Source organism: Pan paniscus, chromosome 16 (assembly GCF_029289425.2).
Source record: "Pan paniscus chromosome 16, NHGRI_mPanPan1-v2.0_pri, whole genome shotgun sequence".
NCBI classification, from domain to species: domain Eukaryota; kingdom Metazoa; phylum Chordata; class Mammalia; order Primates; family Hominidae; genus Pan; species Pan paniscus.
The window spans coordinates 70,022,953-70,311,310 of record NC_073265.2 but is presented as its reverse complement, the minus strand read 5'-3'; the positions used below and the strand labels follow the sequence as shown (position 1 = coordinate 70,311,310).

Below are 288,358 nucleotides of genomic sequence, written 5' to 3'. Positions count from 1 at the left end.
AGCTGGGATTATAGGCACTTGCCACCACACCCAGCTAATTTTTGTATTTTTAGTAGAGACGGGGTTTCACCATGTTGGCCAGTCTTGTCTTGAACTCCTGACCTCAAGTGATCCGCCTGCCTTGGCCTCCCAAAATGCTGGGATTACAGGCGTGAGCCATTGTGCCCGGCCTCTTCCATGCTTTCCTCTTCTTCTTGTAGTTGGGAGGGAAGGGGCTATGTGACCAGCTCCGATATGAAAATCTGAGTAGAAGGAATGTGAGTCATCATCAGTTACAGGCACTGAAAAGCACAGTTGTTCTTCCCTGTTAATATGATCACCATGTTCCAGATGGTGCTGCTACAAGATAGCAGAGCCTTTTTGGCCTGGATCCCTGAATGACTATATGGAACAGGGCCCTCAACTGTTTTATTTTGTGCAAGAAGTGTAAGCAAAAAGTAAACCTTTGTTGTGGTAGTCACTGGGACTTAAGGTTAACTTGTTACTGTAGCAGAACCTAGCCTAACTTGACTAATATAATCACAATGACACTTCTTGTAGAAAACCCTTAAGTAGCTCTCCCATTGCATGCTAGGTACAAACTCTTTACCATGGCCTACAACATCTGCCATTGTCTGGCCTCTGCCTGCCTCTTTAATTCCTCTTTGCTGTTTTCTATCTCAAGCATTATGTTCCCACAGAATAAGAATAGGTTTGCATCTTGCTTCCAGGCCTGTGCTCCTGCTGTCCCCTTCACCAGGGCTTCCCCTTCCACTGCCTCCCTCTTGCAGCCAATTCTTATTTACTTTTTAAAGATTAAATTTAGACAATCACCTCCATGGGTAAGTCTTCCTTGATTTCCTCTCCAACTCAGACTGGGTAAGGTGCCTAACATCAGGATTTCCATATTACCCTCTTCACATATCCATCAATGGGCTTGCCATGCTGAATTATAGTCACCTGCTGTATTAGTCCATTCTCACACTGCTATAAAGAACTGCCTGAGACTGGATAATTTATATACAAAAGAGGTTTAATTGACTCACAGTTCTGCCTGGCTGGGGAGGCCTCAGGAAACTTACAATCACGGTGGAAGGTAAAGGGGAAGCAGGCACCTTCTTCACAAGGCAGCAGGAGAGAGAGAGAGCGAAGGAGGAAGTGCCACTTTTAAAACCATCAGATCTCGTGAGAACTCTCTCACTATCACAAGAACAGCATGGGGGAAACCACCCCCCATGAGCCAATCACCTCCCACCAGGTCCCTCCCTTCACACATGGGGATTACAATTCAATATGAGATTTGGGTGGGGACACAGAGCCAAACAATATCACCTGCACATATCTGTTTCCCTCCTCAGATAAAGTCCAGAGTAGGAACTCCATGTTATTCAACTCTCTAGTCCCCTTGCCTAGCACAATGAACCATAGCAAACATTCAATAAATGCTTGTAGGCTGAGCAGTTAAGCAAATGGACAGTATCTGATGATGGCAGATTCATAAAAATGTGTGACGGTTGGACTTTCTTGTAACCCTGACCAGGTTGGACCACATCGAGGCTGGATTATCTTTGGAAAGCGACTATGTTAGCAGTCAGCCTATATGTTGGTCAAGTACCTAAAACAAAACAAGATGCAGAATACTATGTACAATATGACCCCACCTATGTTTAAAAATGTGTTTAGCTGTATATAAAATTATAGAAGGAAATACAAGAACCCAGGGCCGTTTTTTAGCCTATTCATGTTTTCATTCATTCTAAGATGTACATCCTTTCCAATTTTAAGATCTCTGATCAGTGGCTTGTTACCCAGGCTGGAGTGCAATGGCACGATCTCAGCTCACTACAACCTCCACCTCCCGAGTTCAAGCAATTATCCTGCCTCAGCCTCCTGAATAGCTGGGATTACAGATGCGCACCACCATGCCGGGGTAATTTCTGTATTTTTAGTAGAGATGGGGTTTCACCATGTTGGCCAGGCTGGTCTCGAACTCCTGACCTCATGATCTGCCCACTTCAGCCTCCCAAAGTGCTGGGATTATGGGTGTGAGCCACCGCACCTGGCACCAGGGCAGTTTTTTAACTCTAGGAAGTGAGAGTGGTGAGTGGGCAAAAGTCTTTTTATTGTTTGTTTTACACCATTCTGTATTTTTAATTTTGAGATGTTTACCATGAGCATGTATTACTTTTATAACTTATAAAGGTAGTTCAATCTTTTTCTTAATGCTCTGTAATGGCATGGTCTTTCTCTTGGGATTTTCACACCGGCAAACTTGACTCCTGTGCATATGGAGCATGACAGGCCTGGGGCTGCCTCCCACCTGGGAGCGGCCCCACCCCAGGAAAAGCATGGCAATGGGTGGCTTAGCTGCTCCAAACTTTAGAGATAAATGAGACACTCGCTTCACCTTAATGAGACTGTCCTCCTCGTCCTCCATGCCTCTTCTCTTCATGGGTTGGCAAGGACCAAGGTTAGGGTGTGGGCCTTAGGGCAATGGGCTGAGAAGGCCACTCAGCCTTTATTTAGTTTTGGCTTAGGCCAGAGGTGCTGGGAGAGTTCTGTAGTTCAAGTGGGCTCCTGGGCAGCTCACCTGGGCCAGGGGGTCCACAGAAGGACTTGAGTCCAAAGCCCTCATTGAAAATAAATAAAACATGCCTGGCCCTGTTCTCTTTGCACAAATCTCCCTAAAGACATTTGGGCACAATAACTGGCATAGCTAATAGCAGCGTCAGCTAGGGACTGTGCAGTCCAAGTAACCATGCCAGAAGACTCCCATTGACCCTTCCAGATATCCCCTTTCCCCCATTCCCACCCCTGATGTCATGCCTAGGAGGCTGGTTTGTGTGCACTGCATCAATCAGCTCCCTGCTTCTCTGGCTTCCTGTTGGCTTTGGCCAATGGGAAGGCCCAGCAAGAGGGAGAGAGGAAAGTGAGGTCAGGGCATTTGTTCTCCGGGTTTCTCCCTGTGAGTTTTCCTGCAAGTGACTGTGTCCCTTGACCAAAAGTCATTGCTCTCCTCAAAGAATTTCCTTTATAAGACTGTCTCCTTCCAGGTTTCCCCACTGCTCCCTTCCCTTGTCCCTTTGAGCCATACAAGCCCCACATGATGGTACTACTTCCCTAATCTCCACACCTTTGCAATTTCTCTCTTTATTAAATCCTTCTCAAATTATCCAAATTTGGCTATGCCATTTGTTCAGGACCCTTCTTGATAAAGCATTTGTCTCTAAAAATATGCAGAAGCCAATTGTGGTAGTTCACGCTTGCAATCCCAGCACTTTGGGATGGGAGGATTGTTTGAGCCCAGGAGTTCAAGACCAGCCTGGGCAATATAGAGAGACTCCATCTCTACAAAAAAAAAAAAAAAAAAAAAAAAAATTACCCAGCGTAGTGGTGCACCTGTAGTCCCAGCTACTTGGGAGGCTGAGGCAGGAAGATTGCTTGAGCACAACAGTTCAAGGCTATAGTGCCTTTTGATTGCCCCTCTGAAGAACCACTGAACTCTAGCCTGGGTAACATACAGAGACCCCATCTTCCCCATCCCCAAACAAAGAAAAGAAAAGAAAACAGAAAATGGTGAAGCTCACTCCCTGAACTGAAAACTGGAAATGTATGTAATGGGGAAAACTGCAATTACTTTTGCACCAACCGAATACATGCTTAGATTCAAGCATCCAGACATGTTTCTCCTTCCTAAGGCACTGGTGAGGCACTGTAACCAGTGTGGTGAGAGAAACAATTCTGGTCTAGTCCACATGGTTACCTGTATGTCCTGCACTATTCCTATACCACAAGATCTGGGACCTCCCCTTCTTGCTTTAGAGAACTTACTTACTACTCTTAGTCTTGGCTTTCAGTGCCTCTTTCAGTCAATTTATTTATTTATTTTTTTTTTTATTTTTTATTTTTAGATGTAGTCTCCTCTGTCATCCAGGCTGGAGTGCAACGGTACGATCTCCGCTCACTGCAAACTCCGCCTCCTGAGTTCAAGCAATTCTCCTGCCTCAGCCTCCTAAGTAGCTGGGATTACAGGCATCCGCCATCATGCCCAACTAATTTTTTTATTTTTAGAGACGGAGTTTCACCATGTTGGCCACACTGGTCTTGAACTCCTGACGTCAGGTGATCTGCCTGCCTAGGCCTCCCAAGGTGCTGGGATTACAGGCGTGAGCCACCATACCCGGCCAATTGATTTCTACAGGTTCTGCATCCTTGTTCTCTAAACTGAATGATTCCAATGCCAGTTTTACCACAGATAAATGCGTGCTTGATCTTTCTGCTTGGTCTCTCCAGCTCAGCCCCCATGGGTGAGGCGTGACCACTGCTGTAGAAACTGGAGGCCTACTTTGCTTTGACTGCGGCTGACAGGCTCACCTTCCACCATGACGGTAAGCTGGCTGGTCACTGCCTCCCTCATTAACTCTCTCTACTTCATACGATTAAATATCTTTGCCTGGGGCTGCTCAAAATAAGCCTGTTCCTTCCCTTCCTGCCTAACATGATGTGGGAAGAAAAAGGTTGGTCTAAATTCTCCCTAAAACCCAGGAGTTCCTGCCGGCTTTTTCTTGTAGAAATACAAGGAGTTCTGCTACCCACATAAGAAGCTTCTAAGACAATACTAAAAGAGAGGAATTCAAAATGTTCATCTTTGGAGGAGGGAAAGCAATGTTCCTAAAAATGAAGAAACCTGAATTCTAACCTGGCTCTGACACTCCTGCTCTGCAGCTTCTGAGAAGTCATTTGCCTCTGGAGGCTTCAGTGTTCCCTTTTGTAACATGGGGGCAATTGAATAAGAGTGTCCCTTAACTTTTCCAGACTTAACATTAAAAGATCGAATGTGATCACTAAGAAGGACTAGATTATTTTAAGAATCTTAGTGTATAGTGTCATCTGTCCCGGGTGCTCTAACCCCTGTCCCAAGACAGTGGAATGACCATATGATCCATGGAAAAACAATTTTATGGTCATTTTTCTGTACAGACAAAAATCAGTTACAGAGGAGCTACTGAAAATCAGCCCCACAGACTTTTCATGGCCCCAACCTCTGTTAATTACTGGTAGCCAAATTGACTCTTGATTTTCAGAAAAAGCTATGACTTTCATTACCCAGGAGTTTTGTACTCTCAAAGCTGCCTGTGAAATATACTCAGAACAGGGCACAAATTAGTCGCAGTGACTGTGCTCTGGATAAATGTTGAGAAGCCATCCCAAGAGTGTCTGCTACACAGGATGCTGGATCTGGTATGTGAAAGGGAGAAGATAGACTCATCTTCCCAGTGCAGAAGGCTTTGCACCACTGCAGGCCTGGAAAGCCAGGGCTCTGTAGGACAAGGATAGGCAAATTTGCCTTCTTTCACAGGAAATGGGTGAAGCCCAGCTTGAAATTATTACTCAGACATTTTGTGCTGTGAAGGAAATGTCTTCTGATAGCACAAAGCTATTGGTTTCCTGTTGTGAACTGAGAGTTTCTGCCTTGCCCAAGAACGGACAGGAAGGGAAAGGGTGGTTGTCCCTTGGAAGTCCTTGTTGAATGAAAACGCCTGCTCAAGGTTTTCCAGGACACTCCAAACGGCCAGAGGAGAGGTTAGAGGTTGGGGAGAGGTCACATTGGTAAGGGAGGTAGTGCGTGTGGAATAAGAGTGTGGAGAGGTTGGCTGTGTGACACTTCAGCTCCACAAACATTAGTTGAGCAATACTACATGCTGTGGCATGTGCCCTGTGTCAGGTGTGTCAGCTGGCTTAGGCAGCCCTTGCCCTCCAAATAACAGTCCAGTAGTGGAAACTGGTACAAAAACAATTTTTGAGCAATATGATAAGGGCTGACATGGAGCTATGCCTAGAGTACTATGGCAACATAGCACCGTACTTTGGAACAATCTTTACAACCTTTTGGCTCAGCTTCCCCTTGTTTATAATGAGGGATAAGAAGTAGAACTTAAGATTTCCAAAATAGTGGTAATAACTGCTGAGCATTAACTATGTTCTCAGTGCGTTCTATGCATTTTCTCCTCTACTCCTCACAATAACCCTGTGGTGTCGGTCCTATAAGGTTTAGAAAGGATGGTAACTTGCTGAAGGTCACAATTCATAAGATGCAACACTGGATCCTGGCAACCCTCTCTTTATCCCTCCTCTCTATTCCAGAGACTCCTTTCTCCAATATATTTGGAGATGATAGGGTTTGCTATGAGCCCCAAGTCTGATCCTGAGTCGCTCTCTTGGCAAGTGTGCCCTCCTGCTTCTGTCAGTGCTGCTGTTGACAATTCCATAATATTCCATCTTCACTGCTGCGCCAGCCCCAGCAAGTTCACGGTTATCTGTGTCCATGCAGGGTTGCTTCTGCCACACTGGCCTCTGGGAGGGTGACCTGGGAAAGCCCCAATCTTCACTATCCTATTGGCCTCCACAACACCACCTCATAAGGCTGTATGTGTGAGGCTCATTTTACTGAAGAGCTTGGGTAGCTAAAGGGAATTGCAATGTAGTAGAATAAATTTACAGTGGTTTGCAAAATAGGAACAGTCTCACCATCCAAAAGAATATAATCTCTCCCAAGTAGTTAAAGACCATTAGTGAGGGTGATGGTTTGTGGGCACACCCCAGTTCCCAGGATTGCTCCCCCTCTCTGAATCGACCCTCCTCTTTCCTCCTCCATGTGTCCAGTCAGCATTTGCTACTCAAGAGGGTTATGGCCGGGCACAGTGGCTCACGCCTGTAATCCAGCACTTTGGGAGGCCGAGGCGGGTGGATCACCTGAGGTCAGGAGTTCAAGACCAACCTGCCCAACATGGAGAAACCCTGTCTCTACTAAAAACACAAAAAATTAGCTGGGCGTGGTGACAGGCACCTGTAATCTCAGCTACTCAGGGGGCTGAGGCAGGAGAATCACTTGAACACGGGAGGCAGAGGTTGTGGTGAGCTGAGATCGCACCAGTGCACTCCAGCCTGGGCAACAAAAGCAAAACTCCTTTAAAAAAAAAAAAAGGTTATTGGTTGCCCTGTGATCTAGCCTCCCCTCTTCTCCCACCAGTAAGACAGTAACCTACAGAGAAGGGCAGAGAATGGACCTGAGGCTTTAGGTCCTAACTGCTACTGTTATTCTACCTAATAGCACACAAATCTTTGCCTCTTTGTGTTTGTATACCTGTGCACAGCTTCAGATTGTGAATGAAAAACAACCTTCTCTAGTACATCAAAAAAATAAAAATTAAAACCCTTCATATTTTTCTTAATGTTTGGTATACTGCATGCATGTGTTCATTCAAATATTTATAATTTCAGCCATGTGCAGTGGCTCATACCTGTAATCCTCCACTTTGGGAGGCCGAGGCAGGTGGATCACCTGAGGTCATGAGTTCGATACCAGCCTGGCCAACATGATGAAACCCTGTCTCTACTAAAAATACAAAAATTAGCTGGGCGTGGTGGAGCACACCTGTAGTCCCAGCTACTCAGGAGGCTGAGGCACGAGAATCGCTTGAACCTGGGACATGGAGGTTGTGGTGAGCTGAGATCCTGCCACTGCACTCCAGCCTGGGCAATAGAGCAAGACTCTGTCTCAAAAAAATAAAAAATAAAAAATAAAATAAAATTTAAAAACAAAGCAAATATTTATGAATTTCAAATAGTATTTACCAAAGGCCAAATACTATACTAGACACAAAGGAATTCAGAACAGAAATTAGTATTAATAGAATATTCCTGTCTTCTAGGAGGTAGCTCTCAGTCCATCAGAGACACTGTTTGTAGTAGACACTGTAGGTTGACTCACTCTACACATAATTCCAATTCTCCTCTCCCTTGCCCTTCTCTGTTACAGAGATTGCGGAGTGAAATATTTGTTTATCTACTCTCCCTTCTAGCTAAAAATGGCTATGAAATACAGTTCAGGTCAAGGAAATATAAACAGAAGTCTGCTGAGGGGTGTTCTGGAAAAGCTTTTGCTATAACACGAAAAGAGGGACAGCTACACACACAGCTTTTTTGCTTCCTGTCTGGAATGTAGACATGATACAGCAGCCATCTAGTGATGAAGGGGTGACAAGCCAGAGACCATGGATGGAGGAGTAATATGTAAAGTCCCTGTGTTCCTGATGACATTGGTGAGTGCATTTCCTACCTAAGAACCGCTTACGTCTGCATATCTTATTATGAGAAAAATAACCTCCACTTGTTTAAGCCACCATTTGTACTCAGGACTCTATTGCTTGAATACATTTCTAATGTATGCCTACATGAATAAAAATAGCTATGCAAGAAGTGGTATATTAACAGGCAAGAAAAATAAATTATGGGAGCATAAAAAAGAATAAGGTCATGTCTTCTGCAGGAACATGGAGGAAGCTGGAGGCCACTATCCTTAGCAAACTAATGCAGAAACAGAAAACCAAATATCACATGTTCTCACTTAAAAGTGGGAGCTAAATGATGAGAACACATGGACACATAGAGGGGAACAGCACACACTGGGGCCTACTGGAGGGTGGAGGGTGGGAGGAGGGAGAGGATCAGGAAAATAACTAATGGGTGACAAAATAATCTGTATAACAAACTCCCATGACACTAGTTTACCTATATAACAAATCTGTACATGTACCCCTGAACTTAAAAATTAAAATGAAAAAAAAAAAGAAATTATGGGAGCAAACAAGAGAAATCCTCCCAGAAAAAGGCAGCATTTGAGCAAATTCTTGACAGAGCAAAAGGAATTTTTCAGATGCACAAAGGCAAGAAGGTACTCTAGGCAGGAGGAAAAGTATGTGTGAATGAATAAGCCCAGTAAAGGTGCAGCAAGGCAGCTCCCAGCAATTGGAGTGCAGATTATAAGTGAGAAAGATGTAGGGTCAGAGAGAGAAATACAAGGGCAAAATCCAAAATCAGTTTAGACTTTATCTTTTAGCAATAGAGGATTACTTGAAAGGCTTAAAGCTGGAAGATAAATAGGGGTTTATAGTTTGGAAAGTTAACTCTGCCGGGAGGGTACGTGACAGATGAGAGGGAATAGAGGAAAGAATGGAGGATGCTGGGAGATTATTGGAATCTTACAGGTGAGAAACAGTGAGACCTGAACTAAGGCAATGGTTTCAGGGCTCAAAGGAAGGAAAATATTTGTAAGATAAATGTTGGAATCTAATCTAAAATTGCATAGAATTATACATACACAAACATACACAAATGAATGCATATTAAAACTGGTTAAAAAAACAGCTGGATGTCGTGGCTCATGGTGATTACAATAAAGGGATTGTAATCCAATAAAAGGATTGGGATTACAATAAAGCCTGTAATCCTAACACTTTGGGAGGCTGAGGCGGGTGGATCACTTGAGGCCAGGAGTTCGAGACCAGCCTGGCCAACATGGTGAGGCCCCATCTCTACTAAAAATACAAAAAATTTGCCAGGCTTGGTGGTGCTGTAACCTCAGCTACTCAGGAGGCTGAGGCAGGAGAATCACTTGAGCCCAGGAGGTGGAGGTTGCAGTGAGCCAAGATCTCACCACTGCACTCCATCCTGGGCAACAGAACATGGCTCTTTCTCAAAACAAAAAACAAAACAAAACAAAAATCTGTAGACTAATTAACAGTATTGTACCAATGTCAATGCCCTGGTTTTGATACTGTATAATAGGGTAGGTGCCAAGGCTCACGCCTGTAATCCCAACATTTTGGGAGGCCGAGGCAGGAGGCTCATTTGAGTCCAGGAATTGGAGATAACTTGGGCAATATGGTGAGACACCAACTCTATTTAAAAATAAATAAATAAACAAATAAATAGATATTGTATTATAGTTAAGTAAGATGTCACCATTAGGGGAAGCTAGGTGAAGTACACACAGTACTTTATGTAGTATTTTAACAACTTTCTGTGAGTCTATTATTTCAAAATAAAAAGCTTAAAATGTTTTAAAAGTTAAAATAAATTTCCATAAGAATCTAGGCCTCTAAAAGAAAACAAATTATATATAGAGGAACACAGGTCAAGCTGGTCTCTACAAAGCTAAATACCAAGAAAACAACAGTACAGTCTTCACAAAAGAGTGGCACAATTTTGAGAATGAATCAAAATTAAGATCTCAAGAATGGCAAAGACATAGTTTGAAAGTGCTAAAAGTGGGTGATGAAATCTTTAAATATCATGCTGTCTTTTGAGATTGCTTTTTAATTTACTTCTAAAACATCTTGAAAATGTAAAAATTCTTTACAGACACATGCTGTAAAAATACATACATATATACATAATTGTTGGGTTATTTTTCCTCTGCTCTTCTAACTCCTGGGCTAATGTGTCCTCCCTTGGACTGGTGGTCTTTGCATTCCCGTTTCAAGAATGATTGTTCTCTTTGGCCATAGGCCTCTAGGAGCAGGTCTGAGATCACCCTAGCCTCAGCAGCCCATGCCCTGAGCCACCAGAGCAACAGCTTCCCTTGACCCCATCTCGGGTCTCTGTAGGATCCCACACCAATTCCAAGGCTGCCAGTGGGCACCCGAGTACCCCTCTTTTCTGCTTTGTCTGACGGCTTTGCCTGCCTTAACCAGTAGTCACACTGGCCCTCTGGAATCACCATGTATATTCCATGTAGGATCTAACAGCCCTACATCGCCTTAGTAAGCTCTGACTCTCTGGTTTCTGACCTTCCATCACATTGAAATATCCAAATGGAATGAGTTGTCCCTTACCAAGCTGGGAGAGGTGATTTATCCCACCCTGTTGTTTCAGATCAGAAAGAATAAGTTGAAGACAGCATTCCCCAAACTGTGCTTTACAAAAAACTAATATACAATGAGATATTAATAGGTAGTCAGAAAAAAGTTCCACTATTAAACTAAGACAAAGTTAAAGAGGGTTATTTTTATTGCATATCATTTAAGTTTTTAACAGCCTAATATTTCTTGTAAATATTGTGCCCCAGACTAATTTGGGGAGCTTTATTAGTGGAAATCCTAGTTTCAGTAATCAGAATTCTAGACATTCATAGAACTGTATGTAGTTTGAGGAAATGCTGTTCCAGGGTGAGGTGTCCCCAAGGAAAGACAGATCCCTTCCACTCTATAGAGTTTTCCTTTCCCTGCCCTATTCCCAAGCCTTGCTAGCAAAGGAAAAATGGCTATGTTCCAGGATTAAGAGTTAAGTTCCTTCTGCACAGAAAAGGAAAAGGAAGCCACCCAGCTCCTTGAGGGCCTGGCAGTGAGACTGCAAACTCCAAGGGAAGACAGGCAGGAGAGAGGCCTAGAAAGACGCAGAAAAGAGTGCAGGCTTCCTTTTCCTTCATTCTGATACAAAACCTTCGTTTAGAGATGCCTCTGCTTGCCAAGGTTGTTGATATTTCAAAGCAAAGAACTAAGTAGGTGGGAAGTAGAGAAAACTGTGGAAAGGGGCCAGGAAGGAACACGGGGATAAATATAGGAATCTCATTGTGGATGTTCTTCTATTTCAGTGTCTTCTCTCCCTCCCACCCTCCCTCTTTTGTTCTTTCTTTCTCTCTCTCTGACAATTACCCTAATACTATTTGGTTCCATTTCCAATATTGAAGCTGTCTTTTTAAGCTCAACAAAATCTTACACATTTATTATTTGCTCTGAAACACTTCAGCAAAATAATAAATAAAACATTCATAGTGATTGGGGTTGGGTCATAGGGATTTATACTACTTTTTGTATTTCTGAAAGCTTCCATGATAAAATCTTTTTAAAACACACACACACAGCACCTCCTTTGCTTCACTATGGGGATAGGCTTACCTGGATCTCAGAGCCCTTATAAATTACAAAACAAACCAAAATTCATAAAACAAGCCAACAAACAGAAACAGAAGCCAAAGAAACAGAAACTCCAAATATGCCTGAGGACTTGGCAATGATTACAGAATTTTAAAGTTCAAAGTCCTGATTGGCCATTGATAAGCAACCCACAGCTCCTAGTACTGAATGCTGTTTGCACAGCTTGCAGATTCAGCCTGCAAAGTAACTTGACAGTGGAGAATGAGAAACTGCCTTCTTATACAGTGTTTCCAACATCTTAGAGAAGTTTTAAGCTCTTTTTTCTTTCTTTCTTTCTTTCTTTCTTTGGAGACAGGTGCCCAGGGTGGAGTGCAGCAGGTACAATCATAGCTCACTGCAACCTCAAACTCCTGGACTCAAGCCATCCTTCTGCCTCACCCTCCCAAGTAGCTGGGACTATGGGTAGATGCCACCATGTCCAGCTACTTCGTAAATTTTTTTTAGAGATGGGGCCTCACTGTGTTGCCCAGGCTATTCTCAAACTCCTGGCCTCAAGTAATCCTGCCGCCTCAACTCCCATAGTGCCGAGATTACAGGTGTGAACCACCATGCCCTGCCCGTGCTAAGCTTTAATCATTGCAGAAGTGTAAATAAATGTTGCAAACTTTACCAAAAAAAAATCTGAAGTTTTAGTTATTCAAGTTTCTTTTTGACCTTTTTAGTTTTGTGAATTTAGAACAATCCCATTTTTAATTGTTTGTTTCAGTCAATGCTTACCATCTGCAAGAGGAGTCTATCATTTTTTAAAATGTCAAATTAAAAAATACATTGCTTCAAATTCACAAATGCAATAAGTGTAAGTGGAATTTAAATAACTACATTTTTATATAACCTCTTTTGTAAGTTTGTTTCATTTATACTTCTGAAGTTATTAAAGCTGGGAATTGCACTAAGGGTTTTGGAACAATGTGTCATGCATCTTAAATATGACCAGATATTAATACAGTATTGGCTTTGAGGAATTGAGGGTGGACTTTAAAGGGCTTAGAATTTTACCAGGACATGCCTTGGGAAGCTGCAAACGTGCCATGCTCTGGGATTCTCTCAAACTTGTGTGTGCCTTTACTTGCCACCACCCCCACTCAAGAATTCGACTCTAGTGGTGTTTGGGGGCAGCGTGGGAGTTTGAGGAACTGGCAGATACTCATTTGCACCTCTTGCCCATCTTTCTCTCCTTTGAGCATCTTTCTAACTTCATTTCTGCTTGACAATATTTTCCCATTGCCCCATGAGCTCTGTCACGCATCTGTCCTCTCCTTCCTGTGAGCAAATCAGCCTATGGCTTTCCCCTAATGATGTGAAGGCTGCACAGAAGGAAAAAATCAACAGATGACAATCAACAAGAGGGAAATTGGCTATTTCAAGCTAACATATTGCACTAGTTCATTTTGCATTGCTACAAAGGAATGCCTGAGGCTGGATAATTTATAAAGAAAAGAGGTTTATTTTGGCTCAGAGTTCTGTAGACTGTACAAGAAGCATAGAGCTGGCATCTGTTTCTGGTAAGGTCTCAGGGAGCTTACAATCATGACAGAAGTCAAAGGAGGAGCAGGGGTGTCACACGGTGAGAATGGGAGCAGTAGAGACAGGAGGGAGGACCTAGACTCTTTTTAATAACCAGATCTCACGTGAACTAATAGAATGAGAACTTACTACCGGGAGGAGGGTACTAAGCCATTTATGAGAGATCCACCCCCATGACCTCCCACTAGGTCCACCTCCAACACTGGGGATCACATTTTAGCATGTGATTTGGAGGGGACAAATATCCAAACAATAACGGTTATCTTCCCTGTTTCTTCTTTCATATCAATGTCCTTCAAATTGGTGAGGACCGCCATTTCCATCCTCCTAGGCAGTGGTTCTGAAGCTCTGCTATGCATCCTGGTCAAGAGGGATGCTTCAGCCACAAGCTGACTTCCAGGCTATTCTGATTTTGTAAACATAGGGCAGCATGTAGGGTGGTCTCTGTGGCCACAGCTGAAGGGGCTTTAACTTATCCCACCCTCCAGCCAGTCTTCTCCCCTCCCCCAACAGCTCTCCACCAGTTGTGGGGGCTCTTGCAGCTTCATGGTGGAGAGTGCTGTTTTTGGAGTCAGGGAGAGCAGGATGTGGATCTTGATGGTATGATCCATGTCCTCAGCTGTAAGAATGTGGTGCCTCATTAGATGATGATGAGCGCTGACTAAAATAATCAATGTGCAATTGTTGATTGCACATTGATTGGCACTAGGTAAGTCCTCAATAAAAATAAGCAATTCTAAGTATAAATAGACTCCCAATAACTATTTTATTTCCCAGTTGTTCCTAAGTCATCAACTTAATAGACTCATTTCTAGAAGACAAATGGGAATAGCTGCTTCTAGAATTGTGCTAGAAGTTAAAATTAATTCACTGTTGGAGAGGTTCTGGATTCCCCATTTATTCCTCCCTTTATTAAAAGAGCTCAGATTTCTAATCTGACCTCTCCCTTTCCCATTGCCCTTGATTTCTGGAAGATTACTAACACTACTTCTGCTTTCATAGCTGCACTTCCTCTCAGGACCTTGGAATTTAATTCATCAGGGCCCAAGGACTTGAATCCAATGAAAAAAGTTAGACCCTCTTCCTACCCCTTCACATATTTTTATTCATTCATTCAGCAAACGTTCTTGAGCAACACCACTGTGCCAGTGCGATGTTAGATGCTGAAGAGACAAAGCTCATTGTCTAATGTCTTAAACACCACTTCCCTCTGCATGCCTTTCGTTTCATCCTTTTTAGATTAAAGATTATTTCCCTTGCTATGGAAAATGGAAGCAAAGTAGGAGGTGAGCAGTTTTGCTTCCTCTTTGTTCCCTGGTATATTTACATCATTTCCTCCAAACAATGTGTCTTTCCTTTTCTTGTTCTTCTTGATCTATGCAAAGCCATAAAACCTCCTTCTGATGAGTTCAGCATTTTCTCCAAGCCTCTGCTCTTCTCAAGCTCTAGTTTAAGCCTCTGTTCTTCCTGAGCTCTGTTTGGAGGCAGCCCTGCTTCCTCCATCTTTTATATATGGTCTAAGTCTCTACCTGGAGGAGCTTCCAAGAAGCTTCACTAATTCCCTCCATGCTTCCTCCTTCCCTCTCTCACTGTGCAATATATTAGTCAGGATAAGCTAGTTTTTGCTGCAATAACAAACACTGCTCCTAGTTAAAGCAATGACAAACAATGTTTAAGTCTTGATCACTCAACCAGTGATGACCCACAAAATAGGCTGACAAAGCAACGATGACTCAGCAAAACAGGTTGACAAAGGCTCAACATCCTATATTGCACCACTGAAACAGGTGGCCTTCTTCATCAATGCAGCAGGGCAAGAGAGTGCTCAAGGGTCTTATACCAGCAGGTAAATGCTTCAGCATAGGGGTGATACACATTACTTCCACTCACAAACCACCAGCCAGAATTCATCACATGGCCCCACCTAACTACAAGGGGGTAGGCAAGTGAGTACCAGGAAGGAAAAGAACGTGTATGAGTGAGCACACAAAGTTCATTCCACAGGCTGAGTCACAATTACATGACTGGAATTTCATTTTTCAGACCCTCCCAGTCCTGAAGCAATATAGACCCTTTGAGATCCTCTGACCCTAGCATGACACCTATTTCTTGCTGACTCTCCTTTTCTAAAATCTATGTTCCTTGTCCAATTACTCCCAGCCTTTCCCTCCTTCACTCCTTATCCTCACTGGGGAGGTTCCCTGGTGAGAAACTCTAGCCATTCCGATTTTATTCCTGAGAAACCTGGGGAAATTTTATTTAAGTGAAGCACCCCTGTTGGGGATAATTAGAAGATGAGAATATGGGGGCTAGAAAGAGAAGCCAAGCAGATGGCAAAGAAGTGAAGCCTCCTGCTGAAGGACTGGGGGGCATAAAGCCAACTGCAGCGAAGGAAAAGCCCACAGAGAGCCTTGCTGAGCTGCTCCAAGTGGGGGTCTCTGTGCCAGCTGCCTCTGCATCACCTGAGAGCTCATTAGAAATGCAAACCTTCAGCCCCACTGCAAGCCTGTGGAGTAGGACTCTGCATTTTAACCAGATCCCTGGGGGATTCACATGCACAGTACAGTTTGAGAAGTCCTGCAGTAGAGCACTTCAGAACACCCCTGTTGGGAAGGAAGACCTGGAAAAGATTTTTGGAACCCAGTGAGAACTGGCAGCAGAACCTGGCAATCCTATATCTTAAAAATAGAGAGGTTTTAAACAGGGTGCAGAGACTGTGCAGATGCTGGTTATTATGCATATCTTTAGCAGTAACACAGAATGAATTTATGACCATCTAGTTAAAATGGAGGAGGAAGAAGTTTCTAAAAAGCTTGTACCAAATAAGGAATGATAAATGAGAATTCCTTACATAATATTTACTGTTACTAATATGAAGTATGCTAAATGTTACTGATATTATCTTAATTTGATATATGATTTTTGTAAAGGTACAAATATTGGAATGCTTTCCCAAGGCTCACTTGCATCCTCAGTTTCTGACATGCTTCTTTTCCCTAAGTATTAATTCCCACTGGAGGTGTCAGGATCAAACTATCCTTCTCGCTCCTACTGATTGGCAATGCAGAGATTGTAGCATTTGGTTCTGCCACTTCCAAATTCCCAAGATTCTTATTGCCCACTTCCCCCAGCCTCCTTTCTCTAGACTGCACTGGTGACTCCTCTCTCTGCACTACTGCCCCTCTTCATTTTAAGATGTTGCAACCACCAAATTTATAGACTGTTCTTTACCTTTTCACTGGGGGTTGGTTACCTTCTGATGGCATGTAGAAAGGATCTGAGCTGTGGGTAACTTGGGAACAAATCCCAAATGAGAGAGTGAAATGCAGATTGCTTTTATTCACAGGAAGGGCACTTCTGATATGTTGGGCTTATTTCACCCTTTAGTGTGAAGAACTACTTTATATCGTCATAGATATAAATACAGACCTAAACATAGATATAGATAACTATCATTTATTCATGCATGGATATAGAATATCTGTTTCCCATCATATGGACCATAAATGGTGGTCACGTTTCTTACCATTTGGGAAAAGTCTGGTGCTCGGTGAGAATGAAGTTAACACACAAAAAGAAACAGGGAAGAAAAATGGAGAGCAAGTCCCTAAGCATTCAAGGTTCCAAGATTTGATTTTTCCTGAGGCCCTGCTATGCCTTTGTTTTTTGGCTCATTCCCTTCTAGGAGACCATGAACCAACCCACTTTTGTACAAGCTGGGTTAAGCCAGGTTTCTATTGCCTGGAACCAAGAGACTAAAGTCATTCTCCAAGGCCTCACCTCCTTCCTTAGGTACCATTACTGTGGGAGGACCCACATCCTAACTATGCTATGCTATAATATTGTGACATTTTAAACACAGTGGAAATAGAGGCATGGTTACCTGCATCCATATTATGATGCTAGCAATGGAATTCATCCATCCATAGATTAAGGAATGAAAAGCCCTGTCCCCCTCTCAGTCTGATATACCCAGGCATGTACCACACAGTGAGTGTTGAGATTAATGGGCGAAGCTGGAGAGTACGAGCAGTTATGTATGCCCACTCTCATCATCTCCAGAAAAATTCAATGCACACCAACCTGCTGAAGTCAGGCAAGAAGGCATCCCTGGGATCCCTAGAAGCCTTGTGATATGAGAGGATGCATGCATTCCATTGTTTCTGAGGCTGGGTGAGTCCAGGAAGGACAGAGGATATTTTTAGAGAATCTCCATGTGCTGGCTTTGTGTATTATCTCACCTGGTAATCTGTTGGCTTCCATATGCTGTGGCATTGAGAATGCAATCATCATTTTACAGAGGAGGAAACCAAGCCTCAGTGAGGGAAAGTGATGTGCTCAAGGTCACCAGCTACTAAATGCCAGAGCTAGGATTTGAACCCAGATCTGTTAGATGCTAGAGCTTCTTCTGTTCCCCTACAGCTGTGCTTCTGAAATTATGCCATGCACACAAATCACTTGGGGGCCTTGGGAAAATGCAGGTTCTGATTCAGTAAGTGTCTTTTTCTGTTTTGTGCTGCTATAACAGAAAATCACAGATTGGGTAATTTATAACAAACAGGAATTTATTGGCTCATGATTATGGAGGCTGAGAAGTCCTAGATCAAGGGGCTGGCATTTGGTGAGGGTCTCCTTACTTTGTCATAACATGGCAGAAAGTATTACATGGGGAAAGAGAGGTGGAGGATGAGGGGCCAAACTCATTCTTTATAATGTATTCTTTATAACTCTTGCTATAACAGCATTAATCTATTCATGAGGACAGAGCCCTCACGACCTAATTACCTCCTAAAGGTCTCACCTCTCCACATTGTTGCTTTAGGGATAAGTTTCCAACATGTGAACTTTAAGGGACACATTCATATCCTAACAGTAGATTCAGACTCCAGGGTTGAAACTGAGAGTCTACATTTCTAACAAGCTCCCAGGCGATAGCAGCACTGCTGGTCTCTGGACCCACTTTGGGTAACAAAACTTAAAGGACCACATGGCCCTGAGCATAAGTTCCCTGAAAATTAGGAGAAATCTTGGGGAAGAATTTCAACTTTTGTGGACCATAGAATTGGTAGAGGTTTGAGCTAATTCTGCAAAGTTATTGTGGGGTAGGGAGGCCTCAAGCTAACATCTGGGATACATAAGTATTTAGTTGTACAGAAGACAGAATTTTTTTTTTAAGATGCAAAGGAGTCGGAAAACTCCTTTTCTGGTCTGCAGGCAAAAGCTTCCCTGGAGAAAGAAGATCTCTCCTGCCGGACCCTGTTCCTTCCAGAGCTTGTTTTGCACTGTCTAACTCTTTGTTTTGCCACAAAGATCTATGGGGCACCCCCATTAGCCATTAGCTAGCTGTAGCAGAAACTGCCAGATCTTCTTGCACCCCTCCCCCACTACATACGTTCCAAAATGTTAAAATTGCAGCAATTACATGAATTGCTATGAGAGATGGAACTGTGAGAAATGGATTAGTACAATGGAGCACCTGTCATAAACCCAGGGGAAAGTCCAACACTTCAAACAAAAAACAAAACTAAAAAATATATATACTTTCCACATATTCCATTAAGGGGAAGAGACAAAGAAACTTGGCCTAGGGATCCTCCTAGCTGAGAGTCTAGGAAACCTAACATGACTGTTGGCAGTTCTTTGCTGGGATGGGGTGTGGTCCCCTCTCACACAGCTCCAGTACACTGCTCAAGGACTAAAGTGACTTTGAGCTATGTCTCAAAAGCAAGTAAGATGTTCCTTCAACTTTCTTTCATGATACAAAATTTGAACTCGTCTTTCACCTATCAAGAGCTGCAGCCCTAACCCCACTCACCAACTTGTTCCACACCTGCTACTTAAAATTCAATGATCAAATCCCACGTGCAGGCCAGGCGTGGTGGTTCACGCCTGTAATCCCAGCGCTTTGGGAGGCTGAGGCAGGCGGATCACTTGAGGCCAGGATTGAGACCAGCCTGGCCAATATGGTAAAACCTCATCTCTACTAAAAATACAAAAAATAGCCGGGTGTGGCGGCACACACCTATAATCCCAGCTTTTTGGGAGGCTGAAGCATAAGAATTACTTGAACCCAGGAGGCAGAGGTTGCAGTGAGCCAAGATGGGTCCACTGCACTCCAGCCTGGGCAACAGACTGAGACTCTGTCTCAAAAACAAAACAAAACAAAACAAAATCCCATGTGTGTGTTTGACAATGTCTATGCAAACTGAACATGTGCATGCCCTACGACCCAGAAAGCCTACTCCTTGGTCCACAACCAAGAGACATACGTTCATGTAGGCTAGGAGCACACGTTCACAACTGTGCTCACAGAAGCCCTGTTCCTAACAGCGCTGACCTGGGAACAACTCAAATGTCTCCCAATAACAGACGAGATAAAAGAGTTGTATTACATTTACGTAGTGAAATACTGTGCAATATTGGGAATGGATGAACTGCCAGTGTATGCAACAACATGGATGAATTTCACAACATACTGAATGAAAAACAAGGTATTTAGAAGTCAGGGTGGCAGTATCCTTGGCAGGAGGCATGAGGAAAAGGAAGGGGACACAGGGAAAGCGGGTCTGCAGTGATGGCTGTGTTGTTTCCTGATCTAGGTGCTGGTTTCACAAGTGTGTCCACTGTGCGAAGATTCATCGACATTTATACCCATGATTTGTGCACTTGTATATATGTTATGCTTGAATTAAAAGTTTACTTAGAAAAAGGAAAAGTTTACCATTCACCTCTAAATCAAAGCCTCTTTTCTGTTAGTGATTTCACAGCAGGACCTCGGAGGTGTCCAACCCCTCCTTCCCCCTGCCTCCACCACAGTCTGGCTTCGTAGGATCTTTCTTCTGTGTGGCTGGCGTTTGTCTTCTCCCATCCTGCTTAACTTCCCCAGTCAGGGCCTCAACCCCTCGGACCTGTTATGAATGAAATCATGGCCTCTCTGGGCTCCCTGCTTCCTGTCTGTCCCATCCAGCTCCTTTAAAGTGTTTGCTCTGGATCTCTGCTTTCATCATAATCCTCCTTTTAAACTTCCAGTCCACCATCATCAAGTCCGCGATAAAATGCAGCTTCTCTGCATGGCACTCAGGCCGCCCTTTTAAAAATCAGGCCACATGTCCCTTCCAACTTCGTCCAGTCTGTGCTTCCTAATGAGCCAATTCTCCAGCCAGATGGTCCCCTCCTCCCTCATTGTCAGCACACTCTTGTGGCTTCTGCCTGCAACCCCAAGCAGGAGAGAAAGCCCAAGCCCACTCCATCTTGCTCATTCTTCCCAGGACCAACTCAGATTTCTTTAGCCTTCCCGATAAGACCTTGACATTAGCCTCATCCAATTCCTCTCTCCTCTGAGTTTGGCTGTCCATACTTACTTGCCCAAATCATTCAGGGTTGGCCTTATGGGCATGTGCCCCTTGAAAGGAGCTGGAGAGGAAAAAAATGTTCTGAACTGTGTTCATTCATGCTTAGGCTGGGAATACATGATGGTCACCATTGAATACAAAACCTCCTCTGGCTCCCAGACATAGATCACTCAAACACCCAACCTGATCTTGAACTTCAAAATACAAAAAAAGTAAACTCGGCAGGGAGAAAACTGCCCACTGACTACCAAAGATGACACAGCATGAATATTTCCTCCAGCTACACAATGGAGAAGCTGAGTAATACGCAGAATTCACTAAATGACGGGGACTAAGATCACAGGGGTTTTAAGGTCAGCTGAAACTCGATTGCCGTAGTTTTCCTTCCTCTTGGGTAAAAGCTTCTCTGAGCAAACCACGTTTTTTCAGAGAATCAAGGCTAGAGTCCCTGGTGAGGCAGTTCGTTCCTGGCCTTCTGTCCTGGGCCACGTGCTTCTCAGCCCTTCCCTGTTGGGCTGCGGGAGGGTTCAAGATGGAATGAGGTAATGCTGGCAGGACAGCTGCCCAGGGAGCGAACGAAACTCTGCCCTGGTTGCAGCCTAAGCAGGACAGGAAGCAAATTAGCAGAAGCAAGCAGTAATTTGCCTGCCAACAATAGGAGTCAAAACTGCATTTCTGACCCTGCACCGTTGATCCTCCTCACAACAATAGTCATCCACAAGCCATAAAAAGGCCAATGAAACACGATTTGAGATTGCAAATGCTGGAGTCAAGAGTCCTGGGTCCAAATTCTGGCTCTGCCACCCATCCGCTGTATGACCTCAGGCAACTTGCCTAAGGTCTGTTAGACTCTGATTCTTAAATGTGCGTATTTCATAAAGGTACTGTATGAAATGAGGATGTATGTAAAGTGTGTAGTACATAGCAAGAGCCCAATAAATAGACAGTATGTTCTATGGGCTTTTGTGAACCCCTGCCATCTAGAGTTTATTAACCCTCCATGCGTAAAAACTCCCTCACATTTTTTGCTTCCTTATGTTCTTTTTTTTTTTTTTTTTTTGAGATGGAGTTTTGCTCTTGTTGCCCAGGCTGGAGTGTAATGGCGCAATCTTGGCTCACTGCAACCTCCGCCTCCGGGGGTCAGGCGATTCTCCTGCCTCAGCCTCCCAAGTACCTTAGATTACAGGTGCCTGCCACCATACCCGGCTAATTTTTTGTATTTTTTAGTAGAGACGGGGTTTCACCATGTTGGCCAGGCTGGTCTCAAACTCCTGACCTCAGGTAATCCACCTGCCTTGGCCTCCCAGAGTGCTGGGATTACAGGTGTGAGCCAACGCGCCTAGGGTTATCATGAGGATTAAATGAGTTAATGTATACAGTCAGCCCTCTGTATCTGTGGGCTCCATATCTGTGGGTTCAACGAACTGCAGACAGAAAATATTTGAAAGAAAAAATGATGTCTGGGCTGGGTGTGGTGGCTCATACCTGTAATCCCAGCACTATTGGAGGCCAAGGCAGGTGGATTGCTTGAGGTCAGGAGTTCAAGACCAGCCTGGGCAACATGGTGAAACCCCGTCTCCATTTAAAATACAAAAATTAGCTGGGCATGATGGCGCATGCCTGTAGTCCTAGCTACTCAGGAGGCTGAAGCAGGAGAATCCCTTGAACCCAGGAGGTAGAGGTTGCAGTGAGCCAAGATCCACCACTGCACTCCAGCCTGGGCAACAGAGTGAGACTCTTTAAGAAAAAAAAAAAGAAAGAAAGAAAAGAAAAGAAAAGAAAAAATGATGTCTGATGTCTGAACTGAACAAGTAGAGACTTTTTTATATTGTCATTATTCCCTAAACAACACGGTATAACAATTATTTACATAACATCTACATTGTAGTAGGTATTATAAGTAATCTAGATATGATTTAAAGTATACAGGGCTGGGTGCAGTGGCTCACGCCTATAATCCCAGCACTTCTGTAGTCCAAGGCAGGCAGAAAGCTTGAGCCCACAAGTTCAAGACCAGCCTGGGCAACATGGTGAAACCCATCTCTACAAAAAAAATAGAAGCTAATCTGTGAAGATGAAGACTATATGTATGAGTCATTCACACGCTGGTGGTAAATTATCAATCTGCAAAATTAATCTGCAATATATAAAAATTAGCCCCATGTGGTAGCCTGCACCTGTAGTCCCAGCTACTCAGGAGGATGAAGTGGGAGGATCACCTGAGTCCCTAGAGGTCGAGACTACAGTGAGCCATGATCATGCCACTACACTCCAGCTTGGGTGATGGAATAAGACTCCATCTCAAAATGATAATAATAAAGTATACAGGAGGATGTGCACAGATTATATGCAAATACAACACCATTTTACATCAGGGAGTTGAGCATCCAGGGATGTTAGTATCCAAGGGGGTCCTGGAATCAATCCCCCACAGATACAAAGGAACAATTCTAAGTGCTTGGAAATGCACCTAGAACATAGAAAGTATCATGTAGGTGTCAGTTATTATTAGGAAAGCCTGGGGCAAAGGATACGAAATTACAAGGAAGACGATGCTGAAGACAAATTCTCCCATTTCCCAACTCAGGGGCCTGGCTAGAGTCACTGTTTCTCTCTGCAAACTGGCCATTTCCATTTCCACTGTCTTTTGCTGCCAACACGGAGAAGAGCTTCTGTGCTACAGCCAAGCCACATTTTGGCGCACGAAGATGTGCGGGTTGCCTGAGGATTCTAAGCAGCAGTTCTAGTACGTTTTCCACAGGCAAAATGCACTTGAGGCTCCAAACTACCAGCTTTGATCAACTGTTATGTGAGGTAAGGCCTTATCTGGTTCATCCTAAAGCATCCTAATGAAAACAGAAAACTGTAAGGGGAAACAGATGCAAGTTTGTGGCAGAGGGAAAAATGCACTGGAGTCTTGGGAAAGATGGGGAGGGAGGGCTATTCCTTTTTAAACACAGCATCTAAGATTAAAGTGCTTGTTATTACAATTATCCTCCAAAGAAATCCCATAAAATCCCCTCATTAGACTTTGACCCCAGCCTTTAGACTCAAAAAATGAGAATTTGCTTTTTTTTTCAGTAGGGATCGTACCAGGTAAAATATAGTATAAAAATAAAATAATAAAAAAGTCAAAAAATAAAAATAAAGGGAAAAATTTTAAATAAATTTAAAAAGGAAAAAAGAGAAAGAAAGTAACTAAATTTTTTTAAAAAAGAATTCACTTTTTTTGCTTTTCTTTGCAATTCTGGCGATGAGCTGACTTTCCCTGCGGCAACACCCACAAAGCAGTTCATGTCTCCTCTTTGAGCTTCAAGGTCACCATTTTTAAAATGGGGTTAAAAACACTTACCAAATGAAATAATGTATGGAATGGGTTTGGAGGTACCTCAAGCATAGCTGGTGATTATTGTTAGCATTAATATTTACTTCCAATGCCAAAAAACTGCCCCTCATTTTAAACTCCTTCTCTTAAGAGCTTTTTCTCAGCTCCTCCTTGCCTATAAGCCCAGACCCTGCTCTTTCATTACTAATTTGGTTTGCACAAAGATGTCATCCTAGAGTCCCATGGCAGAAATGGACCCTGGGCCACCCCACTGCCTTCCAACAAGTCCCTAAAGAGCCTGTCCCAGATTGCTAGAAATAATTAGACACCTAAAAAAGGAAAGTACACAGTCATGCTGATTCATACCCTTCAACTATTTAGGGGGCACAGAATGGCCCCACTACAAATGACCTAGTCTAATGCCCTCATTTAAAGATAAGGAAACTGAGGCCTAGAGAGGGAAGCTTGTTCAAGGTCATGCAGGGAGGTAGAGTTGAGCCCCAACTAGAGCTCTTAGCCATTGACTGCCAGAGAGCACTGACTCATTGTTCCAGGAGTTTGTGTACCATAGACAGGATGGTTTTGGGAAAATCACTTGAAGAAACATTAGGTCTCTTTCTCCTTGGGATTAGGGCTATTTGTGTTTCTATCTTATTCCCCAGCTAGACTCTGAGCTACTAGAGAAGGCAAGGATCAAGCTCAATCATTTCTCCATCAATGCCTTGCACAGTATTAATACTTATTAAATATGCATTACTAAGTACAGAAACAGTTGCTGTACAATAATAGATAACTTAAAATAAGCCTATTCATGTATCCAAGTAAATGATCAGAAATATGGGGGGAATTTGTTCATAAACATGTTCATGCAAATACTACTTACAATAGTAAGCTATTGACAAAACAACCACCAAAATTTCTAACGAGGAAGAAATGACCAATTATATTGTAGTATACCCATGCAATAGAATTAAAATAGTATTTTAATAACACTTAAATTCAATTAATTTTAACAAAATGGTAAAATGCTACGCAAAAAAAAAAAGCAGGTTACAGTCGGGCGTGGTGACTCATACCTGTAATCCCAGCACTTTGGGAGGCCGAGGCGGGCAGATCACTTGAGGTCAGGAGTTCGAGACCAGCCTGCCCAACATGGCGAAACCCTGTCTCTATTAAAAATACAAAAATTAACTGGGCATGGTGGCGGGTGCCTGTAATTCCAGCTACTTGGGAGGCTGAGGCAGGAGAATCACTTGAACTCGGGAGGTGGAGGTTGCAGTGAGTTGAGATCATGCCACTGTACTCCAGCCTGGGTGACAAGAGTGAAACTCCATCTCAAAAAAAAAAAAAAAGGAGGTTACAAAAAAAAAATTCTAAGCAATTAACCATGTTAAAGAATATGTATAGAGGGCTGGGCATGGTGGCTCACGCCTGTAATCCCAGCACTTTGGGAGATCAAGGCAGGCGGATCACGAGGTCAGGAGATTGAGACCATCCTGGCTAACGTGATAAAACCCTGTCTCTACTAAAAATACAAAAATTATCCGGGAGTAGTGGCGGGCGCCTGTAGTCCCAGCTACTCAGGAGGCTGAGGCAGGAGAATGGCGTGAACCCAGGAGGCAGAACTTGTAGTGAGCCAAGATTGTGCCACTGCACTCCAGCCTGGGTGACAGAGCGAGACTCTGTCTAAAAAAAAAAAAAAAAAAGAATATGTATAGAAAGAAATTATTGGAAGGACATATGCCTGAAATTTAGAGTGGTAATCTCCCAGTAGTAGCATGTTACAGAGATTTCTTTTTTTTTAGTTTTTAAAAAAATTTTTAAAAGTTGTCTACAGTGGGTAGGCATTCTTATGACAGAAAAAGGTCACTGTAAAAGCATCAGTTGAGAAGCTATCTTTTAGGAGGGCATCTGATCAGGCCTGCTATAGTTTGGATGTCTATCCCTCCAAATCTTATGTTCACTTTTGACTCCCAATGTTGAAGGTGGCGCCTAATGGGAGATGTTTGGGTCGGGGGGTGAATTCCCCCATGAATAGATTAATGCCCTCCCTGGAAGAGGGGAACGAGTGAGTTCTCACTCCATTAGTTCCCTCAAGAGCTGGTTGTTAAAAAGAACCTGGCATCTTCCCCCGTTCTCTTATTCCCCCTCTCGTCATGTGATCTCTGCACATACTGGCTCTCCTGCATCTTCTTCCATGAGTAGAAGCAGCCTGAGGCCCTCACCAGAAGCAGATGCTGGTGCCAGGCTTCTTGTACATCCTGCAGAGCCGTAAGCCAAATAAACCCCTTTTCTTTATAAATTACCCAGCCTTAGGTATTCCTTTATAGCAACATAAAGTAGTCTAAGACAAGGCCCATAGAAGATTACACTGTATCAGGGAAGTGTCACTGAGGCAGAGAAATTTACTGATCCCAAATGCCATGTGCTTCTTTAAATTTCCAGTTACCTTGCAGCTAGGGCACATGACTGTTTCTGACCAATTAGCTGTGACGTAGAACACTTCCAAGTCACTTTTGGGTGGAATCATTGAAGAACCAGCAGGCTATCTTTTTCCTTGCTGCAGGCACAAAGATGAATTCCAGATGGCATCAACTCCATCAGCCTGGGTACTTGGGTGATTGTGTGGACCAAGTCTCTCTCCCTTCTCTCCCCCATACTACACTGGCATGAGAAATAAACTTTTGTGCTGAAGTCACTAAGGTCCAGTGGTTCTCAAACTTTGCTACTTACTATAACCACTTGGGGCCCTTTTAAGAATCCTGGTGTTCAAATATCTGGGGATAGGATCCAGGCATCAGTATTTTTTTTACCTCCTCAAGTGAATCCACTGTGCAGCCAAGGCTGATAATCAGTGACCTACTCCATTGGTTCTTAAAGTGTGGTCCCATCCAGCAGCCTCAGCATCACTTGGAACTTGTCTGAAGTGCAAATTTTCAGGCCCTGTCCCATCCCAGACCTACAGATTCAGAAACTGGGGGTGGGGCCCCACAGCTTGTGTTTAATAAGCTCTCCAGGCAATTCTGATGGACAGTCAAGTTTGAGAACCAGTGGCCTGGACTATCTAGAGTATACAGGCATATTTCCTCAAGCTGGTTAAACTGAAGATGAATTTACTAACAAAATTAAGTAGTGGTTTTGTTGTAACAAGGGATGTCCCCACTCTTAAGAAACGCTTCTTTACTTGGATTCACCTTTGGAAATATTTTCACATATGCTTTTTAAAAAATGATTGTACTAACTCAAATGAATATTGGGGGGAAAATACCCTAGGACTCAAAATATTTCATGGGGCCAGGCACAGTGGCTCACATCTGTAATCCCAGCACTTTGGGAGGTGGAGGAAGGAAGATAGCTTGAAGCCAGGAGTTTAAGACTAGCCTGATTCTGGGCAACAAAGCAAGACCCTGTCTCTGCAAAAATAAAATAAAATAAAAATTGGTCAGGCATGGTGGTACATGCCTGTAGTCCCAGCTACTTGGGAGACTGAGGTGGGAGGATTACTTAAGCCCAGGAGTTTGAGGTTACTGTGAGCTGTCATTATACCACTGCATTCAGCCTGGGGGATAGAACAAAATCATGTCTCTTAAAAACAAACACAAAAAATTCATTCATAGGTAGTCACAGTCAGTAGTTCTCAGACTTTAAGATTTCTGAACACAGTGATTTTTTTTAAATGTTGGAAGCACCAAAATAAGGTTGATAATTAATTTTGCAATGCAAGAATAGTTTTTAAAATTAAAACTAACACCATTACATTCATGAAATGAGCTTTTAACAACAAAGACTAAGAAATGATATAATCTCCAAATAAAGAAAAGTCCATGATAGTACTATTAGTAACTTGACATTTCACAGTCCTCTGTTTTCCATTTTGCTCAGATTGATGAAATCTTTGACACACATAGGTTCTGGTCCTCAGCCAGTATCTTGGAACCACTGAACTAGGTGACAATTAAGGCCAACTCCCTATTCCCCAGGACATTATGTAATACCCAAAGGCTTCCAAATTGTACCAGAAGTGGCAACCTCTAAGCACTAAGCACTGCTATAACTTTCAGCATCAAATTGTTGCAACTCACAAATTCTACTTCTCCCCACATCTCAGTTCCATACAGGCCTCAAGGCTTAATGTCTACAAAAGAATTCACACACTTCCCCAATCTTTAGTACCAAAAATAATAACTAAGCCAGAGTATGCTGTTACCAACGTTCAAAAGTAAGGCCCATTTATACAGACAGAAGTCACACCCTGTGTAAACCACCACCCTCTTCCCAGGATGACCCCATCACAATGCTAAAGGGACAGAGAACTTCCCTCCCAGGGAACAAGTTACCAAGTACAATCTCAGTAATTTTTTTGTCAGTTTCAGTTATGAGTTGGATGGATTGTCTGGGAGCCAAGTATGACATCTTCCCTCTTGGGCAAGGCTTGAAATTGGTGCTCACAGACGGGATCATGAGAATAAAGGGCATAGAGAGGCCAGTTGAGTGATTCAAAGGGTGCCGAGTCCAGATTTCTGTCCCAGTATGTTTTGCCCCAATAAGCACTACCTCAGATTTATTCCTCTGAGCCTTGCAGGATTTGAAGGTTTCAGTGATTGCTACTGAAGAACAAGTTATGTTCTATGAGCAGTAATTCCATTAATTCCTCTTTGAGCATGCAGATTAGGTCTTACGTTTATATCACTGATGCCTGCCCCAGAGCAGGTTGCCAGGAACTGCAAGCTGAATGGCTCAAGTATACCCAGGCTGGCAGTGGACCAGCATGATGGGAAGCAACGCATTGAGCTGAGAATGGGCTTCTCTTGGGGAAATTAAAGGCAGGACTATTCTGAGAAGGTTGGTGAGCCTGTCTTCAGCTGCTAAGAGCTAATCTCAGGGATTAGGATGCAGGCACCCCAGGATAAGAAATATTTGAGGATTATCTGGGGAGAGGGCAGAGAGGTCCAAAGACAGAAAGCACAGATTATTCACCTCTCACAATCGCCCTTTCATACTGAGCTGTGATTCCTCCTTGTGCTGGGAGAACAGGAGCCTAGATTGTATCTCCCAGCCCCATGGCAAGCTTTTGCATGTGCTTGAAGCTGGATCGCTAAAGTCATTATTCCTTTCACTGAGTCCTCACAGAATTCCTTTCAAAGCTGGAAATCGCAGTCTGAGAGAGGCCGGGTCATTTGGTGACCATCACACCAGGACCCCATACCACAGCCACTCAGCTTGTGGCAAGTGCAAGCCTTCCAGCTGTGCCCCAGTGACCCCACCCCCATCCAAGGTGATTATGATCCACATCACAATCCGCACCACCAGAAAGGGGACATGAGCAACGCATTTCACTTTTTATGGAAATCATCAGTGGCCATTGACCATGGTAACTCTATCTGCTTATTACTTCACTGAAACCAGAATTTCAGTGCTAGTGGTTAGAAATGCTGGGCTGGGAGCAGGTAGGATGTGGAAGGAAGAAGTTAAATAATTAAATAGATATAATACCTTTGTTTTAAACAATCCCTTTAATTTAGATAAGATAACCATAATCTTTTATTTCCAGATAGTCTTGATGATAAAATGCAAAAAAAAAAAAAATTAAGGAAATGATTCAAATGGGTAGTTGCACATTGGAAATTTTAATTTGCCCAAATGCCCAAATGCCAGTTTGCTGCTGACCTGAGGGTCCCCCTACATTCCCTGGTGGCTTTGGCATAGGATCTCTTTTTCTTCCCTAAGGCTTTAGCTTCTTTCCTCCATTCACAGGAGCCTGATCCTGGAAAGCAAAGAAGTAGGCAGAGATTGCTAGTGGGCACTGCTCACCCCAGAGCCCAGCTTAAGTACGCTGTTATAACTAAAACTTGATCATGGAAAGTCATGAGTAATTTCTGTATTATAACAATTATGGGACTCAAAGCCAGGACTCACTCCCTCAGTCAGTTCTCACGCTGATTTCAAGGGCTCCCCAGGGAATATGGTTCTAAGTTCATTTGTGGGAAAAGACTCCCTTCTTGAGATGGCATTTTGTTTCCTGACGCCTGCTGGACCTAATACCGCCCTGAGGAGAGAGGCAAGAATCATCACCAGGTTGGCATCCAGTCCTCCAGCTCAGAGCTCAAACTTAGGCGAGGCCCTGGGGTACGTAGACCAGTTAAGGGAAGAGAATTTGGGCCATCCAGGGCCTTGGAAGCCACCCAGATCCCCAGGAAGTCCACAAAAGACCAGACATGCCAAGGCCGCCCTGTTCTGCAGCACAGATGGAGAGTCCTAGTCTTTGGAGTCATCTAGGCTCAAAGGGTTACCACGTGTTCAGAAGGACGGGAGAGATATTTCACATAAAGAGACCAACAAAAGCAAAAGCAGATATAGGAATAAGAACAGCATGGGAAAAGGCCTGAGTTCTGCCCATCATGCTGGAACAGAGGCTTGGGCTGGGGGTGGTGGGAGATGAGTGCCATGGCCTGATAAGGGCCTCGTCCTATTCCCTGTGGGACCAGTCCAGTGGCATGCTGTCGGTACTCAATAAGTAGACTATGTGAAGTTGCAGTTTAGGGCCTAGATTTACTACACAAAAGACATGGCTGATGGGAGGAGGTGATGAAAGCATGCCTAATTTGGGCAGGTAATCCAGACTGCAGCTAGGGACTCATTAAGCAGCATTGTTCAGGTGAGGGTCAACAAGGGGCCTAGGCTAGGATGCTGGCTGTGCAGCTGGGGAGAAGAAACAGATGCCAAGGGTATGAGAAAGGAGAATTTGAAAGAATTTGGTAACTGACTGAAGGGAATCTAGCCAAAAGAAAAGGTTAATGAACTATTTTACTCTTGGGGCCTTTCATCTCTAAAAGCTTGATATGACTTATAAACACTACATTTGTTCAGCAGAGATGTTTATTGAGAGCCTCATATGTGTTAGGTAACTGCGTTAATCACTGGAGATAAAAAGATGATGCCACCACCTGGTGATGATCCATACTAGGAACATGCATAGGTAAACAGAGAATTACAGTAACTTGATAAATACTAACATAGGGAAAGTGCAGGGTACTACAGGGACCTGCAGGAGAGGGTGCCACCCAAGCTGAGGACTGCGGAAGCGGGTTAAGGAGAAGCAGGATGTGGGATGAGTGTTCCAAGGGACAGCTTGTGCAACAGCTTGGAGGCAAGAAGACAGCATGACACTGGAAGGACCTCTAAAAAGTATAATTATGGGTAGACTGTGAGAGACCAGACCTGCTAGAAATGCCTCAGTGAGGAGTTTGCCTTTTATCCTAAAGTCCACGGGAGAACCATGGAAGTGTTCCAAGTAGGTGAAGAGCAAAGGCAGCTGCAATTTAGAAATCCAAGTGGAAGTTACTTGACAAACCAGAGGTTTATCTTCTTCAAGCATCCCTTAGGATACCAGGATCATGAAGCAGGTGGAAAGCCATCTGTCCATGGAATCAACTCTGCCCGAGTCTTTACAAGGGGCCTGTGGGCATCCAGGGCCCTCCACAAATGGTCCAAGAGGAGCTCAGACCAAAGGCTTAAGTGAGGCTTAGGAAGAAACCCACAGGAACTGTCATTGGAAAGATTAAAAATTTAACAGAGTTGAAGAGCATTTCGCCTCAATGGGCAGAGGGACACTATCCTAAAAATCATTCATTCACTATAGCCAAGTGGCTAAGAATGCTGTCTCTGTCACAAGACCTTGATTCTTACCTTTATCCCCCTACTTACTAGTTTCTTTGACCCTAGGCAAGTGGTTTCAATTCAGCATCCTCATCTGTAAAATGAGAACGACTCTTCATACCTCAAAGGGGTTGCTTTAAGGACTGAGAAACACAATGTAAAGTTTCTAGCGTATACATCAGGAGCTCAAAAAAATGCCAGCTATTGTTTTTCTTTCATTAAACAAACAATGTAGCATCCTGGTCACCTTCTAGGGATGACAGATGAAAAAGACACAACAGATTGCCTTGAAAAACTCCCAGTCTATCAGCCAGACAGGTGCACTCTCCCGGCCAGGTGCATCTTCAGGAGCCCAGTTCAGTTCTTGCTGATCCACAACAATGGCAGGCAGCCAGGCTCAGGACTCTTCTGCAAGTGAGCTGGGCCCACTGGCCCCACCCAGGGCTGCTGATCCAAGGCCAGGCTAGCCGCTTCAGTGAAGTAGGGGAAAGCTGTTCTGCTTCCTACAGTGCAGATCCCATCCAGCAATAGCCTCACACTCTGCATCTACACCACCTCAGAATTAAAGAGCAGCCAGGCGCAGTGGTTCATGCCTGAAATCCCAGCACTTTGGGAGGCCAAGGAGGGCAGATCACAAGGTCAGGAGTTTGAGACCAGCCAGTTCGAGATCAGCCTCTGGCCAACATGGTGAAACCCCACCTCTACTAAAAATACAAAAACTAGACGGGCATGGTGGCACTCTCCTGTAATCCCAGCTACTTGGGAAGCTGAGGCAGGAGACTTGCTTGAACCTGGGAGGTGGAGGCTGCAGTGAGTCGAGATGGCACCACTGCACTCCAGCCTGGGCGACAGCAAGACTCTGTCTTGGGAAAAAAAAAAAATCAAAGAGCAGAACAGAAAATGATCCCTGAGCCTTGGAATAAAGCCTACTTTTTAAGGCACCTGCAACTTCTAACTAAAAACTGCCCTCTGGCTGCACAGAAAATACATTCGATGGAATTCCCACCTACATTATATGCGGTTGCCTGGCACTGAGAGTAGGAAAGAGGGGTTCCGATGTCAACATCCTTCTCCCTGGTCGCCAGGATAATATATCCAGATGATCAAATCTAGGGACTATGAGGCCCCAAACAGCCAAAGATCTAGATTAGAAGATCCTTAGGAACATAAATTATGGCACTTATCCTGGTCCCTTGTAATGTGTTTTATCTTGCTATCACTTCCACTGCATTCTAAGCTCTTATCCATATTCCCAACACTTATTGTTAAGTACAGCATCCTCTCTGTACAGTCAGGCTTAAGAAAGGTCTACTGAACACCGTTGAAAAATCCATGGTGAAGATCCCAGTATCTTGATATCCCCAGGAGGCTCCAACTAATGTCCTATACTCTGTATGGAGTTTGTGAGTCATTCTCCTCTCAGCCACACACATACACACACAGGGCAAAACAATGCAAAAGGAATAATTTAGATTAGGCAATTAGGAAGTTCTTCCAAAAACTCTAAGTGAACTCCCAATAGATAATGCAAAATTCACTTCTTAAGCTATTTGTAAGATGGTAGAAGCATCTAGTCTCTCAGCTCTGAAATCTGACAAGAAGCCATAGAAGTTCAGACCATACAGGATTTCATGGACATGTTTAAAACGAAAAAAAAAATCAAATAGGCTTAGTTTTTTTTCAACATTTAAAACTTTTTCCTTGTAGCATTTAAAGTGAGTAATTCTCGTATACCCAGGAAAGAATCAACACCCATGATACAGTCAAACCTAAACCATTTATCACACCTAAAGAGAAGATGCTCTGGTGCGTCATGCCAATGCCCACATACTACTCCCCAGTCACCCGAACAATGAGTACTCAATGCTACGCTTTCCTAGGCCTCTGTCTTCTCCAGTTACATAAATGTAACACAAAAGGATGATGCACTTGGAAAATGTCTTCAGCCTGACAAACGGCATCTCAAATTGATTTTATTGGGGAAAACAAAGGACTGGGTTTCTAGGGTTGTTTCTAGTTCTAGGATTGTTTCTAACAGTAGTTGTGTGACTTTGAGTAACTCCTTAAGTAAGGTAATATTTTAATACAGAGAACATGCCTAATACTGCCCCAGACACCTAGTAAATGTTTGCTAAATCAGAAACTTTTACCATTGGCCTTGCTAAATCTGACACTATTCTAGACCCAACTAATGAATGGCATAGTAAGTGTCATTACCAGCAACTTGCCCCTATGTGACAATGGGCTAATGCATTCATTTATTATTAATGTGAATCTAGAAGGTGTTTTGTGGCTGCCCAGGATGAAGCAAAATGTCCCAGTGAAGTCAAGAATTGCCAGTGTTTCTAGAAACTTCTGTGGGCAAGAAGCTTTGCTTGCCCTCCAGAGAGGGATGAGGGGAACTGGAACACTTGAGCCACCTATAAGGATGCATCTTTAGTGGGCACTGTGGTTCATGCTTGTAATCCTAGCACTTTAGGAAGCCAAGGCGGGCGGATTACGTGAGGTCAGGAGTTCGAGACCAGCTTGCCCAACATGGTGAAACCCCATCTCTACTGAAAATACAAAAATTAGTCCCAGCTACTTGGCAGGCTGAGGCATGAGAATTGCTTGAACCCAAGAGGCGGAGGTTGCAGTGAGCCGAGATCACGCCATTGCACTGCAGCCTGGCAGCCTGGGTGACAGAGCAAGACTGTCACAAAAAAAAAAAAAAGAAAAGAAAAGAAAAGAAAGGAAAAGAAAAGAAAAAGGATGTGATTTCATATCTATTCAGTTGAGCTTACCTATCCGCTTTAGTTATGTGTATAATCCAGGTAGAAAAACTCCCATTTCAATCTGGTTTATTAGAGTCATTGTTGCTGAGCCAAACGGAATATAAAGCCATCTTCATGGGGCTCTCCTTCGTCACAGCCACACTTACATAATAATCACAGCAGAACCAGTTTAAAGAAACAGTATAATAAAAATTGCTCCAGAGTAGTATGATTCCATCATGAAGACAGCTAAAATATCAGATGATCTATTTGTGTCAGTTTTACAGACAGCTTTGCATTGCATTTCAAACACAAAATGCCCACATACCTTAAAAATCAAATTCGAAGTGATAACTAAAGTAGAAGCTTGCTTATGTTTTTAGAAATATCTTTATCATGGAACCTGCATGAGAAGGAATGTTTAAGTAAAACCAAGCTGCCAAGTAAACATTTAGAAAAATCATTAACACAAAATTCTATCTGAAGGGAGATGCTAGAATGACTTGCCAGTTAATTTTAGAACAGGAAGCTGATGATCATCAAAATGAGAAAAGTTAAACTGAAAGGGCATCAGTGAACACTAAATGGACCTGTGTTTCCTACAATAATCTCCAGTTTCTGGAGGTTTATCATCAATGTAGGTCTCTTAAAAAGTTGGTAAGATAGCCAAGTTAACCAAATGATTTTTCACTTAAACAGTATCTGGAGTACCACCTAATATTTCGGAAAATTAGAACAAAATCAGAAGCTATTAAAGCTTAGGCGATGCACTATAATTTCAGCAGTTTTTCAGGTCAGTATGTTCATTAAACTTGAATGCACAGCATATTTATTTCCCTTCCTGAAACATTGGATTTAAAAAATTTCCTCTCTATGTCTACTTCAGCAAAATCTGGATACATGTTATCTTCAACATTTAAACAGACTTGCCAATCAAACTATGAATTACAAAGTTTAAAATCAGTAAATGGATTCACTTTTAAATTATGCTAACAAATCTTAATTAGCATTCAAATCTTACCTGAAGTCTAAAATGTTTGACTGACATGGTTTTAAAATTATAAGACACCCAATGTTTTAGAGAATCTGGATAGGAGGTTTGAAACCACACAGAATCCTTCCCAGAGGGAGACTGAGAAAACAGAGCTATGCTCATCATCTGGGCCGTCCTTGAGGATGTTATAGTATACTTGCTGTGTCAAATTACTGGAAGGGTAAAGGCAAGGTTATTAAGGGAAACTGACTTTAACATAGTTTTTTTAGATCATACTTTTGTTTATGAAGAAGACAGAACTAGTCTTTTTTTAAATTTTATGGGGGGACAGGGTCTTGCTCTATCCTCTAGGCTAGAGTGTTGTGCTGAGATGATGGCTCACTGCAGCCTCGACTTCCCAGGCTCAAGTGATCCTCCCACCTCGGCCTCCCAAGTAGCTGGGACTACAGGCACATGCCATCATGCCTGGCTAACATTTTGTTTTTTTTTTTTTGAAAGACAGAGTCTTGCCATGTTGCCCAGGTGGGTCTCGATCTCCTGGGCTTAAGCAATCCACCCATCTCAGCTTCCCAAAGTGCTGGGATTACAGGCCTAAGCAACCATGCCTGGCAGGTACTTGTCTTACAAAGCTCATCACAAGATCTTAAAGCTCATCACAAGGGCTTACATTTCATGTGAATTCATTTAATTTTTATAATGGGAAAGGCAAGGCACAAATGTTTAGATGACATCCACGGTAATACCTGCCCACCTCACAAGATTGCACTAAGGACCCAATTACATAATAAACATGAAAGCACTTTATAAACCAAAAAGATCTAAGTAAACATAATAAATGCCTAGGTTCCTACAGTAAAGAATGAAACTATGATTCAGTCATGGTCACTGCTTTTATCTGCTTCTCAAATATTTATGGGACAGAAATCACCTGGAGGACCTGTCAAAAAGAGGGCTCTAAAATTGGGTAGATCTGGGCCAGGGCGGGCCAATAGTCTGTGTATCTACCAAGTTCCTGGGTGATGCCAATGCCAGCTTCTGGGGCCACCCTTTTGAGGAATGAGACTCTAAAAGATCATCCTAATTCCTGGTGCATGGTTAGCCTTAGAGAGTATATTTCCTGAGTATATTGCAGACTTTGGTTATCCTTAAAGTGAGCTTTGGGATAAGTCTGTATACTACATCTCATTCTGAATATAGTACTTTACAAACTCAGTATCAAAGTGTTCTTTCTCGGGCAACCAAAGAGCTAAAGGGTTGAATTTTAATTAGCTTGTCTGCTATTCCGTTTTCCAGGACAAGCGTCAACAACATGTAAAAGCATAGAAAGCTGTTTTGCCAGTTCACTATTAAATGATTTCAGTTCATCTCAAAAGGGTGGTGGGAGGTAGGGAAGGACCCTGAACTTGTAATCACATCCCCCTCTCCAAAAGAAAAACCTGGATTCTCAAAGATTTCAAATTAACAAGAGACCAACTTGTCTTCTCTATCTGGAGAAATGGTCTCAAAATATCCAGGAGAACAAAACCACCTGAGCAAACATGTAATTTGCAGAAACGCTGATGCCTCCTGATAGAGAAGTACTCTAGACTCAGACCTGACAGAGAATAAAAAAGAAACCCACAGCCCCTGTAGGGCAGTGGTTCTCCAACATGGGCATGCATCTGAATCAACTGGGAGGGCTTGATAAAACACAAATTGCCACACCTCAAGAGTTTCTGATGGAATATGTTAAAGGTAGGGCCCAGGATGAGACTGAGGGTCCCACAGACCAAGCTGAGGTTGGTCTGAGTCTAGCACTGAGTCTAGACAGCAGCCTTCCCAAGAGGAACCACGTCTCACTCACAGCTGCACACCAGCACCAGCAGTGTCTAGTAGCACACACAGTTGGTCCCCAGTAAATATTTGCCGAATTAATGACCATTATAACTTTCATTTCCAGGAACAATTTTACTACTTGCTTATGTGTACTTGCTGCCAAGTATCTTATACACAGATTCATTTAAAAAAAAATTACACATATGTTGGGCACTATAGCCCTTAACCTTAAGGGGTCCACAGTTAAATTAAATTGACCCCAATCATAGACACTAGTATCACACTTTTTCCTTATAATACCCGGACAGTTAAATCTTAAAGCCTTCTGCCACTTAAGTCGAAGCAGACAACTCACCTATCTAAAGAACCCTAAAGTAAAACCCTGCTTAGTCAAAATGGAGCAATTAATTGCATACATACTCCTACCAAAAAAAAAAAATTAAGTAAAGACAAGAATTTGCCAGGGAGGAACACAAATACCTGTGCCCACACTGGAAACTCAGAGATGGTCTCCTTAAAGCCTCTTCCAGTTGCTGCAAACCACAAGGCAGCCCAGGGAACAGTCCCAGGTGAAAATGCTACTAAATCTTTAAGGATTTCTTCTCTAAATCCTTCCACGTTCACTCAGCAAAGCTCAGAAAGAATTTTGGCAGTCATTTTTCAAATCCTCTGCCTGATCTGCATGTTACCATAGTCACATTCATTCGGAAAAACAGGTGTTTCTGTTAAAATTAGCTGTTCCAAACTGCCAAATATTTTAAATCCCCATGCCAGCTTTAAAAAAAAAAAAAAAAAAAAAGGTAGGGCGCGGTGGCTCACGCCTGTAACCCCAGCACTTGGGAGGCCGAGGCGGGTGGATCACGAGGTCAGGAGATCAAGACCATCCTGGCTAACACGGTGAAACCCCGTCTCTACTAAAAATACACACACACAAAAAAAAATTAGCCAGGCGTGGTGGCGGGCACCTGCAGTCCCAGCTACTAGGGAGGCTGAGGCAGGAGAATGGCATGAACCCGGGAGGTGGAGCTTGCAGTGAGCCGAGATCCCGCCCTGGGCGACAGAGTGAGACTCCATCTCAAAAAAAAAAAAAGTGTGTAAAATAACCAATCAGATGAGGATGGTGGGGGTGCGGAAGAAAGCAAATACACACACATAATTTTTGTGTTTCCTAACATCACCCATAAATGCTATGCTTAAAACAGGCAAAGAAAGATGGAGTTGTGCTTTTTTCCGGTTAAGTCTTATGTTTGAAAGACTGTTTTTGTTCCATTTACTGAGTTGACTATCATAAATAATGTCTTTTGTTCAAAGAACTTAGCAATCATGATTTCCTTTTCTCATGACCATTCAAAGGAAGAAGGTTCTCAACATTCCCTGGTCAAGATGATGCGCATTAAGCCTGTGTAAGAAAACTTGCTCTCAGGAGTCAGAAGAACCCAAGGATTAATGTCTTAAATTAACCCTAGTTTAAAAATTAAAAAGCAAACAAAAAAAACAGGCCACTCTGATTTTATTCCTGGAACCAGTATCTCTGCTGACCTTATTAAACCCTATTATGAAATAGGTCTGAGACGCTGCTTTTTTTAAACATCAGGGGCTATTTAAAAAACAAGTTTAGCAACCTGGGACATTAGAGAAAAGTTAAAATGTCAAAGACCTGTGCCCAATCCCCTTGCCTAGCATTCCTCACTCCGGCTTCTTGAAATCTGCTAGAAAAAAAGTACAAGCAGAATTCACTTCAAGACACCTGCTGGAAGAAAAGCCCTGAACTTTATGTTATAAATGGGAGGTGGGGGGTGCAGGAGCACTGAAAACGCTTAAGTTTAGAACTTTAATCAACTTCAGAGAACAGAGATTATGCATGTTACATGACCAAACGTAGAGCATAAAGAAACACCAAGAGCAGCTATCATTTAGGTAAGAGGTTTCAAAATTCACTTAGTGACTAGCTAGTTAACTTCATCCAAACAGACAGGGAAAGTGATTTTCTTTTTTTTAATTGGCTTGAGTTGTCCTGAAAATCGCTTCTGCAAGGAAAGAGTCCAGGAAAAAACTGGCAATTCTTTTTTTCTTAATCTAATACCAAATTTACAGATTTCTGGCCCTTATTTTACTTAGTGTTTGTTCCTTTCAGTTTACTCTTTGTGATCTGCATAGGATAAATGAAAATGAACCATATAATCAAACTCCATCATTACTTGTGTACATTCAATAAATAAAAATTTCTATATGCATGCAGGATTGTCGCTGGCACATGAATTAGAATCCCACCTCCCTTTCATCCTGAACCCCATCCCAACATTAAAGGGCAGAGGAAAGGAATAAAGATGCTCAAGGTCATTTTCATCTTTTAAAGTCTTCAAAAACCCGAAGTTTACCAGGATTTAAGAGAGAAAAACTGCTCCCATGGTCATTTTTTAAAAAATTTAAGTACCCTACCACTTTAAGACTTTTTCAAATTTCAAATTCAGGGTGGTGAAACAGTCCTACCCTTACCCAACACAGGTTAAAGACTTTTACACGTTGCATTTCATGTCATTGTAATAAAAACAGCGATTCAAACAAGTAAAATAGTCAATATGACTTTTTTCTCTCTCTCTTAATGTATTACAGTGAAAAATGCTTTCTTTTCAGATCTGTGGGAACTGCAAAGGTTTAAGCACAACAAATCCCAAGAAAAATGTAAATGGAACAAATCTAAACCACGTACGAGTTTTTACTCATGTGGCCCTCCCAGGCTTCAGGCACTGTAAATAGATTTGTTGTGCTTTTAGTGGGAAGATATTCAGAATTTAACTAGGTTCAACAGAACTATACACTCCACCACCACTCACACAAAAAGACTCCTAAAAATATCTGCAGAAAAGACAAACTACCTTAATATTACTCCAAATTTCAATCAAAGATTCTTCCAACATACAATCAACCATGGCATTATCTTAGATCAAGGTCACAAAAATAAGCCCTTGGCCTACAATCATGTTGTGGCTCTAGAACGTTCTTAACAAGCTTTCCAGGATACTTATTTCCTCTATTAAGCAGTCTAGGACCCTCTCTCTATTTTTTCTAAAATCATGAGGATCTTGTCTGAATAGACCTGTGTACATAAAAGATGCTAACTATTCTCACTTGATGTACAGTACTTTTAGAGTTCCATCCAGAGACTCTGAGTTGGGAAGGCTGGCATACCACACAGGATTAGGATTTAATCTGAAAATGATAGGCAGAATACAAATCAGAATTCAAGCAGCCTGAGCCACTGTTCATGATGATGGAAAGGTAAGTGGAGACAAAGGGAGCTAAATCACTTTCCAGGAAAAATGAGACAAAACCGTCCCAAGCACTCTACATAACCCAATCCCATTTGTGTCACCTGCCTTTTAAAATAGAACGTTACACACAGTCCTCTCTTCAGTTCCAGGCTGCTCAAGGGAGTACTTCTTGAGCAGTACTTTTTCTTGAGGAAATAGTAGAAAGGGCTGGGAATTGGGGGCCCGCCTCACTACTATTAAAATAGCCTTCCCACAGACCCTTCCCATACATGACATGCAGCATGCAAAATTACAATTATTGAAAAATCAACAATAATTGCAAAAAGCCATCTGAGAAACATAACATTTTAATAGATGAAATAAATACTCCAGTACATGCAAGGTAAAAACTTGACGTTGGGGGAAAAAAAAATCACTCTATAGTGTAAATTAAAAAAACACACGCTCACAGTAGCTTCCCCCCATTTGCAAATCACATGGCAAATTCATACTCTTTCCACACCAAGTATACTCCTAATTCAACACGATTGCTGAAAAAAAAAAAGACATACAAAAAAAGGTAGCTACATCCATGTCTAAGGAGTGAAAACTGAGGTAACCTTTCTTTTAATTAAAAACACAAAAAACAAAAATGAAATGAACCCATGACCTCCTTCCTGCCCAATAATCAAATTTAGTTGAGAAATTCCGGAAGACGGGCTGGGGTAGGGGGCGGGAGTGATAACACAACCAGCAGATGACATATCTTCCAGTCCCTACTGCATGGGGGCTGGTGGACAGACACCTGGGCCCTCCAAGTGCGTGTGCAGGTTGTGTGCATGGCCCTGCCTTGTGGAAGATTCCTCTCGAGCATTTAACGTTGGGGAGGGTAGGGGGTTTCACCTATGATTTCTTTGGTATAAATGGAGAGGGGCAGAGAGTAAGTATCTTCCTTTAGTCTGGGGGTGGAAAAAGGGGTATGGGGGTGGGGTGCTAATTCACAGAATTGGAATTCACTGGCGGTAAAGTCCTGGGCGAAGACCTCTCCCTTAAAGCCTGAGATAGCAGGGTGCAGCCTTCAGACACGGCGCAGGCCGAGTTCCTCAGCCTCTCCCTGTGGTCCGACATCTTGGCGCCCCCGTCGGGGTGCTGCGCCAGATCCCTGAGGCACTGGGTCAGGAGCACGCAGGCCGACACCACGCTCATGGCGCCGCCCAGGATGGCGGTCTGCACCGCCTTGCCCTCGGCGCTCACAGCTGCCGCGCGACCCAGGAACTGCGGCTCGGTGGCGAAGCCTACCAGGGCGCTCACTGCCTGCACCAGGGGCCCGCTGAAGAGCGCACAGCGGCTGCGCGCCAGCTCACTGGGCGCCACCTTCACCTCGCGCACGCAGGCCAGCAGCGCCGACGCGCTGGTGCTCATGCACTTGACGCCCAGCTTGAACTGCTCCCGCGAAAAGCGGTCCCGTGACTTGTCACTGGCCAGGGCGCACGCGTCCGTCAGGAACTTGAGGTTGCGCGACAGGCCCTGCGACACCTCCAGCAGCAGCTGCGGCGTCATGTCGGCCAGCGGCGTGCCGCGCAGCACGGCGCAACCCTGCTCCACCTCGTGGCGGCATCGCGTCACGCGGTAGCGGTCCACCAGGCCCGGCTGCGCGGGCTGGGCGCCCGGCGTGGCCACAGCCGCCAGATAGGCCGCGTGGGCCGAGCACTCGGTCAGCGACACCACCAGGTCGCCCAGCTCCACCAGGCTGTCCCCCGCCTCCCCGAAGCGGCCCATGTTGAGCTGGCTCTGCACGTCGTGGGTGAGGATGGAGAGCCCCTTGGTGCGCGCGATGATGGTGTCCCGGCACTGCTCGAAGGACTCGGCGCCGGCACCAGAGGAGGCGAGGCCCTCGAAGAGCACGGGCCGCGCCTCGCTCGACAGCAGCAGCAGGTCGGCCACCAGCTGCATCTTGCCCTTGCAGTGGTCGCAGACGGATACCAGCCTCTTCCGCGGCTGCGAGCTGGCCCCGCCGATGGCGCTCGCAGGAGCCGGAGAAGCCGCCTCGCCAGTGGGCTTCCCGGCGCTGCCGCTAGCCATCGCGCCCGGGGGGCACTGGCATGCCGCTGGGGAGCCCGCTACCACCGCCGCTGCCGCGGCCACTGCCGCCGCCCCGGCGGCCGTCGCGACTCAGCTGGCCAAGGCCGCGGTGCCTTCCCCGCACCATCATGCCATCCACCGCCGCGGGCAGAGGGCACTGGGCTGCGGCGGCGGGAGCCCGGGCGGCGCGGGGTGGGCCCGAGGGCGAGAGAACGCGGAAGGCTCTTCGGGGCAAGGGGAGGGGCTGCAGCTTTCGGCCTCCTAGAGGGCTTGCAGGAACCATGAACCGGGGCAGAGCAAACTCACTGTCCGCGCTCCTCGTCGCCGGGCTGCCAGGAAAGTCCCTTCTGCTGGTTCGCCGCCGCCGCCGCCTTCTTGGGCATGGCCTGGCCCGGCCCTCGGAGCGGGGAGGGCGGGACGGGGAAGCTGGGAGTTGTCCTTCCTTCCTTCCTTTCTTTGAAATCAAAATCCTTTCCTCGGGGAGGAGCGCGGGAGGCAGCTCAGGCGGGCTGTGCTGTCAGCCGCCGCGCTCGAGGCCACCTCGGGCTCGGCGGCGCACGTGGGCTTCAGGCGCCGTGACCCCACCAGGCGGCACTTCCCCGCGACGGCGGCCGGGGCTGGCTCTCTGGGACGCGCGGCCGCCCCGGGCGCATCTCCTGCCTCCCGCTCTTGGGAAGCCGCGCCGGCGGCAGCAGAGCAGAGGGTGTGGCCGGCACTGTCGCGCCCGCGCCGAGTCAGAGTCGGGCGGGAGCCTGCACTGATTGCGCACAGCGGCCGCCCGGATCGCGCTCAAGCTCTCGCCCGCCCGGGCGTGCCGAGCACCACGGCGGCCCCTTCCCGCCTCGCCGGTTCACAGAGCGCGGCCCGGCGCCGCGGCGGCACGCCCTCCCAGACCGCGCGCCCGGCGGCCCGGCGCTGGCTGTCTACGCAAGTCCATCCCTGTCGCCTCGTCTGGGGCCCCCAGCGGCTGAGCTCTCCTGAGGCCCCGGGCCCCGCGCATCGGACGCCCCTGCACGAGTCTCCCTGCCACCGGGCCAACTCAGAAGGTCCCCGCGGCGCTGCGGCAACCGGCCCGGGCCCCGGCTCCTGCCATTTTTGTCAACCGCCAACTTCCGAGCGAGCGGGCAGAAACTGAAAGGAAGGGCGGGGGCCGAAAGGCAGAGGGGAAAACACCCGCTTCCTCTCCGCGCGCGGCTTCACCTCGGAGCGCGGCCGTGGCTGCGCCGCCGCCCGCAGGGGCTGCCGGAGGCTTTTCCTCTTCCCGTCCGCGCCTCGCCCCCGGGCTCGCCGCCGCCGCCGCCTCGGCCGTAACCTCCCTGGAGCCTATAGAAATCTTTTGTGTGGCGTCACCGCCTTTCGTTTAAATCCCGCTTCCTCCTCTCGCCCTTCCTCCCGCCCCCTCCGCCGCTCCCGGATGCTTGCGCGATGCGCTGCTCCTCCCCCGGGAAGCTGGGTGGCTGCGGGGGACGCCGCCGCCCAACGCGGACGCTGCCGGCGTGGGGCCGGTGGTCCCGGACTCCCCCGTGGTCCTGGGCCGAGAGACTGGGGGAGCGGACAGGGGAAGGCCTGCTCCGGGCCGGGGGCTCTGCGCACACCCATGGGAGACCGGGGCGCAGCCGCCCGCGGGCCTTACGTAAGCTCTTAGCCGGACCAGGGGGCTCCACGCTTCCTCCCCGCCAAGAGAGCAAGTCTAAAAGGTGACCTGGCTTCTGGGCTGAAGGGAGGAGGACACTGGATATCGGCCCCTGGTGTTTTGCTGGGGCCGGTGGGTCGTCTCGGTCTGCGCGACTTCGCCCGGTTTTCCAACGCCCCCTGCCCTTTGTTGTGTTTGATCCACTTCCACGATGGTTTCTGACCAGCAGTGCAGTGTAACGAAAAGAGGAAAAGAGCACTGGATGGGGAGTCCGAAGAGTGGTGCTAGATGCCTGCCCGTTCCTCTCTTGAAATATGCCTTATGCAGTGAGAGCGCGGGTTCTGAAGCAGATTTCCTAGGATCAGCCTTTCTCAAGCCATTTATGTGTTCCATGACCTTGTTCAAGTTCTCTTTCCAAGTATCCGTCTTCTCTTCTAGAAATTAGAGACTGTGCACAGGCTGCTTGAGTACTTGGTTCCTAAACAGTAGCTGTTAGAATTATTATGAGCCCTGATCAGCGCACTTTGCCCTCTCTTAACGTCTATTTATTCGTCTGTATAATGGAATAATAGTAGCTGCTGTTAAATGAATTAAATACGACGGCGTTTGGAGGGAAACATTACTACTCCAGTTTGACAGATAAGGAAACTGATGATCAGGTGCTTGAAGTGACTTCCGAAGATCAGGAAGACAGCATATGGCAGGGACAGGAACCCACGCCTACGCCCCAGCCTCTTTTTACCGAACCTTGTTCTTCAGGAAGTGGTTAAAACACCTGGGCTACTCCCAGCAAAACGCCAGTCACGCAGTCCTGAAACAGGTCCTCTAAGGTGCCCAGCCCAACACAGGCTGGGCGTGCTGAGCCAACAGAATGTTTGTTCCTCTGTCCCTTCCTAGAACCCCAAGTCACCTTTCTCCAGCCAGTTAAAAATGTTACTTTTAACTAGGATGACGTTTCAATTTATCGGCCATATTCAAGCATTTCTGAGAATGAACTGTGAGACATGCTATTAATAAATTAACCATGAACAGCAGGTTCAAACCTGGATGGATAGTCATCCTACTTATAACTGAAAGTATCCTTAAATATCTTTAGAATCCGGATGAGCCCACTTAGTTTGCAAACCGAGGTCAATAAAACTGACTTGAAATAGGAAGTAATTATGTAGGGTTAATTCCTTTTTTTCTTCTACAAGAGAAAAAAAAAAAACAGCTGGATAAGTCAAGGTTTTTCCATGGTGACCCAGGGATTGCACCTTAGTCCTTCTTAAGCTCCAAAAACTTATGAGAGGGGGCCGGGCGCGATGGCTCACGCCTGTAATTCCAGCACTTTGGGAGGCCAAGGCAGGCGCATCACGAGGTCAGGAGATCAAGACCATCCTGGCTAACACAGTGAAACCCTGTCTCTACTAAAAATGCAAAAAATTAGCCGGGCATGGTGGCGGGCGCCTGTAGTCCCAGCTACTCGGGAGGCTGAGGCAGGAGAATGGCATGAACCCGGGAGGCGGAGCTTGCAGTGAGCAGAGATCGCGCCACTGCACTCCAGCCTGGGCGACAGAGCGAGACTCCGTCTCAAAAAAATAAATAAATAAATAAATAAATAAATAAAACTTATGAGAGGGAAGTCAGACTGTTCTGTGCCTAGTTTATTCTTGAGGCTGCTCTAAGATCAGGAGATTTTTTTCCCAAAGCCACGTAGGGCCCCTGGGGGTCCCATTTTCCCTTTCTTCTACATATGCAGTCTGTTTTGTTGTTGATGGAAACCCACCCCGACAATGAGTTGTGTTACACACAGACTGTCCACTCTATTCAGTGAGGTTTGGTTTCATTTTTAAAACTGATAGCATTGTTTTCTTGGCCTTCCCTGCTTCATTTTTCAGATAGGGAAGCTCCTAAACTGATCCTCCCAGGCACTGCCTCCACCTTTCTTTAGGTTCACCTTTACTTTGTCCCATTGTTCAATCACTCCACAATCACTGGGCACCAGTCTTGTGCTAGGCACCAAAGTTACATAATTTGTAATATGAGGCCCCCACTCTTTAGAGTCCAGGGATAGGAGTAGATTCGCAAGAAACAGCCACAATTTCACTATTGGCACGTGAGAGCACAGAGTAAAAAACCTATAGCAGAGATAATCAGGCTTCACAGATACAATATTTGTAGGTAGGCAGGTCCATGTGGTTCTGTCTGACCAATGAAGTGTAAGGGGAAGCTATGCAGGTTACTTCCAGGCTGAGACAATGAAAAGCCAATCTGTAATTCTCCACTCTCTTGCCCTCCTATAACTACCAAGGAGACTGCATTCTAGTTGGTGGAGCCTCTGTAAGCTTAGGTGACCATGTGGAGCAGACCCTCTTGATCTGTAGTGGACATGCAATGTGAACACAAAGTAAATTATTGGTGTGTTAAGTCACAGAGATTTGAGGGTTGTCTGTTGCTGTTGCATATTTTTAGTCTAATTAGAGGATGGCTTGTTGGTGTCTGCCCTTAGAGTCACTCAAGCAATGGCTTTTTCTTTAGAAAACTCCACCTATTACCCCTTCTAACCCTCTCAAAATTAAAATAAATATAAATCAAAAGTATTTGCTGTGATCTGACCCCCAAATTCATATGTTAAAACTTAATCACCAATGTCACAGTATTACAAGGTGAGCCTTTGGGAGATGGTTAAGTCATGAGGTGGAGCCCTCTTGAATGGGGTTAGTGGCCTTATAAAAGAGGTGTGAGAGAGTTGTTCACCTCTTTTGCCCTTTCATCATGGAAGGATGCAGCAACATAGAGGACGCATCATCTATGAGGAATGGGCCCCTGCTGGGGCCTTGATCTTCTACTTCCCACCTCTAGAGCTGTGAGCAATAAATTTCTATTAGTTATAAATTACCCAGTCTAAGGTATTTTGTTATAGCAGCTCAAATGGACTAAGTATTTTTTTTTTAATGGATGTTGAGTGAGAGAAGAAAGCGGAAAATGTGTGGACTGAGGATTGGCTGAGGGAAGGTAAATGGAGTGGATGAGAGGGAGCTGGTAAATGGCCTGGCCCCTAGAGAATGCATTCTCAGTACTGGCTCAAGGCCTACACTGAAATAGGCATCTGATGAAAAGTAAGTGAACAAGTTGCAAAGAGAGAACTGAGGATTTGGGCAGGACAAGAGGAACTGACAGGTTGAGACAGGCAGGACTGGGGAAACATCTTTTACCTCGTCTCTTGCCTGTTTTAGAAGGTGCATCCACCACTTGGTATAAGAGAACATTATGGGCATTCTGTTTTGTTTTTATGTTTTAAATCGTGGTAAAATAACATAATATCATCTTACCCATTGTTAAGTACATTATCGTGCAACCATCACCATCCTCTATCTCCATAAATGTTTAATCTTGCCCAACTGAAACTCCATACCCATTAAGTAACTGCTCCCCACTCCCCCTTCCTCCAGTCCCTGGCAACCACCATTCTACTTTCTCTATGAATTTGACTACCCTAGGTACCTCATGTTAGTGGAACCATACAATATTTGTTATTTTGTGCCTGGCTTATTTCACTTAACATAATATTTTTTTTTTTTTTTTTTTTTTTTGAGACGGGGTCTGGCTCTGTCTCCCAGGCTAGAGCACAGTGGCGCAATCTCGGCTCACTGCAAGCTCCGCCTCCCGGGTTCATGCCATTCTCCTGCCTCAGCCTCCCGAGTAGCTGGGACTGCAGGCGCCCGCCACCACACGCGGCTAATTTTTTTTTGTATTTTTAGTAGAGACGGGGTTTCACTGTGTTAGCCAGGATGGTCTTGATCTCCTGACCTCGTGATGCGCCTGCCTTGGCCTCCCAAAGTGCTGGGATTACAGGCATGAGCCACGTGCCCAGCCTTAACATAATGTCTTTAAGATTCACTGATATTATAGCATACATGGGAATTTCCCTTCTTTTTTATGGGTGAACGGTATTCCATTGTAAGCACTCCGGATCTTTTCATTCTATCAAAAATTTATTTATTTATTTATTTATTTATTTATTTAGTAGCGAGAAAGTCTCAGAGACACAGTCTCACTTTGATATCCAGACTGGTCTCACACCCTTGGCCTCAAGCGGTCCTCTCACCTTAGCCTCCCAAAGTGCTGAGATTACAGGTGTGAGCCTGTCTGGCCACTCTGGGTTTTGATACCCAACTTTCACACTACCCCACACTTTACAGACCAACAACCATGCTGTGTTTGGTCTGTAGTGCCACCTGTTGGTCAGTAAGAGGCATTCTCTGCCCTAATTATTTTTCCCTTTGGAGCAATGTCCCTCTGTTTTGCTTTTTGCACACAAATGGGCCAATTACATCTCAGGCTATCTTTCTTATACATATGCATTATTTCCCTTTCACTATCTGTTGTAAAAGAGAGGAATTTATATCTCTCCTTCTTTTCCCCAGATTCCCTCATTGTCATAGGTGATGCATGACAACAGCCCCTGGTTCACCAGGGAGCAAGATCACTGTCTAACACCTCGCTCTCCTTACCTGGCATGTCCTCTTGCTCTCTGGCATATTTTGTTCCCATCCAGTAAGAACACCTGGGCGGTACCTCACACATCACTCCCATTTCCTCCCCAGCCCCACTTTCCACCCTCCCTTCCTCCCTCCATGCTTTCTCTCTGTTCACCTGCAGCTGGGTGTGTGAGGGAGCCCTGTGTGCTGGACCAGTTATACCTTGGCAGGCACACCTGAGCATGCAGGTCCTGAAGTCTAGGAGAGCTGGAATTTTCTGCAGTAGTTTACCAGAGCACCCTCCATGGAGGCAAAGTTTGCTTGCACAGATTAATAAATTCTGTACCCCATTCATTTACTGGCCAGCCATCTTTGGATGTATTTTCTATTTTCCAGCATCCTGAAGAAGAGAAAAAACAAGTGCTAGGTTTCAGGCACCCTGGTCTTTTAACACTAATCATGCCTGACCAAGTTTTGACATCTCTCATGGTGCCTAGTAGTCAGTAACTACAGAGTGATTAGATGTATTGGTGCCTCACAAGGAGGCTCCCTGATCTTTCAGACAGACCCAGGTATTTCTTCCCCCCTTGTAGCTACTATGATGCCTGCTCAGCTTCAGAGTGGCGTCAAGTACTTGTAACTGTTGGTGTAACTCTCTCCACAACCCTATCATCTCTGTAAGGGCAGGGACTTGATCTATGCATCTTTCCCCCACATTTAATGTATTGAGTGTTTATGGCATTAATAAGTTAATGAATTATTTTATCTGTTAAGTCTCTGTGCAAGAAAGGTGCCCTTTTATTGAACCAAACTCTGGCTGCTCACAACTTTTATTCAGTAACGGACAGAAAGTCATGGATATTCATGAAACAACAGCAGGGGTACAGTCTAGGTCTAGTCATGACCTAACAGCTCACAACTCTTAAGATTGAAGGGGAGGCCTGAGGCCTGTTTGCTTAGCAAGTGTGTTCACCTCATTTTTCTTACAGCTTGTTTGAGATAGTCCAGGGAGGTGATTCTTTGGAAACAGACTGAATTTTCTAAACATAACTGCATATATCTGTGCTGCAAAGTACATGTAATTTTTTCAGATGACATAGATAAAAGTCCTGCCTTCTTCAGAGATTCAGATCTCATCCCCAAATTTTCAAGGCCATTGCAGTATTGTAGATAATTTGAATTACATGTATTATTCTGATAATTTCCATTGAAATTAGACTTTTCACCCTTACATATTGGTGGAAAGAAGGGTATCAATTCACATTTTGTAAGCAGCAGTGTGTTTATGTGTGTCTCTCCTTTTAAAGCACAAGTGGGCCAGGCGCGGCAGTTCCCACCTATAATTCCAGCACTCTGGCAGGGCGAGGTGGATGGATCACTTGTGCCCAAAAGTTCTAGACCAGCCTGGGCAACATGGTGAAAACCCATCCTTTAAAAAAAAAAAAAATGCACTTTGGGAGGCCAAGGTGGGTGGATCATGAGGTTAGGGGTTCAAGACCAGCCTGGCCAACATGGTGAAACCCCTGTCTCTACTAAAAATACAAAAATTAGCTGAACATGGTGGCATGTGCCTGTAATCCCAGCTACTCAGGAGGCTGAGGCAGGACAATTGCTTGAACTGGGGCCCGGGAGGCAGAGGTTGCAGTGAGCTGAGATCGCACCACTGCACTCCAGCCTGGGCTACACAGTGCAACTCTGTCTCAAAAAAGAAAAAAAAAATGCAAAAATTAGCCAGGTGTGGTATGGGAGGCTGAGGCGGGAGGATCCCTTGAGCCTGAGAGGTGGAGGTTGCAGAGAGCCAATATCTGGCCGCTGCACTCCAGTCTGGGTGACAGAGCAAGACCCTGTCTCAAAAAAACAAACAAACAAAAACAACACACCACCACTGACGTATGTTAGATGTGAAGAAAAATAGAAAATACAGAGAAAAGGTTAAAATATTTTGGAATCTCACTGCTTAGAGACAGCCATCGTATACATATTTGCAGCTCTTTTCCTATACATAGATATATATCTGTATAATTTTAATAGCATTTAAAATATAGTATAAAATGAATATCTTTAGTAGCAACAAATATATATGATATATTTAATGATTGCATATTATCCATCATATGTGTGGAATACAGCTTGCAACTGTAAATGTAGATTTTATAGTCTACAATTTTTGAAACACTTAGAGTTGTTCTCATTTTCCCCACTCATGGAGAGTGTTATAGGATTGTTACATTGGGTAAGTGAAGAAATACACGGAAAGCACTCAGCAGAATGCCTGTCGCATAGTAAGTGCTCAATATTAACATTACTATTATTTTCATTGTCTGTTTCCTCAGAGTCAAGTTCTTGGAAGTAGACTTGCTAATCATATTATGCACTTTTTTGTGGGGAGGGGGAGTTGATACATTTCACCTAATTTTCAAGCAGAAAACTCCATCCCCCGAGAAGTGAGTGAGAAGACTTCTTTCCTTAGCCTTGTCAACAGTGTATACTGTCTGTATTTTTATCCAGGATCAACTGATAATTTAAAAATTATAACATGTTTGAATTTGCATTTTTTGATATTAGAGAGATTCTGTGTTTTGTTTTGTTTTTGCCACATGTGAACTGGCCATTTATATTTATTCTTTTGGGAATTACCTATTCATGTCCTAGACCATTTTTCATTTGGTTGTTCATCTTTTTCTTATTGATTTATAAGTTGGTTTTTTTTTTTGGAGACAGAGTGTTACTCTGTCACCCAGGCTAGAGTGCAGTGGCACAACCTCGGCTCACTGCAACCTCTGCCTCCCGGGTTCAAGCAATTCTCCTGCCTCAGCCTCCCGAGTAGCTGGGATTACAGGTGCATGCCACCACACCCAGCTAATTTTTGTATTTTTAGTAGAGACGGGGTTTCACCATCTTGGCCAGGCTGCTCTCAAACTCCTGACCTCAGGCAATCTGCCCGCCTCAGCCTCCCAAAGTGCTGGGATTATAGGCATGAGCCACCATGCCCAGCCAGGAAAACACAATTTTAATTATTATGTTTAACTCTGTGAGTATGCTCTTCTGCCCAAAAATAATGGTGGTGACCAGGAATGGACACCTGCCTCAGACTGGGCCAGTCACATTCTCTACTGAAAATCTGAAATTCCAACAAAAGGCAACGAGTTAGTTGCTACCAATATTTAGCAACTACAATGAATGATTTGTGTCTATGTAATTAAATTTTTTAAGTGAGTAAATTTAGGGGCTGGTAAAACCCAGGAAGTATGCAGTACGTCTATTCTTACATTGGATTAAAAAGCAACAAAAGTGCAAAATGGTAAATACTCATTACCTCTCTCAGCCCATCCCCAGGCCTCTCCTCCTATGTCTTCCCATGAGTCAGTCATTAGAGGGTTAATATTTGGCACAATGGTGACTGTACCCATCAGCTCATCTGCCTCAGTTCTGATTAACTGGTAATTGTGCTACTCCAGTTTTTCAACATTTTGAATATTACCCCCGCCTGCTTCCAAATAGTACTAGAAAGTCTTGCTTCACCCTCCTCTGTTGTGGAATGATGCATGCCAGGATGAGCTCAGGTTAAGACACTAATTAGATCTGAGATTCAACTTTACCATCCACAGTCACTGAATCACTTAGAGGTGGGGTTAGTATTAACCCCAGAGCACTGAAGAGACTTGTGGCTTCACTTAGGCCATGAGCACACAATCTTTCACATCTGTCCTCTCCAGTCTACACTGCACCACCTGGTACCTGGCACAGACTCTTGTCCCATCTGAGTGCTCCTGGCTCCAGATTTTTCAATGCATTTTCCATTTGGCTCCCAATTTAACCATCCTGAGTGCCTCACTGATTAACCTAGATGGTGCTGTGGCGGAAGAAGGACTCCAAGAAGACTGGACCTTGTTATCCAGTACACCTCGGCTTAGATTCTTGCCTTGCCGCTGCACTAGCTGTGCAGCCTCAGACAAATTGTGTAATTGTAAAACCAGGATTTCCTCTTATTTAAATTGGAGATATTATCATCATCATCACATCATCCCTTTGGGCCTGGATCTCCTGTAATCTGCATGAAATTTACTGCATATTGTTTATCTGCTCTGCCAGAGTAAGGATATTGTTATATTCATTTTTGCATCAGTGCCTCACCTGATTCTTGGTTAACAATAGGTCTTTGGTAAATAAAATTCCCCCCAAGTTGAATGGAATCAAGTTCCAAACACTAAAGTAAGTTTCAAATATCCAAATGTTGAAAATGCAATTGATCCAGATGTTTTCACATCAGTGGATTATATGCCGAATTGATTTCCTCCTTAGAGGAAAGTCAGTAGCCCTGAAACTTTCTACACATTCCCAACAATTTCTGTAAAACTTCCAATGATCTTATTCTCTATAACTAGATATGTGGGCCAAGAATCCCAACACGTTTGCCCCTTAACTTTGAAGCTGGCAATATGAATTACCAGGGTGACCCCTCCCAGTAGAGCACATGATCAGCCACAGCTGTGCATGTTTTTTAGTATGACTGCACCAGGATAGGGCTCCAAGCCACTGGGTGGAGCAATGTGCTCTGGGGAGAAAGCTCATGACATTTCCCCTATGATTTCACAAAAGAAAAAATCTTTTTCTTATGAGTTGTTTCTGCTCAATGTCAATAGGAAAGGTCATAGCTTAGCGTGTTTACATACAGATGCATGCATGAATATGTAGAATATCAGCCACTCCTACGGTGTGAGAGAATTTAAATTGCACTGGTCCTAAGAGTGAAGGAAAGCAGGCGTAGTTGCCTACTCAACCTCCACTTTATTCTTTTCCCTTTATAACAATCCTAATTTTATTTGAGATGACAATGTATACAGCTAGAAGACAATTTCTCAGCCTCCCTTGGAGAGCTAGGTTCCAGCCAATGAGATGTAAACAGAAATGTATGCAATGTTCAAGTAGGCTGCTTAAAAGAAGTTGACTCCACTTGAAAGGTGTGCTTGGTTTGGCCTGCCTTCTCCCTTCCTCTGGTTGAATGTCATCTTGATGACTGGAGCTCCAGGAGCCATCCTGGAATTTCTGACCTTGAGGGTGGAAGCCACAGGCTAATATGATAGAAGGATGAGGAAGAGGCTGAGTACCAGATGGCTGAGAAGCCACTATACCAGCCCTAGTTTCGAGTTTACACTGCTTCTGTGAAAGAAAAGTCAATCACAATAAAACCTTTTATCTTGTTTAAACCACCTTAAAAAGTCAGTTTTCTTTTATATGCAGCCTACTAATCCTATCCAAACAAGGCTTGAATAAGGTTTACTACAGCTCTTTTTTGTTGTAATAGCAGAAAAATTGGTAATAAATGCCCATCAATAGGAAAATAAACTATTAATTTAACAATACCAAATAAAACTGTGCAGCAGTATAAAGAATGAAGCGTTTTTTGTTGTTGTTGTTGTTGTTGTTGTTGTTTTTGAGATGGGGGTCTTGCTTTATTGCCCAGTCTGGTCTCAAACTCCTAAACTCAAATTATCGTCCTACCTCAGCCTCCCAAAGTGCTGGGATTATAAAGGCTTAAGCCACCGTGCGGCCTTTGGTTTTTTTTGTTTTTTGTTTTTTAAGGTCTTATGTAATTAAACATTTTAAAGACATCAGCTGATGAGCCGTTTAAAACAAGAAGAATCTCAAAGCATCTTTGGCCAAAATCTTTTTAAGAAACAAAAAGTAGCGTGATTCAGCCTTGAAAAGGATTAGTCGGAGCCTACAGTATTAGGTTGAAATCAAAGAAAGGCAAGCTTTTTTTTTTTTTGGATGAATAGTAATGATCTTTTTGGAAAAAAAAAACAAATATTGAAAGCTGGTTGAACTGAATCCTCTTTATTGATGAGGAAAGCAGTGGACTCGAACTATTTATGACTTTCTGAAAAAAGTTGCCCTACCTGCCACTCACTTCTTTTTAACTGGCTGTTCTCAAAGGAAATTGCAAGAGACTGAGGATAAACGTCCGACATCCAGAAATGGGCTTTTTTAGAGCTGAGGCAGCCTCCAGAACTTCCAGTTCCAATTTATTTCACAGGCGAGAAACTGAGGTCAACAGGGACGTTGGTTAGTGGTTCCTGGAGGCCCTGAAGGAACTTTTGGACCTGGCTTGTGCGTTCAAGAGAAAAAGGTCGGCCTCTGACGGAAAACGAAAAATGAGCACTCAGGGACCCACCCAGCCGGGACAGAGCGCCTCAGCCGGACCAAGAGGAGGAGCCAGTGGGGCGGGGCCAAAATGGCGGAGGGGCGGGGCTTCTAGAGGCGGGGGTTAGGAAATGGGACGGGGCGGGGCCCGGTAGGCTAGCGAGGGCCGGGAGGCGGGGCCTCGGAAAGGCGGACAGGAAGGCGTGTGCAAGGCGGGGTCCGGCCCGCGCAGGTCGGGTAAGCGCGTCTAGGGCGCTGCGCGGCGCAGCGAAAATGGCGGCTTCCAGGTGGGCGCGCAAGGCCGTGGTCCTGCTTTGTGCCTCTGACCTGCTGCTGCTGCTGCTACTGCTACCACCGCCTGGGTCCTGCGCGGCCGAAGGCTCGCCCGGGACGCCCGACGAGTCTACCCCACCTCCTCGGAAGAAGAAGAAGGATATTCGCGATTACAATGATGCAGACATGGCGCGTCTTCTGGAGCAATGGGAGGTCCGCGGCGCGCGCACACCCTCCCGGCTCTTCTCTGTGCGGGACCCTGTTCCCAATGACCCCTTACCTATTCTGTCTTGGGACCTTTCTGACCCCCTAACCTCCTCTACTCATGCCTTGAATCCTTACTGACCCACTAAAGCCACTGTTGACCCTCCATTCCTCCTCTGACCCGCGCGCCCTGCTGACCCTCGCTCCAGCCCTCTGTCATTCCAGTGCCCTGTTCCTCCTGCCACTTCTCAAGCCACTCCAATCACGGATCTGCCCCTCACTGTTCAGCCTTGCTCTCCCTTCACCCTTCAGTGCCCTGGTTGTCTTTGCGTTGATCCTTGTGGTCAGTGAGCCCTGCAAACGGGGAGAGAGACCTTTCCCACTCTATAGAGCATTTCCTTCATTTTCCTTTTGTTTTGCGGTGAGTGGGTGGGAGAGTGGGTTGCAGTGAAGATGGTCTTCCGTAATGGTTATCTCAGCTGTCTTCTAAATCAGTATAATTTTAGACTTCCTATTTTGGTATATGTCCCTGCTGGGAATTTTGTGCTTTTTGTGGGTGGATTTATTTTACTGAGGGGAGAATTATCAATGGCTAATGGCTCTGTATCGTGGAACTCACGCTTTTTGTTCAAAGGAGAGTAAGTTTTCTGGTTTGTCACTTGGACGCACCGGAGTGTGCAGTTACAGGGAGTGTGTAATACGCTTTTAAGGTAAAGATTACTGGCCAAAATCACATTGCTGCCTTTTCCCCTTCCTAAGGTGATTGTATCGTCCTGGTTGACTTGCATAGCTGTGGAACCTTGGGCAGGTTATGTCTAGTTTCTAGGCCTCAGTTTCCTTATCTGCAACATGAGGAGGTTAGGATGGGTCCTAAGATTCCTTCCAACACTGATGTTTTGTTATTTTGTGATTATCTCTGTGTGTGTTACGGGAGAAGGGAAAGACTTTCAGACAAGAGTTTAAAATACCACCTGATGCATCTGACTAGAAGAATGCAGGCTTGTGTTTTCATGTGGTCATCAACAGCTGATGGAAAGATTGGGATAGATTTGAGTGTAGAGAGAACGTCCCCATTCACCGTCTCCCTTGCAATCTCCTTGTCTCTTTTTGGACTCCAGCAAATAAAGCCTTTTGATCTGCCAGAGTGAGAACATCACCTCATGAGAAATCCTCCCCTTGACCTACTCAGACCCTGAGCTAGACGAAGAGGGTGCTGAAGAGATGAACAAAGATTGCACTGGGAACAGTAGATAACAGGATGGATGAGCGGGGAGAGACTTTGAAGGCCAAGAAAAACACATTATCTCATTTAATCCTTTTACCCCATCCATGAGGGAGGTACTTATCCCTATTTTCTAGATGATGACATTGAGGCACAAAGAGGTTAAATAACTTGCTCCACATCGCACAGCAAGCTAGTTGAGTTTCAAATTCTTTCGCGACTTTTAGAGCCAGTTCTTTGAACTGTTTTACCTGTACTGCCACACATGTTGGTGACAGAAGTGCAAATGAAGGGTAGTGAGGAAGACGTGGATTAAGCTAGAAACTGCAGGAGCAGAGTAGAAGGGAGAAATGTGAGATTTTTATACTTTTAACAGGACCTGATGGTTGATTTTGTTTTTTAAATTATTTTTTATAGAGACAGGGTCTCCTTATGTTGGCTGGGCTGGTTTTGAACTCTTGGCCTTTGCAATCCTCCCACCTTGGCTTCCCAAAGTGTTGGGATTACGGGCGTGAGCCACCATGCCTGGGCAATTGATTGATTTTGTGAATAGCAGGGCCACATAATGTAGTAAAAGGACAGGTTGGCTGGGCGCAGTGGCTCACGCCTGTAATCCCAACACTTTGGGAGGCAAAGGCGGGTGCATCACCTGAGGTCAGGAGTTCAAGACCAGCCTGGCCAACATGGTGAAACTCCATCTCTACTAAAAATAAAAAAATTAGTTGGGCATGGTGGCGGGCACCTGTAATCCCAGCTACTTGGGAGGCTGAGGCAGAAGAATCGCTTGAACCAGGGAGGTGGAGGTTGCAGTGAGCCAAGATCATGCCACTGCACTCCAGCCTGGGCGACAGGGTGAGACTCTGTCTCAAAAAAAAAAAAAAGAGAGATTTTGAACTCAGCTTTACCCCTCACTAGCTACTTCATCCTAGTTTTACGTATCTGTAAAGCCAGATAACGCCCTACTTTGCAGAGTGCCATGCGGATTAAATGAGTTAATGTTTGTAGACACTCTACAGACATGAGGACCCTTCCCCAGTAGCAGTGTTTTTTATGTGGGAGAGCGTATCCATCTCTGTGGGTGCTTTTTTTGTAGGAAGCAGTTCTTCTCCTCTTGTGACCATCTCTAAATCCATACCCTCACTCCTTCCCCAGCAGTGTGAGAAACAGTGCTTCAGTGAGAGGCTGTGCCTCAGAGGTGTGGAGAGGTGAGAATTCCTTCCATTGTGTTACAACTAATTCTGAGTCCCAATTGGTGTAGAAAAACCAAAGGTGGTTATTTCATTTTACATTATGATAGCCAGGTATAATGGGAAGAGGCAGTTGGAGGGATTTGGAGCCAGAAATGTGGTTTGCACTTCTAGCATGTGAGTAAATTAAGTAAATCATTTATCCTCTCTGAACATCATCTTCCTTGTATATTAAATGGAACCGGGTAGGATTGTTCTGAAGGTTGGAGATAATATATGTAGAGTGCCTGGGACTTAGTAGCTACTCAGTAGATGTCACTTATTATTAATATCAAGAACCATGGGAGGAAGAAGAGGATTTGCAGAAAGGGGAGCTCAGCTTTGTAGCTATTGACTTAGACAAACAGTAATGAAGGAGCTCTAAAGCCAGTTGAAAATGCAAGACTGGCCTGGAGGCAGGGCTAGGACTGGAGTCAGGGGACTGCCTGACTTGTCCCTGGCCCCCCGCTCTGCCTCAGGGTAAAGACTGGATTGTTTTCAGCATAGACACACTGATCATAACAGGTTAGGTTACCCAGACTAAGGGTAGAACTGGATAATTATGTACATCTAGGGTACTATTTTTACACTTCAATTTTAACATATAATAATTATACATATTTATGGGGTACAGAGTTGTATTTCTACACATGTATAAAATGTAATGGTCAATTCAGGGTAATTAGCATATCTGTCTCCTAAACATTAATCATTTCTTTGTGTTGGGAACATTTAAAATTCTCTCCTAGCTGTTTGAAAATATGCAATAAATTATTGTTAACTATAGTCATCCTACAATGCTATAGAGCACTAGAATTTATTCTTCCTATCTAATGTAATTTTGTATCCATTCACCATCCTCTCTCCCTATCTCCCCTCCACTTCCCAGCCTCTAGTAACCACAATTCTAATCTCCACTTATGTGAACACAACTATTTTAGGTCCGCATAAGAAGGAGAATGCGCGGTATTTGTCTTTCTGTGTCTGGCTTATTGCACTTAACATAATGTCCTCCAGGCTCATTAGGGTACTATTTTACAATTTTCTTTTCTGTAACTGAAACACACACACACATATACAATGGAAATTAAAGCTGCTTTTTTTTTTAAGTCTCTTGAAACAATTTTTACCTGTATTATATGCACTAGACTTACGACTATTTAATTATATTTGCATTAACGAAGTGCTGGACTGGGCTTAGTGGCTCATGCCTGTAACCCCAGCACTTTGGAAGACTGAGGTGGGTGAATCCTTCGAGCTCAGGAGTTCGAGACCAGTATGGGCAACATGGTGAAACCCGTCTTTACCAGAAACACAAAAATAAATTACCCAGGTGTGGTGGCATGCACTTGTGGTCCCAGCTACTCTGGAGGCTGGGATAGGAAGATCACTTGAGCCTGGCAGGCAGAAGTTGCAATGAGCCAAGATTGCACCAGCACCATTGCATTCCAAACTGGGTAATAGAGTGAGACCCCATCTAAAAAAAAAAAAAAAAAAAAAAAAAAATCTGCTTGGGACCTACTGAGTTAATTTCATGATTATTAGTGAAATCAATCTGAAAAATACAAATATTCTAGGGTGTTGAACCAACTGGAAGTCTTGAAGTGTTTTAAAGAGACTATAACCGATGTTATGGAGAATTAAGATAAAGACAGAAACAACTTGTGAATTTGGCAACTAGGAGGTCCTTTGTGACTTGAGAGTATAATTTCTATGCAGTGTTTGTGGTTGGAGGCCAGATCACAGAGGCCTAAAGAGTCAGCAGTGTCATAGCCAACAGATTCAGTACTGAGTTCTGCTTGCCTTTAAGTCATTACATCCCCAAACAAACCTTAGGAGGGAGAAGCTGTTATTACCCTCAGCTTTCCATTATAGGTAAGGAAAGTTATTTTCAGATGGGCTAAGTAACTTGCCCAAGGCCACATAGTGATGGAGCGCATCCGTCTGACAGCACAGCCCATGCTCCTGTCTGCAAGTCACCATCAGTGGCTCTTTGAAAGCAAAGTGAGGAAGAAACATGTCAGTTGAGAGGGTGGCAGAGTGGAAAAGAAGGTTAGTGTGTTATGTGTGGTCATGTTACTGGGGCCTTGGAGATCACTTTGTTCTGCTTTTCATTTTGTAAATGAGGAAACAGGCCTCGAGGAGTAAGGATTCTTAGGCAGGGTCACACAGCTAGTTATGCAAAACTGAAACCAGATTCCAGGTCTGACGTCGGTATGGATCACCTTCAAGCACTGCGTAGAATTCTTTCGTTTTTACTTTTTACTAAAATTATTTTTAATATAGTACATTATTAATGGTATCTTAAGCCTTGGCCCTTCAGATATTGTTCAGTAAGAGTGACTTAGGGGCTTTTTTTTGTTTTTTGTTTTGGTAACAGGTTTATTGAGATTCAATTCACATGCCATAGGCAATTTACCCATGTAAAGTGTACATTTTAGTTTTAGTATCTTCAGAGAGTTGTACAGCCATCACCAAACTCAATTTTAGAACGTTTTTATCATCCCCAAAAGAAACCTTCAACCACTCCTCCCCTGTGTTCTCCCAACTCCCTAGCCAGCCCCGGGCAATCGCTGATCTACTTTCTGTCTCAACAGATTTATCCATTCTGGACATTTCCTATAAATGGAATCATAGAATGTGTAGTCTTTCATATCTGGCTTCTTTCAATTAGCATAATATTTTCATGTATCAATCAGTACTTCATTTCTTTTTTCTTTTTCTTTTTGGTAGAGATAGGGTCATGATATGTTGCCCAGGCTGGTCTTTAACTCCTGTGCTCAGGTGATCTCCAGCTTCGACCTCCTAAAGTGCTGAGGTTATAGTTGTGAGCCACCATACCCAGCCAGTACTTCATTTTTTTTGGTTGCTGGCATTAGCCTTTTCTCCAAGGAACCCGGTTCTATTAAAGATTTTTTATTTGTCAGTCTATATGCTATTTATTAGGCATGGTGGCTAATGCCTGTAATCCCAGCACTTTGGGAGGCCGAGGTGGGCAGATCACGAGGTCAGGAGATCGAGACCATCCTGGGCAACATGGCAAAACCCCGTCTCTACTAAAAATACAAAAATTAGCTGGATGTGGTGGTGCGTGCCTGTAATCCCAGCTACTCGGGAGGCTGAGGCAGGAGAATCGCTTGAACCCAGGAGGCAGAGGTTGCAGTGAGCCGAGATCGTGCCACTGCACTCCAGCCTGGTGACAGAGCGAGACTCCATCTCAAAAAAAAAAAAAAAAAAAAAAGTTACTGTTTTCTATTAGTAATTTATTCATTTGTTTTGATCATTATGGGTTCAACATCTCATTTTGTTTGAGGGGTTGTAAGTCATACTATTATTTATTTTGATGTTGAGATTATTTCAACTTTGGCCCATGAGAGCTGCTTCAAGTTGGCTTCCATGGCATTTTGACATGTTCACGATTCTTTGAGCACTTTACTACTTTGTGATGCGGGATTATTCTAGGCTCATCTTCTGTCTCTCTTGCTATAAGCCTGTTCTCCAAGGAACCCACGCTCTTTTAAATATTTTTATCCATTAATCTGTTTACTCATCTGTTAATCTATGAAAAACCATGAGTTTCTCCTGATACCTTCAATTCCAGCCTAATACCACAGGGCTCATTCTTCCCCCTTTAATGTTTGTAACTTACTTCCCAGAAGTTAAGAACCTGGCTCTCATTACCCTCAATATGTTTACTCCTTTTCTCAATCCTAGAGGTCACATAAGATAGTTTCAGAATTGCTAGCCCATACCACTACAGAAAACAAACCTGCTAACTGGAATTGAATATTTTTGTACAATGCCTATTAAGTGAAATGGGTATACATGGAGTGCAGATTTTAAATATACAGTGCAAAGAGGGAGTATTTCTTTTCTTTTTTTTTTTTTTTCTTTTAAGACAGGGTCTCGTTCTGTCTCCCAGGCTGGAATGCAGTGGCATGATTATAGCTTACTGCAGCCCTGATCTCCTGGGCTCAAGTGATCCTCGTGTCTCAGCCTCCTGAGTAGCTAGGACTACAGGCACCTGCCACCACACCTGACTAATTTTTTAATTTTTTTTAAGAGATGGGATCTCACTATGTTGCCCAGGCTGATCTCAAATTCCTGGGCTCAAGCAATTCTCCCACCTCAGCCTACTGAGTAGCTGGGACTACAGGTGTGCCTCACTGTAGCTGGGACTACAGGTGTGCATTGCCATACCTGGCTACTTTAAAATTTTTTTTTAGAGACAGTCTTACTGTGTTGCCTAGGCTGATGTCGAACTCCTGGCCTCAAGTGATCCTTTTACCTCAGCCTCCCAAAGTGCTGGGATTACAAGGTAAGCCACAGTGCCTGGCCTGCAATAAATTTTGATAAATGGATATATCTGTGTAATCTACACCCCTGTCAAAATGTAGAACATTTTCATCACCCCAGAAAAGTTCTCTTGTGTCCATTCTCAGTTAATCCTACCTTGTCCCCCCTTCTACCGGCAACACTGTTCTAATTTCTGTTACCCTAGATTAGTTTTGCTCATTCTTGAATTTTAAATAAACGGAATTGCATAGTAAATCTTATTTTGTATCTGGCTTCTGTCACTTAACATTTTTGGGATTTGTTAGATGTATCAGTATTTGTTCTCTGTTGCTGTGAAGTATTTCATTGTGTGACCATACCAGAATGTGGCCATTTTTACAGCCTACCATGTTGGGTAGATTGTATGAGAGTTTAAAAGCTCTAGAAACCCATCACATGGGGGCGCTCTGTGATTGGTAACCTGGGTGTGGGTAGTATGTGCTGCCTGAAACTTAGACTATCTTGAAAGTTAAGAAGAGGAAGAAAACCCCTGGTTTTCCTTTTTATGTTGTAATTTAAGTCATATACATGCACCTGACATCATGCAGAAGTTTTTGCCTGTGCCAGTTGAAAAGCAAGATTCTGATGATAGGTTTGATGCTTTTCCCCTAATCTGATAGAAAGATGATGACATTGAAGAAGGAGATCTTCCAGAGCACAAGAGACCTTCAGCACCTGTCGACTTCTCAAAGATAGACCCAAGCAAGCCTGAAAGCATATTGAAAATGACGAAAAAAGGGAAGACTCTCATGATGTTTGTCACTGTATCAGGAAGCCCTACTGAGAAGGAGACAGAGGAAATTACGAGCCTCTGGCAGGGCAGCCTTTTCAATGCCAACTATGATGTCCAGAGGTAAAGCAGCAACAACCAGCTGAGAGACTCATAGGCTGTGCTGGGTCTTTTCTTTATTATTATTATTATTAATGATGATGATGATGATTTTTTGAGACAGAGTTTTGCTCTTGTTGCCTAGGCTGGAGTGCAGCGGCGTGATCTTGGCTCACTGCAACCTCCGCCTCCCTGGTTCAAGCGATTCTCCTGCCTCAGCCTCCCGAGTAGCTGGAACTACAGGCGCCCGCCACCATGCCTGGCTAATTTTGTATTTTTAGTAGAGACAGGGTTTCACCATGTTGGCCAGGCTGGTCTTGAATTTCTGACTTCAGGTGATGCACCCGCCTCAGCCTCCCTAAGTGCTGGGATTACAGGCGTGAGCCACCACGCCTGGCCCTGTGCTGGGGCTTTTCCTGAGGCTCTTAACAGGGTGTCCTTTCTGGCGGTATTTCCCAAGGGCCTCTGCCTTTCCTTTCTAGGTTTTCTTTTAAAATTATTTATCTATCTAGTTTTTTTTTTTTTTTTTTTTTGAGACGGAGTCTCACTGTGTTGCCCAGGCTGGAGTGCAGTGGCGCAGTCTCGGCTCACTGCAAGCTCCGCCTCCCAGGTTCACGCCATTCTCCTGCCTCAGCCTCCCGAGTAGCTGGGACTACAGGCACCTGCCACCACGCCCAGCTAATTTTTTGTATTTTTAATAGAGACGGGGTTTCACCGTGTTAGCCAGGATGGTCTCAATCTCCTGACCTCGTGATCTGCCCGCCTCAGCCTCCCAAAGTGCTGGGATTACAGGTGTGAGCCACCGCACTCGGCCTATCTAGATTTTTTTAATGTAAAGAAGAGCGTTGCCGGGTGCAGTGACTCACTTCTGTAATCCCAGCACTTTGGGAGGCTGAGGTGGGCGGATCATGAAGTCAGGAGATGGAGATCATCCTGGCCAACGTGGGGAAACCCTGTCTCTACTAAAAATACAGAAAAATTAGCCAGGCATGGTGATGAACGCCTGTAATCCCAGCTACTCCAGAGGCTGAGGCAGGAGAATCGCTTGAACCTGGGAGGCAGAGGTTGCAGTGAGCCAAGATTGCGTCACTGAACTCCAGCCTGGCGGCAGAGCAAGACTCCATCTCGGGGAAGAAAAAAAAAAAAAAAAAGGAGCATTTATTGTTGGTAAAAGCAGTTAAGTTTTTGTTTTTATTTTTTGAAGAGGCGAGGTCTCACTATGTTGCCCAGGCTGATCTTGAACTGCTGGCCTCAAGTGATCCTTGCACCTCAACCTCCCAAAGTGCTAGGATTACTGTCATTGGCCACCATGCCTGGTGTGTGTGTTTTTTTAATATCTCAGTTGATCCTAAAGTTTTATTTATCTTTGGATCTTTAGCTTTTATTTCATCTGAACAGAAGGGTGTATAGCTTAGTTTAGCCTCTTTGAGGGACAAAGTTAATAGTTTGACAGCTTCAGCTAGAAGTTTCTGCTCAGTGGAAAGTGCTTTGTGTGTAGCTATGTTCACACATAGAGCTTGGACCATGCTGTTAACCGATAACTAATTTAGTATGAAGAGGCTCAGTTTTCACACTGGAGTATGGTCCTGAGGTACAATTTTAAGAAATCTGCTTCTTTTTCCTCAAAAACAGTTCTGAAATTTGGGGTCTGCAAATATTCTGGTTTACGAAATATAAAAGCAATGACAAGAAATGGGAGGAGTACTTAGAGAGTGTCCGGCCAGCAAAATATTTTCAATTAGCTTAAATAGACACCTAGACAGAACAAATAAATGTCTTGGTGATGTCTGCTCCAGAAGGCCCACTGGTCTCTGTGGAGTGGTGGGAGCATTAGAAACTGAAGGGGGAACGCGTGGTGTAGTCCCTAAGGAACAGAAGAATCATGCCCGCTGGCCACACTAGGGCTCCACCCAGGCCTCATTCTTTCCGCTTTGTTCCTTGGGACCTTTCGAGTGTGGACGAGCTGGGCTGCTTGCTGCTAAGCTCAAGGGCTAGGATTTTTGTCCAATAACCAAGTGTCCTCTTGAGTCCTTCATAGCCTCTTATCATGACCCACTCTAAGCCATTGGTTTTCCACCTTTATCAGCAGAAGTCTTTTGTCCCATAAAAGTGTAACTGGACACTCTAGAATATAAAACAGATACAGATCAGATCGAAGCTGCCTCTTTACCTCCCCAGCAGCAGCCCCTGAGCCACCTCTGCAGTGTCCTAGGGAGGTTTTCCAAATGTTCACTTTTAACATGGGCATCCATTTATACAACAAAGGAACATCCAATGTCTGTTTCTATTTTGATCTGAGCTGGATGTTTAATAGTTCAGCAAACTAGTATTTTAATACATGAGATATCAGTAGCTGCTAGGCTTTGGAAAATCCAATTTTTCATTCCATATTCATGTAGAATTTGAAATAAACTGATAAGTGCCAGAGAATTGCTCTGACCCCTTAGCACCTTACTGGTACGTGCTGGCTGACTGATTGCATCTCTCTGCCCAAGGTTCATTGTGGGATCAGACCGTGCTATCTTCATGCTTCGCGATGGGAGCTACGCCTGGGAGATCAAGGACTTTTTGGTCGGTCAAGACAGGTGTGCTGATGTAACTCTGGAGGGCCAGGTGTACCCTGGCAAAGGAGGAGGAAGCAAAGAGAAAAATAAAACAAAGCAAGACAAGGGCAAAAAAAAGAAGGAAGGAGATCTGAAATCTCAGTCTTCCAAGGAAGAAAATCGAGCTGGGAATAAAAGAGAAGACCTGTGATGGGGCAGCAGTGACGCGCTGTGGGGGGACAGGTGGATGTGGAGAGCTCTTTGCCCAGCTCCTGGGGTGGGAGTGGTCTCAGGCAACTGCACACCGGATGACATTCTAGTGTCTTCTAGAAAGGGTCTGCCACATGACCAGTTTGTGGTCAAAGAATTACTGCTTAATAGGCTTCAAGTAAGAAGACAGATGTTTTCTAATTAATACTGGACACTGACAAATTCATGTTTACTATAAAATCTCCTTACATGGAAATGTGACTGTGTTGCTTTTTCCCATTTACACTTGGTGAGTCATCAACTCTACTGAGATTCCACTCCCCTCCAAGCACCTGCTGTGATTGGGTGGCCTGCTGTGTCCATGTTTTTTATTTTCTGTCAACTAAAAGGATAGCAAATTCTGATCAGAGAAGACTTTAAAACTCTTGACTTAATTGAGTAAACTCTTCATGCCATATACATCATTTTCATTATGTTAAAGGTAAAATATGCTTTGTGAACTCAGATGTCTGTAGCCAGGAAGCCAGGGTGTGTAAATCCAAAATCTATGCAGGAAATGCGGAGAATAGAAAATATGTCACTTGAAATCCTAAGTAGTTTTGAATTTCTTTGACTTGAATCTTACTCATCAGCAAGAGAACTCTTGGTGTCTGTCAGGTTTTATGTGGTCTGTAAAGTTAGGGGTTCTGTTTTGTTTCCTTATTTAGGAAAGAGTACTGCTGGTGTCGAGGGGTTATATGTTCCATTTAATGTGACAAGTTTTAAAGGATTTAAGTAGGGAATCAGAGTCCTTTGCAGAGTGTGACAGACGACTCAATAACCTCATTTGTTTCTAAACATTTTTCTTTGATAAAGTGCCTAAATCTGTGCTTTCGTATAGAGTAACATGATGTGCTACTGTTGATGTCTGATTTTGCCGTTCATGTTAGAGCCTACTGTGAATAAGAGAACATTTATATACAGATGTCATTTCTAAGAACTAAAATTCTTTGGGAAAAACCCTCAATCGTGATTTTAATAAATTAAAAGTAGCACATTACATGGTTAGAAAATGTCAGTGTTAAAGAATGGTACAAAGTGAAAAGTGTATCCCTCTCTTGCCGCCGGTAGCTTGTCCCAGTGGAAGCTGCTGTTAACAATTTGTCCCCCCACATCCCCCTCCCTGCCCATCCACCAAAAAAAAGTACATTTACTTATGTAAATGTACTTATGGTGATGTATGTTTGTTTTGGCCTCACAGCATCTGTTTCCCCTTAATTTGGTAGCCGCTCACATTTCCCTCGAAAGAACCACACCCTCTGCATTCTCAGTTCTCTGCTTTGGATGGGACATTTGCCCTGCAGTCCCCCCACCCTCCAGGCCATGCCCTCTCCAGGGTGAGGCCTGTGTGATCTACCGTACTAGGGTACTAGTCCCTGAAAGAGGCTTTTCTTGTTTCTCCTGCATTTTGAACCTGGAGCGGGAGCTGTTGTAGGCCCCGCCCTTGGAGAAGAGAACTGTTTGACAGTGGGGAGAGAGCGCCACACCCTGGTGGCATAAACGAGTCCCTGAATCATGCCGTGGCTGAACCAAGCCACAGAAAAAGTGGGCTTTTTCTGTTGTACTTAGGGCAGTTTGATGGGGTTACTGTCCTGCATAGCCATAATGGCCCAGTATAAAGCAGCTGTTTTGATGAGATAATTGCTTTAATTAAGCAAAAGGTAGCAAAGCTTTCACTCCGCCCTGTACCTCCTGTTTCCACTTAGGAGCCTTCCCATGTCAGAATGTGCAGATCTGTCTCATTGTTTCCTGTGCAGTGTGCCCCCACTTCACCCAGTAGTTTCTGTGTATCTGTTATGTACTAGGTACTACAAGGTACCAGGACAGTGTAGATACAGCCTCTGCTATCGTAAAACTCAATGATTCGGTGGGGGAAGACAAATGTCAGTAATGTACAAAGTAAAATGGCAGCTGTTAGAAGTATGAAAGGGGCAGGGTAGGGGGAGGTAGAATCTTCCCTGACCTGGTTAAGAAAACCAGAGGCCTTCTCTGAGGGCAAGAGGAGGAGAGGAGAAATAGAGTAAGGCAGGCAGAGGAAACAGTCTGAGCTAAGACCCTGTGGCTAGAAGTGGCAGAGGGAGAGGCAGCAGGAAGGCCAGGGGGGAGGCTGGGGCCCAGTGCAGGCCCAGGTTGGAGGAGCGTAGCATATGGAGTTTGGTAGGAGTTTGGGACGCCCTGGTGGATCTTAATTGTGATGGGGTGGGTGTGAAAGGCAGTCCAGGTTGCACTGGTTGCACAGGAGAAGTGATCAGAAGAGGACCCCAGCAGGTGTGAGCCGTGAGCTGGGAGGTGCTTCAGTAGTGCAGGCCATAGCTGAAGGTGTCCTACATCAGCAGGGTGATGGTGAGGTTTGAACCACTGTTTCACTGCATAGTCCCTGCTGATGGACACTTGAGTGTTCAGATTTTTTGCTGGTATATTCAGTGCTGCAGTGGACATTTTCATACAAAATATTTCGGTATACTTTTGTTTATATCTGAAAGGTAAATTCCTAGCAGTAGAATTATTAGAGCAAACGGAATTTAACATTTTGGTGTGTATTCCCAAATTGCCCTCCCAAGTGGTTTAGTCAGCTTACCCTTGCCAACAATAGATCTCTCCTTGCCAGCCTTGGGCATCACATTTACCAATTTAATAGATTGTAAAACCATATCTTAATTGGCTACCCTGAAGCCACCATACTGGAGAGGCTGCATACAGTGTTTCACGTAGAGAGAGGGATACCCAGGAGGCCCACCTGCTCCAACCCCAGCTGCATGAGTCTTCCCAGCCCAGGCACAGACATGTGGATAAGATTTAAACATTTCCAGCCCCAGCCTTCCAGCCATCCCAGTTGACACTGAGGGGAGCCAACATAAGCTGAGCTGAGAAACAGTCTGCCCAGTCTGCAGATTCATGAGCAAAAGAAATGTTGGGCTGGGTACAGTGGCTCACACCTGTAATCCCAGTACTTTGGGAGGCCGAGGTGGGTGGATCAGTTGAGGTCAGGAGTTTGAGACCAGCCTGGCCAACATGGTGAAGCCCTGTCTCTACTAAAAATTAGCCGAGTGTGGTGGTGCGGGCCTGTAATCCTAGCTACTCAGGTGGCTGAGGCAGGAGAATGGCTTGAACCCGGGAGGCGGAGGTTGCAGTGAGCCAAGATCAGGCCACTGCACTCCAGCCTGGATGAGGGGATGAGACTCTGTCTCAAAAAAACGAAACAAAAATTTTTTAAGAGAAATGTCATTTGTTTTTGTTTTTGAGACAGGGTCTCACTCTGTTGCCCTCACTAGAGTGCAGTAGGATCATGGCTCACTTAAGTCTCTACCTGCCGGCTCAATCGATCTTCCCACCACAGCCTCCCAAATAGCTGGGAGAAATGTCCTGTTTTTAATGAATTTGTCTTCCTTTTTGTCTTGTTTGTTTTAATATCTAGTGATCTAATAAATTTGGATGATATCTTTTGACTATCAACTATGAAACCTGTATCAGATATACACATCTTTCCTTCTTCATCCTCAGGCTTTCTGGTTTTGATGGTGATGCTGTGGCTTTTGTACTTCTGGTGGTTTCCTTTATACTGTTAAACCTCTTTTTTTTTTTAATTAAACCAACTTAGTATGCATTAACCACTGAACAAGGGAAAGGAACTCACAAACTTTTTCCTGTGTCCCTGATTATTGTTTAATAGTGTTTGTACACTGACAAGATACATAATATCCACCTTCTGCACCCACAGTGTCCGCCTTTATGCTTGGACAAGAGCATGCAGGGTAGGACATTTCTGAGCCTTGCTTTTTTCCCTGGAAGTTTTTTGTTTGTTTGTTTGTTTTTTAAGAGACAGGGTCTCTTGCTCTCTCACCCAGGCTAGAGTGCGGTGGTGTGTTCATAGCTCACTGCAGCCTCAAACTCCGAGTTCAAGCCATCCTCTTGCCTCAGCCTCCCGAGTAGCTAGGACTACAAGCATGCACCACCATGCCTGGCTAGGTTTTTTTTTTTTTTTTTTTTTTTTTTTTTTGGAGAAATGGAGGTGTCTCACCATGTTGCCTGGGCTGGTCCTCAAGCAATCCTCCTGCCTCGGCCTCCGATTCACTGGTATTAAGTTGTGAGTCACCACACCCAGCTCTACCTTTCAGCACTTCTTACACATGGCTCCACTGGAGAGGTGTGAGGCCACCCCTGTCTTTCCCCTAGAAGTGACTGCTTTTTCTCTTTTTCTTTTTTTAAATTTGATTTTATGTTTCTTTGTTTGTTTTGGGGGATTTTGTAACTGATTTAAAAAATTTTTTCCTTTATGACTGCTTTTTCTTAGACTCCTTAGGGATTCTTCATTCTTTTTTTAATTGAAAAATTTAAAAAAATTTTAAATAATTTTTTAAAATTAATAAATAGCATTCAGCTCCTTTTTACTTATGCAACTCATACTTAACATTTAGTAATTTTTCTAGGAAAAGTCTTAGTGTTGTTTTTTTTTTTTTCTGAATCTTTTCTTAATCCTTCTAGAGCATGCTGTGTAATTTCTAATTGATTGCAGATTCAGCTCCCCCCTCCCCCATTATTTTGGAAAAATTTATCTTCTGTTAACTTTAGTTTTGTATTGGTATCTTGGGTTTCTTTTTTTTTTTTAGCTCTGATATACATTTTATATTTTTAAATATTCCGTTTTTATCTCATGTTTGAGCTGTTTTTATTAAAATTCAAGTTTTTATTAACTTCTATTACTCAAAAAATCCAAATGGAGAATCTTCACCTTGGGTTGTATTTTCCCCCAGGATTGAATATTTATCTGTATTTGTGTGCTACATTCTTTTATTGCTGCTGTTTTCTAATTCCAAAATGTTTGGGTAGATGCCACATCTTTGTTTTTTCCCTCTCTTATTCATGCTTAGGCAGACACAGCTTTTCCTAGACCTCAGCCTGTACAAGTGTCACAGGTGAATTCTCGCTGGCTCCTTTCCCTCCGTATCTGAGCGTTGTCTGCTTCGCCAGGAGCTGCAGTTCCAGGGCGGAGTACTGCCTTCTCTCAGCTTTCCTATAGCTGAACCGGAAAGGAGAGGGGCTCAGACAAGGCTGTGTGTGGCTCTGCTTGACAGGTAGCCTCTGCTCTCCTGTGGCTTTCCTGAGTGTCCTAGACTAGGGTTCTTCTCCCCAGTGGGGGAGGGAGCCATAATTGCTATTACAAGGAAAAATGATTGCCAAGACTTCAGAGAGTTCCCCCGTGATAGCAGAGAGTCCCTTCCTCAGGAAGGGAAAGGCTGGGATGTTCTTTGCTTCACACTGTAGTAATCCTTTCTCTTCCGATCTCCGGAGAAGAAGAAAGGTCATGCAATATGTGGCTTTGGGCAAGGGCAGGAGGCACTTGCCCCAGGCACACAATTTGAAGGGCAGCACAAAACTCGGTAATTAAATAGTATTTTAATGCAATATTTTTAAAAACCAAAAAATGTTTTCTTTAAAAAAAAACAAAAACCATGATGAATAAAAGATGCGCATTCTAAATAAAGACAGGATCTGTCGAGGGGGTGAATAGGGTGAGGCAGTGAGGTGGGGCTGGCAGGGCCAGGGGCAGATTCACCACCTTCTCCTGCAGTCTGTGGTTGGTATTTATGTCCTCGTGCTTAGAAGTTCATATTCCCTGAATCCCAGGGTTTGTGTTCATAGTAAGAACTGAAATATTTATTTTATTTATTTTTTTGAGACAGGGCCTCTGTTGCCAAGACTGGAGTGCAGTGGCACAATCATGGCTCACTGCAACCTTGACCTCCCAGGCTCAAGCCATCCTCCCACCTCAGCCTCCCGAGAAGCTGGGACTACAGGTGCACGCCACTACACCCGGCGAATTTTTGTGGGGTTTTGTTGTTGTTGTTGTTGTTGTTTTCTCAAGAGACGAGGTTTCATCATGTTGCCCAGGCTGCTGTCAAACTCCTGGGCTCAAGTGATTCACCCACCTTGAAGTCTTTATTTTTATTAAAATAATAGCACAGCAATGTTAAAAGTTCTCTATAAAAGGAAGAAATTAATTTACCATCACACCATCCCAGCTATCCAAGCTGTTTTCATTTGGCCAAGATCCCTTTGAGTCCATTACATCTGAGCGTTATATTCACATATTTGTCATCATAGCAGAAACAGAATTTGGTTTACAATTTTTCCACTCAGCATTATATAGTAACGAAGGTTTTTGTTTTTTTTGTTTGTTTGTTTTTTGAGACAGAGTCTTGCTCTGTTGCCCAGACTGAAGTGCAGTGGTGCAGTCTTGGCTCACTGCAACTTCCACCTCCTGGGTTCAAGTGATTCTCCTGCCTCAGCCTCCCAAGTAGCTGGAATTACAGGCACCTGCCACCTCACCTGGCTAATTTTTTGTATTTTTAGTAGAGACAGGGTTTCACCATGTTGGCCAGGCTGGTCTCGAACTCCTGACCTCGTGATCCACCCACCTCGGCCTCCCAAAGTGCTGGGATTACAGGCGTGAGCCACTGCGCCCACGCCACTGCACCCAACCTGTAATGAAGTTTTTATATTGCTGCCTGGTCTCTGCGTTCAGCGTTTTAGTGGCTGTGTAATATTCCCATCCTCTTGCTGTGCCATAATTCTACTTAACAGATTCATGTAGTGAAGACAGTAGGGCTGGACCAGGCATGGCTTTGTTACTTACACGTGCCTGAGTCCAATCTCTGCCTCACGATCCATGTCCCTTTCTAGGAGCATGTACTTCTACCCACAGCTCTGGCTGCTGTGTTTACATGCACAGCCCTGCCCTGCTCTCCCACCCTCCCTGGATGGTCATGGTCTTTTGGACCAGAGCTGGGCATCTGACCCAGGTCACCATCAACCAGGTTGACAAATCAGATCCTCTCTCAGCCAGAGACTGGATGATTTGATAGCTGAGGCATTAATAGTGCAGCAGCCACAGTGAATTGCAAGAGTGTGTGTGTTAGTGAAGTTTCTACACTTGCCCTGAGTGTTCGACCTCCTGAGTTTTGATATTCAAGTTTTCCTTGAATTCTGAGAGCTCTGTATTCCTATGAGAAACTTTTCCCTAGGGCTACTTTGAAGAGGTTTCTGCAGGTCTGATCCTCTCTAACTTTTCCTGATCTCTACTTATCCATCTATGTGAGGGAGTGAGACGAAGCACATGTGTAAAGTCCCCAGCACCGGGCCTGTATCTGTGCTCTCTATTTTTTTCTATATTTGAGTTTTTTTAGTTATCCACAATTATCAATAACATTGAAATGAGCAGTTTTCCTTCCTTAAGATTAGTCCTTTGGCTCACTGCAACCTTCACCTCCCGGGCTTAATCAATCCTCCCACCTCAGCCTCCCTCCCAAGTAGCTGGGACTACAGGCGTGGTCCTACTTGTCTCAGGTCCTCCTTTTTCCTGTGTCCCTGATTACTGTTTAGTCCCAGCTACTCAGGAGGTTGAGGCGGGAGGATCTCTTGAACCTGAGAGATAGAGGCTGCAGTGAGCTGTGATTGTGTCACTGTACTCCAGCCTGGGGGACAGAGTGAGACCCTGGCTGGAAAAAAAAAAATTGTTTTAAGACTTTATTGCTCGTATTGGAATAAGGGAAGAAGTTGAACTCAACTCTGAATACAGTGAAGACTATTGGGGATTTATAGCAGAGGAGCAGAGTGAGGGGGTCAGTGGGTGGAGAATTACTAAGAGGAACTTGATTAGATATCAGGGGCAGGGGGATTCTTATTAACTGACTTAGGATTGTTGCTAACGCTGGGCTCAGCAGTCCAAGGTCAAGGCCTAGCTGAGAAGATGGCTCAGAGGAGCCCAACTAAAGTTTCTAAGGAGGGGTCTTTGTCATTTCTAGGGCTTTGCATGTGAATGCTCTTGACTGAAAATAGAAATTAACCCTTGACTGTGCAATCTGATGGCCAGCGTTTTCCTATGCTAGGCTGTCAGGTACCTCGTTGACCAGGTAGGGTGAGGCCAGGGCTTGGAGCTGAAAGCCATTTACAGCAGGCAAAGATCAAGCTCTTCCACATAGACTTGCAGTAGGAATCCTCTGGGGTAGCAGTTGACAAATATTCTCTTCTTGACCAGCCTCCAGTGAGGCTCCTTGAAGCCCTTGAAGCATTGACTTTCAGCGTCTGCTCTTGTGGGGCTTGAGTTGCCCATTTTAGCAAGAATCCTGTTAATCAATTTATTGAGAACTTCTTACCCTTGATATCTAATCACTCAATATCTGATCAAATTCTCCATCCTCCACCCCGCCCCCAGGTGATATCTGATCACCCAGGCCTACCTTCAGCATAATCCTGTTAGGTCTGTTTAACCAGAATCCGTGCTACCCCTGACATTTCCTCTTAGTCATTTTCCATCTACTGCCCCCATCCTGCTCCTTGGCTGGGGTAAAAACCTGTTTGTGCATGCTGTATTCAGAATTGAGCCCACTTCTGTACTGAGGTCTCTTTCCCCTTATTGCAGTACTTTCTGATTTAAATCTGTTCTTACTGCCGTAACTACCATCAGACACTGATTTTCTTTGACTAGGTCTGAGCGGGAAAGTTCCGAAGAATAGGAGTGGCTGAGTTAGCTACGGAGTTCATTTGGGGCCGGGAAGCAGAGAGGAAGACAACGATAATTATGATGAAGAACATGTTTTTGATGTCAGAAAGTACAACACTTCCCATTATGCACTGCATGTGAGCCTCACACCTGCCCTGCAGTGGAGGAGTAGATAGTTTACAGGTGAGTGAGCCCAGAGGGAAGGGGATTTGCCAGTGATCACGAGGCCAGCGAGTGCCTTTACCACTTCGTAAGACCCCTATTAAGTGAAGTAGAATTGTTCATTCTCTCCACCATACAACCAAAGCACAGCTTGGGAAAGTGATTTGACTAGAACCTTTTTCGGAAGCTGTCTGTAGTGGTTATCATCTCCTAAAGGAAAGTCAATTTAAAAATTAAAGGATGTGCCCACTAGGGGGCAGCAGAGACCAGCTGTGCCTCACGGCTTCCCCACCATGTGTCTCTAATTTGCCACTGATCCTTCGGTGAGAATTCTTCAGCTATTATTTTAATTAACAGACTGCTCAGTCTGTGCTTGCAAAATATCTGTGAAAATCTGCATACACCTCTCTCTCTGAATTCTCTTGGAAATCCAAGGGATTATCTTATCCATGTGTACCGTTCTAGTAATATTAATTTACTTCATCCTCATAGCAAGCAGCCCTATGCAGTAGATACTGTCATCCCCATTTTGCACACAAGGAAACTGAGGCACATAGACATTCAGTATTTTCCCCAAGGTCATGCTGCAAGGCAGTGACAAAGCCAGGATTTTTTTTTTTTTTTTTTTTTTAAGACAGAGCCTTGCTCTGTCGCCCAGACTGGAGTGCAGTGGCGCCATCTCGGCTCACTGCAACTTCCGCCTCCCGGATTCAAGTGATTCTCCTGCCTCAGCCTCCTGAGTAGCTGGGATTACAGGCACCCGCCACCACACCTGGCTAATTTTTGTGTTTTTAGTGGAGACGGGGTTTCACTATGTTGGCCAGGCTGGTCTCGAGCTCCTGACCTCAACTGATCCGCCTGCCTCGACCTCCCAAAGCGCTAGGATTACAGGCGTGAGCCACCATGCCCAGCCTCAAACCCAGGATTTAAACTCAGGCAGGCAGACTCCAAAACTGACACCAGCCACTGTAATCTGCTTGGGAGAGGGGCTGCTCCCCTTCTCTGGACCTCTTCTCAGACCCACGTGCCAAGTGTTGATACAAGCACTCCCCATGTAAGTGCTGAACACCAATAAGTTTCGGGAAGTGTGCAGGCAGTGGAGATAAAGATAGCAAGGCAGGCAAGGTCCCTGCCTTCTTGGTATTTACAGGTTGAATATTGAAAGACACACAATGTCTTTCAGCATGGAGTGTGCCTACTGTGTGCAAGCTCTGGACATCCTTACCTAACTGTGACATGCTACCCACTGTGTGCAGGTCTTTACATACTTTATTTCATTTACTCTCATTTTGTTTTCAGTTAGGGTCTCACTCTGTTGCTCACGCTGGAGTGCACTGGCACGATGGCAGCTCACTGCAGCCTCGACCTCTAGGCTCAAGTGGTCCTCCCACCTCAATCTCCTGGGTAGCTGGGACCACAGGTGTGCACCATCACACCCAGCTAATTTTTAAATATTTTTTGTAGAGACAGGGTCTCCCTATGTTGCCCTGGCTGGTCTTGAACTCCTGGGTTCAAGCAATCCTCCCACCTTGACCTCCCAAAGTGTTGGGATTACAGGTGTGAACCACTGTGCCCGACCTCATTTACCCTTCACAACCCCACAAGGTTGGTATTAGTTAACATTTACTATGTGGCCCTTTGAAGCACAGTTCTGGTGTTGGACTTCCCAGCTCTGCATTTTATTAGCTGTATCATCTTGGACAAGTTATTTAAGGACCTCACTCATCTAAGCCTGTAGGTGCTAATAAAAGTTCCCATTTCAGAGAAGTAGTATAAGGATTAAATGAGCAAGTCCCTGTGAAGCACTTAACACAGCTTTCTTTTTTATTTATTTTATTTTTAAAGTAAAGAGGTGGGGTCTCACTATTTTACCTTGGCTGGTCTTAAACTCCTGAGCTCAAGCGATCCTCCCACCTTGGCCTTCCAAAGGAGTACAGGTGTGAGCCACTGTGCCTGGCCAACAGAGCTTTCAGTACATGTTAACTATTATCATTTGTGTGTGTGTTTTGTGCTTCAGGTGACTAGACAGAAGCTTGTAGGGGTTAAGCCCCTTGCCGAGAGTCACAGCTAGGAGAAGGCAGGACAACATCCCGCCTGGGCTGTTTTCTTCTGGAGGCACTGCAGCTTTCACTGTGGCTTGACACTCTAAGGGAGGGGCTGGGATGGAATTCTACATGGGCCACAGAGATTGCTCCAGAAGGAGAATGGCCACCTTGCCCAGTGTAGGGTATGCCAGAGCAGAGCGGGTCAGCTTCCTTCCAGGCAGAAACATCTGCCGTTCCCACCACCTTGGTGCTCTGCTCTCAGATACCTGCATGGCTGAGGACCTGCTCTCAGGTGAGATGGTTTGCCCTGAAAGGGGCAGAGCTGCCAGAGTCCAGGTGGTCTGCAGGAGACTGCAGTTTGACCATGCTGCTTGCTGGTACAAGGAAATTTTTGGTAGGCAGATTTCAGGAGGTCCCACGCAAGTGTCACAAGCCAGAAACTTGAGATGTTGGACCCTTTTCCACTTGATCCAGCATCTGGGAAAACCTGAGCCTGCAGTTGGGGCCACTTGGCCAACTCTCCATAGATCTTGTTGAATCAGCTTAAACCTGGGCTTGTCAAATTCTGGATCTGAGCAGCCCAACTTGCAATTTTAAATCTTTGACCACTGTTCCCTGGCAGACCTAGGGCAATTTTTGTTTTCTCCAGAGAAGTCTGCCGAAGTTTCTGAGGTGAAGTTTCCAAGCTGATGAATTGGAAGCCCAGACTTGGCAGCTCTCAGCCAAGGAGGGCTGCAGTTGGTGGAATGTGAAGAATGCCCAGGGACATCTGGTCTGCCTTGCATCTGTTTTTCAGGCCAGCCCGCATTCTTCCTGCGGGAGAGAGCTTCAGCCATAGGCCTAGAAACACTGGGGCCCCTTTGATCCATGCCTCCTACCTCAGCTCCAAGTTGGACGACACTGAGTGCCATACTTGCTTTCCCTGGGCCTTACCTCTTCTATAAACAGGGTGACAAGTCCTGCCAGGCCTGGGATTTACATGCCAGGGTCTGGAAGAAACAAGACAATAGGGATCCTTATTCTAATGCAAAGGAGGTCCCTGACTCCCTTAGGATAGAAGCTTCCTTACAAATTCTCTGAGGTCCTTGCTCTAAATTAAAACTCCCTGAGGGCTCCTACTTCTTTTCTTTTCTTTTCTTTTTTCTTTTTCTTTTTTTGAGATGGAGTTTCACTCTTGTTGCCCAGGCTGGAGTGCAATGGTGCGATCTCGGCTCACCACAACCTCCACCTCCCGGGTTCAAGTGATTCTCCTGCCTCAGCCTCCCAAGTAGCTGGGATTACAAGCATGCACCACCATGCCCAGCTAATTTTGTATTTTTAGTAGAGGCGGGGGTTTCTTCATGTTGGTCAGGCTGGTCTCAAACTCCTGACCTCAGGTGATCTGCTCACCTAAGCCTCCCAAGTGCTAGGATTACAGGAGTGAGCCACTGCGCCCGGCCAAGGGCTTCTACTTCTAGTTTTAAAATCAATGCTTTGAGCGCATCACCTCAATGGGCCTCAGTTGGAATGGGCCAGCATTTCCCAGAGGAATTTAACCAGTGGAACTGCCCAATAAGGAGGAGTTTGCCACTTCAAGCCAGTTATTTGGGCTTTTGAGATGCAGAATCAGGAGGAAGAGAAGAGGTGCAAAGGTTGTGGAGCAGAGAGGCAGCAGGGTATGGAAGAAAAGGGCCTGAATCAAATACACACACCCACAGTGTACAGTGGCAACTATGCAAGGTGCTTGTAGCTTGCAACAGAGGGATTTTCCAAGGGAGGCCAGAGAAAAGCTTCCTGGAGCAGGTGGCCACTAAGCTGAGATTTGAGCAGGCATGAGTGGACACAGAGGCAGCCTGGAAGCTGGGGGCAGTGGCACAGCAGGAGGGGTGGAAGCTTGGTTTGTGTGTGTGTGCACGTGTGTGTGTGAACACACCTCTAATATGGGGAGCACTGGGCCCGTTGAGCTCTCAGGTCTCTCTGTCTGTAATACTCTGTGACTTTCAGAAACCAAAGGGCCTCTGCCACTGGCTCTGCAAATGAGTAGTTTGTTATTACAAACCCTTTGTAAATATTATTTTGATGAGGTATAATAGTTCATCAAATGAGGCCATAATTTATTTGGTCATTTCTGTGTAGATGAACATTTAGGTTATTTGAACCTGTCAAATCATTATAAATAATGCTACAATGAGCATCTTTATACCCATGCTCTATTTCATTAGGCTAAATCCCCAGATATGTATGTAATTGGTAGGTCCAAAAAAAAAAATGATGATGATTCTTTTAAAGTTCTTGATTGCTTATGCTAAGTATTTTCTAAAATGGTTATTTCTAATTTTCAAAAACTTTATCATGGAAATATCTTCAATGTACACACAAAAAATAGAGTGGGTCACCATTCCTTGTCACCCAGTTCTAATAATTATCAACATTTTAATAATCATTTTTAATCTTTATTTTGGGGAGGAGGCTATACCTCAATTTAGCCAATTTGTTTTTTCTTTTCTTTTTTTTTATTATTATACTTTAAGTTCTAGGGTACATGTGCACAACGTGCAGGTTTGTTACATAGGTATACACGTTCCATGTTGGTTTGCTGCACCCATCAACTCGTCATTTACATTAGGTATTTCTCCTATTGCTATCCTTCCCCCAGTCCCCTACCCCACAATAGGCCCCGCTGTGTGATGCTCCCCTCCCTGTGTCCATGTGTTCTCATTATTCAGCTCCCATTTATGAGTGAGAACATGCAGTGTTTGGCTTTCTGTCCTTGTGATATTTTGCTGAGAATGATGGTTTCCAGCTTCATCCATGTCGCTGCAAATAACATGAACTCATCCTTTTTTATGGCTGCATAGTATTCCATGGTGTATATGTGCCACATTTTCTTTATCCAGTCTATTATTGATGGACATTTGGGTTGGTTCCAAGTCTTTTCTATTGTGAATGGTGCCACAGTAAACATATGTGTGCATGTGTCTTTATAGTAACATGATTTATAATCCTTTGGGTATATACCCAGTAATGGGATTGCTGGGTCAAATGGTATTTCTAGTTCTAGATCCTTGAGGAATCGCCACACTGTCTTCTACAATAGTTGAACTAATTTACACTCCCACCAACAGTGTAAATGTGTTCCTGTTTCTCCACATCCTCTCCAGTATCTGTTGTTTCCTGATTTTTAATTGCCATTCTAACTGGTGTGAGATGGTATCTCATTGTGGTTTTGATTTGCGTTTCTCTGATGACCAGTGATCATGAACATTTTTTCATATGTCTGTTGGCTGCATAAATGTCTTCTTTTGAGAAGTGACTGTTCATATCCTCTGCCCACTTTTTGATGGTGTTGTTTGTTTTTTTCTTGTAGATTTGTTTAAGTTCTTTGTAGATTCTGGATATTAGCCCTTTGTCAGATGGATAGATTGCAAGAATTTTCTCCCATTCTGTAGGTTGCCTGTTCACTGTGATGATAGTTTCTTTTGCTGTGCAGAAGCTCTTTAGTTTAATTAGATCCCATTTGTCAATTTTGGCTTTAGTTGCCATTGCTTTTGGTGTTTTAGTCATGAAGTCTTTGCCCATGCCTATGTCCTGAATGGTATTGCCTAGGTTTTTTTCTAGGGTTTTTATGGTCTTAGGTGTTGCATTTAAGTTTTTAATCCATCTTGAGTTAATTTTTGTATAAAGTGTAAGGAAGGGGTCCAGTTTCAGCTTTCTACATATGGCTAGCCAGTTTTCCCAGCACCATTTATTAAATAGGGAATCCTTTCCCCATTGCTTGTTTGTCAAAGATCAGATGGTGTAGATGTGTGGTGTTATTTCTCAGGCCTCTGTTCTGTTTCATTGGTTTATATATCTGTTTTGGCAACAGTGCCATGCTGTTTTGATTGCTGTAGCCTTGTAGTATAGTTTGAAGTCAGCTAGCATGATGCCTCCAGCTTTGTTCTTTTTGTTTAGGATTGTCTTAGTTATGCGGGCTCTTTTTTGGTTCCATGTGAAATTTAAAGTAGTTTTTTCCAATTCTGTGAAGAAAGTCAGTGGTAGTTTGATGGGGATAGCATTGAATCTATAAATTACTTTGGGCAGTATGGCCATTTTCATGATATTGATCCATGAGCATGGAATGTTCTTCCATTTGTTTGTGTCCTCTTTTATTTCATTGAGCAGTGGTTTGTAGTTCTCCTTGAAGAGGTCCTTCACATCCCTTGTAAGTTGGATTCCTAGGTATTTTATTCTCTTTGTAGTGTGAATGGGAATTCACTCATGATTTGGCTCTCTGTTTGTCTGTTCCTGTTATATAGGAATGCGTGTGATTTTTGCACGTTGATTTTGTATACTGAGACTTTGCTGAAGTTGCCTATCAGCTTAAGGAGATTTTGGGCTGAGACAATGGGGATTTTTAGATATACAATCATGTCATCTGCAAACAGGGACAATTTGACTGCCTCTTTTCCTAATTGAATACCCTTTCTTTCTTTTTCTTGCCTGATTGCCCTGGCCAGAACTTCCAATACTATGTTGAATAGGAGTGGTGAGAGAGGGCATCCTTGTCTGGAGCCAGTTTTCAGAGGGAATGCTTCCAGTTTTTGCCCATTCAGTATGATATTGGCTGTGGGTTTGTCATAAATAGCTCTTATAATTTTGAGATCTGTTCCATCAATATAGTTTGTTGAGAGTTTTTAGCATGAAAGGCTGGCGAATTTTCTCGAAGGCCTTTTTTGCATCTATTGAGATAATCATGTGGTTTTTGTCGTTGGTTCTGTTTATGTGAGGGATTACATTTATTGATTTGCATGTGTTGAACCAGCCTCGCATCCCAGGGATGAAGCCGACTTGATCGTGGAGGATAAACTTTCTGATGTGCTGCTGGATTCGGTTTGCCAGTATTTTATTGAGGATTTTCGCATTGATCTTCATCAGGGATATTGGCCTAAAATTCTCTTTTTTTGTTGTGTCTCTGCTAGCCTTTGGTATCAGGATGATGCTGGCCTCATAAAATGAGTTAGGGAGGATTTCCTCCTTTTCTATTGATTGGAATAGTTTCAGAAGGAATGGTACCAGCTCCTCTTTGTACCTCTGGTAGAATTCGGCTGTGAATCTGTCTGGTCCTGGACTTCTTTTGGTTGGTAGGCTATTAATTATTGCCTCAATTTCAGAACCTGTTATTGGTCTATTCAGAGATTCAACTTCTTCCTGGTTTAGTCTTGGGAGGGTGTATGTATACAGGAATTTATCCATTTCTTCTAGATTTTCTAGTTTATTTGCATAGAGGTGTTTATAGTATTCTCTGATGGTAGTTTGTATTTCTGTGGAATTGGTTGTAATATCCACTTTATCGTTTTTTATTACATCTATTTGATTCTTCTCTCTTTTCTTTATTAGTCCTGTTAGTGGTCTATTTTGTTGATCTTTTCCAAAACCCAGCTCCTGGATTCACTGATTTTTTTGAAAGGTTTTTTATGTCTCTATCTCCTTAAGTTCTGCTCTGATCTTAGTTATTTCTTGTCTTCTGCTAGCTTTTGAATGTGTTTGCTCTTACTTCTCTAGTTCTTTTAATTGTGATGTTAGGGTGTCGATTTTAGATCTTTCCTGCTTTCTTTTATGGGCATTTAGTGGTATCAATTTCCCTCTACACACTGCTTTAAATGTGTCCCTCAGATTCTGGTAATTGTGTCTTTGTTCTCATTGGTTTCAAAGAACATCTTTATTTCTGCCTTCATTTCATTATTTACCCAGTAGTCATTCAGGAGCAGGTTGTTCAGTTTCCATGTAGTTGTGCGGTTTTGAGTGAGTTTCTTAATCCTGAGTTCTAATTTGATTGCACTGTGGTCTGAGAGACAGTTTGTTGTGGTTTCTGTTCTTTTACATTTGCTGAGGAGTGTTTTACTTCCAATTAGGTGGTCAATTTTAGAATAAGTATGATGCGGTGCTGAGAAAAGTGTATATTCTGTTGATTTGGGGTGGAGAGTTCTGTAGATGTCTATTAGGTGTGCTTGGTCCAGAGCTGAGTTCAAGTCCTGGATATCCTTGTTAATTTTCTGTCTCGATCTGTCTAATATTGACAGTGGGGTATTAAAATCTCCCATTATTACTGTGTGGGAGTCTAAGTCTCTTTGTAGGTGTCTAAGAACTTGCTTTATAAATCTGGGTGCTCCTGTGTTGGGTGCATATATATTTAGGATAGTTAGCTCTTCTTGTTGAATTGATTCCTTTACCATTATATAATGGCCTTCTTTGTCTCTTTTGATCTTTGTTGGTTTAAAGTCTGTTTTATCAGAGACCAGGTTTGCAACCCCTGCTGTTTTTTGCTTTCCATTTGCTTGGTAGATCTTCTTCCATCCCTTTATTTTGAGCTTATGTGCATCTCTGCACGTGAGATGGGTCTCCTGAATACAGCACACTGATGGGTCTTGACTCTTTGTCCAATTTGCCAGTCTGTATCTTTTAATTGGGGCATTTAGCCCATTTACATTTAAGGTTAATATTGTTATGTGTGAATTTGATCCTGTCATGATGATGCTAGCTGGTTATTTCACCCGTTAATTGATGCAGTTTCTTCATAGTGTTGATGGTCTTTACAATTTGGCATGTTTTTGCAGTGGCTGGTACAGGTTGTTCCTTTCCATGTTTAATGCTTCCTTCAGGAGCTCTTGTAAGGCAGGCCTGGTGGTGACAAAATCTCTCAGCATTTGATTGTCTATAATGTTTTTTCTTTCATCTTCTTTGTGATGGTATATTTAGCCAATATCTGACTGTTGACTACTTAGGTTGTTTTACAGTTTTCATCATCATATAAAATGCTGCAGTGAATATCCTTGTCACAAATTCTTGTGCATTTCTGTAGCTCTTTCTTTAGGATAAATTCTTTGACAGAATTTTGGAGCCAAAGTCTGAATACATTTTGCAGTCATTTTTACATAGTACTAAATTGCTTTACAGAAAATTTGCACCAAATTATTCTTCTATCCTCTTTGTCTAGGAGCATTCATTTCTTCTGTCTTTTATAGTTCTTTTTAATATTTTCTAGTTTACTAGGTGGATAATAGCATCTCACTGTTGTTTCAATTTGCATTTTATAATTACCAACAAGGTTTAGTTTTTGAATATATCTTTTGCCATTTTGCCATTTATATTTTTTTTTATGTAATCTGGCCCCCTTTTGCTTTTTTTCTTTTCTTTTCTTTTTCTTTTTTTTTTTTTTCTTTTTGTTCCTTACTGCTTTGTAAGAGCCTCTCATATAAAATATCAGCAGAGTCTCAGCAAAAAGCAGATGGCATGTTAAGGAGCATTTAATGGCAGGATTGTTTGCAAATTGTGTGCATAAAGTTTAGGGATCCCAACAAGGAGTAGTGCAATAGCCCTGGGCTTGCAAAAGTGGGGGCCAGTTACCACCCCTAAGCCTGGCGATGCTGAGAGAGAGGGCAATTACTGGGACCACGAAAGGGCTCCTGACCAAAGCTCTCATCTTCGTTAGAGGGATACAGTCAACTCACAGAGACACAGTAAAAAGGGAGACAGTGGCATGAATTCCCTAACCCAGGACTTTCCTTCCTCCCTTCCATCTGTTGACGGTGCCTCCAATTGGCCAAACCCAACAGGGAGCCAGAGGGCCAGGGAACAGCTGCTGGACATGTCTCGGCCTCTTGGGGCCTTAAACAGGGCAGGGAAGGGTGTAGAATTGATCTGGAGGCAAACAGAAGATGACTAGACACCCAAAGATAATAATTTCTTTTCTGGGATATGTATTTTAAACTCATTTCCTCAGTTTATTTACTGTCAATATTGTTTAGAGTTTCAATAATTTTATGTAGGCATATCAACCAATTTTGATTTTTCCTTTGATATTTTGTTTAAGAAAGCGTTCCTCATCCCCAACATTGTGTCATTATTCAACCATATATCAAGTGTTTTCCCTCTAGAATTTGAAGGAGAAATAATTATTTAAAAGATGCAAATAAGTAGAATTTCATTTTAACAGCTTAATTCTTTCTTTCCAAGGGAGTGTAAGTCCTTGTACTCCTTCTTTCCACTTTGTGTAATTGGTTGGTTGAATGTGCTGATCTTGAAAGGTACAAACTGGGAAAGAGTTTTTTTTTTTTTTTCCTCCGTGCTTTTTTTTTTTTTTTTAAACACAGGATGTTGTCTGTCACCCAGGATGGATTACAGTGGTGTAATCACAGCTCACTGCAGCCTTGACTTCCCTAAGCTCAGGTGATCCTCCCACCTCAGCCTCCTGAGTAGCTGGCACTACAGGTGGGTGCCACCACACCCAACTAATTTTTGTGTTTTTTGTAGAGATGGGGTTTTTTCCATGTTGCCCTGGCTGGCCTTGAACTCCTGGGCTCAAGTGATCTGCCCACCTTGGCCTCCCAAAGTGCTGGGATTACAGGTGTGAGCCACCACGCCTGGACTCAGTGCTGTCTTAAACCCCCTTTGTTCACTCAGCCTTCTGTCAGTGATGAGCTGGCTGGGACCAGCTGGTGAAAACCAATTGTTAAATAGACAGGAATTTTACAAGCTGGTTGCGAAACCATTGCAGCTGAAAATCAGCCATGATGGGAGAATTTACACTATGGGCATCAACAAATACTACGAACAGGGCTTCTCCCACCCACCGCCCCACTCCCCCTGCTTCCAGTTGAGTTTACCTGCACACCACTGCTCTTACCCACTTCTTTTTGAGCACTTCCAGGAGATAATGGGGACATGAGCTATGCTTCTCTCTTCCACTTTGCTTTTTCTCTCCACTTCTCCCATCTCTTCCTATTCCTGCTGGCTCCTGCAGGGGCGCAAAGGTGGGGGGATTGGAAGAAGAGGGGTTAAAAGTCTTTAATAATTTATGTTATGGTAGAAAGAGGGTTCGTAAGTGTTCTCCGTTATGGCAGGTGTCCATTTATTGGCTGTTTGGCATGTTTGGAGAATATGCCCAAGATCCCCCTTACCAACTTTGATCTGAGCAAGACATTTTCTAGCTGAATACTGGTGAAACCCCTTGGAGTTGCCCTATATCTCTTTCTGTCAGGAACCCCTTCAGCTAAGCAGGCAGCCACTTGGAACAGGGCCCTTTCAAACTAGCTCACACCAGGGCCGCACTAATTTCCACAATGTACACTTGACTCATGGGAAGCCTCACACATCCTTTCCCAGCCAAAAGGAGTGAATGCACTGACCCAGAGGCTGCCCTTCATCCTTCCAGGCACTGCAGCAGCTCCAGCCTCCATCTACCTTCGGTCATCTCTGGGCGAGAGGCACCTTCAACCTCTACCCTCTCACATGGCAGCCATGCAAGGCAGGCTTTCCGGAAAACTGTCTCCCCCAACTCCAACAGCAGCTGGATGACCTGTGAGTTTTAGGCACTCAGCAAGTGTCCAGCTGAGAAGTAAAATGTCAATCTCTTCCTCTGGTAAATCTCTGCAATCTCCCCAAGAGGGGTTCTCTTGGAGCCTCTCACCGGGCTTAGGGGATGCACCCTTTGAGAGAGGGGAAACCCAATAGCACATTGACTCTTGTAAATTTCCTTCAGGGCATCTCCCTTCAATGACTCTCCAGCCTTCTCTTCCTTAGCCTGGAGGTGGGTCACCACTTCTTACCAAGTCCTTCACGGCTACTCTAGGAGCTTTTCCTCAGAATATGGGGGTAACTGTCATCTTTTGCCTCAACAATTGCCATTCCATAAACTGACACATCAAGGACCTTGAAAAGACAATCCTGCTCCCAACCTGATCACATTGAAGACAGGCTGCAATTGCAAGGCCTCTGCAGATTGTTTATACTGCTAAAGGGTGGTGACCCCTGAGAGATAGTTCTTTGCTCAGCAGAGCACCTTGATGAGTGTTTGGATATGAAAAAAAATGCCTAAGGCCAGGCACGGTGGCTCATGCCTGTAATCCCAGCACTTTGGAAGGCCAAGGCAGGCAGATCACCTGAGCTCGGGAGTTCGAGACCAGCCTGGGCAACGTGGCAAAACCCCATCTCTACCAAAAAATAGAAAAAATTAGTTGAGTGTGGTGGCGCATGCCTGTGGTCTCAGCTACTCAGGAGGCTGAGGTGGGAGAATTGCTTGAACCTGGGAGGTGAAGGTTGCAGTGAGCCAAGATCGCACCACTGCTCTTCAGCCTGGGTGACAGAGTGAGACCCTATCTCTAAATTAATTAATTAATTGAAATAAAATAAATGCCTGGGACCAATCTTTTTATTGATGAGAGAGCAACAATTCTATACCTGATAAGGCAAGGAGAATTCTGATGTTCTAGTAGCAGCCTGACCCAGGAATTTACTTAAGGTGTGTGTAGGCGAATGGGAGGGTAGAGGAACTTCTGGGAAATGATGACTAATATTCTATTTGAAGCTGTTGCTATGCCATATTCCTAAATCTTCAGCAAAATTCCGCTATAAATAACTTGCTTGTGTTTGTGTAATTTGAGGAAATCAAGAAGAAAAGAGGCAATCTGGGATGGTGAATTTTATGTGTCCACTTGACTGGGCCAGGGGCTACCCAGAGATTTAGTCAAATATGATACTGGGAGTTTCAGTGAGAATGTTTCTAAATGAGATTGACATTGGAATTGGTAGACTGGGGAAAGCAGATGGCCCTCCCTAATATGGGGTTGGGGGGGGTGGCGCTTCATCCAACCAGTGGAAGGCCTGAATAGAACAAAAAGGCTGAGTAAGAGAGAGTTCCTTCTGCCTGACAGCCTTTGAGCTGAGACACTGCTTTTTGGGCTGAGCTGAAACATTGGCTCCTTCTGGGTTTCAGAGCCTGCCAGTCTTCAGACTGGAGCTACACCATCAGCTCTCCTGGGTCTCAGGCTTGTAGACTGCCAGTCTTAGGACTTGTTGGTCTCTGTAATTGCATGAGCCAATTTCGTGTGTGTGTGTGTGTGTGTGTGTGTGTGTGTTTTGCAGTGGATGGGGATTGCCAAGTTTCTTCCAATCATGGGGATTGCCAAGTTTCTTCCAATCATGGGAGCCTAAGCAAGTTCAGCTAAATATGAAGAGAGGAAAGGTGGTCTCTAAAAACTGACCACGCTCAAGCAGCCAGTGTTTACAGTGGTAAGCCTGTAGGCAACAAATAATTTAATTTTATTTTCTTGGCAGAACCTGAAGGTCTTTCATTTTTAGCTGGGAAACCTAGGTTGGTTACATACTGTTACTGCTGCTGTGGCTGGACTCCTCTTTACCCAGGTGTTGTGTGGTCATTTTCATGTCATCTTTCTGTCCTCTCTTTATGGAGACTGTATTTTGTTTGTTTTTTTTCTTCTGCAGTGGTAGGGAGATGTCTCATTTTTAAATGCTATTCATTATCATCATTAGTTTTTGTTTTCCTTCTTAAACCTATAATTATAACTCTGTTAATGTCTAAAACAACATGAGGCAATTTCCTCCCACAAGAGAAGATGAAGAAGCTGAGCATGGTGGTTCATATCTATAATCCCAGCACTTTGGGAGGCTGAGGTGGGAGAATTGCTTGAGCTCAGGAATTTGAGAGCAGCCTGGGCTACACAGTGAGACCCCATCTCTACAAAAAAATAAATAAATAAATAGCTGGGCATGGTAGCGTGAGCCTGTAGTCCCAGCTACTCAGGGGGTGAGGTAGGAGGATCCCTTGAGCCTGGGAGGTCGAGGCCACAGTGAGCTAGGATCATGCTTCTGCACTCCAGCCTGGGTAACAAAACAAAACCCTCTGTCTCAAACAAAAAAAAAAAAAAAAAGAGAGAGAAGATGAAGAACTTAACACAGCCACCCCTTCTGCACGCTCCGTCCTTGTATCTGTTTTGCTTGTTATTACCATATATCCCGGGTTTGTAAAACCCAACTTTCCTTTGTGAATATTAACAATTGGCTATCTCAGAATTGCTTTTGGCTTTGCACCGAATTCTGTGTTTATATTTATAAAACTTGTTGCAATATCTTTGTGATTTTAGGGTTGGCTGCTGGCTTTTTTTTCCTGTTCCCCTTACCCCAATTTTAAATTCTTGATTTTGTTTCTCTATCTGATTTAGAGAACACCTTAATGTTTTCTGGAAGAGCACCCACGTGCTACTCTTTCTAAGACTTTGTGTGTCCGAGAACTGTTTTCTTTTGCTCTCACCATGAATAACACCTAAGCCCAACTTTTCTGTAGACATGTTCCTTGTCTTCAATAATTAGTGTGTGGAGACCAGGGGAAGAAAGAAGGAATCTTGCAGTCGAGGGGAGCAGTTGGACTCCTTCTGATTCTTAGCCCAGAGCTCTCCGTCCACCACACTTCATGTCATCATAGCTGGGCAGCCTTATATAAAATCCATTCTAAACTGGCTGCCTAGGCTCTTAGGTCTTTTTTATTTTATTTTATTATTATTTTTTTAGACAGGATCTCACTCTGTCACCCAGGCTGGAGTGTAGTGGCACGATCTCGGCTCACCGCAGACTCTACCTTCCAGGCTCAAGTGATCCTCCCACCTCAGCCTGCTGAGTAGCTGGGACCACAGGCATGAGCCACCACGCCTGGGTAATTTTTGTATTTTTTGTAGAGATGAGGTTTTGCCATGTTGCCAGTCTGGTCTGGAACTCCTGGGCTTAAGTAATCCTCTTGCTTCGGCCTCCCAAAGTGTTGGGATTACAGGTGTGAGCCACTGTGCCTGGTCTCTTAGAGACTCCTAAAACCACACTTCTCAGCCGGGCGCAGTGGCTCACACCTGTAATCCTAGCACTTTGGAAGGCCGAGGCAGGTGGATCACCTGAGGCAAGGAGTTTAAGACTAGCCTGGCCAACATGGCGAAACCCCGTCTCTACTAAAAATGCAAAAAATTAGCCAGGCGTGGTGGCTCAGGCCTGTAATCCCAGCTACTCAGGAGGCTGAGGCAGGAGAATCGCTTGAACCTGGGGGGCGGAGGTTGCAGGGAGCCGAGATTGCATCACTTCACTCCAGCCTGGGCTAAAGAGACTCTGTCTCTCTCACACACACACACACACACAAACACACACTTCTCAAACTTTACTGTGCAAACAACTACCCTGGGTCCCTTCTTAAAATGCAGATTCTGATTCAGCTGATCTGGGAGAGCCTGAGATTGGGCATTTCTTTTTTTTTTTTTTTTTTGAGACGGAGTCTCTCTCCGTCGCCCAGGCTGGAGTGCAGTGGCGCAATCTCGGCTCACTGCAAGCTCCGCCTCCCAGGTTCACGCCATTCTCCTGCCTCAGCCTCCCGAATACTGGGACTACAGGCGCCTGCCACCGCGCCCGGCTATTTTTTTTTTTTTTGTATTTTTAGTAGAGACGGGGTTTCACCGTGTTAGCTAGGATGGTCTCGATCTCCTGACCTCGTGATCCGCCCGCCTCGGCCTCCCAAAGTGCTGGGATTACAGGCTTGAGCCACCGCGCCCGGCCGAGATTGGGCATTTCTAACCAGCTCCTGGTTATACTCCTGGGTGGTGCTGAATTTTTTTTTTTTTTTTTTCTAGTAGAGACAAGGTCTCGCTATGTTGCCCAGGCTGGTTTTGAATTCCTGGGCTCAAGCGATTCACCTGCCTCAGCCTCCCAAAGTGTTGGGGCTACAGGTGTGAACCACCTCCCCCAGCTGATGCTGATGATGCTGATGCCATTGGCCCATGGACCACACTGACTAGCAGGCTTTAGAGCATAGGCATCCAATCTTTTGGCTTTCCTGGGCCACATTGGAAGGAGAATTGTCTTGGGCCATAAGTAAAATACACTAACACTTAACGATAGCTGATGAGCTTTAAAAAAATGCAAAAAAATCTCATAATATTTTAAGAAAGTTTACAAATTAGCGTTGGGCTGCATTCAAAGCCATCCAGGGCTGCATGTAGCCCACTGGCGGTGGGTTAGACGAGCTTGCTTTGTAGCTTTCAAAGCTGAGTCATGCATGTTGTTGATTCTGTTTGATGCTCCTGATTGTTTTCTGTGAGGGAGGGCAGTTACTGGGACAATGAACTCTTCCCTTCCTCCATCCCCTCCCCCAACCCTCACCATTACCTCTGTCTGCTCTCCTTCTCACCCCAACCCAGCCCTGAGGACATGAGGGCACTGCCAGGTGCCTGTGGACTTGATCCTCCCAGGATTAAGCCCTTCCCACCACCCACATCCTACTCCTTTCCCTGCCATTGAGAAAACCTCTGCCGCCTACCTAGCCCCCAGGCTAAAACAGCTAGGATGGGGTCAAAGGGCTCAGGATTTTGGCTTCAGTACTGGAGGCAGGAGGGTTGCGCTAGGGTCGGCTTTTATGCCTTTGTTCAACACAGCAAGCACACATTACCCAACAGAACTCTGCCAGATATGGGAAAACCTATGGCCTATGCTCTGCAGGAGGCTACAGTCTGGGGGAAGGGGTGAATGACAGCCTGGGACAGGGGGCGCAATATCAAGGCACTGGGCCCTGGGCCCAGGAGAGGAAGGAGAAAGCTGCCAGGCATGGGTCAGAGAAGGCTTTGTGTGGAGCTACGCCCTGGAACATGAGTAGGCGTGGGCCAAGCCGAGAGGAGAGAGGGCAGGGTGGGTCAGGTCATCTACCATGTTATGAGGACTCTAAGATCCTTGAGCCAGTGGGAGGGGATGAGGATTAGGGCTCATCTGGGGATTGGGGATGAGGAAGGAATGGGTGACCAGACTGGAGATGCAGGCATATGCCACCTCAGGGATTGCCTGTGTGCCCAACTCAGCATACCCTGTGTGCCTGTGGGTATGGGAACAAAATTCTCCCAAACGCCTGCTTCCAGCTTTGTGCCGTTGCGTTTTCTTTAGGCAGATGTTGTTAGCTGTCACTGCACTGACCTCTAAGGCCACCCCAGCCTCCATGAGTGAACGCCCATGCCTTCACCCCTCCAGTCTGTGGGGAGGAACCCCACCCCCTTTCCTCCAGCAACTCCTACACATCGCCTCCAGGCCTTTCCAGCACCATTCCCTCACCAGGAATGTTCTTTGACCTTCTTCACTTAGTTCATTCCTATGCATTCTGCAAAACTTAACTCTGCCACACTTTTCTGACCTGTCCCCTCCCAGGCTGGTGAGGGAGAGCAGATCATCCTGTTTGTCTCCCTGCGGACAGGAACGGGAGGTACCCACTGGTCACCTAATGCATTGCAGTGACTACTTGTGGGATCTGGTGACTATTGCAGGGACAAATGAAGGACCCTGAAGTGCCTGCCTGTCCCTCCACCCCAACCTCTCTGTGGCTTCTTTTGCTGTGCATCTAGCTGGGTGCAGTGTCCCATTGCTCGACGGTTCCTCGTTGGCGTCTGCTTTCCAAGTCCTCCCTGGATGCCTCTTCTATTGCACCTACTGAATCAGTGGGCTGTGCTCTCTTTCACGCAGTGACACTTCTGGCTGAGAAGTCACTAGTAACCCCCCACCCTCTTTCATCACAGCCAGTGGGCCCTAAAGCTGGCCCTGTGTTTGGCCCAACCCACCTTCCACTTTGCCTCTCATGACTGAGCCTTGATTTATGCCCAGGTGTCCTCATGCCCACACCCTGATAGCTGCCCCTCTGTCAGACTGTGCCTCTTACAAAAGGCCCTTCTCTTATCCATCTCTGACTCTCAGGCCAACACCTGTCCTACTTCTACTCACTGACCTTCCCTGACCAATCCAGGCGATGATCACTCCCTGCCCTCGGAAGCCTGCCACACCACTCACTGGGCAGGTAATTTCATGTTCTCCATGGGGTCATTCTGTGTTCCTCTGTGTGCACCGTGCCTGGCACAGAGCAGGGGTGCAAAAATATTTGTTGACTGAGTGTGCAAATGTGATCTCTTTCTCCTGGCAAAGTTTCCTGAAGGTAGAGGCCGTGTACTCTCTACTGCACAGCTGACTTTATGCCCAAAGCTAGTCTGCCAGATATATTTGTGTATTGGCAGCTTAAAACGACCAATCTGGTACCAGCCCCTTTAAGTGAATTGACTATACACAGATGCACACAGACAGACAGAGAGACATACACATACACACACACACACACAGACACACACGAGACATAGTTGTTTTGTTTTTAAACCCAATGCATAAGACCCAGGAGCTCTTTGGAAATCATCAAGAGAAGAACTCTCTGTGGTGATGGAAATGTTTTATATCGACTCTATCCTATATGGTAGCCACTAGACACACATAGCCATTGAGCACTTGAAAATTGTGGCCAATGTGATTGAGGAACTGGATTTTTAATTGCATTTAATTTAAATTAATTTAAATGTATGTAGCCCCATGAAGCTAGTGGCTGCCCTCCTGGACTGGCAGTTCTGGACCACTCCCAGTTCACCTGCTCTAACCTCTGCCTCTCACTCTCTCCCCTCCAGACTCCTGAGCCCCTTCCAGTGCTGCCTGAGGTGCCCTCTACCTGTGCCTGCCTCTCGTCTGCCAGTTTGATTTGGACCTGTTTTTCCCACCTCAGCCCCCATGCTCTTGTCAAACGTGTTTGGCCTCCAGCCAAACAGGGCCTGGGAGGAAAAGAGAGTCCTGCTTCTGCCTGGCTTCCCCATCGGGGAGGGGAGTTGAAGTGACAGCCTCCTGACAGCTCAGAAATGTGGAGGACACAGCAAGTTCTGGACATGGCCGGCCATATGAATGATATCTTCTCTTTCTTTGAACCATCTCCACCTGCTCTTATGGACACCCCGCCTTGGAGCAAGGCAAGGTAGGATCTTGACATATGACTAGCTCTTGGGAATAAGGCCATGGAAGTAAGGCAGACACATGGGGTGATTTCATCAGCCTCATTATCCTTAGATAACTGGTTATCTTAGGTTATCCTTAGATAAGTTATTATCCCTAGATAAAATGAAGCCCATTTTAATAGAAAATGAAACAAACAGACAAGATGATGACATCCTTTGTATGTTTACTATAATAACAGCAAAATTTTCCAAACCAGAGCCAATTTCCTCGGCTCTAGGTACACCCCTTCCAAGCAATGCAAAGGACATCTCCAATCATGACATTTAAGACAATTCTTTATTTCTCTGACAGTGACTTGTTGAAGTGCACATATAATAAATAAATAGAAAATATATCTTTGTTCATGGTGATGCCTACAAGAAATGTTTACATACAAACACTCTATACATCTAACTCCCGAAAAAGGACCAGCTATTTCGGCAACAGAAAAAAGACAAGCATTTCAGAGGAGCGTTGCTTTCCTTAAAGACCTAACTCACTTAAGTCTTACAAACAGAAATAACAAGGAGGACAATTTTCTAAGCAATAAGAAAATTTGTGCTACCAAGAAAATGCCTAGATATTGGCTCTTGGTGAATGGTTTAGGAAAGAAACTTTTATGTACAGATCCTGTACTGTGAAACATATGTACAACTCTGAGAACTTTCAAATAGATATCTTTTTTAAATGAACTGAGCCAAAGACATTCAACATTCCTGGCCACCTGAAAGTGATCACATCCTAAGTGGTTCACAGTGTGAGACCCTTGCATTAAAAGAGTGAAAACTCAACAAAACCATGGACAAGAAGGACATGAGGTCATTTTAACTCTCCTCTCTATCACCACTAATCTCCCTGGAAGAAGTCCTTCCTGTGACTCTGGCCTTTGAAGCAGCCATGTCTTTAAAAGCAGAGCCCTATGGTCACCTCCCAGCAGCTGAAAGATGTTTGGTGGGAAAGACCTCCCTGACAGTTGGCTCCCACCTGGGGAATGGACTCTTGGACCGAGTCTCATGGGTGCAGTTGGGTGGAGGGAGCCAGGCAGGCCCTCTTTGAAGGAAAGAGTTTGTGGTTGGGGCAGGAAAGGGGATAAATGTAGTTCATCACAAGACCCAGGGAGACTCTGGTGCCTCGTGCAAGATTATAAACCACAGATAGAGTTCTCCCTCTTACAGGAGCTCTTTGGGCTCTCTATAAGGTGGGCCAGGGAGAGAGCAGGGCATTAAGCAGCAGCTGAAAGGGACTGGGGTGGACCCAGTAGCTGTTCAGACACCCCAGATCAGCCAAATTGGCTCACCAGAAACATGGCGAGCCCTACTCCCTCTGCTGGGCCTCACCTGTAGAGCTGCAGAGACAGGAGAGCCAGGTAGCACCAATGGGGAGTTGCAGCTACTGTGCACCCAGGCTGGGCTGACAGGTAGTGAACAAAGTGAAGGCCACAGGGACCGCCAACACCAAGGGGAGGGCGGGTTTGTGTGCGCTGGGAGCAGGAGGGAAGAGATCTGCTAGCTGTCATTCTACTCTAGTCATTTCCTTTCCTTCGAGGGGACTTGTCCCCATTTCCAGAAGCTACCTCAGGAGTGCCTGGGCACTCTGGGGCCGGTTGTTGAGGCAATGTGGTGTGGCAGCAAGGGCTAGGGTGGGGCTCCCCAGGCCCTCCCTTAGCTGTGTGGTTCTTTCCCATCTTGGGGGCTCACTTTCCCCATCTGTTAAAATGAAGGCTTTGGGCTAGATATTTTCTATATTTCCAGCTCTGAAATCCCAGGCCGAGGGAGTACGAGCACATCTAGGGTCTCCTGGAGGCCCCCTGTGCTCAGTTCCCTGGATGAAGAGCAAATGAGGCCCTAAGGCAGGAGCTCACTTCTGTGGACTTCACCCTCTTGGAGTCAGAGGCAGGGCTGCCTGGGGACCGAATTCCTCTGTGCTCATAAGCAGCAAAGCCCATTGCTTCCCTCTGACCACACTTCTCCATCATGAGTGGGCCAGAGAGACGTGAGCAAAGGGCGACCCCGTAGTCACCAGCTTCAGCAGGCAGCGGCAGGGAGGGCTGAATCCCTGAGCCATTCCAGAGGCTGCCTCATCTCCCCCCAGCAAAATGCCCCCAGCCTTCATTCCTGTAAGCAAGAAGCCTTCCTGAGCCTCCCCTCTGAAATGGCACTGGCCTTCATTTTACCTCTCTGTGATTTCTCCACCTGGCATTGCAGTGCACATGGACCTGACTGCCTGCCCTACTGGACTGCAGACCCCTCGAGCTAGGCATTAGTTCTCACCTCTCCATCCCGTGTGCGCTGGGGCACCCAGCATCATGGATATCAGTGGATATCCATGAACTGTTGGGTTCCAGGTACCATGTGAAATGCAGCAGATTTCTGGAATCTCAGAACTAAAAGGGCCTTTGAGAGTCATCTAGTCCAAGTCCAAACCTGCCACTCAAAGTCTCCTGAAAGGTGGACACGGCCAGAGGCAGGGCTTGCCTCTTCCCCAAGGATAGCCAGTTCTACCCCAGCTCCTAATCCTGTGAGGTTGGCTCTTGCTTACAGGAGTAAAGATTTCCTTAAGGCCAAGGCTCTTTCTCCTACATTTACCACCCTCACTTGTCTGCTGAAGACCATGGGGATCTGTGAATGACCAGCCCTCCAGACTACCTCCTAGCTGGGTCAGGGCTCCTGCCAAAGTGGATCTTTGCTGTCAGCACAACCCAGGTCTCCTGATATGGTCCCCAAACCCCCACTGAAGAGGCACAGATAGGAGAGAAGCACCCAAGAGGCTGCAGGAAAGTGAATGTTTCCAGCATTGGCCAGCACCGCCCCAGGGGCTCCAGGTAGACACTTGAGTAGGGGCAGGTGGCAGCACCAGGGTCTCTGATATCCTTCCCTTGGCCCATCAGGGCTGAAACACGGCCTTCCCAGGCAGCTGCTGGCAGGGGCTGGGGGACCCAGCCATCCCCCACTGGTCTGCTGCCAAGAGTCACCGTCATAGTCTACCACGAGGTGGCACTGGGCGGCAGCTGTCCTCACAACTTCTTCTTCTTCACCACAGGGATGGGCACAACTTGGAAGATTTTGGCTTTGTGATCCTCAGTGTCCAGTGTCACCCAGATGGGCCGGAAGCTGCCTTTGAAGCCAACGAATGCCATTTGCTCTGAAAAGCAATGATGAGTCTCCTGAGCAAAAGCCCTATGAGAGGACGGCTGCCCCACCCCGTTCCATGGCTCACCATCACCAGCCCCCCACGCCCACCAGGTACCGCCTAGCCACACTGCACTGTGGCCCCTTGGGAAGAGCTCTGTGCTCAGCTACTGATGGTGCCTGACATGTGTTTGTATGGGGCAGGCAGGGTCTCACCTGAGCCTCACTGCCACCTAGGCAGGGTGATGGCTTTGCTGTAGACAGGGGAGCCATGCACAGCAGGAAATGGGGCAAACTGTAAGGGAGGAGACCTCCTAGGAACCTGCCTACCTTCGAGCTGCCCGTAGGACAACCAGCAAGTCCCTGCCCCTCTCTGAAGCCCAGTGTTCCCATCCATCAAACGATGGCATTGATCTACAAGATCTCCTTCCCCACTCTATCACTCTGTGGCTCTAGAAGGAGTTCTGAGAGGTGAAGAAATTTGACCAAGAGTGTGGAGTAAATGGTGCACCCCAGATTAGAACTCTAAACCCCTGAAACCCACACAGCACTCTCCATCTTGCAGTTCACAGCTTGAGCATCCGAGGGGCATGGGAATCCACGTCTATACTCAGCCCATCTTGGCAGGCAACATGCATTTATCACCACCGGGAAAGTGCCATTCAACTTAGGTCACCTTACATACATCAGCTTTTGGCAACCGGGATCTTAATTTAAAAGACAGAGGCTCCAAAATGATTTCAGGACTGGGCTGGAAAGGATACTTCTCTTTTCCTTATGTCCTCCTTTAGCTGGTTTGAAGGGTTTGCATTGCTTCTGATTTTTCTCATTGCCCCATATGATGGGTTTCTGATTTTGATGTTTTCCATCCAGTGAGGATGGTGTATAACTAAGAAGCCCAGCTTTGAGTTAGGAAGATTAGGATCCAAGTCCTAACCTTAAGCAAGTGGCTTGGCTGTTAAATTCTTGGTGTCCTCATCTTAAATGGAAATAATAGTACCTGCTGCACAGGTTATTAATGAGTAAGTGAGATAATTATAACATGTTCTGCAAAGTGCAAGGCTGAACATTGAATAGCAGCCACAATGATCATTATCATTGTTGCCCGTGGAGCTTCTCTGCCGCCCACACAGCCTCTCTGAGGACTCTCCCTGCACCTAGTTTTTGTGATGATAATGGGTGTCATGCTGACATGTCCCTCCTGGATGGCTTCTTCCAGCACAGCCAGCAAGCCTGTGCTAGGCTTCACCACCGAAGCTGCCTGGCCTTGGACAAGCCATGTAGGTTCTCTGGGCTTTAGTTTTCTGGAACAGATAAGAGTTTTGCAAGCTGCAAAGGACTGTACAAATGCTAGGCATCAGCTAGAATGTTGAAGAAGATGCAGGACCCCTGGCCAGTCTGAATAGCAGGAATTGGATAGGAGGGTGAGACTAAGCCACTTTTCTTATGATACTTTTGTTGAATAAAGGGCCACTTTCCAAGCAAATGAGTCAACAAGTATAGCAATTTTCTTTCAGTGGCTGGTAGCAAGTTATAATAAATTTGCTGCAGTGCAGGGGTGGTAAACAGGTGGCATCTTGCCCATCCATTCCAGTAGACCACTAGTTGTGTGGGGGATTCTTAGGTTGTACCCACGTTTAGTACAAAGCATGTTCTCAACTCAGCAAAAGATGACAGCAACCTCCATGCCAGGCATTTGCCTTCTCTGGTTTTGGGGTCAGTTTAAACCCCAGTTCAAACCCTTACCTTTCAACTTGAGACCCCTGTCTGCCCCAAGCTTTTCCAGCACTCTGGTCCATGGGCCTCTGGAGACATATCTTCCCTTTGATGCCATAAGCACTATGGAACTGTGTGAGAAGAAACCAATTAGACCAGAGGGAGAGAGCAAACTGGAGAAAGTGGGCATGGGGAGGGATGTTGGTTTGTGCATGGTGGGACTGGAGTTAGCAGTGCCCAGAGGCATGTCCAGGGATTCGGGAAAGGGCAGTCTCTCCTGTGTTCCGAGCTGACGGGCTCTTTCCATGTGGTGACGAACATCCTGAGCTCCCTCCCACACATCTGGCCACAGTTGGTGCCCACAGCCTTCTCAAAGCCTGGACTCGGCTCACCGCGTTTACATGTCTCTCTCCAAACAGAGGAGAGGATGTAAGCAGAGCATACCATGCCAGGGCTCGGCACACAGTAGGACTTCAATATGTATCTCTTCCCTTGAATGTTCTCAACCCTGGTTAGGTAAGACCAGATAGAAATGTGGTGATGGAGGAAGGAAGGAGAAAGGGATGAGAAAGAGAGGAGGTGCGGGAAGGAGGAGGGGAGCATGTCAAATCATAAAACCATCCAGGAGCTCCTGAAGGTTCTAGATCCTTAAGGTTCTAGAGACCAGCTCCTTTGGCATCCCCTGGGATTTCATTAGAACCACAGAATTCCTCCACTGCAGACTTTCTGAATCAGAATCTGCATTTTTACAAGATCTGCAGGTGATCATGTATACATTAAAGTTTGAGAAGCCCCATGCTAGATTTCTCTTGGAGCCCATCTTTCTTGTGCTGTCTTCTTTTGGTGGACACAGGCTTAGTGTTGTCCAGAGCCAGCCTTCTCTGAGCTGCAGGAAGAGCATGGCCAGGTTTGAAGTCTTTCTGGGGAGAACACCATGTTGTTACCATGATGCTCGGGTTGTACCAAGAGCTCAGATTGACCTCTTACGTTCATGTCACCTCTCTCTCTGGTTAGGCAACACAGGGCTATTGCCTGTATTTTGCAAATGGGGAGATTGAAGCAAATAGTTACCAAGTATCTCAGAGGACCTACCAAAGGGAAATGTGCTTGAAAGACGCAGAGGTTTGGAGCAATGTGTGCGCCCAGCCTGAAGGTCCCAACTTGCAAAAGTTCGACTTGGGAATAAGGAGTGTCTATCCCCTGCCTCGGGGTGTATTCAGTCCAAAGTGCTGGGAAAATAGCCTTCACAGTGGCAGACTCAGCACACTGGGCCAGATAGGAAGTGAGCACCTCCCTTGGGAATAGAAATGGGGCAGAAGCTCAATGGGGCATCCAGTTTGTATCTCAAAGGAACTCTGTAACCACAGACCACAGTCCAGACATGGAAAAACTGTATAGGATTCTGGAACCTGTTGTTACCCCCATTTGTGTCCCACTGGGAACAGCGGGAAAGATCTTAAGATGCGAAGGGCTTGTGTGAAATAAGGATAGATGGGAAGGGAGCTGGGGCAGCCTCAGGCCCTTAAGGAAGGCTGGAGAGGGAGGCCCAAAGGGCAAGTAGGGTGAGGCCCCTTAAGGAGACAGGTCTCATTGCTAACACATCCTCCACTCTAGATTCAGGATCTGTTCTCAGGAGGATATTTCTGCATTGTTTCATTTCAGAACAAAAGCTAATGGTCCTTTGTTGGAGCTCAGCCTTCCTACTTGGGGGACTCAAATGTAGGTCCTGCCCTCCTGATGGGGATCTAAGTTAGCTCACAGGAGCGGGACAGGGAGACGGGCTTCTTGTGTCCCCACCCCTTCCCACTGATGCCTAGAAGCCTGCCTACCTATGTTGGGAACACTTCTTTGCCTGGTGTGCCATCCTCATGGCCTATAAGCCCATGCCCCAGCCAGCACAGAGTCTCCCACAGAGTGGCAGTGCAGAGGCAGCTCCCAGAAGCCATGCTAGATGTTTCTGGTGTGAGCAGCTGCCCTCTTCTCTCCCCAGGGCCCTGGGGCCAGTAGTGGCCTGCTGGATGGGGTAGGAAGCATGGGCCAGGCTAGGCAGGGCCCGCAGCCACAGTAGAACAGGATCTACCTTGCCTCATTCCCTGCTGCTTTCCAGGAGGTTAGAGAGGGGTCTAGTGGTACCAATGCCTGCCTGGGTGCCCAGTGCCAGCCCAGGGAGTGGCCCATTTCAGTAAGGGCTTCCCCCAGAGAGATGCTGCTGCTCGGGCTGGTGGGAGCCTTGCACATGGTTCCAAAAAGAGTAGCACTGCAGTCTAGTTTCTTATTCCAAGCTTCTGCATCATCTTTCATTTCAAAAGAAAATTCTCTGCCCAAAACGGCATGATCTTTAGAGGATAACTATTTTTCCCAATTTGGTCAACCTTGTCCTCTGTCTGAATCTGCATATGAAAAATAGAATGCTGAAGAAGCATCTGATGGGGGAATGAGGGAGGGAGTAAATGTGGTTAAGCAAAATCCCATTATCCAAAATCTCACCAGGTGCCCAGTTCATGTCGTGCCCCTCATGGAGTCAGCATCTGGGAAGTACATTTGCTTTCATTTAATAACTATTAATGTTTACTAAGTACCTACTATGTAGCAGGTACCACATGAAGCGCTTAGACTTTCCACCAGGTTGTGGCTCCTGAGTGAACTGTACACTCACTTAACTAGCCATGTTCTGTGCTAGAAATGCAAAGGGAAGTTAGACATGGCCCCAACATTGAGAAGGCCACACTCTTGATGGGGCAACAGATGTGTCCACCAGACCTATTGTGAGTAGTGCTTTAGCAGAGGTAGAACTTTTATTTTTTATTTTTTTGAGACGGAGTCTTGCTCTGTCACCCAGGCTGGAGTGCAGCCGCGCAATCTCGGCTCACTGCAGCGTCCGCCTCCTGGGTTCAAGCGATTCTCCTGCCTCAGCCTCCTGAGTAGCTGGGACTACAGGTGCGCACCACCACACCCAGCTAATTTTTTTGTATTTTTAGTAGAGATGGGGTTTCACCATATTGGCCAGGCTGATGTCAAACTCCTGACCTCATGATCCACCCACCTTGGCCTCCCAAAGTGCTGAGATTACAGGTGTGAGCCAATGCGCCCTGCCAAGGTAGAACTTTTGGGTTGGATCGGAAAAGACCTCACCGAGGAGGCGATGTGGGGAGACTTATAAGGTACTGGGGAATTACCAAAGTTTGCTAAGGAGAGGGGACACAGGTTTTCCCTACATTTAAGAAGTTTAAACCAGCAGCCAATATGGAAGATGGGTTGGAGTTGGGGCAACTGGAAGAGGGAGGCCCGTTAGGAGACTGTGCCAACAGTGTTGGTGATGAACAGCAAAGGCCAGGGCAGAGTGGCAGAAGAGAGGACGCTGTGGAGGGAATCAGCAGGCGAGCAGTAATGCAGGTGGAATTGATAGGGTGTGATGATAGCGTGTGGAGGAAAGAAAGAGGAGACAAACAGAATGCCCAGATTCTGGCCTAGCTATCAGGATGAATTGTGATGATTTCATCAAAACTGAAGAAGTAGGATGAGTGGCTGGTTTGGGAGGTTAAACATTTTAAAAGGCTGAGAATTCAGTTCCATACAAGATGTCCAGGTGGCGTTGTCCAAGTAGCAGTTGGACTGGAATGTCTGGTGCTTAGGAAGGAGATCCGGGCTGGAGATAGTAGCCACCAGCACTTAGATCGTATTGAAGGTGTGGGAGGGGATGAGATCATGCCGGGAGTGTAGTGAAGAGGGCCAGGGCAACCTTCCCATGTGCAGCGGGGCTGTCCCGCCTGCCTCCGCCTGACCTACATTCACAGCAGCCCAGCTCCAACACCAGAGTCCACAGGCAAGGACGCTCTTGTCCAACACCCATGATTTGTGGGCAGGCTGTGGAGACTGCCTGAGCTTTTCCAGACTGATCTGTGATGAGGGCCTTTGTGAGAGGGAGGGGGCCCTTGCCCAGGGGTCTGCTGTGCCAGCAGCCAATTCCAGAAGCAGAGGTACAGACTTACTTGTCAGGGATGGTCGCCACATAGTTGAAAAGCTGCCATGGTATGCCTTGCAGAATGGAGTTCCTGAAGCTCGTGTGGCTCACCACGCGCCCTTGGTTCCCGTCAATCACCACCACCTGGATGCCATCCTCCGAACTGGGGTACTTCTTCCCATCCACCTACAGAGCCAGAGCAATCCAGGTGTGAGGCAGGGTGCCAAGGCCCCATGGTTCTCCTGCCCAGGTGGTTCCCAAGCAGACCCTGAAGGCAGAAGTTGCCTATGCATCTATTTGAAGCGTAAACTCCATTATCCACTTAACTCCTCGTAGCCCTCAGTAGTGGGTCAAATAGTGGCCGTGCAAAAGTTATGTCCACCCGGAACCTGTGAAAGTGGGCTTATGTGGGAATAGAATCTTTGCAGACGGAATTAAGTTAAAAGATTTTTTGATGAAACCTTCTGGATTTTTAGGGTGGGCCCTAAATTCAAAGATAGGTGCCTTTGCAAAAGAAAGGCAGGAGGAGAGGTGAGACGCAGACACTCAGGAGAAAAGCCCACATAAAGACAGAGATTAATGTGTCTGCAAGCTGAGGAATGCTCAGGAGTGCTGGCAGCCACCAGGAGCGAGAAGAGGCATGGAACAGGTTCCCCGCCCCAAGCTCCCTGGAGGTAACCACCCCTGCCAACACCTTGCTCCCAGTTTGCAGTAATTTGTGCCAGCAGCCCCAGGACACAGTATCACCTCTCAATGAGCAAACCCGAATCCTCCAGGGGCCAGAGGCACTTACTTCAATGTAAGCGAAGTCGTTCCAGAGGTGGAAGAAGTGCTGCTTGGAACTCTCCATCTTCACCTCCAAGAAATGGTCCTTTGTTTTCTGGAAAACACATAGAACCCAATGCAATTGTTAGGTTTGGGTAGTCATTCCCCTCCTCTTCCCGTATCCCCAGTCACAGGAAATGGTTTATGGAGCTGAGTGAGGGACCTAATTGGGTCTGGGCCCGACTGGACGGCAAAGGGGTCTAGGCTTTGCTCTCAGCCACTCACCAGCTGAGAACCAAAGAGCTTCTTGGGCATCGGCACGTCCACGACAGCCCTCTCGGTGAACTTGGGGTAGGCTGTGGCTGTGCAGTCACTGACGCCTGCGTTCTTTGGAATCAGAGCTTTAATTTTTATCCTCTCACAGCCTTTCATGGAGCAGAAAGCAAACTTCTCTCTCTCGTTCTGAGCTTTCAGCTTCAGGAACAACAGCCTGCACACAAGGAGCATTGCTGGGCATTTGCTTGGACACTCAAACCTCCGTCTTCTCCTCCCACCCACCGAGACATTTACTCTGAGCTGGTCACAGCAGGTAGACCCAGCGGCCTTATAGAATGGAATCATGTCTACCACAGAGTTGCATGTAGTTGGAGAAATAAGGAACAAATGCATTGAAGAAAAAGCTAATGAGAATGGCAATTCTATTCTGAGCACGTTCTATGTGCCACGCCGTGCACACATCGTAAATCGACATATCTCATTTAATCCTCAAACAATCCTGTCCAGTAGGTACTATTATCATCCTGAATTCCTGGATGGGAAAATGGTGGCTCAGAGAAGTGAAGTGACTCGCCCAGGACCACACAGCTGGGAAGTGACAAAGCCAGCATTTTCCATCCCAGCATTGTGCCCGGTGAGGAAATGCTCTGTCTTCCTATCTCTAGTTTTCTCCAAACTATAATTTATTCCAAAAATTATTTTATAATTTATTTAAAATAATAATTATTATTGTAAAGGAAGCTGACCCAGTGTTACAGGGAGTCAGATTATGAGGAAAACACAGTACTAACTTGGGATTCATTATTGTTCTTTTAGTGCAGAAAAGCGCTTTCAGGCTGAGTCCTGCATCTGAAACATGGGAAGATAGGATATGGGGTATCTACCACCCATCTTGCTCTGGGGACCAACCCTTCACTGAGTCCAGTCAGACTAGGGGGCTGGGTTTGCACCACAATGCCCTCACCCCCAAACCCCTACCACACAGCTGCTCAGACCAGGGGCACACATTGGACTCACAGAGGGGCCATGGATTGGCCAACCAGTAACCAAGATTCTCGCTCTTATGGGACCCAGCAGGTCTTGTCCACCACTGGTTGGTGCTTGAACTAAAAGACCACATGGAGTTGGGGCTGACAACCCTGTTGTGCCCCATGCCTGCTAAGGAATCGCGAGAGGAAGGCAGTTTGCAGCAAGTAGCTGAAACAAGAGGCCATGCATGTGTGCGTATGTGTGTGAACATGGGGAGATGGAGAGACACAAGGGGTAGGCAGGCTACCTCCTCCCTGCTGTCTTGGTTGTTTTCAGCACCTGAGCGCATGAGGCCCAGCTGGGTTTTTATTTCTTGAAGACCCCTTGGTCTTCTCTCTGTAGCACCTCCACTTAATCTGAGCTTCCTTGAGAGGCTTTATGTTTCAAGCCATCCACATCAAGTGATCTCAGAGTAAAGTAGAAACTGACTGTTACAGAGGCCTCGTGCTCAGGGCTGAGAGCAGAGCAGCCATATCTGCATTCCATGCCCTGCGTGGTGGGGAAGCTGGGGAGGCAGGTGAGCACCCGCTTTGAGCAGCTTAGGAGGAAGGCAGTTCAGTGCTGCCCATGGTCACGTCTCCCTGGAGGCTCCCAACATGCTCCAAACCACTCCTGGGACCAAGGCACAGAAATGGGATTGGTCCTGAGGCTTCTGCACAAAACTTAACAGTATTCAGGTTTCCTTGTTGCCTTATATATCAGATTATCTAAACTGGGAGTGACCTAAAAGACCATCCAGCCCATGGTAGGTAGCAGCTGCCTTCCCTAATCCTGACCTACAACTTGGATGTGTGCAAGCTGGCTGAACTGCAAAGCCCTGGGAGGCATGAAAGGAGCACGGGCCTGGGCATCTGCCAGCCCAGTGCTCAAATCCTGGCTATGACCAAGTAATGTTGCAGAGCAGCGCTACTGATGGCTGTGCACCTTAAATAATGTACTTGTTTATAATTTAGTAAGAATCATTGTAAGAATTCACTGAGGTGGTATTAAGCAAACTTAGCTATCCAGAACACAGCTACAATCACTTAACAGTTTTTTTAACCTGGAAAAAATGAGAGATGATTCAGAGCTTATATATTTCACACTTTGAAATCCCCTCCCTTTTAGCTGACTTATTTTAATTTTACCCCTAATTATAGCAAGCTGGTTGTTAAGTATCCTAGCCCATAGTAGACTATTAGAAGGTAGCTGCTAAAGGCAGGTGCTCTGAATATAAGAAACAACAAATGTATAAGGCAGAAAGATTTTTAAAAGCCCAAGAGTTTGCAGCCTTTCTCCATAGGAAACAGACCCCCTATAACCCAACTCCTGGTCCCTAAGGCGTTGCTGAATTGAAACACAACATAATGATCAACAGGCATAGGGCTAAGCTATGCTACCAACCAAAAAATGTGCTTAAGGTGACAAGCAGACCAGCCTTAGATTTTTAAGACTTTGATCAAAGAGGTTCAACTTACTTAGTGGAAGTTTCCATTTGAAAAATTCACATCTTTTGAACATTTCACTCATGAGCCGGAAAGAAGAAAATCTGCATGGATGGTATCCCAGGGACTTTACCTTATCAACATCTGTTACTTTAATCATAATATTTCCTAGTGGTATGTGGGGCATATCTCATTCCTCCTCCTCTGGTATTCATATGGGAGGATTTTCCTAAATACTCCTGGCCCCTGGGCCCTCCCCTCATCCACTTCTTCCCATGGGAAGAGAGTGTCTCATATAATTGGTTGGTTTTGGGTATTTGGCTCAGCCCGTAGAGCAGGGGCACTCTGGTCTGTCTTCCATGCTCTGAGGTTTTCGGGCTGGGCCCTATGTGGGGAGCCTGTAATTGCCCAGTGCTCCCTGGGGCGGAGGAGGTAAAATTGGGGATGATATTGGAAAGCTCTATTCTCCAACAGCTTTATCATCAGTAAGATGGATCACTTCCTCTTCCCCTGCCAGCTTGTCTGCCCCCAGCTGGCTTAGCGCTTGTGTGGGGAAAGAGGTGTTTTTTATTGCCCTCCCATCCCAACATTTTACTTATACTTTTAATTCTAAATTTTAATTTTCCCTTAATCAAATTGAGGGAGCCATAAATAAGATAGATCATCTGTTATCAGTTTCTTTATCATTGACTTCCATATAAGAATAGAAAACTGGCCATCAACTGATCTTTTGCCCTTACTCCTCACAGTTTGCTATCGACGTTGCTGTGGAGCTGGGTTGGCATTCTTAAGACATTAGACTAAATTTCTTTTTAAGAGAGGGGATCAAAGAACTCCCAGGAACAGATACTCTGTTTTCATTATATCTCTATTGAATAGAACCTAGTGCAGGTTAGCAAAAGGGTGAGGGCTTTGAAGACAGACAGATCTAGGTTCAAATCCAGCTGGGTCAGCTTTATGCTATGATCTCAGGAAGTCTCTCCTATTTTCCCTGTGCCTTCTTTGCCCATCTCTCATCTCTCTGTCACCCAGGCTGGAATGCAATGGCAGTATCTTGGCTCACTGCAACCTCCGCCTCCCAGGTTCAAGCAATTCTCCTGCCTCAGCCTCCTGAGTAGCTGGGATTACAGGCACGCGCCACCATGCCCAGCTAATTTTTGTATTTTTAGTAGAGACGGGGTTTCACCATGTTGGCCAGGCTGGTCTCGAACTCCTGACCTTGCGATCCACCCACCTCGGCCTCCCAAAGTGCTGGGAAGCGTGAGTCACCACACCCAGCTGCCCATCTCTTAATCCTCTGCTCCAAGCAGGTTGTTGTGAGGATTTGAGATAATGTACCATGTTTTCTGGATTCTAAGATTTACTGCCTTCACTTTTTTTTTCTGAAATATGTAAATTCCCTACAATTCACATGTATATTTAATAGGGTGTTTATTTTACTTTTAAAGCTTAATAGCTTTAAAAATGTCGTTAATGTATGGGACAGTCAGCCTTAGAGTCAAAATGCCTAGAAAGGTGTCTTACATTAATTGGCATTAACTACATGGCTGTTCTTAGACTTATTGGAAAGGCCAAGGGGACAAGATGAGGTTGAGCCACTTTCCTGCAGCCAAGTGGGCGCCTGCTCACCCTGAGTCCTCGTCCCAGTAGTAGTGGCTCCTGCCAGGGTAGCTCTGCTCCACTTTGTCCATCTGCAAGGTCCTCATGAAGACGCCCGTCTTGGACGTTTGCTTCAGCAGGCGATTGTGAACATCCGAGAGGATGGAAAATGTGGTGCCTCGCGGGTAGCAGAGCCCCACTCGGATCCAGTCGTCCCTAGGATTGGAAGTAGAGTCAGGTTACAAGCAAGGGTGTCCAGGCCACAGGGCCTTTGGAGCATGCCTTGGAGAAAGAGACCAAAAAATCTCCACCAAATGACACCTCCACTTTTGTATGGGAAATTTTGAAAGCACATTTGCTGTTGTGGTGACTGAGTTGCAGTGTTCAAGGAGAGAGGGAGAGACAATGGCTGCCTATGAGCAAAGAGTCTGAATGCTTCACTGGTGTGTCTCCAGGGCCAACCCTGGGGGTGCTGCATATGGAACTTTGGGAAAAAGACATTCTTTTCGTAGTTAAAGAGCACAGGATCCAAAGGACTTAGGCTCAGGCCCTTCTGGGTCCAGCTTGACTGTAGGGCCCATTTCATCTCTTTGGTCTCATTTCCCACATCTGATAAATGTGTCTCACAGAAATACTGTGACAAGTAAATAATGTGCATAGAAAATACTAGAATCTAAATATATGAAGCCCTATCCAGATGCCCTCGGCCTCAACACTTTATCTCGCAGAGCCTCGTTTCCCTCTCTGTAGGATGGTAACAACAATACCCAGATATTTTTGTCATCTATCGAGCACTGGCTAATGCCAGGTCCTGGGTGCCCGCCATACCTTATCTCCTTGGGTCCTCATTGCACTCCTGCAAGGTAATACTATCCTCAACTCAAAGATCAAGGAGCTCAGGCTCAAGAGGTTACATGCCCTGGCCAAGGTTACCCATGCTGGAGCGGGGGCTTGGCCTGTGTCCTTTAATTCTTAACTCCTGGGTGATGTCAACCCCTCTAGGTACTCCTGCATGGATCACATGGGCTAGCCTGTGGTTTCGTTAGACGCAAGTCCAGGACTTTGCAACAAGGCATCGTTATCAGCTTTGAGCTCAGCCAGAGCAGCTGCCCCCAGATCTCACTGCTCCTGGCTGGACACCCACTCACTTGTTGAAGTTGATGAGCCAGATGGCGAGTTCGGCGGGGGCCGTCTGGTCCCAGTGGATGGTGTAGCCCTTCTGCAGGGTGACAACCGGTTGGTATTGCTGGTAATGGGTGCTCCTGGTGAGCGCCCCCTCCAGGAAGAGAGGGTGGCTGGGGAAGTCATTCTTGATGATCTTCATTCGCAGGTTACTGGTCTTGTAGGCTTGAATGTACATCTTTTAAAACCCAAAAAGGAAACACACAATGAGGCTATTACGAAGGATTATTCCAAGAGCGTCTGGCTAACATCTGACTATAGACTGCACTTTCAAAGGCACTTTCTCTTTACAGAACCCTTTTTAGAAGGCTTGAATGAAAGAAAGGCCAAATAAGGGGACATCTCTTTCTGCTGATGGACGCAGCCCAGGCCTTACTGTGTAATCCAGCTAATGCTTTCTGTTCATCTTCATAAAAGTGCTCTGTTGAGCTTCCAGTGGAAATTTGAGAAGAGTCTGCATAATAGTCAGATGGCAAATTTTGGACAAAGGACAGAGATGTGGACGGAGGAGGAAGTGAGTAAGAGAGAGAGAGAGAGAACTTTTTTAATTCTACCATAAAATGCAACTTGCCTGTAACTGGCAGTTGCTCTGCCTGCATTTGAGAGAGTGCCTGGGTGTGTTGGCCTACTTCTCCCTCCTACTCCCTCTCAGTGTCTGGCCCCTGAGGCCAGTCCTTGTGGTGCCATAACACACTGCATGAATAAATGGTGCCTCATTTCAGAGGAAAAACTGAAAGCAAGACTGTCAGCCATTGAGTTCCAGGGACCTAAGAGCCTGGATGCTTTATCCCAGCATTGGTTTAAAACACTGTGTTGGCCGGGCGCGGTGGCTCATGCCTGTAATCCCAGCACTTTGGGAGGACGAGGCGGGTGGATCACCTGAGGTTGGGAGTTCGAGACCAGCCTGACCAACATGGAGAAACCCTGTCTCTACTAAAAATACAAAATTAGCTGGGCATGGTGGCACATGCTTATAATCCCAGCTACTAGGGAGGCTGAGGCAGGAGAATCGCTTGAACCTGGGAGGCGGAGTTTGCAGTGAGCCGAGATCACGCCATTGCCCATTGCACTCCAGCCTGGGCAACAAGAGCGAAACTCCATCTCAAAACAAAAACAAAAACAAAAAAAAAACGCCATGTCCTGTTTTATGGCACATCCCAAATTCATAAGACAATATCCCCATAACTGTGGCCAAGAGAGACAATCACACCAACGTGCAATGATGTTGTGCTTTTGGAAGGAAGTGCTTATCTTCCCCTCTAGTTTTATCTCATATAAGATGGAAAGAGAACCAACCCTGCCCATCTTAGGAAGTTGCCCTGAGTATCAGAAGGTAAAGCGTACATTAAAGCATTTTGTAAGATGTAAAGTGAAGGGAAAATATTATGAATAACAGTTAACCAGTTGCCAGTTATGATAATCTGGCAAGCTCTAACGATGAGCTTTTTTTTCACAGAAGATAAGCAACATATCAGAAAGAAAGTGTGGGAAGGAAAATCAAGGCTCCATATGGGGTACCTAGACCTTGAGCTGAGGCTGTGTAATGCTGACAGTGTGGATGCCAGGCTTGAGGGTTTGGTCATCCTTCAATTATTCAGGACATGACTGTCCTCCATCAGCTCCCTTCTGACCCCACTTCCCTTCTTATCTTCCTCAGATCATCATATCAACCACTCACTCCCATTAGCATCTTGGCCCTTCCTCTGCCCACACCTACAGCAGAAGCCACCCCATGGCTCATTGCACAGCTCCGCCTCTCCCAGGGCTCTTGAGCAGGGCTGAGAAAATCCCACAGCCTGGGAGAGAGGTGCCTCTGCAAATGCACCGCCTCCAGTCTCCACTGGGGTTTCAACACTGCCAGGCACTCCTTCCACAAGCTTCTTGTCAACATTTTCCACTCTCTACAGCAACTCTTCCAAATCTTTATCGCTCTCTGGAGGTTACTTTCCTCAAGCCCAGTCCCCACATTCTCAGCACATGACATCACATTCTACTGCAGAGAGAAACACCCTCAGCTTCCTGCCCTCTGCCCCGTCTTCCTCTGGTCCTTCTTCCTGCTAAATGCTAGCCCTGCCACCTACTCTGGCACCTGACCCCCACCAGCTTCACCCTGTGCCCTCTTTGCCCCTTATGGCCCTTTTCCTTCAGCCCAACACCATCTCCCTCTCCTATCACTCCTCCACCCCCAAACCACCATTTAGCTCCTTTCTAACACCCCAATTCCTGACACCCACAGTGGTGATAATAATGCCTGCCTTGTAGGATAGTTGTGAAGACAGCTATTCATACATGTTTCCTTCATTCTCTGAGACGACCTGGCTCACTGTGAACCTGACAATTCATTTTCTCAGGCCTCTCTCCCGTTACTCATTTATTCATTAGTCATTCATCAAAATACTAGAAGTAACAATAATATAATAATAGCTAACTAATATTTTAAGTTCTGCCCTGTTCTAGGCACCATCTAGACCTGCCCTGTCCCTCATGTGGCCACTGAGCACTGGACATGTGGCCACCGTGACTCAGGATCTGAATTTTAAACTTCAATTCATTTAAATTTCAAAACAAAAGCAATGTAAATATTTTTTCCTATCCCATTACCCTGATTTGATCATTACACACTGTATACATATATCAAAATATCACACATGCTCCAAGAGAATATACTATGATATAGCAATAAAAATGCAAAAATAAATTAAAAATAAAATTAAAAATTCACATTAAACACAACGTTATTGTTTCAGTAGGACTACACTTCCCTTGGTTGGAAATTGAGTGGGCTATAAGTGTAAAATACACAGTAGACTTTGAAGACTTAGAAAAAAAACAAGAAGTGTTTTTAATGATTTTCTACACTGATTCATTTTGAATGATAGTATTTTTAATACAATTAAAGTATTATTAAAATTAAATTCTGTTTCTTTTTACTTTTTAACATGGCTACCAGAAAATTTAAGATTACATGTGTGGCTTGCATTATATTTCTATTGGATAAGGCTGATGAAACATTTTACATGTATTTTCTGAAGCCACCCTCAAAATCTCGCTAGGAAAGTTCAACTATTTTACAGGTGAAGAAACTGAGGCTCCAAGAGACCAAGTAATTTGCCCAAGGTCCAATGGTAAGTGTTGGAGCCTGACTTGAATCGAAGCAGTTGACCCAGAGGGTTCTTTTTTTCTAAGCATTTTGCTCACCAAGTGTTTTGACTTTAACTTTGTAAAAATCCTACTGGGTGAGGGGAAAAAATAAAAAGAAAGAAAGAAAAAGAAAAAAAAATTCTGTATCTCTTTCTGGCCTGAAACAGAGCCAGGCATACAGTAGACACTCACTGAATGCTTGTTGCATGAGTGAATAAGTGAGTGGCCGGCCCCCAGAAAGGTGTCCCCACCTGTGCATAGCGCCCACTGCAAATGGCCCCTCTCCAGTCGGGAACATTGATGCAGTCTGGGTGCCGGACCAGCCAGTTGTCATTCTTCGTGAGGTAGGAGCCAGGGTACTCGGACACGGAGCCGTCGACGTCATGGAACACAGATGTCTTATCCCCATCCATGTCCAGCTGGTTGAACCAGGGCCCAGGCTCTCCGAAGAACACTCTGGAAGTAATCTAAACAGAGCCCAGGAAAGTTAGGCAGGGCTAGAAGGTGAAGGGAAACTGCAGCCGTCATCAGGCCAGGGCGAGGTTTCCGATTTCCACTGACATTACAAGCCAGCCAAAACAAAGATGCTCTCGGGCACTGAGAGAAACCACGTGGCTGACCCCTCCGATGCAACCGGAGTCACAGTCAAAGGTTCACTGTGCCTCAACTCCCAGACCTAGCACATGCATTTGGCCTCTGCTCACTGGAGGGTTGGCTGCTGTGGATGAGCTTGGAGACTGCTCTGACACACAGCCTTCACCAACTGCAGAGATGGAGGAGGGGGACTGAGGACTGTGAGTGTGACTGTGTGTGAGAGGGAGGTGGGGGTGATGTGTGTATAAGAAAGGGTACACACACTTTTACACATTCACACACACATACACGGGGGCATCCGTGTGCGAGAGAAGATGCATGTGGCATGTTTCAGGAAGACAGTTTTGCAGCATGAGCCCTTGCAGATTTCCATAACTGACCTCTTTCAGGCCCTCAGTTGCCTGAGTAAAGACATTAAGTCATTTCAGTTTCACATCGTTTCCCTCAGCCTGCCAGGAACTGGGCAAACAGGCAAAAGGCAGGAGCAGGGAGGAGAAGGAGGGAAAAGTCTGGGAATCCATAACCTGAAGGAAATGCACAGGAGGACTGGCCCCGGCTGGTCTCACAGGGCAGCCCTTGCTCCTGATCTCCTAATCCTCAGCCCCTCTTCTGCCTTCTCTGTCTAGGGCAAGGAGGCCTCTGTTTATAGTCTGCTCTCGGGGAGAGATTAAACAGAACATCATCAGCTAAGACTTCCCTTGGAAACTGTGGGGCTTGTTAGATTCTTTGTGCCAACTCAGGTGGCCTGGTCACAAGACTCAGTTTGTCAAAGTCAAGTCCCTTGGAGGAACAGCCTAGGAACCTCAGTCCACACGTCGGGTTCCTCCAGGGGCTCGCCTGAGTTTTGAGCAGGGAGAGAGCAAGCGGGCATTTACCCAGACCTGACCTGTGGGGCAACCTACGCTTGTACTTTTCCAGTTTGGATGAAGAGCAAACTGGGACATGGCCCAGCCTAGTTGGAGGAGGCTTTTCAACCCCTGCGGTGGTGGCAATAGCTCAAACTCTGGGACCCAGGGGACTTGTGAATCACCATCCAAAGTCTGGGTTTGCTGGGAGTCTGCCCTGGCGCCTCACTCACCGGAACGTCCTCAAAGGCAATGCCGGTCACGTTGTTATGGGGGCAGCTCTGCCAGGCATTATTCAGGCGGAAGGCCAGGGCGCTGGTGTGCCGGCCCTCCAGGGCCACAAACTTTCGGAAAGTGCAGTTTTGGATGTTGATGGGGCCATCATATAACTGAATTCCTCTAATTGGAAAATTCCTATGGAGTTAAGGAAGTAAGATGTCAGTCTAAATGTTTTCCATTCCTATGGAGTTAAGGAAGTAAGACGTCAGTCTAAACGCCATGTTTGCCCCTTCTGAGGTGGATGGTAGCAGAGACTTCCTGGGTAAAACCATTCCTGATCCCCACCTCTAGCAACTCCCCCTGCCCCAGATCATTAATTAATTAATTATTAATTCATTAATTAATTTAAAGCATGTATAGACACACTAAGTGTCAACGAATGACTGCCGGGTGAATGGATGGATGGATGAATGGATGGATGAGTTGAATATCCATCTAGTTGCTAGTTTGGAGTTTGGAGAATGGTCCTGTATTTCAACATTTTCCCCAATTTTTCCATTATATAAAGAGTCATTGGGTAAATACTGTAAATACCACTGGAGCGTGCCAATATTATGTTTCTTGGGAAGATAGAGCTGTTAGTCATTATCGCCTTAGTTTTAGTTGCTATAACAATTAAATCAGATTAAGACCCACATGAGTTTCTCCTCTGGGAGTAAGCCTTTCACATTGGCAGTGTGCTGGGTTTGGGAAACAGAGGGGAAAAGGACACAGGATGGAAGGTGATAAACGTGATAAAAATAATTGTAAGGCAACATTTTCAGCACCCCTAGAAGAAAGGGAGGCTCCACTGAAAAGCAAGACTGTAGGCTGACAGAGAACCCCAAGAAAGCCCTGAGACCCAGAAGGAGGTGGGAAGCGGCAACAGGCTTGGACATGGAGGTAGGAGAGACTGGACAAGAACTGGTGACTTGAAGATTTTGCCTTGGCTTAGCATGGAGTAGGTTGCTCAGACACACTTCTCCCATTGCCTCAGACTCCTGAGCAGAGCACAGGAAGCAAGGGTCTGCGAGGCTGGCTGGGCTTCCTGGTGGTCCTTCTTGGGCCTGGCCCCAGTCTAGGCTTGCTCCTTCTCCAAACCCAACATGTATGCTTATGCTGGTGTCTCTGTATCTGGGTCAAGCACATTCTCTTCCACAGCAAATATAAAGAAGAAAAAATAGAAAGATGGAAAAAGAAGCAGAAAAAATATCTGCCCACAGGGAGAGACCATACTCCAGTTGTCCCTGATCTTCAACCCTGGGCTCCCTTCCATTCCAATATGGTTCCTTGAGGAAGACCCTAGGCACAGCAGTCATGGTAACATGCCTTCAGTGGGCACCAAAGACTCCTTGCATTTCTATATTTTTATGTTTATAATTGATTAACATCATGATCTAGAATCCTGATTCTCAAGGGGTGGCTCCATGCATTTTTTCATTTCACATATTTTAGGGACAGTCCATTTTTACTAGCTCTATACTTAGGTTTTGCACTTCAGACCCTGACCCAGCTCTATACAAGATGGATCAACCATGATTAGGACTGCAAGCTCTTAGGTTCCTACTTGCAGATGCAATTTGAGGAACCTGCCTCAGTCTGACAGGTTTCCATAAACAGGATCACCTTTGGAAGTCATCAGAGCATTCTGGCCCCAGGAGGCTGGTAACCCTTGGCAAAGAAACCTTGAACATGCGGATTCAGGGTCACTCATACAAATGCTGAAAGGGACTGCTCCATTACTCAGGTTAGACAAAAGGAAGGGCTTCTCACAGCTCATGCTGAAGGGGACCGTGATTTTGCCTTTGCAAAGTCTTTTCCATGTCCACTTGGGTTGGAAGTTTTAGGTCAATGTGTATTTTGTGTCCTGACTCTAGTAGTAGAAATTATATCTTCCTAGAGAAAGAGTAGAAAGCTCAGACAGACAAGAAGGGCTGATCTTATCACCAGGAGCACAGGGACCACCATGCTGCTCACAGGCTCAGAGCCTTGCTCTCTGGCTTGAATTCACACCTGAGCAGAAACACCAGCAGAAGAAAGGAGATTTCCTCACCACTGACCCAGCCTGTGGTTTTCCAAGGAATTGACTGAGTCCATTATCCCTGTTTGCTCATCAACCTTCCAAGTCACCCATTCATTCTCCACCCACCTGCTTATCGTCTGACCTTCATTTGAACTCCCCCAGCCGCAGAACCCAGGACTCCTCAGGACAGTCCTGCTATTCTGTTGTTGAGCATATCTGACATTAAAAAGATCCATCCTTCTTGCACTAAACCAACCCTAACCCACGGTGCCCGTGTAGAATGCGTCTCATCCCCTATGTGCACAGCAGCTCTGAGAACATGTAACAATATCCCCCATGTTGTCCCCAAAGTGATGATCCTGTCTTCTGGTTGAAGACCCCAACCTGCATGTGACATAGCTTCGGCTTTTGTCACCCTCCTGGTTATTCTTCTTTAAGTGTGCTTTGGCCTGACTCTATTGCTCTGCCATCCTCAGGAGTGGATGCTACACTCCAAGTGAGAGTGCTGTCAGAGAAAAGGACTCACAGTCCCTGATCCCAGACACACTAAATTCCCATTAACATAGCCCAGGAATGCATTACGCATTTTGATGGCCACGTCACCCTGTTGACTCATATTCAACACCACTTTTTGACTTCTCTCTCCCCATTCCAGATTTCATCCCTTAATTGTTAGTCTCAGTCACCTCAGTGATTCCTCTGGCTGGTAGAAGAATTCATAGTCAACAGGTAGAAACTACCCATTAACTTTTTCCCTTCCATCACAGCCACTTAGGTTAAGCCACTCAGAATAAGGAGCTACATGGTTGCAAACCTACTGGCCTATAGGGAGGGTCCTTCCGCTATGGTCCAAGCCGCCAGGGCCCCAGATCCTATTGTCCATCATTTCCGTCCCCACGTTGCCACTCTCGCCAACAAACAAGCTGTTCTTTATCTCTTGCTTGGAGCCGTCATCATACGGGAAGGTTCCACCACTGTAGAGAGAAGATGTTTAAGGTGAGATGCCCAGAGACAAGATCCCACAGAGGACCAAGTACAATGACAGTTGCTCTTACCTGGCCAGGGTCAGGCCAATGCCATTGTCAGCAAACCTGTGGGCAAGAGCAGATAGATAGTCAGAGCATGCCCTGGCTTCACATTCAGTGGAGTCGTGGAGAGAAGGACACTTCCCTGCCCTTGGAGTCAAACTGAATACCGTGCAGAGGAAGGAGTCTCTACATAAGCAGAGTCGTGCTCAGGGAGTTGTGACTCTCCTGTTCTGCACAGGAAGGGGATTTTCTGGGTCCCCTCCCACTCTGACTCTAGAGAGAAAGCAGTGACCCCTGTGGCTCTCCACATTCAACGGCATTGACAGCATGCAGACTGGGGTCCATATGCCTCCCTCTCCAGCCCCATCCTCTGTGATTCCAGGGCTTAGTGTGAGGTTGGATCAGGAGAACTTGAAGGGCCTTCCGCTCTCAGGACCAGCACCAGGGAAAGGTGGAGTATGTGAATGCACTTCTATTTTTTTTTCTTTTACCATCTTCACTGCTGTTTCAGCCATAGAGAGAGGCATCAATAGCTACTTTTCAAGTTTCCAGGAAGCCAGGCAGATGCTGACCCTGAGAAGGGCAGGAAGTCATTTTGCAATTGCTCTGGGGCCATCTCGTCAGCTCCCTTTCACCTCTGCCCTTTTTAGGGGTCAGATGAGCATGCTTCTGGGGGGCGTCTGATTGCGAGGGACAAGGGATTACACAGAATCCAGAGCTGAGCCTTGGGTCTGTGCTACCACAGACCCTAGGGCCAAATACAGTGGCCGCCTTCACTTCCTGTGTCCCAGGGTTAGATTTAACTGGTCTCTATGCCTCTGCTCCTTCCATCTGTCCTGTCCACCCTGCCAGGCTCATCTCAAAGAGCCATTCTCACCAGCCTCTCTGCTCCCTAAAACTTCCGTGGCTTTATATCCTTCATAGATCCAAGCTCAAGGGCCTGGTGAATCTACATCAGCTGCACCAGGCTGGTCCTGGTGGCAGGCATGCTCTCTAATTCCCAATGTACTTTTTCATATTTTGCTCACCCTCTTTCAGACACATGGACCTTTTTCTTTTTCCGAAGCCCATTTAGTTCAAATCAATCATTCCAGTCCCATCATTAGGGCATTGTCTTATCCATTTATTTTCCCAAACTTCCTGAGTCTTATCTCCCAGGTCCCTCCATGGCTTTTCCTCATTGCTTCTGTCCCCCAGTGCTAGGCTCCTGGTCCCCTCATTCTTCCAGTCCTTGAAGGGATCCCTGTCTTCTGTCAGCCCCGATTGCACCAACCTTGTCCACACATAGGACCACAGCCTTGGTGCCAGACAGATCCTAGGCTACCTTGGAATGAGTCTGGTGGGGGATTAAAAGACACACACACTTTGGCAGGAGGGGTCTTCGCAATTTTTCTTGCTGCCCTAAATCTGGCATTTACCATCTCTTAAGGGACCTAAACTCTGAAATGCCCAATAACCAGAACCAAGAGATTTACCGAACTTAGGATATTGCAAAGAATTTCGGCATTGACACCATCTAGTTTCTCTTCAACCCAGGGCTTCCACCCACCTTCTGCGTAGTGCCTCTCCCAAGGATGCTCTAGGGATGAGGAGCCTGGCAGCTTATCCCATAGACTGGTGTCTCATATGGTAGGAAGGTTCTTCCTTCTCCAGAGCTGAAACCTGCTTCATGCCTATCACTTCTGCCTTCTAGAGCCAATCAGAACAACCCTGCCCCCTTCCCATAAATGCCCTTCAGAAACCCAGAATCAGCTCCCTTTTCTCCCTTCCCTTCTTCTTAAAATGAATGACTTCTTTTCTCCTGTGCAAAATGAAGGCCCTGCGGCTGGGCACAGTGGCTCACGCCTGTAATCCCAGCACTTTGGGAGGCCGAGGCGGGCGAATCACAAGGTCAGGAGCTTGCGACCAGCCTGGCCAATGTGGTGAAACCCCATCTCTACTAAAAATACAAAAATTAGCCTGGCGTGGTGGTGCACGCTTGTAATCCCAGCTACTCGGGAGGCTGAGGCAGGAGAATTGCTTGAACCCAGGAAGCAGAGGTTGCAGTGTGCTGAGTTTGCACCACTGCACTCCAGCCTGGGTGACAGAGTAAGACTCCATCTCAAAAAAAAAAAAAAAAAAGAAAAGAAGACCCCCCCTCAGTCTCTCTGCCTCTGTTTTTAAGTTTTGCTTTTTTGACTTTTTAAAAAAAAATTTATTTTTTATTTTTGGCCACTGCCTGCTGCCATCCTATGTCCTTGCCTGGCTGGGGGACCCAAAAGCCTTTGCACCTCCCCTTCTCCGTCTCTCAAGCATCTTCCTGGGGCTCCAATGCTAAGTCAGTTTCTCCCCAGATCTCTGCATTTCTGAGCAGCCTTTCTCTCCCTTCCCTCTCTCTCTTGCTCTCTCTGTCAATGCTGTGTCTCTGCTTTTCTCCTCGCATTTCAATTTCTCTTGTTCCCTTTCACCTTTATTTCTCCTTTACTTGGTCACAATAAAATAGAGAAATATGTTTATTTCCTAATAGGTTTCTGATTTCCCATTTTTAACACAAAAGGCAGACAAGGAGATATTTCACAATACTCCCTGAAAACAAATCCCAGCTCCACTGCCTGTGCCTTCTGGTCCTTGTCCAGCATGTGCCAGTCACTCACATAGGGGCCTCATATGAGAGCTCAGCGTTCCCTGCCTTTTTCATTTGGGTCTTGGAGTCCAGTGAACTGTAGCTCCAAGTTCCAGTTCAAACTGTAGCTAACTGCGTGACCTTGGGAAATTCACTAAACTGAACCTCAGTTTATCGTCTCTAAAATGGAGATCATAATTTATATGTTTGAGAAACATGGTAAGAAAGAAATGCAACCAAGGCTTTCACATAGTAAGTGCCTAGAATATTCTGGCTTCTTTCTTCTTCCCTCCCTTAGCTGATGGTCCGCATGACCTTGAGAGAGCCAAGCCCAGTGACTATTTGGAAGCGAATCATAACCCACAGCACCTGGCACTGTGGGCTGAAGCCAATATGCTGCTTTTAGGTTTTGTTTCTTTTGGCCACTGCCTGCTGCCATTCTATGCCCCTGCCTGGCTGGGGGACCAGAAGGCCAAACGTCAGTATGTCTGGCTTCCCCTCTCTGCTTTGCTCTCCTGTCTCTGTAGGGGGCTAGGGGAAGACGCGCCATGCCCCCTTTGTGCCAAAGCCACACGCCGCTCCGACTCACCGGCAGCTGTCCAGCCACACATCCCCGCCGCGCAGCCAGGCCCCGTGGTCCTGGTTCTTGTAGGCAATGAAGTGTCTGATGATGGCCGGCTCCCGGGGCTTCAGCGGGTCGGCGTCCTGGTGAGGGCTGTATCTGCAGCACAACCATGGGGAGGGGCACAGGTGGCGGTGTTGGGGGCACGCCTCTGCTGACTCCCTTCTGGGCTCTGTGGGCCTCTCTCTACTCACAGTGCCCAGGAAGGCACTGACTAAACAGAAACCCATTCGCATTGCCTGGGCTCTTGAATGAACTTTCTGAGTTCATCACAGAAGCAAGAAGTCACTCCTCCACCAGCCCATGCAGGCTCCTCACATACTGAAGAACCTGCCCCAAGTGGGGCCAAAACACAGAGGACAGTTCAGACAGCCATTCCCACAAAGTCATGCAACACAGTCCTCGTAGCCCAGGAGAAGAGTCTGGAGATACCCAGCTCTTCCACTAACTGGCAGGTCACCTTGAACTAGTGCCTTTTCTGAGCACTTCTTAGCTACAAAACGGAGTGCACTATCATGTTACCAGTGTTACCCACTTTTGATGGAGACCAAGCAACTTGTCTCTTTAAAGGAGATTGGTTTTGCTAATTACCTTGAGGTTTCAAAAGGTCCTTTTAAAAGTTGCCCCTGGCCTTCAGCTGAACAGTAGGCATATTTATAGGCATGACTTGCATGTTCTTTCCCATTAAATTGATGGTAAAATTCTTCCCTTCTGTTCTCTTCATCTTTTCATCCTGGCCCAACCTACTGTGGCCCTGCTCATTTCTGCTGACTTACCAGCTATTCACTTTGCTGAGGGATCTAGAAACCTCTGGGAATTTCTATCTTCCTTTGGCTGCTGGAGCCAGAATCCTAATTCAGACTTTACCCTGCTCAGGTTTTCACCATTGTACCCCCAGCAACTAGCTCAAAGCCCAGCACAAAGCAAGGGCTCAACAGATGCTCAGGGAATGAATGAGTGATTGAAGGAGGGGGAGGCAGGAGCTGGACTGCAAGGTCACCGTGGACTGTGTCTTCCCAATGGCTGATTACCTGGCAGAGATGATCGAGAGGAATGGCCGCTTGTCCTTGGCAGAGGCCTCGGTGGTTTTGACTCCGTTGTCTATGATCATGCCAGCCTGCAGGGAAGAGATATTCAGGGACACATTAGTTTCTACTGTGGGCTACAGGCATCGTCTCACAGTCAGCCTCACTGCATACTTCTGAATGCTCCGGGAAAACCAGCTCTGTTCTCAGGCTGCATCAACAGAAGTAGAGGATCTACAGTAAGGGAGGTGAAGATGCTGCCTTATTCTGCATTGCTCAGACCAAATCTGGAATATTTGACCTCTTTGAGGAGCAGATGTGGAAACTGAGGTCTAGAGAGGTTATGTATCTTGTCCAAGGCCACATAGCAAAGTCCATGTGCAGAACCCACACTGCTTTAGATAGTTATTAGCCCAGGCCCCAAGTCAGGAACAACAGGTATATACTCTTAGGAAATTTATCTGCTGTGATTTAAAGGAAATGCTGAACCTAAGTCCCAACTTTACCTTGGGCTGGAGTCAGTGACCTTCCCACAGTCTCATTTTAGCTCCTGCCTGTCTTGAAGAGAGAATCTGGCTTTCTTGTTTGACTCTAAACATGTCCACTTTGTCAGCCATGGGATAGGGAGAAATCGAGGCAGCTGAGTGATGCTGCCCAGGGAGGCCACCATTCAGTCTTCATTCCTGTCTGGATTCTCGTGGCCTCTTGTGAATGCTCATACTCAGATTTCTCTTCTTTAGATAACTGGAGGGCACTGTGGCCGTTTCATTCTCCCTCTGGCTTATAATTCAGCAGCGGTGATGTGAGTCAGATGATGTGGGGTTGACTCGCAGCTCTACTCCCACTAACTATGACTGGGCAAGTCCCTTCACCTCTTTAGCCTCGGTCATATCATCTGCAAAATGGGCTAGTGATGCCTATGTCACAGGATGGTTATGAGGACCCAATAAGAGACCCCAGGTGAAGCCTCCTGGAACAGGCCCCTCTCACTGTGGATGTGGAGTCAAGGCTTACTGGGCATGAACACCAAGGACGGGACCTCCTCCTTGGCTTAGACAATTGAATCAATCCAGCTGGAGGTTCCTCTTCACTCCTTGCCTCCCTGCCTCAGAGAATGAGACCTGCCACCTTCTTCAAGGCCCATCCCCACCTGCACCCATGAGCCCTTGCATGCCTGCTTGTTAGAAACTATTCACCTGCATGCACTCCTCCCCTTTCCAGCCTCTTCACACCTGCTAGGTGCTATGTGGCCCACCTCCCTGCTCATGGAAGCCTTCCCAAGGGGTGCGTGTGGGGGGTTTCTCGACAAGCAGCCAACACATTCTCTCCACTGTTCCCCCTGCCACCAACAGCAATATGCCCCCTGCACCTCCCTCTGTATGGAGATGGCTCTCTGAAGGCCATGTCAGCCTCAGAAATGCCCTCTCTGTTACCCGGCACTAATTCTCCTCTGTCAAGATGAGATTGTTGTCTTCCACACCTCTGCTCACTGCCCCATGACACTACCCTCTTTTCTAGTTGCTGGGAAATGACACTGCCTGGGGACTCTTCTGTTTCTGCCAGCCCACCCTGCAACTGCTTACCCCTTGCCCCACCCTATCTCCTAGGCGTAAGCACAGGTCTATTCTGAGACTGCATCTCTTCCTTTTGGTCTTCTCTCTGGTTGGGCTTTTAAAAATCTTTTTACTTTTTGCCTCCGAATGTATTGTTCCCTTTGAGGAACGTCAGTTTTTCTTTATCAGTACCATTAGGGATTGGACCAGAAAACCAGCCTAGGCATTTGGGAGTCTGTCTGCGCACCGCCCTGGCATCCTTGAGACCACCTCTGCCCCAACAAAGAGCGTCTCTGGTCTCAGCCATGCTCCAAGCTCCAATCCCATGCCCCATGACTCTGGTCTTGACTGCTGTCCTCACTGGGAGGTCCTTGACAGACTCGAGATCCCAGTCATCTTGGTATGCCCTCTGTCCCCCAGTGCCTAGCTTGGTGCTGGACACAACGGTAGGTGCTTAGGAGATGTTGATGAGCAAATGAAGATGACTGAGGACTTTGTGTCCCACCTGCCCACTTAGCTCTGTGCAGATGCAGCAACCCATTCATTTCCCAAGAAATAAGACAAGAGGGAACAGCAGAGAGGATGCCAATGCTGCCTCCACCTTCCTTCAGAACCACGTCTTGATTTCCTTCAGCTTATGGATCAGGCCTAAATTTTCATAGTTGAGGCTACACCCAGCCCCGCCAAGTGAATTGCAAACCAAATTCAGGTGCCCAGCTCAGGGGCCACCAAGAGAAGCTCTCCCCCTGTCAGCATGAGTGAAGGCACAACTTGCTCCTTTTGGCTCTGGCCATATTCTCAGTCCATGCCCATGCAGGAACCACCACAGGAGATTTGTGTTGAAGAATGTGGCCAATGGCCTGGGAGGCCTCGCAAGGCTGCTCCATTTTCTTCGAGACCAGCATTAAGAATGCAGTTGTTCCCAGCTGTCGCCAACTGGCTGTCCCGGCTCTAATCATCTGCAGGCCTGGGAAGGGGACCGAGAGGCTGGCCAGAGAGGCGCAGCCTGGAAAGACTTACCCGGTAGTTGGAATGTGCTCGGTTGTTATAGAATTTTCCCAGTGGAATGTGCTCCGAATAACCTGGGGAGTACATTCCCACGGAGGGGCCCGTTGGTACGTGGTGAAAAATAAACCAAAATCCAGTTTCCTGTTGGGGAAGGACACAAGGGAAAAGCCACAGCGTTCAGCCCCAGAGAGCTCCTGGGCAAGGTGGCCATGCGGCCCATGCCGGAGATGGGTCTAGTAGCTACTGCCGTCACCCACAGGAGCCCTCGGTGCCCACCCCCAACACACCTCCATGTGGTCCAGTCTGGGGGGAAAACAGTGAAAAGTAGAGCGCACCGTGACAGTTAAAGCCCTTGATGGGCCCTACTCTATCAGACATGGCTCAGAACTGCTGCGTTTCAATCACTGCAGGGCTGAAACTCCTCTTCCTGACACACAATGGGGGGATTTCATGAGTGTTCTCTGCTTTCCCCTTCATTCTACAGATAAGGAAGCTAAGTTCCAGGTCAAGGTCAGGGTCCCATGGAAGGCCAGCAGCATGGACAGGTGGGTGAGAGCAGGGCTGTGTGGATGGAATGCCGTGCTGCCACCCTGGCTGCCACCTCCCAGCTACGTGTGCCCCTGGGCATGTCAGCTCTCCTAACCTTAGCTTCCTCCCCCATCAGATGGGGATAATAATAGTACCTACGTCACTGGGTTCTTACAAAAATCAAATTATGTGAGCTTACAACACTGATGTGTCAGGTACCATTCTAAGCTAAAATCATGGCATTCTAATGATTTATTATACATAAAGCGTTCAGTGTTCACTAACTATGGTCACCAGTATTATGAAGTGACAGGGCTGTCCTTTAAAACCAAGTCCAAAGAACGCCCCCTGCCCTACCACTCCCAGTCTGTCGTTTTCCTCTTCACTGCAGCTAAGCCTGTCTGCATGGATATCTGGGCTTGGGGCTCAGAGCACACATGTTTCAAGGTAAGCCTCGGCTGTCTCCCTGACTCCAGCCCCCACCCTCACTTTCTGCCAAAGAAGGGATATTTCTGCTCACCTCAGATCCTGCAGCGGCACAGTTGATGAGGTTGTTGTTGGGATTGGCCATCCAGAAGGTGGACACAGCACTGCAGGGAGGGCAGAGATACCTGAGATCAGATAAAGGGCCGCCAGGAGTCATCCTGCCACATGGCAGGTGCAGGTTGGGCACTCTGATATTGGCCTGATAGTCTCTTATCAGAGATCTGAGAAATCATTGACTTGTTGATCTGAAACCCAGTTTTCTAATGAAAGTGTGGTGCTAGTTTAAGCACTTAAAATATTCAGAAATTAAAAAGAGCATGGGTCTTGAAAATAGCAGCAGTGTGCAAGTGACGTCTGAGATTGACTCTAAAATACATGCAGGTCAGAAGAACCCAGGAAAGTAGCCCTTTCTAAGGGAGAGGCCCTGCCCTTGGAAGGCTGACTGCACAGAGAGCTCTCACCCCATCTCTCTGTCTCTCTCTCTCTAATATCTAGAAAAGGGTCTGTGTGGTGGGGGCCTCTGTGGCAGGTGAGGTGTCAGCCACTTCCTCTCATCAAAGAGCACTGTGTGGATCAGGAGAAGCCCCACAGATGAGAACAGGGATCCTCTTTGGACAAGAAAAATGCACATGAGGCAAACTGAGAAGGGAGAAGGGAGAAGACACCCTCCCTCCCGCCTGCTTTGCAGGAAGCTGGAGCCATAGGTGGTTAAGGGGTGTGAGGCCCAAGCTGCTCAGAGCCCCGAAGTGCAGAAGTCTGGTGCTGGGCTGAGCTGAGTGAACACATGCACACACATGTACACCCCTTCCCCCCAGCACACAGAGAGGGGTCCAGGCACTTACTTGCAGTCTTGCCTGGGCTTGGGGATGTACCCCGGGTAGGAGTCTTCTGTGATCATCTTGCACATCTTGCTGTCACGGTCTGAGGGGAGGAGGGTTCCAGACTTGACAAGGAGGCCAAGACAGTGGTCAAAAGTGTTGCGTTCCTCCGGCCCATCTTCCGTGAAGAAGCAGTGGCCCAAAGAGTTATAGCCCACAACGTCCTTGATCTGCAGGGGTCAAGACAGGGATGTTTCACCAAGCATCCAGTTATTCATGTGCTCATTCATGCATTCAGCAAACACTAAATAGTCTCATGTGCTCATTCATTCATTCAACAAACACTAAATAGTCTCAGCCGTACACCAGGCCCTGGGAGGAGCACTGGAGGTTTGGAGATGAATATGACACAAGTGATAGGCCTGGGGAAAGTGGGACAAAGCATGGGATGGTGACGTTTTTTTTTTTTTGAGATGGAGTCTCACTTTGTCACCCAGACTGAAGTGCAGTGGCACAATCTTGGCTCACTGCAACCTCCGCCTCCAGGGTTCAAGTGATTCTCCTGCCTCAGCCTCCCGAGTAGCTGGGACTATAGGCACGCGCCCCCACACCCAGCTAATTTTTTGCGTGTTTTTAGTAGAGACCGGGTTTCACAATGTTGGCCAGGCTGGTCTCAATCTCCTGACCTCATGATCTGCCCGCCTTGGGCTCCCAAAGTGCTGGGATTACAGGTGTGAGCCACCGCGCCATACCAGGGATGGTGACTTTTAAAAGTCCTTTCCAGCTGGAGGAGTTGGGGGTGGTGAGGCTCTATAGGGTAGGAAAGGGGGCAAGATATCATACGTGAGAAGGTGAATCCAAGAGGAGGCCATGGGCTGGGCCACGTGCACCCACTCTGATGGAGCACACAGCTGAGTGCCCTGTGTACAAGGACTTACTATGGAGGGACTCCACAGAGGAGATCCCACTGAGTAAGGGTGGACGAGGGAACTTCATCTAGGAGCAGCACCTGAGCTGGGGCAGGTGTGCTTTTTATTAAGACCAATATTGGTGCTCCTTATTGTACCCTCATTCAGAAATCCAAGCCAGCTTGTCAGCCCAAGACGCGCATCAAGCCACATTTGCAACGCCTGGGTTCAGAGCTAGAAAGGGCTGCAAACTCCAGCTCTTTGGTTTCCTTCTTGGAATCACACAGTTAGTGGGGAAAGCAGAAAGAACATTTGCATGGATATTGAGATACCAGGGATGCAGTTTCAGCAGCACATCCAAGCAGCGCGGGGATCTTAGACAAGCCTCCTATCTTCTCTTCAGTCACTTTTTTTTCCACCGCAAAAATGAAGGACTTGAACTCCATGATCTCTGAAGCCCCTTCTGGGTCTGTATCTCTAAACTCATCAATCTCAGAACTCAGGTCTTCAGAGGGCCTGTAGCCTGGGCCCCACCTCCCTGTCCAATCCCAGACTCTGTTCCCAAGCATAACTGGCAAACAGGTACCCTGCTTCTGCTCAGACACTCCAGAGAGATGCTCACTTCCTTGCAAGGTGGCCTGTTCCACAGTGGGGCAATGGTGAGAAAAACCTCACTTATCTTACACCCTTCATCCCCACCCCTGGGTGCAGACTGCCCGATGATGTCATCCACCAAGGGAGTTTCTGATTCCCGATGACATCAATTCAACCCACACCTATTCAGTACCTGCCACCATGCCAAGCACTGGAAAATCCACATACCAACCAGCAACAATCCTCCACCTACCACCCTGGCACTGTGTGAACGTTTTGAGAGGCTGTCCCGTGATTGCAGGTTGTTTAGCAGCTTCCCTGGCCTCTACCTATTAGATGCCAGGAAAACCCCTTCAGTTGTGACAACCAAAAATGTCTCCAGACATTCATTGCCAAATATTCCATTGGGTAGGAGGGAGGAAGGGTGACAGAATCATCCCTGATTGAGAGGCCCTGATGTAGACATCACAGTTCCTTCAAGTCTTTTTTTTTTTTTTTTTTTTTTTTTTTTTTCTTTTTGTGAGACAAGGTCTGGCTCTGTTGCCTAGGCTGGAGTGCAGTGGCATGATCTCGGCTCACTACAACCTCTGCCTCCTGAGCTCAAACCATTCTCCCACCTCAGCCCCCTGGGGAGCTGGGACTACAAGTTTGCACCACCACGAATGACTAATTTTTGTATTTTTGGTAGAGATGGGCTTTCACCATGTTGCCCAGGCTGGTCTCAAACTCCTGGGCTCAAGCAATCCTTCTGCCTTGGCCTCCCAAGGTGCTAGGATTACAGGCGTGAGCCACTGCACCTGGCCCAGGATCTTTCATATGACAGCCGCCTACTCCCCAACTCCCAGGCAGCCATTCTTTAAAAGGATCATCAGACCACACTCCATATCCCAGCAGTGGACTGGCCTCTTATACCTTTTAATCTTGCTGAAATCTCACACCATCCTCTATTCAATTTTAATTTTTTTTTAGAGACGAGGAAAACGAGACTCAGAGAAAGCAAGTGATTTGCCAAAGGTCACATAAGCCATATGTACAAGGTCAAGGCGGAAAGCATGGTTTTCTGTGTCCACTCACTCCATATGGGAGAACCCAATATACAAGCAAGTAGCTCTGTTCCAGGCAAGCTCTCTGTTCTTCTGAATAAACATCCTTCCCTTCATCTTTAGTAATAGGCAAGGGTGTGATCTTGAATCCTATTCACCTGTTTAATAAGTCAATCAATATCAAGGTCAGCCAATGGGACTGCTTTCCTTTCTCCTATTAAGCCCTAAAAGTTTGTTATAAATAGCCTGGACAGACAAGCATGGGAGAAAAAGGCAAGGAAATGTGCGCTTCCTGAGCTGGCCAGAACATCTGAGGTCAAGTTTAATGCCTCCAACTTTACAGAGGAGGATGCCAAGGCCCAGAGAAGGGATGTGGAGTGTCCCAGGATGCTCAGCAACCTCATTCTGCAGCTGTGATCAAACTCAGGCCTCTTGCCTCCTGCCTCCTGCCTCCTGCCTTCTGCCCATAGCTCTTTCTAAATCTTAGGGACCCATTTACTCTACTGTGTGGATCACACTTTGGGTAGTCTTTCTCTGAATAGGAGTAAACAATGAGTTAGGTATATTCTTATTCTAAAAAATGCCAGAGAAAAAAATTCCCTCCTGAGAGAAAAAGCCTCATTGAAAGGAAGAAAAATGACCACTGTTTATTGGATACCAAATGTTTTTACATGTTGTCTTATTTAAACCTCATCACAACTACGATTCTATAAGTGACGCAGACTTAGAAAGTTGCCCCAAGTCACTTCTTTTGCATGGACCGAATTGGGACTTGATTCCCCATCTGTCTGAGTCCATAACCTGTGTGTCAATCAATACTCAACAATGCCAGAAAGAAAAAGACCCTCTCACTTTGGGCTGCATTTCTTTCTTCTCATTAGGAGTGGGGTGACGATGGCACACAGAATCAAGAGGGAAGCATGATAAGGCCGAGGACAGCCCTTGGGTGGGGGTAGAAGACACAAGTTACTCAGCTACAAACTTGCTGTGTGTGACTTGCCTAAGTCTCCCTGTGTGATGGGATGACGTCTAAAGTTTCTTCCAGCTCTAAAATTCTGGGATTGCTCCTCCTTAGAACATTACCCAGTGTTAAATATTTAAACTGTGACATAGCTTGAGATGATAGATGTAGATAGATGGATAGATAGATATAGATAGATGGATAGATAGATAGCAGATACATAAATAGTAGCTGCATAAACAAACATGCATATAGATTCACGGGTGGCCATTCAGTCCCTATGTATGCCAACCAGAAGTAATATGTAAGTTCTCCCCCCATTCTCTTGCACAAATTGTATTTTTCTCTTTGTCCTTCTGGATATCTTCCTTCCTGCTGATGGTCGGCAGTCGTGAAAGCAATTCCTGAACACTGTTTTAAGTCTTCAGTTGTTGTTACATGTGGTCCAGGCATAAGATTGTGTAGGAGAAAACTCCTGGGCTCTGCCTGACAAAGAGCTAGAAAGAGCCAGTAGCGACTGCTTCAGTGGCGGGGGAGGGTGTGACCATTTTATTTGGTTTATGATCTGAACCAGGACACGTTTGAAGTGAAGGAGGTGTGATTAGTAGTTAAGCTGGGACAACACGTCTAAAATGGACCATTCTGTGCAAATCAGGACATATCTGTATGTAATGATTTCCACCATCAACCTGTATACAGCAAGTAAAAGAAACTGCTGTTTAAAACAAACAAATGCAGATAGAAGTGAACTTTACTTGTTTCTGCCTTCTAGGGTGGGTATGATATGATTTATGTTAATGAAAAACTCGACAACAAATACAGCCATGTTATAAAGAAGACTGGAATTTCCAATCTTCTGCCATTACTTTTTAAAAAATTTCTTTTTGAACTGCTGAAAAGAAGATTGCCATAGAGTAGGGTGGTGGGTTATTTGTTTTACAGTGTCTTAATGAGTTTTTGAATATGCAAATTAAAACTGGGTGGAAGAAAAAAACCCGGACAACCAAATTACTCTGCCTGACAAGGACAGGAATGAGTTTCTAAGGCAGCCCAGGAGAGGTGGGGAGGAGGATGGGAGAATGACGAGGAGGGGCAAGAACTCAACAACCAGGTTGGGGAGGGAGTAGCCTGGGGGGAAGTGTTTGGTCTATAGAGGGACCTGTTACTCCATCTCTTAGTGTTGGTTTCGGTGCTGATCTGTAATGTACCCCCTCTCCCTCCCATCTCTTACCCCAATCCACCAGTAAAAGCCCTGGGCCAATGAAACTTTTGTGGAAATCAAGGACAAGAGTCTGGGTTTCATATTTGGGCTCATATGGAAAGGAGAGATTGAAAATGCCTTTGCAACAATTATAAGAGTTAGAAAATTATGACAGTGAAAGAGATCTGACCTAACCAACTCCATCTTGCTTCTAACCTCCAAGCTATCCTTGGTCATTCCTGGGCGTAGGCCAGACTGACTTTGGGAGGAACTTAGTTTATAGTTTAACTTTGAAACAAAAACGATAACCGTCCCTTCCCGAAACAAACCCCCGTCTTACGCAGGGACTAAACTGCTTTTGTAGGACTAACAAATTAGCCAAAAGATTAGAAATTATGGTTTAGGAGTCATGCAGCTAGAGGCCACAAGATTCTGAACCTCCCCAACTGCTCCTGGGGACAACATCACTATTGTAAAACCTAAGATTAGTGCTTGAGATATTTTTCAGATCCGGCACTAAATGGACCAGCTAGTGCCTCCCACATTGATAAACTGGCTCATCTGGTCTTGTGGCCCCCACCCAGGAACTGACTCAGCACAAGAGGACAGCTTTGACTCCCTATGATTTCATATCCGACCCCACCAATCAGCACTCCCCCTTTCCGACCCCCTAACCATCGAATTATCCTTAAAAACCCTGATCCCCCAATTTTGGGGGAGACTGATCTGAGTAATAAAAAAACTCCGGTCTCCCATACAGCCAGCTCTGCATGAATTAAACTCTTTATTGCAATTCCCCTGTCTTGATAAATCAGCTCTGTCTAAGTAGCAGGAAAGGTGAACCTGTTGAGCAGTTCCAAGATGAGAGCAGCTACATGAATCAAGAATTGAGAATGTGAATTCAAGAAACTGAAAGAGGGAGGTAACCAGGAAAAGCAGAAGCTTCTCCCACAAATCCCAGAGCTTTGAGTCCAGGAGAGAGGGCCCTGGATTTCCTGCCAAAGACACAGGGGGCTCAGCCATCTTTCATAGAATGCCAGAGGGAGGATGTGTCCCTGGGGCTGGGGCACCTGGGGACTGGCTGCAGTCCATATAGATGGCACCCCCGGAGCAGTGCAGGGCACAACCTGCAGGGCCACATGTGGCAGCCTGTTGGGGACATCCTGGTTTCAAGCATCTTGTGGCTATTGGAAGCATTTATGTCAAAGATAGCACATTTTGAGCAATACACGAAGAGGAAAAGAAGGAAAGAGCATGGTATCTTCTCCCATTCTCTGCCTTAAAGAGGGAAGGGAGGAGGAAACAAGCAGAACCCATATTGAAGTCATTTTGTCCTTCCACAAAAGTACTGGACCATTCCATTACTTTCCTTCAGGAAAAACAGGAAGGTGAATCCCCCTATGTCCTGCCGCAGAGTTCAGAAACACATGTTAAGATGAAGTGGGGGCCCATTTTGCATCCCCCACCCCCACTATCCAGCCTACAGATACTGTGCCATAGAGCCTTCCTTTGAAGGCAGACTGCACCCCACATCTGCCTGCATCCTGCAGCTTTGGTGCTAACCATTGCATTTCAAGAAAGACACCACTGACAGTATCAATGTAGTGAGAAGCATTTTCCAAACTGTGTTACAGAACACCAGCTCTGTAAGATGCGAATGAGTTTAGGCATCGCTAGGATAACCAAAGCTAAGCATGTATTTTTATTGCAAGCCTTTGCTCTGCTAGCACGCATCGTGAATTTCCAAAACAGGGAAAGAAGGCATGTATGCTGTGTTTGCCAAGGTCATTTAACTACAGAGGCCAGTCTCTTTTTGTTTGTTTGGATACTTGCTACTATCTCACAGAACCAGCGATGTTTACACAGAACACAGATACAGAGGCACACAGTGATACTATTTAATAAGCAATACTATTTAATATCATTGCTGACTATATCACATACATTATCTGGTTTAATCTTCCTAAAGACCCTTTGAACTCAGTTCTGTCATCATCCTCACTTCACACAGGAAGGAACTGAGTCCCACAAAATTTCCATCAGTCCCCCAAGGCCATACTGGCAGATGAAAACACAGGTCTCTGTGACTCTATGCTCTTTTACCTCAATGTTCTACTGAAGCCCACAGTAACTGTTATATCAAGAAAGAGTTAGGAGTTGAATGAAGCAGGAGAGACAGCAGTGGGTTTGCTGAGCTTGGTGGTGACATTTTGAATGACATTGTTGAGAACCATCACCAAGGCTCAGAGAGAGCAAAAGTTGAGAAGGTCACATTTGTGTTAGGACAGGAGTAAGAAGCAGGAGTTGGAGGAATTTCAGACCACCCTTCCCAAAAGTTGGTGGTGAAGAAAGGGAAAGAGCAAAGGTGGCTGCCCAAGGGGGAATTAGGGATGAGGGAAGCTGTCCTCTGAGGATAAAGGATATCAGAGCCTGTCTACAGGCAGCAGGGAGAGAGGAGCTCATGAGCAAGGGGCTACCAGGACACTGTAGGATCAGCCCAGAGCCAGGCTTTAAGGCACTCTCAGCTCTGCACACCTACAAATCCCTCTTTCTCCCGAGCCAGTATCTGCTTGTCTGGAATCTCTTCCTCCTTCAGATCAGGGATGCTGTTTAGGAAAAAGGCTTCTGTGATGCTACTGAGTGGCCTCTGCATTCCAAATCAGGATCTCGTCTTTGTCTGTATTTGGCCTCTTTTTGTCCCATCAGCTAAAAACATCTTTCTAAACATAGTCAGCCGTGAGTAAATCCTTCAAGCCAAAATGAAGGAAGCAAATGTAAAATACCGATGGAGATCATCCAGTTCCCAAGGCAGCATCTCCGAATGTGGAAATCTCTGCCCCAGTGGCGGAGCATTTACAGGGTGAGGTGCCAATCCATAAACCCAATTCCCATGGGGGGGATGGCTCTTGGAGATCTTAGGGAAGGGCACTGGAATGTGCTCCATTACCCTGCTGTCTGTCTGGCTTAAAGAGTTAGAGGCCTGCACTTCATCTAGATTCTAAGCCAGGACAATTTGGTTTTACCTTGGGAAGGCCTCAAGGCCTGCAGACTCCAAATCCTAACCCACCAGCTTGGCCATCAAGCTGAGTGAGGTTGGACCTCTATGTGGCCACCAAGACCAGGCTGTAACTGGTACCTCAGCCACCTAGTGTCTGTACAATGGCCCTCCCAGTTTGCAGCTGGCATCCCTGAGAGCCAGGCTGGAGGGAGACCTTGGCATACAGGGCAGCAAGGGTCTTCTGGTTCTGAGAGGTTGTCCACAGCTCTGGCTACAAGAGTCCACCTCCACTGTGGGTAGAAGTGACCCATGTGGCTGCTCCAGATACAGCTCCATGGGCTACCCCTGAACTGCTGCCTTCCCTCTTGCCCCACGCATCTCTCACTCCCCCAGCCTATCTTCATGAACTCACACTCCTGGCTCAAGGCCTATGCCATCTTTCCCAGTCTCTCCCAGCCTCTCCCAGCTCTCCCAGCCTCTCCCAGCTCTCCCAGCCTTTCCCAGCAATCTCAGCCTCTCCCAGCTCTCCCAGCCTCTCCCAGCCTCTCCCAGCTCTCACAGCCTCTCCCAGCTCTCACAGCCTCTCCCAGCTCTCCCAGCCTTTCCCAGCAATCCCAGCCTCTGTCAGCTCTCCCAGCCTCTCCCAGCAATCCCAGCCTCTCCCAGCCTCCAGCCCTGCCAGGATGCTCACTCTCAACACTGCCCTGCTGGGTGTCCTAGAGTGCCCAAGGCCTATGCCCCTGCCACCAGCCATTCTTGTGCCGCTTCCCCCTTTTTGAGTCCATTGCTGCAGCTAAGACCTGGGCTCAGCACTCTGAGAAAGGTTTGCTATTCCAAAGACAGCCAAAAACATTTCACAGGCATTTTCTAACTGAACCACCCTGAGAGGAAGCCATCACATTCTCCACAGCACGTGTGAGGAAACTGAAGACCTGCCTGGTCAAGTAGCTTGCCAGTGGTCACACAGCAAGTGAGTGAGAAAGCACAGCCACACAACCACACTCCAGGGTGTGTGTGTGTGTGTGTGTGTGGTGTGTATTTTCCCTGAGATTCACAACAGCTTCCATTCAAACTGCTCCAGATCTGTAATTACAGGCTTCCAGTAATCTTAATATCTTTCTCTTTAGTAAAGTTAAATGTAGGTGAATTTAAGCTAAATTTATGAATAGAACTTCAACAAAAATGCTTAGAACAAGTAAAGCTCCAAAGACTCAGTGAAGCCTGTTATCTTTCCTAACCAATTCTACATTGTTCTCTTCACCATGTATCCTGACCTCCGTCACCACCCTGTGTGAGAAAGGTGTGACTGCATCCATTGCACTGGTTCTGCAAATCGCATGAGGGAGCAGGACAGACCTGAGACCTGCACCCAGGGCAAAGTGTGGGCCACACACTGGGCTCCATGCTTTCCATGTTCTCTGCTTGCTCAATCCTGGAAGCAACCATGTAGGGTAAGCAGTGCCATCCTCTCCATTTTACAGAAGCATAGAGCAGTAAAATGACTGGCCCAAGATCACATGGCTTGTAAGCGGCAGAACTCCAATCGCAACCCAGGAAGTCTGGCTCCAGAGCCCATGCTTATCCCTGACATTCTGAATTTATTGTAAATCTTGATGTCTTTCAGCTTCAGCCAGAAAACATTCTCCTTTCCTTTTTCCTTGAGACAGAAAAAAATCCTACATCTTCCAGCAATGGCTCCAGCACAGTCCTCTACCACCTGCTGGGGAGAATCAGCCTTCATGTGTGGGCAGCATCTCCACATGAAACCCACTTGCATCTCATTCATCCTCACGACAGCCCTATGTGTTTGGTGTTGTTTCGCCACTTGACTGAGCAGGAAACTGAGGTTCAGAGAGGTTAAGCTACTTGCCCAAGGTCCCACAGCTCACAGTCTGTGGATCAAGCCCTTGAACCCAGGCCCCCCTAGACTGGGCTCCAAAGCCGATGATCTCTTCTCTTTACTCAGTGGGAGGTTTTAAATCAGAGCATTTAAAACACAGAAACAACAGACAATCCTTTATAATAGAAGAGTACATCGAATAGAACCACACTAGTGTCACACAGACAGCCTCCTCATTTTCCCATAACCATATGCCTGTTGGCGAGGCTCGCTCTGCTTGGTTTAAAGCAGTGCTTACAAACTCAAATGCCCACAGGGACCAGCAGGCAATGAAAGGAGTGGCACCGGCCTGGGGTTTTACAGTAATTGTAACAGCCATGGTAGGCCTGCTGCACACTGGAGAATGCACACCCACCTGTCTTAGGGGAGGCAGCCTTGACTCTGCTCTAAGCCATTGTTGCCATGCAGGGAGGCAGGATGGGCATTGCCAACTCATCCTACTTTTCAAAAGAAGCCAGGAATCCAGATTTTTATGTAGAATCTCTTAATTTTTAAATGATGGAAACTAATTCAAATGTTTCTTTAACCACTATTTAAGCCAAACAAAACACATCGTGTAGCTGGATTCAGCTTAAAGGGTGTCATTCTGTGACATCCGGTTTTAAAGTTTATAGAGGATATAAAGTGTAGTTCATTTAAAGAAAGTCCAATTTAGTGTAAAATTATCAATTTAGTGTAAAAATGTTCAAATGTTTCTCTAAACACAGTATAAGCCAAACAAAACATATCTGGTTGCTAGATTCAGCTTGCGGGGTACCATTTTGTGATGTCCAGTGTTAAAGTTTACAGAGGATAGAAATGTAGTTCACTTCGAGAAAGGTCAATTTAGTACGAAAATTATCTGTGGAAATCAAGACAAGCCTCTGATACACATGCCAATTTGTTAATGAGAGTATTTCTCCCAGCAGCACTTGCTCTGAAGGAACACTTGGTTCATCAGAAGAAAAAAAGCCCATTGTTGTCACCATCTCAAATCTGTTGGGTAGATACCACAGCCGAGTCTTCGCATGATCCCCCTGTCTGCAGTTAGCAGAGCTGTCATGCTGTGTGGCCGTGGAATGATCTCCAGATTTCATGTGATGCCAATGAAGTACAGGAAAAACTGGACTCCCAGAAACCACCACAAAGTAATCACTCTCCCATCTCTGCTTGGTACCTTTGGTAAGGACAAACCTCTATTTTCTCCTTCCTGTTTGGTTGGTGATCTGCTCCCAGTTGATGTCTTTCTGAAACCTGAGCTAAGGATGGTTCAATCCCCAAAGGCCCTGGATTAAGTGTCTACATCCAAACACCCCTCCAGTGCTAACCATCCATGGCCCATCCCCAGAGTTCCCTGAGGGAAGGAGGTTCTTACCAACAAGCCATTGGAGCCATGGACTGTGACGCAGCGAGAGAATGTATGATGGATGGAGAGGTCCCTGATGTATGTGGGTGGGTCATAACCTCCCCTTTCGTCTACATCACCGGCCAGGTGGAAGTGAATTGGGTACTGACCCATCAGCTGCTGTCCCATAAGCTTCAGCTCCATGCCCTCCAGGTGTGCTGCCTTAAATCCCAGAGCAAACTAGGAGAGGAGAACCGAGAGTCAGAGGAGCCCATGAGATGCTTTGTGATTTCCCTGGCTGGTGCCCATATTCCAAAGATGCAGAGGCATTGTTCTTTGTCAGTCCCCACTTAGTACTCAGTAAATCAAAGATATTCTCTGCAAATGGGTTAGAATGCCTGGCCCTTCTTATACTGTGGAAGACAGGCAAGGCACTGCTAATGACAGAGGACATTGTGAGGAAATGGAGTGCTTAGAAATGAGATGTTCTGAAGAGCTATGCTATAGCTGGGGCTCACTTTGAACCTCCTTTCCTGTCTCCCAAACCATCAAGTGTTATGAGCAAGAGATAACTCTGAGATAATCTGGAGGAGTGGGCTGGCAAAAAGCATGCCCTATGACCATGGGGAATCCAGGTTACAGTGAACTATGGAGCAGCAAGAGCCTTTGCCATTGTCTCCCACCCAAGACCTTCTCCTAGCAGAGGGAAAGGGAACACCGACTCTGGAATCTTCATGAGCCCATGTTCTGGTGGCATGTGTGTGAGTGGAGGGAACGCCACACACTCACTTCACGATATGCATAGACCCATTCTTTCGGGCTCAAGAAAACCTCTTGACCACACGGAACTCCTGCCCTCCAGGGTGCCTACCATGAAAACACAGTCTGAAAATGAATCCTGTCAAAAGTCAGGCTCAGCTAACCTCTACTAAAGAAGGATAATCTTGGCATGCTAACCATTTCTTCCAAAAATAGGTGTCAACTGGAGTGTCAACTCCAGTAGTAGCGGCCCTGGAGAGCTGTGTTGAGAATGATTCTGAGGGCTAGTTTGAGCTCAGTGGGAAAGAGTCCCCTGATCATTCAGGGACTGGTCTCAGGATTGAAAAGGGGGCTATAGCAGCTTGTGTGACATAGACCTGCTATTTCTGCTTTAGTATCACTAATGAGTTTCTCAACTGAGGACAGTACCGTCACCTCTGCCCCACCCTATACCCAGGAGATGACTGGATATATAAAGTGTTTTTGGTGGTGATAATGACTGGGGAGCACTGCTAGCATTGAATGAGTAGGGGCCAGGGATGATAGAAATCCTATAATATAGGCCTATGTGACAAAGAATCATCTCACATAAAATGCCAGTAGGGCCCCCATTGTGAATGCTGTAAGTTTCACTCCATTTGTCTCTTCAGTTCCACTACCAAAAAGTCTTATCCTTAAAGTGCGTGATATTAGCTTTACGAGAACTGTCTTAGCAAAACTCTGAGGTAATATTATGCTATTGGCATTGAAACCAATTACCACATGAAGAAATTGTGGGTATCTTAAGCAATATAATATGCCTGGAAAAGGCACTTTGCATTGTGATATAAAAGAAATTCCTCTTTGAGCTTAATACTAGGAAAACGTAAGCACCAGTAAATTAGTATCGTTTTTCTATATTGTGCGGTAAGAACCCTGCAGCTCACTATGTCTCTTCTTTGTCTTGACTCTAGCCAGGAAACTCACAGGTAAATTTAATGCTACAACTTCTTTTTGTTTTTGTTGTTGTTTTTGTTTTGAGATGGAGTCTCACTCTGTCACCAGGCTGGAGTGCAGTGGTGAGATCTCGGCTCCCTGAACCTCTGCCTCCTGGGTTCAAGCAATTCTCCTGTCTCAGCCTCCCAAGTAGCTGGGATTACAGGCGCCCGCCACCAGCCCAGCTAATTTTTGTATTTTTAGTAGAGACGGGGTTTCACCATGGTGGCTAGGCTGGTCTCGAATTCCTGACCTCAGGTGATCCACCCGCCTTGGCTCCCCAAAGTGTTGGGATTACAGGCGGGAGCCACCACGCCCAGCCAATGCTGTGACTTCTAGTTCCTCTCACCTGCTTATTGTTTTATCTATATGGTAATGGATCCATTGTAAATGTGACCTTTTGCAAGTTAAATGCTAGTTCTTTTAGGAAGTGATCAGGGCAATAATGAAGTAATCATGAAATAATGAAGACAAGGAATGAAGGCAATGTTGAAACAGTGTGATGTGTACCATGTGGCCGAGAGCAGAGAGCTGTTTGTTGCTGAGTTAGCTCCATCTTCTCTCTTATTCCCAAATATTGGTGGGGGGGAGCTGCACACTAATGGATAATACATAAGACTTCTCAAACTTCCAGAAGGTGCCCTCCCCTTGATCCCACCTCCTGTTCCCCCACCCTCATCCCTACCAAGAAGGCCCGTCTAGAGGCTGACATCATAGGAACTCTCCTGGTTGGGTTGAAAGACTCTGCCAGAGAGACACATACCTTGATGTGGCCCCCAAAGGTATCGAAGTCAAAGAAATTGCAGATGTGGTTTCTGTAGGGGTAGCATTTGTCCTCCATCTCCCCCATCACTATGATGTTCCGGCTCAGAAGCCCAACCTCCGCCCGCATGTCCACGCCGTCTATCTCCTCCCCGATGTGCAGGTACATTGGTTTCCCTAGGGCAGAAAGGAGGGACAGTAAACAACAGCAGGTACTGCATGCCCACTGAGTTCTGGGCCCCTGCCAGGTGCTTCCATGGCTGCTGCTTACTCATCGCCATGCCCGGTGTGCACAGTAGTCTCATGTTACAGAAGGATGAAGGTCAGGGAGGTGAAGTCACACGCCTGCATGCAGACCCAGATCTCACAGTTACACAGGCTTAGGTCTGAAGCCTTTGGCAGAAATGGCTAATTGTCCCCTAATATTTGTCTCCTCTTCTGCTTTTCAGTCCTAGACTCCTGCATTTTAGCTGGACACAGGGCCACCCAAGGGAATGACATTTCTCAGCCTCCCTGCAGTTAGGTGTGGCTGTAAGGTTTGAGAAGTGATAAGTGCCACCTCCAGACTGCCCTCCTCTTGCTCTTTTCTGGGGGCTGGCAGGCCAGCCTCACCCATGCAGGTGAGCACCATGCCCCAGAGATGGCAGAGCAACGGGAGAGAAGAAACCTGGTTTCTGGATGATACCGTAGATTGCCGATCTTAGGAAGATAAAACAGAACCCCTCTGTCTTTAAAGCCCCTGCTTTACAGCAGTGCAAATTCATAATCTGTTAAAGCAGGCAAATCCCTATTCTGCTTACCTCAGCCTCATGTAGAGTGTGTATCTACAGCCTGGGGCTCCAGAAAGAGCCAGATTGGAGCTTCTGCATCCACCACTGTGGCTTGGCTCTGGATGCCTCCATGGTACCACGTGGAGCGGTGAAGAACGGCCTCCACCCGACTCTGTACTGAGCTCCTCACCATCCCCCACCCTTCCTCTGGTGTCGGTGGAGAGGATGCTCTCCCGACTTGTGCACTGACCCCCAGTCTTAGCCCTTTCCATATCCTTAAGGCCCTGGACTCCCTCCACTAGTAATTTCATTTCTTCCTTCATTTGGGCTCCTTATATTCCGTCTTCAAACTTCTCTAGACCTTCCCATCCTTAAAAAACTAACAAACAAAAGACCTTTTCCAGTTCTGCTACCCCTCCTAGTAATTGCCAGTCTTTCTCCTGCTGTAATCAGAGCCCCTGAACTTGTGGTCTGTACCTAACCCCTCCGTTTTCTCTCCATTCTCTCCCTCCCATCACTCCACTCAATCTCTTGCCAAATGCAGTCCCTTCCTCCCCACTCTGTGCAGAAAATGCATCTCAAGAACGGTGCAGGGTGACAAGAGTTCAAACTTTAGAACTGCCTTTGATTTATAGCCGCAAATTCTGCCTCCACAACAATCCCACACTCTTTTATGGAATAAAGAGATCTTAGGTGGGCTCTAAATTCGTTGGGCTCTTCACTGAGGTTGCTGACCTGGCTTATGGATACTTTCTCTTCCATTTGAGGATACAATTACAGACAGCAGTAACCTCCCATGTGGATACCCAGCCTGAACCACACCACCTACACGGCTTGGCTTTCGCTGTGATCTTAACTGGAGCAATGGAGCACTGGCCTCAGCCCCCAGACACTGCCAGTGTTCACATGTGAAGGCCATGGTTATAATTAGCCCTGAGTAACACCCACTCCAGTGACACTGTCCTGCTCTCTCCTCCACAGGAAGAGCTGACTCTTGCCTGCCCCTTCACCCTGCGCATATCCTGTATGCCTGCAGTGTTTCTAGGGGTGTTTACTGTTTTGGGATTCTGCAGACTCAGTGAGATTGTGGGGTTTTTTTTGAAGTATCTTATTCAAGATGTGAAATTGACGCAGGGCAAATTTGAGAAAATATCTCCTATGGAGTTGCTATTAGTTTCCTATCCTGCAGTAACAAATTACTGTAAACTTAGGGGCTTAAAACAACATAAATTTATTCTCTTATAGCTTTGGGAGTCACAAGTATGAAATGAATCTAACGGGGATAAATCAAGGTGTCAACAGGGCTGGTTCCTCATGGAGGCTCCAGAGGAGAATCTGTTCCTTGCCCTTTTCAGATTTGAGTGGCTGCCTGTGTTCCTTGGCTCGTGACCCCTTCCGCCATCTTTAACGTGCATCACTCCAGTCGCTGCCCCTGTCATCACGTCACTTTCTTCTGACTCTGACCTTCCTATGTCCCTCTTTTAAGGACCCTTGTGATCACATTTGGCCCACCCAGATAATCCAAGATAATCTCCCATCTCCAGAACCTTAATTTATCACATCTGCAAAGTCCCTTTTGTCACATAAGCTAACATTCATGGGTACTGAAGATCAGGACATGAATATATTTAGGGGTCATTATTCCATCTATCACAGAGTCCTCCTCCTTTTTCAGATACTGGGTTGGGTCTTGCCCTGTCACCCAGGCTGGAGTGCAGTGGTGTGATCACAGCTCACTGTAGTCTCGAACTCCTGGGCTCAAAAAATCCTCCTGCCTGGGGATCCCAAAATGCTGGGACTACAGGTGGGTGCCACCACACCCAGCACAGAATCCTTCTTTAAACAAGTATCAGACTTTAAGTAATAATAATCTTAGAAAGATTTCATTTACTGCAATGGACTCTTACTCCCTGATATGCAGATGCCAAAAAGCTCTGTGCCCTGCCAAAGGGGTCAGGAGTGGACACCACACGTGGAAGCTGTCAGGCCTTTGGTTTCATCCAGGGTTCTGACACCAACCAGGGGAAATGATATGAAATGAGTTAACTCTGCAGAATGCTGGAGCCCCCTCCTCCAGGGCAGCCCACTGAACATGGCTTCTCATTTGGGCCACAGGGCCATGTGTCTTTACAGTTCTAAGATCCAGAAGCAGGGCTCCTTCCGGCCACCCACAGAAAAACCTTTCCTTCCATCCCTGACTCATCTCCCATCCATCAGCTCTGTGGTCTTCAGTTACGGGGCCTTCCCAGGTGTAGGGTGCAGAATCTTTCTGAAACAGAGCTTTGCACTGGCTTCTGAGTGGATCCTGAGAGCACACAGCAAACTTCACCAAGGAAAGGAATCAGACTTCCCAAACTCCCCAAAGGGTTGAGCATGTTGAGGGAAAAGGCACAGAGAGCAACAGGCTCAGTCTTGCCAGGCAGGGGATGGCAAAGAGGTCTCCATGCAAAACTCAGCTCCCCGTTTACCAGTCTAAGGGGTTGACACAGTGAAACTCCAACTCCTGTGGGTTCATCTCATCACTCCCACATACCCTCTTCTGTTCCGGCCAGACCAGACCATCATCCTTCCTTGAACATGCCTTTGCTATTTTACATCTCAGAGCTTTCACGCGTGTATCTCCCTCTACCTGCAGCAAGCTTTCTCCACTTTGTCCCACTTAGCTCCAGTTCCTCCTTCTCAGTGATGTCCTCCCTGACCACACTCAATGTTAGTCTTTCCTTCTGGGAGTTCCTGCAGTGCTCAGCAGAGCCAGGAAACCAGGCCGAGCCTCCCCGCCTCCAGGACATTCATCCTTCGTCTTCCAACCATCCCTTACAGCACGTGCATCCTGGTGCTCTGGGTGCTTCTCTCAACTTGCCAGCATCCACCTTAAAATATGGTGTCCAGGAAAGACACTGACTAGAGGCTTCTGCTCTTGTAGGTGGCCAGAGGACCTTCCTCAGGGATCTGGTCTTGAACGTGGCTGCAGAGGTAAGATAATGTGATGGGGAGGATTGTGACTCTGGAGCCAGGCTGTGAGGGTCAGATTCCAACTCAGCTCACAGCTGTGAGTCCCTGAGCATATTTAAGCTCCTGGAACCTCAGGCTCTTCATCTATAAAATGGAGATAATAATAGCACATACCTCAAAAGTTGGCTGTGATTGTTAAATGAGTTAATCCATGGGCTGTGCTTAGAAATTAAGCCCCTGGCATATGGTAGGAGGCTAGTGTAACAGAAATGACACCTGCAGCTGTCACTAGCACCATCCCCAAGGCTCCCACCACTGGCTTCACACCTATAATAACGGGAGTTGGTAGATAGCAAATTTGGCATCTTTCTTTGTTCCGTAGGAGAAGTTGGGCAGGGTGTAGGAGTGACTGTCAGGTAGGTGGAGGCACTGTGTTTATCAGACTCCCGTCAGCCAAGGAAATATAAGTCAGATTGAGAGCTGCAAGAATATTTCAGTCCCACAGCCGCCTTCCCGGCTGCAGAGCTTCCTATCAGAACCTTTTACAAGACCTGGCCATGGCTGTTAGCTGCGGCAGCCACCTTATCTGTCCTGCTGCCGCCTTCACTGGCCACTCCCAGGCTGCTATCCGAGAGATGAGGGACAGTGTGTGCCTGACTCCCCCGCACCCCATCCTGCCTCAGAATTCTCCCACCAGCATCCACTCCTCCCTTCCTCCTCAAAGTACTGATACATGAAGCCCAACCAGGGAAAAGCAGATGTGGCCAAACTAGCCTTGTCTCAAATAATCCAGAAGAGCCATGAGCACCTGGGTGAGTGGGGAGGAGGCCTGGGAAGCAGAGGGGCTCTGCACAGTTGCCCTACACAGGGCTGCAGATGTCACCCTTCCCTAGTCTTTACTCTGCAGGTGTCCTGCTTCCACAACCCCCAGATCCCTCTCTAGAGAGTACACAGGGTGCTAGGTACCCCAGGGTCAAGAGAAGAAAAAACATCAAAGACCTTCCAATGGAGGGAGCCAGAGTGTGCACATGTAGCTCAGACCCTAGCAGGACTCAGTGAGTCTGGTGGAGAGGGAGATGGAGCCCGACCTTCTCAGATCGGGTATGAGGACAAGCCCAGAGGGACTTAAGCTGGAGGGCCCCAGAAAGCAAACTTAAACCCAGGTTCCTCGCAGTCATCTTCAGGTGGAGACTTTGGGAACAAGGGCCTTCACTGAGGGAGAATGAAGCTGAGTTGAAATCCTGGCTCAGCTGTTGACTCGCTTGACCTACATCAGTGCCGCCCACTAGAACTTCCTGTGATGAAGGAAATGCTCTATTCTGCGTTGTCCAGTATGGTAGCCACTAGTCACCGGTGGCTACTGGACACACGAAACCTGGCTGCTGTGACTGAGGAATCAATTTTTTTTTTTTTTTTTGAGACAAAGTCTCACTCTTGTCCCCCAGGCTGGAGTGCAATGGTGCGATCTCGGCTCACTGCAACCTCCACCTCCAAGGTTCAAGCGATTCTCCTGCTGCAGCCTCCCGAGTAGCTGGGATTACAGGTGCCTGCCACCACACCCGGTTAATTTTTGTATTTTTAGTAGAGACGGGGTTTCACTATGTTGGCCAGGCTGGTCTCGAACTCCTGACCTCAGGTGATCCACCCACCTCAGCCTCCCAAAGTGTTGGGATTACAAGCGTAAGCCACCACGCCTGGCCAGGAATAGAATTTTTAACGTAATGTAATCCAATTTAGACTTAAGTAGCCACATGTGGCTCGTGGCCACCATATTGGAAATTAAATGTCTAGATATTTAATTTCCATGAGCCTCAGTTTCCTCATTCGTGTCATGAAGAAAACAGTAGCCCCTACTGTATTAGGTTGTTGTGAAGAGTGAACAAGATGGTTTATGTGAAGTACTTGGAATATCACAGAAAACGAAATTCATGTTAATTCTAGCTAATAGTGGCATTCTTTAAAGATGTGGGGGGTGTTTATGGGCAAAGTGGGGAGGTGGTAAAGACAACAGGGTGGAAAATCAAGGGAGGGGAGTTCCAACTGCCACACTGTGAGGTGTTGGTAATCATACTGTGGTTGACAAAATTTTAAAATTTTTTTTAGATGATTCATGCATTTTCATTACTATGTTACCCCCATCTGTTTCCCATCAGAAAGGCCTTAAGGGAAATGCAAACAGTCCTGTAGAATGAAATCTGGGAGCAATGAGGAAGAAGGACCCAGGGAGATCGTGTCCGTGTCTGCAGCCAGCCTGGGGAAGAGAAGCCTAAGAGATAGCTGTGTCCCTAGGTGGGTGGGTGGGGCTCACAGAAAAGGGAGAAGCAGGTGGAATCCTTGATCCTGTCAACAGGGAGATGGAGAGCCAGAGAATGGGCTTGGGGATGAATAGGAGGAATGTGAGCCTCTCCAGAACAGACAGACACAATACATACACACACACACACACACACATACACACACACACACACACACACACACCCCTACCTGGGGCTTTTCTGGTGCTGTTCACCAGGGGCTGCTGTTTTCATGGGGGCCCCACAGCTCCTCGGCAGGGCAAAGGAGGTGGCTGCTCCGAGCCGAATGTCCTTAAGGGAGGGAGGTAGGCTGGGGTGGGGCTAACGCGGAAACAAGCACAGGCAGTGCTAACCCCAAGGAAAGTGGAGGGCGTTGAGGTGGGCGCAGGATCTTCTCCACTTATCCTCTCCCGCTTGGTACTCGGGGCCTGGAGCTGCCCCCCTGCATTCTGTCCAGCCTTCAGGGACCTCCAGAAGCAGCTGACCCAGGCAGTCAAAAGTGATCAAGAAGAGCAGCTCTCCTGCATGGACACCCCAACCCCACTGTAGGCTGAGGCAGAAATGCTCTGACGCACACAAGGTTCTCCATTCTCAGGGCCACCCTTGGCACCACAGCTGCCTTGTCAGGACCTGCTCAAAGTGAGAACTCCCATGCAGGCCTTGGGGTGACCCACCCTGGGGTGCAGATGGGGACTGGTCTGAAGAAACCCCGAGCACCTCTCCCTGGCATGCCCTCCCACCTCCATGCAGGCAAGGGCTCATGGTCAGGCTTTCACCCTCCTAAATAGTCCAAATGCTACCCCAGGCCCATGGATCATCTTATAGTGAGCAGTGACATCAGCTCAGATGGTCTGAATGCCACTCCTGCCAAGAGTCCAGGGGGACATCTGACCTCCCAGAGGCTTCTTCACAATTGTCCCTGGGTGACACATAGTCATTCAGTGAAGACCCAAGGGTTTAACAATCATTAGGAACTTGCTTTTCTTGGCTCCCTCCTATAAACACAAATCTAGACAGTCTTTCCCTGCCAGGGGAAATCCAGTAGGCTTCTGCCCTTCAATGACTTCCCTGTGCACTCAGAATACAGCCCTTAACTGCACCATGGCCCCTCCCTCTCTCTCGAGCCCCATGCAGCCCTCCCATTCTCTACTTCAGCTACTCCGGCCTCTTGGTAGCTGGAACGCCTCATGCACCCCTCAACTTTATGTTCCCCTGTGGCAGTACTTCTCCCTAGGTAGCTTCTATTCTGTCTCAGCTCAGTCACTCATTCCTCTGGGAAGACTCACATGCCCATCTGTCTTTGCCAAATCTCCCTTTTGTATACTCCCAGCACCTCCCATATTCCACTTTGATAGCAGTTGTCATCATTCTATATTGGAATTCTATTTTGATTGGAACAATACTTTGGTGGATATCTATCTTCGCTGCTGGACTGCAGGCTCCCTGAGGACAGGGAATGCATCTATCTTGCTCACCATGGCATATACAAGCCTGGCACATTGCCTGGCACATTGTATGTGTTTTCTCTCTCTCTTTCTTTCTTTCTTTTTTTTTTTTTTTGAGACAGAGTATTACTCTGTCACCCAGGCTGGAGTGCAGTGGCATGATCTTGGCTCACTGCAACCTCCGCCTCCCAGGTTCAAGTGATTCTCCTGCCTCAGCCTCCTGAGTAACTGGGATTACAGGTACGCGCCACCACACCCAGCTAATTTTTGTATTTTTAGTAGAGACGGGGTTTCATCATGTTGGCCAGGCTGGTCTCAAACTCTTGACCTTGTGATCCATCTGCCTCAGCATCCCAAAGTCCTGGGATTACAGACGTGAGCCACCGCTCCCGGCCTGTATGTGCTTTCTAATGGCTTGTTGAATACATGATGAAATGCTCCTGCCCACCTCCCCGTGGAGGAAGGGCGGGGCAAGGCCACCTGCCCAGCCTAAGGGTGGGGGAAGTGTGCAACATGCACACTCACAGAGATGGCATCCACACCTTGAGGCACTGGAGACATGCAGAGAAATAGCTGCAGGCTTATGACAGACCTATGTTCATTAATAATGATGATAGCTGGGTGTGGTGGCTTATGCTTGTAATCCTGGCACTTTGGGAGGGCTGAGGAGGGAGGATCACTTAAGCCCAGGATTTCAAGAACAGCCTGGGCAACATAGTGAGGCTCTGTCTCTATAAAGCAATAACAATAATAATAACGATAGAAATAGTTTGTTTCCCTCTCACTACAACACCCTCTACCTGCATGTCCCAAAGGAGCAGAATTGGTATAAATTGCTGTTAGCCACACCCCTTCCTCCTTTCCCATCTTTAAGCATAGCTGCTAAATTATTGCACCTAATGGTAATAATAAGAGCTAACATTCATTAAGCACTTACTGTGTGCTAGGCAATATTGTAAGTGCCTCACATATACAAACTCCTTTAATCCTCACAACAATCCCATGAAATAGCCACAATCATTATCTCCATTTTACAGATGAGGAAGCTGACATAAAGAAAGATTACGTAATTGTCTAAGGTCATACAGCAAATAACTGGCATTCCTGGAACCCAAATTCCAGGTGTCTTGTTCCAAAGCCCACGTTCTTTATTCTATTCTGCCTCTGCCAAACAAAACCCAAACCAAAAATGTCTTCTTCAAAACGTCTTCATAGAATGTGACCAACAGCATGTCCCCATCTACTATTAGGAGTCAAACTGCAAATAGCCCCACACAGAGCATCTTTGCATAAAACTGCTCCCAGCATTGCTGCTCACATTGTTGTGAATATCTTTCATATGAAAACCCCTGTGACAAATTCCTCAGTGGCTCACAGCTGAGAAAGTTGTCCCTCTTGGTCTTCTGGGCTCCTTGTTGCCTTCCTTTCAGTGGATAATGATAGTTAAGTAATTTGTGAGGTTTCTTTCTTTGCTCTGGCTTCCAGGTAGCTTAGAGATAAAGTTTATTGTCTATTTTAGTATCTTCTGCTCTTCTGCTAATCTCGGTCACCTCCCCCTCTGCTTTTGCTGAATTTATTCTCCTTCCATCTTTTTTACCCTCATTGCCAGATTTACTTGGACTTGTGTTTATGGTAAGATACCCTGAAACCTTTTGCAAATAATGTAGGGGTTCAAACATTGTCAATTTAAAAAGCAGACTCTGTTACTTTGTCAAGGAACAAATGTCTAGTTATCTTGGCCTCTACCAACAAGCTGCTGCTTCTTTCCCTCTCTTTAGCTACACTCACCAAATTACCATCTCCCTCCAAAACACGTAAGCCTTCTTTTTCAGGGTCTGAGGTGTAAGGTGGGCACCCTGACATCACAGCCGCATTGTTTGTGGACTGCCTCCACCACATGACCTCTAGGTCCGCCTCCCCCATGAGTGTTAAGATAAGGGGACTGAATTCCATCAGTGTTCTCAGATTTTTTAAACTTTGCCTCCACAGATTCTTCCACAAGCACATCTCAGGCAGCCAAAAAGATTGTGTCGAATTTTATGTTCTGTGGGTTTCTTTCCAAAATAATAGATATGGTGAGTATATTGGATACGCTTTCTCAATCCATGGTCTTTCTCCCAACCCCATATTCTAATACTCCTCCAGGTGGTATGGTCCTGTAGCATGTGATACGTTTAACACCTCTTAAGTTCTGATTCCCCTTTCTTCTGGTAATACATCCCAATTTTCCGTTGGGGAACAGCCATTTATCCATTTAATGCAGTCTTAGAAGAACTTTCAATGACTGTTCCTGCCTTTCCTAGCCAAAGGGTGAGCACACAAGCCACCAGCCCAAGCAGATGCTCTCTCCCTGGAAGGTGACTTTTGAGCACATTGTCCCATGGCCTAAGCATGGTTCTTAAAGATGATGCCTTAAGGATGCAGTCCATTAGTTCCTGCTACCCAGATCCCAGAAGCTACCCTGTTCCCTGTCCTTTTGGAGGTTAGTTATTCAGCTTATCCTTTAGTTCTCCAAGTTGAATAGCCTCTCAATAAATTCCTGTTTTGCTTAAGATAGTCAAGTTGGATTCTGTTGCTAACAACCAAAGAACTCTAATTGATACATAACTCCCCCTACTAAGAATAATTGACCTGGATTATATTTGAGGTCTCTTTTTACCTTCAACAATCTGTGATTCCAGTAACCTCCAATAACATAAATTACAGGACATCTAAATCAAGATTTAGGAGAAGAAAAAGAAAAACCCCAAACTCACAGATACAAGAGATTAAAAATTTTGTAGTAGATTGAATAACTGTCTAACAAATATTCACTTCCTCCCCCTCAAACTTGGTGACAGACATATGCTTCCCTAGCCTATTTGTGTTGTGCTTTACCATGTGACTTACTTTAGCCAATGGAATGTGTGAGAATGTGCCATCTTTGAGCCTAGGCCTTAAGAGTTCTGTGTTTCTGCTCACCACTAGGAGTTTGCAATCTCCCCCATGAGAAGAATATGTTTTGGGAAGAATGGGAGTCATATGGAAGTGACTTGAACCCAACTCTCAGCCTGGAGTCAGGCTCAGTCTAGAGAAGCTGATCCCTAGACAACCTGCAGATACATGAGTAAGAAATAAAGACCTGTCATGAAGTTTTAAGATTTTTTTTGTTATGCAGCATTATTACAGCCATAGCTGACTGATACAGATTTGTTGTAACTTCAGTTTACTTTAAGCCTAACAATTTTCAGATTCATCCAGTCTAGGAAGGGATTAGTAAAAGTCCTACCTGCCACTTTGACCTGGTTGGGGGCGCAGGATCTGCAGGGAAGCACCTGGAACTCTTCTGCCTGGTACATGGAGTAATCAGTACTGGCAATGACCAGGGTATCTCCAGGTTTCCATGACTGTACATTATCCTCCAAGTTCAGAATGGTGCTGTTCACATTGGTGTCAATGGTGACTGTGAGTTTGGGCCTCACTGTAACCCAAAACAGGAAAGACTGAGATAGAGCCCTTTGCTCTTGGCAAACTTTTGGCTACCTCTTTTTTCCCTTCCCCTCCCTAAATAACTAAATGCCAGGTTTGCCTATCCAAAACCCAAATCACTGGCTTGCTTCATCCCACTCTTGGTCTTTTTTGAAGTCAACAAAAACCCTACCAGAAAAGAGCCATTCATTAGCTCTGGGCGGGGGAATTTTCCACTAACTTCTTAGCTGGAGTTAAATGTGGCTGCCTCACCCCACCCACTTTGCTCAAGATGTAAAACAAATATAGTTCCTCTCAACTATTATTTTCGGTAGCCATAAACTTCTCCCCCTAAACTTTCATTCCTAATGACTGCCTTCTGGAGATGGCCAAGTGCCTCCAAGAACAACCTGACCATTTCCAATCTCTTCTAACAAGCACCTTAGGTACTGGATTTAAAATAATAGCACCCAAAGAGGCAAAGAACTGCACGTCTCTGCAGGGGAGGGCAGCTCTGTCCATTTGTACCTTGACTGCCTTGGACCAGGCCCTTCCCCTTCCTGAAAGGCTTATGGGCAGGGTGGGGTTCTGCTGTCTCCTGCCAACTCCAAGGGTCCTCCCACTGCTCCCGTGTCACAAAAGTGCTCTCCTTTGGGAGCACTGTCTCACTGAGAGGTCTGGAAGTTGCCTGCATAGCTGCCAGTTCAAGGAACCGAGCCATAGTTGCATCTGTGTCCCCGACAAGGGGCTGCTTACCAGGCTTCCCACAGAGGAACCGTACACGGTAGCTCCGGCAGGCTCTGCCCCGGTCGTAGCAAGCAAACCTATAATCCTGGCCTTTTTTGTAGACAACCTCGGTGCTGAGGTTAACTCCATCCATTGTAGTGGCCTGGGAATGACACAGAAATTACAGAGCAAAGTCGTTTTTTTTTTATAGAGAAGGAAGGTGCTGATTAATGTTCTAAACATATACTCAGAAGTCTAAAATTGTCCCTGCTGCAACACTATTTACAACGGCCCGAGATGATTATCCCAATGATTGCCCCCATCAGTTTTGTTATGAGAAAGACAGCTTAAAGTCTTGGAATAGATAAATGCCTGGCCTGAGGTCCTACAGTACTCAGTATCGAAACCAGTGATCTACTGCTTATGGCTGGATGAACATTTTACGGAGCATCTACAATAAGTAGCCACTCTTCTAGGAGCTGGGCTGGCCACTTTTTACAATTTGCACCACCACTACCAGCACCATGAACAGCGGCCAACAGTCCAAACATGGTTCTGCATCCCATGGGGAGGAGTCTTTTAAAAATACTCATGCCCAGTCCCCATCCTCGGAGCCTCAGATTTGATTGTGTCTGGAGTGCAGCATGGACATCTGGACTTTGAAAAGTTGCCCAGGTGATTCTAATGGGCAAGAAAGTTTGAGAACCACTAAAGCTAGATGTTTACCTATATTATCTCATTTCATCTTCATAGCAAAACTATGAGGCTGCTGTTAGTTTTACAGATAAGGAAACTCATCCTCAGAGAGGTTCAGTCACTTACCCAGGATCACAAAGCCAGTAGGTGGCAGAGCTAAAACTTGAACCCAGACTTACGTAACTACATCGCAACACTTCTAAGCCCCATCCACTCTTGCCCTAAGGTGGAAGCCGCCTAATGTCTTTTGTTCAAATGTCTGCCTCCTCCCACCAAATGGTGGGCTCTGGGTGGGCAAGGAGCTGGTTTTTGCCCCCTTGTCCCCAGCATTCAGCCCAGGGCCTGGCACAGAGTGAGGTCTCAGTGGATGAGGGCTGGCTGGTGAGCAGCTACAAGGCCAGGTGGAGAATTTAGGGAGCAGGCCTCCAGGGAGGGCATGATCCCTGCCAGCTGGGGCCCATCCCAGAGCCAGGGTGTGTCTGCATCCTGACCATGACTATCATTCAAAGACATGCAATTTAGAGCAAGGGCTGCAGCTGCTGTCATCTTTGGCATAGAGACCAAAGGGACCAGACTGGGGTAATAAGGAAGGAAAGTATAGCCAGTCAAAAAAAAAAAAAAAAAAAAAAAAAAGAGGAGACTTTTTAGGAAACATTGTTTTAAACCCAGCAGCTCCGTTATCTTTGGCTTGGAAGAAGAGCCATGTGGATGTGAGTTCAGCCACAATTAAAACTCAGTCATTTCCTGCAAAAACACACTCACACCCCCTATCTCGGGTGGTCTCCGCAGCAGCCAGAGAGGCAGGGGTTGCAAACTTGCTTTTAGACGGAGGTCAACGCTGGTGCTCAGAGGGGTTCAGATGTAAGCTCAAGGTCAGTTAAGGTAAGCCCAGCTCCTCGGGCCTCCTGAAGTTTTCCCCTGAGGGTAGCATGTTCTTCAATGGGAGACCCCATAAGATTGAGAACTGAGCCTGAAAACATCATGGAAGGGGGCTGGAGATTTTTCCAGGTATAACATCCAACAATAATTCCAGGAGAACATCTACTCAATTCTGCTGTTTTTTCTTTTTTTCCTTTTTCTAACCTGAAGAATGACCTCAGTTTTGGATAAGAAGAGTAAAAGGAATCCATCATCATTCAGAGAAAGAGATCTTTAAGTAGACTTGAGTTTATTATTATTCTTGGTAATAATAAGTATTAACAAAATAATTATCAATATAATAACTAATAGTAAATTTATTTTATTTCATTTCATTTCATTTCATTTCATTTATTTATTTATTTTGAGACAGAGCCTCACTCTCTTGCCCAGGCTGGAGTACAATGGCGCCACCTCAGCTCACTGCAACCTCCACCTGTTCAAGCGATTCTTCTGCCTCAGCCTCCCGAGTAGCTGGGATTACAGGTGCCCGCCACCACACCCAGCTAATTTTTTTTATTTTTAGTAGAGATAGGGTTTCATCAGGTTGGCCAGGCTGGTCCCGAACTCCTAACTTCAATTGATCCGCCCACTTTGGCCTCCCAAAGTGCTGGGATTACCGGCATGGGCCACCAGTCCAGCCAATAAATTAATTTTAAATAATAAAAAATGTATGGGCCACTTTTCGGTCTGCACACTTCATTGCACTGAATCCACAAAACATGCCCATGAGGAAATAATTATTATCCCTATTTTTGCTGTGAGGAAACTGAGGCACTAAGTAACAAGACTGTGAGTGAGGTACCCAGGGCACAAAATTTAAGGCAGCACCCACTCTTAGGGTCATGCAAGTGCAGAGTTGGCGCTGGAGGGAGCAGGCTGCCTTAAATTTTGCACCGTGGGCACCTCACTTGCTGATATGCCAAAGCTCACAAGTGGTAGAGCTGTGATCTCTCTGGCTTCAAAATATGTTTTTGTCACCATCAGGCCGACCTCTAGCCACTGCACCAGCTGCTGTGGGGAACACACAGACTGCCTGATGTCCCCAAGGAAATCTCAGTCCAGTAGATCACTGGCCTTGAAGTGTGGCTGGGTTTTAAGAGAGAAGGTGGGAGGCAAGAGGATTTTTCAGCCGAGGAGAGCTGCATGAAGGGCAAGACGTAGAAGCAGTGTGTTTTTGTTATTATAATTTTTTTCAGAATCACAAAATATCAGATCTTGGAAAAGCTTTTCTTAAGGTCAACTGTGCAGTCTTGCTGCTTCCTCTTTCTTCCCAACCTGCCTCCTCCAATCTTGCCTAGGTTGCAAATGTCCTTGACACTCCCTGGCCCAGAGGATCTGGCTATGTCAATGCATGGCAGGTATCCCGGGACCCACTGTGTATGACACGGAGTTGGGCACTGGGGGCAGGCACAAGCAGGAAGAGGAGCACGTAAGAGCTCAGGGCCCGGGGAGGTGAGAGGCACCAGGTGACCAGAGAAAAACTGCGTTTTTGCAATAGTGGCAAAAATGAGCATGTGGGGAGTTCTGTTTCATTTTAGTCTCTCCCTGGGTTAATTAACTAGGACATTTAGCTTTTGGCTGATGCATTTGTCACCTGCTAAAAATGAGGAAATCCTGCTTCTCTCACCTCTTGTGAGCATAGACAAGACTGGCTTTGTTTTTCTGGCCTTGGAAACATCCAGGAGCATATTCTACATCACCATTTTTACCTTTGATGAGCATGAAGAGATGCTCTAGCTAAGTCTGGAGATGACCATTGATTAAAGATTGGTGGCGAGAATTAGGAGTAAGCCTGATCTCTCCAGCGTGGCAACACCTTCTCTTCGGTAGAGATGGAGGTTTGAATTCACCCTTGGAGGCACATGACTCTTATCTTTTAGATGACCATCTCAATAGACCTTGGTTTTGCCAAGAAAAAGCCAAAGGTCTTATTATGGAATTGGGAGTTCTGAATGCTTTCATTGTGGGAAGACTTCCCTAAGATTCTGAGTAAGGGGACCACACTGCTGTTGAATCTTCTGTTCTCTGAACCTCAAATAATGGAGAACTTGAATTTGGGGAATGTATTGCCAAGGGAACTCTTTTTGTTAGAAGAAAACTAGGTCTTGCAATATGGCAACAGACTAACAGTTATAGAGTGTAGGGTTGGGTCCCTATGAAGGTCTTGGCTTATGGAGCTCTCAGCCTGGGTTTAATTGTGTTTTGGGACACTCTAGGAAGGGCCTGTGTCTGTGCTGGGAGCAAAGTAAATGCAAGAGTGGGGAATGTCTAAGGAATGCTGTTTTCCTGGCACCGAGAGGTGGTCTTCCAATCAACAGTGTCTGGAGCCAGAAAACTGGCAGAGCAAACACCAGGAAAGATTTGTAGACCATGTAAGCATTCCTTGAGCATTTCCAGAAGTATTTGGAGAGGGGAGGTTGGTAAAGAGCTAGACTTCCTGTGGTCAAGTGAACTGGAGGGATAAGATTATGGCTATTTCAGAATTAAAGCTGGAACATTCAAGGTTATGAGAGAAAATTAAAATTAAATCTGGAAAGAATGTGCTGTGGGAGATCAGTGCTTTTTGATTCTGTTGGACCCAAGGAGAATCTGCAACTTGAAACTTAATCTGGGTAAATCCTTCTCAATAACATTGAAGCCATGTGAAGGGAAGAGTCTCAGCCAAATAATGAGAAAGTTTTCCTCAGACTTTGCTAAGTGCAGAACAGAGGCTCCTCCCTTGGATAAGTGGTCCTTCTTACAAGGCAAGACAGAGGGCAGAAGTTCTGCCCAGGATGGTGTGGCGGGGTGAAAGCACAGACGGATGGCCTGGGACTCGAGCTGACCTGGGACCCGAGGTTTGATATTCTAGGAAAAAGTGTTGTACAAATGGGGTAGCTATTGTTATTGGCTGAAGGAGGATAAAATGGGTGGAGATGGCCTTTCTCAAATGCCTGTTTTTTTTTTTTTTTTTTTGAGTCAGAGTCTTGCTCGGTCACCCAGGCTGGAGTGCAGTGGTGCCATCTCAGCTCACCACAACCTCCACCTCCTGTTTACGCAATTCTCCTGCCTCAGACCCTGAGTAGCTGGGACTACAGGCACCCGCCACCACACCAAGCTAATTTTTTTTTTTTTTCGTATTTTTAGTCGAGAGGGGGTTTCACCATACTGGCCAGGCTGGTCTCTAACTCCTGACCTCAAGTGATCTGCCCACCTTGGCCTCCCAAAGTGCTGGGATTACAGGCATGATCCACTGAGCCCAGCTCAAATGACTTCTAATTCTCTATCAAGCATTTAAGCAGCCTCAAATCTTGTCTTGGAATGAGACTGGGCATAAGGAGATAAATCTCATTTACCTTGCCTGTTTCTCCTGTCTCTCCTGTTGTTCCCAAAGCCTAGTATCCCACTGGCTCAGCTGGTGAGGCCTGTATATTTACTCAACACTTTCTTGATGGAGCCAACTGAGAACATCAAGGTCCCCTTCAGATGGAATTAACTCCAAGTGAAGATTTTGAGCAAACACTGTCCATTCTATGAATGCTGGCTTTGATTTAGCTCAATTGAGAACAAGGCCATGCGTGTGTTCTCCATCTGGGCTGGCCTGGCCTGCACCCCAAATCCTAGCTGCATCCTGTGCACTCAAGGTCCCTAAGGAAATCGACTGGGAAGTGAGGCTGGGGAGGCCAAACCCATCCCTGTGGTGGGGGCACACTCAGTCATGGCTGAAGAAGCAAGTTAAAGAGAAGGAACTCAGAAGCTGGACCCAGGAGAGAATCTGAGCCCTGGCTTTTGGGCAGATAGTAAGCCTCTGCTTCAGTCTCTAAAGTGGGAACGGTACTCTTTGGCTGACCTACCTCACAGGAGGGCCACGAGAATCATAGCACCCAAGTGACAAGAATGTCTGTGATCTATAGAGTCTTCTTCAAAATAACACATTTCTATTTTCTATTTTTGCTGTGAGTTTGGTACCTGTATATCAATGGGACGATTGCATATTTTTCCTGGGTGAGCTTTCCAGAGGTCTGAAATTTTCTCCCCACCTTTAGTCTGAGATACTTTATCATGATCGAACCACTCCGTCCACTCCACGTCTAGGCAGAAAGCAAACAGCACAGTCAGACAGGAGGTTGTCTGTGAGGGCAAGTCACACTCAGTGTTGTCTCCAAGCATCCTCAGCACCATGGGAACTGAATATTATCTGTCCATGGTTGCACCAGGCTGGGGCATGGATGGCTCTAATCAATCTGCCTACGCTCCCATGTTTTAATTAAAAAATGAGTTTCTCTTAATGAGTTTCTTACTTTTATAAAAGCAATTTATATTCTTTGTTATTGCAAAAGCAAATTAAAGAGAAAAGAAAGAAAATCCATCTGTAAACCCGTTATCCAAGGACTGCAACTAGGATTGCTGCTTTCTGCAATCCCTGCATGTGGGCTATTTGAAGGGCAGGTTCTATTCCTATCTGCATTTCCTGTTCAGTGCCATTGCCTGCCACATCAAAGATATTCCGTGAACTAAGCTGAATGCCGCAGACCCTGACTGAGGTGAAATTGAAATCTTAGCCAGAGGAGAACATCCTTCTGGGCTATGGGCTAACGTGGCTTGTCTAATTAAAGACAACTTTCGGTTGCACATTTTTAGTTGATTCTGCAAAAATTAAAGTGATCCTACTGGTATAAGAGATAAATCCTAGTTCTGCAAAGACAGTGATTTCTGGTCTTCTATCCCACTTTTAGGTGTCACCAAATTGTCTGAAACTCCTCACCTTGAACCCACTCACTGGACAAAGAAACATTGAAATATTCGCCATGCTCTGTCTGGAACAATTTGAATACCCGGGCAGCAGCAGAGCCTCGATGTCCTGTCAGAGAAACGAGACCCTTTAGGAGCTGGACAGACCCCCAAATTCAAAAAGTCGTGATTCCAAGCAAGGAAATCCCCCTACACACATGGGCATTGACTCATTTCTTTAAAAATATTTTTTAAGTAAATAAAAGAAAATTAGGACATTCATTCACTTGGGAAGCAGATGATCATCCATTCTTTTGTTTCAGTTTTGAAAGTTTAGTTCCAGCCTCCCAACAAATTCAGATTGCAGAGCTCTAGCATGTCTCACAGTCTGAATTCCTCCTTGGCATTAGAACTGCAGCGCTTCCCGCAGCCTTTGCTGGGCAAAGGAGGCTACCACTGTGTCCTGAAGGCCCATCTAAAGTGTCGCTTTAGCTCTTTTTTTTGAATTTTTTTGAGACGGGGTCTCTGTTGCCCAGGCTGGAGTGCAGTGGTGCAATCTCCTCCCAAGTAGCTGGGACTACAGGTGCCCACCACCATGCCTGGCTAATTTTTTTTTTTGTAATTTTAGTAGAGACACGGTTTTACCATATTGGCCAGGGTGGTTTCGAACTCCTGACCTCAAGTGATCCACCCGCCTCAGCCTCCCAAAATGCTGGGATTACAAGCGTGAGCCACCACACCCAGCCTCGTTTTAGCTCTTAAAGTACCACCCCTGCTGGCTCTATCTCAGTTCTTATCTTTTCTATGCCAATTCTAGGTTTTTGATTACGTCAATGAAGATTTCCATGAAAAGGCAAATATTACTGCAAGTGATGGGCCTTTGGCCAGCATTGGCCTTTGCCACTTCCATGTAAGGTGGCCAGTTAAGCGGCTGCTCACTCATCTAGGCATTGGGAGCTGGGAAGTCATGCTCTGAGAAAAGTGAGCTGTTCAGAAAAGCCCTGCACCTCTTGATCAGAGAGACACTGGAGGGAATCAGGCCTCCAGCCAGCTATGTATTACCATGATATTCAATATGGTCTTCCACTGAAGATGATGGATTTCCTTTCACAGTTAGAAAACTCCAAGGGTGTCTGAAAAAAAGAAAAAAATAACAAAAAGTGAAGTTCTGCACGAGTCTGTACCTGCACAGGGTGTGGGGGGATGGGGCAGAGTTGAAGCAGCGTCAGGTGAAGGAGGGTCCCTCCCTGCTGTTTGGGGGAAATTCATTCACTTGCTGGGCTTCTCTTCTCCAGAAGAAGCACCTTTCTTTGCAAGCACTCCTCTGGGCTTCCTCGCTCCCTGGCCTGCCTGATGTTTGCTCCCTGTGAGCCTCTTCAGCTCCATTCTGGCAGAAGATGGGAGCATGAATCACAAATAAACAAACAAGCCAACAGACCTACCATACCACCCGCCAGGCTCAATTATGTCCTGAAGCAAGTGCTTGGATACCTTCAGGAAAACATGTTCCAAGAGAGAAAGGTTATTTCTCTCATGCTCAGCTCCCCTAGAGTTGAGCTCGAGGAAAATACCAGAGGCTAACGTGACTGACTGCCCTAGCCATCTGCCTTGGGCCGTGGAAAGGAGAGAAATCTCTCTTCTTCTTAATGGGGAGGGAAGCAAAAAAAGGCTTAAGGTTTTGAAAAATTGTACATCCATCGTTCCTCCATGAAAGCATGTGCTGCTTTAGGGCAGGAAGGTTTTCTTACCCCATTTTGTTTTAGGCATTTTGCGTAATGCCTAATGCAGTAATGAAGTTCAGGAGACGCTACCCCCCAAAATGGCAACTTGGCATATTGAATATTTCAAGCTCAAGGAATTTGTGAAATGGCAGGAAGGAGTTTCTGACTTTCCCCTGAAGCAGGTCTAAGACCCTTATGTGAGAGGACCTTCCTTATTCTGAGAAAAAGAGCATCCTTATCCCCAAACACAGAAGGAAGCCAAGAGGAATCTGAAGGAACAGAGACCTTGCTAAATTTCCCCTGTTTACTGTGTTTAACTCAAGCCCCTTGTCCTACCACATTTTCCCACAGCTCTCCACTTCATCAAACCTCGTGTACAGACACTCAGGTTTAACTGTTTATTTGGGTCCTCGTTTCCTTATGAAGGCTCCCATGTCGTTTAAAACTTACTATCTGAAATACATTTGTGTGCTTTTCTCCTGTTAATCAGTGATTTGTTGCAGGTGCTCCAGTCAAGAACTTAGAAGAGTAGAAGGAAAGAGATTTTCCTCCCCTACAGTAGCCCTCTCTTACTATAAGCTATCAATCAATTTTGGTGCTGAATAGCTCTCATTATTCTTGTTTTGATCTCTTGTCTTGGAAAATGAGTCACTATTGAACGGTGTTTAACTGAGGCTGGGGGTTTAACTGTCCACTTTCCTGCTTAAATCCTTCAGTAGCTCCCCATTGCCCTTTGGATAAGATCCAAGCTCCTTGGCACAGATTCGAAGGTCCTTTGCCCCCGCCCCCCTCCAGCCTCACCTCTCACCCCTTGCCTCTCTCATATACTGCCACTGCCTGGCCATCCCCACCTTCTTTGGGAGAGGCATGCTTTTGCCCCTGGGCCTCCGAAGCTGCTGATCTCTCTATGGGAACCAGCTTGGCCTCATCCTCATGTGTTCGTCTGCACTAAACTACACTTGCCCACTCTCTTGCTCTCTCATGCCCCGTCACCAATTTCCATTCATACCTGCCTTCCCCCAAGAGTTCAGGACACCTGGTCTAACAGAGTGCCTCCCACCAGTATGTGTTCATTTCCTGAATGGGTGAACAAATGAAGGGTCCAAGTCTCAGTTCTCCTACTGATTTTTAGATGCTTCAAGTTTATCACTCAAAGAATGTCTCTATACAAATGAGATGTGGACATGTAATTCCCACCTATGTATCTCCTTTGCCCATGTGAACAGCCCTGGCAAAAGACGGCGAGTGCCCACCTTTCCAGTGGCTCTTGTTTATAAGGAGAAAATAGTTGCTAACATTTATGGAGTGCTTATTCTGTGCCAGACATGATGACAAATATTTTGTTCATATTATCACATTTAATTGTCCTATAGTCCTTTGAGATAGCTCCTCGTATATCCCATTTTACAGATGCAGGACCAGGCAAAGAGAATGAGTCACTTGCCTGCAGTCACACCTCCTGGAAGGTGCAACCCAGACTCAAACTCAGGCCACTGGATGCCAGATCTTGGGCCCTTAGCCACTTTCTTCTGCTGAGGCCGTAAATAGTCAGTTTCCTGGTGTTTCTAACTCTCACTGTAAATTAATAAACTGGCCTTTTGGTTTATAAAACAACAGAATGGAAGTGCACTTAGTGTTTGCTAACAAAGGAGGCTTGCAATGCCAAGGTATCATTGTCATCTTTGGCTGCTTAAGTTTCCTGCTTGAGTTTCCCGTCCAGAAGAAGTAGTCTCTGGGCTGTCGGAAAATGCACTCTGGAACCTGGAGCACCCCTCCCTTGCCCAGGGAATTTCTGCCCAGCCAGCAAAATTGCTTTGCTCCAAGCCCAGAAAAGTCTCTGGCTTCCCTCTGATCTTGCTCCCAGATGTGGGAAGCTGAAGGGAGGAGCATCGTAATCTCTAAACAGCCATGGGACAGATAACCTCAACTTTCCACTGAGCTGAGATTTGATTCAACATGATAAAAAGGTGTGCTTACCATGGACACAGGGAGGGGAACAACACACACTGGGGCTTGGCAGGGGCGAGGGGCAGAGGGAGGGAGAGGATCAGGACAAATAGCTAGTGGATGCTGGGCTTAATACCGGGGTGATGGGTTGATAGGTGCAGCAAACCATCACGGCACACGTTTACCTAGGTAACAAATAAGCACGTCCTGCATATGTATCCTGGAACTTTAAATTAAATTAAAATTTTTAAAAAGGCATTGTTTACTATGGGGCAAACAGCTTCCTCTTAGTGTCAATGTGTGTGCATGCCAATGTCAGGCATGATGTTGCACTCCAAGGCAAACAAAACACATATTAGATCATGTCAAAGGGTTGTTTCTCCTTGGTCATTTGCCTCAGCAGAGACACTTCACATAATCTCTGAAAAACTGTCTGCCAATCCCCAAGCCATGACATGACCTCTTTACCAAAGAAAGAGAAAATGAATATTAGCTGTGCATTGGAGGCATGGCTCTTACACACAGTAGATGCTCACTTAATATTTTGTAAGTGGCCGACTGAATGAATGAGTTCATATAAACAGCGAGCTTTTGTTTGTTTTGAGTGAACTATGCTTGTAAGAAAAAACAAGCATTCTTTAAGAACAATTCCCAAATATGCCAAACTCAGATGTCAAATGCAAATGCCTGCATCCACTAGGTCATTTAGGATGGTACGGCTGTGGGGAGAGGAGATGGGAAAGGTAAATTCTCAGTGGGATAGAGTGGCTTCAATGTTCCAGAGCCCAGTGGAAGCCGAAGTGAGGGGCAGTACCTAAATCCAAGGTGCAGGAAGTGTTTGCTTCCCAATTTGGTCATCGCCTTCCTGGCCATGTCATCCAGATTTCGAGAACCTTCATCATTCACTGCAACAGAAAGGATCCTGCCATCGGGCACCGCGTTCAAATACTGGACCAGACGTTCACTCTCTTTCTTGGATCTATAGGTGTCAAACCTAAAAAGGGCAGAGAGAAGAGATCTGAATACTCTTGACCGCAGCCAAAACAAAGAGCTCTAAGCACATGTCTGTGCTGCGACAGCTAACATGCTATCCGATGATCCTAGGGCTGTGATTCTTAAAGAAGGAAGCCTTTTCTTTAAAGAGCAAACAAGTTTCATTATTTTGCATACCATACAGTTGTATCCAAGAAGAAGGGTTTTGACTTGACCATAATGTTCATTCGCTGAGTAAAATGCCAAAGAAATGATTGCAGCAGTGAAGACTTCAAGCTCCAGGATGTTGAGTGGGTCACATACTTGAGGTCTAGGCCTTTTGATGTTCCCCTTTCATCCTGGAGGCAGAGGATCATGCCTCTTGCAAGAGCCTGACTTTAGGAGATAGTTCAGATAGCTAGGGCATTAGGAATTTATATCTCTGATCCAGAGTAAAACACCAATCCCAGAATTCTTGGAAATGACATGGAGACTATCCCAAATCCCTTCTCCCACTCCTAGAGCAGCTTGCACAGAGTTACTTGCAGAGATCCAACTTAAAGTTTATTTATTGACCTGTTAATGATTCTTATGATAATGCATCTTAGAATCATTAAAATGTAATCTCTGATTCACACAGTAGCAGTCATATAACATTTGAGTATTGTAAATGTTGTTGCATTGCTATTTTCTCCTGTTTATTTTTTAAAAATTATTTTACTTTATTGTGGTAAGAACACTTACCTTGAGATCTACCCTCTTAAAATTTTAAGTGTACTATCCAGTATTTTGCAATGTTAGACAGCAGATCTCTTATAATAGCAAGAACTAATAATCTCCAAATTGACTGATAACCTGCCCTCATACACGTAAAATATCCATGAAATACAAATCACACACAAAAAATCTATACCCCTGGTGAGAATAATTTACAAAGCAAAGACACAATTTTGTAATGATTCCAACTTTTCCCCATGTAAGGATAAAGATTTTATGCAATTACAGTAGAAATTCCTAAAGAGTATGTCTTGGAACTTAAGGAAAATAGTTCTAAAATGAATCTGGGAAAGTAATCTAAGGAGGTTTTTGGAAAAGAAAAACAATGTTGGTACCGGTGGTAGCTGGATAGCTGCTCCTGGGTCCTCACACTTGTTTCCAACTGTTGGCACAATCTGGTCCAGCCCCACCTAACCTCGCACCCTCCACTGACCCTCCCCAGGAAGCTCCTGCTGCAAGCCTAGTGCTTCTCAGTGCCCAGTGACCACCTCACCCGCCCACTCCTGTCTTCATCATTCCTTCCCACCTTTTCTCTACCTGATCAAGCACCTACTACCTTTCAAAAGCTGACCTAAGTTCCTGCTTCTCTAAGTAACCTTCTCAGATGACTTTTGCCTGCATTTACTTGTGTGTGTGTATGTGTGTGTGTATGTGTGTGCATGCACTTATTATCTTTACTCATACACATTCATCTATCAGATTATTGAGATCTCCAACATATACTTTAAGCAAAAGATATTCGGAACAAGCAGACATTCTGTCCTTGCCATCTCCACAGCATCTGTCCAGATCACTTCTCACTAACAAGTCAGTAAATAAACTTTAAGTTGGATCTCTTCAAGTAACACTGTTGTACTTAAGAAACAGCACCAAAAAGATCAGCACACAATTGAAGACGACATCCTCTCTAGCATGAAGGCAGGGGCTCCCTGACATACTTTGTGTCAATCAAGGTGTCAGCTGTTATCCGTGGAGGTGATACAGGCACACCTGGGTTTGAATCCCATCTCCAACACTTTCCAACCTTGTGACTGAGTAAATTTAGCCCTGTGAGCCTCAGTGCTTTCATCTCTACAAGGTAGATAATAACAGAACTTGCCTCACAGAATTTTGATGAAGATTGAAGTATATTTGACAGGTAAAGTGATGAACAGTGTTTTGCGGGGAGAAAGTCCAGTGACTGTTATAGGTACTAATGTTTACTGGCAAGGTTGGGTGTCTGTGAGCACCAGCAAGCACTTCAGCTCCTGCCCACCCTGCCCCTGACCGCAGCTGGCTCCTGCTGCCTTCATGGTGACACCCACAGCTCGGGCCCTGTTCTTGAGGAATGCCTGTCTCCCTTCCCCAGCAGCCCCAGGATAGCTCTGTCTCTGTTTGTCTACCCCACCTCTGTCCTTCCCTCTAAAGGGCCAGGATGAGAGCTCCTGGGACTGCAGGGCAGGTCCAGCCTTGGCAGAATCTGCCAGCTTACACCTGCCCATGCTGCCTGCCAAACATCTCTCAGGTACATCCACTAGCCGCCGTTCCTTCTGGGTCCTCATCACTGCCATGTCTTGCCTAGACCACAGCAGAAGCTTCCTAACCCCCTGCACCGTCTTTGCTTTTGCCTCCACAATTAAAACCATTCTCTACAGCCAGAAAGTACTTTTAAATCAGATCATGCTCTTCTTAAAGACTTTCAGTGACTTTGCATCCCACTTAGAAGAAAACCCACCTCCTTACCGCAGCCTCCGAGGTCCTGTCCCACCCCCATTTGTAACTCCCATGTGATTGCATGCTGCTCTTCCGCCACTCGCTGTGCTCCCACAACTCTGGTGGCCTTTCCGTCGTTTGAGAATGTCATGCCCTTTCATACCTCCAGCCTTCTGCACTTGCTGTCTGTCTGGAACACTCTTTCCCTGACATATCCTCATGCTTCATTTCTCAGCTCAAATGTTGCATCCTTACACTGCCTTTCCCTGACCACCCTATCCAAAGTGGTCTTCCCTAGTTACACTCTAGCATCTCACTCTGTCTTTTTTCCCCCTTACTACCAATTATCACAATCTGAAACTACGTTGTGTGTACATATGTGTGCATGCTTGCTCCTCTTCAATTCAGCATCATTAGGCCAATGCCTGGGGAAGGACAGAACTCCTTGAAGGCAGGGATTCCCATCTGTTTCATTCACTCCTGTTCTCCCAGCACGTAGAGCGGCACCTGGCCAGGGAGCACACTCAATAAGCGTACTTTGAATGAATGAGTATACGTTTAAGTGAAGGCAAACCTTACCGGTCAGAATGGATGACTGTGCCTGATTTGGGGTCGATGACATGAACAATAACTCCACGGTGGCCCCAGCTCCTTTCAAAAAAATAGCCTCCTTCTGCCATGCCACCTGGGTGAAGGGTCTTGTTCAGAAATGTCCAGGAGAGCTTTTTCTGTCCATGCAACTCAAGAGTGCCTCCTTCACCAACCCCAATGTACTTCAGACCATAGTAAGGATCCGGCTGAATACCTTCATCAGCCCTGCAAGAGAAAACAGCTCCCCAGAGTTGGCTGACACATCTCTTTACTGGATACTGAACCCAGAGGGAACCTAGGAGTCACAGCTCAGCTCCCTGACCCCCCACCATGGCCACCATAGAACCAGTCACACTTTTATCACCTGAGGTCAGTAAAAATAACACTAGTGGCTGGGCTTGTGGCTCATGCCTGTAATCCCAGCACTTTGAGAGGCCGAGACAGGCAGATCACTTGAGGTCAGGAGTTCAAGACCAGCCTGGCCAACATGGTGAAACTCCATCTCTACTAAAAATACAAGAATCAGCCAGGCGTGGTGGAACACACCTGTAGTTTCAGCTATTTGGGAAGCTGAGGCACCAGAATTGCTTAAACCAGGAGGCAGAGATTGTGGTGAACTGAGCTCATGCCACTGCACTCCAGCCTGGGCCACACAGCAAGATTCCATCTCAAAACAACAACAACAATAACAACAAAAACATTAGCAACCCAATCTTCCTAAGCCAGACCAAAATAAAGCCCTCAGGGCCAAGCAGACGTGCCAATTATTAGTTCACAGGTTGGCATGTTTTCCATTCAGTTCTAAGTGTTTTGTATTTTTGTCCATATCAGATGTGGAATCACCTGGACATGCACTGCATATCCTTGTGCATTCCTGGCTCTCACTTCTTAGCACTCTCAATTGTTTAAAGAGGGAACACAGCCAGGGGCAAGTACCACATGGAATTTTCCTGTATCTTGTCCATCGTAGCCTATTATATAAACACTTGCAGAGCCTCCCTGAACATGACATGATTGGAAGGTGGCTGAAAGGCTGGCAGGCCCGTCTCTAAAACAAGTACAGCATCCAGGCCACTATAAATAACATGCCTTATGGACTTCACCTCTCCCAAATCACCATGTCTGTCTTGTTCATGATCCCCATCTGGCAGGACAGAATGATTCCTATCTTACAGGCAAGCTTGCCCTCTTGCCTCTCTCTCTGTCTTGGAAAGTCTCCCTCTTGTAAGATCCATGGGTAGCATTTGATCTGTAGGAGTGGTCTACGCACCTTCCATACAAAATGATGGTGAAATTGCCCTGGAAAGGGCAGAGGGCACTCCCAGCATGCAGCTCTCCTCCGTTGTCAATCAGGATGTGCCGGGTTCGCAAAACAATCGGCTCGTCGTGGTCTTTAATGACTAGCTTGCCTGAAGAGGTAGCATTGGGGGGAGGTTTAAGGTGTTAAGGTAAGGTTATATCAGAGCCAAGGGCAGACTCCCTAAGCACTCCCCATCTCACCGGGGCAGGCAAAAAGGCACATCTTCCAAACATTCCTATGCTTGGTGTACTTACAAGTAAAGTCATCCCTCACTATCTGAAGGGAATTGGTTCCAGCACCTCCCAGATACCAAACTCCATGGATGCTCCAGTCGCTGATTAAATGGCATAGTATTTGCATATTTGCATCTAACCTATGCACATCCTCCCATATACTTGAAATCATCTCTAGATTGCTTATAATACCTAGTTCAATGTAAATACTGTATAAATAGTTGTTAAACTGTATTTTTAGGAAATAATGACAAGAAAAAATCTGTACATGTTCGGTACAGGTGCAAATTTTTTGGAATATTTTCAACCTGGAATTGGTTGAATTCATGAGCAGAACCCACAGATATAGATGGCTGGCTGGCTGTAATTACTTTTCTAAGCTCTCTGCTTTGCAACGTGTAAATAATGCCTGTCTGGTCAAATGCCATCACTGCATGTACTGCATTCAATGACCAGGCCTCTAAAAGTAAGATAAACAGAATTACTCAAAACACCAATAAGGAGTTTTCTCGATAAATGCTCCTTTCACTAAGATTGGACCTCCGACAAGCCATTCCTAACAGCTCAGAGCTGATGGTTATCTCAGAAAACCAAATGCCAACACGAACCCAAAGCATGTGATGTTTATTCTGTCCATCTGAGCTCATGGCAACCTGCATCCTATCTGCTAAGCTCTGGGGCAGTGGAGGGAAGAGGGAGCAGCAGAGAGAGATTGGCTTACCTCCCTCTGAGATGTGGATGGAATAGACCGTGGCAGAAGAGGTGAGCAGCAGTGTCTTGCCCTGGCCGATATGCACATGGTGGTCTTGGTCATGGCCAGGGTTCCAGGGTTGCAACTCAGGGCTCTGGTCAGGGCACCCAGCAGCCACTGCCAAGGACAGAGAGATGTCACTGCTCCCATCTACCAGCCTCACCAAGCAAGAATGCTACAGGCCAAAAGGGGGCTCCCATGCATCTTTAAGGCCCCTACCTCCTCTCTGTTAGAGCTAAAAGCAAGACCTTAGAGAGCTGAGAGACCTCCTGACATAGGAGGCAGGAACCATGGGGACCAGTCATATATTTTGCATGAATTCATCACATATCTGTGAATAAGTCACTTCCCTTTTCTGGGTTCAGTTTCCCCATTTACAAAATAAAGCGTAGACCAGATGGCTTCTCAGGACATTCCAAGCTCTGAAGTTATGCAATGATTTACCTAGACTACTCAGATTCCAGGACATTCTGTCTTCTGGAAAGCAACATTTGAATAGCTAATAAAGCTCTTTCCCTTTCTGCATGAGAATTAGACCTTTTGTTAATTTTCTAGCTCTGTTCCCCTGGAAACCTGAGAAAGATAGTATTATATAAATTGTTACCTAGCAACATTGTTTATAACAAAGTGACCCCTGATTGGTGAATGTCATCTAAACTGGGAGGAACTATAGTTTATATTTATACGTGGTGGAGATGTCACACTGTAGGCTTCCCTGAGTGCAGTGACTCTTATAATGGGACATTTTGCAAGAACCCTGAAAGTTACATCTACGGAGTTGCTACTGGCTCCAGTGGGGCATGAGGCTTCTAAGACACAGTGGTCTCCACACTTGTCCAGTTACAGTCTGATTTCCTCTCACCTGAGCTGTCACCTAGAGAACCAAAGAGAATAGCTTCTAGATGGCTGTCTGGAAGGCTGCCAGGACCACTCCCATGGAAGAGAGGAGGCTCAATCTGCTCTGATGGCATCTGTGTTTCCTATTCTATATTTTCCAAAGGAGTCTGATGACCAGTGTGACATGTGGTCACCAGTGTGAATGTTTAATTGAGCCTAAAAAGACCGGGGGTGGGTATTGCAGAGGCACTTCTCCCTGACCCCTGCAGAAGCACAGGAAGGAGTCTCAATGTTCACATGGCTAACAAGGCTTGACCCAGCAGTGTCCTGAGGTGGGCTTGAGTGAGGAGGACTGGCGCTGTCACAGAAACTGGAACAATCTCCATCAATAGCATGGAAAATCCAGAGGGAAACAGGTGGGAAGAGACAATGGACAAAACAAGATGAGAATGAACTGGCTCCAAGAACAAGCCCCAGTGCCCTCCTTTTTTCTGTGACCAGAAGGGTGCGAAGTATGAAACAGTAGCTTTCAAATTAACCCGGGTTGGGGGTGAGGAGGTGGGAAGGTGACGTGCAGGTAAGCTCATGGCAGAGCAAGGTTTCAGATGAGAAACTCTGGGGCAGGTACTGGAAGGAATGGAAGCAAGCTCACAGCTCAGGCCCTGCAGAAGGGAGCCTAGGAGAGGCTGTGTCTCTTGAGCAAAGAAGGTGCCATGAACCCTGGGAGGGATTCTGGCTTCAGTGCATGCTATGGTTTGGCTGTGTCCTCACCCAAATCTCATCTTGAATTGTAGCTCTCACAATTCCCATGTGTTGTGAGAGGGACCCAGTGGGATATAATTGAATCATGGGGGTGGTTTTCTCCATAGCGTTCTCATGGTGGTGAATACGTCTCAGGAAATCTGATGGTTTTATCAGGGGAATCGCCTTTCACTTCGTTCTCATTTCCTCTTGTCCACTGCCCTGTAAGATGTGCCTTTCACCTTCTACCATGATTGTGAGGCCTCCCCAGTCATGTGGAACTGTGAGTCCATTAAACCTCTTTCTCTTTACAAATTTTCCAGCCGCGGGTATGTCTTTATCAGCAGCATGAAAACAGACTAATACAGTGCAATTATGAGCGTGTCAGTTCTAAATGCGCCTTGATTTTTGTTCAGCTATCTCCAGAGTAGGAGTGTCTGTCCCATATTTATATATGTCAAGGAAAACTGGAAGGAAGCTCCCCCTTCATCTGCACTCAGCAGCACCAGATACGGACCCCACACCCACACTGAGTTGTCCTCTTTGCCCATTCAAAGGCAGCTACTGGCCCTTCTCTTCTCTGCAAAGCAGAGTGTAGGCACTTAGTGTCCGCTTGCTGGGTCTCATCCTCATCCCTGCTTCCAGCCCCATAACAACCCTCCTCTAGGCTCCCTCTGCCTTGCTGTCAGCCCTAGCACAGGCTTTGGATCTCTTTCATCAAGAAAAGAATTTCACATTTTTTGGAGTTTCACCAAAGTAGCTCTTCCAGCTATTGTAAATGTCAACGGGCTCAAGCAGTGGCAACAAAAGGAAAAAATGTGGGAAGACGTGGGCTTGCTCATCAGTGGACTTTCCATTTTAACGTAAGAGCAGAGTCGCCAGTGGTGGGGTGGGCTCTCTGCGGTGATACTGAGCAGCCAAGGATGGTCATGAGGGCTGGGCTGTGAAACCCACTGCTGGTTTTGTCTCCAGACAGGGTCAGGTGCTTGGCTGGATTCCAGTAGAGGCCAGTCAGAGGCCCTGGGCTGCCTTCCATCAAGTCCTGGACAAGAGTGTCAGGCTCCAAGGTGGTGAATTCCCAGCCACGTGGGGAACATATATGGCCAGCTGAGGATCCCAGTGGTCCAGGCAAGGAGCCATGAATATGCTGGGAAGGAGCCATTGCAACTCCACTGGGCAAAGCCTTGCAGCCTCGTAGTCCGCATCTGCCAGGACAATCCTGACTGTTCTTTTCACTCTCCAAGTGCAGGAGTTTGCATAGACTTTGCATCTGGATTTGGAGGTGGTCAGTATGACCTGTGTGAGCACACATCCCAGCTCTCCAGAAGCTCTGACACCACAGCTAAAGCACAGCAGGTGCAAGATTGGCCTTGAATGGACACTCCTTTTTTGGAGCTGGACATTTTCCTCTCGGTGAAGGCCAGTGTCAGTGGCTTTTCATTTGTATGAATCAGAAAGTGTCTAAAGAGGGCCAGGGCTTTCGCTGAACTATCACCATGGAAACCACCCTCACTTTCCCAGGAGGGGCCACTAGAAGCGGGATTGAGAGGGAGTGCAAGCCCGACCTACTTGGAGCATGAATAGCAAGGGTTGGCTTCTACATCCCTCTGACATCAGAGAAAAGCACAGGCCAGAGGGAACCAGAGGCTCAGCCCCTTTCCACGTAGCTGATATGCAAACAGCAAGAGAGGTGCCAGGATGCGGGAAGAAATAATCAAGGGAAGTACCTGAGGGCACCTCTCCAAGGTGGATCACTTTTAGGATAAGTCACCCTAAAAGATAAACCCAAACCCAGTTCCTGGCACAGAGTCAATGCTCGCTTTGTGTTTGTTAATTGAATAAATGAAAGAAAGACAAATGAATGAATTCAGGTAATATAGCCAATTATTGCCTGGAGGGTTAAAATAAGGACTACTGGCTGGGCATGGTGGCTCACACCTGTAATCCCAGCACTTTGGGAGACCGAGGCTGAAGGATCCCTTGAGCCTAGGAGTTTGAGACTAGCCTGGACAACATAGTGGGACACTGTCTTTACTAAAACATTTTAAAAATAGCCAGGCATAGTGGTGTGCATCTGTGGTCCCAGCTACTAGGGAGGCTGAGATGAGAGAATCTTTTGAGCCTGGGAGGTAGAGGCTGCAGTGAACCACGATCATATCACTGCACTCCAGCTTAGGCAACAGAGCGAGACCCTATCTCAAAAAAAAAAAAAAAAAAAAAAAAATGCTACTTGCTATGTCCCCTAAGGATCAGAAAGATTCTTCAAAAAATCACAGTGAAGGAATTTCACTAGTTATCAATTATTCTCTTCTATCAATGGGTTGAGAAAAACAAAATATAAATTCAATGTAAGGTTCTTTATTCTTATAGAAAAGCATCAAACTCAATGGACATAAAAATAGCATTAACAAAAGAGCAACCAATGGTGATGATAATATTGCAGCACTAAACCCCCATTTGAAATTTAAAAATTGTCCCTGTCTGTCACTGTCTCCTGTCCCAAGTTTGGATTATCTGATCAGTGTTTCCTGTAGCCCAGGGAAACTTACCTTACACTTCTAGATGTTAATTGAAAATCACTTGAAGAAAAAGCTGACAATGCTGAGATAGAAAAATAGATCTAAACCTGGCTTAGAGCATTACAGCTGAAAAGTACTTTAATGTACCCAGATCTTATGACACCAAAGCAGGAAGGGAGCATTGAGACCAGGTGGTCCAGACAGAGTTGGAAAGATATTTCTCAGATATGTGTTTTTTTGTTTTTGTTTTAACAGCCTCTTAGAGTGCTTTTTACATTTTGAATTCATTGGTAACATTTACAAACTAGGGAGATTTTACATAAAGCTCTAGATTTCTGGCTTCTCTTAAAAATTCAGATCCTGCAAAAGGGGATCCACCTTCCCGCAGTAGCAATTGGCTAGAACTGAGAACAGTGTTTCCCTTTAGAAGGGTCTCAGTTCTCCAGTTGACCACAGTCCCTACCTGGTCAGCTTCACTCATTTGTATCAGGGGCCTGGCTTCTGTAGGCGCTGAGTTTGCAATCCCTGATTCTAGTCCAACCCCTTCATTTTGTGGATGATGAAACTGAAGCCCAGGATGAAACGTGCCGGGGACCAAGGAGTTTAGTAAGGTCGGGCCAAGGCCCAGGCACCGTGACCCACTCCCACGGCTCCTTCTCCTGGCTCCCCCAAAAGCAGCCTTGCTCCAGTGAGGGGCTGTGCCTTCCATGCTGAGATACAGAGGTCCATCTGTTTGCAGTGCTCACCTGTGGATGTGGCCCCAGGGAAGCAGGTCAGAGTGAGCCAGCTGATGGTCAGCATGGCCTTGAAGAAGAAGTCCTGCCTCCCAGCAGCTCCCATCCTGGCAGCGTGCTCCCTGAAAGAGAAGCACACAGAGTCAGACATGCAGCCTTGGCAGGCTGGAATCAGTATACAGGGCCGACATGGAGACAAACAGAGCCACATGCACACACACAGACATGGGACAGGCAGTGCCAGAATGGGCACACTCCAGCCAGCCCACACTCCAGTGCAGCATCCTCACCAGTGGCTTCCCCAGCTACCACAACTCAAGGCCGGGCAGATCGGGGCATGAAAATCCTACCGTTGTCCTGCCTGTGTCCTGCAGCTCAGAGACTGAGTGATGGGTGGAATTTCATCCTTGGCACTCAAAACTCCTTCCCCTCCAGAATGAAGCTTTTTTCTTAAGTTAAGAAACAGAGCAGAACAAAAATACTCCCACTGAACATGAGCTGGGAATTAGATTCCACCAACTCGCTGTGTGATCTCAGATGATCTGTTTAATCTCTCTGGATCTCAGTTTTCTAACCTTTAAAATGAGGGTGTGGACTGGCTGATTTCTGACCTTTACATTATCAGTCTATGCTTCTAATCCAGTCCTGGATAATAATATTGGAAACATAAATATAGATGCCCACATGTTATAAGCCCTCTTCTTATCTATCTAGGAGGAAGATGTGGCAAAGATAGCTAATTGTCCCCAATATTCATTTTCTTCTCCTTCCTCGGTAACAGAATCCCTGGTTTTTATCTGGGCACATGGCTACCTAGAATAAAGATTACATTCCTCAGTCTCCCTTGCATTAGTTGTGGCCTTGAAATTCAGCTCTGGCCAATATAGCAGAAGTGTAGTGTTTGAATTCCAGGAAATTCCCTTAAAGGAAGGACAGAGAGACTTTCTTCTCTCCCTTCTCCTTCCTGCTAGCTGGAAGGAAGACGTGATGGCTGGATTTTCAGCAGCTATCTTGGGCCATATAGTAGGAGCCATGCATGCACTGAGGATGCCAATGCAAGCAGAGAAAACTTAGGCCCTGACCCTGTGTAGAACCAAAATAGCCCTAGATGATGGACTCATTTTATTGAGACAGAATTAAGCTATTTTATTTTATTATTTTATTTTATTTTATTAAGACAGAGTCTTGCTCTGTCACCAGGCTAGAGTGTAGTGGCGGGATCTCAGCTCACTGCAACCTCCACCTCCTGGGTTCCAGCAATTCTCCTGCCTCAGCCTCCCCAGTAGTTGGGATTGCAGGCATGCACCACCACACCTGGCTAATTTTTGTATTTTTAGTAGAGACAGCGTTTCACCATGTTGGCCAGGTTGGTCTCAAACTCCTGACCTCAAGTGATCCCAAAGTGTTGGGATTACAGGCGTGAGCCACCATGCCCGCCTGAATTAAACTTCTAGTTTATTAAACTTCGATTTTATTTAAGCCACTGTTATTTTTTTTTCCTTTTACTCATATAGAAGTTTACTATGGGAATCTGTCTAGGTAAACCTAGAGACAGGAACTTAATAAAGGAAAAGATGTGAGATTTCCTTTTCAGGCTATAATGTCACTTGGAGAGATGTCTTTGTGCAAGCCCTCTGTAGCACACATAGAGAACTTAGACGGGTTGGGGGTGGCCAGCTTCAGCTTCTACGCCATCTCCGCAATTCCTCCTCTGAATGTGACTGTAGTTGTGCCCAGGAAAAAACAGATACTCTCCCACACTGAGAAAAGGGCCAAAATCTATCTCACCCGGCCCAGGCTCCTCCCTTTGAACCAGCTCAGCGAAAAGTCTCATCACCCCTGACCTTTCGGTTCAAAGTGAAGCTCTTTGTGCGAGTTCAGTGAGGTGGGACAGGCAAGGGGACTGAAAGGAGCACACTGGGCCCTCTGCCTGGTACCTCCCACACAGGTGTGCTTGGGAGGCCGGGGGAGGGAGGAAACGATACTCCCAGAATCAATGCCGGCCGTATCCTCTTAACAGCCACCCTGCCTGATCCAAGCCTGCTCTGCCGAGAACAACAGGGCCCATTCTAGTCACTTCAGCCAGATTGCTGAAGTCACGCATCACAGCATCTGGGAATGGCTCCTTTCCCATGGCCCCCAGAAGAGAAGTGCTCCATTTCATGCTCCTTGCAATAGAAAGAAGGGAACACCAGGAATAGGAGCATATTATGGTCCTCATGGAAAAGCCAGAACCCTGGTCTCAGGTCTCCACCAGTTTAGAAAAACCAAAGGTATGAGTAGTTTGCTGTCTGCTGCCAAAGGGCCCCAAATCATCATGGCTTCAGAGGAGCCCTTCCTTGGTAAAGGAAGATGACAGACAGCAAGGTTGGAGGTGGCAGGGTATGGGAGGTAGGCTGGGTGGGGGCATCCCTCCTGCCCTAACTCGTTGGGTGACCCTCATTAAGACATTTCCTTCTGTGGACCTCAGACTTCCCAGGTACTGAGTAGGGAGGTTAGTGACATGGACATTGAAGCTCTGACATCTAATTATATCACAGATGATTTCAAAGACCAAAAAAGAGTCACTTTCTGGATAAATACAGAAATAATTCCACATGGAGGAATAATGCTCAGCCCCCTTTTCCTAACATTTGTGAGACCTGCTATGTCTCAGAGCCAGCTGTCTAAGCCACTGGGGGCAGAGAGATTGCCCTGCCCAAAGAGGCTAATCCCACATTGCTGAGCAAGGGGTCATCCGTGCCTTCTTGTCCCTGAGTGGCTTCCAGTGCCTGAAGACACATGTCCCAAGAAACATTCCATTGAAGTGAATCCTAAAAGATTCCCAAATTTCCTTGGGAATTCTTTCACCAAGGGAGGACAGCATTCTCCATTGGCCATTAAAAGCTTCCTGGCAACAAGAACTGGGATTCCACTTCTTAGCTGGCAAGATAGTCCTGAAACAGTTTCCAGCTGTTGAAGGCCTCAGAAGAGTGCATGTTAGCTAACAATGCTGGAAGTCTCTGCAGGAAGCTGTTAGCTGGAGACTGGTTGACCGCTGTCCTCACTGGGTTAGAGGCCTGCTCAGAGATCGAGCCATGAGGACCTGAGCTGGCCTCTCCCTTCAAGAGTGCAGCAAACTCCTTCAGCAGAGCCTGTGCAGAAGAAAATGCAGGCACCCTTTTCCGAAAGCCAGCACTTTGGGATATTCCACAAGTCTTCACAATAACAAGCTAAAATTTTCCAGAAGCTTGGCTGCCCCCAAGTCCAACTTCTGCTCAGTCCCCGTGGTTGCTGGACCTCACAGGGTCAAGAGACACAAGAGCAAAAGCAGGGGCAGGAGGCGTTGCTTGCTGGCGTTGCTCTCTGCTTCTCCTCACTGCCATTGCTCACCGGGCACCTGAGTCTCTGCTCTCCCTTCAGGTAGCCCCAGGCCCAGCCGCACCGGAGTCCAGGGCTTGTCACCTGCAGAGCAAGGGGAGACAGGGGAAGAGGAGCCAAGTGTTACAGGAGCCTCCTGAGAGGCTGCAGAGCAACGGCACTCCCACGGCATCCTCAACCTCATGGGGATGAGGATTCCTGCTGCCCAGAGAGGCTACAGAAGCTAGGATCTGTTCTAGGGATTATTGGAAGAAGAGGTAGCAGGAGGTAAGAGAAAGGGTCAGTTTAAGCTGTGAGGCAGGAGGCGAGATGAGACCTGCAGGGTGACCTGGAAGTTCCTGGTATAAGACAGCAGAGGGACAACCATCCCCGTCCCTACCCACCCTGCATGAGGTGATTCTTGCTTTAGGCAAACCTAGGCAAGGTTCAGCTCAGTGACTAGCAGGACGGTGGGGTAGCCAGGAGCATGGGCTCCAGAGTCTTCAATCCCAGCCATGCAGCTCACATGGAGGGTGCCATCTGGCCACTTGTACCCCATTTAAAAGTCTGTAACGCTGGGGTGATGCACTGTAAATACCAGGGTCACTGTGAGAATCAAAAGAGACACTGTGACCCCTGGTCAGTGCTCAAGCCATGAGGGCTCTTGATATCAAGGACAGTCCATGGCATGAAAGAAGAGATGGGAGATGGGACCTGAAAATCTGGGTTTGAATTCCAACTCTGGCTCTCATCAGCTGTGTGACCTCCGGCAGCCCATTCAATCTCTCTGTGCCTTCTCATTGTGAACATGGGAATAATAATACTACTGATAACCATGAGTTATCGTCGTGAGGGTCAACTGAGATATACTAACTTGAAAAATGTCAACTCATATATATCACTGGTCTCTGGAGTAGGAGCTTTGGGAGGTACAGAGAGGAACTGGATGTGAATCCTGCCTCTCGAGTATCTTACTGGCAAGAGGAAAGAGAGGCAAGTACACAAGGAACTATACTCCCAAATGGCAAGCTGCTATCTTCTTAGGCAAAGGAAGATAAAGAGATGGTACCATTGACAGGATAGTACAATCTAGACAGTCACTCTTTGCTTCACTTAGCAAAGTTCAAGGGAAATATTTTATTTGAGCCTAATGACTCTGGACACTTCCCTTAAAATGACATATGAGAATATAAGTCAGTTTTTCTCCTGTTGAGAGATGGCAGGCTTTGGAATCAACCACACCCTTGTGAATTCTCTTGGGCACAGTTTTGTTTATGCTTATATGTCACTTAATGGTTATATATCTGTTACGGGCTGAATTGTGCACTCCCCAAATTCACATGTGGAAATCCTATCCCCCAGCACCTCAGAATGTGACTGTATTTGGAGACAGGACCTTTAAAGAGGTAACTAAGGTAAAATGAGGTCATATGGGTGGGCCCTAATCCAATATGACTGGTGTCCTCATAAGAAGAGGAGACTAAGATGCAGACACAAAGGAGAGACCATGTGAAGAGACAGGGAGAAGACAGCCACCTTCAAGCCAAGGAGAGAGGCTTCAAGCCAAGGAGAGAGGCTTCAGAAGAAGCCAACCCTCCTGACACCTCGATCTCAGACTTCTAGCCTCCAGAACTATGAATAAATACATTTCTGTTGTTGAATTCACCCAGTCCGTGCTACTTTGTTATGGCAGCCCTAGCAAACTAATACAGCATCCTCGAGTAAATCACCTAGCTTTTCTGAAGCTCACAGGTTTCTCACCTGTAATGATAATAGTAATAATTGAAGCAAACACTACCAGGGTCCTGTTAGGTGCGAGGCACTGCTTTATGCACTTTTCATATATTGACTAATTTACTATCTCAAAGCAATACTCTGAGCTAGGTATCATTATTATCTCTAGTTTATGGATGGGGAAACTGAGGCACAAAGTATATAACTTGCCCAAGGACACACAGGAAGTAGGTGACAAAGTTCAAACCTGCCTTTCTTTTCCAGAAGTTGTGCTTCTAAGGATTGAATTATTTGCAGTATAATCTCAGGATCTCAGAATATAGGCGCTGATAGGAATATGAGAGATTATACAGCCAGCACTTCTCAAACTTCAGTGTGCACCTATGTTTCCCCAGGAAACTTGCTAAGAAATGCAGATTCTGATTCTGTAGGTCTGGGGTGGGGGCTGAGGTGCTGCCAAGGGTTACAGAACTAGTAGGTGGCTTAGTCAGGATTTGAACCCAGGTGGTCTGGCTCCAGAACCCACATTCTGTAAAATGGGAACAATAACACCACTCCCTGCCTATCTCTCACCAAGGCTTACTGGGAAGAGTAAATGCTTGATTTGAGCCATTTCTCTGCCCCGGTAGACAAAATAATGATCTTGAAATCAAGCCTGGGTGAGCTTGGGGAAGGTGGGCAAGAATCTCCCTCCAGCTTTCTTGTGGTGGTCAGAGAAGCTTCTATGTTTCCCCCTTCCTTTGTGACCTAGGTTTCTTGTTCATGGACTCTTAAATCCATGCCGTGGCTCCTGGAGGACTGGATTGCCTGCACAGGGTCCACTAAGATCCTTTTCTGGCTAAGGACCCAAAAGTCTATCTTTGTGGACAGCAGAAACCACAGAAACAGGAAAGCAGAGCTCAGAGGTCTTGTTCCCACAGGACAGAAATCTTCCCTGACAAATTGTGATGCAGAAACCCTTCTCTGACATTGCCCAGTAAGAGCCCTGTCCTCCTCTCCTGGGTCAGGTAAGGGGCAGCCAAACACGCTGCTCCCCTGCCCCATCGCCTCCATCTGCCACTTGTTCCTCCCCAGGCCCAGCTCTCTCCTGACAGAAAAATGCATCTCTCTGGTCACCTGGTCCTGACACAGTATCCCTAGAGAGAAGAAGGAAATGGGAGACAGAACAATCCAAGCACCCCTCTGGATCACAGATAAACACAGGAAGAGTCCCAAGCCTGGGGAACTTCAGCAGCCCTGAGCTCCCTCCTGCCAGCCCTTTCTCAGAGGGCTTGCCGTGAGCACAGTCTCCTTAGACAGGATGTTTCGGGCTGCTGTGCAGGGACCCCAGGGACAGGGCACCCCAGCCTGCATCCTTGGAGAGAAGCACTTAGAAAACCCTTTGCCTCTGCAGATCAGGGCATCCCAGGATGCTGCAAGAAACATGTTTCTCTGGCATGAGTTACTTTTACCTTTTGAAAACACACCTGCCCAGACTTCTCCCATTGCTGCAAAGACCAAAAACCCCAGAGGCCCTCCAAAGCCTGGTCTCTCTTCCAGAAACTGTGCTTCTAATTCCTAAAAATAAAATAACTTGCAGTTTAGCTTCAGGCTCACAGACAGTAGGAGCTGAAATAAGACACCTATTCCAGCGTGCACTTTCTTATGCCTATCAATGTAGGGGAGGGGACTTGTTCAAATGCAGATTCTGATAGGGCAGGTCTGGGGCAGGGTCTGATTCTGTGTTTCTAACAAGCTCCCAGGGGAGGCTGTTGCTGCTTGTTGGTGGACTATGCTTTAAGCAGCAAGGATCTAGTTCACCCCCACCCTCCCCATTTTACAGATTTGTAAACCGAGGCCCACAGAGTAGAAGAGAATTGCTTATGTTGATTAGGAGCAACTAAATGGAAACCTGAACCAGTATCTGATGGGGGAATTGCTGTCTGAGCTCAAGTTATGGGACACATGTCATCTTCTCTGTCACTCTGCTTGCTTGGGAGGAAGGGCGAGAGAGGGGAGGACTAGGCCCATGTATTCCTTCTTCTGTTTCTATTGAGGCAACGCTTCAAATCATTATTTGGATAGTAAACACATGCCTTGGGTACCTTTTATGTATCCATAGAGTCTTTTTTTTTTTTTTTTTAAGACAGAGTTTTGTTCTTGTTGCCCAGGCTGGAGTGAAATGGTGTGATCTCGGCTCACTGCAATCTCTGCCTCCCGGGTTCATGCCATTCTCCTGCCTCAGCCTCCCAAGTAGCTGGGATTACAGGCATGTGCCACCACACCTGGCTTATTTTATTTATTTATTTATTTATTTATTTATTTTTAAGACAGAGTCTCACTCTGTCACCTAGGCTGGAGGGCAGTGGCGCCATCTCGGCTCACTGCAACCTCTGCCTCCTGGGTTCAAGCAATTCTCTGCCTCAGCCTCCCCAGTAGCTGGGATTACAGGTGCCCACCACCACGCCTGGCTAATTTTTTTGTATTTTCAGTAGAGATGGGGTTTCACCATGTTGGTCAGGCTGGTCTTGAACTCCTGACCTCAAGTGATCCACCTGCCTCGACCTCCCAAAGTGCTGGGATTATAGGCATGAGCCAACGTGCCCAGCCAAGAGTCTTAAATTATCTTTTCCCTAAAAAACATTGATACGGGAAATTTCCAATGGGGAACCACCTACAGAGCCAAAGAGGAGAGATGCTACAGTTCCCTGTGATAACAGAAATTCACCCTCACGGACTCGCCCTATCCCCAAGCATGGCAGAGTGAATCCCATTTGATCCTGCTGTGCCATCAAGTCCAAATCCCTCCTCACCCCACCAATCAGCTGTAGGGGAGGGATGGTTCCAAAGCCTTTGCCAATTGCAGTTGGGAGAAAGGTAGCTCTGAACCTATTTCACATCCTCCTATTCATTCAGCTCACATCGTTAGCCCGTGGGCGGCCACTGCGCTGGTGCTGGGGGAAAAGGAAAGTAAGATCCCCACCCTTAAGGATCCCCCAGTCCCATCCCCCTGTGCAACAGGCACTGAAATCTAAATAACGCACGTGACCCTCCCAGCAAACCAGATATGTCCTAATGAAAAGTCAGCCTGTAATTACTCACTTGAGATTTAACGTAAGAATAAATAATTTAGCCACAGTGATAAATCTGGCAGGGTGTCCAAACTTTTGGTTTCCCTGGGCCATATTGGAAGAAGAAGAATTGTCTTGGGCCACACATAAAATACACTAACAGTAGCTGATGAGCTATTAAAAAAAAAAAAAAAAAAGGGCTGTGCATAATTTTCATGATATCCACCATCACAGATAAGCAAAAAAGTCCTCACGTTCAAAGGGCTGGACACGGCTGCATGCTGTCCAGTACAGTAGCCATGAATCACATGTGGCTATGTAAATTTAAATTTAATTATAATTAGATAAAATTAAAAATTTAGTTCCTTGGCCGGGCGCGGTGGCTCACGCCTATAATCCCAGCACTTTGGGAGGCCGAGGCTGGTGGGTCACGAGGTCAAGAGATAGAGACCATCCTGGCCAGCATGGTGAAACTCCGTCTCTACTAAAAATACAAACATTAGCTGGGCGTGGTGGCGCGAGCCCGTAGACCCAGCTACCCAGGAGGCTGAGGCAGGAAAATCGCTTGAACCCGGGAGGCAAAGGTTATAGTGAGCCAAGATTGCACCACTGCACTCCAGTCTGGGTGACAGAGCGAGACTCTGTCTCAAAAAAATAAAAATAAAAAAATAAAAAATTTAGTTCCTCAGTTGCACTAGGTACATTTCAAGTCCTCCATAGCTTGTATATGGTTAGGGGCTACTACATTGGACATCACAGGTTGAGGACACATTTATCATTGTAGAGACTTCTATGGAACAGCTCTGAGCCTCAGGACTCAGAGTGGTGTAGAAGGTCCACACTAGAGCTACAATTCAGTTCAGAGTGACAGTTCTCACGGTGGTATTCCCTGAACAGCAGCATCACACTACCTGTTAGAAACACAGATTCTCAGTCCCACTCCAGACCTACTGACCAAGTGACTCAGAAAAATCTGAGGGTGGGGCCCAGAAAGCCGTCGTAACAAATCCTCGAGGTGATTCTGATATGCGCTTACGTTTGAGAACTGTTAGTTAGAGTATTAACTAAATCTCAAAAAGACACTTGTCAGCCATCAGTTAAGTGTCAACCTCCTAAATATTTGAAAATGTATCAGGCTTTATCACAAGCTAGATCCAAATTTAAGTCTCAGACCTGCCATTTAAGGGCGGTATGTGTAGTTGGCCAATTACTCAACAATCTAAGCCTCTGTCCGCTCAGTTGTAAAATGGGGGAATAATAGCTGTCTTAGAGGTCTGTTAGATGGGATGAGATGATGTATGCAATGTGTGTAGTACGCGGGCCGGCCCGGATGAAGACTCCATAAAGGTCAGTGTGTCGCCATTACCCAGGGTTACCTCCCGGGCAGTGACGGATGCAGCTGACCGTCAGCCTGGCTTACCACATGGGCTTTTAGGGTAGCCTTTTTCACGAATACATTGGTAGAACTGCATCTTCAGATGAGAGTTACATCTAAACAAGAGGTGCTTTCTTGAAAGCTTGCCACAGAGGGCTTTCTGCAGGAAACTCATCCCTGTCGGGCAATATGTTTATGACCTGGGGAAAAAACCCAAATATGACCTAATGAGAGTCCCTCACTGGGCTCTGGGCAAAAGTTCTGCCTGGATTATGTGAAGTGTGGCAGATGCACCAAGCCAGAGTCCTGGGGTCCTGGAACAGTAAGCCTTCTAGCAGAGAATTCAGGAGCGGATAAAGGGAGGTTCCTGCTACCTCAGAGGGCCAGGGTATGAGAAGAGGTCATTTCTGCGCGGCAGCCTGGCTCATTGTTTTATTCCAGGGGGCTTTGCTTGTCTCTCACATTCAAGCAAAGCACAGATCCCAAAAGAGGGAAGGGAAAGGGAGAAGAGAGGGGAGAAGAGGGGAGGGGAGAGGAAGGCAAAGGAGAGGACTGGAGAGGAGAGGGATTAAAAGATAAAATATGGCCTTGTTTACCCATCCCAGTATTAAACTCCCACCCTTCTGGGGGATTCCATGAATGAAAACACAACACCTGCTGGGCTAGTGGCTGTGAAAGAGGAGAAAGGGTGATGGAAATGCAGCACATAGGGAGCAGATCTATTCTTAGTCCCACGAACTTCCTCCGGGCCCCCAAAGGCCTTGCCCCATTCTGATGTCTGCTTCCTTGATTTCAATGTTTTTTCTCTTCCAGACCATCCTCCCAGCTGCCATGCTCAAGCTTTTGAAATGCATAATTTGTTTTAATTACAAAATAAAATAATTTCTACCTCCCCTAGAGGGTTCTCCCTGGCCCTAAATTTCCTATCAATTCCTTCACCCTCTGCATCCACATCATAGTCATCAAACCCTTCTTTAAACTTATCTCATTCTGTCTTTAGAGTTCCTGAACATTTTCCACACTGGGCTGCGGGCTCCTTGAGGGCAGGGACTCCGTGAACACATTTTCCTTCCCAACAGACCTTAGTTCAGTAGCTTGGCACACCAAAGCTGCCCAGTCAACATTGGACTGACTGAATGTGTTTGCCAAATGAATCTGGCTATTTGCCGGCTCTGCAACATTCAACTCCTTGTCCAACACCCTCTATCAAACAGGTGGGTGTATTTTGAAGTAGAAATTGGAGACATTAAAATAAGCAGATTTTTAAAAAAATACATCACTCTTTTTTTGTCATTTAAGCATTACCCTCAATTGAGGAAAAAAAGAGTACTTTCCCTGTTAAAGCTTGTTTTGTCTCCCAGCATCATAAAGCTAGAGGCGAAGTCTTGTTACTGATACAGGTGCTCCCAGGCTCACCAAATCCAAGGCCAGCCTGCCCCTCCTACAGTTTGGAGTGACTGGAGGCTGCAGCGAGGAAGGGTCCTGGCCTCTCCCGCCAATCCCAGGGCTCTCTGGAGAGGGTGCTGCCCATGATAAAAGGTAAGCCAAGTTCCCAGTTTTCCCTGCCCTCAGTCCCCAGACCGTAGACGCCCATCACCTCTGAGATTCACTTATTCCCATAGGACAGGCCTCTTGCATGATTCCTCCAGGTATTTCTGGGACTCCCCACGGGTGCCTACACGAATTCTGTCCCAGCTCATGCTGCAAATATCCTGGGATTTCACAGCCACAGCCTCTCACTGGGGGTTTAGCTAAGTTCCATCTCCACCCCTGCTCCTCATCCACCTGCTGCTATCTTCGTGCATGGGACATGAGGGATTCTCCCCCAGTCCAGCCCACCCTGGAAGCTGCCTCCTACCTCACAGTGAAAGTGGCCCATCTTATCTGCATGGAGAAGGAGAGTCCATGCTCAGTTACATGTTCCATAGCCAGGTGACCTGGCTTCCATGGTATTAGGGAGGCTGACAGAGAGGTTCATTCAACACACATAGGACCCGGTAATGAATGCTGCTCTGGTAGCTGGGTCGCTCTCCACCTTAAACCTCTCCCGACTGTCCCTCCAGCCCCGACTTTGAGTCTGCATGGCACAGGATGGCTTCTTCCATGATGGGATTCCTCTCTTGGAAGCCTCATTGTCCTTTCCTGAATTTGAGCATCTGTCTGGCCTTCCCAGTCCACCAATGGTCTTTAAACAAGTGAGCCTCATCTGGAAAGACAGTTTAAATTCCACCAGCCCAACCCAGGCTCCTCAGCCTCCTTATAAATCAGTGGATGCAAGTAAGTATTTCAGGAGAGGAGCTGCCACCTGACGTCAAAGACAAGTTGACCCGAGTCCCAACTCTGGCTTCCCCAGGCATCATCCACAAAAGGCTCTGCCAGCTGGCTCTCGTCCAGGCAGGGAAAGTCTGCCAGGGCCAGGGGAGCGCAGGAGGCTGCCCCGCCATGAGCCTTTTTATTCCCAGTTCCCTGGGCAAATGCAGTGTGGGCTGGCTCCTCAGAGCTGGCAGCTAAAAGGTCAGGTGATGCCAAGAGCAGCTAGATCACAGAGTTCAAAGACCTCAAAGGTAAGATGAGCCTCTCTTGAGACTCTGAGTCAGAACTTGGAGCTACCCAAGTCTACTCACTGGGCTATACATCTTCCCAGCTGGTTGTGTGCACTGTACTGACTTGGTAAGTGATTGTAGCAATAAACACTTCATCAATTGTATTTGTTAACTGAAAATACTAGCATCAGCAGTTGGCTTGGCGTTTCTTCTGGCCTGAAGTTATTCTATGTGTGCCTACTTGTTTCTGGGGCTCAAGAAAAATTTCTACCAGATGCCCCCTGCCCTCTTCCCATCACCTCCTACCAGGGTCAAGACCCACATCACTCCTCATCTAGGTTATTTAGTGGCCCTTTTTTCCCCATTCTCCCCGCTGGGGGGTTCCTGGCCCAATGTGGGAAGGGAGGCTCATAGTCCCAGGAAGACCTTTGTTTCAAAGAGGAGAAAATCAGTGCTTAAGGAGAGTGAGGATGCCTGGAGAATACAGCAGGTGCCAAGGATCAGCAAAGATGAGTGTAGTGCAGGGTTCATTCATGAAGCACCTTCAGTGCAAAGTTAAGGAGTCTGGATTTTATCCTGAAAGCATGGGTGTGGGGGCACTGGCGGACAGGAGGAGCCAGAGGAGTGAGTCGATGTGTACTTTTAAAAGGTACCACTGCCAGGGACAGGGAGGAGGAATGGGAGGGGAATAGGAGTGCAGCCTGGAGGTCTCTGCTGGAATTTAATTAATCAATCCGTGTTTATTATTAGTGCCTACTGCACGATGGTTCTAGGCATTGAGACACGGCAGGAAACAACTCAGGAAAAGACCCTGCCCTGGATCAGGTTAGAGCTCACAGTCCAGTTGTCAGAGACAGGGGTTACAGGAGGAAGAATAGAAACCAATAAGCAAGGAAAGGCATCCCACATATGTCTGATCACACAAAGAACTACAGAGAGAAATCAAGCAGAGGAGAGGAAAGCTCTGTGTGATAAGGTGACATTGGAGCAGGCACCGGAAGGAAGAGACAATGGGGTTAGGAGATGCCATGGGAACACACAGGCAGAGGGAACACAGAAAGAGAAGGGTGTGAGGGAATGCAGCAGGCAGGGGCTGGAGCTGTGTGGTGAGGTCAGAGGGCAGAGGGGTCAGCACAGCTAAGGGGTAGGGTAAGTTGAGGGTGATAAGACGTGAACACCCAGGTGGCCGAAACTGGGGTGCAGGCAAGGTGGGGGTGGGAAGGGAGAGAAGGGACATGCGTAGTGTTTGAGGCAGGGCATGCTGTAGAAACGATGCCTTTCTCTGCAGCAGATGCCCACTCAGCTCAGCGCTGCATTGATGACCTGTTAGGTGAGATGGGCATTGAAAATCCCCACCACTGGGTGTGGTGTTTTCAGTGCTGCAATGCTGGCTTAAATAAAGTCCGCAGCAAGCATTGTACCATTCTCATCCCATCCATGGCTTTCACACTAACAACTAATCCTTTTGGAGTGATGCCTCCAGGCACTGCAAGTACATCATCTCAGACTGTGTGGGCCCGACTTACAACTGTCCTTAATATTCTAGTGCCCAGAGAGAAGACAGGTAATGTGATAGGGTCCAAGAAGGCTGGATTCTAGCTAAGTGTGCCACACCATACACACCTGGACGTGAAAGAAGTTCTCAAAACCAGAAGATCCTGGAAAATGTTAGCTGCTATTGGAGTGGTTCTATGTGTGGCTCTGTTTTGTCTGTTCAAACTATTTTTGTATGATAGAAGTGTAAATCTAAAGCACCCACTTTCCAAATTAAATGAAGGAACAGGGGGAATGAAGCACTGGAGAGACTCACCCAGAGGCCTTGAAAGCAGGCGGAGCCAACAACCTGAGCTGGAAAGGTCTAGAAAATGTGTGTGCGTGTCCCTGTGTGTGTATGTGTGTGTGCGTGTGTGCCTGTGTATGAGTGAGAGACAGGGAGAATACTCTGCAGAGCTTGACAAGCAGGCAGATCCACCCTACCCTTTGGGTTCTGACTGTGGATCTGGGGCAGGACTCAGTCATCTGCATGTGCACCCCTGCCAGACACCCTGAAAGATTCTGATGCAGGTAAAACCCTTCTAGAGGTACAGCAGAAAGGGGAAAACGTGTTTACTTCTCTCCACCAACTAAAGGAAAAACTGCTTTTTCCCTCCACTACTCCAATACTTCCGACCACTAAATGTGCAAGGGATTTTCAAACCAAGCAATTCTCCAGTTCTTGGTGCACAATAACTAGGTGCTCTATAATCCATTCGATTCTGATACTGTCTACCTGGAGTTAGCACAGATGCCATGGATTGAGATCTGTGTTTAGACCCAGGGTAGGCCCATCATTGCCTTCCGGCATGTGGACTGTGAACTAGAGGCATCCTTGAAACTGGAAACAAGGGCCTTGTGGGGCAAAGGCCTTCTGACCTGGGCAAAGGCATAGTCTGCTGGGAGCAGCAGGAGAGATGGGACAGGTAGGGCATCATTGCCAGCAAGATGCCTCCTGCTCCCAGAACTAGATGTCTTCAGGAGAGGCAAGATCCAGACACGGGTTTAGAACAAAAGGTGATGAACTGGAACCAGCCTTAATGATTGATGGGAGAAGGTGCTACATTCAAAATGAATGAGGAGCCCACAGAGGATGTTTGTGAGTTTCATCTCCTGCTCCCGAATTCAGCCCCTAGATCTTCCTTTGCAGCCATCTTTCCCTTTACTCTCAGTCCATGTAGCTCAATGGGGGCTGACCCACTCACCTTGCTCCTAAGGTAGATATGTGACCCGGCCTGGCCAATGGATAGATCCATTCCCCTGGCTGCTGTGATTGGTGCAGGGATGTTCAGTTGACCCAAGTCAAAAAACAGGGACATTGGCTGGAACTACTGGGAAAGCTGGATCTCATCCCACTGTGGTTGGCAAGCCTGGAGTTGCTGGGGCCACCCTTGCCTCTATATTGAGAGAGCCTCTCTGAGAGTGAAGCTTGCACAGAGGAATGTGGAGCCTAGAGATGGAGAAAGCTAATACTTGAGCACCAAGACCCAATTATGCCTGAAGCCACTACTATCCCTGGACTTTCAATTGCATGAGCCAACAAAGTTCCTTTTTCATTTAAGCCAGTTTGAATTGTGTTTTTGACATTCACTATGGAAACAACCCTAACTAATAAGAAGCCAAAAGGAGAAGGAAAGATGAAGATTAGTTCTTTTTTTCTTTTTTTTTTGAGATGGAGTTTCGCTCTTGTTGCTCAGGCTGGAGTGCAATGGCGCAACCTTGGCTCACTGAAACCTCTGCCTCCCAGGTTCAAGGGATTCTCCTGCCTCAGCCTCCTGAGTAGCTGGGATTACAGGCATGTGCCACCACGCCCAGCTAATTTTGTATTTATTTATTTATTTTTTTTAGTAGAGACCAGGTTTCTCCATGTTGGTCAGGCTGCTCTTGAACTCCCGACCTCAGGTGATCCACCCGCCTTGGCCTCCCAAAGTGCTGGGATTACAGGCGTGAGCCACCAAGCCCAGCCAAAGGTTAATTCTTTCCAAGTCTTTTTGCTCTCATAAAGTGTTTATTTAATTAATGAGGCCTTACATTACTTTATCGGAAAAGAAGACTTATTTTCCTCAATTGTATCGTGTCCCCAAAACATGCAGTTTCCTAGAAAATGTGACCCACATTAGAAAGAATGAAAATCTTTACTACCACTAAGGTTGACGACTATTTCATGAAGGACTATGCAAGAACCACCCACCAGCCTACTCCCCACCTTATCCCAATCCATCTTCCACAGACCCACCAGCATGAATCGTGGAACATTTTTGCTTAAAATCCTCCAAGGGCTTCCCATCACATCAAGAATGAAGTCAGAGCCCTTTATCCAGCCCTGTGTGGCCTGACCCTTCTCCAGCCTCATCTCACGCCAGTCTCCACCCATGCAACATGGGCCTCTCTGTCATTTCCTTGAAGATGCCAAGCTTGATTCTGCCCCAGGGACTTTTCACATGCTGCTCCTACTGCCGGGAATGCTTTCCCTACTCCACTCACCCTCAGGTCCCAGTCTAAAGTCCTGTTCTTACAGATGCTTTTCCTACCATCTTCTTCCCATCTGAAGGTCCCTCCCTCAATACCCTTTGTAGCATCCTGGTTATTTTCTTCACACAGTTTATAATCATATATTCACTAATGAGTTTGCTTATTGTCCATTAACTTCATGACGGGAGGGATTTGGCTGTTGGTGATGCTACTCAGAGTGTGGTCAAGGGACCAGCAACATCAGCATCACCCAAGAGCCTGTTAGAAACCAGAGGTCTTGCCCCAGGCCACTGACTGGCAATCCTCAGTGACTAATGTGCACGGTGAAGTTTGCAAACTTCAACTTCTAAGGGTCCTTCCTCTGCTCTAAGACACCTTCTGCCCTCATCCTTCCCCACCGTGAAAGGAGTCAGAACTGCTAGCTTCTGTGCATCTCTTTCCATTCTCCTTCCTTTCCCCTGGGAAGCATTAATATTAACCAGTAGGGCCAAGAAACACAGAAGATGCCATGAAATTTCCTCAAAGAGCTGGGGGCCCTAGAGGGCTTACATGAGAGCCCTGAGACAGGCGTGCAGCCCATGAATGAGCCCCTTAGGCTTGGACACACAAGAGGCCAATTTGTTGGCACCTGCTGTGCCTGGAAGCCAGGCTGGAATGTCATGAGGCAGGGCCTGGCAGCAGTTCAGAGAGTGCAGCCTTCCTCCAGGGCTCCTGTTCTCAGGCTCACACAAACCCAGGAAGGGCAGAGACAGGGAATGTTTGCACAGCAGATAGACTTTCTCTACTCCTCCCTCTGCCCAGCCAGAGTGGAGTCGAAAGAGCACGCTTGATTTTAGTTCAAGTTTGGGCCAGAGTCCTTCTTTGATCTGAGAGGCTTGTCTTTTCCTGGGTTATTTATTTGTAGAAACCACTCTGGTTTCCTACTACTTCAAATACACCTACAGGAAGCCACTGGCAGGTGGGGTTCTAACGCATAGGCCTGTTTTACTGCCCTGGGTGCCACCGGCTCATTGTGATGGGATCAGTTACCTGGATCCCTGCACGCAGGTGAAATTTACAGCCCTGGGCTATAGAACAAAAGGCCCTGTTCTATGGAAGAAAATGGGTTCTGATAAAGCTAGCTGGGAGGAGAGGCCAGAAACAGGGAGTCCTAAGTTCTAGTCCTGGGAGACCTTGCAGACCTTCCCTGGGCCTCAGTATTCTCTCTGTAAAGTGAGACCCAGGAAAATGCATATTTTAGTGCTTACCCAGGGCCAGGGAGCTGTGACAGAGATATGTAAGGATGACAGTTCCTGACTGCATAATCTCAGCTTGCAATCCTGAGCTCCGGGACCCCTAACTCACCACTAGGGGACCCCAGGGTTCCACATAATCGCTTTCCCCTCCAACCCAACATTTTGCTATGAAAATTTTCAAACACACAGCCAAGTTGAAAGAATCTCACAGTGAACACTAATACAGCGCAACCTAGATGCTACCAGTAACATTTTGCTGTGTTATTGCACATCCATCTATCCATCCAGAAATCAATCTCAGTCTTTGGATGCATTTCACAGTAAATTGAAGACACCACCGTCCACATTTCCCCTTAAACACTTCAGCCTGCATATTATTAACTAGAGTTCCATATTCTTTTTTTCATCTTTTGAGGGAAATTTTACATGTAAATAAAACACACAAACCTAAAATGCACACTTGTTGAGTTTTGACAAATGCATATGTCTCTGAAACCCAGATCCCCAGGAAGGTCCAGAACATTATCATCACCCCAGAAAGTTCCCTCATCCCCTTCCCAGTCAATTCCAACAAGAGGCAACCACTCTTCTAAGTGAGAAATACCAGAAACATTCCATAGATTCACTTTGCCTCTGCTAGGACTTCATGTAAATGGAATGATCCAGTATGTAGACCTTTGTACAAGGTTTCTTTCACTCAGCATGTTTTTGGGATTCACCTACGTTGCTGTGTGTATCAGTAGATAATTTCCTAGAATGGCAAAGAAATATCCAATTGCATTAATATGTTCTACTACACAACTGCCTTACTATGACTGCTTCAGGGAACTCCAATAAAATGGGATTTGGGAGCAAAAAGAAGGCACGGGCTGGGTGCGGTGGCTCACACCTGTAATCCCAGCACTTTGAGAGGCTGAGGCAGGCAGATCTCTTGAGGACAGGAGTTCGAGACTAGCCTGGCCAACATGGCAAAACCCCGTCTCTACTAAAAACGCAAAAATTAGCCAAGTGTGGTGGCATATGCCTATGGTCCCAGCTACTTAGGAGGCCGAGACAGGAGCTGAACCCAGGAGGCAGGAGCTTGAACCCAGGAGGCAGAAGTTGCAGTAAGCCGAGATCGTGCCACTGCACTCCAGCCTGGGAACAGTGAGATTCCATCTCAAAAAAGAAAAAAAAGAAAAAGAAAAAAAAAAAGAAGGCACAACTTTGCTACCAAAATGCAGTGAGAACGAGCTGTGTTTGCCACTGTCCTTCTCCAACCCAACAAGATGCTTTGGAGGCAGGTGTCCTCGGCTCAGTTCCCAGTTCCACCACTCATCTGCTGTGTGCAAGTTCTGGTACCTCCCTGTTCTGCAGCTTCTTCATCTGAAAGATGCTGGTGACAACAGGACCTTCCTCAAACAGCAGTTTTGAGGAAGAGTGAGGTAAGCACATGTTCTATGAATGTTACTATATGTTGGTGAGGAGGAGCTTTGACTTTTATTTTTATTTATTTATTTTTTGAGATGGTGTCTCACTCTGTCTCAAAGAGCTTCAGTGCAGTGGCATGATCACATCTCACTGCAGCCTCAAACCCCTGTACTCAAGCGATCCTTCCATCTCAGCCTCCTGAGTGGCTAGGACTACAGGCACACACCACCATGCCGAGCTAATTTTTTAATTTGTTTATTCTCACTATATCATGTTGCCCAGGCTGGTCTTGAACTCCTGGACTGAAGTGACCCTCCTGCCTTGGCCTCCCAAAGGGCTGGGATTACAGGCATGAGCCACCATAGACATAGTTTGACCCCTGCATGTGCCACTTAGTGGCTCTCCAGGTCTGGGAAATTTCTGTAGGTTTTTTAAAAATAGGTATGGCTTCATTATATTTTACAACATTATCTCGTGGATTTATTTTTCTTCTTCCTGGTTTTCTCCTTTCCCTCCCCTGGACTTCCCTTTGCATTTTTAGGCTAAGATTCCTGTCCAGCTTATAAGGCTATTAAGTATCTTCTGCCTAATTGAGGTTTCGAGAGGATTCAAAGAGATAACATATACAAAATGCTTAGGAAAGCACCCGGTTTGCAGTTAACTCTCTTACATAAAAGTTGTTTTCCATTGTTAGCTGTGTTCTTCAAAAGGGCAGAGCAGAGACTGATTTGCTGAAAACAAATGTGGATGCTCAAGAAATACTTTTGAAAGAGTCTTGCCCTGAGAAGTCAGGACACCAGGCTCACAGGTCAGCCTTGCGTTCCCTGCCCTACAGATGCTGTTAAAAATGGAATTCAAGGGAGCAACTGCAAATTGCCTGAAGCATCTCCTGGGCCTTCAGCCTGGTCTCCCAGGAGCTGCAGCCCACGCTTGGTTTATAGCCAGGAGAAGTTGCCAGGCAGGGAGAAGAGCCCCCGCCTCAGGCTCTGGCTACATTTGCAGAGCTGAGCTGTGGCCCAGGATGCTGGCCTAGGTTCAGCTCTAGTCGGCCGTGTTGCCTAAGATCTTCCAGAGGCTTCAGTTGGAAAAAGTTATTCCTCGATTTTCTCCATAAAATGAGAGAAAGTGGTCCTGGCAGAGAGAGGAGGTAGCACTGTCATCTCAGGGCAGGCCTCGCTGGCTCACTGAGGGCCTGCAGAGGCCCAGGGGACAGTGCCTGGTTGGAATCTGAACACAGATCTCTCTGACTCCAGCTTGTTCCTGCCTCTGTCAGTTTGCTTCTGGGTATTACATTTGGAAGTTGTGCTTCCAGCACCTGGGTCCAAGGAATAACCTTAAAAACCATCAAGACCATGACTTGCCCCAAGGTCCCATAACAAAGGTTCAAAGCAAGGTCTCAATTCAACTCAATGCTCGTGCATCACATATTAGGTTGAACAATACAAAATCGTCCATGTCTTGATCTATAAAAGTGTCTGTTCTATGCCATTCAACCTATATGTTTATTCAGCCCTTCTTATGTATACACCATTGTCCTTAAGTCTGGGAAGTGGGGTTGTGGGAGCAGAGAGATGAGAAAACAATGCTCGCCCTTAGAGCTTTGTTCTAGAGCCCTTGGAATCTAATCTCTCTGTTTTGATCTTCTCTCTCAAGTAGTCCTACCTCTTACTATGAGATCCATGCCATTTGAATTGGGTCAATCCCCTTCTTAGGGCTTCAAAGACCACCATATTGTAAGGCTTCCCAAATCTCTGCCTTGAGCCAGGGTCTCCACTTTGTTCCAGAGCCCTCTCTGTGATCTGCCCTTTCACAAAATGGACCTCCTAGAGTCATGCTTGTTCAGCAAGATTTCTGACTCCCAGACCAAACAGACTGGACCAGAGGCACAAAGGACCAAAGCTGGGCTGATTATTTTTCTCCTGGTTCCAGTCCCTTCTTGTGGCCTGGCTTTATTCCTGCCTTTGAAGCTAGGAGACACTCCCTATGTCCTTATCATAAATCCAAACCCCATGCTTTTTCCCCCTTTCCATTTGACTAAATGTAGCTCAACTTGGTTTCTCTTACTTGGAACCAAAAGTCTTAGTTCTTCAGCTCATACATGAGTGATCTGACTTTTTTCTCCCAGGGTCTTAAATGGGCATTGGAACTCTCAGCCACAACAAACACTTTTCTGCATAGATTTCTACCCTATTCTCAATGTCTCTCCTGTGCTAACAGTACCATCTCTGGTGGCCAGGACTTTGTAAGAACAGAGGAAGTCATTCTCCTGACTCACCTGGTATCCCAGGGCTGGACAGGAGTGAGCTGTGCAGGCTTGAAGGACTCATGATGATGGTACATGTGGGTGTGGGCCACCGGGACATTTTGCCCCTCAGCTATTCAGGCGCCTATTGGGAGCTACTTTCGTGTATTTACCATTCAATCCATGTTGGAACAAAGACAAGCTGAAAATCAAATAAACGCCTTCCAGACACTTAACACTGCACACACTTGATCTTCCTCCTCCTTCAGGACTGAAAATGAGATAAGCACCACCTTACCTGGCTGTTCTCCAGGGTCCTGGCAAAAAAGAGGAAAAGGGAGGGGGTGAGACTATCCCTCAAAGTATGTTGGGACATGAAAGCAGAGGCATAAACCCTTCTTTGAATGGGAAGAAATGATATATATATATATATTTTAAACCACACTTCAGTATGAAAGAAGATGATGGCAGAGGAAATGTCAGTAAGCTGAGTCAGAATGTTTCCGATGCCATAAAAGCAAATGCTGTCTTCGATACGCAACTATTAAAAGTAACAGCAAAAATGCAATTACTTTTGCACCAACCTAGAATAATATTGTTGCTCCTACTGGTTAGTAATCGTACCTCTCCACTTAAAAAACACACACACACACACATTGGAAGTAGCCATGGAATCCAAAAAGGTTCTGATTCTGATGTAAATGTTACACTTCAAGGGCCTTCTGTGTGCCAGGTATCAGGCTATCTGCTTACTACATGGTTTAACTCCCACCACATCTCAGAGGTTAAGTGATTTGTCCAAATTCACATAATCAGCAAGTGGTACTTCTGTTCCAGGGTCCCAGTTATCAGAATTTCAAGCCACTGCATTTTCTTACTACTCTGCTGTTCCAAGGAACAAACAGTTCCATCAGAAGACAGCAGTGAACTCTCAATCAAGCACTCCTTCCTGCCCTGCAAAGTTTGCCTCCTCTCACTCTTGCTCTTGAACTCAACCTGTCCCCCTTGAAGTTCTACCCACAGTCTTCTACTTCCTCATCATCTCTTCAGTGCAGGAGGACCTCTCTATCCTGACATTCACGGTGGCCTCCTGATGGTCAGCCCATCTCCAGTCTCCTCCTCCTTCCAGTCCATCGCCTACACTGCTGCCAGGATAGTCTTTCTCAAAGGCAAATCTTGTATTTTACACCCTTCCAAAACCCGTGTTGCTGTATGAGGTCCCTCAAGAAGTGGCCCCTAGATATCTACTCAACCTCACCTGTTCTCTCGCTTCATGCCCCACGCCACCTTCTAACTTGCACTCTGGCCACGCTAGTATCACCAGATGACCCCCTGCCCACCCAATGTCCAACGTGAGCTCATGGTCTGTGCCTTTTATCACATTGCTGTTTCTGCTGGAAGGCTCTTCTCCAGCACCAATGCCTGGAGGAAATCTACTACCCATCAAGCCTTTAATAAATTTCCAAGAAGAATGAATCACTCTTTCTTCCTTATTTCCCACCTCTATTCAGCATAGGTCTCTTATTATTATAGAATTTTATTACGTGGATTTCCCATGCTAGAACATGAACTACTGCAGGGCAGGGAACCTTATTTTCTTCCCTTTTCTATCTGTGATCGAGGGCCTGGCCTAGAATAGGGATTCAGTAAAGGCTTGTTGGATGAATCACAGAATCAATGCTCAACAGATCAATGAACAAATGACTCACGTTAACTCTAAAAAGAACCTCACCTAGAGAGGGATTAGATTAGTTAGCCAATCACTGGCCACGTCCCTGTCTCCTGTTCACCCTTTGTTTGCTCCCTGGCCCTGCTGTGGAGTTGCGGTGACCCCAGGATTGTCTGCCCGCCTCCCCTCCTCTATGCCCTGCCCCTCCCCCTCCCACATAGTCACTCCAGGGACTCCCATGAGGGCTAGCACCACCCTGGCACTGGCCCCTGCCAACAGGTCCACAGGCGAATGCCTGACTCAAGCCAGACCAATGAGTTGCTTCCCAGGATCCTGGGCTTGGAGATAGAGAGAGTCTGAAGTCAGTCTCATTGCTGTGGTGAAAGTTACTCAGTACCAGTCAGCAGCCCCATCAGCTGCCCTGTTCCCTGTTGGCACTGGAGCCCTGCAGCCCTGCTTTCAGCCATCCCTGAGCCTGCCTCCCCCAAAGATGTTTCCAGAATTTCGTTTCTCAATCCTACCTTGGATTCTCTGCACCTTCACCTTCTCTGTTGGCTTGGAGCTGGGTTTCTGTCACTGACAATCCCAGAGCCCTGATGAGTAAGGGGGTGAGCTGACAGACCTGGGAGAAAACTGAGCCAGGCTATAGCTGAGTCCATGGGGATCACTGCAGTGAAAAGGAACCCCCTTCCCTCCACACCTTCAACTTTAGGGAGCAGCCAAGTCCCTAACAACATGGCTTCTCCTCACCCACCCTACAGGACATGTCTCCTTGGGAAAATAACAAGAAGATGATGGCTGGGCATGATGCCTCACACCTGTAATCCCAGCACTTTGGGTGGCCAAGGCAGGATCACTTGAAGCCAGGAGTTTGAGATCAGCCTGGCCAACATGGTGAAACCCTATCGCTACTAAAAATACAAAAAAATTAGCTAGGCATGGTGGCACATGTTTATAATCCCGGCTACTTGGGAGGCTGAGACATGAGAATCACTCGAACCTGGAAGGTGAAGGTTGCATTGAACTGAGATTGCGCTACTGCACTCCAGCCTAGGCGACAGAGTGGGACTCTATCTCAAAAAAAAGAAGATGACAATAAAGAAGCTGCCACCACTCTGTCCTTCTACACATGCCCAAAACCCCTGACTAGGAATCACTCCCCGGCCAGCTCCTGCCAAAGACACCCCTCCGACCCCTCCTATGTGCATCTCCCACCTCTCCCACCCCTGACCCTGACATTTACCTGCTCTGCCCATCCCTTGCCTGGACAGCCATAACAGCCTCCTCTCCCTGAACACCGCTTTGCCAATGGAACCTTCCCAAACACATATTCACTATGCTCCAGTCTTGTTCTAAAGCTTGCGGTGCCGCCCTCTCCCCACCACCACTGCTTACAAACTCTTGATGGCTTAGCAGAGGGTGGCCCTTACCTAACTCATTACACCTTGGGCCAACTCATCTCTAGCGTGTATCAGGCGCAGTGGGCCATGCATTGTCTCTTGGGTCATCCTTGAGCATCTCTGTCTCTCTGCCTTCACTTGCTCAGCTCCCCTGTCTCTCTGCCTTCACTTGCTCAGCTCCCCTGCCTGGAATCCCTTCCCACCCATTCGGGTATTTCACTTCCTTTAGTATATTTCAATCTGGCCTCATTTTTGAGAACCTCCCTGATAACATCAATTTGACAGCTGACTTCCTAGTTAACCTACTTGCTTACTCTCTCTCTCTCTCTCTCTGGTGGTCATTCTGCTCAACCACACAGGACATTTAGATTAAGAGTAGCCTCATCCACCTCATTTGTCCAGCACATGAGTAACTGGAACTGGGCCTAAGGAGTGAACTGGCCCAAGAACTCTCAGGTCACTGGCAGAGTTGGTAACCGATCCCACGGCGTGAAGTGGGTGAGCAAGAGGGAGGAGGCCAGGGTGACTCAGAGGTTTGTGGCTGGAGTAGAGAGTAGGCTCCTCGCCAAGGCAATGGTGAGCAGATTTCCCAGCTGGCTGGAAGTTCCTGCTGAATTGGAAATGCTTTCAGGTGGCCCGTGTAGAGGCGCAGTGGGCAGTTGCATAGGTGAGTCCGGAGATCAAGAGAGAGACATGGACTCTAGACATATTTTAAAGAGATTGGCCAGGCACAGTGGCTCATTCACCTATAATCCCAGCACTTTGGGAGGCCAAGGCAGCACTTGAGGTCAGGAGTTCGAGACCAGCCTGGCCAACATAGTGAAACCCCATCTCTACAAAAAAATAGCCAGGTGTGGTGATGCATGCCTGTAATCCCAGCTACTTGGGTGGCTGAGGTGGGAGGATCACTTTAACCTGGGAAGCAGAGGTTGCAATGAGCCAAGATAGCACCACTGCACTCCAGCCTGGGCAACAGAGCAAGGCTCTATCTCTCTCAAAAAAAAAAAAAAAAAAAATTTCTAAAGAGATCCCTGAAGCCAAGGTGTGTGTGTGTGTGTGTGTGTGTGTGTGTGTGTGTGTGTGTGTGTGTGTGTGCGCGCGCGCGCGCGCGCGCATGCGCTCATCAGAGAACACACTGACCGTGAGGAGGTTGAGGCCTGAGTTCTGGGAGTGCAGAAAAGATTCATCTGGAGTGACCCTGCAAGGTCCATTTAGCCCCTCTTAGGCAGCTGCACCCCACATTGCAGGGCTGGCCCTACTTTCAGAAGCTGGGGAAACTGGTTTCTTGGGTGCAGCTTCCTGCACCCCTTCTTTCCTCCTGGGAACCCCTTCTCATCTATGGGCAGGCAGTGCCCCAGGACATCAAGAGATGGCTTCCTTCCTTTCTTGCTGATGCTCCTTGGAAGAATAACCCCAAGAGAGATCCTCCATAAATGGGACGATGTGAACTGAACTTCAGCCCTCTCCCTAGAAATGCCAGCCACTGCATGAGTTCAAGAAGAAAAGGCCCCACAGGCTTGGGGCTTGGCCTGCTGAAGCTCTGTCCTTCCCCACAGCTTTTCCTGAGCCACAGGTCTATAAATGTATTACAAGGTGTTGAGTAGATTGTCTGAGGCCAACCCGAGGTGTCAGAGCATGGAACAGGAACAGTTGAGGGGCGGCTGTCCAGAACTAAATCTCTCATCAGTCCATTTCCCAGAACTGTGGAGCATGAGTGGCTTCCCTATAGGAAAAAGGCTGGTGGAGGCCAGGTGACGAGGCCAGATAGGAGGAGTCCATGCAGCTTGTGGAGGCCAGAATAAGAATACGCTACCTCAGCCCTTCCAGACCTCAGTCTCCTGCAGGGGTCTCTCTCAGATGTTTTTCCAGGCTTTCTGATAAATTACCCAATTTCTGTTTCATCTGGGTCATCTCCTTCTTAAAGTTCTGAAGATCATTATCTCCATTCAACCTGCCACATTTTGCTACAGAACTGTGTCCCACTCTTGAGGATAAAGTCCTCTTTGTCCCTGCAGAAGGCATTGAGGAGGAGATGCACATGCTGGAGAGCTGTGCATCGTGACTTCACCGTCTCTGGAAATCATGGAAGGAATCTCAGGAAGAGTCGAGCATCTCCACGGCTCACGGTTTCACCTTCTGCTCCTGGCTCCTCCTGGGTGGGCAGGGACACTGATTTCCATCTGCTACCTGGCCAGCAAGCATCCTGCCACCCACAGCGCCCTTCTGCACTTTGACATTCTGAAGAAACCCACGGTTTTGCCAGAATGAAAGAAGATGGTCCCAGCATCAGCCTTCTGAGCCCATGGAGTGAGGATCTATTTTCTCAGTAGCCTTGCTGGCCACCACCCTTGGTGACTAGGACCATCACACAGGCACAAATTGCAGCTCTTTGTCAAAGACATCTTGCTAGAGCAGATGAAATACCTGAAATATTGGATTCTGGGGGTCCTACTCCCAGGTGGTACAGCAGTGAAGGGACTAGATCTTTACTTTCTTCACAACATGGTCCTGAGTCGCTGCTAGAGCTGTGGTGAGCCCAGACTGCACCCCAACCCAGAAGCTTTCTGTTGGCTCACATTTGGTTTATTGATGTAATTTATTGATGCTTCCCATAAAGCCCTAAGTTCACTCCTCACTTGTTTCCAAAAGCTACATAAAGGCTGGGTGCAGCAGCTCATGCCTGCAGTTTCAACACTTTGGGAGGCCAAGGTGAGCTGATCACTTAAGGTCAGGAGTTCAAAACCAGCCTGGCCAACATGGCGAAACCCCATCTCTACTAAAAATGCAAAAATTAGCCAGGCATGATGGTGCATGCCTGTAATCCTAGCTGCTTGGGAGGCTAAGGTGGGAGGATGGCTTGAGCTGGGGAGGTCAAGGCTTTCCTATAGAGAAGCCAAGATTGTGCCACTGCACTCCAGCCTGCATGGCACAGCGAGACCCTGTCCTGCCCACCCCACCTCCAAAATAATCAAAAGCTACATAAGAACCACCTGGAGAACTAAAATACACAATTTCCTAAGTCCTTTCCTGGAGATCTTCATTCTGAACATTCTGGGATGGAACCCTGGATTTGATCTTTTAAAAACGTGCTCAGGGCTTCCAGTGCACAGCCAGAAAATGGAAACCACTGAGTAAAGCCCCCAAGTCTTGTCACCAGAACAAGTGATTATTAGGCTCTAGTATCAACAGCTGAGTTGCTGAGCCAGGAATTAGGACTTCACATTTATGCTTAGAAAGCCTCCTTTTCATTTCAGCCACCTTTGATCTTTCAGATCTTGAGCTGATCACTCAAATCCTGCCCCACCTAGTGGCATCGGGACCACCGGCAGGCAGGCCTTTCTCCCTTCCACATGGGTTTGAGAAAAGAGATGACACTGTCTCTAAGCTGCTGTTACTCATCAAGTTCACTCCTCACTAGTTTCCTGGGCAGTATCAGTACCACCCCGGTGAGAAGATGAGCTTGCACACATCCTGTTTGAACATCAGTTCCCTTGACCCAGACGGCCAAGCACATGAATAGCTGCTCCAGAGGCCTCTGACCTACAATGATGATTAGTGCAGGCTAAGCACTACTGACAGGTGATCCACCCAGCAGGTGAAGCACAGGAAAGGTTTTCCTGGGGGAGGAAAAGCCTGTCTCGGGCTATCTGGAGACCTGCAAGACAAGCATTACTGACCCAGAGAGACACGGGGGAAGAGCGCTCTGGTTGGTTGAGTGACTATAAGTGAATGAGTCAATGCATGTCCCACACGGGCCTATGTGGGTGAGTTTATGGGGATGGGGGAAACGTCCACCTCCATAATAGAAACCATCTGGGCCTGACACTGCCAAAGGGTTAGATAGAAAGTATTCCATGACTGTGCTTCCCAAGTGTCTCCCCTTCCCTCTGCCACCTGGCCCAGCCCAAAGCAAAATGGTCTGTATGGAGATTTATACTGAGGTGGGTGGGTAAAGGAAGCACCTGTTCCCTCAGCCTGGAAGTGATGTTGAGGGTGGGAGTGTATGTAGCAGAGGGCATGCTTGCCCAGAACAGGGTCAGGCTGAAGTGTCTGAGGTGGGTGTGTCAGGAGGAGTCTCCTAGATCTAGAGGATGGAGGGAGGAGGGCAGGTGCTGGAATGTCTGCTGACTTCACTAGTTGCCTTGTGTGTCTTTTTGTGACACTCCAGGGTCGAAACCATTTTCTCTGATCCCATCCAGCTCCGCCTAATGACTCGATCTAGCTCACTGACAGGATTTTCCACCTCAGTTATGGCCTGCCCACTCCATCCCAGGTCACAGCCAAAGTCACCGTGGGAAGGTTAAAGGCTGGAATGCCTGCTGTCCCAGATCCCACCACACGAAAATCAGTTCATAGAACTGTCTGTTTTCCCTGGATGAAGACCAAGGAGAAGGAGACCAGAGAAGAAGACCAGAAAACCAGAACAAAGAGGAAGGTGATGATCAGCATTTCCCATATTTTCTCAAATAGGCTCCACTGACAGGTTTTTTAGTGCCATGTTCATATACTACCTGTATCATCCACACTGTATGTAGCACCATATTTGCTCAATATATTTCTGGGTACTTTTTTTGAAATAGGGTCTCACTTTGTTGCCCAGGCTAGAATGCAGTGGTGTGATCACTGCTCACTGCAGCCTTGACCTCCCAGGCTCAAGAGATCCTCCCGCCTCAGCCTCCCAAGTAGCTAGAACCAAAGGCATGCACCACCACGCCTGGCTAAATTTTAAATTTTTTGTAAAGACAGGGTCTAGCTACATTGCCCAGGATGATCTCAAACTCTTGGGCTCAAGCAATCCTCCTGCCTTGGCTCCCAAAGTGCCATCACACCCAGCCTCAATATATTTTTGAAATGTATTCCTCCTCAGACATTAGATTCATCCCCCAATAAATAATTGTCAAATTACTGGTTATGCAGAACAATTTAGCTTTATCTATATATGTATATAGATAATATATATATATATATATCCATATATATCCATAAAATCATTTTACAAATCATTCATACTTAGGAACATCTGGATGAGCTGATTTGAAGGTCCTTCTAACACTTAAAGAATAAATGAGAAGTGGACATGGTGAGTGCTCGGTTCTGGGGCTCTGAGTCCTGCCCATGGGCACCCTGGGGCTGGGGCCATGCCCTGTTCTCCCAACCCAAGGCTGGGCCACCTGGCTTCTCTCCTGCTCCCGCTCCATGCCCCAATCTTCGCTGTGTTTCTACACAGCCTCAGGATGTTTTCAGCACCTCTGATATCTGGGCATGGCTGCCACATTGCATGCTATCTTCTGTCACTTTGGGGATGGTAGGCCCTGAAATCGGATGGGGACACAGGAAGTAGGAAGCAGCCCAATTCTGCCACAGTGGAGCTGCTGGTCAGGTCCAACTGGCTGACAAGAGCCCCAGCTGAAATGAATAGACATTCCTCTCTGAGCTGCCACAGCTCTGTGAGTCATCTGGGGGGTGGTTTTCAGGAACACAGTCCTACCATGGAGGCAATGGCCACCCAAAACCCCAGAGAAAGAGGAGTAGGGCAAAGCAGTCACCTGGCTAAATTTGGAAGAGGAGCCTGCAGCTGTTTCCACCCCCTCCTGCCCCCTCATCCTGGCATTAGTCTTTTTTTAAAAAATGGCCTTTGCTTGTCACCTGAGCATTGCCAGCTATTTTCCCCAGGACACATTAAAGCAGGGCACAGGCTGGCTGGGGGGCGCAGGCAGAGAGGCCCCGAGGCAGCTGCAGCTCATCCCAGGCAGGGGGAGGGCGCGACAGGGGTGGGGGCACACAAGCAGGAGCTCCACGCCCACTGACCAGCTGCTCCGGACACTGGGTGTGAGTGCCAGGGAGGTTGGCCCGGGGCTGTGTGGACCCACCTGAGCGATGGCTGGGTGGCAGCCTTAGTGCTCTGCCTTCCAGGGAAGTGGGGGTGCAAAGCTGGCTTCCCCAAAGCAGCCCCCATGGAGAGTGAAGGATCTGGGGCTGAGTTGAAGCAACACAAACGCGGGCTGCATTCTCAACTGGCTCTGTCACTAATTCGCCAGGAAGCCTCGGGCAATGACTGGCTGCTCCCTGCCTCAGTTTCTTCTTCTGTAAAACAAGGAGGGGTCTCATACTTTCCAAAGTGCCATGCCACCAGGATCCTAGCTATTCTCTGGAGTGAGGGGCAGACCTGTCTTTTGACACCTGGGTGGGCTGCTGGGGGCTGGGTGACAGAGCACCCAGAGGAAGAGCCTCTTCATGATCTCCTCAACACATGGTCTCCACCATGAGCTGATAGAGATGGAGGGATATGTCCAGCTCCATATAGAAACCGTCTGAGACTGACGCCACAAAAGGGTTAGAAGGAACTATTCTATGACTGTCCTTCTCAAGCATCTGTCCTTCCTTCTGCCACCTGGCCTGGCACAAAGCAAAATGGTTAGCATGGGGATATAGACTGATGTGGGTGGGTGAAGGAAGCACCTGTCCCTCACCCTGGAAGTGAGATTTCAGGGTGGGAGTGGGTGTAGCAGCCCCCCTACCCCTCCAGCCAGAACTGTCATCCATATCCTCAGCTGTCTCTGAGCAGAGGCAGTGTGTGCAGTAGAACAGGAGCTGCGTGAAGGCAGGTCTTCTTGACTGATATATTCAAAGCATCTAAACGGTGCCAGCTTCATAGTAGGTCTTCAATAAATGTTAATTGAATAAATACATGAAATGGGCAAGAAGATGGGCTCTGGAGTCAGACTAGCTCTACTCACTTGAACCAGTGACCACTGGACTGGTGAGTTACCTAATATTTCTTACCCTTAAAATAGTCACCTGAAAAGTAAGGATCATGATGGTGCCTTCCCTCATAAGGCCATCGTGGAGATTAAATAAGATACAACACCTAAGACAGTCTGGCATGTAGTGGGTTCACTGTTATCATTTATGGGGTGGTTCTACCTGGTTGTCCCACCAGCATTTTAAAGGTCACCTTGTATGGTCCAGCTCATCACCTCTCACTAGCAAGATGTTCTCTGCTGCTTCTGCTTTCAGTTGGTGACAATGTCATCCACTCAATCATCTAAACAGAAATGAGAAGTTCCTCTTGGCTCTTCCCATCCACTGACCCCTGGGACCTCCTGGAAGGTCCCTCTACAGGTCTCATGAATCCATCTCTTCCTCATTCCTGCTGCCACGACCCTTATTCTCTCTCAAACCTCAAGCCTCTCTCTAAGATCTCCAGATGTCTTCTGCACTCCAGGCCCCTCCACATCCTGGATTTCTCTCTCTCTCTCTGTCTTTTTTTTTGAGATGGAGTCTCGCTCTTGTTGCCCAGGCTGGAGTGCAATGGCACAATCACAGCTCACTGCAACCTCTGCCTCCCAGGTTCAAGCGATTCTCCTGCCTCAGCCTCCCCAGTAGCTGGAATTACAGATGCCTGCCACCACGCCCAGCTAATTTTTGTATTTTTAGTAGAGATGGGGTTTCACCATGTTGGCCAGGCTGGTCTCAAACTCCTGACCTCAGGTGATCCACCCACCTCGGCCTCCCAAAGTTCTGGGAGTACAGGTGTGAGTCACCGCACCCAACCCCGGATTTCTCTTTATCCTCAACCTTGCTGCAATCATCTGTCTGCCTCCCTCCCTTGAGAACAAAGAACGAGTCTTTGTGCTTAGTAAACATTTGTTGACTAATGAATTAGCAAACACAGAAGACCAGAGTAAAGGTCCTGGTGGGGGAGAAAGGCCAAGTAGGAGGAGAAGAAAAATGAAAGGCAGTGAGAAGTGAGAAGCTACTTTGTGCGTAATTTATTACCTTTTAATCCACCACTCTGTTTAAAAGAGAATAGGTAAAAGATGAAAAGGAAATACATATATAATATACGTACAGATGGTACCCAACGTGTTTCTATTCCAAGAGTGTGTTTCTAAGTTGACTGTTGAGAACCTGGCATCACATCTTCTGATAGACATGCAACTCAAGAATATATTGAGAGCTCATCCATAGTTGTCACTGTCTCAGATCAGTGACAACTATGGATGAGCTCTTAATATATCCCAGGCACTGTGCTAGGCATTTTCCATGCATCTTTGTATGTAATCCCCGCCAGGAATTAGTATCACCATTTACAGATGAGGAACAGAGTTGAGGGAAATTTGTGCAGCTGACTCAAGGTCTTTTGGCCAGTTAGGGAAGGCGTTGAATCTAGGTCTGTTTGATCCCAAATCTCATGCTTTCCCCATATGCAATGTTGCTATTAATTCCCAGCAATACGGCCAACTGCTCTGATTGGTCGGCCCTGGCCTCCCAGCCTTGTCATTGGCCAACACCCCCTGGAGGGAGGGCTCTGGCAGCTACCAAGGACCTGTAAGAGGGAAAGCCATGGACAGAGAAGAGAAGGAAGGAAAAAGAAAGAGCCTCCTGATAAACATACCAGGTGGACTGAACCAGCAGGAGATCAGGTTAAGGGCAAGTGGAAGTGCCTGAGAGAGAAACAAGGTCCAAATTCTAGAAGTCATATCCCTCGCCCGCTTCCCCCATGTCTGTACCAACAGAGTGGACGGGAACCAAGAAGTGGAGCAGTGCCTGCCCTTTAGGAGGAGCAGGGAAAGGATGATCCCATGCCCTTCTTGCCTGTGGACTCCAGGGTCTCTCCTAGAGCATTTTCTCCACCCCCAACCCATCACTGTCATGGGGGCCCTTTGTTTAGGTGGCCCTGGGTGTCTGAAGGCAGAGAGTAGAGGTCACTAACTGGCTGCCCAGGGACCGAGTCTGGCCTGCAGATGTGTATAGGTCGTCCAGCATAGTGTTTTAAAACATTTTTTAAATTGGGGAAGTTTCATACAAACATCTGGATTTCCAGCTTTGCTGGAAAATCTGAAGATCTGGCAACCCAGGTCCAAATTCCCACATGGCAGCCATCAGCTGGCAAAGCCACAGCTGCCCCGTTCAGCTGGGGCACAGCCTACCCCTCAGAGGACGAGATGAGAGGGGAGGGGACGCTCAAGCTGTCCCTGGCCGTGGCTCCAGGTTCCAGGATAGCAGCCTGGAGGTTTCCAAAAGCTGTGTCCTCCTCCCCTTGTGGCCAGTGAGGACAGAGAACTGCTTTGTCAGCTAATGAATGTGAGGCATGGTGGCTGCATGGTGGGAAGCCCGACAGCCTCCAAGCCTGCCTATTTCTTGACCACAAGGCTCAGTCCACTCCAGAAAGCCTGCTGGTGTTCCTAATGTAACATAAAACACCGCTGGCTTCCTGTTCTGGACCCCCTAGGACTCCCTCTCAGGCGGCAGTGGTCCCTGCACCCCAGGCTGGTGTGTTCAGGGCAACTGGGCAAACACTCGGGCGCTGCAGGGCCCAGGGCTGGCCTCCCACGCCTCGGGCCAGGGACACCCAGCAGTCCAGCAGTGTGGCCCCTGCAGCTTCCCCATGCACGGGCCTGTTTACTTCTTCAGGGAATGCTGTAGGAGCCAGGCCCACTGAGCCAGAGAGGCCATTTCAGAACCACCAGGCAGATTTTTCATTCCAACTTCAAGGAGCTTCCAGAAAACCCAAACAAACATTTAAAAACGGCTGCCTTGCCACAGTTCTGGAGGCAGCGCCAAGGAGAAAGGCATTACCCGTGGGCCAGCCGGGGTCCCTGCCAGGAAGGAGGGTCCTGACAGGCTGGGCTGGCCTGCAAGACCTGCTGCTCCAGCCAACTGGGTGTGGAGTCCCCATGAATGACTCGTCCCCACCCTCCACGCCCCGTGAGTGGAACGCGAGTGGATGGGTCATCTCTGCTCCTACTCTGTGTGGAATTCCCTCTCCTCTATCACACTTCCACATCACACTTGCCCTTCAAGACTCCTGGAGAACACTGATCCCCCGGGGTTTTCTGGGGCCACCCTCCGAGCCCCTAGGAAGCACCTTTGGACTTAGACACCCCCCTTTCCACTTTCTGCCTTCTACCAGAATTGGGTGCTTATGACTTTCTCTTCCCTGCTGGCCTGGGGGGCCCCTTAGAGGAGGAGATTCAAAAAGACTCAGCAGCTTCAAGTCCCACCCCACCTTTCCCAGCTGGGTGGCCTTGGACTTGTCACTTCTTCATTTTTACAGTTCTGTGTCCTCAGCTATAAAATGCGGTGGATAGTGCCTACCTGCTAGGGTTGTTGTGAGGGCAAGGGAAGAAAATGTGTGTGACGTGTCTAGCACTTTGCCTGGGACATAATCGAGACTGGAGGAATATTGGACAAATAAAAAGCCAGAAGAAACGACCACCTGGGAGGGTGAATTGCCCCACACATCCAGCCCTGTGCCTGTGCCCCATGCAGCCCACAGCCCACAGTCCAAGGGAGGTGGGCAGATGAAGAGGATGGAACTTTCTAATGTCCCTCTCAGCCTGCAGGGGCTCTCCTGAAGCATTTGCAATACAGCCCTGGTTAGCCACGAAGGCAAGCACAGTATTGCCTTTTCCTACTGCACAGGGCCCCGTTGCTGAAGGCCCACCCTTCTGCTGTGAGGGAGGCCAGGAGGTCTGGCCGGCTCCACTGCTGCTGAGGGTGCTGGCCCTTCTGCAGGGCCCAGTTTGCAGGGAGCCCAGGACTTTGCACTTGACTCCCTCAGAAGCTGGTGTCCACACTTCTCCCTCCCCCACTTGGGACAAGCTGCCCTTGTTTGTCTCTTTCATTCATTCTTAAGTCTGGCCTCTGTTGAAGCCACAAATTAAACACACACACACACATACACACATACACTCTCACGGCCTTGACTCCACAGCCTTCACTCCTGACTGGACCTCGTCTGAACAGAGGCTTCCTGTGCTGTGGAATGCGATTCCTGCTGGCTGAGGAGAAGTGGCTTTCAGGCCGCTGGGCAGGGGCGCCTCTTACTTCACTGAGTGTGGCTGCCACCACATCAGCAGCTTCTCCTCCTCTCCTGCTACCCCGAACACCTCAACCCCAGCCTGAGTCCCGCTGCCTCTATTTCCTGTCACCTCAGAGGGCTCAGCTGCCAACCAAGACGCCTGCGGGTGGCCTCAGCTCCTGAGTGCTGGACACCCTGTGACTTAAACCCCCTAATACCTCAGCACCAAACATGCACAGAGCGCTTTGGCTGTCCAGGGAAAGCAGGGCAGAAGCCGGGGAGCACAGATTTTGGAGCCACACAGGGTCAAATACTCAGTCTGCCCCGTCCTAGCTGAGTCACTGAAAGCAAGTTGCCCAACCTGTCTGAACCTCAGTGTGCTCGTCTGCAAAATGGGAATGCCTTCCTTATACTTCTGAAGAGAGAACATGGAAGTACTCCATGAATTTTAAAGAGCTGTGTCAATAGTGGTTGCCACTGAGTATAGGGCATTGGGATAGGTCTTGGGAATACAAAGACAAATCACACGGGGGGTTTTATCATCAAGGACCTCCTGACTAGTGAGGTGGATGAGGCGCATAGAACAACATAGAGGAAAGAGAACTTCTTAAAGGGGCCTGATGACATATCTGGGAATTTCAATCCAACCATCGTATTTGGGCAGCGGTGGGTGGTGGCATTGCACTCAGCCTTGAACCAAGGGAATGATGCAGGACCCAGGCCTGCTGAGCCAGAGAGGCCATTTCAGAACCACTAGGCAGATTTTTCATTCCAACTTCAAAGAGCTTCCAGAAAACCCAAACAAACATTTGAAAAACGGCTGCCTCGCCACAGTTCTGGAGGCAGCGCCAAGGAGAAGGGCATCACCCACGGGCCAGCAGGGTCCCTGCCAGGAAGGAGGGTCCTGACAGGCTGGGCTCACCTGCAAGACCCGTTGCTCCAGCCAACTGGGTGTGGAGTCCCTATGAATGACTCGTCCCCACCCTCTGCTTCCTGCGAGTGGAACGCGCGTGGATGGGTCATCTCCGCTCCTACTCTGCCTGGAATTCCCTCTCCTCTATCACACTTCCACATCGCAGGTCAGGGTCTGGACAAGCAGAGAGTCTGGGGCAGGGAACAGCAGCATAGAGACCTGGGGGGGCTGTTGCATACAGCACACCTGGGACAGCCAGAGGGGCAGAGTGGGAAATGCATTGGTAGGAGTCCATGGGAGAAAGGGTGTTCTCACCTAAGATGGGTAAACAAGGAAGTTGGTGTGGCCAGTGGAGGGCACAGAGGAAAGCAATGAGAGACCCCAGTCTGCGCAGGGGTGGTATTTGGGATGCAAGGTGAAACCTCCAGGTGGGGAGGGATTACTTTAGCAACTGCCCATGTCTATACCATGAGCTCAGCGGGGCAACTTTGCCCCCAACAGCTGGCGTCTTGAATGAAAAGAAATGACACTAATAATGTCCCCAAATAAATGCAAAGATGCTTGGTTCAGATGCTCTAGAATATCTGTTTACTTCCTCTTGAAGGAAGGCAGATGGGGAAAAAGGAAAATATCATCAGATAGTATTTGGAACAAGAGTTCCAGCCAACCAGTGGCAACTTCTTGGAGGCAGTCTGGTGAAGTGGCTGGAACTCTGGCATTAGAATCTGAGTTTTGACTGTATGTTTCTGGGCAACCCCTGGTTTCCTAAGCTCCAGTGACCTCTCAGGGGTGTTGTGAGGACAGACATGAGCTGGTGCCTGTGTTCTGTACCAGGTTGTCATAAAGAATGGTGTTCTTTGGGTCTTGTCATTTTGAACTCCTCTTCCAGAGGAGCCTGGGAAACCCTCTGCTTACCTGATTCTAGACTCCACCACCCATCATTTACACCCCTCCCATCTCTCTCGTTCATTCCATTTGCATATCCATCTGTCTGTCTGTCAAGCATGGAATCTGGTATGACATCACTCTCCCCCATCTGTGCGTCTCGGAGTGCTTATGAAGCAAATCATTCTGAGCAACCACAGATAACTGAGGAGGGCCTGGTAGTGCTCTGGAGTTTTAGCAACCTCATCTTCTCCTTGGCTTCAGGGCCTGTGCTGGGGGCCAGACACATCCCTTAGACCACAGTCAGCAGATGATTGCAGATAGAATAGGGATGTTGGATGTGGGTCTGTTCCCAGTGAAGGGGAGAGTGGTTCTGGGGCCAGCTCTGGTAGTTGGGAGCTAGGGACTGGGGAGAAATTAGAAATAACGTTTCCAAAATAGAACTCAAGGCAGCCAGGGGCTCAGAACATCTTCTAGGACTCCACTGCTTAGCCCTTACAATCCTATCATATTATTCTGCCTTGCTGCAAAATATCACTTATAACTTCCTACTGCTCTGGTCCTGGTAACTGCAGGGTCTTCATTTGCTGAATGCCCTGTTGGATAAAAAAATTAAAATCTGCGCGTGGAAGCTGACACCAGACCAAATTTCTGTGCGTAATAAGCAGGAGGCCTTTGGATGTGATGGAGGTAGAGGGTAAGGCTGGCAGAAAACCCAGGAGGTAAGGAGGCAGAAAACCCAGGAGGTAAGGAGGCAGAAAACCCAGGAGGAAAAGGAAAAACAAAAGAACTCATAGGATTGGCCACTATGGAAAAAGGAACTATGGAAAAGAAAAACGTTCGAGGAAGGTTTTCAAGCTGTTTTTTATGGAATGTGTGTCTCCAAGCCATCCTTCCCTGTGAGACCTTCAGCAAAATGTCTGCCATGTTCATGAATGCATTTGGTACAAGTGGACGAAAACCAGAGACAACCCGCAGGGATGCCAGACACTGGCGAAACAATTTGTTTGAAATCACTGCCTTAATTTCTCACAGAGGAAGGCATTTTTCTGCCCTTCGGAACACTGTCCTCCTCAGCCCATTAATAGCACCAGTCCTGAAAAAGATGCCTTTTCGCTCTTAGAGAAGCAGAACTGAAGGTCAAGCCAAGCTCAGCACACTTAACTCTTCAGTTTGGGCAACAGAAGGCTTTACCAGAATTTTAAGGCCAGGAAAATGCACTAACAGTGGATAGGGTGGAGAAATTTTCCAAGCACTTTTTGGTTTAAAAAGAAAAATAGAGAAAAACTGAATACAAAAAAAAAAAATCACTTCCGTCTCATCTCTAAATATACCAAGTATGAGCCACTTTTTTTTTTATGAGCAAACCAAGTTACACATGACCTATTTTGATGTTTCCCAACCAACCAAAAAACTTAACATTAAAAAAAAAAACACTTAAAAATAAACATGTAGATATTTCCATTTTCACCAAAATTTTATTATGTTTTATTTTGAAAAGAAAAATCCATGGTTCAAGTTGGGGCAAAGCTGTAATCTGTCCAGACTGTCTGTGGCAACAGTGAGGCAGAGAGAAACAGACCGTGGGAGAAGGGAGACTGTGGATGATCATAGCACCAGCCTGCAAGGTCCCTAAGAAAGAGGAAACCCCTAAGAAATCCCAGGTGCCCACAAACCCTGGACACACAGGTGAACATACACAATGTCCTCAAGGACATTTCCAATCTGTAATGAACAAAATAATATCTGTTTCCAGACTTTATGGGCACCCCGTGGATGCAGACTACGGAAAGACAGGCTGGTAGATTCCACGTGTTTGAGACAAACTGCTTCCTTCTTTGAGCCAGAAAAGCAGAGATTGGCTGCCCCTGCAGGCTGAAGGGTGGCCATGCGGGGCCCCTGCCTATCACCCAGACCCGGGACCTGACAAATATCCCAGGTGGGCAGATACTGATTGAGCTCCTACCCTGTCTTGGGCCTGGTTAGGCATTGGTGGCCCATGGGTATTCCCTTGTTTCTGCCTAGAAATTCCTACTTTGGAACTCAGCGATGGTACTACATTCTCCATGAAGCCCTTCCTGACATTCCAGGCAGAGAGGACAGTAGGAGCAAAAGCATGGTGAATTGGGGGAACTTGGAGCAGCTTCATAGGGCCAAAAGAAAAGATATATAAGATAGGAAGAAGGAGGGCAGGAGGCAGGCTGGAGCTAGCTTGCTAAACCCACTGAATGCCAAGCTAAGAAATTTGGCTGCATGCTCTCTTGCTCTCTGTCTCTTTCTCTCTCTCTCTCTCTCTCTCTCTGCAATGAGGACTCAGAATAGTTTTTAGTCCAAGAAACATAATCTCCTAAAAATGCAAACAATCCCTATTTTGAAAAATAACAACACTTGAGTAATATAAGAAGCTGCCACATGCTCTTTTTTTAAAGCAAAAAAATATTTTTTTGAAAAAGAGACAAATTTTCAAAGGCCTAAATAATGGAGAGATCCTATCTTCATGAATTGGAAGACTTAATATTGTAAATATTTGGGTTTTTTTCCAAACTGATAGGGAGAATCCCAAACAAAACCCCACTATGTTTCCCTTAATGGAAACTGACAAGGTGATTCTAGAAGTTGTGTGAAACTGCTAAGGGCCAAGAACAGTAAAGACAATCTCAAAGAACAAAGTGGGAGGCCTTAATCTCCTGGATTTCAAGACATATGCTAAAGCTAAGTCTTTAAGACAGCAGTTACAAGGATACATAATTGTATTGTTACAAGGATACATAAATGGACCAATGAAACAGAATAAAAGACAGCCACACGGATTATAGACATTTGATTTATGACAACTGTGGCTCCCCAGGGCAATAAGGAAAGAGTAATGTTTTCAATAAAAGTTGCTGAGTCAATCGAATAGCCATATTTTAAAAATGAAGCCTGACTCTACTTTTGGCCATGCAAAAAGTCAATCCCAATGTAGATGGTAGCTCTGAGTGTGAAAGACAAAAATAAAGTTTCCAGAAGAAAAGGTAGGACAGGCAAAGATGTGTAAAACAGAAATAAAAAAGGACTAACAATTTTAAAAAAGATTGGTAACTGGACTACACTAAGAACTTCTGTTCATCAAAAACACCTTTAAGAGCCCGAAAAGGCATGCTGCAGAGTGGGAGGAGATATTTGCAAAATATTTAACTGACAAAGGGTTCCTATCCAGAATACATAGAGAAATCAGTGGCTTTCAACTGGGGGTGATTTTATCCTTTTTCCAACCCCCTCAGGACATATTGCCATGTCTGGAGACATTTTTGGAGACAACTGGGAGGTGGGGGTGCTATTGGCACCTAGTGGATGAAGGCCAAGGGTGCCACTAAACACCCTAGAATGCACAGAATAGCCCACCAAAACAAAAAATCATCCAGCCCCAATTATCAATAATGCTGAAGAAGGCTGAGCACGGTGACTCACGTCTGTAATCCCAGCACTTTGGGAGGCTGAGGCAGGCGGATCACTTGAGGACACGAGTTCAAGACCAGCCTGGCCAACATGGCAAAACCCCATCTCTACTAAAAATACAAAAAATTAGCTGGGTGTGGTGATGCAAGCCTGTAATCCCAGCTACTAAGGAGGCTGAGGCAGGAGAATCACTTGAGCCTGGGAGGCAGAGATTGCAGTGAACAGAGATCATGCCACTGCACTCCAGCCTGGGTGACAGAGTGAGACTCTGTCCAAAAAAAAAAAAAAAAAAAAAAGACAGTACTGCTGCTCCTACTACAAATGATGATGAGGAGGAGGGTAGAGCCATCTTGACTGCCTCTGCCCATGCCCCCCACACAGCCCTCCAAACTGCATCTCTGATACCCAAAGGAAGGATGGGTAATGAGTTGCTTGGTTCTCAGAAAAATCACCTGTTTGGATATAACCTGATTCCTTTGGAGGAAAAAAATTTACTTCTCAGTAAATTCTGAGTTCTTACGTTTCAAAAATGAGAATTCCTTGTAAATTGAAGGAGCTGAAAAGTGAGTCTGAACCCTCAGATATGGAAAGCCTAGAGTGGCAGACCCAAGCTGAAATGCCTACAGGGGTTGGGTGCAATATCTCGGTGGGTGGAGGGGACCCAGCAAACTGGAGGGCCCATGCCCTGTCTACAGGGGCAGCCACTGCTCAGGCCACGTCTTGCTGGGTCCCCGAATTTCCCAAGAGAAGTGAGAGATTGGCATGTTGGTTTTAAAACGTGTCTGCATTCTTTGATAGTCCTTCCATAAAAAAGTGGGGTCTAATTCCCCTGTCTGTGCATATGGACTAACTTTAATGACTGACTTCTAATCACCAGAATGGAGCAGAAGTGTAACTTCCAAAAGTCGTTTAGAAAAATGATGTGCCTTCCACTGGGGTCTCTCTCTCTCTCTCTGTGGACTTTCACCATTGGAACACAGCCAACATGCTGTGAGAAAGCCACATGGAAAGGCCACTGTAGCCCCTGGGGAGGTTTCGGTTGAGAGCCAGCATCAGCTGCCAGGCATGTGAGTGAGTGAGCCTCAGATGCTTCCAGCCCCAGCCTCTCAACTGATGCAGAACAGAGACAAGTTGGCTCTGTCCACATCACAGATTTGAGAAACAGATAAATGTCACTGTTCTTTAAAATCACTGAGTTTTGAGAAAGTTAAGCCTTAAGAGATACCTGGAATATCTGGATTTTAATGTGAATTTTCCAGATTTTTAAAAGACTGCATGGGCTGAACAAAACAACTGCAGGCCAGATCTGACTCATGAGCTGCCACTTTGATACCCTGGGTTAATGGACATATTAACTGCCTCCAGCTTCCAAAGTGGCAAATCCTGACATGTATGAGTGTCTCAGTGAGACCCCCAAAACTCATTCCGATCTAATTCAAATGCACAACATGCACTCATTTGAAACATCAAAATGAGAGCTGGGAGTGAATCCTGCTGATTCGCAAATCTACAGTTTTGACCAACTTTTGGACCAAACAGGTCACAAGCAAGTCCCACCAATTGGAACTAGCAATGCCCTAGAGTCTGTCTGTTTCTCTTACACACACACACACACACACACACACACACACACACACACACACACACACACACACAGTTTATTTTAAACCAAAGCTCCAGAAACCTGAAGTCCTGTCTGTATAGTAACATATAGGCAACATAGATCAAAGAGTGAATTACTTTTAGCCATGGCTGTAGCAATATAAATTCACACCCACTGAAATGTTGCTAAATATGGAAAGTGCAAAATTTTCAAACCAGATTTTGCAAAACAAAAGCAGGCCAGCCGACTTGGAAGGGTGCTTCCTGCATGGTGTATGCCAGGCATCCTAGAAGCTTCTACAAACACATTCTTGTCTTTTATGACCAGAACAGGTGATACTTAAAACAGTATCCATCTGAATGACAATAGATGGGAAATGTTTGCAACAGGTTCTTTCTATCTCGGTCTCTTCCTCACTGTCACTCCTTTTGGAAATCCACCTTTCCCCTGCAGCTCCATTTGTACACAGATCAACGTGAGGAAGGCCAGGGAGAAGGAATTTGGCACTAACACCCTTGAATGAGCCCAGTGGCCAGCAGCTGCACCCAGAGTCCCTCTGACAAGAAAGACAACAAGCTGTGACTTGTGGTCACCTGACCTTCACCACCACAGTTGCCCAGCATGAACCCCTCTGGACACACAGAGCTGCAGGTCTCTGTAAGGAGATACAGTTGGAACCTGGATACTCCAGCTGGGGCTTTGGAGTCATCTGGAATGCTCACCGGTGCCCTGTATTCACTATCTCCACGTGGGACCCAATTCAGAGAGGCTGGTCTTTCCCTACCCATTGGCTTGCTGCTTGACTCTGAAAGTAGCATGATTAGCCCAGGTCACAGGTGCCACCTCCCAGAGATCCTGAGCCAACACGCTGTGCAGTGCATCCTGTCCCCCCAACTTAGCCCTAATCTGCACTCCTGTGCCCACTGTGAAACTGGAATCAGCGGCTTGGGAAGTGCCGTGGCCCACTGAGCCCATCGAGCTCTGCTTGTCAGGTGACCTTAGACACTGCCAGAAAGACATCCTCACAGGCTCTCTCTATCCTCCCCCAATCCCCCAGCCACCCCATGCTTTCTCTGAGCCTCTCCCACGATACCTTCCAGAGCTCCTGTTCTATAATTCACAACCTTGCCTAAACCTCAACACCTTCACGGAAAGTGCTCTCTACCTCCTACCTAGACCAAAAGCCAGTTCTTTCTCAAGCACACGGAGTCCTATCAGTCTCCTGAGTTCACCCGTTTCCCACACCTCCCAAATTTCCAGGTTGGAAGGCTAGACCAAGGTTCTCAAAACTAACAGTACATAATCTCCCAGCATGGTAACTGCCTCTTGATTTACTTCTGCCTACATGTGAACTCCAGGGGGTCAGTGCTGGACCCAGTACATGATTAGTATAGGCAAAATACACATAAAACATTCAGTACATGTTGAATGACTTAATGGATACAAGCAGATATTATTGCCCCCATTTTACAGGTATGGAAACTGAGCCTCAGAGAAGTTAACAGATGTGCCTAGTCATACAACAAGCAGGTAGCAGAACCACAGCTTGAACCAGGTCATCTGCATCCTCCACACCTTGCTATCTAGTAACATTACTCAGCCCATGGGGTCATGATTAGATAAGCTAAAAACATAGCTTAAAAATAAAGATAATTTTATTTCCAGTTACCACAAAGACTTCCAAAGAGCTCACAAGATGAAAGAAATAAAATGCAGGGAGTCACCTTAAAAAAAACAAAAAAACAAAGACGTTCATCCCCCGGCAACTCCAAGGTGCCCCTTTCCTGCTCAAACTACCCTTGAGGCAGGAGGGAGGGGATAGGAAGGTTGGTCCCATTGAGCTCCAGGGCTCTGGGGCCATCCTTAGTCGTGGGCAGAACAGACAGCTCAGAGAAATCACAGTCCTAGAACCAGAAGGGCACTTCCAGGGCATGCCAGTCCTGGCTCTTACTCCATCCTGGGCTCAGTCTGACACTGTGAGAGACAAAGAACTGTGGATACAGGCTACTACAGGAATCATGCTCACAGTCAGGGGCTGCTGCTTTATGCTAATTACAGTAATGACTGCAGGAAGTTGAATTGTGTCTTGTTGCTAACAGATAAATATGAAAAAAAGTAAATTACAAAATGCTGAGCCAATGACCAATAGGAGAGTTGAACAAAGGAAGTTTATGGGCGGATGTAAAAGTGACCAGCCATCAGCCTGGACCAGGAAACTTGGCCCATGAGGAATTGTGAGACAAGGAGTCATTTGTGTAGAGCGGTCCCAGATCCCCTTACAACATAAAAACTGGGTTAGGAGTGGTCAGAACCTCTGGAGCAGTGGCCTGGTTGCTTATTGGAAGGACATGCACACACACACACACACACACACACACACACACACACACACACGCACACACACCCCCGCTACCTCCCTTCTATGGTACTAGGTCAAGAAGCATCAGTCCCAAGATAACTGCCTGGAGATTTGTGAGAAGAGATTTGCACAGTAAGATTTGGGGAAATTGCGTAAAGGAAGCGTTGGTTTACCAGCCTTTCTATACTCCCCATAAAACCCCAATACTCCTTAGAGGTATTTGGTCAACCTGCAGAAATTCCTGCCTCTGCTGTGCACAGCCCCAGAGCAGGCCTTCTAGGTGCATCTACATTAGGCCCAGAGCCTGTGCAGCAAATCTCTGTTCTAAGAAACTCCTCATAACATCCCAGTAGTTAATTGATAAGAGCAGTTGCACTGGCTGAAATAGGGTGAAGGCCAGCTTATTACCTCCTTTCCTCAAAACTCCAGAGAAACCTTTGTGTAAATCCTATGGTTCCGTGGAATATGGTTTGAGAACTGATCTAAGGTGTGCCCAACATGGCAGGGCGGTCCAGAAGGATGAAAAATGTGGGTAGCTTTTAAAAGGAGAGGCTCTGTGGAACCACAAATGTGGAAGTGAGACAGCAGGAGCTAATGAGGAACTGTGTGACAGGGAGCTAAGGGTGGCAGATGCAGGCATCTCATTCCCAAAGGCATCAGCTGAGCAACAGCAGCAGCTGAATGAGGATCAGGAATCGTATGAGGGTGCTCAGATATCAGGAACCCAGAAGACGGAAGGGGTGGGAGGGAAGGGCCCAAGCGGGAAAGACAAGCCCCTCAACCTCTAAGTCCTGAGGAAGGCCAGGGATGTGGGCGATGACAGTTATTTCAAGGTGGGAGTTGAAGGCACTCTGGCCAGATGGGTCAGGCCTCCATCAGGGCAGGGATCAGGAGAACAGAGAAGGCCTGGAGCAGCTGTGGGGTGGGCTTGGGAATCCCTCTGGGATCACAAAATGTGGCCTCCACTGTGGGTCCCCAGCATGAGCTCCTAGCAGCTGTTCTCCACTTTAATTTCACAGACCACTTTCTGTGCAGGGAAAAGAGGAAGAGGCCATTGTTGCCAATTGCAGATGAGCAATCCTGAACTCAAACTGAAATTCCAGTCCCCAGATTTCTACCCCATTCCTGGCTCACACAGATCAACTGCCATTGGAAGCATTGCAGCCATCTGTAAGTCTACTCAAGACCACTCCAGTGGAGACCTGCTCCAAAGCCTGATTTTTAATTACAGCACCTACAACACAGACTGAGAAAAACAAGAGGAAGAAAACCAGTTCCTGTCATCTCAAAGTGCCTGCTATTTTTCTTAGAAGATTCAATTCCACTATGCCCTGCTTTTAGAAAACTCCATGTGTGAAATTCATAAATAGGCTGGGAAGTATATATTTACATCACCAGAAAAAATTCATTATATAAGAATATTCACTTTACAAATGATTAGCCATAGGTTTATTCTAAGGAATGAACAACCCTTCTAGTATTCAAAATATGTCTTTCAAATCAAGCTCTATGATCAAATGATTCAAATTGTGTATTGCCTTATTATTTTGGACAATGGGATGTTTGGACCAGACTTTTCACCTCTGGATTCTGGGACTGCTGCGTGGCATTCGGCACTTTTTTTTTTTCTTTTGAGACAGAGTCTCACTCTTTCACTCAGGCTGGAGTGCAGTGGCACAATCTCAGCTCACTGCAGCCTCCACCTTCTGGGTTCAAGTGATAGTCCTGGCTGAGCCTCCTGAGTAACTGGGATTACAGGCATCCGCCACCACACCGGGCTAATTTTCTGTATTTTTAGTACAGACGGGGTTTCACCATGTTAGCTAGGCTGGTCTCGAACCCCTGACCTCAGGTGATCTGCCTGCCTCGGCCTCCCAAAGTGCTAGGATTATAGGCGTGAGCCACCACACCCGGCCTGCATTCTTAAGAAGTCTTGGGGAAAACCAAAGCACTTTTCTTCACATGAAATCCTTTTTTTAACCCTTTGATAATGACTTTTTTCCTTCATGCCTCACATTCAAATATTTCAACTGGATCTATCTACTTAGGATTCTGACAGAGGTGGTATGAGACTGTTTCAAATCTTTCAGAGATGGGGAAGGGGAGATGGGGATAATTTAGATTTGCTACAGGAATGCCAAACTGATAAACTGACAGTAAATTAATTTTGCCAGCTTGGGGATTCCACAGTTTTGAGGGAGATGGAGGGAGGAGATTTTTCACTCTAGTCTCCTCTCCATGATAATTTTGTCAAAATTTCTCCAAGTCTCAGGTATGTAGATGCATCCTTTCCTAATTCTCAGTAGCGAAGGAATATGTTTCCTAATATAATCTGTTTGGTGGTTTGCAATGGATTTTCCTGGGGGAACTTTTTTGTTGTTGTTGTTTGTTTTTGAAAAACAGTCTCGCTCTGTCTCCCAGGCTGGAGTACAATGGTGTGATCTCAGCTCACTGCAACCTCCACCTCCCGGGTTCAAGAGTTTCTCCTGCCTCAGCTTCCCAAGTAGCAGGGATTACAGGGACATACCACCATGCCCAGCTAATTTTTGTATTTTTAGTAGAGACAGGGTTTCACCATGTTGGCCAGGCTGGTCGCGAACTCCTGACCTCAGGTGATCCGCCCACTTCAGGAAGTTTAACATGCTGTGCAGGTCGTTGACTTCGGACTGAAAACTATCAGGCTATACTGCAGTATCTGTTTATAAGCCAGTTTCCCTTCTCCCACTACTCACTCCCATGGTGACCACCTTAGGGACAGAGCTGTATTTTCTCTCTTTCTCTCCCTTTCTCATATCAGGTAAAAAGAACTGAGTTAATCATGTGCTTCAAATGGTGGAACAAAATCATCACTGGGGACATGTCACCTGCCCTCAGGTGAGACCTGGCCCACTGCTGTGCATGGTAGTGATTTGTCTAATGGATAAAGAAGCAGGTTGGAAGCAGCACCGTGGAGTGAAATGGCAGGAACTATGACCTTAGAAAGAGTAAACCCATCCTCAGTCCTGCTTCTTATTGTAGGACTTGGGACAAGTAACACAACCTCTAAATGGGCCTCAGTTTCCTCACCCATAAAATATTTTTATCAAGTTATTAAGAGGATTAAATGAGGATGTTATGCTAAACAGAAGGTGAAAACTCAAACCCATCAGGGAACAGGTAGCTAAGAAATGAAGGGAGAGGCTGGGTGAGAGGCAATAAGGAGCAGTAGGGACTGTGGCCAACTGGAGGGCACACTGAAGTACGAATGCCACGGTTAAAGACATCCATCCCTGGAAGGCCAAATGCATGACTTCTGTGGGCCAAATTTTGCCTATGACTGTGGCCTCTGCCCCAAGTCTGGCACATATGATTATATAATACTTATTATACCCTAATTATAACAGCGAAAGGTGGAGGCTCTGCAATTTGAGGCCTGCATAATTTAAAAGCCAAGAGACTATAGCTCAAGTTCAGGTCTTAGTTCTCTGCAAGACTCGCTCTGATCATGAGTTGCTGCATAAACCTATAACTTGGTTTGTACACTGAAAATCCAGGAAAACCCTTGCTATGACCATAAAAGACAGCACCAAAAAGTGTTAAGTGATATTCTTGGTACTGACCAGCTTATTCTAAAGTAGCCCTTTGCTTACCCTAAGGCAAGATGTAGAAGCCTCATAGAAGCCAAGGCCACTAAAGGTTACTATGCACCAGGAAGTCGGCAGGGGAAATGAGAGAAAAGAGCCGCATGCAGAATAAACCCAAACAGACAACAAAAATGCCCAGACTGGTAACTTGACAGCAAATGAATTTTGTAAATAATGCAGTATTTGTAGCATCTGGAGAAAATACAACACTATCTAAAATATAAGATCTTTGAGAGTAGGATCACATATATTTTTAATTCCCTACCATGCATAAAGCAGCCTAGCATGCAGAAGGAGATGGTTAACACTAAATGAATGAAAATGATTGGATGGAGTTGCACAGAAGAAAGAAAGACGTGCAGATGGTGAAGTTCCTAAGTAACAATTTGTACAATTGTAGGTGGGAGAGTCTAAAAGGTGAGTCTGTATGTCATACAAACAGAGAAGGCCAGGTGCCCACAATCTTTTCTTTATCTCAGATGTTTCTGTTGCCTGGGCAATAACAGACAAATGTGCCCTCGGGCAGTCTGTGATGGTCAGAGGACAGTCGGAGCAACAGCACAGGAGAGCTATCTGCAGATCTTAGTTGGGGAAAGGGGAGCATTCTTAAAGCCCGAGGGGTCATCCTGCATCTTGCCACCCGTTCTGTGCCCTGAATGATATCTGAGAGATCTGGCCAGATGCAAATCCAGGGCCTTGGCTTCAAAGTGAAATCGCTGATGGACACTTTGCCTCTCTCACTTCTGTTCTCCTCCCAATGCTAATGAGAAGGCGCAATGGCTTTGCTTACTTGTTTGAACCATGGCCATGCATGCTGTGGCTTGGCCAATGCTCAGCATTTGGAGTGGTTTAAATAGCAGGTCAGACAGAGGCCTTTCTAGCCCAGCCCTGTCCTGGAAATTCTTATTAACATTTACAAGAATAAGAGGAGAAAATAATGCCTGCTTCACCGAGGGTGGGGGAAAGGGCTTGGGCCTTGAAGTTAGGAATTGTGCATTTTTTTCCTGGTTCAGCTATTCACTACTATGTGTTTTTCTTGACACATCATTTAACCTTGCTGAGCCTCAGTTTCCTCATTTATAAATTGAAGGTAATGCTACCATAGGTTTGTTGTGAGTTATTAAATGAAGTTTTATGCACACATGCACACACACACACACACACACACACACACACACACTTCATAGCGGTGCAATGCCCATGCGGTACACAGTTAACTCTTAGTTATTGTCTTCACCTATAAATGGTGATATCAAGACCTCTCAAACCTACATCACAGGTTTGTTATGACAGCCCATAGGTAAGACGTGAGCAGGCTGGGGTGCTGATGACACCCCCTTCCTCCCTCTTTAGCTGGTGGGTAATACATGCAGACCCAAATGGAGATCAAAGGATCTATTTTACTCAAGCTCACAGTTCACAGCTAAAGAATATTCCAGAACTTCATATGTCCCAATCTGATGATAAAAGCTGAGCCCAAACATAGGAAAACAATGCTTCTGCCACAGGCCCTGCAAGATCACTTTCTGAGCTGGAGAAAGGTGGGCCTATTGAGTCTGTCCCAACTAGTCTGCTTACTATGTGGGAACCAGAAACATAAGCACCCACCCTACCTAGCTCAAAGAGGTGGGAAGAATCAAAGACAAGAGACAATGAGCCTTTCCTATTTAGTAACCATCTTTCCAACTACTTATAAAATGTAATTAGTGAATCAAGACAATATTAAAGAACCGGCCACCCTGTTGGGCCAGGCTGCTGATGTCAGAATAATGTGCAGACCTCCTGCCCCCTCCCCTCCAAATAGAGGCCAGAATATCCAAATGTGTTGAATTGAGGTGTAGTGGCTGGGGACATGGATGGCTCCAAGTGCTCATGGGGCAAGAGGCTGCGGGTCTGGAGCAGAGGATGCTGGAGACTATCCCCTTGGGTCTTAAGAGGAGAGGACAGGAGCAACAAGCAGAACTCTTCAGGGATGCCAGCTGAGACTGTGACAGAGGGGACTGCCCTGGTGACAGTTTCACCCAGAAGCCCAAAAGATGAGAATCTGAGGCCCAAACAAGAAAAGACCCTGTGCCTCCAGAGGCCAAGAGCAGGTGGCACTAGTGGGTAAGCACCAGCAGGTGAGGGTGGGGGAGCTGCAGCTGTGGACTGGACTGCCTCGAATCTTATAGCACAGCCATGAAATATAAAGCAAACATCCCTCACTTCCCCTTTTCAAGCTCCAGGCAGATGTCACTCATCAAACACAACACCCGTCCCCAGGGCCCCCCAGTGTGCCTTCACGGTCCTTCTCACTTGAGCTGATAAGCAAGACAAAGCCTAATTGCTGTCCCAGGCTAAAGAAAAGACTTATAGCCCCAACAGCAGGGAGAGTTCAGTGCTTCAGACATGCCAAATTCAGGGGTGCATTGACCAGGCCCCTTCTTGATGCTGTGCTGGGGTCTTAGAGTCTGCACATTGGGGGTTAAATCTCAGCTTTACCACTTAACAGGTGTGCTCAGTTTCCCCATCTGTGAGACAGGGATAGTTTACAGGTGGATGAGAGAATTCCCACACCTGGCCTTCTGTTGGGCACACGGTAAATGTGAAAGAAAGGTCCATCGTCTTTTTTCTTGTATTCCTCATTTCACCTTCTGGAAGTGCCTTCATTTTGCCCTCAGTCCAAATATACAACTCACAGAACATTCTTATCACCTCTCCCTATCTTAAAAATTAGTAAAACTGTTAAGATTTACCCATACCTGGTGTAGCTGGAACCCACCATCAGGGCTGAGTTGGGAAAATGGGGCCTCCTCATATCTAGTCTCAGGACAGGAGACCCCAAGTGATGGCGTGGGTGGTGTGAGGATTACAGAAGGGGAAAGGGACTGGGTCCCCAGGGTCTGGGGGAGAAGGTGGACCTGTTGGAAAGCTGAGCTAAGACTGAAAAGTCCCTGCAGAGCCACATCAGGAGACCTCTGTGGTTGACAACAGGATCCCAAGTCTCCATCCATGCCCCAACTAATTCTGGCCCTGGAATGCCAGGGCAGATTCCTCTCACTGACGGCATCATCTCCAAAGGCCTCACATGGGTACACACTTTGCTCCTGACCAACCCTCTGGGGACTCCAACTGTGTCTGAAGCTAGTTGCCATCAATGGAACGACTTGTATTTAGCTCAAGGGGAATTAACACATACAAATATCTGTAAAAACCACACAGGCCGAGACTCCCCAGGGGTGTAAACAGAGGCATACTCTCATTTAAACAAGAAATTCAAACAAACCGTTTCTCCATTTCCCTTCCTGAAACCCTGTTCTCTCCCATTTAAATCTTAGCGTAAGAAAGGATTGCGGGTTGTTGTTGTTGTTGTTGTTGTTGTTATTTTAATGTGCAAAATAGCGGATGCCCAGAAACATTAAGCAATTTTTCAGGACCACACAATCAGTCAGTAGCTCATCCAAGCCTGGATTCTGGCCCCTGGACTCCCGGCCCCATGTTCTCACTTCGTTTGACTGTTTCTCAAATTTGGCTCTCATTTCTGACCATCTGTTTGAAAAGCTCAAGAGTGAGGAGGTGTCCTATGTGGCAGCAGATGGAAGTCAATCAAGGCATATAAACCAAATGGCACCACGTTGGGGAGAGGGACACTCTCAAAGTGGAAATATCCTCATTTGATGCCACAAACAACATGAGAGGAGGAAATAAAACCAAATCGTTAGCCAAGCAGCTGTGCTTGGTCCTGCGAAAACCGAGCCACCTTAGAGTGTTCACCGTCACTGGGCAAGCCACTGTTTTCAATGTGGTATTGACACTGCTAATGTCAGATCAGAGCTTTCTGCTCTGAGCTTATTCACAATCTTTTCTGTCCTTCATGTGGAAAATCAAGGAGAAAGACTGGGTCTTGTGAAAACAGAGCCTGCATAAGAACCGGACAGTGACAGCTTAAAGGGAGGCTCATGAATCCACACCAAGGGGAACCTGGCCCTCGTTTCAGAGACCTGATGCCTGGCACAGGCTGGATTTGGGTTGGAAAGGGACAGAGCTGTGACTGCACATATGAGAAGACTGTCAAAACACCATGAGGTCATTACAAACATCAATCACCCTCACTTCCTGCAAGGTCTCTGAGGTGGTAGCCCCAGCGGCAGGCAACAGGGAGGCTCATGCATTCAGTCAACAGCCATGCTCTGAGGGCCTGCAGAAAACCAGGCTCTGGGCTCGGCACTGGGACTGATGGGAAACACATCTGGGGGAGCCAGGAAGCTGTGCACGAGAAGCATCAAAGTTTCAGTCTTGACTGGGAGCTTCTGTCGAAGCCAATTGGATGTACAATGGCTTCAGAGGCTATCAGATCCCAGGTAAGACTGGGACACATTGGCACACTTCCAGTTATTCTCCACTTGAGGATGAACTGATCCAATCATAGCACCACAGTCTCAAGGTGCAGCAACCAGGAGGAAAAGAAAACCAGCTGTGTCACTCTTCAGGTGTCCAATGGCAAACAACAGCCTTCCAACATGGCGGCCTCTAGAAAGTTCAAGTGCTTCCAAGAGCTCCTGACATGCATACCTTTCTAATCCCAAAGGGAGACTGTCCTGAGAGTCCCTTTCAGGGATCTGCCACACAGAGCTGTGCCTTCAGGCAGTCCTCCTTCTCCTTTAAGCCCCAATCTGTTCCATGGCCCATGGGCACCTCTAAGTAGCCCATTAGAAGAAGTTCCAATGGAGAGAAAGAGATGTAAGGGATACACAAAGGTCTTTTCTCCCCCAAAGACCTCATTCCCTCTCCCTCACACTGTCCCCTCTCACACCCTGATTGAGTGGCAACCCTTCAGCCTGTCTTCTTGGATGAACCTGGCTACTCATCTCTCACAGGCCTCTTGAATATGCTCTTCTATTTTTAGACCCTATTATTTTCACCTGGTTGATGGAAACAGCCTCCCTGCCGATCTCCCTGCTTTTATCTACCTGCTTCTACCCAATCCACGTAGCTGCCAGAACTATCTTCCTAGAAAGCACCTGTACTCATCCTTTCTCCTGCCTAAACACTTTCCACAGCTGTTGGCTATACATGGGTCATAACTTCCTAACATGAACTTTTATAACTTGACCTCTGCTTCTCTTTCTGGTCACTGACAGCACTGGTAGATCAAACCACCAGGAATAAAACAGAAATTAAGGTTCCTGAATGCAATAAGCCAGGAAATAATGAGTCTCCCATGCTCCCTGCTCCCTCATTCCTCTGAGTTGTCTGCATCCTCACAATGCCATCCTGCCAGCAGCTATTTCCCCTTGAGATTATGTGCTCCAAGGGGCCAGCAGATGAGTGAAGCTCATCTCTAAGTTCTGAGCAACCAGCACAGAGCCAGTTGTTTGAACAGTTCCTTTCCAACTACTGCCTTCTCAAAGGTTTCACATCTTTATGATGAAGTGCAAATTTCACTATTTTGAAGCATCTTTTGGGTTCCAAACTCTGTATCAGACACTTTCACATTTTTAGTTTACTTGATCCTCACCTTGTAAACTAGTTAATAATAACATAAAATAGTAATATTCAAAACATATTTAACATTTATTAAATACCAGAAATTGTCCTAAGTATTCACATGTTTATATTCATTTACTGTGTACAGCGTCCCAGTGGGTTAAGTATTATTATAATTTCTTTTCTATAATAGGTGAGAAAACTGAGGTTTGGAAAGGTTGAGGGACTTAACTACAGTTACCTAGTTCTCACTGTCCTTGGGAATTAAATCCAGATCTATCAGCTTCTATGGCCTGTGCCCTTAATAACTATTATTACCCCCTTTTACAGACTCAGAAACTGAGGATCAGAAAGTTGAGGGAGTAGTTCAGGGTCACTTGGCTAGTCAGCAGCCAAGCCAGCCCTCCTGAATCCACATCCTATGCTGGGATCCACTGCTACTCCTTGTAATTGATGATCCTGACGGTGGTTCAGGTTGGATGAATCAAGGAAAAAACCTTGACCCATCAAAAACCAGGTTCCTAAGCTAAGAAGACCCCAGGAAAGCATACGCATCTATGAATATAAAGGATACACTGTGCTACCAGTCCTCAGAAATTTATGCAGGCCAAAGGAATACTGGGCTCTGCTTGAATATTTTTGGCAGTTGGGAAGACATGTGACTCACGGTATTTATAAGGAACAGGCTGCCCACTTTCCTCTGACCAGTCTGGGTAGCAGCACCACCATGGAATACCACTGCCCTGGAGAATTCCAGATTAAATAGAGGAAAATCAATCAGGGAAAAGAAACATCCAACTCAGAGAGAGAGGGAGACAGAAGAGGTGGCATGTTTTTGCACAGCCCCACGGAATTCTGGAACAGTCCAGAGCAGGAGCTGTGACCTTAGCTGAGAATCAAAGATTAACATGGGCAAGAGAAAGGCTGGTTGAGCTTCACTGTCCCACTCTTGTCATGCTGGCCACTTTGAGATGTCTGCAATTCAATTCTCTGGTTGACTGCAGAAGTCGAGGGGTTTCAGACAGACTTGCCTTTGAATCCTGACTCTGTCCTATTGTGACCAAGTGACCAAGTCAACCAACTTAACTGAGCCTCAGTTTCCTCCATCCACAAAATAGGGTTATAGAGACCTATAGCTCAAGGATATTCATGAGGATCAATGTCATAATGTATAAGAAATGCCTGGCATGGGCCTAAAGTAGGTGCTTAATAAATGTTCCCCCATTCCCTTCCTCTTTCTCTAAGAGAAGATCCTTTCTTTCCTCCTTAAAACAAAATAGGCTGAAAGCAATCTAGCCCATCATTTAAAATGATTAAAGTCCCCAATTTCTGTTTATGAATGCTGTAGAGGGTAAAGGGGGAATATACAGGGTGTGCTGTCATTGGTCTTGGTGAACATAAATTTGAGGAATTGTACCAATGTTCCCATTCCAGGTCACATCTTGTCATGATCAAGACATTAATGGATATGACAAAGATCCCAGATGAAAAGCAACTTCTGAACCACAGTACTGGCATCCTGATTAAAGCAAACATAAGCAAGCCGAACCCAGCAAGACATCTGGAACCATCTCTAAGAGTGACCATCCACTAGACAGGACCCAACCCTGCCGTGAGTGGAATCAACTTCCTGTCTCATGAGACTGCAGATTTCAAATCCTGTGCCTCTCCATGGCTTCCTGAGCTCCTAACCACACTCTGACAGGCATGGCATCTATGCAAAAAGGGAAATGAGTGAGGCCAGTTGAAGAATTATATAATCCTCCATTTTAAAAATAGGACTGGGTATTTTTGGAAAGAACTAGCTGGGTGAGTTATTTAACAGCCTTTCTGGCTAGCCTGTGGAAACTCAGAAAATGGCATTCTCTCAGGGTCTCTAGAAAGATGTGTTACCTGGTACAGCCAAAGAAGACTGAAGATGCCCAGGCTGGGCTGAACCTGGGACAATGCAGAGATAACCTGGTCCTTTGTAAGCTGTGGACTGGCCCTGTAATGCACACTGGGAAGAGAGGAGTTTGGAAGCCACTCCCCAGGATGGATCTCTGTAGGCAAATCCTTTCAACAGCTACTGTGAAGCCCTCTAAGCGATGCGATTGATTAAGGTTGACAAAAGCCTGGCAATGGCTTCCACTCCCCACTTCTTGTTTCCATGTTAGACATTATTAATCAATTACAACTCTTTCTCTACAAGCCCCAGAACCAATCCTTTACACAAATCTTCCAGAAGCCACCAACAATCAGTGGGAGATGGCACGAGGTGAACTTCTCCAGTCTGTCTGCAGTAGCTAGTAAGTGGTGCACTGGCTTCAGTTTGGACCACTGCTACATCGTGGAGTTGACCTGTTGAAATTGATGAGCTATTCTGACATCAGTAATGCTCCCTGCAGCTTAGAGTTCAGGACTTCCATTGTGATACAAATACAGCTGCTTGGAGAATGAAAATATTCATATATTTTTGGAGCAAATTCTAAGTACTTTCAAGTCTGTGCCAAAATTAAAACTGTTCAGAAATACTCTGATTCTCTTCTCCTTTGGGCCCATGATAAGTTTGCACTTCTCCTGCCCCTTTTCAAGTGAGACTATGGCCATGTGATTTGGTTTGGCCGATGATACATGAGTAGAAGTGACATATGTCACACAAGTGAAGTCTTAAGAGCCAGTGTATGATCCACCATGCTCCCTCTCCTCTGCCCTGGTGATGGTGGAAGCATATATGGAGGTGCAGCTTCCCCAGCAAGGGGTCTTGCATGACTGTGAGAGACAGCATCTCCTTGCTAACACACATTGGACATGAACATGAGTGAGAAATACATATTTTTTTGTAGTAAGCTGCTGAAATTTGGGGGTTGTTTGTTCCTGCAGCACTGCTTTACTTATCCTGACTTTTACAAACACTTTCAACTAGTCATTCCATCAGATCCTCTCAACAACCACGTAAAATAGGGAAAATGCTATTATCCACATCATACAAATAAGATGACGAATGCCCAGAGAGGTTAAATAATTAAGAAACACTGAAACCTTTTACATTAACTGACCAACAACCTATTGCCAAAATGGAAATGTATATGCTCTGATCATATAATTTTTACAAGAAGTGGTGCATTTAAGCAAGTCATAGATCTCACTGAAAAATTAAATATTGTCTGAAAATTGACCCAGAAGCACCAAACACAATCATCCAAGAATAAAGCCACAATTTGCCACCGCAGCCTCCTAAATTGCGGTTCTCGCTCATCTTTGCAGCAGTTGTCAGGATCCTCACAGTCAGCCACATACCCCCAAATGTTCCCATAATCCTCTCTGCTTCTACTTACATATTATTATTATTATTATTTTGAGACAGGGTCCCACTCTGTCACTCAGGCTGGAGTGCAGTGATGCAATCACTGCTCACCACAACCTCTACCTCCCGGACTCAAGTGATCCTCCCACCTCAGCCTCCTGAGTAGCTGGGACTACAGGCACACACCACCATGGCTGGCTAATTTTTGTTGTTGTTGTTTTTGTAGAGATGGGGTTTTGCCATGTTGCTCAGACTGGTCTTGAACTCCTGAGCTCAAGCTATCCACCCACCTCGTCCTCTCAGTAGTGTAGTGCTGGGACTACAGGTGTGAGCCACTATGCCCAGCCTACTCACACATTATTTATGCAAATCCTATTCTCCTATAAGCAATATTCAATTATTTGAGCCACTTTCTCCTCACTTCTCCTTCAAATGACAGACACTACATGTTCCAGGGCAGCCTGTCCCACAGCCTTCCGCATCCCCAGCTCCACGCTGTGTATAATCATAATAATTACATCAGCCAAGGTATCGTCATTTTAGCTCCTTCCTCCTTCACCATGGCTTTCCGTTTCTATTTCTATATAAATAGCCTTGTTATAAACTGTTTACTGTCAGCCAACTCCACTCTTTTCTGGAAGTAGGCAGAGTGTATATTACAAACATAAAAATATAATAATAGACTTACCTTTACTCTGTTCAGGCATATAAATAAGATCTCCGGGCTGAAGCCTGAGGAGCGAGAACCCCGTCTGCCGCTTTGTTTGCAGTTACTCTCCTAGAGTAACGGTGCACTGTAGGTTCCTAATCACAAGTATTCATTGCTCACCTGGTTTGTGCTCATTACTGGGCTTGGAGCTGTGCAGGTACAAGGACACAATGTCCTCTCACCCTCGTTTGACCTCTATCTTCTCTCCCAGTGCCCGTCCTGAGACCCATCCCCACCCTTCCTCATGCAAACATATACGAGAAGAGTTTCAATCCAGCTGACAGGGTCAGGTTAGAGTGTTGGAGGAGATCATTCAGTGGAGATGATTCAATCTTTTAAAGATTCCAGGAAAGAAAATTCTGATATCTGGAGTAATCAGGGAGGGCTTCCCAGAGGACAAGTAGCTTGACCTGGGCCAGGAGGTGTGGCTTATTTGTGGGCGGACTGGCCCAGGTGGTGCAGAAATGAGGCAAGGAGAGGAGAGGTAATAAGATCCTAATGATCAGCATAAACACCTGCCTGCAGGAGGCCCTGGAGTAGGAAGCAGACAGACGTCCGAGGAAACATCCAGACAGACAACTTTCCTGCCTCCCTCAAGGACCCATTTCTTTGATTTCGGAGCTTTCCACTCCCTGGAAAACTGTGAGTGGTAGCTAGCCTAGCCTGCCTCAGCCACCACTGAGTGGTGATGCAGAGAAGGGAAGCATTTAGGGCTTAAGAGGCCCTGCTGAGATGGGAAAGTTTCTCCTGTGGTCTTGATCAGACACAATTCCTCAGGGTTACCATATACCCACTTTGCCCTGAAATCCACATGCAGCCATCACAACTTAAAAAAGAAAAATAGCGCTGACTTTTCACAGCAAAATAGCATTGCAAAAGAGTTTGCTTTAGAAAGTCACAGTCTCTCTTAACTCATTTGGATTTTTAAGCATAAATTTCAATCTGGAGGAATATTGGAAAGAGGGCACAGGTAATGGACTCATCCCAGGAAAAGTATTTATTCTTGCCTTTCCTCGGCCAAGGAAAGTTTCTATGCTGGAAAAAGCACCTCACCATCCACCGAGCTGTATGGCAAAGATTATAAATAGAAATAAAGAAGTCATTCTGACATGTTTATCATTTTGCCTTAAACTTCTGGAGCTCCCAGGGCAGAAAAAAGCTGGATCTTCTCCCTCCTACTTGGAAAATATATTTCTTTGGGTTTCCAAATAATATCTCACTAATAAAACATGATTTAATTTTTTTTAAAAGGCACAGAGTTAGACTATTTAATGAGAGGATATTTATTCTAATTCCTTATTTTTATAACTAAGAAACAAAGGAGAAGGAATGAGGGAGGGAAGGAAGGAGGAAAGGAAGGAAAGAAGAAGGAAAGAAAGAAGGGAGGTAGGAAGGGAGAGAGGAAGGAAGGAAGGAAAAAAGAAAAGAATATCCATTGAATATCTACTATATACCAGGCATTGTACTGTGCATTTTCCATATGTTACTTCATCTAATCCTCATAGCCAAACAATCTGGAAAGTATTCTTGGCCTCGTTTTCATGACCAAAGAATTCAAGGTATAGTAATTAAATGCCTTTCCCAATGTCTCAAAGCTAGATAGGGACAGAGCGTTGCTCATCTGGTCTTCACCACAGCACTGGGAATTGGGCCAGGCAGGCCACAGGATACCCATTTTACAGATGAAGAAACCTAATCTCAGAGAGGCTGAGGCATTTGCCTCTAGTCTGAAAGTTAGTGAGTGACGGAGTTAGGATAAGAATGCTGTTCTCCCAGCATCCTGGCCAGTGGCTTCTCTACTCTGTCTTACATGCAGGGTATATATGGCAGGTTTTCCTTACTTGGACCGGTTTTTCCAAAGAAGTGAATTGCTACTGTGATCTCCTTTGAAAGACCCTCTCAAGGATCAGGAAAAGCAGTAGGGACACTCTCCGCCTGTATTGAAAGTGCAACCGTTGGGCTGGCCCAGTGGCTCATGTCTATAATCCCAGCACTTTGGGAGGCCAAGAGGGGAGGATCACTGAGGGCAGGAGTTCGAGACCAGCTGGCCAAGAAAGTGAGACTCCCATCTCTTAAAAAAGGAGAGAAAAAGAAAGCACACCCCTAGAATTTAAGTCTGCATGGGGAGGAGGAAATAATACAACTCACACTGGAGAAAATAATGATTTGGAGGAATTAGTGAAATCTCTGTCATAGCCATTCATTCTCCAGGTCTGTGTGTTGCCCATGCTGTTACTCTGGCTAAGGTACCTTTCCCTTCTTCACAGGCCCAAAGCCTACCTATCCTCTGAGGTCCAACTGAAGACCCTCAGTGAGCAATCTTCCAAGGCACCCACAGGTTCTACCCTGAGGTTTGGGGAATAGGGAAGATGCAGGAGAAGAATTCTAAGAGGGGGTGACATTGAGCTGGATCTTGAAGGAAGAGTAGGAGATTGTCAGCGACATGTGAACCTTGAAGAGGATCTTTCAAGCCAAAGAAAGCAATGACCAATGTGCTGCCCTAGCTGGAGCAGAGAGAGAACTGCTGGGTACCAGGCTGAGCTGGAGATGGTGGCCAAGCCGTGGGTTGCTCTGGTGTCAAGCCAAAGAGTTTAGGCCGGGCTCGGTGGCTCACACCTGTAATCCCAGCACTTTGGGAGGCTGAGGTGGGTGGATCACGAGGTCAGGAGATCGAGACCATCCTGGCTAACGTGGTGAAACCCCGTCTCTACTAAAAATACAAAAAAATTAGCCAGGCGTGGTGGCGGGCACCTGTAGTCCCAGCTACTGGGGAGGCTGAGGCAGGAGAATGGCGTGAACCCAAGAGGTGGAGCTTGCAGTGAGCTGATTGCACCACTGCACTCCAGCCTGGGCAACAGAGGGAGACTCTGTCTCAAAAAAAAAAAAAAAAAAAAAAAAAGCCGAAGAGTTTGGACTTTATCCTTTTATGGATGGGAGAGGGTGTCTCAGCTTTGATCAATAAACCTTTGCTGCTACAGGTATGGAGCCAGGTATTAGAACTACTTCAGTGAATGAAACATCTCTTCCACCCTTGAGAAGCCCAGGGGCTAGTGGATTTTAAGTGAGAGAAAAATGATCAAATTTGCCTTTTAGAAAGATAGCAGTAATTGATATAAATATTAAGTCTTACTTGTACAACATCAAAATCATTTTGAAAAGCATAATTCAGACTGCTGGCTCTGAAATCATCTGCCCGAATTCAAATTTGGACTGTTCCACTTGCCATTGGACCTTGAGGAAATTATTTCACCTTTAGAGTGCTTCAGGTTCCTACTCTTAAGACAGTACTGCTGCTCCGGCCGGGTGTGGTGGCTCACACCTGTAATCCCAGCATTTTGGGAGGCCAACGCAGGTGGATCACCTGAGGACAGGAATTCGAGACCAGCCTGGCCAACATAGTGAAACCTTGTCTCTATCAAAAATACAAAAATCAGCTGGGTGTGGCAGCACCTGTAATCCCAGCTACTTGGGAGGCTGAGGCAGGAGAATCGCTTGAACCCAGGAGACAGGGGTTGCAGTGAGCTGAGATCATGCCACTGCACTCCCACCTGGGTGACAGAGTGAGACTCCGTCAAAAAAAAAAAAAAAAAAAGTACTGCTGCTCCTATTACAAATGATGACGAGGAGGAGGATGGCAGCTAACACTTGCTGAACATTGACTATGTCCCAACCACTGTTCTAAGTACATCTGCATGAACTCATTTAACCCTCACTACAACCTTTTGAAGGAGGTGCTATTATTGCTCCCATTTTATCAACCCAGAAGTGACCAGCTTCTGGTCACAGAAGCATTGGGTCAAGTGGGATAGTTACTATTAGCTCTTGTTTTCATTCCTCATCTTCTGCCTTTATTGACAAAAACAAATGCATTAGAAAAATTAAAATTAATCATGCATTGTAAAGGGAAAACATGGCAGTGATGTAAAACACAAAATTTCTTTTGAAGTCTATCCGCCTTAATTTCAGCGTGATGCTGGTGTAGGGATGGCTATGTCCAACTCTGCATTTTCAATGAAGCCATCATAGGCCTCTGACCCAACCCCTTCCAACAGGGCACACAAACCTTTCAAGCTAAAGTACATGTGATTATTGCCCAGCCTATGCTAAGTGTTTGTTAACAGCACTTTCATTCCAGTGTTTTCTCAGCCTAACAAATTAGACCTAATGATTTGCTTTCCTGCTGCATTTAAAAAAACATGACTTCATGTTTTTTATAAACATGTTTAACTATAAATCTGGTTAGTCTGATCCATGAGCCAATTCTGCCTGTGAAAAAAATATGAGAATTCTTCCAGTGTAATTTAAAATATCAAATGTCCCTGGGAATCACTGCAGTAACAGCAACCACAAAAGCAGCTCCCATTTCCTGAGTGTGTTACTACGCTTGACAAAAATCCTCACAACAGGCCCACAAGCAGGTACTATTGGGCCCATTATACAGGTGAGAGATCTGAGGCTTAGCAAGGGTATACAAGGCCATGCAAATGACTAACGGTGGAGCTAGGATTTGAATCCAAGTCTCTCTCTCCAAAATCCTCTTCTTTTACACAAGTTTGTAATACAAACAAGAGGGGAAGAGGAGTCTATGGAAATGACCTAGAAGCTTCTCATTGAAATTATCCTTAGATGGACATGAAGATGAAAGCATTTAAGTGATCCCCAGATGCAGGCCACCACCCAGGTAATTATAACATTGCAGAATATGCTCATGAGAGGTTTGCCAAAGCTGGCTACAAACAACTCGGGTTAAAACAGGACATCAAGCCAGCCCCGTGTCATGCGCCTGTAATCCCAGCTACTTGAGAGGCTGAGACAGGAGGTTTGCTTGAGCCCAGGAGTTCAGCCCTGTAGTGTGCTATGATGCTGGTGCCTGTGAATAGCCACTGCCCTCCAGCCTGGGCAATATACAGAGAAAGCCCCTCCCTAAAAACAACAACAAACCGGGACGTGGAGTCGAAGCAAAAACCATGCTGAGTGTGAGCTCCCAGACACAATGACGTAAATTCTCTGGCACTCAAAGCAACTGTCAAATTATGCCAGAGAAAACCAGGTGTTTGTGGACTAGGTTTAAATCAGGCTTATGGGCTGGGTGTGGTGGCTCATGCCTGTAATCCCAACAGTTTGGGAGGCTGAGGCAGGCAGATTTCTTGAGCTCAGGAGTTCAAGACCAGCCTGGGCAACATGGTGAAACCCCATCTCTACGAAGACACAGAAAACATTAGGCGGGCCTAGTGGCAAGCACCTGTGGCCTCAGCTACTCAGGAGGCTGAGACAGGAGGATCGTTTGACTCCGGGAGGCAGAAGTTGCAATGAGCTGAGATCATGCCACTGCACTTCAGCCTGGGTAAGAGAGTGAGACTCTGTCTCAAAATAAATAAATAAAATAAATCAGGCTCACAGGAACTGTGGTTTAAAATGAGATATTCATCACTGTCAGTTTGGGAAGGCTGCCTCTGGCATGTCTCAATCTTCCCTGTCATTATCACTTGACCATGTCCAGAGGAGAGCAAAATCAATGCCATTGATCCAGCCCTCCAGGACTGTGCTCTGTAATTTCTACAGTACATCAGTCACACTGGAAAAATGTTACCCTCATAGAGATTGAGAACACTTGCAATCTCCAGGCTCCATGATGGATGCAGTAAAAACTTGCAGGATTTCATTCAGCAATGGACAACTGTCATCCTCCAAGGGCCAGTTTATATACCTTTTTTCACAATTTCCAGATTTCCTACCCGACTTTGGGCTCCTAAACCACCTGACATTCTTCTATTATAGGAATTTTCATGTTGAATTCTATTTAGTTTTTTGTCTCATTTCTCCACTAGACTGTAAGTAGGTTGGGGGAAGAGGCTTTATCCTAGTATCCTGGTGTCTAGTACAAGGCCCAGCATGTAGTTACAGTTCAAAGTAGTCTATTAAATCAATGAGAAGCATGATGTCTGGGTGATGGGTAGGTTGGTAAATAGATAGGCAAATGAATGGACAGAAGGTTGAGTAGGCGAATGGATGGGGAAATGGTAATTTTATTGCTGGATGGACAGCCAGATGGTTGGAAGAGGACATGGATGGCTGAATGTGAGAGTGGCTGGTTGGATGGATGGATGGATGGATGGATGGATGGTTGAATGGATAACATGGATGGATATACTGTGGGTGATTTGGTAGATGGAGAGACTAGTGGGTGGATAGATGAATAGACAAGGAGCAGACAAGTTCTCAAGGAGCCAAGTCAGTGAGCCATTTTAAGTACAAGTTTAAAGAACACAGGTGGGCCGGGCATGGTGGCTCACGCCTGTAATCCCAGCACTTTGGGAGGCCGAGGTGGGCGGATCACGAGGTCAGGAGATCAAGACCACGGTGAAAGCCCATCTCTACTAAAAATACAAAAAATTAGCTGGCCGCAGTGGAGGGCGCCTGTAGTCCCAGCTACTCGGGAGGCTAAGGCAAGAGAATGGCATGAATCCGGAAGGCGGAGCTTGCAGTGAGCTGAGATTGCGCCACTGCACTCCAGCCTGGGTGACAGAGTGAGACTCCGTCTCAAAAACAAACAAACAAAAAAACACAGGTGACTCAAAAAAGAAAATGGAAAGTTGTCCTTCAGGAGAGTCTAAATCTTACTCAATCAAATCTTACTCAAATCAAAAGGGAGACATAGTTGTAGGCTATATTTGTAAGACTTTTTCTGCTTCATAAGACTTTATGAAATCTTATGAAGCCTGGTCTCAATAATGTCACAATATTGCACATCCATATTATTAGTTAAGAAAAAAATCAATTTATCAATTGTGTGGCAGGCAGAATTTTAAGATTCCCCCACCAAGATTCCCAGAACCTGGTATACACACATACCTTACTCACAGTTACCCAATCAAACACTAATGTAGGTACTGCAGCACAGAGATTTTGAAGATGTAATTAAAGTCCCAAATCAGTTGACTTTAAGATACGGATATTATTCAGGTGAGTCTGACTTAATCACACGGGCCCTTTAAAAGAAGAAAGTAGTCTCTGGCTGGTTGCAGAAAGAGAACCTAGATACTCAAAGCACAAACAATATTTGCTGCACAATTGTTGGCTTGAAGACAGAGGGGAACACATGGCAAGAAGTACAGCTGGCCTCGGTGTGCTTACAGCAGCCCCCAGCTAACAACAAACATGGAAATGGACTTCAGTCCTACCAGCTTAAGGAAATGAATTCAGCAAACCACAAGAAAGGGCCCAGAAGCGGATTTTCCCCCATAGCCTCTAGACAAGACCTGAGCCTGGCCAACACCTTGTTTTCAGCCTGGTGACACCATGGGTAGAGAACCCTGTCACTCTGCACCATGCTTCCTATCCACAGGACTGTGAACTAACAACTTGGTGTTGTTTTAAGTATGGCAATTTGTTATGCAGTACCATGAAATTAACCTATCAGTTTCATCCAGAACAATTCCATAAAAGGAAATTCACACTTTATAGAAACTGAATTGTTATATTTTCTTCTAGTTGATTGAAGAAATATTTAATAGCAGCACTCCGTCTCAGATAGATTCAAATGCTGACTTCACAATATGAACATTTTCCCATACAAATAAACATTCTTTTGCAAGATTTTAAATAGCTACGTATGATTACATTATATGGAGACACAATAATTGACTCAACCTTTCCCCTATAGCTGGGCATTTGGGAGGTTTCCAATTATTCACTATTATAAACATCACTATAATAAAAATTATTGTAGAGGCATTCCTGTGCTCTTCCCTGATAAAGTCTTTAACATCAGGTGTCAGAAGTGAAATTGCTGGCTTTAATATAGTACCCATTTTTAAATCTTTCAATATAATTGATATTTTCACGGACATTATATGAAACTGTGCAAATCCCCACATCTGACCACAAGTAGGTAATGTAAGAAAAATCAATAACTTACTCTTGTTTCTTCATCCTCGAGCATTCATATTTATCATCTTGTCCCCAATCACTGGCATTTCTTTCTATTTCTCTGCAATTCTGGGACAGCATATGGTGTTGATCAATTAAATCACTGACAATTTTTAGCAAAGTCAGTTCTACTTTCTAATTTTTTCTGTTTCTGCTTTAAACCATCCTAGCCCATTGTTGGCTTCTTTACAGGTTTTTTTTTTTTTTTTTGGCTTCCCCATATGTTATTTCGCTTGAACCTGTTATCTCTTATTTCATAGAATTGAATTTTTTTTTTATTGTGGAGAGTTCAAAGCAGATGCTACCCAAACTACTTCTATTTCCTATAGCAATTTTTTTCTGTTGTTTTTTTCTCTACCTTTCCATGCTATAGTTATTTCCTTCTTTTCTGTTCCATAACATTTTCATGGTCCTAAGTTTTGTTTGTTGTTTTTCATATAATTTATTCATCTGTGATGATGCCACTGTATCCTGGCTTGTTATTTTTCACAGGTGTGGTACAGGTAGATGCTCCGAATCTCATGGGTCAGCTCTATGGGTGCTGCTAGAACCCTGCCTGCCCACCTGAAGTTAGGATGGAGGGTGGTTGATGCCAGTTTATATTCCCAGCTCAAGAATGCAGCTGCCTAAGTGGGGGCAGTGGGGGGCAGATGCGCTGTATGTAATACCTTCCATTTACAGCTGTGAGGGTCTCAGCAGTGGAAGGCTGCAGGTGGGCCATCCCCAGCATCAGGTCTGCCTCCTTGTCAGTCAGCGTCTATGCACCACTCACCATTCCTAACATGCCGGATACTGAACAGGCCATGGTGATTTTGGATGACTTAGTTCTCCCTATTGAGCCTTAGCTTCATCTATAAAGAGAAAAATACCTAGCCTAGTCTCCTGACTTCAAAGGGTTACTAAGAGTGACACAAGTGTCAAAGAGTTTTATAAACTGCCCACAAATCCTGGGTTAAGTATTATATTTAGAATGAAGCTTGGCAAGGGGCTGCAATGGGTAGAGAGAGGAGACACAGAGAGGGAAGATCAAGTGGACGTTGTCAGCAGGAGCCTGCGGATAAGTGCTCCCTGTCCAGGAGCACACAGGTGCTCCCTGACACATGCTCTCTACAGAGCACACAGGTGCCTACAAACACCAGGACACAATCTCAGCAACCTATAAACTACCCCTACTACAAACAGATCTTTGTAAATGTCAATGCAATGGCAGAGCACTGACAGAAATATTGAAATGGAAAGAAAAGGTTTTAAATGAAGGCCACTGTGCTGGCTGCTAACCTTTTGATGACTCAATGTTTTTAAGACAGCCTTTAGCTATGATGTCTTACTGTTCCTCAACAGTTGATCCAGTGGCTCCCACTGACTACAGTACCATGCACACTCTTGTTCTGGCCTCCAAGGCCTCCAAAATTTGGATCCAATCTGTCTTTCCAGACTTATCCTCCCTCTAATTCTTACAAATATCCTCTCCTCAGGCCAGGTGTGGTGGCTCATGTCTGTAATCCCAACACTTTGGGAGGCCAAGGCAGGAGGATCATTTGAGGCCAGTGGTTTGAGACCAGCCTGGACAGCATAGTGAAACTCTGTTTCTATACAAATTAATTAGCAGGCGTAGTGGCATGCACCTGTAGTCCCAGCTACTTAGGAGGCTGAAGTAGGAGGATCACTTGAGCCCAGGAGTTTGAGGCTGCAGTGAGCTATGATTGTGCCACTGCACTCTAGCCTTGGTGACAGAACGAGACCCTGTCTCAAAAAAAAAAAAATCCTCTCTAGATACTTTGTCTCTACTCTTCCTTTAACCTCAAATGCCCCTTTCCCTACTGTCTACAATTTATTTCTCACCTATCCTACGTCTAGTCCCACCTTTTCTTTAAACCTGTTTTAAGAAAGCCCAGCCCACAATTTTAGTCTCTCACCCAAACTCATAATACTTTTTGTTTCTGACACTGATTTGACATTGATCACCAATTGACTTCCATGCACTATTTCTTGTGTTGCTTTGTGTTGTAAGCTGAGGCTCTTCTATCTTAAACACAGCAGAACTTAGACATGCAGATGATTATCTCATCTAACACACCCTCTGGAGGAACTAGGGACCTTAAAGGCTCCAGCACATCCTCAAGACTATTCTTAAAAGTGGCAAATTTTTATCCGTCTTAGGATTTAATTCCCAGAAATAGACGGAGGTCACTTGAAAAGAAAACTGGAAAGTGAGCAGATGATCAAACAGGATAACACTACGCATAAAGTGTGGTATAACTCCAAAGGTTAGAGATTATTTTTCTTCTGGAGCTTATAATCTAGTTCAGAAAGCAATTTCAAAGAGCTTTTCAAACTCTCTCAATCAGCTGTCCAGGGGAGCAATTATACTTAATTTTACCATGACCCTTTCCCCATCCCCTCTGCTAGGTATGTAAAACAGGTGGGATTTCACGCATATTTAGTGAATAAATGATCAAATGGACAAATTCATCCCCATTTCCTCTTTCCCGGTTCCTGGAAGAAAATTATTCTCTTGGGTCATCCCATATTGCAAGGAGACCTTTTTCTTCTATGAGCGCTCACCGTGAGCTTCTCTCCAGAATATTTTTCAGAACTGGGGTCCAAAGACTCCTATGGACATAGTCTCAAGGGCTCTGTCATACAAGCCTTTCTTCTAGATCAACTGGATAAGCCCTTGTAATGAAGTGCTGCACACAATTTCAACGCCATCTGCATTAGTGAATACCTTGGACCAAGTCAAGGTCAAACAATACCTAGGCACCTCGAAAGTTTTCACAGTAATTAGAATTAAGTGGTAGAAGAACTGAGTCATCACATGACATACGTTGGTATGGGCATGCCAGCCTCCCCAATAAAATGTGTTATAAGATATTCTGGTTGCTCACAAACGCATTTTACATACCTTGTCTTTGCCCTCACCAGCGTTCAATTATTCATTACCAGTACATAAATACAGAGTGTAGAATATTCCATTAACCAGCAATTGAAATTTCTTTTAGTGTTAGGTATTGGGAGATTTCCTTTTAAAGCAACCAGCTTAATAAAATAATAAATTCATGGCCCAATATGAGTTCAGTGTTAAAAAGTGGGAAAAAGTGACACAGGATGACTCAAACAATGGTCCTTTATACATAAAATTAAATAAGCTGAGACCAAAACAAGTGAAATGCAAAATGGAGAGATAAAACTTTTTCCTGTGAAGCCCAACATTGGTAGATTTGGCATATCAAGTTTATGTAAACAATTTAAATTTGATTCATGTTAGAGTTTTGTTTGCATATCATTTGTAAATTTGTTTTAGATTTATAGATGTGTAAGAACTATAAGCTGAGGAATTTATACCTAGTTTTATGTTTGTATATATTTAAATAACATAATAATAAAGGTAATTTAAGTCAACAGTGGACATCCTTGGGAATGTTTTCCCTTAAAAAGAGTCTGTATCTTACTCAGGTAAGAACAACACTACTCCTGAGCTTCCTAACCACACGGTAACCACCAAAGGGAAGGCAGGCAGCTGGCTGGCAAATGCGTTTTTTAAACACCTAACTTAGTGCTGGACAAGCACCCCAGCACGGGAACCGCCTGGCTCAGTAGGCAATTGAAACCTGAAAAGAAGGTCTGCTTGTTTGCATGTCTGCTTTGTAAATATTGTCCCGGGCGGGCAGGAAGGGGCAGGTTTTCAAAACACCCATAATCATCTTCTTCTGTGTATTCCTTTTGCTTCGGACCTGACTCACAGAATGCAAACAGCCTTTAGCAGCCTTGTCAAATCATGAAGCAGTTTCTCCAGGGCTGATGTGATCTCTAAGCCAGCCACTGATTTTATCAGTGCACAAAGCTTGTTTTGGGGGCTGTTAAGGCATAAATCCGCCTCTCCTGCTTTCATGTGGTTGTGAGACCTGGTGGGAGGATAGGTGTTGATACAGGAATTGGGGCCCTCTCGTGCTAGCTAAATGCACAAAGGGGAAAACGTGCAGTTCCAGGGGGGCCATGGTAGTTCTCCGTGCAGCCATGTGACTTGCTCCCAGCTTTGGATCTTCTAGAAATTCAGGCCCGGCTACCTTCTACATGAGCGATGAATTAAAGCCTTTCCAAAACCTTATTGTTGCTTTTATTAAGCAACAACCAAAAGCCTTTCCTATGTGGCCCTTTTGCTTGTCCCCTAGTTCAAGTACTATGACAAGAACTCTGTCTTCCATTATCATCAACCAGAGGAAAGACCCCGGTTTTATCATACAAAGAAGATGAGTTTGCTGTGACATTACAGACTTTCCCAGAGGTTTAGAGATTTTCACCTGTGAAGGAATCCCAGTCATTCATTAGGAAAGATGCACGTGCTTTCAGCAAGTTGAAATCCTGCATGGAAACCTCTCCTGGGACATCTGGAGCAGTAGGTGAGGCGCCTGGCATCCTTGCCCAGATGTCAGAGCTGACAATAGCCTAGAGCCAGTCCAGTCCAAGCTTCTTGTTTCTCAGGTAGAGAAACTGAAGTTCGGAAGAGTCAACGTTCCTCCGGTCACATGGCCACATGGTATTGAAGCTAAAAGTAAAACCTAGGCCTTCTGTCTCTTAGTCCAGAGCTCTTTCCACCAAACCACAATTATGTCTTCAAAATAAAGGAGACACTGTCTCCCATATTCTCTGACTATGCAGCCATATTATTTACAAAAAAGGCACTGAAAAGCCATTGTTTTCTTCTGCAAGATGCAAGTCACAGGGATCAGCGTATAGAGCTGAAAAGAGATCTTGGGGTCTGATATGGTTTGCCTGTGTCCCCACCCAAATCTCATCTTCAATTGTAGCTCTCATAATTCCGATGCATTGTGAAAGGGACCTGGTGGGAGGTAACTGAATCATGGGGGCAGGTCTTTCCGGTGCTGTTCTCTTGAAAGTGAATAAGTATCGCAAGATCTGATGGTTTTATAAAGGGGAGTTCCCCTGCACAAGCTCTCTTGCCTGCTGGCATGCAACATGTGCCTTTGCTTCTCCTTTGCCTTTCACCATCATTGTGAGGCCTCCCCAGCTGTGGAACTGTGAGTCCATTAAATCTCTTTTCTTTAGAAATTATCCAGTCTCGGGTTTGTCTTTATTAGCAGCATGAGAACAGAATAATACAGGGTCCATCTGATTTATATTCCAGATGGGATCATTGCAGTCCAAAGACAGCCATTTACCCACAACGGAAAATGAGTCAGAGGCAAAGTAGAGACCTGTGGGTCTGGAGCCCAAGACAGACTTGAGCTCAGACAGCAGATCTCTTCCACGCCACAGATTAGCTATGTGTCTGTGGAACCGTTGCTTAACCTCTCTCAGACCCTTTTTTTCTCAGCTAGATAATCTGGATGGTCTAGAACCAACTGCATGGAGCTGTTGGGGAGTCTAAAGGAGATAATGAATGCAAATACTCATCACGGTGTCTGGCCATCAGCATCATCATTGTCATCTTCACCACCTTGTCTTCCCGTCCAGGGAACTTTCCATTATAATATTTTGCTGCTTCTAAGATTCTTTTTCATTTTTTTCTTAATTTTAAAGTTAAACGTTTTGGGTTTGGCATTTCTTAATCCAATGCCTAGAACTTTGGGTCAAAATTGAATTGAATACTTTCCACACATCTATCAGGAGAATAGCATTCCTGCCTAGTGATCTGATGACCATGGGAAGTCATCCATAGCTTTCTGAAATATACACTCTTGTTCTAGGGAGAAATCCTGTCCCAATAACCTCCTTGTATATGAGGGGACAGAATCCGGCCATCCTGTGGCCCCAAGGGAGGTTCTGTACAACTCTGCGGGAGTGGTCACCCATAATGTAAAGTCTGGTTTCTTTACACGAGGAAGTACAGAGTGGCAGGAGCAGTTCACAATTGAGCTGAGCAATCACTCTCTTCCTTAGGGCTCTGAGAAGCGTGAATGAAGACTAATGGTGTTTAGGAGCCCTCCAGAGCCCAACCATGCTGGCATCCTGAGCTTGGACTTCTAGCCTCCAGAACTGTGAGAAATATATTTCTGCTGTTAACAAGCCACCTAATCTGTGGAACTTTGTTATAGCAGCCCAAACTGACTAAGACAGTGTCTCTGACAAAAGATCCCAGTTCGTCCTCACCATTCCTTTACAAAACCAAGGGTATTCCTCCCATCATTGTACAAATGAGAAAACACAGGCCTGGAGAAGTTAAGTTGCTAGTCCAAGTTCATACAGCAAGCTAGTAGCAGAATCTTGAACCCAGGGCCTCTAAGTCCAAAGCCATTGCTCTCCTGACCACATTCCAAGATAGGCATGTGAACATGTCAGAAGTCTTCCAGGAAATATATCCAACCAATAGATTTATTTCAGTCATTCAAACATACAGAGAAAAGCAGCAGGAACTGACCCAGAATTGCAGGAAAGTGATGTCACTGCTCTCGCCAGCCCACGCCTCATGGTCATTATTTTAAAAGCGATGAGACCATCCATTAGAGCTGGCGCTGGAGTCATGCCCCTGTCAACATCCGGGTGTGTGGGCAGGGCCTGAGCACATCCTCTGGAAGCTGCATTGCTGACACTGTGGGTAAGGGCTGGAGCCTCGGTGGGTGGGGCCTGCCCACGCCCAGCTGAAGGCAGAGGCAGAGCCATCAGGAAGGGCAAAAGGGATAACAGGGCTTTGGCCCCTGCCCAGCAGCCGTTGATGGCTTAAGCCAGGCTTCAGGACATGCAGCCATGATTCTGTACATATGTCCCTTTCCCGCCTTATGGTGTCTGCCTCCTGGGTACCTCCACTCTCAGGTGCCAGCCCTGTGCCTTGTTACTGCTCCTTGTTACTGTGCCTTGTTACTCAGAGATTAGAAGGCTGATTAATGCAAGCACCAGGCCATGTTGGCAGAATTAGGACTCAAAGAAACAATGCAATATGACCCCATGAGTACTTCCAAGTACAATAGTACAGTTGTCCCTTGGCATCTGCAGATTAGTTCCAGGAACTCCCTCAGATACCACACTCTCCAGATGCTCAAGTCCCTAATATAAAAGAGTGTAGTATTTGCATATAACGTACATACATCCTCCTGTATACTTTAAATCATCTCTAGATTACTTATAATACCTAATACAATGTAAATGCTTTGTCAATAGTTGTTATCCCGTATTATTATCCTGTAAGGACAAGAAAAATAGTCTGTACATGTTCAGTGCAGATGCAAACATATTTCAAATATTTTCAGTTTGCAATTGGTTGAATCTATAGGTATGGAACCCACAGTATGGAAGGCCAATTGTACTACAGAGTAAGTACCTCTATCAAAGGTGGGTGTGGTGGATTGATCACAAAAATCAATCAACCATTCCACTCATCCTTCTCTCCTCCCCTCAGATCCTTGTCTTTTGCAATGTAACTATGCAGCTTCTCCCATTAAAAGGTAGAGTCTAAATCTCCTCCCCTTGAACATGAACTGACCTGGCTTCAGCCAAAAGAAAGCAGCAGAAGTGCTGGTGTGCCATTGGGTTTTGAGATCCAGGCCTCCAGAGGCCATGCATGCTTTCCTTCTCTCTCACAGAACAGCATCAGTCACCTCGAGAACAAACCCAGGCTAGTCTACTGGGTGATGAGAGACGCATGGTCCAGTCACCCTCATCCACTGAATTGAGAGCTAGCCAATGCCAAACACATAAATGAGGCCATCCTAGACCAGCCAGCCTCCAGTTGTTCTGCCGATAGATACAAAACAGAGTTGAGATTAGCCAAGCCTGTCCGGATCAGCAGAACCAGCTGGTTGACCCACAGGACAATAATACACAGTTGTTTCAAGCCACTGCCTTTGGGGTGGTTTATTACACAGCAATAGCTTACTGATACATTGGAGAAGGAGAGAGGGAACTCTTCACAGAGAAGGGGATGCCTCAGCAGGGTCAGGAAGAATGAATGGTAGTTTGCTAGATGATTGAGCAGAGAAAGCAGCATTTACAGCAGCAAGATGGCAAGAAGCAGCATTGCATCAACAGGACCATAACAATCCTAGGATGTTGCTAGAGTCTAAAACGAAAGGGAGAAGCAGCTGGACAAGAAGCTGGAGAGGAAGGTGTAGCCCAGCTACGGTAGGCCCTGGGCCCCAAGGCTGAGCTGTATCCCCAGAGATCCCCAAACCTCTGAATCAACAGTTTTACTTTATAACAGGTTTTTGGAAAGTTATTAGAAGGTGTAAACTCAATGTTTTTGCCCCTACATCGAGTACTGAAATATTTCAAATATGAACAGAGATGGCGAGAATATCAATTACCCTGCAAATCTATTAGAATGTGAATTTCTTCTCTAACTCTGATCTAAAGTAAGGTTTTCAAAAGACTCCCTCAAGAGCATGATGATGGTTTGTAAAGACCCCTTAAGAGCATGATCATGACATGTGTTTGATGAAAAATAAAGCCTGGATTTTGGAAAAAGTCCCAAAGTAAAATGACATGAAAGTCAAGGTTTTCCCAAGATTTTATTAAAGAGAAATACCAACAGTTTAAAAGTAGTTGCCTCAGCCAATATTAAGTACCCCAGCTGTGGGAAGACGTGGAAAAGCCAGCCACATTCAGCCATTAATGATTTTATTCATTCATTCCGCAAAGGTAGCAGTCATTGACTCTGTCAGATCCTGCAATAGGCCCTGAGACTCTACAAATAAATGACATGAGACCTGCTCTCTCGGCAGTCCCAGACAGAGGACGAGAAAGGACATAGAACCACACCCCACCATACGACTCACATGGGCTATAAGAATGGAGGTGCTCTGGAAACCCAGAGGATGGTGAGGTGATTTCAGCTACCCCTTCAACATAGACTATTAACAAATTTCCAGCCAGGTGCAGTGACTCATGCCTGTAACCCAGCACTTTTGGAGGTTGAGATGGGAGGATCACTTGAGTCCAGGAGTTCAAGACTAACCTGGGCAAGATGATGAGATCCTGTCTACACACACACACACACACACACACACACACACACACACACACACACATAAAATTAGCTGGCATGGTGTTATGTGCCTGTAGTCCCAGCTACTCAGGAGGCTGAGAGGCAGAAGGATTGCTTGAGCCCAGGAGTTCGAGGCTACAGTGAGCTGTGATCATGCTACTGCACTCCAGCCTGGGTGGCAGAGAGAGACCTTGTCTCTCTAAAAAATAAAAAATAATAAATTTCTTTACAAAATTTGTGATCAAGTCAGGGCTTATTTCACTTAAGATGAAGACCTCTGGTTATACTACCATGTTGCTGCAAAAGACAGGATTTCATTATTTTTTGTGGCTGAATAATATTCCATTGCATATATATACATTTTCTTTATCCATTCATCCATTGATGGACACTTAGATTGATTCCATATCTTTGCTATTGTCAATAATACTGTAATAAAAATATAAGTGCAAGTATCTCTTTGATACTAATATATTGATTTCTTTTCCTTTGGGCAGATGCTCAGTAACAGGATTGTGCAGGGTAGTTCTATTCCATACACTATTTGTGAATAAACCTTTCATAAGCTCTCATTTTGCAGAAGAAACTATATATGACTCTCAAAATTGTGACTTCTCTCCAAACCAGGCCTTCCCTAGCCTGGGCCACAAGTGGGAGTCCCAATGTGGCCTCTTTCAGGCCTCAACTCATTGAGAGAAACACAGACGAGGCCCTAGGGAAGAGCCATCTATTTCCTCTCCTAACCAGTGCTGCGCAGGGACTGCCTAGATCTCGTGCTCACAAGGCGGCTGGCAGCCCAGTGTGCCACTCTGGGCTAATCCTCACTTGGCTAAATCCTTAGTGCAGAACACCCCTAAGCTGGCCACATCCCTGCAAAACCTGAGACATACCCAGGCCTGGTCTGCTAAGATGGAATCTGTGAAGTTTGCCCAGATGGTCAGATCAAATGTCTGGCTGAATTCCCACTGTGCTAGCTTTATCTCATTCCTGTCATCTTCCACACTGGTAACTGGATCAAATAAGCTTTTACTGGCAGGACAAATCAACGGATAAAGGAAAGACTGTTCCATGAAGCTGTCCTGGGATAGCAAGTTAGTAAATTGAAGGGAAAAGTGTGTTAGAGTTTCTCCTTGCACTATGAACTGAAGTAAATTTGAGACAGGTCAAAGAACTTAAAAATCAATACACAGAACCTCTAGAAGACTCTAGAATTGTACATTAAAAAATAAATCAATATGTAAATGATCAACACATTGAACTGCATGAAAATATTTTACATATTTTTCAAAATAACTGAAAGGGAAGAATGGGAGAGAAAACTTCAAATATGTAATGAGATCAGACATACTGATAAGAAAAATATGAATACCCCATCAATAGGTATATGATATGAATACATAATTCCAAAAACTAAAAATAACTAGTAAACAAATACATAGGATGGCTTTCAACCTCTCTAGTTATCAAAGAAATACAAACCTATTAGCTATGAATTTTCACCTGTTAAAATGATTTTTTAAGTTATAGTAATATCAAATATCAGTGTAAATAACACTGTTGTACACAATTAGTGAGACTGTTAATTTGAATAAATCTTTGCAGGCCATTTTCTTGTTTACTTATACTTCTAGAAATCATTCTATGGAAAATCAGCAAAACTTGGGAAAAAACATATAAAACGGTCATTTTAAATGTTAATAGTAAAAATTTAGAAAAATTTGATGTTATTTTATAGCAATTAAAAAGATGACTTTGAAAACTGAAAATGCTTATGAATAAACTTTAAGATGTGTTACGTATAAGGTAAAATTCTATCAACGTTATGTAAAAAATATACAGTAATAACACTAGAAAAATATTCATCAAAATGCCTATAGTGTCTATCTTCAGTAGTAGGATTATGGGTTTTTCTTTTTCATTTCTGTACTTTCCAAGTGATAAGGAAATACACGGTTATATGGCTTATATAATGGAAAAATGTGTAATATGTATATACACATGCACCATGTACATTCTTTTTTAAAAAGTAATAAAATACCTCCCTTGACCACTCCAACTCCTAGTTATTGCTCATTCCTCCAAAAGTCTTAGAACCAGGCTGGTTTCACACAGTGCTTAGAGCACAGACCCAAATGTTTGTGTAATGAATTAATTAATGAAGGAGCATTTCCTTTCTACACAGTGGCCTAAAACACAGTGGAGATGGCCTGGCATTGCTTCCTAGTGAGGATGGGTTATACTCTGCTGTGGTAATAAAGAACCCGAAGCTGCAGGACTTCTTTCTCATCTAGTTCCCAGGTCCACCGTGGGTGTGTGGAGGACCCTGGGCTGTTATGGGCACCTAAGTACCCAAGCTGGCCCCTCCATCCAGGCCATTGCCGGTCACTGCAGCAGAGGAAAGAGGAGCTAAAGAACCGTGTGTTAGTTTTTGTACATTTCTTCTAGAAATCACACACAACTTTTGTTCATATTTCATTGACTAAGACAAGACACTTGACCACAACTAACATCGAAAGTGTGGAATGCATTATCCTCCCTTGTGCCCAGAAAAAAAGAGGGACTGGATGTTGGTGAACAGTGTGACTGCTGCTTGTCTTGTGTACACATCTCTCTATCCCCTTAGACCATAAGCACCCCAGGAGCAGCTGGACCCTGCACGCCTCTGTCCTCCCTGCACTCTCCCTACCCTCCACACGCCAGCACTGCTCATGCCTGGCAAAGCACCGGGACACTGTAGGTGCTCCCTGTGGCATCGAATAGCGATGGAGGTTTTGTCTACACCAAAGATATCATGATCCCAGATTATATTCAAATACACATTGTACTCTATTTATAATCATCTATAATGATCTGCAGTCACCTCCACTTCTCAATTTCTGACAATCACAGGTTGCTGTGCACAATTCCCGCAGGCAGTTCTGGCCAGGTTCGTTAAACTGGTGCCATGAAGTGTCACAGGAACCTTTCCAACCTTACCTAATAAGACTTCTCTGGACATCTTTCATGCCAGAGCCCCATCTCTGTCCACATTCAGCTTCATCCTTACACCCCGGCCACCCTGAGCCACTCATAGCTCCTTTAATGTACCAGGTTATCTGATTGCCCTTTGCCTAAAATGCCCTTTCTAATCAACAGACAAATTCTTACTATACTTTGTAAGGTTCAAGTCAAAGATTAATTCCCCCAAGAATAATGAGGTCCCACTTTTCTGCCCACTCTTTGCCTTATATGGACATAAAATGTATTAATCTCATGTGTTCGCCTGACCCCAGTCACCCACCCCACGCTCCCAGATTGAAAGGTAGAAGCATAAGTTACTGGGTTTTGCATTCTCCATGTCTGGTGTAGAGTGGTTGATTAATAAACGTTTGCTGAATAAATGGTCTAAGCAACTGCAATATCTCATGGTTTTATTGATCTACCTGGCAGTGACTCAGAGCTCTCAAGCCTTGATATCTTTTTCGGTAAACAGGTCAGACTGATAAATGTATTGGTGGCTTATCACACACATAAGTGGGACACGGAACATGCACCAACAGTCTTGTAATAAGAGCATTTCATCCAGAATACCCTGAGTCTGCTCATTCATTTCCTGGCAGTCTCCTTTCGAATACATCTTGGGTTTCAAGTTCTCCATCAGAGCTCTCCAGGATGAAAACTGGACCCACTGAGAGCACACATTAGTGACAGTGGATTTCACTGCAGCCCTATCCATTTGCTAAGCACTCTATAGTTCTGAGTGTAATCCACAAAGAGAAGCTACTTCAAAGCCCTCTTTAAAATACTTGCTAAGGCTGGGCACGGTGGCATGTACATGTAGTCCCAACTGCTCGGGAGGCCGACACAGGAGGATCGCTTGGGCCCAGGAATTTGAAACCAGCCTAGGCAACATAGTGAGACGCCCCCCCATCTCAAAAACAGCTAAATAAATAAACAAAAAAGAAATCAAAATAAAATCCTGGCAAGCTCTTATTAAATGCTATTTTTAAAGTTTAAAGTTATGGGAAAAGCCACCTCTTTATGAAAATATTTTCTGGTACAAGCTGTGTGTTACTGCAATAATAAATTGCAACATGAATCAGAGGTAATTTTGTATCATTTCCTCAGAGACAATAACAAAAAACTCCATATCATTTAAAATTCTGTTATCCTCTGTCACCCAGGCTGGAGTGTAGTGGTACAATCATGGCTCAATGCAGCCTCAAACTCCTGGGCTCAAGTGATCCTCCTGCCTTAGCCTCCCAAGTAGCCAGGACTATACATGTGAGCCACAGCACCTGGCAATTCCTTTTTCTTATAGATGGGGGTCTTGCTGTGTTGCCCAGGCTGGCCTTGAACTCCTGGGCTCAAGAAATCCTCCCACCTTGGCCTCCCAAAGCACTGGGATTATAGGTCTGAGCCACTGCACCTAGCCTGGCTTTTCAAGAGCAATGAATAACTCCTGTTGAAAAGATGCAAGGTTTCTTGCTTGGCCGTGCCCAGTGTGTCCTGGAGTATAATCTCCAGCTCAAACCCACTCTAGTCTTCCTAACATCCACCCAAATGCTCATCCCACCACCTGGGAGTTCTCCTGGACACCTCCCTCTCCCTTACCCTATGTCCAATCCACCATCCTGTCTGTCCGTTGCATCTCCTAAACACCAGCTGGATCCACCCACACTTCTCCTTCCCCACTGCCTCCACTCCAACCCACCATCACCAGGTCCCTAGCCCAGCACCATAGCATCCCCTGCCATCTTCCTGCATTTATTTTTGCTAACTATTGCCTATCACCCCCACCTACCCAGACAGAGAGCAGCCAGAGGGATCCCTTTAAAAAAAACAGAAAAATCAGACAATGTAACTCCCCTGCTTGAAATTTCATGTCTTCCCATTGCTTTCAGGATGATGTTCACAGTCCTGAGCATGGTTTAAAAGATGCTGCATGATCCCCTTCCTGCCCCCTCACCCCTGCCTCCCCTTCAGTCCTGCCTTGCTCCTCACCTCACTTTCCCTGCCCCAGCCAATCTGGGCATCTCTCACTCTCTATCTTGAGGGCACTTTGCATCCTCATTACCTAGGACATCCTTGCCCCCACTCTTGGTCTTTCTAGCTTCTACTCACTATCCTCCTAGGCTCTGCCTATGTTGCTTCTCAAAAGAGGCTTTCTCTCCCTGCTCCCACTTCTACTTCCACCAGTCACTTGCAGCAGATCCCCTATTTTTTCTCCTCAAACCTTTCAACTTTTCTTCATATCACTGACCACAGTTTGGAATCACATATGCCCGTGATTTTTTTGTATCTATTTTTTTATATTTGTCTCTCTCCCTAGACCTACACTGTTCCACTAGCCGCCTGTGGCTATTAAGCACGGGAAACATGGCAGGTCCGAACTGAGATATGCTGTAAGCAGAAAATACATACCAATTTTGAAGATTTAGTATAAAAAAATGTAAACAATCTCATTACTTTTTATAGTGACTACCTGTTGAAGTGACAATATTTTGGATGTATGAGGTGAAAATAAAGTATATTATTAAAATTAATTTTACCTGTTTCTTTTTAAACTTTGTTTTAGTGGGGCTACTAGAAAACTCAGAATTCCAAATGTGGCACCCATTGTATGTCTCCTGGACAGCACTGCTCTAGACTGTAATCTCCATGCAGGAAGGTCTCAGCTCATTTTGGTCACTGCTGCATCCCCAGAGCCTAGCAGCCTCTGCAATATTATAAGCTGACTTCAGTAAACTGCTAAATGAGGGAATGAATGAGTGAATGAGTCAGACAAGCAAAGGAAAAACTTCTGGTTAAAAAAAGTCATATGAATATGGATACTACAAGTTTGTAAGCTCACTGTTATTTTGTGTGAGGGAGAAATTTCTGATTTGGGACCATTTGGAACAAGCTACAACCCTCTCTAGGGGCCAAATGGGACTACTAGGTCACCTGTGGTTAAACCAGATAAAAATCACAGACAACAGAAAGGCAAAGATAAACTGCTGGAGGGTCTTTGACCTCAAGTTGTCCCACTTTTCAAATCCCCAAAACCAGGAACCCACTCGGCAACACTTTGACCTAAAAATAAAATCATAAATAACAAAAACAACTTGACAAAAGCATTCTACTTAAGTTCAAAGATGACCCTAGTGTTAATAAAACTGTAATGAGCGCCTATTAAGAATTTCTGGCGGGGATGCCCAGTTGCATGTGGTGTTTGTTTTTCATCCTATCCCACTAATGAATATTTAGCTCAGTGTTTCCCCAACATAGGTCCCACAGCACCCAAGTCTCAGAAAGTCCTCTGTGAAAATAGAAAGGGAATTCCCTAGACCAACACGTCTGGGAGATACTATACACTATGCACCTCTCCCTGAGAGACATGGTGCATGCTGGTTTACAAAGGCATTGAGAAGACCTTGGAAAATGAAAACAGGTCAACTTTGTTTATCCCAGTTTGTCTCAAACTTGTTTGACCTCAGAATATCTAGTAACAGCTCAAGGAAGCGATGCTCCCAAGAAATGCACTTTAGGAAGGGCTCATCTAAGCTTCATTTCCAAAACCGTAATTAGTGATAAATTATTCTGATCTTGTGGGTAACCCTACCTGTGGGAAACCCAGCTGTGATAACCAGAGTTCCACCATTCAATGGTAACCACTCCCCTTCCCTTTGGGTAAGAGAAAAACACCCACCACAGAAGACTTAACCTCGTGTTGATAATGTGTGTAGTTATGCATAATGACAAGTAAATAAGGAACTTTGAGGGCGTTGGTCTAACACACCCAAATTAATTATGTGCCTCTCAACATCTTCCAGTTTCAGAGAGCAGAAGGGGGAAAGACGTCCTGAATGAAGGCAAATAATTGGACAGGTTACACAGCCAAGCTAGGCAAGGAGTTTGTGCCCTTCAAATTTCACTATTGCACCAACCTGCTGCCACCCACGTCGATCTCAAAACCTGCAGCTCCAACGCTTACCCTCTTAATGTGATATTCTGAGGCAGGGCACAGAGATACTAGCAAGTCTGCTTTTTACACTTCTTAAACTGTATTTTCATCAGAAGTCAGAAGACTTGGACTACCTTTCTCTATTCTGTGTCCTACCAATATATGTAAAGCACTTATAAAGTGAGTGTAAGTAGTAGGTCTCAGGAAATGCTAGTAAGTAGCTCTCCTCTCAGGATAACATTCGTGCCTGAATGTCTCAGTTCTGGAGATACAATGGTGACTGAGATGGACTAGTTCCTGATCTCATGGAGTGTTGAGCTTGACAGACACCACACCGAGGAGACACAATCTCTATCTCTGCAAGGGAACACTAGAGCACATGCCTTGGCCATTCAGATTCTTGTTCTAGAACCAGCTACTGCCCATAGCTTGCCAAAGGTTTAAAGTTTGTAAATTCCCCCAAAGTCACAGCATGGCCATCTCTACATACAGTGTCTGCTAATTCAATCAGCTACATTGACAAGTGGAAGAGACATGCTATTTTGCATACCTAGTATGTACAAGATCATAACTCTAAGAAGTTGCCATGTATTAGTTCACATAGTACTCAGAATAATATATAATCATCCTATTTTAGGGGATGGATAAGCAACTGAGGCACAGAAAGGTGAAGTAACCTGTCCAAAGTCAAGCAGCTAACCAGTGCAGGAGGTAGATTTATAACTGGGACTGCTGGGCTCCAAAGCTTATGCCCTTTCCCAGTTCATTATACCAGCTCTAATATTCTACAACCCAAGGAAGATATAAAGTAGACAGCATGCAAACTGGTAGAGAAAGAATATGGAGAACAGTTTATTTTGCAGTCAACAAAACCTAACGGGGCCCTTCCTGGAATACTTCGTATTTCTCTCTTTTTGTCTGATTAGAACCATCTTGGAGATATTGATGATCTGAATTTAATGTGTTTCTGTTGAATGGAAGAACCCAGCCTTTGTGACTTTCTCTCCTCTGGCTACTTGGTGGGCATACTCAGATTTGCTTTAAGACCACGTACAGGGATGGCACTAAAAGAATATTTGTGGGTGGGTTTAGTTTGCTAAAATCACCCAAATGTCTGATGACAACTACAGTGCAGAGAAGAGATGAGGACTATGGAAGGTCACCCAGGGGGCATCGGCAGACCAGACCGCATTCAGAGTATCCATCTCATCCAGTTAAGCTTTGAGGAAATTTGAGCTGAATCTGCATCCTTCGTGGTGACTACTCCCTCCTCCCCAAAGGGGAGTCTCACTTGAAATGCTGTCCCTTTATCCCACTTTCCCTCTGCCGCCTCTGCTGCAGGTCAGTCAACAAGGCAGTTAGAAATTTGCCCAAGAATTCATGAAGAATTATGAAAAAATCATACTATCTGCACAGCTCACAAAAAGCCAGCACAGAGGCCACAGGATAAACCCTCCTCACCCCAGCCCTGAGACTGCATACAGCAAACAGGGATGCATCGGTACAAAGGGATATTGTGAGACAAGGGCCTGGGATTAGGAGCCTCGGGAAATTTTCCTCAAGGGCTTGGAGCCTCTACTTGCAGCGGGAAGAAACCTCATGTTGGCAGCGACTCGAACCACAAGACCCCTGAAATGTCCCTGATTTAATCTTCTCTCTATCACCTTCTGGGCCCTATTACCCTGGTACCAACAATTCACTTCGGACAGCGCAGTTATCCTTCTTGCTGAAGGGTATCTACTGAGCCCTAGCAGTGACATTATCCGATAATCTAGAGTGAGAAGTGGGATTCTGGAATGCATTTCTTACCAAGAACACCACCCTTGGGAGGGAGGAAGACAAGCCCAACCTTAGATACCTGCCACCAGGTACAAGGACCTAACACCCACCAATTGATCACACACTTCACTCAGGTGAAAAGCTGAACTCCCTGACTCAGCTTTTAAGGATCTACAGCCCTGCCCCACCTTTATGATCTCATTTCCAGCCACAGGAAACTTCTAGTTCTTCTCTAAATATCTTTTTTTTTTTTTTAATCCTCTGCATTCAGTTCAAGATATTCCTTCCTTCTTAACCCTCCATTCTCTGGCCTGGGAGAAATTGTACTTTTCTTTAAGGCCCAATCAAATATCACTTCCTCCATGTTACCTTGTCTCTTTCCCCAGCAAAGTAGTTTACCATCACTTTGTAGTGCTTCCATATTGCTTTGTTTATGCCTCTGTTACAGCATGGATTGTAGGTAGTTGAATGTATGTCTGTCTCCTCAACTAAATTGTGAGCTTTTCCATTGCAGGGAAATGCAACGGAGTCATCTCTGAAACCCAAGTATCTAGAAAGAATGGGCGGGTCAATGATGAGTGCATTCGGGTTACAATTACTCTCAACGAATTCAACTCTATGAATACTGTTCTATGAGTCTGATCTACTGTGAATTCTAATATTCCCCTCAACATGTTTTTTCAAAAGTCAAGATTCGAGCAACATTAGTTATTATGAAGAGCTTTTGGACTCACGGTGACATAGGTCTGAGTTCCAACTCCACCACCTTGAGCCGAGTGACCGCCACCTGGAGCTGCATAAGTGACGCAGCTTCACTGAGTCTTCTCCATCTGCAAAACAGGACAATGTCTTGTTCACAGTTGTCAGGAAGTTTAAATAAGATGATGCATGCAATGCTGTCTGCGTGAGTCTGAATGTTTTAGTTGCCCAATAAGCACTGAATATTAATGATGGTGATGGAAATAACCATAAAGCCACAGGAGTACAGACCTCTGAGAAATTGACTAGCAGGATTTAGTCTCATTCAAATACCAGAGCAGAATACACAAGAGTGAACATCAAATGTAGTGAGAAATGTACATGCTTGGGGGGCTGGTGTTCAGACGCAGGACTCATTCATTTGAATATTTAAAAAATATTTGAGTACCTACTATGTGCTAGCCCTTGGGAGTAAAACAGAACATGAAAAGTCTCTGCCTTTGAGCCAAGTAGGGGTCCTGTCTCTGAATGAAGAAAGGACTCTTTATTGTATTGGGACGTGGCTGAGATGAGAAGCCATCTCCACTGAGGGAAACCACAGACTTCTGCACCACGTATCCCACAATGGCCACTAAGGGCCCTTCATGAGCAGGGCTCTGTTCAAATAGTGACTCTGCCTCTCTGCCCCTCGTTCCCCCTGAGCTCAGAGGGGTGATGTCCTCAAACAACCTCAACAGAGCAGAAGCTCAAGTTCATGCTTATTACGCAAGATTCAACGGAAGTATCATCTTTTTGTATGTCAAAAATAGCTTTTTATTTAAATAAATTTTATATGGAGATGTTTAAAGTAAAAATGAACTTCACTACATGGTCATTCTCAGAAAATTCCAGGATATGTTAATGTGTTACCATTTGTAACACTACACCGTGATTTTAAAATGTAGAACAGATTTCAGCTGTTTCTCAGTCACCTGGAAAGTTCAGGCATACACATAACCCACAATTATGTGGTCAGAGGAATCTCCAAGCCTCTTCAAAGTTACCAACTAAACAGACACCACTGAGATGGCCATGCCTTTTTATTTAAAAAAAAAAAATCATTTAAGCAAGAAGAAATCTCTGCATATGGAAGTCCCAAAGCCAAAATCCTCTAACTGCTTTCTCTCTCACTACCAGGAACTGAATTGAGAAATCTGATGACCTCTGTGGCTTCTTAAGCAGTCACAGACTAGTGACACATCAGCCCAGCAGAATTTGCAAAACATTCTACTACGGAGCACCACAATTCCTGCCCTCTCCGAAAAGGAAGGGAAGCAAGGGAGAAGGGAAGAGAGCAACGTCAGATCCCAAGTCTGAAGAGGACACACGTTCCTGTCTTCTCCACTTTCTCTGGAAGTCCCACACCCCAAATTCAAATCAACAGGGCTCAGAGGAGCCTTTAGCATCACCAAAGGGCTTGTCTGCCTTGTCTCTGGTACTGATCTCTGCCTGGGAGACCACAGCAGAACCCACACCAACTGGGATGCTAACCTTCCAAACAGAATGGGCCCTGGAAGTGGGTGTTTACCAGGGACAGGATGAGAGTGAGATAAGAAAGGCACTCGCCTTGGGTGCAAAACTGAAGAGGCCACCAAAAAACTCAATCATCAATACAAAGAATAGTGCAATGCAACACTTTAAAAACCAAAATTAGCACCAAAAATTTCATGATGAATGAAATATCAAAATTCTAAATAAAGATAGGGTCAATATTATTGATTTTTCTTTTGCCTCTAGTGCTTATGTTTCCTTGTGTCTAATATAAAGCTTTAGAGTCGTCTGGCCGTGAGCATGGGGCTCAGCTGCAAGCACCAGTTGGAGCGGAAGAGAGATGAGCAGGCTCACTCATGGCTCAGCAACGTTAGTGCAAAACAACCTTTTGCTGAGTAACATGGAAATGGATCTAAAACATATGGATTAAACGCATCTGAAAATAAACAGGGTTTTAAAAGGAAAGGAAAGGAAAAGTACTTAGCCACTATGTTTGAGGTTTTCCTGAACCCAAACCTTCGGAAAACTAGCATTAGAGTGAATTACTCAGCGCCTGTAACACAATCAGCTTTGAAATAGGCTTGTCATAAACCACCGGTTTCTTCTAAAAGAAATGTTTTTCTTTTTCTTTTTTCTTTTTCTTTTTTTTTTTTTTTTTTTTTTTTTTTGAGATGGAGTTTCACTCTTGCTGCCCAGGCTGGAGTGCAGTGGCGCAATCTCAGCTCACTGCAACTTCCACCTCTCGGGTTCAAGCAATTCTCCTTCCTCAGCCTCCGGAGTAGCTGGGATTACAGGCATGTGTCACCATGCCTGGCTAATTTTTGTATTTTTAGTAGAGACAGCATTTCACCATGTTGGCCAGGCTCATTTCAAACTCCTGACCTCAAGTGATCTGGCTGCCTCAGCCTCTCAAAGTGCTGGGATTACAGGTGTGAGCCACCTCACCCGGCCTTAAAAAAAATTTTTTTTAATGGTTCACCCAAACTAGCTCCCCTATGCACTCCTTTTGGGGCTCATTCCTACTGTTCTTTACAAGAAGGAGCATGACTTTGCACACCGACAGGGGCCTGGGAGGCACTGGAGACCCAGGATTCAGTAGGACTCCTGAGGCGAGCCTTTAGGGGGCTTGAGGAGACCAAGCTGGGAATAAGTCCCTCACGGCATGACAAGAGTCCTATAGAGAAGGCAAACAAGTAATGCTTTGGACTAGGAGCCAGACAGACACCCAAGGGCATCAGCCTATACCATCTCTGTAACTCTGAGCATCAGTGTTTTTGTCTCCCCCCTGCAGATACCACTGCCTCCTCTGGAAGCTGGAGAGAAGGGCCCACACATGGTGAGAGCCCAGGCAGCAGCCACTGTGTACAAGTGGATGGCTCAGGTTCACCACTGGCCAGCCCCCTAAGACAGTTCCATGGGATTTTAGAAACCGGCATCTGTGGCTACCAGTGCTAAGAGATCAGCACAACCAAGGATCCAACCTAAGTCCAGCTTTGAGGAAAAATCTAGGAAGTAGGAGAGAGAGAGGCTGAATCCCAAGGTCTGGGAGTCAGTCTTTGTTTTAGTATGTTCCAGTTGCTATGGTGATGTGGGCTGACGCAAAGGCCTCCAGACAGGAGGCTGGATTCCCCCAGAAAGAGATGCTGCTGTTCACCCACCAACACTCAGCCTTCTTTGACACTGTCCAGGGCAAGTGTTTTGGTATGGCCAGTAGAAGGAGCCCCAGGCAACTGCAAATGCCCATCCTGGAGGGAAACCCATCTGCCAGGGGGCCCCTTCCCTCTGCTAGAGTTCCTCACATACCTAGCAGGGTTCTTCCAGAGGTGAAGGTGTTGTCTAAACTCTCTAGACTGAACAAGCCTTACTCTCACCATCTTCAATAATTCATATGATTATGTTTTTAGAGCTGGCTCCAGGCCCAGAAGGGGCTCTTCAGTTCCCTTTCTAAGGACTGGGACCACCCATCAGTGAGGGGCAGCCTCTCTTCGGGTGTTATCCCATTCAGGGTATCATTTTCTCCCTTGAGGAGAGCTTTGTAGGAGGCAGACAGAAGCCACAGCTAAAAATTGGAGCCACCACCCGCAACCCTGCGCCTCTGCAGCAGAGCTCTTCCATTCCTGTCTATCTGACTTGCCTCCTCTTTTCAAACCCCACCTTCAAAACATCTTGCGATCAATCAAATTTGGCTTTTTGACATCAATGAAAAAGGATGCAAGTTCCTGGATAGACCTTGCCAAATTTTAAACCCTGAAAATAAGATTTCTTTTTCCTTACCAGCTTTTATATAAAAAATATTGGGAGGTTTAACAAGATTAACAGACCAGGTTGTAAATAAGAAGCCCATTTTTGCAAAAAGCTCACAACTTTGTTTGTCCCTCCCATGCTCAGCTACAGGTTGGAGTTTCCTGCACCTATCATATATAGCCCTTCCCACTGGTCCTCCATGTACCCCATCTTTGTTGGATTATCACACACATGGTAATTCCAGATTTCCGTTTTTAATTTTAATTCTGGTTTTCAATTTTCACTGAAAATTGTTGATGGACACACACACACACACACACACACACACACACACAGCAAGACATCCAGAATATTAAAGACATAGCAGGCTGGGTGCAATGGCTCACGCCTGTAATCCCAGCACTTTGGGAGGCAGTGGTGGGCAGATATCTTGGGCTCAGGAGTTTGAGACCAGCCTGAGCAACACGATGAAACTCATCTTTACAAAAATGTTAAAATTAGTCCAAAAAATTAGCTAAAATTAGTCCCAGCTACTCGGGGGGCTTGAGGATCACCTGAGCCTAGGAGGTTGGGGCTGCAGGGAACTGTGTTCATGCCACTGCTCTCTAGCCCGGGTGACAAAAGTGAGACTTTGTCACAAAAACAAAACAAAAAGACACAGCAACACAAACCACAATAAAACTAGGCTAACACTATTGATATGACTGCCAAAAGCAAAACGAAATGACCCAGGACCGAAGTTTTCAGAGTGTGCTCCTTGGAACCCACAGAGCTCTGTGGAACTTTTTGAGAGACCTCAAGACAAAAATCAGCTCCCACCCCCAACCACAGCCACTTCTTATCTAGTTTTTAAATTGGATTTACTAAGATTTTATTGGAAAAAAAGCATTTTGTGGTTCAAGTAATTTTTAAATTACTAGTCTAGAAGACTAAAGGTCTCCTAAAGGAAAGAGGCCTAACAGCTGCTCAGAAGCACTCTCTTGTGCCCAGTGTAGCCCAAAGTCTGGGCAGGTAAGGGAGCTTATGCACATGATGCAAGTAAGGGAGCTTATGGACCTGGACAGGTAAGGGAGCTTATGCATCTGAGGCAGGTAAGAAACTTCATGCACCCGAAAGGTTGCAGGAAGTAAGGGATTTAGGCCTTTCTGAGCTTCTGACTCTCCTCATATGCCCTCAGTGAAGCTTCCTTGGATCTCCTCTGGCTGAATTAATGGTCTTCTTCATTTCTCCAGCAGGTCTCCTGCCCTCTACTCCTCTTGACTAATCTGTCCTAGCCCCCATCACCCTGTATGACAGCTTCTGACTGGGATGTCTGTCCTCTCACCAGGCTGCCAGCTCTTCGAGAGCAGGAACCATGTATTCAACTGCCTTCTCAGTAACTCCTTCAGGGCCTGCCTCATAGAAGATGATCAAAAACTTGTACTCAACTTATTTTCTGCTTCCGATTGTGGCGGTGGGTGACAGAACGCAATTGCACACCAGCATCTTGGGCTACCCAGAATGTACTGGTGAGGACCAGTTCATCCTTCCAGGAGTGCCACAGGGAGGGGGTTGAGGAAGATAATTGGGCCTTAATTTCATTTTCAGGTTCAAAAAAGAAGAAATTGCGATCTTTGGCGTCTAAAAAAGTTGTTTAAATGTAAACATCCATTCTCAGTGTCTGGAGCCAGAGTTAGATGAAATTCCCTAAGTGATCTCTTAATACCACCAAAATTACATTCAAATGCCTCTGCCAGGCAAAGATAAATTGCCATTTGCACAACGATCTTGCGCTTAAAAGTAGCTCGGTCCAGAGAGCTTTGGAAAATTTATTATGACAGGGAAAAGTGGAAACTTAAAGGGGGCCAAGATATTTAGTCTGCTGATAAGATGGCTTAGGAGCGACAATAATTATCTCCAAGAATTTTAAGGGTCATTATAAGGTCATTAGGAGGGCACAGACCAGCTGGGCTTCCTCAACTCGGACAACGGGAACTGACTTAAATTACACCAAGAAGAATTGGAATCAGAATCACAGAAAGCCATCAATGTCATAATGACATAGGCCCCCACGACTTGAAGGCAGCTCTGTGCACCAGCAGCATCACCTGGGGGCAGGTTGGAAATGTGGACTCTCAGGCCCTACCTCAGATCTGCCAAATCAGAACTCTCACTTAAACACGTGCCCCTGTGAGTTGTTGGCATATTTTAAGTCTAAGAAACACTGGTCTAACCTAACCCCTAAACAAAGGACTAGAGAAGTCAAGGAACCTGCCCAGGTCCTGGCTGATAGTCCAGGCAAGGAGTACAGTCACAGTATGCAGCAAGCAGTCCCCAAGGAACACTCCAATGGTTCCCATCTTTTCTGACTGGCAGAGCCACAGAAAAATGAGCCTGTCCTCCAGGCCACTGCACTTTCCTCGTCCCAAGGGCTGAGTGCATACCTTACAGCCATAAAGACTCTGGAGAACAGCATGAACTCCTCACCTCAGAGAGGGCCAAAGAGTGCAGCAGGCTCCTGGGGAAGCCTGTGGCCCTCCCTCCTCCGTGTGATGTCTAAAAACAGGTAAGACAGCAATCTGGCATGGACACCTTCCATGCCAGAACAACTATCTAGATATGCTTTCTCCGTAACAGAAAATGTCTAATGGTGCAGCTCTCCTACTGACAGGAGAGAAAGAAATTCACAGGGCTTTCAAAGACCTGGTCTTCAAAGGTTTTCAAAGTCTGGGCAAAGCACTTTAAACTGAAGTTGCATCTAAACCCCTGATATGACTGCCCTTCCAGAAGACTCAAAGATATCCCAGTGCAAGGAGCCAGGCTGTCCAGCTCCTTGCTCTGAGCAGGTGCCTGTGCAAGGAAGGCCTGACTGCTTGTGCTCCCCAGGGCTCACTCACCTGCAGGGGTGGGGAGGCAAGGATGGATTCAGATTCCTGGAGCCAAGCTGAGTCTAGGGACAGGCCCTAAAAAATAACAGGAGCAGAGAGGAGTAGCAGCTCCTCTCCCTCTGGGTGGCCATGTGTGTTTCCTAACACCAAGGGAACTAAGCAGACAGCAAATGTATATTTGATGACATTTCTCTGCAAGCAGCCTCTGTTCTGAAGAACCAAGCTTGAACAAAGCCTGGTGCCAGGGCACAGAGAAGAAAAAGAAGGACTAGGGGCCTGCCAGAGAGGATAAGATGGCCCCTGAAGAAAGTAGCTAAAGCAAAGAGGTGCAGATATTAATAAAAGTCACCATGACAGTCACCATCCTACTCAAATTAGCAAAGTTTCTACATGCCAGACTTTAGGGAAAGGAGGTTCAGGCCCAGCTGAATAGCTTGCAAAACAGTAGAAAGGAACCCAGCACTGAGAAGTCTCCCCCAGTACCCACTGCCACTTCCAGCCTCCTGCCAACCCAACCAGATACAAGAGAATAAGAATGCGATCCTTTCCTATTCACTGTTCAAAGGAAACTGAAACTGCCTCCAGATAATGGTAAAAAACAAGCAGTGAGAGATAGCTGATGCTTTACCCTGATAAGATCAAACATCTGGGTATGTGCCATCATGTAGAAAGAGATGTGTAGTCCAGACTTTTCAAAGATATGCTATCTTGTGGATGCAACTCACAAATACAACTTTGTTCCCATTTAGGAACCCAACCTACATGTTTGCATTTCTCTTTTGAGCTATAACTGCAAATGCAAATTGCATTTAATCTATCAAATTGTGATGCTTTGCCGATACCACAGAAGGTACTAAAAAGAGGTCACTTAAGCAGCAGGCTTCAAAGGAGGCTGATGAGAATAATTGAATTCACCCCTTTCACTCTGCTGGCCTTCCCCACTGAATGCCACTCTTGCCATTTGCTCTGTCTGTCCTGAGGACTCAGATACTGTTGCAATAGGCAGAATGCCACAGGACTGATGAAGAGCTCGTTTCTACCACTTCTCATGACAGTTCCTCCCCTCATTGGCCTTCACTCCAAGAGTGTCCTGTAGTTCAATAGTTTTCTTACCAGAAAGCCATGGGTATGCTGGAAACTGGAATCTGCATGGGAGTCCACAGAAGACAGCCAGGAATTCAAGGTCATCCAAGGCCCCATGTCCTCCTGCTCTGTTCGTGTCACCAGCAGTCTCATAGAAAGATTCTGAGCATCTGTAGCATGTATTCTTCAGCTCCAATCCTTTTAGATGGAGGAAGCTAAGATTCCTTCTGAGCTATTAAGAGCAGAAGGAGGAGAAGAATAAAAATCTAAGAGCACCAGAATGTAAAACTGACAGGGATAAAAACACTCACATGCACGCACACACACATACTTTTGTGGGGGGAAAAACTCTAACTGGAAGATTGGGTACTATACAATTCCATTCTCCAAACTTCTGTGGTGTGTCATGTATTAGTGATGTCTACCAGACAGAACCCTGAAATGCAGAGCTGGAGGGGACCCTCCAGTCCAGCTGGGATCAAATAAGTGCTCACTGCTCTGGGCAGAGCAAGTGTCTTGGTCAGAATCTCACACCTAAGCAAGGCTCAAGCATGAAGTAAGGTGCTTCCTGCTTGGCAATGACCACTCAGTGAACCCCTGGGCAAAGTTCCACTCCATAAAGCTAACCCCTACTTCATCCTGGAGTGATCTAGAAACCAGGCCTTAGAGGCCACTCTCCATCAATACCCAAGAGTACTTCACTTGCAGAAAGACAACAAAGCCACTTAGAAGACCTTGCATTCTTGTGAGAGAACAATCAGGAAAAATTGATCATCTGAACCAGAGGGCTGTGAAAGTATTTTGAAAACAACTTACTTTTATCTTTCCTCCAAGTAGTGTAGGTAGGGGAAAACAGTTGACCGATTTTTATCACATAAAAGTTCTTCCATTTGTCTTTAAATAAGAATTTTTTTTTCATTGTGATCAACTCCAGCATTTTCATCAATTCCATCAACAAGTTCTCGGATGCAAAAATAAAGTGAAGATGGAGTCCCTATCAAACAGTTACTAGGTTAAGAGAGAGGGCAAAGGGATGGTGAACATAATTCAAAAGAAATGCACAACTGTCTTTAAAATATACCTGTAATTGCTACCATTTAAAATGATTTCTCTATGCTCAGCACTGGATTAAATGCTTTACATTGTACCAGTTACTGTAATTCTCATAGCAACCCTGCAAGATGGCATTGCGTTATTCCCAGTTTACATATCAGCGAACAGGCACAAAACATTTGAGCAACTTTCCCAAAGTCACAGATGCTGTCTCAAAATTTTTTTTATAAGAGGTGTTTACTTGTTTTTACTCTCCGTCCGCCTTTGTCAGTCACACACAAAAAAAGCAGACCTGCGTTTCTTGTAATTTTAAAGCAAAGGAAGATACACACTTCAGTATGGGTGGAAATGACAAAAAGAGCCCCATCCAGTGTCATTTCTTACCAGAGAAGGGAGATCTTTAATTTGGTGCACAGATTAAACCCTATAGGTTTTTCCACCCTGTTTCAAGTGACCAACTTGAAAAGTCATCTACTGGGCTAAAAAGGAGCCTTTGGAAATTGCTTTAAGAAAGTCATGGGCTTTGAACAAAACTATTAGGATCAGAAAACCGCATAGTTGCTTTTGCAAATGCATCCGATTGCCTTCTCTATAAATTTGCTCTATTTGATTTCTTCTCCATTCTATCATTAATTGTAAAACTAATATATCCTCCCAATCCCATATTTACTAAATAAATAATTTAATTTGATGGAACACATGAACTTGTGCCCTACACAGAAAACAGTTTGAGCTGGATCCCTAATTATGTCTGGCGTAATTGTATCTGGCATTATCTCACTGCCTGGGTCGGATTCTCAGGGGCCATACTTTCCTAATAGCTCTGAGGGGTCTCCGTGGTGTCATAGAAAAGCCAGAGAACCACAGAGTGCCCCCGGGAGGTCCTGCAGAACTGCCGGCTCAGCTAGGACCTGGTCACAAACCACAGACTCCTGAGGGCTGGGCTGCCTCCTGAGTGGTAATACCGAGGGCCCCAGCGGACTATCAGTCCCTTTCCTCTTTCCCAGCGCCCCAACGCCTTGGGTCTGGGAAGAAAGCGCACGACATCCCCGGAGACCTAGGGCCACAGACCCCGAGTGGAGGAAGTGGCTGGGAGCTGTCCATGGTGGCGTCGCGCCTGGGCACGCAGAGCCGCCGGCTCCCCGCCCTCGGGCGCGCCCTGGATCACTTTCCAGACCGCAGGGATGGAGAGACGCGCTCCCCGGCTCACCGTCCCTGGTATGGGGCTGCAGCCAGGCACTGGCTCACACATCAAAAGATTAGTTTTTAAAGGGAGCTCTCACCTGTGGGTAGCGTTGGCTGCTTGGAGAAGGACTCAGGACCTCAAACCCGGCAGCTGGCGGAACTCCTGGGACTGCCGTAGCGTCCGACCCTTGGGGAACAGCGGCTGTCGCAGAGAGTGTCTGCGGCTGAGGACCCAGGGCGCACAGCGCTCCTCTCTCATGAGCACACGCATCCCTTGGGGTCCATTCCAGAATGTCACTGGCCTTCGTTCCCAGAGCGGCGAGCTGGAGACCTGGCCAGCGTTCTGCCAGGACTCTCTGCCTTTCCTCACAACCTAACGCGACCTTTCTTGGAGCCGACGTCCTTTGCCAGGGACCACCAAACCTTCTTCCAGCGATGCCACGTTTGGAGTCTCAGTCTAAACATCAGCAGAGCCCCCCGGGTTCATCTAACATTGCAATTGCCTCAGCTCGGCCCCGCGCCAGCGCGTCGCTGGGTGCCTAGCGCTGTCCCGGAGGCACTGGGAGGCGAGGGAAACTGGGAGGAAGAGCGTGCTGAGGCAGGAGCAGCAGGGCGCAGACCTGTTGCTAGGCGCACGCCCGCTAGAGCTCGGCGTGAGCTGGCTCCCAGTCGGCAGGACACCGAGACCTGACCCTTGTGGTACTCCCTCCTCGGGGAGACACTCTCCCGGGCGCAAGCCCCCGGTGCCATTCAGAAGGGGGAAAATCTACGGAAAGCAGGAGTCTGCCCCCTCTGGATGCCCTCTGGGGACTCCAGCGCCCCCCGGCACCTGCAGCTTGTAAAGCATCACAAGATCTCAGAGAAATCCCACAGAGGACAGTGCCAGGGGCGTGTGCCCATCAACAGACGCATGGACAAACAGACAGACAGAGGTAGACTGCACAGCACAGGGTGGACAGACAAACAGAAACTGAGGCGGGTAACGTTTACCCTGTGCCGGGTGGAGGCGCGGGCCCCCACTTCTTACCTCTCTTCCGTGGCATGGGCCGTCAGCTCATCCCTGACGCCCCCAGCCAGGCCCTCTTACCTCTGGGTCTGTAGCCGAGACAGTGTCACGCCTCGCGGGCCAGGAGCGCAGCGGCCCCGGACGTCTGGTCGCTGACCGCCAGGCGCCGCGAGCTCCCGGGGCGTGGGCAAGCGGAGTGGTAGCTAGTCTGGGAAATCTGGGTTCAGACCCTGGCCGCGCTCAGCCCCGCTGGCTCCCCGCGCCGCTTGCGCTCGCCAGGCTCTGTCCGATAGCACCGCGCTGGGCTCTGCTTGAGCGCTAGCTCCCCGGCCCTCAGCCGAGAGGCCGCTTTTATAGCCACTTTTACTGACTCCTCCCCCGCGGAGCCCCTGACGCCCGCGCGGCACCGAAGCTCCCTCCCTCGCCCCCCGATGAAGCTTCCCTCCACGCGCCCCCGCCTTGCCCAAGTGGGGCGGGGGCCCTGCGCCCGGGCCGGACCGGGGCGGGCTCTGGCGGCGGGTCTGGGAGACGCAGACCTGAGCCCGCGGAGCCCGGGTGCGCGGAGTCCCGCCCGCAGCAGCCAGGTGAGGGCGCTGGAGGCCAGGACTCGGTGGAGCGGCCGCGGCGGACCGCGGAGAGCAAGTCCCCGGGCCTCCAAGGAGCCAGGGTCGCCCGTGCCCCGCTCGCGCCCCGGGGCGCCCTCCGAGGCAAAGAGGCAGTGGAGGACAGGAGAAAAGGTCTGCGCCTGCCACAGAATCGCCGCGAGTCGGGGTCCCAGGCTAAGTCTCAGGATCTCTTTTTAACTCAGCAGCAAAAGAGTAGCCTGAGAAAGAGATTTTGGTATTGGCCTAGCAGTTAATCCGAGAGGAAGATGCTTGGGTGTTCACTGAAAGGCACCTTGGTTTGAAACTGGATTCAGACATGCCAGTTACGACTGTGTACAGGATCTTAACCCCTCCCAGCCTCAGTTTCCTCATCAGGAAAATGGGTTCTGTGATGCTTCCTCACTAGAGTGGTGAGGCTTAAGTGAGATCAGGAAAGTCCAAGTTCTAAGCACATGATAGGTGCTTGGTAAGTTAGAAACAGTCCCTGTGGGTAGGAGGGCTCTGTGCCTCTTTAACTGGACAGGCCAAAGTTCTGAAGGGTCAAAGCAAGAAGGTGCGGCTGGTCTAGACATTCCCTTGCGGGAGGAAACAGTTCCAGTAGGAAAAGTTCATCACAACACATCCCTAGGGCATATGGAGACTCCTCTCAACTCTGCCGCTAACCTACTGTGTGACCAGGGCCAGCTACTTCCCCTGTCTGAGCCTCAGGGCGGTTTTTTTGCAGGGAGGTGAGGAGTGTTTGTTTTTCTTGTTTTGTTTTAATCTGTAAAATGAGGGCGTTGATACCTGCTCTCTGCCTCTTCCACCTTTCAGAGTGTGACTCAGCCCCCTTTCCTGGTTAGCAGAGGCCTCCTAGAATATACATTTCTTTCTTCCTTCCTGCCAGTGTTCTCTGAGAACCAGCTCCTCAGGCAAGGTCTCCATTCTGTGCAGTACACACTAGCTCCGGGACTCTAGGTCTGGACTTTAAGGCCAGGCTGTGGTCGGCAGAAGCTGTGGAAGTCTGTGATCACATCTCCTGGGCTGAAGCAGAAGCCTTTGTCACCTGGTTAAACTGGGAAGTCCTGCAATCCACCTCTAGGCCTCTTCCAGAAAGCGGAACTTGATCCTTACTGGGGGTGGTGGTCAGGATTCTCAGCCCTTCTTTGATTTATTGGGAAGTAATGAACTGGATCCAATGGCAAGCCCTCCTCCCCAGCCTTTTCTTTCCAGCAGAATAAAATGGAGCCCCCCCCCCCCACCCAGGGCCCCTCTCCCCAGTCCTCACCATGATTCCTGTTTATTTTTTTCTTCCTTAAGGAGCTCCCAGAAACCAGACCCACAAAGAGTTGTGTGTTAGGGGTTTGGGGGTGCTGGGCATTTGGCCCAAATGGAGAAAGGTCGACCTCGAATCAGCCTGGCTTGGCACGACATGCAGGATTTTCCATCAACAGAGAGTAGATTTGAGGCCTGAGTGGAGCCAAGTAGCTCTCTGGTGAGGGGCTGGCTCCACCGCCATCTGGGAGATGAAGTGGTAAAGGCAGGGTCCTGTCTAGGGATGGGCCCTGAGGAGTGCTTGGTTATGTTTTCTCAAAGCACTGAAATGCCCAGCACATTCCTCTGGTATCCAGTTTTCTTTATCACAGACCAATGCCCAGGGGAAAAGAGCAGTGCTGATGAATTACAAACAGGCTCCGCATGTCTAAAACCAGATTCTCCAGCCAGTTCTCCATTCAGCACTGCCATTCAGCACTCAGTGATGAACGGGGCGTGCCGCGTAATTCTTTATGGATAAATATAGCAACATGACACTGGTGGATTTACTGCCCACACTTTCCCAATCCAAGGTCTTGCTCTTATAAATGCAGAGATAGGAAAGAGCTGGTCAAGAAAGGCTGTGTTGGTTTTCTGATTCTTGCTGAAATCTCCCAGCAGAGAGTCTCCAGAGAGAAGGGAAACGCCCATCAATGGTGTGACCTGCCACCCAGAAAGCCTGCCCTTCCTCCATTCTTCGCATTTGCCTCCAACCCACCTTCCTCGGGTGGGATGCAGCCCCCTCAGCTACATCCTTGTGTAGTAGAATGGCCTGCCTGCTCACTGTTGCCTCAAGCTGCCCAAGTCTGGCATCCTCAGTCTGCTGACAGGATGCCACATCTGTTCCCTAAAACAAGGGCCTCCACACTCCACCTGCTGATCAGCAAAGACAGCACCTGACCCTACAGCAGCCTGCCTTATTACAGTTTAAAAGGTTGGCCACACCTGTGGCTCCATACGCCAAGCCTCCAGACCCAGTTGTCCAGGAAAACCTGGAGTAGACGGGTGGAGGACAAGGAGAAAAGGGAAGCAGGATGTAGTTAGGGTAGTGTGTGAGTGGGCTGTGGGCCTCAAGGTTTCCAGCAGACCCGCAAAAAATTAAAACTGAATTGGGCATCTCCACCCTTGGAGAAGCAGCTCACGAATAATGAGCATATTTCAGTCCCACCAACAGGGGTCGCCCTTAGACACTGGGCCTGAAGCTGGCATCAGAAAAGGGAAATTCCCAGGCCTGGATCCGGAGGCCAGATTTCCAGCTCTCAGAGCTGTTGGATTCCTGTCTTGTTGGACACAGAAGAGGCTGCCCAGCTGAAGAGAGACATGTCCTCAGCTTTTCTGGTGAGTGAAGGCCTGTGCTGGAACTTATGACAGCAAATCCCAGCTCTGAAAGTGGATTTCTATATCTTCCTCTTCAAACTCACCGTCACTCTAGAGAAAGAACTCTTCTTTCCTGTGTTTTATTTATGTCTAAAACATAGGTAAACGGTGTATGTATGATGTCTTCTTCTTATTTATTTCCTTTTGTTCTAATTGCAAAAAATCACACATGTTCCCTGTAAAAAAATCAACCAACCAAACAACCTTGAAAAACTTAAACAATGAACAAAGAGAAAAGAAATTACCTAACATCAAACATAATGTGTATACATTACAAAAGCTTGAAAAATACAGAAAAACACAAAGGAAAGAAAAAAAAATCACTTCCACTCAAAAATTATTTCTGTTAATTTCAGTATATAGCCAAGCATTTTTCCATGTATAAGTTACATATATAGTTTCACAAATAGATAAATGTATGTAAGTGTTCCATAAATCTTCAATAGCTAGCTCAAAATTATTCTCTTCCATCAGATTGCATGTTCTGAGAGGGCAAGGGCTGTGTCTCTCAAGTTTACCCATCTACCCTGTAGTAGCTCCTATAGTGGCCAACATAAAGTCCACGTGTAGTCCACTGTCAATGAATGAATACACGAATGAGCATTTCCTATAAAAATAACATACATGCGATGGAAAAGGAGACCCAAGTAGTTTACAAACATTTGAAAAGATGCTCAACTTTACACATAAATGAAGAAATACAAATTAATACTAGGCCTAAATACCTGTCAGGCTGGCAAAAATCCAAAAGTTTGACCCTACCTCTGCTGCAGAGGAGGCCAGTAAGGGTGGAGAATAAACCTTTGCATACATCACTGATGAAAACTTACATTGGTACAACTTGGGAGGGCAGTTTGACAAGATTTATGAAAATATACATAATGTTTGACTCATCAATTCCAGGAATTTATCTTACAGCTATAATGTGTGAAACAAATAGCACCAGGTTATACATTGTAGCCCTATTTTTAATAGTAAAACAACAACAACAACAACAAACTAGCCTAAGTGCCCAGTAGTAGGGCTAATTAAATAGTGTTGCATCTATATGATGGAGTATTATACAGCTGTTTAAAAACTGAATAGAATTTTTTTTTTGAGACAGAGTCTCACTCTGTCGCTGTGGCTGGAGTGTGGTGGTGCAAACTCAGCTCACTGCAACCTCCGCCTCCTGGGTTGAAGTGATTCTCCTGCCTCAGCCTCTGGAGTAGCTGGAACTGTAGTTGTGTGCCACCACACCCAGCTAATTTTTGTATTTTTAGTAGAGATGGGGTTTCACCATGTTGGCCAGGCTGGTCTCGAACTCCTGACCTCAAGTGATCTGTCCACCTTGGCCTCCCAAAGTGCTGGGATTACAGGCATGAGCCACTGTGCCTGGCCAGGAAGAGGGTAAGTCTTATATAATAAAATAAAAAATTAAAGTGTAGAGCAATGAATATATGATACATTTGCACACTGCCACTTGTGCAAAAAGGAAGGGGCGGAAAAATACTCTGTATTTGCAATTATTTATGGAAGCATAGGAAATTATCTAGAACGACACACAAGAAACTAATAATATGGTTTCCTGTTTGGCAATTGATAGTTTTGGTGAGGGGTGGGAAGATGGAAGAGGGGTGGGATGTCAACTTTTCCTTATGTGCTTTTTTGTAATTTTTTTCTCTTTGAACTAAGTGAATTATTACCTAGTCAAAAATTTAAAACTGGGTGTGGTGGCCAGAGCCTGTAGCCCCAGCTACTCAGGAAGCTGTGGCAGAAAAATCATTCAAGGTTGTGGTGTACTGTGATCAGGGCTGTAAATAGCCACTGCACTCCAGCCTGAGCAACATAGAGAGACCCTGTCTGTCTCTAAAAAAAAAGGAAAACATAAATAATTTTTAAATGACAAAATTGTATACAATAATAAGCCTGTTTTTTCAACTAATAATATATCAAACACATTTCCCTGCATTTTAAATCTTTCTAAAAATTTTTTAAAACTTTTATTCATTTTTTAGCATTTTTAATAAATTTGTTTATTTCTTTGTTTTTAAATTTTAATCTATTTATTTATTTATATATTTTGAAACCAGGCTATGAGACTGGCTAATTTTTGTATTTTTGGAAGAGACAGGGTTTCCCACATTGCCCAGTCTGGTCTCAAAGTCCTGGGCTCAAGCAATCCACCTGCCTCCACCTCCCAGTGTGCTGGGATTACAGGCTGAGCCACCACGCCCAGCCTTAAATTTCTTTCAATATTATTTTACAGTGTTATGCCATTTCCTAATATGGACATAATTTATATAATCACTCCCGTGTTACTGGTTTCAGCATTCTGAACACTCCCATGTGTGCATTTCAGGAAAATTTGGGCACTTCTCAAGAGTTCTTATTTCTTTTTGCATGGATCATGCGAAGGTACGCTTCAAGACCTAACTCAAATGTCACTGTCTCTGGGAAACGTTTTCTGATCTCCCCAACCCTGCATGTCTTCCATTGCCTCCCTACCTCCAGCTGTGAGCACTGGAGAATAGGGATGCATCTTCCCTATCTTTCTGTCCCCAGACTAGCACAATGACAACCTGAGTAGATGCTCAGTAGACACACAAATAAATAAACATTTCTTCACTATGATTCATACAATAATCCCAAGAAGAAACTCCTGGCTTAAAAAATAAAAATACAGTTGAGCCATGAACAATGCGGAGTTAGGGGCACCAACCCCCAGCACAGTAGAAAATCCAAGTATAACTTTTGACTCCTCATACACTGAACTACCAATAACCTACTGTTGACCAGAATCCTCGTCAATAACATAAACATATTTTTTATGTTATATGTATTATATACTTCATTCTTACAATAAAAGAAGCTACAGAAAAGAAAATGTTATTAAGAAAGCCACGGGATGACAAAATACATTTACAGTACTGTACTGTATCAATACCATCAGTTTACACGTCTGTTTACAAGATGAATCCTCTGTCTGAAATGTCAGGAGACTGCAGCTGCAGACTGCAATCTATGACACATATCAAGCAATTCAACTTTTTCTTGTAATGTCATGACTTTTCTCTGCTCCTTGGGACCCTTTCCAGCTTCAGTAGAGGCATGGTGTTATTCAAGGTTTACGGTATTGCACTAAAGAGGATGAAAAATATGCAAGAACCACAAGAGATCACTTTCCATTGAGATCTGCAATTTACCGGAGAAACAATTGCTCATGTGGAGATGATTAGCGTCACAGGGCGTTTTAAGCGGATACTCACAACACTTGAGCTCACCGCAACAGCAGCAGGAGGTGGCTATGAAATCATTACAGTAGCACAGCGTGTACTACAGGTAACTTTATGCAGTTATGGTTTAATATTGCATCTTTGTATTTGCATTTCTTTGGACTTCCAATAGTGCCATGTATGGTCTATAAGTGTCTGCCTAAGTTTTGATAAATTTTAACTTTCTATACTAGATATGTGTATATTTTATAGTAGTAAATGATAAAATAGATTAGTATCTACACATATTTTATGCATTCATGACATGCCTAACTTTTTCTTAATTTTTTTTTATTATTTCTAGTCTACAAGGTTCATCTGAAAGTATTTTCAAATTGACACAAATCTCCAAAAAGTGTTCTAATGTATTTATTGAAAAAAATCCATGTATAAATGGACCCATGTAGTTCAAACTCAGGTTGTTCAGGGGCCATGTGGATAGGTAAAATGCTGTTTAGGTACTCTAGCTCATCCACAGACAACTAAGGAGTAGACTTGCCAATACCTTCAGCTGGAACTCGCATGCCTCATGGTTTCAATGACAACATAAGCATAATTGTTATTTTTTTATAATGCCACGAAATCCTTTACCTTCTTTTCAAAGCACACAAAGTGCACCAGCATGGGAATGGGCTGTGTTCAAACTGTCACTAGATCAGTTTCTGCTCTCAGGAAATTTCCTTCCCCTTTGTGATGCTTAATTTTAAGTGTCAACTTGCCTGGATTAAAAAATACCTAGGGAGGGCTGGGTGCAGTGGCTCACGCCTACAATCCCAGAACTTTGGGAGGCTGAGGCAGGCGAATCACCAGGTCAGGAGTTCAAGACCAGCCTGGCCAATATGGTGAAACCCTGTCTCTACTAAAAATACAAAAATTAGCCAGATGTGGTGGCAGGCGCCTGTAATCCTAGCTACTCAGGAGGCTGAGGCAGAAGAATCACTTGAACCCGGGAGGTGGAGTTTGCAGTGAGCTGAGATTGCGCCACTGCACTCCAGCCTGGGCAACAGAGTGAGACTCCATCTCAAAAACAAACAAACAAACAAAAAACCTATGGAGTTGGCAGAGCATCCCTTCTGAATGCGTCTGTGAGGCTGTTTCCAGAGGAGACTGGCATATGAGTTGGTGGACTGAGTGGGGAAGATCCACCCTCGGAGTGGGTGGGCATCGTCTAAACAGCTGACAGCATGGATAAAACAGAAAAGGAGAGAAAAGGATTTTTTTTCCTTCTCTCTTTCTCTCTCTCTCTCCAGGACCTGGAACATTCACCTCCTCCTGTCCTTGCAGATGCGAACTTCAGCCTCTCCAGTCTTGGGACTCCAGGACTTGCACCATTGGCCCCTTGGTTCTCAGGCCTTCGGTCCCCAACTGAGAGTTACACCATCAGTTTCCGCGGTTCTGAGGCTTTTGAACTTGGACTGGGGCACCCTACCGGCCCCCCTGGGTCACCAGCTTGCAGACAGCCTGTGGTGGAACTTCTCAGCCTCCATAATTGTGTGAGCCAATCCCCCTCATAAATCCCCTCTCGTGTATCTATCCCCAGTCATGCATCACTTCATGAGGGGAATACGTTCTGGGAAATGCATTGTTAGGCCATTTCATCATTGTGTGGATATCATAGCATGAGTACTTACACAAGCCTAGAGGGTCCAGCCTACTACACACCTAGGCTATATGGTATAGTCTATTTCTCCTAAGCTACAAACCTGTACAGCACATTACTATACTGAATACTGTAAGCAATGTATCTAAACATAGAAGAGGTCCAGTAAAATTATAATATTATAATCTGGCTGGGTGCAGTGGCTCACGCCTGTAATCCCAGCACTTTGGGAGGCTGAGGTGGGCAGATCACTTGAGGTCTAGAGTTCAAGACCAGCCTGGCCAACATGGCGAAACCCCATCTCTACTAAAAGTACAAAAGAATTAGCTGGGCCTGGTGGGGTGTGCCTGTAATCTCAGCTACTCTGGAGGCTGAGGCAGAAGAATCGCTTGAACCCGGAAGGCAGAGGTTGCGGTGAGCCGAGATTGCACCACTGCACACCAGCCTGGGAGACAGAGTGAGACTCCATCTCAAAAAGAAAATAATAATAATAATAATAATAATAATAATAATAATATAATCTTTTGGGACCACTACTTTGGTTCATCATTGATTAAAACATCATTATGAGGCACATGACTGTATATATAAGTATTTTATATACATATTTAATTTTCTGTCTCTCCGGAGAATCCTAATACTTCCTGGACTGCCTAAAATGAATTAAATGTATGAAATGAAGGATTGCGCTAATTTGGATGTTGCAGACTGATGGCATGTAGACCACACTGATGTGCTTGGTTTGGCCCATGTGGTGTGTATATGTGTCACAGCAATGTGACGGCCTCTCCAAGTCACCACATTTACTCAGTATTGCCTCGCACCTGGCTCACCTCATGTGTTTGCAATGTATACCCCTGTAAGTGTCAGACAGGTGATCTCTGGACTGAATCCAGCTTTTCCATGGAGTTGTGGAAGGAAGAGGCCGCTGCTCTATAGCAGTTCAGCAATGGGAGAAGTGAACACAGCATGCTGCTGATCTCTGTACAGCTTCGGGGAGTGCAGGACTTGGAGGTTGGCTGACTCAGCGGTGGGAGTTTTTAGGGATTAAAAAACCTTTAGAAGCATGGTCCCTGGAGGGAGGCCGTTGCTGATTGGCTGGCCTTCAGAAGCATGTGTACTGACAGAAGGAAGCTGTCACCAAAGGACTGGGGTAGCTTTAAAAGCAGTTCTCACTTATTACTAGGACCAAGGAACAGTAAGTCTTTTCCTTTCTAGGAACTACTTCTAAAAACTATTTCTAGAGCAATTCATTCTCAGTAGGTTGCCTTACTTATTTAAATATAGCATGAATCAGATCAAATCACTGGAAAGGCTTGTTATCACAGCTCACTGCAGCCTTGACCTCCCATGGCCAAGCAATCCTCCTACCTCAGCCTCCCCAGTAGCTGGGACCACAGGCATGCACCAACATGCCCAACTAATTTTTTTATTTTTTGTAGAGACAGGGTCTCACTAGGTTCCTTAAAATCCCAGGCTCAAGAGATCCTCCCACCTCAGGAGTGTCAGAGCATTCAAACCACAGCGACTCCATCTTGAACAGGGGCTGGGTGAAATAAGGCTGAGACCTGCTGGGCTACATTCTCAAGAGGTTAAGCATTCTTAGTCACAGGATGAGATAGGAGGTCGTCAAGACTGGTATCACAAGATAAAGGTCACAAAGACCCTGCTAATAAACAGGATGTGGTAAAGAAGCCGATCAAAACCCTCCAAAACCAAGATGGCGGTGAAACTGACCTCTAGTCGTCCTCACTGCTCACTCCTCATTTTATGCTAATTATAATGCATTAGCATGCTGAAAGCCACTCCCACCAGCACCAATACAGTTTACAAATGCCATGGCAACATCGGAAAGTCATCCTACATAGTCTAAAAGGGGGAGAAACCCTCAGTTCCAGGAATTGCCTACCCTTTCCCAGAAAACTCGTGAATAATCCACCCATTGTTTAGCATGCAATGATGAAATAACCATAAGTATATTCAGTCGAGCAGCCCATGTCACTGCTCTGCTTATGGAGTAGTCATTCTTTTGTTACCTTACTTCTCTAATAAACTTGCTTTCACTTTACTCTATGGATTCACTCTGAATTCTTAATTGCACAAGATTCAGTAACTGTCTCTTCTTGGGTTCTGGATCAGGACCCCTTTCCAGTAACAAAAGTACTGGGATTACAAGCATGAGCCACTGCACCCTGCCTTAGAATCTGCATTTCTAACGAGTTTCCAGGTGATGCTGCTGGTCTAATGACCACACTCTGAGAACCACTAGAATCCAGCATGATAGGATTGGTACTTAATTATTGGTTAAGAAAATACTTACAAAAATAGGATCCTAATGAGTACAAAAATGCTGTAAAATGAATTTATAGAATGGCTTATTAATCATTTACATTAGAAAAGAACCATCAATATGTAGGTGAAATATATTTATTTCATTTACAGATAATTGTTAGAAAGTATAAATTCCAGGATATATTGCAGTAATTCTTCCCCTCTTCTCCTCCTCTCCTTTTCCCTACCACCTGCCTACTTCCCAGAAATTTGTGGCCCACTCCATCTTGGGTAATCTCATACCAGATATTTGTCAAGGAATCTCCTAGTTTTGTGATTCTGTATTTGTTGCATGTCCTGCCTGGCACATGAACTCTTCTAGTCAAAGTATAAGCCACGTCAATACGCTGATGTAATTTGCAAATACAGGAGGCAAGTAAGTTTATAAAACAATTGGTTTGTAGTGTTTGTGTTTCTGTATGTCTCCGTGTGTGTGAGAGAGAAAGACTGACTTGTGAAATTACCCTAAAAGTGTTCCCCTTTACATCAGTTGAAGTGTTGGATACTGTCAGGCCATTCTGGTTCTTTTAGACTAAACCATTTTGCTGGAGAAATATACGCTGTCTTCAGAAGAAAAGCTGTGCACGCTTGTGTTTGCATTGCAACATTCTGAGGGGAGGCCACTGGTTCTAAATATGTGGAAGAGAAATGAAAACACTTCCTGTGTTTCTAAAGATAACAATTTTTACAAAGAAAATACTTACTAAAAAAAAAAATTAAAAGCCAAGGCATACTGTTATACACAAAAGCCATTCTTACGCATGATTCAGGGCCTGGAATGAATCAAGTTTCAGTACACATTGAATGAATGATGCCATTTCCCATACATTTCCAAGAGGCTTTTTATTAATGTGCTCATGTGGAAAATCCCTTCAGTAAAGAATAAAATGTTTTGTTTCTCCAGATGATAATAGCTAGTATTTATTGAGATCTCAGTATGTTCTAGGCTCATATAATCCTCACATTAATATTATGAGGTAAGTAATAAATCATCCTTACTTTACAGGTGAGGAAGCACAGAGAGGTTAAACAATGTCCCTGTGACACAGCTAGTAGCAGGTGGAGCTAAAATTCAAGCTCAGGTAAACAAATGCCATAGATACATGTCGAACCACCATACCCTCATCCTCCCAAACGCCTAAAGATTTGATGCCCTTAATCACTTTCTCAGCATGTTTTTTTGTTGAGAAAAACAAAATGTGTGTAATACACACTATAAAGTGTGTACTACAATTTAATTTTTTTATTTGCTCACTTGTTTATTGTCTGTTTCCTCTACTAGAATATAAGCTCCAAGAGGACAGGAGCTTTGTCTGTTCACTGCTGCATCCCCAGAACCAAACTGAGTGTTTAGAACCAGAAACATTTATTGAATTAATGAATGCATGAGTAAATTCTATCCATCAGTCAGCTTGGCAAATAAGGTCTGATTAAAAGAATGTGGGCCAGGCGCGGTGACTCACGCCTGTAACCCCAGCATTTTGGGAGGCTGAGGCCGGTGGATCACCTGAGGTCAGGAGTTTGAGACCAGCCTGGCCAACATGGTGAAACCCCGTCTCTACTAAGAACACAAAAATTACCTGGGCATGGTGGTAGGTGCCTGTAATCCCAGCTACTTGGGGACCTGAGCCAGAAGAATCGCTTGAACCAGGGAGGTGGAGGTTGCAGTGAGCTGAGATCATGCCACTGCACTCCAGCCTGGGCAATAGCGCGAGACTCCATCTCAAGAAAAAAAAAAAAAAGAATGTGTATTATATTTTTTATTGTTCCTTATGCACCAAATGGTCCTTTCCCCACCCCCCCACCCAAAAGACAGGGTCTCACTATGTTGTGCTGGATGGTCTTGAACTCCTGGCCTCAGGCAATTGCCCAGTGACTTCAGTCTTCTCTTTTTTAATGTTTTTTTTTTTTTTTTCTTGAGACAGAGTCTCGCTCTGTTGCCCAGGCTGGAGTGCAGTAGCGTGATCACAGCTCACTGCAACTTCTGCCTCCCAGGTTCAAGTGATTCTCCTGGCTCAGCCTCCGGAGGAGCTGGGACTACAGGCACCCACCACCACACCCGGCTAATTTTTGTGGTTTTTCAGTAGAGACAGGGTTTCGCCATGTTGGCCAGGCTGGTCTCAAACTCCTGATCTCAGGTATCCATGCACTTCGGCCTTCCAAAGTGCTGGGATTACAGGCATGAGGCACCGTGCCTGGCCTCTGTCTACTCTTTACATATATCTTTTCTTAAATGATTCTGAGAAGTTGATGGTGCTGAAATGGCTCATATGGGAGTGGCAAGAAATTAGAAACTGATTAGAAGCTTCCTAATTAGAAACTAATATGTCAACTGGGATATCACTGGGAGGAAGAATCAGTAAATAAAATTCTCTTCAAAGGACACATGGAGAGAATATATTGATCATATATAAAGGATTTGTGTCCAGAATATATAAATAATTTCTTCGAAAAAGAAAAATACAGAACTCTATCAGATAAGTAGTCAAGAGTCATGTACAGACATTTCGCAACATAGAACTTACAAATGACCATATGTTTCTGAAAAGTTGCTTATTCTCATGTGTAATCAAGAGCATAACATTTCACATCCACTATTTAGGCAAAAATTTACAAAGTTAGAGGATGCCATGTGTGGATAACTAGAACGCCCATCCTCTGTTGGTGGGAGGGTAAATTGGTGCCCCTCCTTTGGAAAATGACTTGGCATTACCTGGTGAAGCTGAACAGGCAGATCCCCAGTGACTCAGCAATACTCAGATGGGGCCATGGACCAGCAGCAGCTGGGAGCTTCTCACAAATGCAGAATCTCAGGTCCTACCATGAACCTACTGAGTCAAAACCTGCATCCCCGGGTGATTTGTGTACGCACTGGAGATTGAGAAGCCCTTTCTGGAGCAGTGGCTTTCAATCTCTAAGTGCCCATTGGAACCCCCTCCAGACTGATTAAATTGGAATCTCTGAGGGTGGCACCCCAGGCATCAGCACTTGCAAATGCCTCTCAGGTAATTTCAGTATGTTGCCAACATTAAGAACCTTCAACCAGAAGTCACTCACATTGTAAGATGTACAAAACTCTTTAATAGCGAAAGCCTGGAAGACAACCTAAATGTCCACCAACAAGAGATTGCATAGACTGGGTGGGGTGGCTCATACCTGTAACCCCAGCACTTTGGGAGGCCTAGGGGGTCAGATCGCTTGAGCCCAGGAGTTTGCAATCAGCCTGGGCAATATGGTGAAACCCCGTCTCTACAAATAATACAAAAAAATTAGCCGGGCATGGTGGCATGGGCCTGTAGTCCTAGCTACTTGGGAGGCTGAGGTGGGAGGATTGATTAAGCCTGGGAGGTCAAGGCTGTAGTGAGCTGAGATGGTGCCACTGCACTCCAGCCTGGACAATAGAAAGAGATGGTTTCTCAAAAAGAAAAAAAAAAAAACAGATTGCATAGAGTATATTTATACAATGCTACACAGCTATGAATATAAATAAACTAAACTACAGCTGTATGGATTAACATCGACAAATCTAAAAGGCATCATGTGGAGTAAAAGAAGAAAGCAAAAAGGCCAGGCGCGGTGGCTCACGCCTGTAATCCCAGCACTTTGGGAGGCCGAGGTGGCTGGATCACAAGGTCAGGAGTTCAAGAGCAGCCTGGCCAAGATGGTGAAACCCTGTCTCACTAAAAATACAAAAATTAGCCGGGCATGGTGGCACATGTTTTAGTCCCAGCTACTCGGGACGCTGAGGCAGGAGGATCACTTGAACCCGGGAGGCGGAGGTTGCAGTGAGTGGAGATCATGCCACTGTACTCCAGCTTGGTGGACTGAGTGAGACTGTGTCTCAAAAAAAAAAGAAGAAGGAAGCAAATGAAGAGTACAGCAGTAGGATTATACTTGTACAAAATCTTAAAGAGCAGATTATATAACATGCATACATACACATACATATGTGATATATGCATATGCACATATATACATATACATATATCACATACATTTTTACTATATAGAAAAGAAAATGAGTGAGAGGAAATTCAAGATAGAGGTTATTCTGGAATACAGGAGGAAAGAGAATGTGATTGGGGAGAACGGGAGAAAGTGAGTTTCTAAGGTCCTGGTAATATTCTATTTCAGGTTCAATAGTAGGAATATGGGTTCCCCCCCGCTTAAACTGTAAAAATATCTGTTATCCACTTCTTTAGATAAAATGTTAAAATTTTAAATTAAAAAAAAAGTTGTTTAAAGGGCATCTTTCCTGTAAGTTCTTCTGAGCCCCCTTCTTAAATGTAACTCAGGCTTCATCAAACATCCTTCTCTGCTCTCTTCTGAGCTGGCTCCCCTGGCCCTTGCTTTGATACCAGCATAGAGAGGGTCCACTTCTTTCCCAAACTGGCTTTTTATTTTAGGGACCCTGGCCCTCTCCAGGTCCCATCCTGGAATGTGCTGGAGGGGCTCAGAAGCCACGTGTGTCTCACAGACCTATCTGCAGGGCACGTGGGAGCCTGAAGAAGTGAGGTCTGGGGGAGTGGGATTCAGACAGAAGACAGTATCTGTGTAGGTCTGGAGGCCCTGGGCCCATCTCCACCCACACCCAGACAGAACCAGACAGGGCCAGGTATGAACAAGCTGGGGCCAGCCAAATGGTAAATAAATCATTTAGCAGCAGAGTAATGATTTTAAGTAACAACCTAGTGAGGGCACAGACAGGGTAAACTGTCTTACCCAAGAGTTTTCAAAGGTTTTCTGTTTTGTTCTAAACCCAGACCTCGCCCATCCATTTAATGAGAGGGTCCAAGCCTCCATTACCTCTTGCAAGGCATTTATTTCTACCTACAGAATTTCACCTGATCCTTACTTGACTGTGGAGTCAAGGAATTACTACCATTTCAGAGATAAGGGACAGGCCCAGAGCTGTTTAGGGATTTGCCCAAGGTCACACAGTTCCCATGGCACAAAAACTCCCAGCTACACCTGCTGTCTCTGCATCCAGGACTCCGTCACTGTCTTGTCTTCTTCTGGGCTTATAAACACTTCTACACTCCACTCTGGTATATCCAGAGACCCCTCCTTACTCAAAGAGCTCTAACAAACTCATGCCTCTCTCTGGGATTGACTGTGGGATAAATCCAAGCTCCTTAACCTCTCCATAATCTCCTCTCACAGTTCTCAGAGGCCAAAAATATTGATTTTTAAAGAACCTGTAAATACCGTCTAGTTCTGTGTTCTTAATCTTTCAGAATTATTGATACCTTCTGCTGGAACTGTGGATTTTCTCCCCAGAAAAATGCCCATAGGTACAGGCATCCAAAGTATGGCATGCAGTTTCAAACGGGGTCGTAGATCCCAAGACTCCTGTTAAGAATTGCAGATTAGGCCAGGCGCAGTGGCTCACGCCTGTAATCCCAGCACTTTGGGAGGCCGAGGCGTGTGGGTCACGAGCTCAGGAGTTCAAGACCAGCCTGGCCAAGATGCTGAAACCCCGACTCTACTAAAATACAAACAAACAAACAAAAAATTAGCCAGGTGTGGTGGCAGGCACCTGTAATCCCAGCTACTTGGGAGGCTGAGGCAGGAGAATCGCTTGAACTCGGAGGGCGGAGGTTACAGTGAGCCAAGATTGCACCACTGTACTCCAGCCTGGGTGATAGAGTGAGACTCCATCTCAAAAAAAAAAAAAAAAAAATTGCAGATTAGCTTGTCAATGACAGACTGGATAAAGAAAACGTGATATGTGTACACCATGGAATACTATGCAGCCATAAAAAGGAACACAATCATATTCTTTGCAGGGACATGGATGAAGCTGGAAGCCATTATCCTCAGCAAACTAATGCAGGAACAGAAAACCAGACACTGCACATTCTTACTTATAAGTGGTAGCTGAACAATGAGAACACATAGACACAAAGAGGGGAACACATACTGGGGCCTACCAGGGTAGGGTGGTGGGGAAGGGGCAGCATTGGGAAAAACAGCTAATGCATGCTGGGCTTAATACCTAGGTGATGGGCTGATCGGTGCAGCAAACCACCATGACACAGGTTTACCTGTGTAACAAACCTGCACATTCTGCGCATGTACCCCAGAACTTAAAAAATGAAAAAAAATTGTTTAAGAATTACAGATCAAATATGGTGGTTCCTCAAAAATTAAACATAGAATTACCATATGATCCAGCAATTCTATTTCTGGGTATATACCCCAAAGAATTGAAAGCAGAGTCTCAGACATATTTGCACACCCATGTTCATAGCAGCACTATTCATAACAGCCAAAAGGTGTAAATAACCCGAATGTTCATCAATGGATGAAAGGATAAAGAAAATATGGTTGATATGGTTTGGCTCTGTGTCCCCACCCAAATCTCATCTTGTGGCTCCCATAATTCCCACATTTTGTGGGAGGGACCCAGTGGGAGATGATTGACTCATGGGGGCGGGTCTTTCCCATGCTGTTCTCGTGATAGTGAATGGGTCTCACAAGATCCGATGGTTTTAAAAACAGGAGTTACTCTGCCCAAGCTCTCTCTTTGCCTGCTGCCAACGATGTATGATGTGACTTGCTCTTCTTGCCTTTCGCCATGATTGTGAGGCCTCCCCACCCATGTGGAACTCTAAGTCCAATAAACCTCTTTCTTTTGTAAATTGCCCAGTCTCTGTTATGTATTTATCAGCAGCATGAAAATGGACTAATACAGTGGTATATACATACAATGGAAACTTATTCAGCCTTAAAAAGGAACAAAATCTATCACATGAATGAACCTCAAGGACATTATGCTAAGTGAAATAGGCCAGACACAAAAGGGCAAATACACTTAATGATTCCACATACATGAGATACCTAGAGTGGTCAAATTTATAGAGACAGCAGAATGGTGGATGCCAGGGGCTTGGGTGACAGGGGAATGGGGAGTTAGTGCTTAGTGGGTACAGAGTTTCAGTTTGGGATGATGAAAAAGTTCTAGAGATGGAGAGTGGTGATGGTTGCACAACAATGTGAATGTACTTAATGCCCCTGAACTGGCACACCTAAAAAAGGTTTAAAAGGTAAATTGTATGTTATGTATGTCTTACCATACACACATAAAAGAACTGCAGATGGAATGGACCCCTTACTTCACACATGAGGATTCTGAGGCCCAGGCAGTGGCCAGGGTCTCTGGCTGAAAAGGAACAGGGTCAGGAACAGGCGGGCCTCATGCACCAGGGCCGCTTTCTGGCCCTCTGCCTGGAACCCATCCAGCAGGGCAAGCTCCGGGCAAGTTCCAATGGGAAATGCCTGTGTCTCCTGTTGAAATCCCAATGGGCAAAGCCTCAGGTGGAAGTATTAGAGCTGGACAGAGTGAAATGCCGTATTTATATGCACTTCATTTATTGGCTGCATAACCCTTACACACAGCGGGAGGCGATTTACCCCGAATACTTGTTCTCTTTAGTAAAAGCAACATTTTCTGGGGGAGTTAGATAGTGCCATCCAGTGGTGTTCCAGAACAAATTATGATAACAAAGACTCTTACTGACACCCTTTTATATAACAACTACTTCACATGAATCCTGAAGAATGGGTTTGGGCATTCCTCTTTGTAAAGGCATATTAAGGAGACACTTAGAAGGCCAGGTTGGTGGCTCATGCCTGTAATCACAGCACTTTGGGAGGCCGAGGTGGGAGGATCACTTGAGGCCAGGAGTTTGAGACCAGTCTGGGCTACATAGTGAGATCCCCACCTCTAACGAAAAATAAAAAAATTAGCTGGGTGTGATGGCACGTACCTGTGGTCCCAGCTGCATGTGAGGCTGGGGCAGGAGGATTGCTTGAGCCCAAGATTTTGAGGCTGCAGTGAACTGTGATCGCACCACTGTGCTTCAGCCTGGGTGACAGAGCAAGACCCTATTTCTAAAAAAAAAAAAAAAAAAAATTTAAGATTTTCAAGATACATTGTTATGTGATAAAAGTGAATACCAAATAGTTCATGTGTATGACTTCCCCTCACTGCTTCCTGCACCTCCTCCACACCCCCAAACTTGGACAAACAGCTGGCTACGCACCAAAATGTTAACAGATGCACATTTCTGTTGATGAGATTCAACTGCCTCTCTCTTTTTTTTTCTCTCTTTTAAGAGGCAGTCTCACTCTGTCGCCCAGGCTGGAGTGCAGTGGCATGATCATAGCTCACTGCAGTCTCGAACTCCTGGGCTCAAGTGATCCTCTGGCCTCAGCCTCCTGAGTAGCTGGGATTACAGGTGCGAGCCACCACGCCTAGCTCTTGAAAATATTTCCATGCCACTAAATACTATTCTATGGCATTCTCTTTTATGGTTGCAGAGTAATTCGTTGTATAAACATAATAATTAAATCCCTATGGCTGAAAACAGATTGTTTGCGAGCTTTCACTGTTGCTAAGAGTAGAGCAGTAATTATCCCATATAATTCTATCTCATCTTGATTATTTCCTAAGGCTAAATTCCTAGAAACAATTAGTTAGATTAAATGGACATTGTTAGGATTTTGAGTCAAGGTGTACTTTAGAAAGTTTGTACCTATGTGATATATAAAGTTAGCAGCATCATTTTAGAGAGCCCATTTATTTACACCCTCATCACCAATGGGTATTATAATTTAAATATTTATACCAAGTTCATAATTTAAAATGGAATTTTACTATTTAAATCTGTAGTTGTTTGCTATATTTATTTAATTAAATCTATATGATTATTACAGACAACAATCTCTTATGAACAATCTCTTCATGTCCTATGCTCTTTTACACATGGAGTGTCTCAATCATTGGATAACTAAGTATATTTTTACATTATCTATCATATGCTTTGTAATGTTTTACCCCAAATTTGTCATTAGAGTATGCTATTTTTACTATGAAAGTTTTATATTTTAAATAAACCAAATCTAAAAATTTATTCCTTTGAGGTTTCAAGATTCATTTTGTCACCAATTATTTTATTAATCTGTTATTAATTCTAAATCATCGTTCAATTGTTTCTCTTGGGTGTTACTGCATGAGATATACCTATCTCATTCTTTTTTTCTTTTTTTAACCCATTTGATTTTACTTTATTTATTTTTTGAGACAGGGTCAGCCTCTGTCACCCAGGCTGGAGTGCAGTGGTGCAATTCTGGCTCACTGCAACCTCCCAGGTTCAAGCCATCCTCCCAAGTAGCTGGGATTATAGGCATGTGCCATCATGCCCGGCTAAATTTTTCTTGTCTTAATACATGGCTGTAACTTCTGGAATTATATGAACCACAAAGAAACTATTTATATTAATAATATAATAATTATTAAGTATATTAATGATAACTGCGATGTGCAGGGGAGTACAGAATATGAAGACAGCTCTTGGGAGGGGCATTAACCTAGAGTCGGGTGTCAGGCAAGGCTTTCTACACTACAGAATTGAAAGGATGGAGGCTTTTGAATCTCGAAATTTCTCACGTGGAATTCTTTATTCTGGTAAGGTATATACTCCACCTTTTTCATCTTCAATTATTCTGGCTATTTTTGGCCCTTTGTTCTTCCATACAGATTTCAGAATCACACATTTCTAGAATCAGGGTCCAGAAACAAACCTGTTGGGATGTTGATTGAATCATATTAACCCCACAGATCTATTTTGGAAGCACTGATATATTTAAGTAGTGAGACCTCTTATCCATAAACACGGTATATCTCTAATTTAGGTCTTCTTTAATGTCTTTCAAAAATAACTTTTTCTCCTGAATGTGTCTTGTGCATGGTGTGTTAGTCTCAGGTATTTAATGTTTTTTAATACTATTGTAAGTGGCATTTTTCTTTTCTATGGCTTATTAAATATTTTTCCTGATTTATGGAAATAAGGTAGATTTTTGTATATTGATTTTGTGTCTAGCAACCTAAACTCTTATTAAATCTAATAATTTATAGATACTTTCAGGTTTTCTACATAGACAATCATAACCTGAATAGTTTTTTTCATTTATTTTTATAATTTTTATTAAGGTATACTTTACATATAAAATCTATCCATTTTATATGTACATTTGAATGATTTTTGACAAGTTTAGTGAGTTGTGCAACCATCACAATAGTTTGGATTTAGAGCATATTCACTGCCTCTTCTTTTCCATGTCTTATATCTTTTTACCTTTTTGACCCTACTGAACTTGCTAGAATTTTTCGTGTAACTTTGAAGAGAGTGAGGGTAGTGGATATTATCTTTAATTTCCAATCTAAAGTAGCATAATGCTTCTGATGTTTTGCCTCTTGGTATAATGCTTATTATGTTTTGGGATAATCTCTCTATATAAAAGTTTCCCCCATTCCTTGTTTAATAAGAGTTTTGGTTTTTTTTAACTTAAATGGGACATTGAATTCCAGAAAATGTTTTCTCTGTGTCTATTGAAATGATCCTACGAATTTGCCCTAAAAGAAGATAGTTTCCAAGTAGATCTCCTGCCTTGGAGGGCGCTCTAGGTTTTGTTCACTGCTCTGAAATTCACCAGACTGGAAAACCAGTGTTCAGATTAAACGAGTCCAGCAAATTCCTTCAAAGAGAAAACTAGTTTCAGTGCTCCTCCTTCCTGTCAGTTCTTATCTTTACTTTGCATTTGGCCTGCACACAGGTCTTATTTTCTTGACAGTTCATGCATCTGTTTAGATTTTTACCATTTCATTCAGTAACTGTTTTCAGTGGAAGGGGTGGTTCACATCCCAGGACCATCACGAAGCAGAAAACAGAAGTCACGAGATCTTCTAGGTTCATTATTGCACTGAGTATGTTTTCTGTGTCACTATTCTAAGTGAGGTACTATTGTAAGTGAGGTCTTTTGGCCATGATATTTCCTAACTAGTTACTACTAGCAAACAGAAAGTAACATTATCTCCTAATGCTGTGTTTGTATAACTCGAATTTGATCATGCTGTTTGTTCTTTTGATAGAGGATTGATTTTGCAGTATTTTGTTTAGCACTTTTGCCTCTGTATGTGAGCTCCACTTTAGTCTCTTGAGTATGAATGGATGTGCGCATGCACGCACCTTTGGAACTGTTAATATACTATGGAATTATTTCTTAATAGTTTGAAGGAATTTATTCTTATAACTGCCTGGGCCTAGTATACTTTTTGGAAGATAATCTGGTGCTTGCTTTCCCCTAGTTCTTCAAATGTTATCGTTTTATTCTCTTTTGAGAGCTTCATCTTAAGTAGCTCTGCTGCCAGTAGTACAATTTACAGTGCTTTACAAAGCACAAAATGCCGGGCGTGGAGGCTCACACCTGTAATCCCAGCACTTTGTGAGGCCGAGGTAGGAGGATCGCTTGAGGCCAGGAGTTTGAGACCAGCCTGGGCAACATGGCGAAACCCTGTCTCTACAAGAAACATAAAAATTAGCCAGGCACGGTGGCTAATTTGGGAGGCTGAGATGGGAGGATTGGGAGGTTGAGGCTGCAGTGAGCCATAATCACATCACTGCATTCCAGCCTGGGCAACAGAGTGAGACCCTGTGTCAAAAATAAAGCAAAAAATGGACAGTATTTGCATAGCCATGATTTCATTTAATGACTATGTGCCCTACGTGTGGTCAACAAGGGGGAAAAAAGCATCAGAGGCCCAGAGAAATTAGGGAACGAGGTCAAAATCACCCAGCTTGGATACAAAGACAGATTAGATATGGTCCTAATCCTCTCTCTGAAAAGGCTCACCTGAAAAAGACTAGAACAGACAGACCCTCTTCATGTGTTTGCACTTTCAAGTCCTAGTTCTAAGAAAGGGCAGTAGCAGGTACCTATAGAAAGGGGAGCACTGAGAGAGGGGGCATTCAATTTTCAACTGGAACCCAAGGTGATCCCTCACATTAAGAAGGGATCCTTCTTGTTCTGTGCAGGCTAATACACTTGTGATCATTTCCTGAAGTGATCAAGGCCCCGAAGTCTATAGATTCTATATTTCTCCTCCACACACCAAGAGTCACAGAAATGTTCCCAAAAGAGTATTTTGACAATTCATTTGCCCTTTCAAACCTTTGATTTTCACATTCAAAATTCAGTCTTGAACAAGAGTGCTAACAGGTTTTTTTTTGTTTTTTAAACTATAGACTCATTCTATTTTGAGACAGTAGCAATCATTCCATTCTTGTTTTCAAAGGACGCTACAATGATTTAAATTAGGATTTGAGATTCTCATGCGATTATGAGTGATCCAAATCTGTATTACTCTGCTTAATTTTAGGGATCATAAAGCATAATAATAATCAACAGAATGAATAATAATACGGTCACAATATCTTGCTCTGAATGTTACTTCTAGGCTTTTAATAGTTATAAACGGATTTCCACAAGCGTAAGGCACAAATTCATATATTAGAAACAATACATATACCTTCTCTATACTTTGCAAGGACTTCAGGTAGCCACTTAATTTTTCCTTCTTGACTAGGGAGAAAGAAATAGTAAGGCACTCAGAAAGGAGACGCATCCTCACTTAGTGGAAACCAAACACCTGGAATCCGGCCCCAGGTCTGAATGGAGAACAGCTCTAGAAAAAGCCTGCAGCCCAGGAGGGGTGTCTCTCAGAAACCAATAGAGGATTTCTCCCTGGGGTTCCCACTGTTACCACACATGCAATTCTCAGAGGAATGCTGTTCCCATGCCAAACCCTGGCAAAAGTTGGAGAAACTCCCCTCCTCAGTTTTGGCAAAGCACGAGCTGCTTCCAGTGGATACAAACCATCCACATCAAGTGACAAAACCAACGAAGCAAAAGGCTTTGCCACCTTAGTTTCTGTTATTGTCAATCTTATCATTT

At 45.8% G+C, this 288,358-nt stretch overlaps 3 protein-coding genes, 1 long non-coding RNA gene and 2 other non-coding genes across 11 annotated transcripts; 3 read left to right on the top strand and 3 right to left on the bottom strand.

Moving 5' to 3' along the window:
- Positions 1–40,776: 40,776 nt before the first annotated feature.
- TLNRD1 (talin rod domain containing 1) lies at positions 40,777–42,981 on the bottom strand. The gene has a single exon (XM_034939278.4). The coding sequence runs from the start codon at positions 42,506–42,508 to the stop codon at positions 41,420–41,422; it is 1,089 nt and encodes a 362-aa protein (XP_034795169.2). The 5' UTR covers positions 42,509–42,981; the 3' UTR covers positions 40,777–41,419.
- Positions 42,982–54,914: 11,933 nt separating this feature from the next.
- On the top strand, positions 54,915–66,629 carry MESD (mesoderm development LRP chaperone). Its single transcript, XM_008963094.4, has 3 exons — positions 54,915–55,234; positions 62,629–62,861; positions 65,333–66,629. The coding sequence occupies exons 1-3, from the start codon at positions 55,022–55,024 to the stop codon at positions 65,589–65,591; spliced, it is 705 nt and encodes a 234-aa protein (XP_008961342.3). The 5' UTR covers positions 54,915–55,021; the 3' UTR covers positions 65,592–66,629.
- Positions 66,630–93,126: 26,497 nt separating this feature from the next.
- On the bottom strand, positions 93,127–265,662 carry CEMIP (cell migration inducing hyaluronidase 1). Of its 6 annotated transcripts, XM_063596876.1 has the most exons (32): positions 264,193–265,662; positions 262,673–262,850; positions 261,887–262,088; positions 254,168–254,263; positions 170,784–170,893; positions 165,911–166,057; positions 164,927–165,065; positions 163,645–163,881; positions 160,439–160,618; positions 157,019–157,089; positions 155,991–156,086; positions 155,195–155,316; positions 149,660–149,792; positions 148,725–148,916; positions 137,997–138,172; positions 135,530–135,739; positions 124,595–124,800; positions 123,787–123,856; positions 122,751–122,879; positions 120,184–120,269; positions 119,120–119,251; positions 115,956–115,991; positions 115,719–115,874; positions 112,853–113,033; positions 111,432–111,647; positions 108,006–108,217; positions 106,888–107,073; positions 102,815–103,019; positions 102,558–102,644; positions 101,793–101,950; positions 97,834–97,934; positions 93,127–96,100 (listed from the first exon to the last, which is right to left on the bottom strand). In XM_063596876.1, the coding sequence occupies exons 4-32, from the start codon at positions 254,230–254,232 to the stop codon at positions 95,973–95,975; spliced, it is 4,167 nt and encodes a 1,388-aa protein (XP_063452946.1). In that variant the 5' UTR covers positions 254,233–254,263; positions 261,887–262,088; positions 262,673–262,850; positions 264,193–265,662; the 3' UTR covers positions 93,127–95,972. The 6 variants fall into 6 exon arrangements, with proteins under 6 accessions (XP_063452946.1, XP_034795168.3, XP_063452947.1 ...); XM_034939277.3 differs by lacking the exons at positions 254,168–254,263; positions 261,887–262,088; positions 262,673–262,850 and adding an exon at positions 171,122–171,220 and having other exon boundaries at positions 265,182–265,460; XM_063596877.1 differs by lacking the exons at positions 254,168–254,263; positions 261,887–262,088; positions 262,673–262,850; positions 264,193–265,662 and adding exons at positions 171,122–174,215; positions 235,781–243,481.
- LOC103784823 (uncharacterized) lies at positions 141,759–156,238 on the top strand. The gene is made up of 2 exons (XR_010109980.1): positions 141,759–148,562; positions 155,962–156,238. It is a non-coding gene; the product is annotated as an uncharacterized LOC103784823 (long non-coding RNA).
- Positions 202,730–202,783, bottom strand: MIR549-2 (microRNA mir-549-2). The gene has a single exon (NR_163131.1). It is a non-coding gene; the product is annotated as a microRNA mir-549-2 (primary transcript).
- Positions 202,732–202,785, top strand: MIR549-1 (microRNA mir-549-1). The gene has a single exon (NR_163130.1). It is a non-coding gene; the product is annotated as a microRNA mir-549-1 (primary transcript).
- Positions 265,663–288,358: the final 22,696 nt, after the last annotated feature.

Excerpts from the sequence above, each read along its gene's own strand:
- TLNRD1 (XM_034939278.4), bottom strand. The coding sequence starts at position 42,508 with ATGGCTAGCGGCAGCGCCGGGAAGCCCACTGGCGAGGCGGCTTCTCCG.
- MESD (XM_008963094.4), top strand. The coding sequence starts at position 55,022 with ATGGCGGCTTCCAGGTGGGCGCGCAAGGCCGTGGTCCTGCTTTGTGCC. Across the intron at positions 55,235-62,628 it reads GTCTTCTGGAGCAATGGGAG|AAAGATGATGACATTGAAGA; the intron begins GTCCGCGGCGCG and ends CTAATCTGATAG. Across the intron at positions 62,862-65,332 it reads GCCAACTATGATGTCCAGAG|GTTCATTGTGGGATCAGACC; the intron begins GTAAAGCAGCAA and ends TCTCTGCCCAAG.
- CEMIP (XM_063596876.1), bottom strand. The coding sequence starts at position 254,232 with ATGCAGCTCCAGGTGGCGGTCACTCGGCTCAAGGTGGTGGAGTTGGAA. Across the intron at positions 160,619-163,644 it reads ACAGTCATCCATTCTGACCG|GTTTGACACCTATAGATCCA; the intron begins GTAAGGTTTGCC and ends TGCCCTTTTTAG. Across the intron at positions 115,875-115,955 it reads ATTGGCCTGACCCTGGCCAG|TGGTGGAACCTTCCCGTATG; the intron begins GTAAGAGCAACT and ends TTCTCTCTACAG.